The sequence below is a fragment of the Eumetopias jubatus genome, unplaced genomic scaffold (genome assembly GCF_037043125.1).
Source record: "Eumetopias jubatus isolate StellerSeaLion01/CBP00866 unplaced genomic scaffold, mEumJub1_p1.0 scaffold_10, whole genome shotgun sequence".
NCBI lineage: Eukaryota > Metazoa > Chordata > Mammalia > Carnivora > Otariidae > Eumetopias > Eumetopias jubatus.
In genome coordinates this window covers 92,472,475-92,698,324 of record NW_028274816.1, presented here as the reverse complement: position 1 = coordinate 92,698,324, position 225,850 = coordinate 92,472,475, and the positions used below count along the sequence as shown (strand labels likewise).

General features: G+C 47.0%; 5 protein-coding genes and 1 pseudogene across 9 annotated transcripts; 3 read left to right on the top strand and 3 right to left on the bottom strand.

Moving 5' to 3' along the window:
• The first annotated feature begins 23,045 nt into the window (after positions 1–23,045).
• Positions 23,046–31,276, top strand: AMZ2 (archaelysin family metallopeptidase 2). The gene is made up of 10 exons (XM_028112766.2): positions 23,046–23,121; positions 23,664–23,763; positions 24,084–24,176; positions 24,725–24,775; positions 24,926–25,208; positions 25,524–25,697; positions 25,810–25,938; positions 28,581–28,744; positions 29,967–30,143; positions 31,069–31,276. The coding sequence occupies exons 4-10, from the start codon at positions 24,752–24,754 to the stop codon at positions 31,222–31,224; spliced, it is 1,107 nt and encodes a 368-aa protein (XP_027968567.1). The 5' UTR covers positions 23,046–23,121; positions 23,664–23,763; positions 24,084–24,176; positions 24,725–24,751; the 3' UTR covers positions 31,225–31,276.
• A 2,042-nt stretch (positions 31,277–33,318) lies between these two features.
• On the top strand, positions 33,319–135,244 carry ARSG (arylsulfatase G). 3 transcript variants are annotated; one of them, XM_028112883.2, is made up of 13 exons: positions 33,319–33,415; positions 66,570–66,659; positions 70,805–71,521; positions 91,156–91,343; positions 94,146–94,193; positions 97,368–97,479; positions 100,284–100,421; positions 107,698–107,894; positions 108,802–108,882; positions 120,056–120,164; positions 126,630–126,750; positions 131,269–131,359; positions 134,279–135,244. In XM_028112883.2, the coding sequence occupies exons 3-13, from the start codon at positions 71,304–71,306 to the stop codon at positions 134,611–134,613; spliced, it is 1,638 nt and encodes a 545-aa protein (XP_027968684.2). In that variant the 5' UTR covers positions 33,319–33,415; positions 66,570–66,659; positions 70,805–71,303; the 3' UTR covers positions 134,614–135,244. The 3 variants fall into 3 exon arrangements, 2 of the variants coding, with proteins under 2 accessions (XP_027968684.2, XP_027968683.2); XR_015769312.1 differs by lacking the exons at positions 66,570–66,659; positions 134,279–135,244 and adding an exon at positions 129,808–130,865 and having other exon boundaries at positions 131,269–131,344; XM_028112882.2 differs by lacking the exon at positions 66,570–66,659.
• Positions 37,677–55,594, bottom strand: SLC16A6 (solute carrier family 16 member 6). Of its 2 annotated transcripts, none has more exons than XM_028112886.2 (6): positions 55,523–55,594; positions 48,254–48,492; positions 45,762–45,905; positions 44,423–44,551; positions 41,072–41,887; positions 37,677–39,940 (listed from the first exon to the last, which is right to left on the bottom strand). In XM_028112886.2, exons 1-6 carry the CDS (start codon positions 55,570–55,572, stop codon positions 39,690–39,692), a joined length of 1,629 nt encoding a protein of 542 aa, XP_027968687.1. In that variant the 5' UTR covers positions 55,573–55,594; the 3' UTR covers positions 37,677–39,689. The 2 variants fall into 2 exon arrangements, with proteins under 2 accessions (XP_027968687.1, XP_027968686.1); XM_028112885.2 differs by lacking the exon at positions 55,523–55,594 and adding an exon at positions 55,199–55,368.
• On the bottom strand, positions 94,607–95,828 carry LOC114216317 (glyceraldehyde-3-phosphate dehydrogenase pseudogene; annotated as a pseudogene).
• A 322-nt stretch (positions 135,245–135,566) lies between the features above and the next one.
• On the bottom strand, positions 135,567–167,428 carry WIPI1 (WD repeat domain, phosphoinositide interacting 1). Its single transcript, XM_028112887.2, has 13 exons — positions 167,279–167,428; positions 161,683–161,765; positions 160,164–160,333; positions 155,034–155,130; positions 147,528–147,625; positions 147,083–147,175; positions 145,985–146,055; positions 145,304–145,411; positions 140,971–141,135; positions 140,074–140,181; positions 139,286–139,404; positions 138,662–138,762; positions 135,567–135,764 (listed from the first exon to the last, which is right to left on the bottom strand). The coding sequence occupies exons 1-13, from the start codon at positions 167,356–167,358 to the stop codon at positions 135,717–135,719; spliced, it is 1,341 nt and encodes a 446-aa protein (XP_027968688.1). The 5' UTR covers positions 167,359–167,428; the 3' UTR covers positions 135,567–135,716.
• Positions 167,429–199,531: 32,103 nt separating this feature from the next.
• Positions 199,532–221,586, top strand: PRKAR1A (protein kinase cAMP-dependent type I regulatory subunit alpha). Of its 2 annotated transcripts, none has more exons than XM_028112491.2 (11): positions 199,532–199,689; positions 202,934–203,116; positions 208,623–208,793; positions 209,602–209,693; positions 209,904–209,965; positions 213,407–213,453; positions 214,405–214,563; positions 215,847–215,907; positions 217,043–217,164; positions 218,652–218,733; positions 219,076–221,586. In XM_028112491.2, the coding sequence occupies exons 2-11, from the start codon at positions 202,940–202,942 to the stop codon at positions 219,246–219,248; spliced, it is 1,146 nt and encodes a 381-aa protein (XP_027968292.1). In that variant the 5' UTR covers positions 199,532–199,689; positions 202,934–202,939; the 3' UTR covers positions 219,249–221,586. The 2 variants fall into 2 exon arrangements, with proteins under 2 accessions (XP_027968292.1, XP_027968291.1); XM_028112490.2 differs by lacking the exon at positions 199,532–199,689 and adding an exon at positions 199,957–200,098.
• The last annotated feature ends 4,264 nt before the right edge of the window (positions 221,587–225,850 follow it).

Here is a 225,850-nt window from a genome sequence, read left to right as displayed (position 1 = left end):
TCATTTTTCTTGTTTGAATAAACTTTATTTTAGATCGTGATTTACAGAAAAAATTGCAAAGGTCATGCATTCCCCAATACACCACACCCTTTAAATAGTTGCCCCAGTGATTACATCTTGCCTTAGTCGGGGTACATTTGTCATAATGAACCAATACTGAGACTTTATTATTAACTAAAGCCCACTCTTCATTCCCATTTCCTTAGTTTTTCCCTCATGCCCCTTTCTGTTCCAGAATGCATCCGGGATACTAGGTTACATAGAATTGTCTTCTTTGTCTCCTCTTGGCTATTACAGATTCTCAGACGTTGCTTGTTTTTGATGACTGTGGCAGGTTTGAGAAGGAATGCTGGCTGGGTGTTTTGTAGATGGCCCCTCTGTTGGGATCTGCCTGCTGTGTTTCTCATGATTAGACTCGGATTATGTGTTTGGGGGATGGCAGAGGCGAAGCACCATCCTCATCAGATCCTATCCGGCATACCACTCATCTTTACCCTTCACAACTTAAGCTAAATTAGAAGTTGTTAAATGACTTTAGGCTTGTTCCTACCTTTGCTTAAGTGGCATATCTCGAAAACAGCGTGTTCTTGCCCGAAGCAGAATGAAAGACCTTTCCCCACAGTCGGGATCGTGCAGCAGGTGTGAATAAAAGTTGGGTGGCCAGCCATGGCTGTGCCCCAAACCGGTTGGCTCCGGGCCTTAGCGGCAAAGAAACGTTCTGTTCCAAGGCCTCACCTTGAACATGAATTTCACTGTTGGTCCCAAGAAAAATGGAGATAGAAAAATTTGGACTGAGAAATATCTACAAATCTACAAATTATCTACAAATCTGTACCTTGAAAACAGGTTGTTGAAGGCTTTCTTTGAGAGATTTAAGATCTTCTAAAATCGAAATTAAACTCACAAGCGTTTGAATCCCCAAAAGAAGTCAAGAAGTCTTAAAAAAAAAATTGTTTTTTCTCCTGCTATTGTTGGGGAAAAAAAGAACATTCCTTTGTCAAAGAAGTAGCTAAGACTCCAGTATTGTCCAGTAAAATGTTTTGGTACCATCATGGTTAATTGGCATGAGATGCTCTCAAAATGACCTGTTCCCTTGCCCACAGAGACTGGTTTCAAGAAGGCCGGAAACTCAGAGTTTATAGGTTAAACCAGAGGTTTGTTTTGGTGACAGGAAGTTTGGCAAATCCTCAAAAAACAAATGACCGAGGACAGTGTTTTAAAATATATGCTGTAATTTTTCTTCAGAAATTAGTGGGGCAACCGAAATACAGTACTGTGTTTGCAGTAAGGCGCATCTACGAAAACACTGTGCAGCTAGATTTCACAAGGGTCCCTTTTCAAGGGCCTGGAGACAACAAAAGCCTCAAACAAGGATTCGATACAAACTAACCATTCAAGGCAGCTGTGTGAAGCTTCTCTGTTGGCCAAAAGCATAGGGAGGGAGGTTGTGTCCAGAATTAACATTTATACTGAGTGGAGGAGGGTGTTGGTTTTTCTTTAACTGTGGAGGTACATGATAGGAAAACGTAAGCAACAAAGTCTTTTTAAAAGTTGATCATTCTTCTGTAATTAACTACACTGCAGCTTTAGGCTTTGGTTTGAATTTCAGTCTGGGTCAAACATCACAGAAGAGGGAGAACATACATATAAGATGAAACCGAAGGTCAAACTGCTGACCTCGAGAGTGAAAAAGTATACTTGGTTTGTTTCATTTTTCTATGGAAAATCCCAATTCTTGTAAGCCTCGTGGGATTTGACTAGCTTTTTGTTTATTTTATTTTAACGCCAGAATGAGTTCGTCAAAACTTCATCCTGAATAAAAAAAGCATCACAGGGCCTATGGCTCAGCGATATTGGTGACGTCACGTATTAAAGTTAATTCTGTACATGCAATCCTTGCATGTATGTAGCAGGTTTATCATTTGGGGAAATATGCTATGAATCCGTGTAAAGAGGATTACATGCCAGGCTAAGAGCTGGATTGAAATCAAGAGCACTAATTCCACCCAGGCATACTGTACAGCATAACCCTCTCCAAAGTACACCGGACAAATTACACTCAACCCCCTGCCCAACGTTCAAGGCATCTAGCATCAACCTCCCTTGCCAACCAACCTTCCTTCCCTTCCAGCTCCCTTCACCCACCTAAACTAGCTCGGCTTCTTCCCCCATCCCCCTTCTCTCTGGTTCGCTCCCTTCCCCCCCCCCCAAGGGGGGTGCCAGATCCTGCTCATCTTCAAGCCCAGCCTTGAAGAAGACCGCTGGCTTCCCCCATCCACCCCAAGACCAGGAGCAGTCTCCTTCCTTTGTGTACCTGTCCCGTCTTCTTCCTCTCTCAGCTCACCTCAAGCCTTCCACCTTATTTTCGAGCTACCTCTGTCCCCATCTCAGCTCCTCTCCTGAAGGTGATAAGAACTCATCATTGTTCAGATGCTCTCGCTAAGCTCCCTGAGTGCCCGTTGGACATACCTGACTGTTCCTAAGAGTAACCAACACAGCGTCCACTTCTCAGGGGACTCACAGTCAAGTCTTGACAGGAGCATGAGTGAAGCCAGACTGTGAAGAAGTGGCTTCCGAGTTGACTGTCACCAGCTTCAGGGGGGCACCCGATTCGACTGCTGATCTGAGACACCAGGAGTTTGAGCTAATGGCTTCCGTGTTCTTTCCTACATTCAGATTCTTGAAAGCCTAGAATATTCCAACATGTAACAGAAATTGTTAATAGAAGACTATAATAATATTATAGTCTGTAGCACAAAGTGCCTATCATAAGGTCTTTATTTTTTCCAAATAAATAAAGAGGGACTGCAAGGGGAAAATTCTTTGAAGATGTTAAGGGAACTCAACAGGTTTTGACAAAACGGACCCCCAGTGTTTTGCTACTTTTTTTCCTGCGCTCTGCCCTCAAAGGGAATTTCCCCGTACCAAGGACATGTTAGTCTTCCTGAGGTAGTGAAAGTTAGGATCTGGCAGCCTCTGAAAGTCATGGGCACTTTCAGATTCATTTGTGTTGTGGCCGCCATCTTAGTGCAGCCTGCTCTAAAAAGTACCACAGACTGGGTGGCTCAGGAACGACAAAAATGTGCTTCTCACAGTCTGCAGACTGGAAGCTCGAGATCAGGATGCCAGCGCGATGGGGTTCTGGGGAGGCCCCCCCTGGGCTTTGCAGACTGCTGACTTATCACTGGCACAAAGAGCTAGTTGGCCCCTTTTTCTAAAGGTACTAATCCATCCATCGGGGCTCCACCGTCATGACCAAAGTCCCCATCTCCAAATACCGTCACACCGGGATTAGGGTCCCAACGTGTGATTGGGGGGGAGGGGAGGAACAAACATTGAGCTCATAACAGTCACCAAAATGTCATCAGGATTGGCTTGAACCCAGCTTGATCTTCTGCTTTTTTTTTTTTCCTCCAAGAAGAACCAGTTTTTTCAGTGATCAGTGCAGAGATAAGAACCCAGCAGCTTCTGAGCATCTTCTGTTTCGACAGCTTTTTTGGTATAAGTGTTTTTTTCATATACTACGAAAAATGTTTGGTGAAAAACCACCCTTAATCTTACCACTCAATCACAACCGCTATAAATAATTGTGATGTTTCTGTCTAGTCAGTTTTCCGGGTATATGATTCAGTAACATGTCATTAGCATGAGTCCCAAGGATAATTGTTTTAAATAGTTGCATATTTCACTTAGTGCCTGCCTAGATCTTTCTCCTTGAGCTTCTCCTGCAAACCGGAGACATGATCGGTTCTGACAACGGCTGCAATGATGATGCCCACTTCGTTTTCAAATGCTTGCCACTCGGATTATTTTAGAACCTGACTTTTTCTCCCAGACACCAGTGCTTGGTTCTGCGGTCCTCCTATGTCCTCCTAAATCCAACATCTTGGAGACCTTCCAGATTGTCGTGAGAATTGAACCACACTGTATTTGAGGCACCATGGGACAGAACAGAAAGGTCTAAAACTGATCCCATATTGTGCAGATCACTGATATTGCATGAATAATTCTCCATTTGGGGAAGATATCTCAAAACGTGATGGTAGATAATTTTATCCATTTAGTAATAAAAAAACAACAAAAGTGATTTTATGTCTGCATTATAAAATTAGGCTTTTAGTTTTACTTCTGTTCCTAGACTTAAGGGGCTTTTTTTAAATGAGTTTTGTGTGTCCTGGGACATTCTCTAGCAGTACAGGGCTTCTGTCCAAGGATGTCCTCATGATTGTTTATAAAAGCCAGCTCAAAACTCTCCATGAGTGGCGCCAAAGGGCATTTGGCCACCAAGCCTCAGGTTTTTTATCTGCCAGTGACTTGATACTTGTCTTTATCCCAGTCCTCAGGTAACCAAGGTTTTTGTAACAACGTCCAAATAATGTTCAATAAGGACCTGGAAAGATGCTCAACATGATTAGCCATTAGGGAAATACAAATCGAAACCACAATGAGGTACCACTTCATACCTATTAGGATGACTAGAGTTTTTTAAAAATGGGCATAAGTGTTGGTGAAGATGTAGAGAAACTGGAAACCTCAGACATCGCTGGTGGGATTATAAAACGGTATATAACCCCTTTGGAAAACAGTCTGTCAGTTCCTCAAAACGTTAAATACGGAATTACCATATGATCCAGCAATTTTAGTCCTTGGTAGAAGCCGCAGAGAAATGAAAACATACATCTGTACAAAACTTTGTACCTGGGGCGCCTGGGTGGCTCAGTCGTTAAGCGTCTGCCTTCAGCTCAGGTCATGATCCCAGGGTCCTGGGATCAAGCCCCGCATCGGGCTCCCTGCTCAGCGGGAAGCCTGCTTCTCCCTCTCCCGCTCCCGCTGCTTGTGCTCTCTCTCGCTGTGTCTCTCTCTGTCAAATAAATAAATAAAATCTTAAAAAAAAATTAAAAAAAAACTTTGTACCTGAGTGTTTATACCAGCATCATTTATAATAGACAAAAAGTGGGAACAGCCCAAATGCCCAGCAAATGATGAATCCATAAAACGTGGCATATCCATACAATGAAATATTATTTAATATAATGAATAAAGTACCAATCCATGCTACAAGATAGATGAACCTTGAAAACATTGTGTTACCTTAAAGAAGCCAGACATAAAGGGCTGCATCTTGACAATCATGTTATCTAATTCCATTTATAGGAAATGTCCAGAATAGGCAAATCTATAGGTACAGAACATGTGTTGATGGTTGTCTGGGGGAAACAGGCAGTGCTGCTAACGGCTACAGGCTTCTTTGGGGGATGATGATATTGTTCTCAAGTAAGAGTGCAGTAATGCTCTCATAACACCGTGAATATGTTGAGAGCCACGTATGGAATTGAATTTAAGATGCTTAGAGTCTAGGGGCTTCTGGGTGGCTCAGTCCATTAAGCTTGATTTCAGCTCAGATCATGATCTCGTGGGTCATGGGATCCAGCCCCACGTCAGGCGCTGCACTCGGCGGGAGTCAGCTTGAGATTCTCTCCCTCTGCCCCTCCCCCTGCTCGTGCTCACACTCTCTCTGTTTCTCAAATAAATAAATAAATCTTAAAAAAAGGATGCCTACACAGTCTAGTGGGACAGGAAATAAATGCGTATAAATAATTAAAGCAAGATATACAGTAATAAATACCACTCAAGGGGACTAGATAAAGTGCCGAGTGCCTTCAGAGAAAGGCAGTTACTTCCATCAGGATGGAATTGGGGACACTTTCGCAGAAGAGAAGGCCTTCCAAGATGACTTACACATACCTGGACATGAGGAGTGGGAGAGGCTGCATGCTGGCTAGATGGAATGGCAGAGGAATGAGAAAGCACTTTCCACTGAGCAGCCTTCTGTAAGGCACTAGAAATAAGAGGAGAGAGCATCCCCCCTCTCCCGACCCCAAGAAGTTCAGTGTCCAGTAAGGCACACAAAAATAAGAAAGGCTGTGATGAAAGATGAGTAAGTCATAGGGAATTCTAGGCAGAGGACACAGCATGTGCAAAGGCCAGGGGGCCTCCCGGTGGAGCTTACAAGTGGGGGGAGCACAAGAACTCTCCCTGGGAGACAGGTGGAGAGGGACAGACAGGCAAAGCCCGTGGCAAAATACTCATTGCTCATTATGCTATTCCTGCAAATTTTGTGTAAGTTGAAATCTTTCAGAATAAAAAGCTAAAGGGGCGCCTGGGTGGCTCAGTCCGTTAAGCATCTGCCTTCAGCTCAGGTCATGATCCCAGGGTCCCGGGATTGAGTCCCGCATCAGGCTCCTGGCTCAGCGAGGAGTCTGCTTCTCCCTCTGCCACTCTCCCTGCTTCTGCTCTCTCTCTCTCTCAAATAAGTAAATAAAATCTTAAAAAAAAATAAAAATAGAAATCTAGAAAAAAGAAAGACATCATGGCCTTGTTGGGGGTGGTGTGGTAAATATTAAAAACAGCTTCAAAGCCTAGACTTGAGTGGGGTCCCTACCAGTAGGCACGAAGGGCTGAGTTATGCCAAATCCATGACGTCAAGATGCTTTCTTCTCTCAGCCACAATCCTTGAGTGGCCTGGTTACCACGAAGCCGCACGGGTCTGCCCGCTCTCGCCAGCCTGCATGTGATCCATCTCTGTAATGGCCTCTGTGCTCAGTAATAACAAGGGGTCCAAACCGCCCATTCCAGCTCAGGACACACCTTGTTACATTCTTTTCACTCAAGCTTTCTAATCTAAATTATGACTTTTCTAGAGAATTGCTGGGCTGCTTTTTCCTTTTATTCCAGAAGCTTATTTAAGGAATGACCGTGGGATGCTTCTGTGATTGATAAACAAGAGGGTGATCTTGGAGGCAAGACGGGCTTGGATTCAAATCCAGGCTTTTCTTACTAAGCTGTGTGACTTCAGGCCAATGACTTGGCCTTTCTGGGCATCGACTACCTCCTCTGTCACACCCACTGACGTACGTTGGGTATTAAACATGAAATGCAGAAACGCTACAGAGGCAGGCAGGGGATAGGACTTGGGGTGTCTCTTGCTTTTGTCTTTAAGAATGCTTGATTTTTATCTTCATTTCTCTCTTCTATTCACTTTGATTTCTGTCTTCCTTCTGCCCTCCCATCACCCTCTTTTTCTCCTTTTTCACCTTAACAATTTCCCCCTCGAAGAAACCGGAAACCAATGCGTGAAATTCTCAGCTGTCATACTACCTTTGCCACCCAGAGGTGATACTTGAGCTGGAAGTTCCTGAGAAAGGAGTTGTGTTGTTATTTGGTGGGAGGGGGAGGGTATGGATGGAAAAGTCCATCTTCTATTAATTAAACCTTGTATTAAAAGGATCTGTAAGCAGAATACATGTGCACCTCCATCTTTTGACTGGCTGAGTGCTACAGGTAGAAGATGTTATTAAATCAATGGCCAATGATGGGACGCCTGGGTGGCTCAGTCATTAAGCATCTGCCTTCGGCTCAGGTCATGATCCCAGGGTCCTGGGATCGAGTCCCACATCTAGCTCCTTGCTCAGTGGGAAGCCTGCTTCTCCCTTTTCCTCTCCCTCTCCCTCTGCCTGCCACTCCCCCTGCTTGTGCTTTCTTTCTCTGACAAATAAATAAATAAATAAATAAACAAATAAATAAATAAATAAAATCTAAACAAAACAAAAACTTCAATCAATGACCAATGACAAGAGAGTTCAGCTCTACTCAATTTTTACTATGGGAAAACAAAAATAGGTATTTTTTTAAGTTAGCATTATGTTCAGGCAGATACTAAACATTCCTCAGTGGGTGAAGGGTTTAATACTCATTTTTCAAACATTTATAATTCAGGCAAGATTGATACAGAGCAAATGGGGTCCCGGTTTGCCCCATCTCATTTTGGCCTTAGAGAGTGAAAAGGGGGAACATGATGTGGGCTCTGCCTGAAGCTGGTTCAGTTAGGGTCCCTCCTGGGACCCGTCTCAGTAGATAGGACTCCCTTGCAAACCCCCCTTGGGCAAATGGAGACATCACTGGATCAGGGGAGGTCACCTGACCAAAATGGGCCCATCCATCAGCTGACTGGGTGGCCCAGAACAGAACCCTCTCATGGAGCAAGCTATTACTTAATCAGACTAGGTCCCTGTAGTGAATTGGAGAATGGATAGAGCAGACAGACAGACAGACAGAGACGAGACAGAGAGCAACCTGTCCCCAGAGCTACATTGCATCCTGGTAGCTGTCCCAGAAGGGGCTGGAATATCCTCACTCCCCATTCTGACGGAAGCCTTGATGGTTCCCCATTCTTCACGATGGCCCTGGGCTTCCTACATAGCTCCCGGGGCACAAGGCAGAGGCAAATGGACACAGCAGGTTTTCTCCCCAACCCTTTCGCTTCGCATCTTTGCATTCAGATGTCTACATTTTTTTATTCCTTTTTGAGGTAATATATTTATAAGTGCCTTCCTGAATGTATTTTGCTGTCACAGTAGCAAATCCACTTGAATATCCAGAATGTTTTCCCCATCTCAAGATCGTAAATAATGATTAAGTAATGACACCTGCAAAGACCTTTTGTCACCATATGGGGTGACATTTACAGGTTCCAGGGATTAGGACTTGGGCATCTTCTGGGGGGGGCAGGTATGGGGAGAGTGCTCCAGTGGGCTGTGATTTCACGCCTCCACCTCCCATTTGCACTGGAGATGTGCCCTCCTATTCTCCAACCTTCGGTAACAGCAAACACGTCTGCTTTCCCGCCCAGCCCGGCTCCCTTCTGACTCCCTATCTCTGTGGCAACTGCATCATTTTCTCCATGATACCTCCTTGGAGCTATCTTTGACCCTCCCAGAGCCTTCCCTACCCTGACCACCCCACCCACACTTTATATGAGTCACAGATCTCAGAATCACGAAGTCTCTGAGCAGAAGGGAAACTTCCCATCGAATGCTTTTGACTCAGAGCCAGGGCAGAGCCCAACAGAGGTGGTGACTTGCCCATGTCACGTGCTGATCTAATGGCAAGGCTGGATGAGAGCCCCAGGCCCCCAGGACCCACCGAGCTCAGCTGCCCATCCTGGTAAGAGTCCTCCTGAGGACAGTGTTCCCCGATCCTTCACCTCCAGCCCTGCTCTCGCCTCCTCTCCACCGGGGACTGCGGAAGCCGCCTGGGACCCCCTCCTCCAGTCTCCCCTTGGGCCAGTCTCCCCAGCGTCTGTTCACTGCTTTTACCTGACTTGGGTCACCCCCGTGGAAATAGTTCCAGTGTCTCCCTGTGACGCAGAGGCCGAGTCCAACGAGTCAGCACACATGCATTTAGCATCTATGGTGTGCTAGCTGCTGGGGGTGCGGGGGGTCCATGATGAACCAGACCCAGGCCTGGCCTTCGATCGCAGTCTGGGCGGTGCGCTGTCATGGCCCAGCATTCATGTGTCTCACCTGCCTCTCTGGCTCCCCACCTCCCCAGGCCCCCAGTGCCCCAAGCAGCCCACCTCCACAGCTGCAGTGGGTCAGGGGCTCATCCCCTGTGTGCAGAATGCCCTGTCCCTTCCTGACCCCACAATCCTGTGCCTGGCCCTGCCCACGAAGCCTGCCCCGCACTCCAATCCAGAGCCCTGAATTTAGCTCCCCTTGCTTGTATGGACCCTTCTGGAACCCTTGGTCCTGCTTCATAGGGTAGTTTCCTGGCAGCTGCCTCATAGGGTAGTTTCCTGCCTCCATGCCCGCTCCACTCCACCTGTCTCTTGCGGGTTTTGCCTGGCAGGTGGCAGGGAGGACAGGGGCACCACAGTGGTCTGTCCCCAGAGGCACCCCTGACTTGGAGGCCCCAAAGCTCCCCATTCTGAATGCCCCGCTTGGTGCCACTGCCTGTCGGCTGGTGGGGGGTGGGGTGGGGTGGGCACAGCTGCGGCTGAACAAAGTCAGGCTGGGTCCCTTGGCCGGGGGTGCTCTGTGCCAGAGCTGAGAAACCCCCGTGGGTGCCTGTCACCCATTCCCACCCCAGAGACTACAAAACTGGGGTCCTCGGGGAATTCCTATTAGGTCCTCAGTCGGAAGCGCTTCTGCCTGTGGTTCAACTGAGCCCGTCCTTTCTTTTGACCCTGAGAAACCTGACCAGCCTGATGGCGCAGATTCCTGACATTTTTCTGGGCATTTTACCTCTTCCTGGGAGTGTGGGGTTTCATGACCTATTGCTGTGTAACAGACTACCCCCAAAACTCAGTGGCTTGACACAACAGCCACGCTATTTGCATCTGTGGGTTGAGAATGTAAACAAGGCTCAGGGGGGTGGCTGGTCTCCGTCTGGGGAAACATCTGAGTCTCCATCATGAGGTTTCAGCTAGTTCCCCTGAGTCTGGGGGTGGCGGGGTCGGCGGGAACAGGGGTGCCCACCAGGCTGAGTCCCTCAGTTCTCGGGGCCTTTCCCTCTCCACCGGGGCCTCCCCAGCCCGAGAGTCAGACTTGTTAGCTGGTAACTCAGGGCTCCAAGAACTCTGCTCTCCAAGAGCAGAGTCCACCAAGCTTTCCTGAGGCGTAAGCCTAGAGCTTGTGCGGTATCACCTCTGTCACACTGCACTGTTTGAAGCAGCCCACACTCAAGGATGAATACCCTCCACGTCAGGGGGTGTGACTACCAGGGGCGTGGATCATGGCGGCCACCATGGGAACAACCTACTCTCCATGTCTTATCTTTCCAGGTGGAGTCTAACTCTTGGAGGTACGGAGGGGCTGCTTGACCCCTCAGCGCCCTTCCTAAGGGCTGGCTCCCAGGAGTTGCTTCACCTACGTTCATTCTCGAGAGAGAGAGAGAGGAGTAGGGGCACCACATGTGCCATGGCGCCGTCTGAGTGGGTCTGTCATACCGCACCACATTGTCCCCAAGAGCTTTCCTTTGGATCAGTTGGAGGGAAGTGTAGCATTTGGGCCACCTTCTCCTTTTACAGATGAGAAAGTTGAGTCTCATTTGAGGTTTTAGCTTATACACTTCTAAAGGCCATATTAAAAAAAAAAAAAGTAGCGGATGAGGTTTGAGAGCCCAGGACTCACTTTTTTATTGAAATGCTGGAAGGCCGTGATCATATAGTGGTTAGTACTCTGCGTTGTGAAATACAGGGAAATAGGGGTGCGTGGCTGGCTCAGTTGATGAAGCGTGTGACTCTTGATCTTGGAGTGGTGAGTTCAAGCCCCCATTGGGTGAAGAGCTTACTTCAAAAAAAGGAAGGAAGGAAGGAAGGAAGGAAGGAAGGAAGGAAGGAAGGAAGGAAGGAAGAAAAAGAAAGAAAGAAAGAAAGAAAGAAAGAAAGAAAGAAAGAAAGAAAGAAAGAAAGAAAGAAAGAAAGAAAGAAAGAAAGAAAGAAAGAAAGAAGGAAAGGAAGGAGGAAAGGAGGGAGAGAGGGAGGGAGGGAGGGAGGGAGGGAGGGAAGTCACCAAATACGCCTCTCCCTCTCCCTTACATGTGTTCACGTCATTCCCTCCACTGAACATGCCAGACCACACTGTCTCCACCTGCTGATATTTTTAAAGATGCATACAAATGCCACCCCTGCAACAAGCCTTTCTTCATCCAGTTTCCTCCTAGCAAATGTGATCTCCTTCTCCTCTGAGCTTGGAACACTCAGAGCACCTTCCATGTGGCTCCTGCGTGGGCCCTGTACAGGGTCACTTGCTTTCCACGCTGTAAGCACCCGAGGGCAGGGCTTGTGATTGACCAGACTGTACTCTCCCTGAGTCACCCAGCAGTGTGCATTGCATGAGGAGGTATTTGCTATTTGTGTGGAATTTGGCTTTGTGCATATAGAATTACCTTTCTTATCTTCCCAGAACTGTGTATAGGTGAGGTGAGCCAGCAGGAGGTCACCCCCACCTCCAAGAGTTTGGAGATTGGAAAATAAGATTTCCCTTGGAGATAGGGTTGCCAGATTTAGCAAATGGAAATACAGGATGCCCAGTTAATTAGAATGTCAGAGAAACAATGAATACCTTTTTAGAATAAGTATGTCCGATGCAACACTTGGGACATGCTCATACCAAACAATCATTCATTGTTTCTCTGAAATTCAAATAACTGGGAATCCTGCACACTATCTGGAAACCCTACTTTGAGAGTTAAACCATAAAGCTAACACATCTGGAGAAGAAGAAAGAAAGGTAAAGTCACCTTTGGAAGTCAGAATGGGTCCTTCAGCAAGACTTAATTGCAATTGGAGAATATAAGGAAAGCATATTTACAGAAACACTTCAAACCTTCTATTGTGACATATCTTAAGAATGTGCCGATCAGGAAGGTGGGGGGCTGGCCAACAATGGAAAATGGAGGGTGCTCTGATCTCATTGTGGAGAGGGACTTACCAGGCCTTTGAGTGGCCACTGGGGTCACCCCGAAGTCCCCATGTTTACCAGGAAAACTGGTTAGAATCGGGTGTCCCAGTGCCTCCTGGGACTGAACGTGCTGATCTGGGACCCGTATGTATTCAGCCTTCGCAGGGTGACCGTTAAATGGCCTTGGGGTTTTTCTGCACCATTTTCTCTTGTGCCGGATCACCCCCAGGTGACACCCCGTGTCAGTAACTTGTGTTTTATTTCAATTACCGCACTCCATTTGGCTGGCTGTCTACTTCGGCAAATGGCAGAATCCATTTCTTCAGGGTCTAAAAGCAGGATCATAATAAGCAGCATTCATTAAGTGCTTCTTCCATCTTACGTAATCCTTATAACAACTCCATCCCAGCTTCAGAAACACAGAAATCGACCTTGAGAGACGTCGTGACATTTTGTCCCAGGTCACACACTCAGTAAAGTGGCATGGCTGGGACTCAGACCCATGGCTTCTTCCCATGCTTATTAACCATCACTGACATTTTGGCAAGCCTCTTTCTATACACACACATACACCCATGTTTTTATAGATATAAGCTCAAGTTAGACACTTGGAAACTTTTTTAAAACCTTTTTTTAATTTAAAAATTTTTATTTATTTATTTTTTAAAGATTTTATTTATTCATTTGAGAGAGAGAGCACAAGCAGGGAAGAGGCAGAGGGAGAGGGAGAAGCAGGCTCCCCGCTGAGCAGGGAGCCTGATGCGGGACTCGATCCCAGGACCCTGAGGTCATGACCTAAGCGAAAGGCAGATGCTTAATCAACTGAGCCACTCAGGTGCCCCTGACCTTTTTTTTTTAATTCAGCAAGGTTTGGGGGACATTCTTCCATGTATGTACTCTCAACGGCTATGCCATAGAATCATGCATAGTAGAGCTTTGAATGTTAACAAATACTTTGACAACTCGAAAAACAAGCTCAAGAAGACTCCAGTTATGAAATCCAAATGTGAAGGAGTAAGGAGTATTCACCTGCAAAGAAACATCCTCACGCCCTCTCCCATCCAGGACCATCAGTAAAAGCCTAATCAGTTTCGAAGCCACTGGATAGCCACCCACATGAAGCAGAACCTTTCCACGTTCTGCGTTTGATGAGAGGACTGAAGCGATTTGAATTACCATTTAAAAGGCCTTACCCAGGTTACTGGGCTGGATCCTGAATCAATGGAGGGGCATACCTCAAACCAGAGACTCTAAACAGGAAGCACAAGGGGGAGAACCTGGCCAATTTATTTTTACATCTGCTGTTTCAGAAGCTGGTCGCTGTCACGACTGTATATTAATCCCCTGGCTGAAAATGATTATAAATCACTGCTTTCTTTTCATTCGAATATACACATCTCCAAATCCTTCCCAGGAGAGTTTCTGGCCTACAGACTTAAAACCACCCCAGTGACTCATGCCAACGGGCTGTTTTGTCAGAGTGCATTTCCATAATTAGAACTTGTGACCGACAAGTCCAACCACGAGGATATATCACAAGGACTTGTCGTGAGTGCTGGTTTCTTAGCAAAAAATGACCTGCTAAAATGTCAGGGCTTTGCGTTTTTTTGCCTTTGGGGTTTTGCCATGCTGTTAGTAATGTGGTCAGCTTCTTCTGATAATAAATAGTTGTAAGGGACTTTCCCAAGTCTTGCTTCATCTTCTCAACCATGCTATGGTGTGTGGGTTCTTACTGTCCCATTTTGTGGATAAAGACACTGAGGCTCAGGGAGGTGAAGCATTTTGTCCGGGAGGGGCCACGAGGTGGTGCCTCGCCTTGAACCCAAGGCCATTGACTGTGGATTCTAGATTCCCTGCCTGCGGTGCACCGGCCTGAGCTTCCAGAATACTATGAAGTAGTTTGGTTTAACCCTCATGATCTCTACAGAACCTCTCCCACTCCCAAAGTGTTAGGCCTGCACCTCATTCCCATAGGGCCCCCAGTGCCTGTGTGGCTGACCAGTGCCACTGGACAGCCCAGAGAGAACAGTGACCCAGAAAGGCACAGAGGAGAGTTTCCAGGCAGAATGCTCCGTGGTGTCAGATGCCAGGGGTGATATGGCCGATAACGTGCCACACTTTGTTGTGACTTTGTGCCTTTGGTACATGCTGTTCCCTGTGCCTGGACCGCCCTGTCCTGGCCAGTCCCTACTCCTCCAAGATTCAGCCCCAAATACTGCTGCTTTCTCTGCACAGTGGAAATATCATTATGTTTAAAACCTAACACAGCATCATTATTTTAAAAAGCAAATTCAAGGCAACACGATTTTTTAACTTGTTTTTAATACACACACTTAACATGTATATGTGAATTTTATGCCCAATATGTGAATTTTATACCTAAGGTCATTTATATATTTTTGTATTTGTACCTCCAGTAAATTTTACATATAAAATATGTACATTTGTGTGTGTTTTTTTTTTTAAGATTTCTTTTATTTACTCGACAGAGAGAGACACAAGAGGGAAAGAGGGAACACAAGCAGGGGGAGTGGGAGAGGGAGAAGCTGACTCCCTGCTGAGCAGGGAGCCCGACGTGGGACTCTATCCCAGGACCCTGGGACCATGACCTGAGCTGAAGGCAGACGCCTAACCGACTGAGCCACCCAGACATCCCTTGAAAACCTTTTTATAAAAATTTAGCAGGGTCTTGGCGACATCCTTCCATGTTCATAAATATAGCATGAGATTAATCTTTTTCATGACTGCATCGTATTTTCTTGTGAGATTATAATTTTACGTATTTGACTTGAAATGCTAGTGATGACCATTCATTTTCAGGTTCCTGGGATTTTATTTTTATTTTTTTTTATTAAAGATTTGTATTTATTTATTCATGAGAGACAGAGAGAGAGAGAGAGAGAGAGAGAGAGGCAGAGGGAGAAGAAGCAGGTTCCCAAGGAGCAGGGAGCCTGATGCGGGGCTCGATCCCAGGACCCTGGGATCATGACCTGAGCTGAAGGCAGTCGCTTAACCGACTGAGCCACCCAGGCACCCGGTTCCTGGGATTTTAAACAACACCGTGATGAACATCCTTGTACGCAAAGTATTCTTCTTGGAATAAGAGGAACAGATGGAAAACTCAGTGTGTAGGACTTCGGAGGTCTCCTGTGACTCCAGTGATTCTGAAAAAGTGCGCACCACAGAAGAGTCTAAAGGTGTGGCCAGTGGGCGGAAGGACTAGGAGTGATTTGTCCTTTTGTCTGCTTTTCTGTCCTTTCACATTTTCCTCCATGTCTTGCTTCTGTCTTTCATCAGGTTGACTCGAGTAGGAATGTGTGATTACGTCGCATGTGAGTACGAGGTTTTTACCGACTCAAGCATCAGCCCTGGCGGCCTTCTCCCCCCGTGTCCCGCGTGCTTGCTTGCCACGGACACTCGCCATCACTGACAGAGGGCCGTCGGTCCCTCCATCCTGGCCCTCCGTTGGCAGCGGCTGGGCCCCACTGTTGGCCGATGGGTGATGCTGACTGACTTGGAGAGTGAAGGGAGGCCAGGGCTCGGGGGTCCCCGGGGAGCCCCCTCAGGGGGCACCCGCAGTTACCACGGCCTGGGCCTCTCCGGGGTGTGGGCTCAGTGGGTTGTGCCTGGGAGGGAGAAGGCCTTGCAGGACACACCAGGGCAAGGAGCCTCCCCTCCTCCTTGCACCTCCAGGCCGGCAACTGGTGCAGCCCACCCCCACCCCACTCCCCAGTCTCCCTGGCCTGCTCCCCGCAGTGACCTGGCCACCAGAGGGAAGCTGGCTGCTTCTGGGTGGCAGCTGTCCCCTCCCCCAGAAAAGTCTACAAGGACGCAGAGAGTGTCTTCAGTATTTCCAAAGAGATCACCGATTGAGTGGGCTGTTTTATGTTTGGTTAGTGCTGAGACACTTCCTCTTTCATTTGTGTCTCATTCAGGCTCCCCCCGGCACCCCCTCCTGCCTTTTTGGAGACTGAAAAAGGGGAAGGGGAAAGGAAACCGAAAATTTCAGATGTAGTTGCAATGCTGGAGCCCGTCCCTGGGGGGGTGGGGGGCTGCGGGAGGCACCTGGGGCAGGGAGGTTGGCTGCACCCTCCAGAGGTCGCAGAGGCCCCTGGACCTGGCCTTTCTCCCTCCCCTCATGCTAACTGTAGCTCCCACTCAAGTAATCCTAAATGCTCCCCAAGATGCTTGGAACCCCGGGTTCTCCTGTTCGGGGAGTGGCATTCCTAAAGTAAAAACTCAAGTCAGCTTTTGTTCACTTCATTGAGAGTTGACTGTATTCATTTGCAAGGCAGATATAGGGAACGCGAGTATGTGTATGTGTACACACACACCCAGATTGTGGTAGCTTTTGGAAACTGTCTGAGGCACAGAAAGTAACTTGCCTGACAAGACATCAAAGGCCTGCAAAGAGGCCACAGGCAGCAAAAGCCTTAGAGACCGCCTCGCATTTTCTACGTGATTGACGATAAGCATCTATTTGCTCCAGTAAGTTGAAGCAGAACTGTAACAGTTTATTTGTTCCGGGAAACAGTAACTGAAGTCACGAATCATAAATAATAAAAGATAGAAAAATCCTCTTTTCACCTAATGGACTCAAATATATCTTGCTTTTCATTTCTGCTAATGGCCTTGCCGACTTGGCACTCCCAGAGTTGACCCATGGTGGGCAAGTGGAGCTTCAGTTTGCAAGCAGGACTTGGTCCAAAAGATCATTTATAAGTTGATTGTCTGGAATGCAGAATGTGTTTTCCTTAAAATCTATCTTTGCCAGGGTGACTGGGTTCTCAGGGTCCCCTCGCACAGTACTCTCTCTCTTAGCCCTTAGCTGGTATCAGCTGCTCTGGGTAGTCTCTCTCCCATAGCACCTGGGCGCTGGGTCTTTGAGAGCAGGTTGTCTGCTGGGCTGGAGGGATAAAGCAAGTCAACTCTTGCTTTCCGGGGATAGCCCAGGCTCAGCACAATTTAAATGTAAGTGAATTTTCTTTTCCATCTTCTCACCTCCCAGTAAATCCAGGTCCCAGTGCCCAAATCCCCTGGATCACAGGACCCTCCCCAATCTGCCTTATCGGCTCTGGGATGCTCTTCTGCTGAGGAACTCTTGTGACCCTCAATTACTTACTTGTTTCCACTTCCTGACCAGTCAGACTTCCATCTCCTCAGAGCAGCTGATATCAGTTAAGGACTAGAGGAAAAGTAAACTGAGCACATACGAATTCATACTAGCAGGTAAATGACTGAAACCCTTTTAATGTATTCTTTAAAAAGGATTGGTTGTGACATTTGAGAATCATTGTGGGCAGTAAGTTATAAAAGATGAAAACAAGGGGCGCCTGGGTGGCTCAGTTGGTTAAGCGACTGCCTTCGGCTCAGGTCATGATCCTGGAGTCCCGGGATCGAGTCCCGCATCGGGCTCCCCGCTCAGCGGGGAGTCTGCTTCTCCCTCTGACCCTCCCCCCTCTCATGTGCTCTCTCTCTCTCATTCTCTCTGTCTCAAATAAATAAATAAAATCTTTAAAAAAAAAGATGAAAACAAGTGGGTTAAGGATTTAGAAACTGCACACTCATTAGTGGGATGCTCCCCCTGTTTCCAGAACATTAGCAGTTAGGAAACAGTCCTTTTTTTTTTTTTGAAAAAATGGTCCGGTCACAGGTTCAGATACTAGGGAATCTCCCCTCAGTGAATCAGCTGGTTGTCTGCCAGCTCACCAGAACCCCCAGTGGATAATCTGCTTTCATGTACACAAAACCATCAACCAGCTTTGTGTGCCTCATGATGAAAGCTTAACAGATAGCCAAGGATCATCAGATGTTTGTGGAAAGTTCCAACATGAAAGAAAAAGACCCAAACAGAGGAAACAGCAGAACTAAACTTCAAAAGTAGCATAGTTCATATCCATAGAGAGACAAGAGAAGACATTTTACCCACTAAATGAGGAAAGGTGCGAAATAAATGTTCAGAACAAGAAAGAGCATTTGGCTATTAAAGAATAGAATGTTTGAAAAAAAAATACTCAAAAGACAGAAAACTTCAGAAAATGGTACAAAAAGGTGGATGGAAAAATATTAAAGAAAAGATAAGAAAATGAGAGGATCCATCTTGAAATTCCCACATCCAGCAAATATGGAGAAAAAGAAATTTCTCAGAATGGAAGAATAAGAGACTCAAGATTGAAGAGCCTACTGAGTGACCAACAAAATGAACGGGGAAAAAAAGTGCTCAGACCAGGTCACATCTTTAAAAAACTTACAGGGGCACCAGGCTGGTTCCGTCAGAAGAGCATGTGACTCTCGATCTCAGTGTCGTGACTTCAAGCCCCATGTTGGGTGTAGAGATTACTTAAATAAATAAATATTTTTAGGGGCGCCTGTGTGGCTCTGTCGTTAAGCGCCTGCCTTCGGCTCAGGTCATGATCCCAGGGTCCTGGGTTCAAGCCCCACATCAGGCTCTCTGCTCGGCGGGAAGCCTGCTTCTCCCTCTCCCACTCCCCCTGCTTGTGTTCCCTCTCTCGCTGTCTCTCTCTCTCTCTGTCAAATGAATAAATAAAAATCTTTGGAAAAATAAATAAATAGATACATAATTTTTAAAAATGTATATACTTAAGAACCATAGAGTTCTTCAGGACTCTAAGGAGAAAGGGAAGATTCCAAGATCTTCCTAAAGAAACTAAAAATAAAAAAAAAAAAGCAGGTAACATACAAAGGATTAGGAATCAAAATCATTGCGCGTCAGGAAGAAATGGAACAAACCCTTCCCAACGCTGAGGCAGGATGATTTTCAACCTAAAATTCCACACCAGTCCAGGGAAACTCTCAGTCAAGCATGAGGGTAGACTAGAAACATTTTTAGATATGCAAGATTTCAAAGTATTTATTTCTATGTATCTTTATTCCAAAAGGATCTAGGGCATGTGCTACTACAACCAAGGGAGTAAACCAAGAAGGTGGAGGACACGGAATTTAGGAGAAACGGTCCCACAGAGACAAGTACAGTTGCGGTCCCAGGGCGAGAGCTACACAGCAGGCCCAGAGAGGATTGGTTCAGATGGGAGCAGGGGATGGAGAGCTGCAGAAGGAAGGCTCCCGGAAACAAACAACTGATGTGCTTAGCCTATGTAGAAGGTATTGACAAGGGTGTAACAGAGATGGGGAAGCATTGTTTTAACAATAAAGAATTAGAGGAGGCCTAAGAAACTTGGTAAATGGATCTTTCATAATTTAAAAAAGAAAATCAATCAAATAACAGAAAGGAAATGATGATTAACTCCAGGTGAAAATAAAGAGTTCTACAAGAAAGCAAGCACAGGGGCCCCATTCAGCTCGGAGTCTGCTTGTCCCTCTCCCTCTGTTTCCCCTCCCCGGCCAAATACATGAATAAAAGATTTTTATTTTTATTTTTTTAAAGATTTATTTATTCATTCGAGACACAGAGGTAGAGAGAGAGAGAACATGAGCAGGGGGGAGAAGCAGAGGCAGAGGGAGAAGCAGGCCCCCCGTGGAGCAGGGAGCCCGATGCGGGGCTCGATCCCAGGACCCTGGGACCATGACCCGAGCCGAAGGCAGACGCTTAACCATCTGAGCCACCCAGGCGCCCCTAAATAAAAGATTTTTAAAAGAAAAAGAAGCAAGCACGGTCATAGTACACTGCTTGGCTCTGCAGCAAACAATGAATAATTATCATAATGGAAGCACAGACTACAGAGTCAATCCAAAGTTGTGATATAACTATATCAGCAGAGATCGGGAGGTGGGCAGTGTGAGGATGCGTAAGAGAGGTCAGCCCCCATCTATCAGGGCAACAAAGCAATAGATTGAAACCAATGGATCAAGAAATCTCATTATATGCATCCTGTTCAGAAATACAGACAAAAATACCAAGGGAAACATCTGAGAGCCTCTTGGAAGTTGGCCTATAGGGTGGGGCTGTTGCTTTTCATTACAACCCTGTCAGTATGATTTGGCTTTTAAAAATGTACTTGGAATATTTTCATATATTTAGTAATTTTTAAAGAGAATCAGAGAACTAGGAAAATGAACGATAGATTGGTTGCTAATCTAAATGGATCTCTAGTGGAATCTTGGTGAGTAAAATTCAGAGATTGTAGGGAAATGGTTGGGGGAAAGGGTGAAGAGGTACAATTATCACATGAGTTCATACTGGTGTGTTTTACTTGTACTGTGGTTATTTATGAAAGTGTTCTTGGTTTTGGAAAATATATGCTAGAGTATTTAAGAGTAAAGAGAACATCATGCCTGCAACTTACTCTCAAATGGCTCAGAGAAAAATTTTATATAAATATACTTTACATATTATATATATGATACATATTCTTTTTATTCTAAAAATAAAGCTTAATGAACATGGGATACTAAATTTTTTTAACAATAAGTATTAAATACTTTGTACAGCAATATCGTATCCTTCTAAAACTTGGGGGCAACCACAAAGTCTTTTTTTTTTTTACCCAGAAAGTGAATTTAAATAGTTGAAATGAAAAAAAAAAACAAAAAAAAAATTCTTGTTAATGAATACATGAGTTGAATGAAAAGCCAATGAATAACTTTTATGTTCCAGATACCTTGAATCAAAGTCTTTACCCTTAAGTATCTCACAGTTTAGAAAGGGAGACACTGAAGATCTAAGTTACAATTATCGAGATAAGGACAACCATAGCAATATGCACGAGGCAATGAACATTGCAGAAGGAGGGAGTTTTGTGTTGCAGAAGGTGGCGTTAGGGAGCACTTTACAGAAGAGGTGAACACTGAGCTCAACGAAGCTTCTCAGGGCATCAGATGGCCAAAGGATCAAAAGGTAAAATGTCCGAAGTAACTCATTTGATCCCTAAAACTACAGGTCTGTGCTGTTTTTATCTCTCTTGTACAAACCAGGGAAGAGATGCATAAGGTTAAAAAATAGATGCTGGAACAGGGGTTCCAGGGTTCAAACCCAGACCACCATCTTAGCCCTGTGCTACACTGACTGACTTTTGGGATCTCTGGAGAGAGGCATTCAGTCAAAAGGCACAACGTCCAAGAAAGCCAAGCAGTATCTCAGGCACAGTGGGAGTGATGCATTGATGTTCTCAGTTTAAACTTTGAGACCAGGCATGATATGAATGCATTTTACTGAAGAATGGGTTCAAGTAAGGGTGGAAATGGGCAATGTGGTCAAAGAAGGAATTTGGACATTTCAAGATCCAGGGGGCGTAAACAAACGTGAGACCGAGGTGATCACTGGAGTTGAAAAGATGAAACATTTATTAAGTTATGGTCCTCTAAGGAGAGACAACAAGGGGTTAAGGGTGGAGAACGTAACTATCAGACAGGGCTGAAGTCCTCAAGAAAACCTGTGCATCCTTCCTGGAGAAAGAGAAGGACAATTAGGAGGAAGAAAAAGCAGAGTATGGTTTAAAATGGCCTGAACTTCAAAAGAATAGAGGTTGCTTTGTCCTAGTAGGACAATGGCTTGGAAATGAAAACGGGCTCAGGAGTATTTTTGAGTGAAGGCTGGGAAGGAAGAAGTGATGTTCAGGGAAGAAAGTTGAGTGTCCCTTAAGGTGAGGTCTTGGGAAGAGAACTTGTGGGAAAAGGTGGAGGTGCGAAGAAACAGGCTTATAATGGACTAGGGTTTTTCCGGGGTTCTTTTGTAGGAAGCTGCTGAGTCAAACGGAGTGGAGAGCGTGGGGTGAACCCGGGTAAGACTGAACTGAGCTGGAAAGGAAGGAGGGTATGAGGGGTGGGTGGGCTTGTTTGGCGGCCTGCTGGAGGCCCATACCCTTGAAGGGAGAGGGAATGGCGATTGATTAGGTTGGGATTTGTCCTTGGCAGTACGAGGGGGCTTTAGCCAGCCTGACCACATACTATGTCCTAACATCTGCTGGGCGCCGGGATGCACGAAGCGGCTATAGAGGGGTGGGCCAGGGGATCCTCTGCTTTCATAAACAACCTCCCAGTGCTGAAGGGGCTTTAGGGATCAGAGCTGGCTCCTTTCCTCTTCCCCAGGAGAACCATGAGGCCCAGAGAGGTTAACTTAGCCAAGGCCACACAGCTGATTCAGTGCTAACGCTCGCCCGCCCCCTTCCTACTTCCCTCCGGCACACGCATTCGGCCTTTTCAGCACCAGCGTGGCTCCGAGGGACGCATCCCTGGGTGGAGAGACACCCTGCGGGCGTCGCCCGGCCCGGTCCCCGCCTCCGCGCCGACCCCTCTGCGCGCTCCACCTGCGCTTCGCGGTTGCGGTCGCACTCAACGCCGCTGCGGGCGCTGCCGCCGAAGAAGGGAAAGTCCAGCGGGGGACGGCTCCCGGGCGCGCGCCCAGGCCCTACGTCAACGTGCGGCCACGGCTGACTTATTTTGGACCCGGCTGGTTACATTAGTCACGCCGAGGGCGCTCCTCAAACCCGCGACCCCCTGAGCACCTTCGCAAACGGGCAAACCCGCGAGGCCCACCCCGCCCCAGCTGCCCCGGGACCCAGCGCGGCCCCGGGGCGGCCCTGGAGGGACCAGTGGCTGCGCCCCCGCGGAGACCAGGGGGCAGAAGGGGACCGTGGGGACTGACTTCGACGCCTCGCGACCTCGCCACCCCCCCCCCCCCAGCTTGCGGAGACCATGACCGTGACTGCCGCCCCAACTAGAGCTCAGAGCCTGCCAGACAGCCGCGCGCTACGGGGCGGGGCGTGCGGCTCGGGGGCCGTGGCACGTGCGGGGCGGGGCGGAGCGTGCGGCTCGGGGGCGTGGCACGTGCGGGGCGGGGCGTGCGGCTCGGGGGCGTGGCACGTGCGGGCGGTGCGCGGCGGAGCGGTGCGTGGCGCGGTGCGTGGCGCGGTGCGTGGCGCGGTGGGGCGTGGCGTTGCGCCGGCGGGGGACGGGGGCCGCGGTACGAAGTAGGGCGAGACGGGCGGGCGCGCGGGGGCCGCGGCTGGAGGCGGGCGGTGTCCAGGCCTGGCAGGGTGAGGGCAGTGCGGTGGATCCGTCAGATCCGGGCCGTGGCCTCCCGGGTTGGGGGATTGGTGGTGGAGGTTGGTCGCGGTCGGTGGGGGAGGGGTGAGGATGTGGGCGGGGCCGCTGCGGCGGAAGCCGGGGAGGACAGCGGGGGCGGGGGCGTCTCCAGGGAGCAAGGCCCTTTGAGGAGGCTTCCTCCGGGCGGAAAGACGAAGCGAGACTCCGCGGGGGATTCCCCCACTCCACCCCAGCCAGGGACCGGGTCGCGGTTGCACGGGCCCCAGCCCAAGGTGCGGGTTTCTATAGCAACCAGCGGGGGTGGCCAACTTGTCCAGGTTTGCCCAGGATGTGCTGGTTTGGGCACTGCAGGCCTGCAACCTACAGAAGTGATCCTCTTCTGCCTCCCGCGGTTCCACCCAGAGTGGACCTGGGAGGCTGGCGGAAGGCCGACCTTTCACACTGCCTTTTTAATATTAGGGTGAAGGCGCCCCGCACAGCACTTTCCCGACCAGGCCCAGGCCCAGGCATGCCGGTCCTTGTAAGGCAAAAACTTCGATGGGAGCCTACCTCCCTAAAGGTAGGTAGCATATAGGAGGGCACATTTTGCTTTGATATTTTGTCCTGTAGGAGAAGTGAACTGTCAGCCCAGGTGGGGAGCAGCGAGGACGGTCTTATGCACATACCAGAGCTTTAACAATAGTGACCGCCGTTTGGGAATTTCGTCCTGGCTCTGGAACCCCAGGATTCTGATGTCCAAACAGAACAGACGTTAGCTTCAATTTTCCCATCAGTTTGTCAATCATTAAACTGGGAAAAAATCTAGAGAATTAGGAAAGATGATAGGTTCCAGAGAGTGAAGTCCTTTTTTTTTTTTTTTTTTACCTTTTCTAACTCCAGAAGCCTTGTGGTGGAACAGCTGTTTGACGCATTTAGAAGAAAGAATGACATCCCTACAGAGGAACATGATGTGAATGGAAGAAACCTGTCATTGTGAGTCTGGCTTTTGATTAGTCACCTGATGTCCTCCCCAGGGTGACATGACTTTGAGGCAATAAACTTCAGTGTATGAGGTCTATTACCAGCCTGCAGTTAAATTACAGAAATGGCAGGACTTACCTCAGTTCTCTTTTTGTGTGGTCTGGAACATCTTTGAGTCACCTTGGAAAAGATGAGTATTTTTATTTTTTTAAAGATTTTTTATTTATTTGAGAGAGAGAGAGTGAGAGAGAGCACGAGAGGGAAGAGGGTCAGAGGGAGAAGCAGTCTCCCCGCTGAGCAGGGAGCCCAATGTGGGACTCGATCCCGGGACTCCAGGATCATGACCTGAGCCGAAGGCAGTCGCCTAACCAACTGAGCCACCCAGGTGCCCAAGATGAGTATTTTTCATGTGGCCCTAATGAGTCAGTTCATAATATTGTTACCCCAAGGACAGAAGGAAACAGGAAATCAGGTCATTCACTTAGGTTTTTTTAAAACGGGAGCAGGTTCCATAAGAGAAGGAGGAATGAACTTCATGATTTTTCTTTTCACTTTTTCAGATACCCTCCCCAAGAAATTGATTGGAAATGGGGAAGAAAAACAGTTGTTTGGTACGAATAATAGTAACAACAACAACAACAAAAGAGCAATCAGTTTTTCCATTCTAGGGAGAAATTAGAGATGTATGTGGAAGATAGGCAGATTAAAGTCATTGGAGTGGATATGCATTGTATATTTGATTACTTGTGTTTTCCTGGTAGATGCAAACAGTACAGCACTCTGAACAGACTCTAAAAACAGCTCTCATCTCAAAGAACCCAACGCTCGTGTCACAGTATGAGCAGTTAGATGCTGGCGAACGGCGTTTGCTGAACAAAGCCTTCAAGCCAGACAGTGATCTGTTTGGACCCATTACCTTGCATTCGGAATCAGACTGGATCATCTCCCATCCCGAGCCTCCCCAGGACTTTGAACAGTTTTTCAGTGATCCTTCTAGAAAGGCACCGTCTCCAGAGAAGCGCAGTATTTATATACAATGCATTGGTATACATTGGTAACATGCTGGATTTGGGTTGGTTTGCAACGGGGCTGTTGCCAGGGATAGCCCAGTTGTTCTTATTCAAGTAGGCAGTTTTATCATTTTTTGACATTCATTACAGTGGTGGGAAGTTTTGTACCCAAATCACCTTAAAGGGGGACATTTTGTTTCTTTGTAATTCATGTTCACGTCAATGAGTAATAAAGGTTTATTGAAAATCTGGAGTTAGCTTCTAATATAAAATTTCTAATTATAGAATGAGATAAAGACTGAATGTTTAATCATCTTAAAGTCTGTCTTACATTTTTTCCATCTTCTAGGATCTCTAGGAAACACCAGAATTATCAGTGAAGAATATATTAAGTGGCTCAAGGGCTACTGTGAAGCATTTTTCTATGGCTTGACGGTGAAACTCCTAGAACCGGTTCCTGTCTCTGTAACGAGGTGTTCCTTTAGAATCAATGATAACACACAAAACCTACAAATTCATGCAGGTGAATTAAACAACTTTACAATTTAAAATTGAGTGAAGGAGATATTAAATAGATACATGTATGGATATATATATGTGTATCTCACATGTACGTTTTTTTTTTTTTCAAATAGGGCACATCCTGAGGTTCCTAAAAAAGAAGAAACCTAGAGATGCCTTCTGTATTGTGGGAATAACAATGATTGATCTTTACCCACGAGACTCCTGGAATTTTGTCTTTGGACAGGCCTCTTTGACAGATGGTATTCCTTTTTGACACTTAGTAGAAATTTCCTCAACTTGAGAATATTTGAAACTTGATAAAGGGAAGAAATCCCAGCCAATTATCATTTTGATACTTATGACTATAATATTTCTGGTGCATCGTGCTGTGCTCAGGAAGTAGTATGCTGTGGATGGATTCTGATGATCCATCTGTTGAGCCCTTCACTACCTACATGATTTTGAGGCCAGTGATAACTATTTCAGAGAGTCCTTTTAAGATAGTTTACCTAACAGTGCTGATACATAAAAAGTGTGTATATATGCCTGGCATCTATATAGACATTCAGCACAACAGATGGTAAATGTCAGTAATTCAGGGGCAAGGTGAATTAAAAACGTTAGGGGTGTTTGTACTATCATTAAGGTAAGTGAAAATCTTGCTAATTGTTTTTCAATTCTCTTCATAGTTCTCTTATCTAGGTAGAGTAACCATAGGCTGATTTACAAGTGTGTAAGCTTCATCCTGTTTCTCATGACATTTTATTTTACTTTTATAAAAAGTCACCTTCAGTTTTCAATTTGAGATACAGTAAAACTTGACTCATTAGGAATTCTGCGTGGTAATAGGGTAGGAAAGGATCTGGAAGCAAATCCTATTTTTGCCCTTTTTTTTTTTCTTTTTCTTTTTGCCTTCGCTCCACTTTTCCCCCCACCCCTCCATTTTTGCTATAATTTCTCTACCCTTGTCCCCTAGGATCTGACAGGTTTGAAAGGGAAAGTCCAGTGCACTAAGGGGAGTGGTCGTCCATTAGCGCTCTGGGGGTAGGGAGTAGGTATCCGCGACAGCGCCTTTGGGGTACTGGTTCGTGGACTGTCCAGGCGTAACATTAGCCTCAGGGTTTGTTGGGGGTGGGCCCTTTCTTTAACAAATGTTTTTTTCTATTAGATATTTCTCTTTCTGAGACATTCATTCGAGGTGGGAGCCCAGGGCACCGTAGAGCCTCCTTTTCCCTCTGCTCCTTCTTTGGTGACTTCTCCGTTTACATTCCTAGAGCACCCCAACCCCCATCAACACACTCTATTGGACACTCTGGCCACAGCTATCTTTCTGATTTTTATAAGAGCTATCTTTCTATCAGAAATAAGCTTTTTTATTTATTAGGGGGAGAGCACAAGCTGCGGGGGGGGAGTGGCAGAGGGAGAAGGAGAAGCAGACATCCCCGCTGAGCAGGGAGCCCCACATGGGGACTGGGAGGGCTCAGGGGGCTCGATCCTAGGACCCCGCGATCATGACCTGAGTCCAAGGCAGACGCTTAACCTACTGTGCCACCCAGGCCCCCCTATCAGAAATAAACTTTTATGAACTAAATTTTTATCTCCCCTTTTATAATTAATCTGACAGCGATGGAAACATTAAAAAAAAGTTAAAACAATTTAGACATTGCTAGCTAATTTATCTTACACACGTTTGAGGAGGTCAGGAGGCATTCTCCTAAAATGTTCCTACTTTAAACCCCCCCATTTTAGTAAGTTTCTTAAATATTAAATGGTCTAAAGAAGGTGTAAGCTAGCAGCATTGATCTGCCATGCAGTGAGATAGTATCTTACTATAAGTGACTGTACTTTCCCAAGTTTACAAAGATGGGGATTTTAAAATGGAGAAATATATAATTACTAAAAATAATCTTCCATCCATAAGGTTATTAGAAAGAAAAAATGTTCTTGCTAACGGTATTGTAGTGAAATTATGCCCACACTTGGTTGGCCAGAGGATAGAGGAGGTCAGCTGTGACATGAGATTTTGTTTTTCCTTAACTTTCTCTCAGAATGCGCTCTCTCTCTAAATATCAAATATAAGGTGACACTTTGAAGGGTGGGGTGAGGAGCATTCTCTTGGGATCAAGTTGGATTGGACAGACTTACTATGAAGTCATTTCTTTAACAAAAAAAAAAGCCTTATTATTTTCAGATAACAGCGGAAATAGGCATAAATAAAAATGACAACATAAGTCCCATTATAAAGCCATGCCCTTTAGAATGTATTGTGTAGCAAACCCTGTTCTCATGTGTGCAGGGTTGGTTGAGAGAAGCTTCGGTGTAACAGGAAGTCAGTTACAAGGGTATTTATTCTGGTCACCCCACAGCAGCCACATAGAGTCGTGCTCTTGAGTGAGAAGGGGGAGGGGGTAGAGGTTCTGTGGGAAGGCATGGTGTCCAACATGGTCTCCACGCATCAGGGCAGTGAAAGAACCCTCACTGCGCTGTAGGACCTAGAGATCTGTTTATTGTGTTCTTAAAGAGTAAAGTCATGGATGTGTGGTATGTGTGTCACCATTTTTCCTCACTCCTCTTGGAGTCCTTGATTTGGGTTACTCTTTGAGAAAAAAGACTAATTTTGTGTGTGGGGGGGAATTCTAGAGCTTTCTATTTCTCAAGAATTTGATCTCAAGACCCTTGAGTCTTACAGGGCAGCGCAGTGTGGATAGCAGAAGAAGATTTTGGTGGGGAAATCTGGAGCAAAAAGCCCTTCTTTGTCTTGGCAAACCTTAAGCATATTAGACCGTGAACACAGTAGCACAGATTTGCACCCAATGACTAGACGCGCGAACAGCCTCTCTTTTTTGGTTTTTCATTCAGGAATCTTACTCCCATTCTGATGTTGCTTGTCCTCCTTTTCTAGGTGTGGGGATATTCAGCTTTGCCAGATATGGTAGTGATTTTTACAGTTCACGCTATGAAGGCAAAGTGAACAAGCTGCAGAAAGTATCTTCAAGCGACTATTCCGTTTTTGATAACTATTATATTCCTGAAGTGACCAGTGTTTTGCTGCTTCGTTCCTGTAAGGTGAGTCATTTTAAAAAAAAGAAAAACAAATCTAACAGGAATGTTTTTTAAAGAGCTCTTAATTCCCTGAATTGTATATCAACAGTCCTTAACGTCGTATTATAAATGAGTTTATATCACTCGTATACTTTTGGTGGATATTGTTTGACTGAAGTTATCAACAGAAACAGAATTAGAATGGATACCTTAATACTGAAATTTACAGTATCAGTGCTGGTTTTTTGTCCTGTTAGTGACACGCAACTGTCACTGTACCCACATCCTCGCCACTAGTTTAATTCTAGAATTCTGCTATGAGTAAGGTAAGTGACTCGTTGAAGCTGTTGTGGTCATCACGTAAAGTGGCTCTTGGAGGCCTCTGCTCTCAGGCGTCTTGAGGACGGCTTCCTCTTGGCCCAAAGCTGCCTTCTCCTGCGGTTAGTTCTGCTCACAGTTCCTGATACCTCCCCAACCCCTGCTCTTTGGAAAGCCCATCTCCTGATTTCCAGTCTATTACCGTCATGTTCTCCTTCCCCCCCCCCTCCCCCGGTCTTCGTAGCCAGAGACAGAGGCTTTACCTGCAGCTGGGAAGTTCTGTTTTCCTAAGTACTCCTCCTTAGGGTTTGAGAGCTACAGTGTTTTCGGAGTGTGTCCCCCACATCAGCATCACCTGGTTTGCCCGGTAACATGCAGACTGAGCCCCCATCCTCCCAAACCTGCTGACTTGGCATCTCTGGGGGAATAGCCGGAATCTGAAGCCTAACAGGGGTCCCATCCTCTGGTCTACAGCAACAACTGTCCGCGGGCTGATTTGGCCACCTGGGGACTTCTGGCAATGTCGAGAGACACTTCCGGTTGTTGCAGTTGGGCTGGGGGTGTTCCTGGTACTAGTGGGTAGAGGCTGGGGATGGTGCTAAGCATCCTACAGTGCACAGGACAGCTGTGTCTTCCCCCCACCTCCACCGTGGTGACGCAAAGAGTGGTCCCACCCAACATGTCACATGTCACATGTATCAAGGCTGCGAAACCCTGCTCCGGGGGAAGTAATTAAGTATAGGAAGGAAAGCAGTAAGACAATTAGGGAAATGGGGGATTAAGTCTTTGGGCAGGTTGAAGTTTTTGGTGAGGACGGGAAGGGAGTTGATTCCTATAAATTTGTTTCTTGGAAAAGCAAGAAAAAGAAGGCAGGTCTAACTCTTTGACGATGGTGGCGCTATAAAGCCTTGCTGTGAATGTCTTGCAGACTTTAACCCATGAGATCGGACACATATTTGGACTTCGACACTGCCAGTGGCTTGCATGCCTCATGCAGGGCTCCAACCACTTGGAAGAGGCTGACCGGCGCCCCCTCAACCTTTGCCCTATCTGTTTACGCAAGCTGCGGTGCGCTGTTGGCTTCAACATAATAGAGAGATACCAAGTAAACGAGGGGAAGAAAAAGAAGGGGGGAAGTGGTTATATAAGTAGCAAACTGCCATTTTCTATTAGGCCCTTCTCGGGAGCTATAATTTATCAGAGGAAATTAGTGCAGAGATAAGCAGGAAGCTGTGGTTTAAAAAAAAAGAAAAACACGCGAAGAAATCTCTAAAAAACTGCCTTGCTTCTGAGTGCCTTACCCTTGCAGTTCAGTGAGAGACGGTGGAGGAGGTACCTATCTGTGGTCCCCCTTCGCTCGACTTGGGAGAACAGGCTGAATGTTGATGTGTGTGGCAGAGTTCATTATTTTTTAAAACCACAAGTATATGTGGAGATGCTTTATCTTTCCAAATATGGGACAGGGGTATGCTGTTCACGCAGAGGAAAGGATGAGTTTCTTTAAGGAGGAAGAGGGAAAGCACGTAATCTTGGTACGTGTGTGCATGTGCACGCATGCCCACAGACATGTCCGTAGTCATCACCTACCACCTCGTGGGTGTGACTGCTCACGCAGGGATGTTTACATGCGTGTGTCTGCCTACACCTGTGTGCACACTTACATGACCCATTTCCACATCAGCTCGAAAGCACTTGCCCAGTGCCCTGTGGAACCTTCGGCACGTTGAGAAAAGCATAATCCTCCCATCCAGAAAAACCTGTGAGGATTCTTGCGTTTCTCTTTCATCTTTCCTCCTGTACACACTTCTGACCATCATTTGTAATCGTAGGTTGTGTATTTTTGGTAACTGCTCCTTCACCCAGTATGTGTTGTTCCATATTCACAAACATCTTTATCAGACGGAACATCTTCCCGGGGTAACAGAAGTCACTGATTGAGATAACGTGATTTCGAAGCCAACGTGTTTCTCCTGCCTCAAACTCTTTTGCCCTGATTTGTTAACACGTGAATCTGGATTTTGTTTTTCAAGGCACTGGTGAAGTGGATTGATGATGAGTCTGCTGACATCCCTGGAGTCAGCAGGGGACACAGTCGGGAAGACAATGTGAATTTACCAAAACCTGTGGAAGCCTTTAAGGAATGGAAAGAGTGGATAATAAGATGCCTTGCTGTTGTCCAAAAATAAGGACCTTCACATAGGAGTAATTACAATAAACACCTTGCATATTACGCTTTCACTTGGTTGCAGTACTTCATTAGAACAGACCGTTTACTGATTCTGCCCTGTGTCAAGTAACAGAATGGAACCTTCTTTAAAGCACCTGAACTTTGAAATGAGGCTTATCTGGAATGCTAAAAACTATACACCTTCTCTGTTCTTAGTAGCCTGGTCCATGGTAGCGAGCACATCATTTCCATTCTTGAAATATGTTTATGTCTCACAAGAGAGCTAGGACTAGCAGATAAGTAAATACAAAAATCGCTGTATGTGTCCCAAGAAAGGATTTCCAAGGAACATAATTTCCAGGGGCTGATTTTTGGTTCATTTCTTGGAAGAGGTGGTCCGCCTGCTCTAGATCCCTCATTTGTGGACTCTCCTTGCCAGGGGGGCTGCCTGGTCTCCCTTTTATTTGCTGGTTGTCCCTTGAACCTGAAAGAAGCAATAGTTCACATGGGGTTTCGGCAGCTTATAAAATGTGACTTCTCAAGAATATTTACAAGTGAAACTCAGGGCACTTGTACAATGGACATAGTATTTGTGAAGGGTCTTGCTCATGATTTGTTACAGTGGGCCTTATGTTTGTGAGTGTTCCACTTTGCCTACAGGCTTGGAGCAGGTGTTAGGTTTATTCCTACAATTGTATCATTCTCACTTTGCATTGTGAAGTGTTTACTTGACAGGGAGAGTGTGACAGGGTGTCCCGTTGGTGGGTCAGGAATGCCCGTTGTTGGCCTGTAAGGCTATGAACATCAGCTGGATTTCCTCCGTGGGGAACAGGTTGAAAACCGCAGACTTTTCGAGCGAGATCAGTGTATCTCAGAAATCTCGGAATTAGGTCAGATCATTTGATTGAATGCTGGTGAGCAGATTGCATTTTCTCACATTCCCATCTTTACCTGGAGGGTGAAACTTACAGGTATTTTTAAATTTTGAAGCTTGGAACCTAAATTCCCTGTTACTTATGCAGTGTGATTTAAAGCACATATTCTAACTGAATCCATGCTTTCCCTTACTACATTCACTTTCTTACTTGATGAGACCTCTTAAGGTCATTTAGAAAAATGATTGTTCACACTCATTGGAGGGCGAACACTTGGTTGTTATGAGAAGAGAATCCAAGGGAGCATGGACTTCTACGGATTCTGTTACAAGTTTTATTTCCTTGTACTATTATTGTCCACTGTGTTCAGGTTTGTTCTGTTTTCCCACGAGGTAAGCACAAGTTTAGGCCTATAGGTCAGCATGAGTTACAAACCTACACATTGAGATTTGGCTAGGTGTGTAAATTAGGGGGTGTGGTTATCTGGACAAGACATAAAGTCCATTTGTACCTACTCTGCACAGAGAGACGAGGAAAAAAGTCTATTTAAAGAAATCATTCAGTCCTGTTAAAAGTTGGACAAATGTTAAGTTTTACGTGATAGGCATTTATTCAGCAATCATCAATTAAGTGTGTATAATGCATTGTATTTACTTTTGGGCAATTTCTTAGGGTTAAATTTAAGAATATCTGTTTACTGCAACGAAATTTTATGTACTATAGGTAAATCTTGTTTTGAGAAATAATTTTGTCAGTAACAGATCCACGCAGAGCTTGCTTTGCAAATGCTGAACAAGGTAAGAGTGAAGAGAATTAGTTTTCCACGGTCTTAACACCGTTCTAGAAATAAGCGAATGTGAAAATCTGTTGGCGCTGGCGCCTGCGGAATTAGTCGTCTGTCTCCGGTCCACAGAAGGACGAAGCGTCAACGTTTTCGTCCGCAAAGCCCTGTAACGGCGACGGCCGACGGCCGGACAGAAGACCGTGGCCTCGCCGGCCTCGCCTTCTGAAGCCCGGAGGCACCCCCTCCCCGCCCCCCGGCTCGAGCGCGTGTCCGTTCCGCACCCCGCGCGGCCGAGGGTCGGGGTGCTGCGCTGGGGGTGCCCAGCGCCGTCCCCCGCGTCCCCCGCGGCGCCGTCCACCCCGCCACCCGGCTCCACGGCGGCGCTGTCCACGCCCCCGCGGCGCCCCGCCCCGCCGCGAGCCCGCGCGGCGCGTCCCCGGCCCGCACCCCCGGCCGCGCCCGCGCCCCGGGCCCGCAGCGCAGCTTCCGGAGCGAGGGGGCGCAGGAGCCGCGGGGAGCCTGGCAAGATCGGCGCGGCGGGCACCGGAGCAGTGAGTGCGAGCGAGCGGGCTCGGGGGCGCGTGTGCGCGGCGCTGGCTTCCGGAGGCCGCGGCTGAGCCCCTTCCGCGGCTCTGGTCCCTAAACTAGAGCAGCACCGTCCCCTACGAAGAGAGCACGGGCCGCAGATGTCACCTTAACGTTTTTGGGAGCCACGTGAGCTCGTGCAGCAAGGGGCACGTGAGATTAGGCTTAGTCACACATGTTAATTTAGTCCAGTACATCCAAAATATTACCATTTCAACCTGTGGTCGAAATAAAAATGGAGAGAGCTTACTTTCACCTCTCATTCTAAGTGTTCGAACTCCAGTGTGCACTCGACACTGAGAGCACCTCTCCGCTCCGAGGGCCGCATGGCGAGTGCTCAACGGCCCCGCGTGGCTCAAGGGGCTGGACCGCGCAGCTCTAGCTTAGTACCGATTCCTGCTGCTCACGGCAAGATGCACCTCTGAAGTTGAATTAATAGGAATTCATAGGAAAGGCTTTTTAGAGGAAAAGGTTTTGCGTGTCTTCGGGCAGTACAGTGAGAGTTGGCATTCAAGCCGAGAGGATGTGAACACTCTACGGAGTCCGTATTGATGGATTGGCTTTTAGATCTTGCTGTTATTTCCCGCGGCACTGTATTTTTTTTGTTTTGTTTGTTTGTTTGTTTGTTTGTTTTTACCGTCTCCGGTTGCCAAAGGCCTGGTCTGTCCTCTTAACGCGTTTTCATTTTTGGAATGCAGAATTGTAGAGTGTTAATAATGTGGATCTTGCTCAGTTCATTTCACATGTGAAGACACAGGCCTGCAGTAGCGAAGTAAACTTGTTCTCAGTAGCACCAATGGCAAAGATGGACCGGGTCCAAGTCTCCCTAATTACGAATTCTGCTTTGTTTTCCCTCTGCTGCATGACCTCATAAGTAAAATACCACGAGCCAGAAACCTAACCGGTTTTTTTTTCTCTCCCAGATTGTTTATAGAAGAGTTACAAGATTAAACTTTCTTTCAACCTCTTTTCTATTCAAGTGGGGACATTTGGGGTTGCTCAAAGTCAGAGAAATCAGTCCATGTACTCTGCCTTAGCACCAAAAAAGACATTCAATATCCAGAAAAGCACTTGCTACCCATGGAGGCATTAAAAAAAAAAAAAAAAAAAAAAAGGCATCATTAAAAAAAAGACTACTAGAAAATAGGTTAAGTTAAAACAAAATCTGCTCCAGCAATATGTTAAAACTGAGCCCTCCATCTGCACACCTACCCTTGGGATAATTTCTTCCGTTTGTTTAGTCTCGGATGGATCTATGTTTTCATCCTTACAGCTGATTGGCTCATACAGCACTCTTGCCGGACACTTAGAGACCCATTCTCAGCTGTTGGGACAGTAGGCTTGGATCACAGTGCTTTCAAGTGTCTTGGGGCCACCCAGCTGCTTTCTAGCAGCACCAGACTGTCTTGAGCTGTAATTGTAAATCAGTACCATGTTCTTTCCTCTTGAAAAAGCCAATGAGAAATGAACTCATTCATTCATTCAACAATATTTTTGGAGCACCACCTACTCTGTGTGGGGCCCTGCTCAAAGCCTTGGGAAGTAGCAGTAAACAAACAAACAAAAACCCATTATCTTGAGGTGCAAATGGAGGAGACCTGGTTAATGAATGAAAACAAATACTTGTATAACTTTTTTTTTTTTTTCCAGAGTAAAGGGTAGAAACAAGGACTGTTTTAGATAGGATAGTCAGGAATGCCTCCTCAGGAACATTTGGAGGAGACCAAATTGCAGGGTCACATCATGCACACGTCAAAGGGAAGGGTGGACTAGGGAAAAATGCTAAGGCATGAGGCTAATGTTTTCAAGGAACAAGAAGTCCAGTGCAGTTAGAGTATCAGGGAGCAAGGAAGAAAGAGCAGGAAGTTCACGAAGAACCCATTGTTAGGGATTTTAGGTTTTAAATGTGGTCATGACTGATTTGTGCCTTCAAGGGATTATCGTAAGGCTTCTGTATGGAAAATTAAAGCAGGAAAATCAAAGTAATAGCGGAATTGGGCAAACCAGCTAGAAGATGATTGCAATAATCCAGCTAAGACGATACTGGCTTGGATCAGGGGTACTGGTGGAATTGGCAAAAGCAGGTTCTGGGTATATTTAGAAAGTAAAGTCAATAGGATTTGTGGAGGAGCAGGTTTGGGGAGGAGGGTCAAGAGTTCTGAGGACACGTGAAATTGGAAATGCCTAGTTGGCACCAGGTGCTGTCACACGGGCCTGTGTGAGTCTGGAGCTCAGCTGCACAGTCGGATCCTAGAACAGGAACTGTCAGTGTAGAGAAGGTGCTTACAGTTTTGCCTGAATTCTAGGGGAGTAGGTTGCTAGGACAGTTGGCGTGCTTTTCTTGAGTTGCTGGAAAGGTATCTAAATAATATAAATCCATCGCCACAATGTGTATTTTCTCTCCATAATATTTGTTGAGCTCTATTTAAAACGCGTTTATAGATAAAATGTTCTGGAATATCACGTTTGCTGTCCAGTTTTCCCTCTAGGAAATGCATGGTCACTGAAGTAATTTTGACTTGGATGTGAGAGTTTTTCTTCCTTGAAAAGCAGAGTTGTGCCTTCCTTAAACTTGGCCCTTTTCTTCTTCTGCACCCCCCGGGAGTCCTTACGGAAACTGAACACCAGGGGGAGCTAGTTTCCTTGCTTATACAGCGGCTGGCCCACCTGTTCGTGATTGCAGCCCTCCTTTGATTAGCATCTCTATCAAAGACAAATCCGAAAACAAGTTCAGCTTCTCTTTTCTCAGTGCTACTGTACTTATGGGATTGACCTTCTAGGACATAACAAGTCTGAATTGTCTTTAAATTGGTCGTTTCTGGCAACCGTCTCGGGTCCCCTCCCTCCTTGGGAGCTTTGTAGGATCACTTGATCACTTTCTCATGGCTCAATAAACCTCGCTTTGCTGCCCCCTTCCCCAAAATAAATAAATTGCTCATTTCAAGTAAACCTCATAACCGTTTAAAATTTTAAAGGCAATGGTCTCTGAACTTTAAATTCCTGTTAGCGAGCCTGATACTTGGGAGCTTTTTTAAAATAAGCATTCATGATTGTTTCTGATTTTGAATATTTTTGAGAAAGAGTATGAAAATCTAAATGTAATAAATACTTCTAGGTAACTTGAATGGATAACTGGGCCATGGGAACCCTGACACGGGACATATTTTCTACTTTATCATCAGGCATTAAGCTGCAGGAAAGACAAAGAAATGTACAATACATTACATATTACAGGAGGACAAAACTGGTAACTTTGTTAAAAAGGCTTGGACACATTGTATCCACAAAGGGTGCATTTGTCTTAAAAGAGCACATGATCTTAACTCATTTTTACCACTGGAATAATTCTACTTTTAGGGAGGGAAGTAGTCTTCATTTAGACTGAAACATTATTAAGTCAACAAGGTTGGAGCAGAATCTCTTTAATCCCAGGAAATGAAAACTTGTAATTAACGTGCCATCAGCTGTTTGATCTTTCCTGTCTCTGGCACCTATGATCTAAAAGCCACATTGACCACAACGATCCTTTCCTACGGGTCAGAATGTTCCTTTTCAGAGAGGTGTTGCTGGTGGCGCTGAGCCTTCCAGGGTCGCAGATGCATGGAGCAGGGGGTCAGAAACTGCAGACCGCAGGCCAAATCCAGCCCACTGCCTGTTTTTCTTTCCGGACCACAAGCTAATAGGGTTTTGGTTTTCGTTTTTTTTTTTTAAACACTTTTATGTGGTTGAAAAAAAAAATCAAAATAATATTTCGTGATGAAATTCAAATTTCAGTATCCATCAATAAATTTTTATTGAAGCAGCCATGCTTGTGACTTTACATATTGTCTTTGGCTGCCTTCACACTGCAGCCGTGGGGCTGAGTAGTCGTGACAGAACCCACATGGCCCACAAGGCCTTAAATATTTACCATCTGGACCTTTCCAGAACAAGTCTGCTGACCCCTGGCATGGAGAGTATGCTGTTCACCTAGAGGTCAGAGTAGCTCTTAGGACTAGTCTGTAACTGGATATAGACAGTCTCCACTATTTATTACTTTTGATAGGCTTAGCTATTACTGTGTGGTGACCACGATCTCATTTCATTCATATATTTTTCATTAAGAAACAACTAAGTTCAACAAACCCTTCTTGGAAATGGTTATGTGTCTCCCGTAGAGGTCAAAGATTTTGCAGAAAGGTGAAAAAAATTTTATTTATTTGAAGTGAATCTTCCTTGAGCTTTTATAACTTGAGTTGGATCAAACAATGAATGCCGAGGAGTCTATAAAAAAACTAATCAGTCTCTACATAAAAAAAGCCATACATTTATTGCAAATCTAGAAGTACCAGAATGTCACGAATACAGAACAAATCAGCAATCCTGTTTTGATTTTCTTCCAAACATTTAAAACCGAATTATTGACATACTTAAGTTGGCATACATTTTTTTTTCATGCAGTTAACAGAATGGACTTAGAGCCGGTTGCTCAGAAATCAGTTATAAATATTCAATTGTATTGAACATTCATAGTAAAAAATGTTGTAAAGTGCTGAAGTTATGGAAGTTTGCAAAACTGCCACATGCTCAAAGTCCTTCTCAAGCCGTGACAGAGATTTGCTACATCCACCTTGATTAGGTGTGTCTGTTTGCGACAGACACTTTGTCGTTTTTCTCCCCCACCCCCCAGAATTTTCCAGATTGTCCTATTTCTATGGCTGATAAAATGCTATACAAAATGTAGCAGGTGGTGATGAGCTATGCCACTTGCATTTCAGTGCAGAGAAATATTCAAGCTTGTGTGTACCTGTAACCAAACTAGGCTTGTTATATTTTTTCCCCCTGAGTTGTCATAAATTAACAGTAAAGATGAATAAAAGATGGAGCAGAGAGCGACCGTCACCTGGAGAGTGAGATTCAGTACATATAAGTAAGTAGTCACACTTGCCCTCTTTACAGAAAAATGAGAAAAGGAGAAATACTTATACATGTAGTGTAATTCCAAAAACAGACAGACAAACAAAAAAAACAAACCAACAGCAACCAGTTACCTGATAACTCTGGCAACTTAGAGCAATCAAGGCTTATATACGATGTAAATCGCAACTTGTAACTTATGATGGTAAAAATACATGTCTCTGCTACCCCATGTGAAATACAGAAATGCTTCAACAGTTAGCTGTTAAAAAAAAATCAGAAATGCTTCAACAATTCAATGAAATATCATTCCGATCAAAGGAGATCCTCAAGTATTCTTAGGTGATAAAACAAATTATTTTAAAAAGCTAAGGCGATTATTTTTTCCCCTTCAAATAGCACATGTGGCCTTTAATCAAATTGAAGAATCATTAGAACTTGGCCCTCTTATGAGAGTGACTTTACAAGGTAAGTATTCTTTGAGGCATTTAGAGGGTTGCAAAAAGGAGGTAAAAATGATGCTTAGGTCTCATTTTATTTCTTTTGATTAATCATCCTAGAATAACTTAATAATAAATAGTGGTTTAAATTAAAGACACTACCGTCACATATTTCTGAATAATTAAAAGCAACAGGAAACACATTTTTGAATGTCATTATCTTCTGTGTTGAAATACTTCTGGTAATGACTGGCCATAAAAAGAAGTGGTAATCTTCACATTGATGAAGTTCAAAGTCATAGATTTTTTTTTTTTAATTTCTGCTTATTCGCCAAATGTTTGGTCTTAAACTGTACTTCATTCCCACGGAATATCTGAAAAACGGAGAGGCCACTGTTTGTGAATGGAGACCTCAGTGTTTTCCAAGGGGTGTCAAGCAATTTGCTCGTATTTCTGAAAACGAGAAATTTTAAAAATGATTTAAGTTTTGTTTGTTTGTTTTGAGTGGCCAATTTCACTTCAGTGACCTGGGCTAGCTTTCCTTTTGTTAGACAGCCTTTTATCACATTTGAGAGCTCTTAAAAACCACTTTACCAATTCGCGTCACTATTTTAAAACTGGAATGTGAGCCACAGGGTCCTTCTTTGTATCTCTGGGTTGCTACCGAATGCAACCAGACTTACGTACAGAAGAGTGCTGGGTTGTTTTTGTTTTGGCTTAAGAAACAAGCTAAAAGGAAAACTTAAAAGGTAAAAAAAAAAAAAAATGATGTTGGTGGTATTCTCGTGTACATTCCCTTTAAAATGCAGATTTTAAAAGTGGGGAGAGTGGCTAGCCCCCAGTACCTCCCTGTGTCCCGCCCCCCCCTCAGCCGACGGGGTGGTGGCCCTTCCTGGGAAGCCTGTCATACTGGCTCCATTTTCACGTGAACTTTATGCTCATTTTTCCCAAGGTCCATTTCGAGAAAGTCTTCGGGTATGTCTTGTAAAGCTTTCCCGCGAGGACTCTCTGCCTGTCCTTCGCCCGCAGGGTGACACTGGCACAGTCCCTGTTTACACGGTCTCACGAGCGCGAGGCACATGGCAGCCACGGCCATGCCGGCCGCGCAGGAATAGAAGGCGCGGCTGTAAACCTTACTCTGGTCCACCAGCAGACCTGGGGGAGAGCACGGCAGTTGTTAGCGACACGGGCACAACATGGGCACAGCCCCGCGCTCACCCAGGCTCCCCTCGAGGGCAGAAGCTTCTCCGTGGCTTCGCCTTCTTGGCTTTCTCTAAAGAAACAGGAGTGTTGAAGGTGGGCATCTTTTCCAGACTGGGGAGAAGAAATAAGTCAGGACAAATACGGCGGAGGCCACTGTGTTGCTAGCATGTTCTTCACGGGCTAATCTGTCCTCGTGGAGAATAAAACTTGGGACAGTTAGAGGCATGCTTCTTTTTTCTTTTTTCTTTTAAGATTTTATTTATTTGAGAGAGAGAGAATGAGCACGAGCAGTGGGGAGGGGCAGAGGGAGAGAGAGAGAGAGAGAGAAGCAGACTCCTCGCTGAGCAGGGAACCTGATGCAGGACTCGATCCCAGGACCCTGGGATCATGACCTGAGCCGAAGGCAGACGCTTCACCGACTGAGCCCCCCAGGCGCCCCTGCGTGCTTCTTTGAAAAGGAAATATTTTGAACAGAGGGAAGAGCCTTATTATTTTCACTTGGGTTCACTTCAGGGATCTTTTAAAAGGTGGTAGGATTTCCCTCGTAATATAACTTTTGAGGACCTATTCAGGGCCAAGGTATGAAGCACACCCAAGTCCTTCCTACAAGAAATATTGTGTAGTAATCAATGAAGTACTTGCAGAGTGCGCTCTGTGCCCAGTTCCCTCATACCCTTCCTTCCTTAGAAGGGCAGGTGACTTACAAAAGTCCCTCGGGGCTGCTGTAGCAAAGTCAGAGGGTAATGGGGTGATACATGGATGGGGTCCCCTCTAGCACAGCCAAGGCAAGATGATAGCAAAAAGCCCAGGGTAGCCTGGACCGCAGACGCACGTTCTAATCCCGACCTGGTCACTCATTTACCATATCATTGTTAGCTGCCCTGCTTTGACCTTCAATTTCCTCATATGTAAGTCAAGAGAGTTGGCTCAGGTAATCTCTAATCCTGCCAGCTCTGAAATTCTATGGGACTATAAAAAGCAGTCTTTTTTTTTTTTCTTTTTTTTAAGACTCTAACAAGAATCAAGCACAATTCATAAGGCAAGAGTAGACAAGGGTACATATTTTTTGTGTATTTAAATTACCTGCAAGGGGTGGTCCGGCCAGTCCTGCTATACTCTGAATGAAGACATACACACCAGCAGCAGAAGACATCTTCTCGATTCCCACGACATCATCTTCGGCGAGCAGCGGAATGTGGGTACCCCCTACCGTTCCAACCATGAAACCAAAAAAGATGCTACATGACATGAGACCCCAGAACTCGGTCGCGAAAGTGAAGGCAAAGAGAGACACCGTCAGTAAGATGACGCAGATGAGCTCGATGTAGATCTTGCGAATGGGCTCTCTGTTGAGGACACAACCCGCTCCAATCCTTCCAAAAACTTCAGCAATGGCCATCGTGGATAACAGAAAAGCAGCTTGCTCCTGCTCAATGCCTAGACTGATGCCCAAGGGAATGATGTACAGGGAAGGTGCAAAGAACCCCAGTGTTGCAAAAAGACCAAATAATGCGTAACAGATAAAACTTCTGTCTTTCAAGATTGAGAAGTCCAATAAAGGGGCTTTCTTATCGCCAGGCTTGGAGCTGGTCTTCACCAGGATTTGCTGCATGTCGGCCTTTGGCCCCAGTTCTGTGTTGGCATGACTAGGCACATTCTTCGGTGAGGTAGTTAGTTCTACTCCTGAGTCGATGGAGTCTATTGAGGTGCGTGTTTTCTCATTTTCGAGCATATATTGCACTTCTTTCCGATTCTCATGGGCGGTTGCTTTCGGGGACCCTGGTCCTCTGATAATAATTGGTCTTAGCAGCGCCCCGCAGACAACGATGTTCAGCTGCAGCAGGCCCACGAAGAGGAGGCTGTATCTCCAGCCAATGTTGTCCTTCAGAGCCGTGATTGCTTGAATAAGGTGGGAGCGGAGAGGAAATAAAATCGAAGGTCAGAAACAGACTCAAGACCCAGGAGGAAATACCGAGCCGAAACGGGGATTCAGACTTGTCATGACTGCTGTAAAAATGTACTCAGCAGTGCGAATGCAGCCCGCCTGCCCTATATCCTCTATCCTAGGTGTTGATGCTTTTAGGAACCAGGGAAGGAGAAAAGGGGCGCAGTGATGGTTAGCTATAAAGCCACGCTTGGTGGCCCGAGGTCTCCAAAAGAGCTTTGGAGGGTGCGTTTTGCCAGGTGGAGGCCTAAGACATGAAATCGGCTGGTGACCTACTTGCAGGTCTGGCAAATAGTGGCCTGCAGGCCAAACCCAATCCACCGCCTGTCTTTGATAATAAAGCTCCCCTGGAATGCAGTCACGCTCATTCGGCTGATGGGCGGAGCGGCGGCTTCTGGCCATTACCGAAGGTCTGAGTGGTTCTGACAGATCTTCATAGTCCCCTGAAAGCCTACGTATGGTATTTACTGTCTGGCCTTTTAAAAACAGAATTTCCCACCTCTGAGCTCGATCACTGTCCCTGCACTCATGATCCTTAGTAGTGACGGGTTAAGTAAAAAGATAAACGAAGACCCCCAAAAGCTCGTGATTATCCCAGAATTAAGTGATGCCAGGGTTCTACGGTTTCTGCTCGGCAGACTGTCCTGAACTACCCGAGTCCTCCTCCTTCCTGCCAGGAAGCTGGGTCCTCGGCTGCTGACCAGGGTCCTCGGCTGCTGGACGCGACGGCCAGAGGAAGCATAAAGCCCCACAGTGACAACTGAATAATGCAGGCCTCGCAAGACCCTGAAAGTAATCTTCGTAATCAACCCAGAAAGGTCAAATGATATTCAGTAGAATTTTATTATAGTCTAATTCTTTGAGAGCATGTCTATGAAGACATGCTAAGCTGGGTATCTAGAAGTTGCGGGGAGGGGGTATTTACCTTTATAGCATGTTTTTATGCCTCCCATTCCTCTGATTCATGTGGCAAACTTCCAATTGCAAAATATTTTAGGCTTAGGGTTGTTCTGTTTTGCCCCCCTTTTTTTAGTTTTTATTTATTTACTTATTTTAAGTAGGCTCCACGGCCATCGTGGGGCTTGAACTCACCACCCAGAGATCAAGAGTCGCAGGCTCTACCCACTGAGCCAGCCAGGCGCCCCTAGGCTTGGGGATTTGGAAAAGCTTTACACTCATCTGGCAAAAGTGGATGCAATCTTCCTTTCTCCATTTCACACCTCTTGAGCGCCTACCGGGTACCAGGGAGATGCGCCATGCTAGGGAACAAAGCTGACCAAGATACAGTTTCCACCCTCAGGGCATTCACAGAGCACTGATGCTCCCCTCAACATGTTATTTTGAAAAATTTCAAGCGGACAGCAAAGTGGAAAGAATGATACCTGTCTGCCCTTTGCCTAAGTTCAATAATTAACATTTCTTCTCTCTCTCTCTGCCTGTCTTCCTATATATTTACATGCACACACACATTCATTTTTCTGAACCATGTGAAAAGCTTCAGACATTAGGACATGTCACCCCTAAATACTTCTACATTATCTCCTTTGAACAAAGTGTAATCCACTGACACATTCTTCAAGAAATGGCAAAGAAATGAATCTGGGTCTCCAAGGTTAACCGTTTACTACCTGTTAGGGTGTAATTCACCTACTGATGTTGAGGTAGCAAAAAAAACAGGGATAAAAATTTTGCTGTGAGGACGCCTGGGTTAAGCGTCCGACTCTTGATTTTGGCTCACGTCACGATCTCAGGGTCGTGAGATTGAGCCCCGTGTCTGGTTGGGCCTGGAGCCTGCTTGAAATTCTCCCTCTCCCTCTGCCCCTTGTGCATGAGCACGCACGTGTGTGCTCTCTTTCTCAAAAAAAAAAATTTTTTTTGTTTTTGCCGTTAAGATTACCCACACACAGGGGCGCCTGGGTGGCTCAGTCGTTAAGCGTCTGCCTTCAGCTCAGGTCATGATCCCAGGGTCCTGGGATCGAGCCCCGCATCGGGCTCCCGCTCAGCGGGAAGCCTGCTTCTCCCTCCCCGCTCCCCCTGCTTGTGTTCCCTCTCTCACTGTCTCTCTCTCTCTCTCTCTCCCCGTCAAATAAATAAAAAATCTTAAAAAAAAAAAAAGATTACCCACACACAGATAATAAAACTGGCTTCATTAGCATATTTTAAATCCACGTTTAACGAAGGAAATAATAATATGAATAATCTCAAATCATTATCTTATTTATTTTGTTTGGAACGGATGTTTCAAGGCTTCCCACTGAATATGTGTCTTGCATCTTCCTATTTATGTCAACTTAGATTAGTGTTACAGTGTCTGAAATCCTAAAGCGGGATTAGGGAGGACAGATCCTACAAATGCACTGGAGGAGAGAAGACAAATAATCTTTCCCTGTGAATACAGTTAAAGTCAGCCCTCGGCTGACTGTTGGCAGGAGCAGCTGAGCGGCCTCCCCCAGCCCATCGGCCCCCGTGGACTACTGCAGTCCACCTACCTGGGGCGAAAGCAAACATCGCGAAGCATTCTCCCGTGGAAGCAAGTGCCGTGACCACAGAGCGCTTTTTGTCAAAGTACTGAGATAAAATGGTGACAGTTGGTAGGAAGCTAAAGCAGTATCCCAAACCTGAAAGAAAGCCGGAAAGAGCAGTCAGAACCACGTACGGACTGATCCCAGAAGGGTGCATTCAAAGATCAGGGATTTTTGTGTTTATTTTTGTTTTAGCATTTAATTTAAGCTACATATGTATGTATGTATGTATGTACTTTTAGGGATGACTTAGTTTTTTTATATTCTGTGCCATGTCAAAAAGACATTTTTGCTTTTCCAAAAGATTAGGTGCCAACATGGACTTTGGTCACAGTGCATAACAATTTGAAAATAATACCAAAAAAGTTAACAACCAGACAATCTAATCTCTTGGAAATCCAAACAGTCCATTTCCGAAATAATTCCTGGGCAAAAGGGGAAATAGAAGCTGCCATTATGAACTGTTTGGTAGGGGAGGGGCGTTTATTTTTTTAAATTATAAGTTCTGGGAGCCAAGAATTTCATTCTGGAAAAAAAGGTGCTGTAACAAAAAATAAAATAAAATAAAATAAAATAAAATAAATAAATAAAATAAAATAAAATACAAAATAAAATAAATAAAATAAAATAAAATAAAATAAAATAAAATAGGTTCATTAGAGGTCTAGAGAAGATGTGACCGTTGTTTTGGGGATGCTAGGAGTATAAAACTGTTTTCTGTTTTTTTCCCCCTATTTTTCTGCATTAAAACAATTTCTATAATTCACAATGGACAGACTATTATTGAATATAGTTTTTAAAGATGACTTGTATTTGGAAACCAATGAGCTTTGCTAAGTGCAGAAGTATATGAAAAGTGCGAATCTTCACTAAACACGTATATCATCTGTAAGTAACGTGTGGACTCCTTTTAAAGGGAAAAGAGTTCTGCTGCTGCACCCTCCCCTATGTCCTGGAAGCCTCGCATTCCCAATGTGGAAATACCCACTAAAGAAACTCAAATCTTCCTTTATGAAAATGATGCCTTTTTGCTGCAAACTCACGCAAAAAAGTTATCTTTCTCATGGGTAAATATATATATTTTTAAAGCCCGTCAGAAACTCTGGGGCACTGAGAGGAGGTTCCCATATCCCCTGGAGTCCATCCAGCCTGGTTCAGAACCACTGATCTGGGACACTATTAATTTCAAAGGAAAAAAAAAAAACAGAGAAAGGGAGAGAGAAGTACTGTTTGGGCTGCACCCCCTCCTTCCCCTTCCTTGTTCTTCAGATTGGATATTTCTTTCGAGCCTGGGAGCAACACTTACCGCATATGATGCCGATTGAGATGTACATGTGGTAGAGCTCCAGGGAGAAGGAGGCCATCACCATTCCCGAGCTGACAAGCAGGCCCCCTGCCATCACTACCAGACGGTGTCCAAAACGGGTGCTCAGGACAGCAGAAAGGGGAGCTGCAGATAAGGACCATCATGTGGGATTTTATTTCTTATGTTAAGATTTTACTTATTTATTCTATTTATTTATTTTTTAGAAAGAGAGAGAATCTCAAGCAGACCCCGCACTGAGCACCGAGCGGGATGCAGGACTCGATCCCATGACCCTGAGATCAGCACCTGAGCTGAAAGCAAGAATCAGACGCTCCACTGTCTGAGCCACTCAGGGGCCTCCATAATGTGATATTTTAACTCCAAAGGCATAAGCGTTAGCTTTCTTAAGATTCCTTTTCTTGGGATGCCTGGGCTCAGGTCATGATCTCAGGGTCCTGGGATCGAGCCTCGTGTGGGGCTCCCTGCTCCGCGGGGAGTCTGCTTCTCCCTCTGCCTGCCCCCCCCCCCGCCCCATGCTCTCTCATGTGCGCTCTCTCTCTCAAATAAATAAAACCTTTAAAAAACAAGATTCCTTCTTTTAAGTCTTGAACATGGAAAGATGATGTGTGATATATAATGCATTTTACACAATGGTTATATTTGTTCAACCGGACAGTGTATTTTTTAGGCTTCTTAAAGAGAAAGCCAGAATAACAGTATAAAACTTACAGGGATATTTTTAGATGAAAGTGACGTAAACTCGCCATAAGCACTTATAAAGTTAGATATGCATTTAATGTATGTTATTCTGTCATAAAAATGGGCTTTCCCATGATGGCTTGAATCGTTTCCTTTTTCTACAGTCACTGCTTTGGATTCTTTTTTTAAAAAGCTCCATTTCGGGTCAGTTTCTAGCTCAGTTTCATTTGACTTTTCTGAAAATGGTATGAAAGTATAGTGAATTCTCTGTTGAACACCCCAAAAGAAGGATAGCCGTGAGAGAGATAATTCCGAGTGGCTGAGGGATTATCATTCATTACGCTTCTATACTCCATATCCTGAAGAACATTTAAGTCTGATAAATTCGTTTCCCGGCGATATGTTACTTAGGCTGACCCTGATACTGACTTGAATATACAGAGATGAGGGAACCTTTGATAATTGGATAAAAGCACAACACAGAACATGCTGGATAGAGGAGGGGAAAAGATTAAATTTTGTTGGGTTTGGTGCATATATAACCCTTATGTTAGTAGAATATAAACCAATATTGAATATAGCTCATAATGAAACCACCCTCATCAGCTTTAGGTAGTATGTTGGCTCAAAGCATTAACTACTATAAGAATAGCATTTAGGAGACTTATTTTCTGGTATAATAGTATTAACTGGAAATTTCTTATTGACCGTATAGTTTTTGGTTATAAAAGAGCTCAAAGCAAAGCTTTGGCATTTTCTTTTTATTTAGATTACCAAAGGTAAAATTTTAGCTCAATTTACTTCAGTTATCTCTCCAAGAAAGTCAACTTTCCACAATTAAAAAACTGAGTATCTTAATACTCAGTTAAACCCAAACTAGGAACTCTTCCGTGAAGCTTGCAAGACAGATTATTAGGAGCAGTTAAGAGAAGTTTGTTACTCGATAGGAAAGGACAGGGGAGCTGCCTCTTTTAAGACATCTTATGGCTGAAAACTAACTAGAATTAAAGAAAGAAAACTTCAGAGGTAAAAGTTCCATTGGCAGGATATTAGGGTAAAGTCAGGGAAGTGTAAGGTCAGCCCCGTTAGCTTTCTGAGGTGAGTTCAGTAGCGTGTTTTCTCGGAAGCCCTCCGTGTGGCCCCTGGCAGACGGATGGACCATCGTGAGAATGAGGCCCGTAGGGGACCCAGTGAGAATGAGCACGTTACAGGTTATACTCAAACTCCATTTTCTCTGAAGCTGTTGGATGTGGGAGTTCTGCATGGTGGCTAGCCAGTGAAATCCTTTAGGGAAGCAGGTGTTTGGAATTCATCCCTTCTGAATGAGGCTTGTCTATTCACGCTCTATCCTATTTCACACCCCCTCGTTCTTCGTCATGCACCCACATTTTATGTGCCGAGCCTGTTTGCCAAACATGTTTTTATGAGACCAGAGCCGAGAATGCCAAGTGCTTTTGCTGTTGCGTCTTTAGAAAATGACTATACAGGATGGAGGTTTACTGGGGGCCTCAAAGTCATCTACCATATCCTAAAAGTGTGCATACAGTAGGTGTTTAATGCATGTGTATATACACTGAAGGCCATCGGGGTGGCAAATAAGGCCTTTTCCTTCGGCACCTCTCGTTTCTTGCCATCCGCAAACCCTTGAAAACCATATCACTTATTTGAGGCTTGAAAGGGCCCACAGGTCATAGAAGGAAATGCATCGCAAACAGGATGAGCACCATTATGTAGTTAAGCCGATGAAAAGGGGTACATGGTTAAATGTTGTTTAAACAGAAATAGGTACTAACCTGTAAATGTTAAGACAAATACACATATTGATATGACCCACGAGATCCTGCTATTAGATTCATCAAAACTGTCCATTAAGTCATTAAAGAAGACACCAAATGACTTGATGATGCCATAGGTAAAGACTTCAACGAAGAAAAAAGACACAGCTACCACCCAGCCCCATCCTCCATCAGGCACTTGAGTATAAACATTGGCTCTGGAACAAAGCTGTGATGTCTTCTGGGTCATTCTTAATCTGAAATAAAAAATTAAAAAAAAAATTCAGACCAGCACTAGGGTTGATGCTTCTGCTACTCTTTAGCCAATGTTAAGAGACAAAAACTAAGTACCATATTTCTTAGGGTGATGAATATTTAAATAATGTGCAGTTACTATAAAGTCTTTGGATAACAGTTACATATTTATTTAATGGTCACAGCTGGGGAGCGTTACTTCCAAATTCTTTTGTATTTGTATTGTAGATGGAACCCCCGAAGAATTGGGAAGTAAGACTTCCCAGCTGTGACAATAAATGGGAAAAACAAACAAAAGGAATCAGAACGGCATAGGTAGGGGCAGCCCAAAGGACACAGAATGGCCACCAGACCCAAGTATTGATGCTGACCTTGAACTTGAAGACAAGTTAGGTAAAGGAAGCTTGAACTGATCACAAGGCATGTTGATCAGAAATGAAGCCTAGGAATTGGGAGGCTAAGAGGCCGACACTGACATTCCATCTAGCCCCTTCTATGGGATAAGTGTTTGTGACATCCTATAGACACCCTATGCATCTCTGCCTGATGCTACTAGCCATTCAGATCACTGATCTCGTTTCTCGCTCAGTCTGATTATGATCTGGCGTCCCCTGTGGATGTACCTACATGTGAGAACTCTGTCTTCTGGGAGTTTGTTTAGCACAAGTAAATTCCTCAGAGTTGATCACCACTTGATGTATCAGCAATTGACAAATACTCTAGAATACAGTGACCAAAGAAAGCGCTACAAATTTGCAGGCAAGCTACCCCGACCTTAATATGCTTTTCCATTTGAGCTGCAACAAACATCAGAGCAAAATAGACCTGTGCCCGAAACACCACTAGTAAGGGGATACACTATATTTAACACTGGAGGGAGGATGGGTGAACCTGAGTCTTCCCCGCTGGGTTCTAACACTCATTTGCAGAGCCCCTGCAATTACATGCACTTTGAAACAGTGATATGTTGGCTAATTGAACATAATAAAATATAAATAATTTTTTAAAAGTAAAAAAATAAAAATAAAAGAAACAGTGATGTGTTTTTAGCCCAACCCCAAATTAATATCTATAATAATACATGAGTCCATGGTCTTAGAACACTTGAATTTAAGAATTCTCTACAGTCGTACAGTTGCATACAGGTGAATTTTCAGGATGTGTGGGTGTCCTTTTCCTGGTCATAACTTCTGTTCAAGTACTAAGGCAGGTTTTATTGATAATGCAGGGCAACTGAAAAATAAGAGGACACAACCCCATCTATCCAGTCGACTTGCCAAGTTTTGGGATTAGGATCTAATACTGAGTTTACTCTATAAATCCTAAAAAAGCAGCAAATCTGACCTGACTCAGTAGCGTTCACCCTATCGAGGGCGCCATTCCCACCATCGCCCGGGTGTCTAAAAGGACAGTGTACTCACTTTCTGTCCTTTACTGTTAAATATTTGATTGAATGAAATAGGGCATAAGATGCTTAAAAAAGCTTATGCTCTCTGCAGCAGAGACCTCTGCATTTTGATGTGCGTCAATGTGTCCTTCCTGAGAGCACTTGCAAAGCGGGGGAGGCCAGTTAAATGCCTCAAGATGTAGGCTGAGCATCGATAGAACAGTTTTGCCATTAGTGCTCCCCAACATGGAAAGCAGCTGATTTAAGATGGAAGTGGGGAGCCCTCCCCCACATGAAGTTTTCACAACACCCCTCTTTCATTACACTTTCAAAATGCACTCCCAAGATGAAGCCAGCTGGGGCAGGAGTGAGACAGTGCTGGGCTTAAGATCTAGAACACCAAAAATAAAATAAAAGTACTTCCCAGCAATAGGGTCTATCTAGTACTGAGTGTTTATCCCTAGGGAGAGGTGGAGGGGAGAGTGGGGGAGAGCGGTATGAGCCCACAGCTTATAGGGAAAGCTTAGGTCCTTAGCTTCACCCCTTCTAGTTCATCCCCGCTACCAGGCTGTTCGTTTGGGCTTTTCCTTGTGGAGTCCCAGACTCCTTCACTAGCCTAACTGGTTCTGTGCATCCAGTACGATTAATCTCTTTGAAATGCTGCACTGTTATGACATTTTCTGCTTAGTCTTTTTCAGTGGTGTTCCTCTTTCTGAAGGATAAATAAAACCCATGGATTAGCCTGGCTTTCAATGCCTTCATTGTTGGACCCCACCCTCTCTTTGTAGCCGTCTTGCTTCCAGTTCTAAGACTTGACTCAGGCCCTGGTCCAAATGGATTCCTCCTTGCCCTCCCATCCCTGACCACCTTGTCTGTTGCCACACCCTTCCCGCTCACCCCCCGGGGGACTAGGTGCCCCCCTTACAGCAGGTGCCTTCCTCCATAATGCTTCCTCTGACCCACTTAACCTAGGGGGTTCTCTTCGCGTGATGGGTATCCCTTAGTGATGGGGTATTGTTTATATACTTATATGTGTTTATCTTATTTGATCAATTAAATCATAAGCTCAAGGAAAACAAATCCTGGGGCCTTGAACTCTTTGTACCTTCTTCTCCCTTCCCGCCTCCAGACCCTGCACACAGTTGGTATTTAGTTTTTCAACAAAGTGCCTATGAGGAGCCAGGCCCTATGCTAGGCACCAGGGATACTCCAGTGAAAGACAAGAGGGATGGTCTCTGTCTCTATGGACTTAAATCTCTGTTCATGGTAATGACAGGAACCCTAAGCCTGAAATTCATAGTAAAACCATTTGCCACGTCCTTCCAGAGCTCAGCACGTTTCTAACAGGCAGTTAGGCTAAGTGGTAACCAAGCCCAAGGACCTACTGGCGCGATTGTTCTAACCCAGAAGGGTGCCCAGACGACCTTAGGGCTCAGGACCAACCTGAATAAAGACATATTGAGATAAAACTGATCAAGGCCCCAAACAGACAGACTGAAATTTCTCTCTAGCCTAAAACCACTACGGGATCAACAGACAGAATCTTTACGTTGGGACTGCATGTAGGACAAGATTGCCGTTTTTGTATGAAGAGGGTGTTACCTATCCATCGTCAGGAGTTTCTGGTGATGGGTGCCTACCTCACTTTCTTTGTCCTTTATGATTTGTGGTTTGGACGTGCAACACAGGTGGGGTTCCCATCAACCGGGAGCCTGGTGGTGTTACAATTATGGAATGTTAACTCGGAAAGGGGATTTGGAGCTCATTTGTCCATCTCATTGTAAAATCGTACTCATTTTGCAAAGGGGGAAGAACTAAACCCAAGAGAGGGCACTTGACCTAAAGGGCCCAGAATCAGGTCTCCTGCCTCCCGGGGTCCTGCCTTATCTGTCTAAGGGACATCATTTGGAAAAGGCCCAGAAGGGGGTGTCTTAGGTAGAGATTTTGTGTGCCTTTCAGAGACAAAAACTCCCTTGATCTCCATTAGTTAAAGGAGGTTGGCCTGGACGCTCTTTAAGGCTCCATTCTGCTTTGGCAGTTCATACTCTTGTATTCAGCATGCAGTCTGAATACTTGGAATCTCCTGATTCCTCAGGCCAAACCTGGTGGCCCAGGGAACCTGGGAGCAAGCAGAAAAGTGCAAATGCTAGATGGTTCTTGCAAATGGAGGTGAAAAGTAGTTGGACCCTGCTTAGACCTGATCTGCAGTGGCTGGTTAGATGGAAGACTTGACTGCTCTCATCTGTGGACTTTCTGAGCTCCCTCTGGGTGTTCGATGCCTTTGTTTTTGTAAACTTTGCTTTACATCTGTGCTACTCTCCTGAAGCAAGATCATTCTAACAGAACTTTCACCTGCATTGTTAGGTTTCTGGACAACAGGAGCTTTCTTATCATTACTGGGAACATCATAAAGGGAAGATGACACCCCCAAACCCACTCTTCCTCCAAACATTATGCCTCTATCATCCTAAAACATCGCATGTCCTGTTGTATTTAGCTTTGAAGATAAGACCACAATCTAGAATAATTGTAGAATAACCTGGTTTCTGAAACATACCGGATGAGAAACTCTTGTGTTTTTCATGTCCGAGCGCCTAGAAGGGTGATCGGCAGCTCTTTCCAGACCCACAGCCTGGCAGTATGTTCAGACATAGTAGGTGCTCAATAAAAGTTCCCTAGACAACATAGGAGTCTGGGCGTGCTGCTGAAGCAGGGCCCTGCTCTAGCCTTATAAAACACAAGTGAGGAAGTCCCTGCTTGCAGAATAAATCCTTTCCTGGTCTCCTCTCCTTTTTATACGTCCATTCATTCCATAGGCCAACTGGCTGAAAAGTGTCCACCTCCACAAAGCTAGAAACAAAGGCCTGAACTTTACACTCAGTGACTTAGAAGCTTCTGTGAGTTCCAGAATACAAAATAACCGTCTGGTTCATTTTTTTTTTTTTTTTTTTTGGTGATGTGACTTTAGCTTACGGAAAGGGAAATTGGTTTTACTACGTGGGGGTCTAACTGGTGAGGCATCCTGAGGGGCCAAATCACTTTGCTCCTTGATTTTGTGCTGTCAGTGGTAAGTAGGAGTTTTTTGCTCATCTCTGATCTCACCTTGTCCTAAGAAGCTACGGTTTTAGCACAGCTTTTGAGCCTGACTTGCTCTGAGTTACACTTTCATCCTTCTTAACTCTTGAGCCCTTTGGGGCAAAGCCCATGGGTTTGTTGGTTTGAAGCCCTTGGGCATTATTTGTTGAACATCTGTTTACCATTAACTGGCTGCACAATCTTGGGGAAATCACTTAATCCCTAAATTTCATCATCTGTAAAGTAGGGATTAGACACTGCGGATTTGAGGGGCTCTCCCAACTGTAAAATGCTACAACTGGGGTTCCTGGCAGCCAACCCGCCTGCACCCGCATGTTTCCCCAAAGGAAATACAATGACCAAATACACGGGGGCAGTTTGTAGTATTCCCGGTGAGTATTCAGCTGTCTTAACCTTAAATAAATGAGGCTTCTCCCAAGGCACGGAAATCGGCTCTACCTGGGGATTTCACCATGAGTCCATTTGTTGAGTAAAGATTGGATTTGGGGGCATCCAGAATGCAAAATATTGGATTATTATAGACCGTCAGAGTGTCAGTCCAGGGTCAGTTCAGAGCAAAGTTCAAAATGCAGCCTTTGGATGGAAATGGTGATGACTGCAGGGGTAAGCCAAGCCTCTCGGCAAACGCCGCACCGATCTCTGTTCTTCTGAAAGGCGTAGCCCAGAGAGAACAGCTTTCGACAAGTTGTTTCCAGCCCCAGTTGTCAAAACCAGTCTGCATTTAGGTGAAGTTCATTTGAATTCTCTATTTAAAAAATGTCCCCAGCCTAACCTGGAGGTCTGCCTCAGCAGCTCTGAGTCATCAGCTACCGATTCCCCCGTTTTACAAGATCATGATGTTGAAACCTGAACCCCTACTTTAAGTGTCCTCCTCAGGAGTTCCACTGAGGAAGGTCCATTTTTGGAAACCACAGAAGGAAAACTCACAGTTAGTGGTACTCATTAAGACAGAAGGAGCTTTTCCACTTGGCTGCATTGTTTATTTACAAACTGGAACTCTCTGTCTTGGCCACCCTTCCCTTAACTATGAGAAAAGGTATTTCTTTATCCCTGGGGCAGGATGTATTGTTGACCCCCAAAATGCCGCATAATGGTGCTTGGGACATGGGAGGATGCATCGCTTAGAAATTTCAGCATAAGCACTTGGTATTTTTCTGCAGATGAGACACTCATCTTATGATTTGCACAACAGTTAAGATTACTGAGAAATCTCATTCCCAGGGTAGACACCCTCTCCGGCAAGAAGGAAATGGCACGACGTGTCTAACAGTGCAAACAAAACCAGCTTCCAGGTTGTCAAGTTGTAATGCTCTTCCCCAGTTGGCTCTGGGGAGCTTTGTCTGAGACTAAAGACACGCCGTGTTGGGTGACATTTTCCGTGCCACCTAACAAACTTCTGTCACCTGTCTGCTGGGGAAGAGTGGGGGGGGGTCATTTTAAGAATAGAAAAAAAGCAAAGAAAAGGGGGGGGGGGAACCCTGAAGGAAAGAACCCATTTCCTCTGCAAAATCATCCTCCGCCACTACGGAACTGCTCAGCCACTCGGGCGCTTTCCTGCGGTTGGCAGCCCCAACCAGGAACCTTGGAAGTTGAGCGGGACCAGCCGTCAGGCGCTGACAGCTCGCACGGTCAAGGTGTAGGATCCGCGCGCTCTGCAGGGCAATCCCTGCCTTCCCTCTGCGGGGTCACGCTGGCTGCCCCGGGTGCCTGTGCCAAGGGGGGGTGCACAGGGATTCCCACTTGCCCTCGCGCTGCCTCAGTGGCCAGCTTGCGAGCGCGCGCGCGCGCGCGAGCCTGGGGAAGGTACCTCTGACATTTCGCTCTTGTGACGCGCAGGCAACTTCATGCGGAAAATCCACGCAGGGCTGAGCCGGGCTCCCCCTACTCGCCCGATGGCCTGAAGCCCCTAATCCGGGGCGGGGGGCACTCCAAACCAAGCCTGCCTCTTGTTATTTTCCGGACCCCAACTGCCAGGGCCATGGGCATTCAACTCTCAGCTGCCCACACTGGCGAGAGCGCGTCATCCCGGTGGCCCTGGGCATTCCCAACTGTCAGAATATTTTTCAGAATAACCTCTCCAAAATGTTAAGACGTGAAGTGGTCTCCTCCCGCCTCCCCCACCAAAAAGATAAATAAATAAGACTCCCAACACAGATTAAAAAAAAAAAAAAACCCACACCCCACAATCAAACTTTTAAACATGTAAAATAATAAAACCAACTCACCAAGTTAGAAGGAAGAGAATAAACCCCAAAAGGCTCCCAATAAGGCGGAGGCTTGGCCTCCCCCTCCTTATAAGCCGCTCGGTAACATGAGAAAGGTTTAACCCTTTAGGGCGTGGGCCCGAGCCTACCGCAAATTGGCTCCGGCGGGTGAGCACCGGGCGCCCGGCCCGCAGCGCCCAGGCCCCGGCCCCCCACCCACGGCCGCGCCTCGGACACCCGGGCCACACCCTCCCCCCGCCCCCCACCCCGGCTGCCTGCGCCCGGACCCTGCGTGCTGCTGCCCGCGCCCCGGCCCCGCGTCGCTGCCTATCCCTTATCCTATACCGGCTGCAGCCGGTCTCCGCCGGCCTCGGGGGCGCGCCGCCGCCGACCATGTGCTGCGAGCGCCGAGCGCCGCCAAGGAGGGGGCCGGCCTGGCGCGCGCGCGCCGGCCCACGTGGACCGGGGCCGCGCCGGGCGCGCGCCCGCCCGGGGCCTGGGCTGGGGGTCACGGAAGGTAACGACGTCTGGAGCGAACCGCAGGGTCCCGCGGGGCCACCCCCGCCCCTGCGGCCGGGGTCCCTGGCACGCCGCCCCGCTCCCCCAACCCCCCCCTCCCGGGCGCGGCCTTGCGCGCCGGCCCGACCGGACCCCGGGGCTTTGCTGCACCGCCGGCGGGGAGCGCGGGCGTGCTCGGGGAGCCAGCACCTCTCCCCCAGCACCCCTGGCCGGGCGCGCGCGCGGGGCCCCGGGGCCGCTTCCCTTCCCACAGCGCCCCGGCGCTCCCAGCGCCCAGTCCACCCGCGCCTGGAGGATTTGGGGATTGGCTGGGGGCGGGCGGGGAGGGGAGCGCCGGGGCTAAACCCGCGCGGCGCTCGCGGCTGCGGCGGCTCCGCGTTCGCCCCGGGCAGAACAGGTTCCTTCCAGTTTGGGTGTGAGCTGCGCGCGCGGCGCCGCGAACCCCGGGTTCCTCCTCCAGCACCCACTTCCCCCCATTTCGTCAACTCGCGCCTGGTTCCCCTTGTGGGGCCGCGGGGGAGGGATTGCCGCAGTGAGCCCCAGACAGCCAGTGGCCCGGCTGCTACGAGTGCCTTGCTTTCCCCGTTTTGCAGCAGCAGCGGCGGCGGCAGCAACAGCATCCGCGTTGCGCGAAGGGGATGTGAGCTGCCGGGCTGAGTCAGCATCCCCGGTCGGGGCGCGCGCGCATCCTCCCTCCCTGGCGGTTGGCGACGTGCACACAGGTGCATGGCTGCCTAATCCGCCGAGAGCCCCCAGGACGGGAGGGACCCGGACGATTAGGGAGTCGGTGCCCCTCCTCCCGAAGTCCCCGACCCCAAGGTCACTGCGAACTCGGCGGATGATGCCCGGGAAACCAGTTACGAGCTTGCCATGGGGACAAAGCAGTGTGTCGCATCCCAGGCATTTCGGAGCCCGCGGGGGCGCAGACTTGGCTTCCTGGTCTCCACCTCACCCATCCAGGGCCAGTTTGAGACCTGCTCGGAAGCAAAGACCTTATTCTCTGAATTTTCCCGTTGGCTTGGGTACGGGTTGCTCCCTCCACTGGGGTTCGAAGAAGTGGTTCTGATGTCAGAAACTCAATGAGAGCCTACTTGGGGAGCGCGCGCACGCGGGGTCGCCACCGGGAGGAGTCGGCGGTTTGACTTTTAGTAAAAATCCCTTTGCAGTCGCTGCCTGATTTCTCTCACGACTTGGCGATAGGGTCTACTGCGTTAAATGTCGTTGTGTGCTGTTACAGGCTCTGGTGTGGGTTAGGTGGGGAGCAGGTGTGCACGTGTAAAGTGCTCTGTTACGGGCCAGTACTGTACAGCCAGGGGGCAACTGATGAGCTTTGCAACCTTGTGGAAGTAACTTAACCTCTTGGAGCGTCAGTTTCCAAATCCGTAAAATGGGGTCAATATCGGTATTCCCAGAATTGAAGGCTCTCATTTATGATGCCTGAAAAGTGCTGATCAAAATGACTGCCTGTGATGAGCCCTTGGTGCCCATTAGCTCTCACTGTTGTTATTTATGGCTTACCATACCGATTGCTGACTCCAGCATCCCCCCACCCCGCAAGCAATCCTTTTTTTCGAGTTGTTCTTGGAAGAATCCACACATGATGATTTTTAAAAAATGATTTTAATCACTGAAATGAAAACAGTGCTAAAACAGGACCGACTGTGAGTGTAATTTTGAGATTTTGGATCTCACAGTGCCTTAGGACCTGCCACTGCGCTCACTAAGGAATTGTCATCTTTAATATGGCACAGTGTTTACTGTGTTGGGTCTTGGGAACCTATGGGTGTAGCCCATTATTTATAACTGAGTGATTCTTTTTTTTTTAAGATTGTATTTATTTTTTTGACGGAGAGAGAGAGAGATAGCAAGAGAGGGAACACAAGCAGGGGGAGTGGGAGAGGGAGAAGCAGGCTTCCCGTGGAGCAGGGAGCCTGATGCAGGACTCTATCCCAGATTCCAGGACCCTGGGATCATGACCTGAGCCGAAGGCAGACACTTAACGACTGAGCCACCCAGGCGCCCCTATAACTGAGTGATTCTAATCAAGTCCTGGAAGTTCCTGGTGCTTGGGCTTCTTGATTTAAAACATTAGGCAAATCATGCCAAAAGCTCTAGGTGTGAATGAATGATTGAGAAAGTCACATCTGAGTATCTGGCCGGAGTGAAAGCCCTGGCTGTTGGGGAGGCATAACTGTAATGATGATACTAACATTAAATCGCTTATTTTATTAATATTAATTAGACCTATTAATTTTTTGCACGATTGCTTTGTTCCCAACACTGTTAAATGCCATCCATACATGTGATCTAACTCTCACCCCATTGGTAACATTCTGCAGTTGACACTACTCCCATTTTACAGATGAGAAAAGTTGATGCACAGAGCCCTGGAGGGCTTCACCCAAGGTCTCACAACATTTATAGACACACCCTGGCCCTTTTTGTAACTAAAGCTCATCCAGAGATGGCATTTGCCACCTGCCTTTGGGGAAGGGGTGGGGTTGGAAACCCAATCTCTGCCCAGTCTTGCCAGCCACAAGCCAGTGACTTGCTCGCCCTGGTTAGAGGCTGCCTTCGCCTTGGTCCCTTTCCTAGTGAGACCAAGTGTGAACACCCCTGCTTTTTTCACTCCTCCCGGGAAAGCAAAGAGAGGGAAAGCACTGCATTACCATGCTAATCAAAACCCCCCCAAACAAAACTAACTCTGTTTAGTTCTAAATACGAACAAAAGAACCCTTGGAGTCTGGAGTACAGAACCAGAAAAATCAGGATATTAAGTTCAGGGTTCAGCCCCCCCCTTTAGCCTCTTCTGTTGTGTGTACTGTAACCCCAGCACAGCAGAGCCCCTGAGGTCCTTCCTGTGCAGTGGGCAAGGCTGTGAGGATGCCCCTTAAAAAGGCCGTCAACATCTTCTGGGGAAATAAATTGGCTCCTGAGGCTATCCCCTCTGCTCTCTCTTTCTAGCCCTCTTGCTTCAGGTCATTTGCATGAGAACAGATTCCTTTGTGCAAAGTTGGCCGGCCTGTTCTCTGTCTATGTTTATAGCCCTTCTAGTCTTCATGTTGGGTTGCTAGGCAGATATGACCCTGGCTTGCAAATAAGCTCACTGCATTTACCAGCCCGTGAGAACTTTAAACTTTGGTAAGTAGATTGAAAGGAATCTTGCCTGGAGCTCCGAGAGGAGCAACCAGTTTTTAGGGCTGGGTCTTCAGAGCAGCCATGAAGAGGAGGAGCATTTGAGGGGGACTCCTTTGGGAGGTGTTGGTCTCCCACCCATCCACTCTTCCTCTCCCTGATTCTGCACCACCACCCACCATCTCACCTGAGGGCCTGTGCCAGGAGGTGTGTGTGTGGGGGGGGTGGGTTTGGAAACGGGACCCATGTGTATTTGACTGAAGCAAATTCTTGCTTTAAAACTTCCAATAAAACTCCAGATAGCAGATAGCAGAGAAGCCCCCAGACTTCCTTGTAAGAATTCCAGGTAGATATGTTGGGCTTATCTTGTGGGTGGGTGGTGGAGCCTCCCCCAACCCCCACATTTAACAGTTTGAAGGAAGGCAGGACCCTTCAGATGGGCACGCATGCTCCTGGGGAGATTTGCAGATTTGCCAAGGGGACTGAGGCACAGATAATTTTAGAGCAATCATTTTCCAGAACATGAGCTCTGTCCTAAAGCCGATTTGCCCAAGAACCCACTGCGGGGCAGGCCTGGTGCTGGGTTAGTCTCGCATGCTTGGCTTCTCCCACATAACCAGAGCCAGGATCTCACTAGGGTGCTCTGTTCCAACTGAAAACGTCTCTGGGGTGAATATGGAAATGCTGTGCCAGGGAAGCCTCTCTCTTCAAGTCACTGTGTCCCATCCCCCAGTCCATCTTGTAAAGATGCTTTTGCAATAGTAATAACTTGTCCAAATATACCAATATGTTGTTTGATAATAAATGATCACTTATAATAATAATTGTGATAACAATTCAACCCAGAAGGGATTTTTTTTAACCTTGAGGTGTAAATAACAATTTCAATTTATACACAAAGTCTGTGTTCAGAGAAATAGGATCATTAAGTACTTTTGAATATATAAGTATATCGTACTGAGATAGAATGGAAATACAGTTTTGAAAAAGAAAGAAATGATAGAAAATTCCTAAAATAAATAAATAAATAAATAAAATATCTGAATACTAAAAAAAAAAAGAAAAGAAAAGAAAATTCCTGACCTAATGAGAAATGTTCCCATGTAATTTTTAAATGAATGATGATGGGGTTTTCATACTACTCTGATGTTTATCTTACACTGGATAAAAAAGTGGTTTAAAATAGTTTTACTGTAAAAGTAAAAATCATTTATGGATACAGTTGAAACAATATCTTTTGAAACTGTGATGAAACATTGAACATAACTTAAAACTGCATGAGGATGGTATGGACTGAATGTTTGTGGGGCCCCCTGCTGCTCCCAAATTCATGTGCCTAAGCCCTGACCTCCAATGTGATAGGATTTGGAGATGGGTCTCTGGGAGGTGATTAGGTTAGATGACGTCGTGAGGATGGGGCCCCCATGATGGGATTAGTGCCCTTAAGAGAAAGAGAGCCTTGGGGGACACAATGAGAAGGCAGCTGTCAGCAAGCTAGACACAGAGCCCTCACCAGACTGTGCTGGGCTCCCGATCCCAGACTTCCAGCCACCAGGACTGTCAGAAAATGAATTTCTATGGTTTAAGTCACCCAGTCTATGGTGTTTTGTTATGGCAGCCTGTGCTGACTGACGTGGAGAGGGTTTATTGTTTTTCCAGATTCTTTTAGAGCATACCCAAGCACAAAAATGTGTAGGCCACTGAGTATGGTCTATATTAATATGAGGACAAGAAAGCCGTGGTCCGCACCCTCTTGGATAAATTCTCCCTGGGGCGAGAAAACAAACCTGGGAGTCACCACAGTGGTCCACGTGAGGCCAGGTGGGGTCTGTATAATTGAGAGCTATGGTGTAAGATGCACCTGGGTGTGGACCCTGGAGCCTGGCCTTGAATCACAGCCCTGCTCTCAACTAAGTGTATCACTTATCTGGGCAAATTACTGAACTTCTGTCTACCTCAGTCTGCTCATCCGTGAAAGGGGGATAATAATACTGCATAGGGTTGTCACGTGGGGGGCTTAGTGCTGTCTTACTAGGTTAACTGAGTTAACGTGTGTAAGGGGCTTAGCAGCTTAGTGATGTGCCTGGCTCACGATGAGGTTCCCTAACTCTTGGCTGGGGTGTTGAGGAGGATGGGGACTAGAGAGGCCTAGAACCAGGAAAGACCGTATGAGGACTGGCAAGGGGGAGGGGGAGCGGTGAAGAGCAGGAGGTGCTAGGTTTGGGGACGGGAAAGTCACCTCCCCACCCATGGCCTCTGGTGATCTGACCTCTATCATGCCTGATGGCCATTCAGTGCAGTGTTGATGATGGATCACTGGGTACATCTCATTAACTCTGGAGTGAGTTTTACTTGATTTTAACACTGATATTTGTTCTTAGGCTTATTAATCTCTCTTTTTTAAAGATTTTATTTACTTATTTGAGAGGGAGTGAGAGAACAAGAGCAGGGGGAGGGAGAAGCAGACTCCCCGCTGAGCAGGGCCCCGGGACCATGACCTGAGTCGAAGGCAGACGCTTCACCGACTGAGCCACCCAGGCGCCCCTAGACTTCTCAGTCTTGATAGTTAACTGCTCCTATACTTTTATATATCATCCTCCTACAACTTACAGAGAGAAGAAAAAGAGAGAATATTGCCTTGAGGAGGGCTCTAAAACACCATCTCAAGCCTGCTGTAAAAGTACTGACCACAATACAAAAATCAGGGTTGTCGCAACAAAGTGATTTTCATCACATTGCTTTTAGGAATAAATACCCGACGTATTAAAAGTTTAAGCCACAGTTGCCGGTCACGAAATCTAACTGGCCAGGGTGGAACGTGTGTGGGACCGCTGGGTTTTGACCCGAGTATATGAGTGTATCGGGCTCTCTTCCGAGAATTATTAAAGTTGCCCCACCCATCACGTTGCTCAAGGGCAAGGAATAAAAACCTGCTTTCTTGCTACATTTCTTGCCTAAAGGGAGATGCTCCCCTCCACCCCCCTTCTTGTCTAAACATGCACAGCCTGTCCTGAGGCTCCTTGGAACAATACACAGTGTTAAGCTTCGATTGTAACCCTTCAGGAGCCGCATATCCGCTCATTTCCAGATGGCTAAGGGGATGGCGGACGGTTCATGGAAGCTAGGAGCCTGCTCCAGGCTGCGCTCTGGACAGGAGGCCAGGAGGGACCCTGCCCTGCTGTGGATGTGGTCCATGGAGGGCTCTGGCCTCCTTAGGGGAGCCCAGATGCTTGGTAGGGCTCCACTATAGGACTGGGGACAGGGAGTGTCCGTCCTTCCTTCCCACAGCCATCGCTCTTCCATCCGGGCAACCTCTGCTCATTGCAGCCCGCTCATGAGCACTGATGAATGCGGTTGTTTCCCAGGCCCCAGAACCACATCCCAGAGAGTGTGGTCCCTCCTCTGAGAGTGTTTACCGTCTAGTTCAGAAGACAGGACCCACGTGTGGATTATTACCTAAAGCAGCTTCTCCACAAGTGCACTTTTACGAGGGAGGACCTCAGAAGAAGGGGGGGGGTCGCAAAGGCCATCTGAGGTTAGGGAAGTGATGAGACAGAGCTGAGTTTCTGGGCAGGACAGAGCAGGCTTGGCCATAGCTGTTCATGTTAGAGGCATTCATTCAGCAAATATTGATTGGACTCCCGCTGGGCTAGGTACCAGGATTATGCAGCGCGTAAAACACAGACATTCTTATCCTGATGCACCTTACAGCCTAGACTTGTGACTTTTCTGGCTGGAGTACCTAGCCCAGGGTCACTGGCAAATCAATTTTTTGGATGTTTCCGATATTAACATGTAACTCCCACTTTCAATTGACATCCAAGGGCAGATTTCCTTCACAACTGCTCTGCCTCTTGGCTTGACCTCGTGCTGTTAAATTGTCTAAAACCAGATTTGCTGGTAGGCAGTGTATTCCAGAGACCATCTCAATTGTCACCAGCATCTGCCCAGACACAGGGACCTAGCTCAGGGTTAGCCAAAATGGCACAGACAACCACGGGACCGTGTGACAAGGAACTATGGTTTGGAGCTTTGAATACACAAACCAGAAGGACTCTTCACTTTCCCTTTGGCCTTGTTTGTGACCATGGTGTTTGTGGCTTCAGGATCTACCAGCAGAGCATGCTGGCAAACAGTGATGACCAAGACAGCCAATAGCTATAGGGAGGCCGGATTTCACCATCGACACTCAGCTTAGTTTTGTTTCATATTAATTTTAGTAACGCTTTGGGCTAGTATAGTACTTTTTTCAATGTTTGCTATCTCTTTATCCTCAACACAACAGGGGTATAGAATATCAATAGCCAATGTTTCTGAGCACTTACTGAGAGCAGACACTGGTGTTGGATTCTTCATCCTCACATTGTGTTTGGCGGGGAGGAAGTTTACTGTGGCTCTATTTTTCAGATAAGTGGTTAAACTGAGGCGCAGAGTTATTGTTGGGTTTTTGTTTTGTTTTGTTTTGGTTTTTTTGTACTTATCCAAGCCACACAGCTAGGAAACGACTGTGCCGAATCCTGGACGCACATTCTTCTGGAAACAGGTCACCACACTCCCCAGATCAATTTCCTAAAAGGCACATTTGCCAAGTAACCGCTTCACAGGACTGAGCATTATCCCCCCTGTAACCCCCCAGGTTTTGGTCTTTCCCCCGACTTCCTATGCCCCGCACCTCAGCCTCAGAGGTTTTCTGTTAGAGCTAAGCTGGAATCTGTTAGTTGGCACGGGCTGCCATCACAAAACACCACAGACTAGGGTGCTCACACAACAGAACTGTATTTGTCACAGTTCTGGAGGCTGGGAAGTCTTAGATCAAGGTGCCGGCCAATTTGGTGCCTGGTGAGGGCTCTCTTCCTGAGTTGCAGAAGGCCACCTTCTTGCTGTGTCTTCACCTGCCAGAGAAAAAGACCCAGCTGTCTGTTCTGTCCCTCCTCCTCCTCTTCTTCTTTTTGAGACTTTATTTATTTATTTGACAGAGAGAGCAAGAGAGCACAGGCAAGGGGAGTGGCAGAAGGAGAGGGAGAAGCAGGCTCTCTGCTGAGCAGGGAGCCTGATGTGGGGCTTGATCCCAGGACATCGGGATCATGACCTGATCTGAAGGCAGACGCTTAATTTACTGAGCCACCAAGGTGCCCCTCTCCGGTCTCTTCTTATAAGGGCATCAGTCCCATCAGGAGGGTCCTACCCTCATGACCTCATCCAACCCCAATCCCCTCCCAAAGACCCCATCTCAATACCATCACACAGGGGGTGAGGGCTTCAACATACAAATTTTGGGAAGACATGAATATTCCACTCATCACAGAATCTCATGTATTTCATTGTAGAGGTGGGACAAATCCTGGGGCAGGAGACATCTGCAAAAATAGAAAAGATAGCACGTGACATTTAGTAGAAACTTTCCAATTCTCATACAAAACCGGCACAGGGGAAAATGAAAGTTTGACACACAAACCACTGATCGATCTTAACATGACAGGGAGAAGGATAAGAGGTAGGAGGTGGGCCTGCTAAAAAAAAGGTCAGACCTGAATCCGATCTCACCAGGAGATCTACAAGTCAGTGAAGAGAGAAATGGGGGCTCCGGGGACATTTTAAATCACACCATGGGGTACAATCGGTCCAAAATGAGAAATTTCACAGGACAAACAACTGAATTTATTTACAAATAAATTGCAGGGAAGAGAGAGGAGGAACTTATCAAAGAAAAGAGAAGAGACACATGAACCAAATGCAATGTGTAGTGGGCTTTGTGTAGATCCTGGATTAGAGTCTTAAAAAAATTGTAAAAATGTTTACAATAAAAAAATAAATAAAGTAAGGGCACCTGGGTGGCTCAGTCATTAAGTGTCTCAGGGTCCTGGAATCGAGCCCCGAATCAGACTCCTTGCTCCGCGGGAAGCCTGCTTCTCCCTCTCCCACTCCCCCTGCTTGTGTTCCCTCTCTCGCTGTGTCTCTCTCTGTCAAACGAATAAATAAAATCTTTAAAATAAATAAATAAATAAATAAAATAAAACATTGGTGAGACAGCAGAATATAAACACTGATTTAAACACTGCTTGGAGTGTTGACAATACTAACACGTTGTTTATTTTGAAAAGTGGCTATGAATAGGGTTGCAGTCATATTTTAAAAGAATTCTTAGCTTTCAGGGAAACATATAGAAATAATGTCAGATGAAATTACATGATACCTGAGGTTTGTTTCAAAATAATCCAGGGTAAGTGGAGGACGAGAGAAAGACACGTGGAAGAGGGGACAGATGAAATTGGGCTGGCCATGTGCTGATAGCTGTTGAATCGAGGTGCTGGGTCGGGACGCACGAGTTTCTCAACTTTTGTATGTTTGACAACTTCTGTAAAATTTACTTATTATAAATGATAAGTAAATATGCTTTGTAAAAAGTCCTTAAAAAGTTAGCAAACAGGGAGTGGATTTCAGGTAATTGACCTTGAGTCCTTTCTGTCTTACCACATTTCTTGTGACATTTCTTCTCAGGTGGAGGATAGAATTTTAGGGAAAGGATGTCATTCGGAGGGCCATCTACTTTCTCTCTTCTTCTGACATGTGTTCAGGGACCCAGATATAATTTCTGCAGGGCTGCTGAGTTTTCAGAGGCATGGCATGATGCCACTTCTGCTGTCCCAAATTGGCTCCTGCCACATAGCTTCCTTCTGTGACAGTTCCAACAGGTGGTTCTAGCTAACTCTATGCAGGATGTCATATGCCCCATGTGGATGAGCTTCCTGGAATTGTTGGGTTCACAGAAGGAAGATTCCCTACAAGAGGGTCTGGCTTGCTCCCGTTATAAGATAAATAAGTGTTGGGGTCATAACGTACCACAACATGATGACTATAGTTAACACTGCTATACAGTCTATTTGAAAGTTGCTAAGACAGTAGATCCTAAAAGTTCTCACCATGAGGAAAAACCATTTCTCTCTCTCTTTTTTCTTGTATCTATAGGAAATGATGGATTTTTTTAAAAAGATTTTATTTATTTACTTGAGAGAGATAGCGAGAGAGAACATGAGTGGAGGATGAGGAGAGGGAGAAGCAGGCTCCCCACTGAGCAGGGAGCACGACACGGGGCTCGATCCCAGGGCCCTGGGGTTATGACCTGAGCCAGAGGCAGACGCTTCACCGACTGAGCCACCCAGTGCTCCAGGAAATGGTGGATGTTAACTAAACTTATTTCGGTGATCATTTCACAATATAAATAAGTCACATCATTTTGTTGTAATACCTTAAAAAGTTATACAGTGCTGTATGTCAATTACATGTCAATAAAACTGAAAGAAAAAGAAACAGGGCGCCTGGGTGGCTCAGTTGGTTGGGCGACTGCCTTCCGCTCGGGTCATGGTCCTGGAGTCCCGGGATGGAGTCCTGCATCGGGCTCCCTGCTCGGCAGGGGGTCTGCTTCTCCCTCTGACCCTCTCCCCTCTCATGCTCTCTACCTCATTCTCTCTCTCAAATAAATAAATAAAATCTTTAAAAAAAAAAAGAAAAAGAGAAAAAGAAATTGCCTTTGCCTCTTCTGTTGAGCTAAGACCGAGACCCCCAGTGACACTCTAAGAAAGCAATCTTTCTGAGTTGGGGCCGTCCCGAACTGACATGTTAGGTAGGATCTCAGGGCAAAGGAAGGGACCGCGAGGATGTTTGTTTGTTTGTTTTTTCCACGAGGATCTTTATTACACATAGACATTAAATAACCTGAAAAATTGTCTTGGTTCCCAAGGTAACTGGATTTTTCCTCACCACTTGGACCTGGATTTGGGTGAGGCAAAATTCCAGGAGGTGCTCGCTGTTAAGAGTCCTGAGAGCACAGGTGGGTACCGAGATGGAGCGCCGCCTCCTTAAATTTGGCACCCCGGGCACTGGGCCTGCCCCCACCCCCAGCATTGCCTCTCACCTGGGCTCACCTGGGCTCACCTGGGCTCGCCTGGGCTGGTGCAGCTGACTCCTGATTCTCATCTTCCCTTCCCTGCCACCCCGTTGTTTATTCCCGGCAGAGCAGGGGCTGAATTCTCCGATATGTAGGTCAGAACTCCCTCTCCCTCCTGCACTGTTTGCTGCTCCTCACATGCACCAGCCCTTTGCCTTACTGGTCTCCCTGCCTGGCATTCCTCTCTGAATGCTGCACTGCTTCCTCCTTTACCCCCTGCAGAGCCTTCTGGAAGGTTCCCCTTCTCCATGAGGCTGTCGCCTGACCTCCTTCACTGTGCACCTCGTGAGCTGCTTCCTGCCTTGAGTTTTTCTCCCCCCGCACGGACGTTTTACTCATTTCATTTCTCCACCCCCCTCCCCCGCCCACCTCCATCCCCCTCGAGAAAGGAAGCGGCAGGAGGGCAGGGGTTTTGTGTTTCTTTCACTGCTCTACGCACAGCGCCTAGACTGAGACCGGTCGCTCAGTGCACGTTTGCTGGAGGGATGACAAGGCATGGGGAGGGGTGGGTGGGGATTGGTGCAGACTACGTGCGGGCAGCTGGGACCCCAGGCGCCTCCTGGCCACCCCCCCACCCCCCACCCCCGCCACCTGCACATCACACTCTCCCTGTGCCTCTTTTTTGGCCTCGGCTCCTCAGAAGCTTTGTCTCTGGAAAACCAACAGAGCCCTCTGCCAGAAATTCTGCCCAAACTTCTTGTTATTTCAGCTGTTCTCAAGGCCCTCTAGCAGGCTGCTTGGCCGCAGGGAGGTCCTCAGGGAGCCAGGCCTGGGGTTCAGACACCGCAAGCCCCGTCTTCAGGTTGACTCATGCCATTCCATCCTCAGCCCTTCTGACCGACCGCTGCCTGCCCGGTCGTTCCGCGGCTCCTGAGCACCTTTCCCCAGAAGCGAGCCCGGAACCGAAAGAAAGGCCAACACTGAGCAGACTCAGAAGCCTTGTTTTCTAGCAGGGGTTGTAGAGAAGAAGACAGGTCATTGCTGAGCGGAGGGGCAACTCAAGTTCACTCTCGGGCTGCCCGAGGAGCATCGAGGCATGGCCAGGGGTTCATACTTGTGCTCAGCAGGGATCTATTCCAGTTTGTTCTGCTTGGATGGAGCCGATGGGTCTTCCTTGGGGGGTTGGTTGAGTACGGTGGTCAAGTTCCTTCCAGCCCAGTGGAGGGAGGAGGGGATGCTCTATTTGCCAAAGACTCCCCTTTCCTTCCTAGGCCCACAGACATGCTCCCTGTCTGTGTCCACCCTCCCTTCTGAGAGGGGCAGGGTGATGCATAAAGAAAGTTGGGAAGAGGACCTCGGATGAGGCACTGAGCACAAAGTTCTCAGCCTGCATCTTTTAAAAGCTTTCCCGCAGCTTCACTGAGGTCTGATCAACAAATAAAATGCGTATGTGTTTACTGCGTACAGTGTGGTGTTTTGGTGTACATAAATAGTTTGAAATGATGTCCACAGCCTCATTAGCACGTGCATCACCTCATGCCGTTACATATGTTTTAAATTTTTTGTGGTGAGGACATTTAACATCTACCATTCTCCCCTTTGCTTCTATGTGTTTGACTTTTTTTTTTTTTTAGATTTCACATATAAGTGAGATCATGCAGTATTTGTCTTTCTGTGTCTGGCTTATTTCACTCAGCATAACGTCTTCCAGGTTTATCGAGGTTCTCGCAAATGGCAACAACTTTCTTTTCCACGATTTCTTTTTCCAGGCTGAATACTATTCCATTGTGTATGTACTCTATATGCAGCACATTTTCTTTCTTCATTCACTCGTGGACACTGAGGTTGTTCCCATATTTTGGTGATTGTGAGTAATGCTGCAGTCAACACAGGGTGCCGATATCTCTTCATGATACTGATCTCATTTCTCTGCATAGATACCCAGAAATGTGATTGTTGGATCATATGGTCATTCTATTTTTAATTTTTTGAGGAACCACCATCCTGTTTTCTGTAATGTCAGCCTGGATCTTAATCAAAGTCCATGGCTTCAGATCCATTCTTTGAGTATCTGATTTTCGTTTTCACTGTAGTTAAAAAAAATAAATGGGAAAAGATTAAATATCTCCCTGGAGGTATGGGCATGAAGGATAATGCAATGGCGTACTGACTAAATTAGCTTATTTCCATTCACCGAAATTTTTAAGTATTAATGATTCTCTTTGAAAATCCTCAAAGGAATGTTTTATCATGGAACTGTTAAGAAAAACAATCTGTTTATTTATGTTCCCACCTTAATTTTAGCTTTTTCCTTAAGCGATTTTTTTTTTCCCCCGGAGTCCTTCGTGTTGGGTCATTCCAAAATGGATTACTGACGAAGAATGAGGCCACTCTAGAGTTCCAAGCTAAGTAGCTTTAAGAAGAAAAGCCTCCTATGATTGTTGCTCATGGTCAGAAGCCAGTAGAATGAGGCTGGGAATCAACCAGCAGGTCAACAAGTGTTTGTTGGGTGCCCTCCTTGTGCAAGGGCTCTTTCTTCTTCTAGAAAGGGAGAAGTCTTTGGGGCCTCAAGATCAACAAATACCGGTTGAATCTAATTGAGTTTGAAAGAATAAGTCTCCTCTTGGAAAACAGAAGAATTTGCATTTCTGAACAATTGATTCACTGGCCTCCAGATGACCATGACTGTTTACTTGAACTCCCTTTTATTTTGATTAAGTATGTATCTGCCCAACCTTTTGAGTTTATCTGGGTCTTGCAGAATTTACATACCTCCAACCACCCCCATCCACTTGCGTTGGCAGTTAGGCCGGCTGGCTGGTTCTCTCAGTTGTGCATTCCTTCCTCAAGGGAAGAGATACACAACTGCACATCACGTCTATCATAATCCCAGCCCCAGTAGCATCTTTATATATTACAAATTAGTTCCCCTCTAATCCTCTCAATGGTTTGGGTGTCCCAACAGTTTTTTCACTTGGTCCAGAATTTCAAGTCTGTGCCTCCTTACTAACCTTGTAAATTTAAGGCTTTCAAGTGAAGTAGGGATGATATGGTTTTATTCTATGGTTCCCATTTGCAACCTGCCATTGAAAACATAACCTTTGATTCCTGTTTTTCAAAATTTGACCTGATTTATGGCTTTCATGCTTGTCCACTGAAGTTGCATTATCTCCAGTAGGTTAAGCATCTCCAGTTTAGGTTCGTTTTCTTCTTGGACAAGAATCATGATGTTTTTATTTCTAAGCCTATTGGTACTCCAAGTGTGATTTAAGGTCTAGCGATATAGTCTTCACCTAGGAGTTTGTTAGAAATACCCCAGCCTTTCTTATGAATCTGCATTTGATAAGACCTGTAGCTGATCTGTAGGTATATCCAAGTGTAAGAAGCCTTGGTTGAGCCTGTCTTTAGATTTTAATAAAAATCACATTGTTGAGATGTAAAGGGACAATTTCCGTTAACATTTTTTGGAAAGGTGTTTCTGACATTTTATTGTGAAACATTTCAAACAGCAAAATCGAACGTTCTACCTCAAGTACCCGGATATTCTCCACCTAGATTATACCATTAATTTTCTTTATGTTTCTTTTTTTCTCAAATCATTTTCCAACAAGAATTTTATATAGAAATATGAGTTGACAGCATGACTGTTAGAAAGAATCATGTCTTGGTCACAAAGGTCTCACTCTTTCTTCTGGAATTCTCGGTGGGTTTGATAAGGTCACGGTTAGTTTGGGGATGTCAGGGAAGCGTGGTGGGGTGGGGGTGGGGAAGAACTGGGGTTTCACAGAGCTGGGTGCTGGCCCATGCCCCTTCCAGGACACCGGGCCTCAGTGTCCTCATCCCTGTAGCGAGTAAGTTGAGAGACCTCGTCCCTAATAGTGCTCCCAACCCCGTGATTATAGGTCCGTGGCAAACATTGTCATCATCACGATTCCTCAGGTGGAGAAACTGATGAACCAGCTACATATTCAAGTGAGAAGGAAAACATCTGTTGGCGTGGAAAAGAGATTATTTCCTAAGCTACTGAGGAAAACACAGCTGCACTGGCAGTTTTAACTCTGTTTTCTTGTCAATTTTTGTTCTTTCAGGAAACCTTACAGAAACACGAAGCCCTCAACCATCTGGAACTGAGAAACTCACTCGAGGCTGACTGCGGCTTCTAGAACGTCCAGGTGTTCTGCAGATGTGAGAATTTATCCTGCACTCACCAACTGGAGTCCTGAACAGATGCACGGCGCTGACATCCCTGAGCACAGAGGGATCCTTCGCTAAGTGGCCAGAGAGCTGTTGACACTGAGGGCTGATTGTCGCACACAGCCGGTCCTCCCTCGGAGCTGCAGAGGGGCAAACCACATTCGGGGTTGCAAGTTTCCTGACTCTCTCGAATGAGGATTCCAGGTGGGGGCCTCACTTCTGTAGCCCCACCATCCTTCTAGGGACCACTCCCAACAAGACCGCCACCACCGTATCTTCTTGCAAACTCCCTGCCCTGAAACGGAGCAGGAGAGAGCCCTCGGAAAAATCTTTAGCTGTGGCTCACAGTTACTCCAGACAGTGATTACCCTCCCCTCCCCTCCCCTCCCCACCATGGGCTGGCTTTTTCTAAAGGTTCTGCTTGTGGGTGTGACTTTTTTGGGAGGCCTGTATCCCCTTGTGGATTTTTCCTTCAGTGGGGAAACAAGAGGCCAGAAGCCAAATTTCGTGATCATTTTGGCAGATGACATGGGGTGGGGGGACCTGGGGGCGAACTGGGCAGAAACGAAGGACACTGTCAACCTTGATAAGATGGCTGCTGAAGGAATGAGGTGAGTCTTGAGGATGCTGAGCCAGCATCTTTTTGTATGCCTGACTCTCTGCGGGAGGGGACAGCGTAAGGCACTTAGAGAACAACTGATGGGTCCATGTCGACTTAGTTAATTGATTGACTAATTTGGCTTGAAGCCAGTACAGCATCTTGAAGAAATCCATCCATTCATCCATCTGATATGTTAGTGTGTGTGTGTGTGTGTGTGTGTGTGTGTGTGTGTGTGTGTGTGTGTGTGTTCGGAGCTGGGAATACGGAGGTGAACAAGTTACCTCTGGTACTTATCGTCTGGGGGAGGGGACAGGTTAAAAGGAAAGTAGGCATTACAACCGAGTACATGAGCCTGCATCCGGGACTTTTGGAGTCTGCAAGGGAGGCTGCAGAACCCAGACTGGGGGTTCAGGGGAGAAGGTGACCTTTGAAGAGTGACTGAGTCAGCAAGACACACAAAGGTAGGAGGACTTATCTGTGAGCAGACAGGACTTACTGGTCCAGGGAAGGGCACACATAACTCCAGGGGACCATAAAAGGGAAGGGCTTGTGCATTTGAACAGGCCTGGATGTTCATAAGCCCCTTTCCACTCAGAAAGAGACCACATATCAGAGAGTTCAGACAGAAGTCTGCATCTTGGGCCGAGAAGTATGCATCTTGGGCTGACGGCAGTCTGACTGGCTAGTTCAGCTCCCACCCGCACTGCGCTCAACTCCTCCGTCCAGCTCGGTGGGAACAGTTCCAGCTAGCTGGTTAGGACCCCACGTGAGGCCTTGCCACAGCATCTCAGCCACTTGTATCCAGGAGCCCGGAGCTTCCCCGGAGATGCAGACCCTCGGGGGTCCCTGCATCTGGCCTCCCCCGCTCTAGTCCATCCACCCCACCTCAGCCGAAGTGAACTTTTCTAGGAACACTCCTCTGCTTTCAATCCTTCAAAGGCATTTTGTGGCCCTAGGGATCCAGTCCGAACTCTGGAGAGCAGCTTACAAGACCAGCCCCTCCACCACCCTGGCTCTCTGCGCGGCCCCTCTGTTCACTCGGTGCCTCCCTGTGTCTGGGCCTCAGCTAGGTGACTCCATCTTCCTGGTGAGCTTTCTACTTCTTCTGCGTAGTTAGTTTCTACTCACAATCTGGGGCCCCCGTGCCCCCAGAGATCCTCGGGAAAGCTTTCTCGGATGCTGCCCGCTTCTCTGCCGGCTCCCTGTGGGGACTGTGTAACCGTATGACCACCTCTATCGGGTCGAATAGAGTGCTCCCCCTCAATTCATGCCCACCTGGAACCTCAGAATGTGACCTTATTTGGAAACAGGGACTTTGCAAATGTACTTAGTTATGGATCTTTTTTTTTTTTTAAGATTTTATTTATTTATTTATTTGAAAGAGAGAGAGACAGAGCACCAGCAAGGGGAGAGGGAGAAGCAGACTCCCCGCTGAGCAGGGAGCCGGACCAGGGGCTCGATCCCAGGACCCTGAGATCATGACCTGAGCCAAAGGCAGATGCTTAACCGACTGAGCCACCCAGGTGCCCCTTAGTTATGGATCTGACCTCCACTGAGGGTGGGTCATAAATCCAATGACTAGTGTCCTTCTAAGAAGAGGCGAGGACACAGAGAGACACCCAGGGGAGGTGATGGGAAGGCAGAGGCAGGGAATGCGGTGGTGTGTCCGCGAGCTGGGAATGCCAGGGATCGCTGACAAGCGCGAGAAACCAGGAAAGAGGCATGGGACAGATTCTCTCTCTGAGCCTCCAGAAGGAACCAACCCTCCTGACAGCTTGATTTCAGACTTCCAGCCCTCCTGCCCCATGAGAGAATTACATTTCTGTCATTTCCAGCCTCCCGTTTGTGCTCCTTTGTTGTGGCAGCCAAGGAAAATCACACACCTCCCTTTTAGCTCTGGCCTTCGGGAAGGAAAGTGCCTCGTCTGTTCTGCCCCTCTTGTGTTCCTAGCACAGAGCACAGCGCCTATTGCCCAGGAGGAAATTTATACATCATTGTTTTTCGGTGAATGGGCTTTAGGTCAAGATCCCTTGACATGTCACTCACTCCAAATTTTGCACGTTGGAATTTTTTTCTTTTTCTGGGAAGAGATTTAATCTATAGCATTTACTAGATCCTCAAAGGGAACTGGATTCCGAATACTTAACAACTTCTGCTTTTAGTGTCGAGTGGGTTTGTGGGGAAGTATCTGGCCCATTATTGAAACCGAGATTTCGGAGGCCTGGACCTTCCCCTTCTGAGCTGTCCCCACCGGCGCCCAGCTCATCCAGAGCAGAAACGGCACCTCAGGATCCAGACGCAAGCACCGTTTGGTGGGCTCTCCTCTTTTTTCCTCCCTTTGTGAAAATATTCTCTCCATCTGAGCCTTGTGACAGGGGCCAGGCGGCCGGCCCTCTGGCCCGATGTCTGTGTCCGAGGTGGTTTTTCTCTCTGTGCTTTGTTGACAGGAAAGCAGGCTTCCTGTGAGGCCACGGATTGATTCATCGCTGGCCTGGCCCCTGCCTACTCACGGCCGGTGGGGAACCATGACTTTCAGAGAAGAACTCCTATTGCCAAACAGGGTCCCCAAGTGACTTGATAAAGTGTCTTTCTTATTGTCTCTTTTCTATTAGGGTATTGTTTCCTCGGACTCCCACAACAAATTACTATAGACTGTGTGGCTTAAAGCAGCTCCTGTATATCCTCTCATGGGTCAGGAGGCTAGGAGTCCTGCATCAAGGTGTTGGCAGGGTTGGGTGTTTCTGGAAGCTCCGAAGAAGAATCGGTTCCATGCCCCTCTCCTGGCTTCTGGTGGCTGCAGGTGGTCCTTGGCTTCCTGGGCTTGTGGATGCATCACTCCGTTCTCTGCTCCCACTCTTCCGTGGGATTTGCCCTGCATGCACATGTCTAAATCCCCTTCTTCTTATAAGGCCGCCATCACTGGCTTTCGGGCCCATCCAAACCCAGTATGACCTCGTCTCTACCTGATTACATCCGCAAAGGCCCAGTTTCCAAATAAGGTCATATTCCCAGGTTCTGGGTTGACGTGAAATTGGGGGGGGGGATGCTAGTCAACCCAGAACAATGAGCTATACTGCATATATGTTTACCCCTGCTCCTCACATAATCTGTAGTGTAGCAGGGGCTTGATGAACGATTGTTGCTTTGAAGACTAAATATCCTGCTTAAGAAGTCATGCTCCGGAGTCAGGTGGCTCCGGTTCAAATCCTGGCCGTACTACTTTCCATCTGTGTGACTCTGGACAAATTACATATCCCTTGGAGCTTTGCTTTCCTTGTCTGTAAATGGGGACTTATGTAGCACCCGCCTCATAGGATATTGTGGGGATTAAATTAAGTAATCCATGCAGGCAGTTAGCACAGAGCCTGGCTCTCAACAGACACGGTTATATGTGAGCTATGGTTATTTTTGGTATCGGTGTTAGAAATAATATCCATTTGAATGGTGAGGAGTGCATCAGCTACTCTGCATAACGAAAAGTCTAAATGATACATTGTGGAAGGAGGAGTAGGTTCCAGAGACAAATCCCTGTTAATCTCTATGTGGACCGTCCACATTGAGCCAACATCTGTATTTGAATCAAACATGACAGTTGTGGTAATAGCTAACCTAAGCTGAGCACATGGGTGGTGCCAGGTTCTGGGCATCACCCCGGTTAATTCCAGCCACCACCCCATGTTTCTCTTCTTTCACAGGTGAGGCAGTCAAGGTCAAGCCACTTGCCCCAACTTGGCTGTCCTCTTGGGATCTGCTTGAGTCTGTTCCTTCTTAGACCAAGTCCCCAAGGCAACACTTAAATGTCTCCATAACGTTTCCCTGCCAGCACACAGCAGTAGTGTGGGTTTTTTTTTTTTTTTCCCTCACCACTTGGTTATGGTAGATGCTATTTGCCAAATTTGTCAACGGAATGGGCACCATTCACAACATAATCGTGATGTCATCATTGTTGCAGAACAAAAGGATTCCTTGGGGGAAGAAAGGCTGAGCTGGTAGTGCCCCAATTTTGGTTCCTTTACAGATTTCCTAACTTCCGTTTACATAGTGGTAAAGGAGGGGTTGTGGCCTGAAACCCCACAGTCTTGAGGGTTATGGTAGAGCTATGTCACTAAAAAGGCAGCTCAGGTCAAAGAGCGTCCTCATTGTTATCACATAGAGGGAAACTGAAGCCCAGAGAGGAGTGAAGTGTTTATAGTACTCTAGTCGCTTTCCAGCATGTGGGGGCAGATTATCTAGTTTGCAAATCGATTCCATTAAAAATAATGATAAACAATTTATTTGTGAAAAAAAAACGAAAGTCGCTGGAAAGCAGCGAAAGTCTCTTTAACGGAAGGCATTGCTGTTCAGGGCTCCCGAGCGTTTAGTGACAGCCCACCTGTGCACTTCGAGGCAGCTGGGCCCCTTGCACCTGTCAGTAGGTTCAGCAGACCACGCGCCTTTTGCCCTTGACCTGGTGGGCTGGGCGTTTTGTCACTGTCTGGTGCAAATCTGAGCTGAGTGGTGCTGTTGAACAATTGAAAGTTTAAAAACGGTAAGATAACCCAAGGAAAATCAAAATGCTGGGCATTCAGGTAAAAAGGCCACGGACTTAGTAATGAGCTAAAACTCAAAACATTTCAAGCAACTGGAAAAAGGGAACCCAAGGCAACTTGCATCACCATGTGGGCTAGAGGAGGGAATCGCTCACACTTTAAAAGAGAGAGGGGAAAAATAGTATTTCATTGGCATCTCTTCCAGCTCTTCTGGAAGAGAGTTAACTCTGAAAATAGTTGCATCACTTAAATCATTATGAGAACCCAGGGAATAACCCTGATAATACCACACTAGCTTGTCAGCCACACACCAGAGAGGGCCAGTATTGCTTTCAACTTGTGATGAACCAGCAACTACTTCTTGGCAATTCTGGGAGTGAGCGGTGACTCCTGGCTGGTGACTGGATTCTAGCAGCGGCTTAGGGTGTCCAAACTGGGGTTTGAGCACCTGAGTGGTCATGACCTGTAGTTCTCTTGGGGGAAGTGAGCCCAGCGAGCCAAGCCCAGATCCTGGCCGGTCACTTAGAGGGTCTCCCCGGCTGGCTCAGAGTGAGGTTGACCGAACACCGTAAGCACATTCACTTGTGCGGATCGACTTGGAAGTAGGTTACCTTTGCACCTTGATTTCCTTCCACCCGGCTTCAGCCCTTCTGGGCCCCCGGTCTAATCTGAATCAAATCAATGCCGCTGCTGAGTACAGGCTGTGACTTAGCCAGGAACCAAAGATCAGTATTCACCACTGGAAGGTCAGAGGCTTCCAGGGGCTTGAGTCTGTTTCTAGAAAGAGGGCCTCGGCAGGGGCGCCTGGGTGGCTCATTTGTTGAGCGTCTGCCTTCGGCTCAGGTCATGATCCCAGGGTCCTGGGATCGAGCCCCGCATCGGGCTCCCTGCTCCGCGGGGAGCCTGCTTCTCCCTCTCCCACTCCCCCTGCTTGTGTTCCCTCTCTCCTTGTCTCTCTCTCTCTCTCTCTCTCTCTGTCAAATAAATAAATAAAAATCTTAAAAAAAAAAAAACAACAGAAGGTCTCTGATATGGAAAACAACCTTAGTTTACAAAAAAAAAAGAAAGAAAGAGGGCCTCGGGGAAGGAATGAATTGATCTGTCAATTCAATCAAACACCTTGTGTGATTTCTGTTCTCAGCATTGGCTTTCTGCAAACACCCATCCATCCTGTTAGCTCTCAGAGTTTTCTCGGCTGTCCTGCTGCCTTCTGAAAGGTTTCGCAGCGATCCCAAGGAAGCTGGGAGCCAGGCGGGCACTCACAGTGGCAGGGGATTGTAATGAGGTCTTCCTGAGAGCTAGGGTAGAAGGAACGTTCCGAGTGAGACTTATATTCGTAAGAGAAAGATTCCGTCCCCACCACATAATCCCCTTCCAGCTTCATCTCTGTGCCTCCCCCTGCAGTGATTCAGACTGAGGGTTGAGGGAAAAGGCCTCTTACTCTGTGACCTCCACCGCTAACTTCGAGAAATTTGCTCAGCGTCACGGGACAGGTGAATTTACATCTTTGCCCTTGGGTAGTAGGTCCAACGGACATAAAATCATGCAATGCCCACCTACCAGCTGGGCCAAGGTGAAGCCTACACAAAAGGTTCTGCAGGGTTTAGTCTCGTGGTTCTGTTTAATTAGACGGGGACCTACAGGAACACAATCGTCCAGATAACAGCCAATCTTCGAGAAAAGGAACTGAAATATTAGCTGGTGAGGCCTTGGTACCAGCCTGCTTCACAACTGCAAGTTCAAAATTCCTGTCCAGCGGCTGTCATTCATTCTTCTCTCAAGTCTCCCAACTATAGGCATTTGGCAAGGAATCTCTGCTAAGAGCCCATCATAGGACAAATGCTAGAAGACCCCAGCCAGCTGTGCCCTAAGAGGCTTCCAGCCAGGTGGTGAAGAAGCCAAGAAAAGCAGCTTTTATTTGTATGTATTTATTTTTAAAGATTTATTTATTCATTTGAGAGAGTACAGAGAGAGGGGCAGAAGAAGAGAGAGAGAGAGAGAGAGAATCTCAAGCGGACGCCAAGCTGAGCGCGGAGCCTGACGTGGGGCTTGATCCTATGACCCCAAGATCACAACCCTGAGATCATGAGCTAAGCTGAAACTGAGATCAGTCACCCAACCGACTGTGCCACCCAGACACCCCAAGAAAAGCAGCCTTTAGTGTGCAGAATGGAAATGTGCTGTATGAGCAGGAAACCCTGTACCTCTTGCCCCTTGCCCCAGGGCTTTAATAACCTGGATTGGATGGAACTGAATTTGGATCCTCTGGGATAGAATGAGCATGTTATTTATACATTGGTCACAGTCAAGAACGAGAAAGGTCCATGCTGGGCTTCTTGCCTTTCGGATGATAGAACCCACCCAGAGCAGAAGCATGGTAAAGACAGTCCTGTGGGGCCGCAGGAAGAGAGAGACTGTTTCTCCAGAGGGAAGCCAAGAAGTACTGGATAAAGGACCTCACTGTTGAGACCCTAACAATGAGTAGGAATTAGCCAGATGAAGGGGGAGGAAAGCGTGTTGTAGGCAGAGGGAATAACAGGAGCAAAGACCCAGAAATGAAAGGTGCCCTTTCACCGGACACATATTCCTGGAGGCTCCCACAGGCACTGTCCTAGGTGCTGGGAATACACCCCTGATCCAAACAACGAGAAGCCCTTGCTCTCCCAGGGCAGCCATTCCAGGGGTTGAGTGTGGCTGGGACAGGGAATGTGAGGCTGGACCAATGGACGAGGCCCCTGGTGAAGGGTCTCATGTGCACGCTCAAGAGTGTTTGGACTTGGTCCTGGAGGCAGTGGGGGCCCTGAGGACTGAAGGCATTGGCCTGCATTTGAGATGGATCACTCCAGCTTACCAGGGGTGGCCCACACTGGCGGCTGCGAGGGCAGGGGTCAGATTGCAGGAATCTCCAGGATGGCATGGCTCAGGGTTGTGGCAGTGGGGAAGTGTCCAATCTAAGAGGCGCCGAGATGCCGGTGTGTGTGTGTGGGGGGGGGGCCGCACGTCTTGTCATGTGCCTTGTGTGTGTCCTTCCTTGAGCGCGAATGTACTCATATCCACAAGGAGAATGTTGGAAAGGGGGAAATTGCCAAGGATCATACCCAGCTCAGCTGCCAGGAATCTTTTTTTTGCATAGAACAAGAGTATGAGTGGATGGATGGATGGATGGATGGATGGATGGATGGATGGATGGATGATGAGTAAAACACACCAGGTTTACTCTTCGCTGCCACATTTGTGTGTAGTTTGCAAAGGGCCTGCGTATCGGTTACCTCAGTGACCCCACCTGACAACTTTCTGAGTGCCGACTTGGCGGTCTTCCCATTTAACAGAAGGCAACATGGAGGCCAAGCTGTGTTGGTGAGTCCTACTAGCGTGTTTCTCCAGTCCTCACCTCCCGCTCCCATCCCTCTACACACAAAGGCCACAGCAAATAATTTTTGAAACCTATTTCCGCCTCCAAGACTTTCTATTATGAATGGAACAAAGACAGCCCTTATTCCAGGTACACAGCAATTGAGAGAGTGACCACAGAAGAGCCTATCATCTATTTTAAATTCCTCATAAGTGAAGGCTGGACATGCTCAACTTCACAATGTTATGTCTCTCCAGGGCCTTCCGGGGCAGCGTTTCCAGCACCAAGGTTTTCTGATTCTAATACACATAATTTATGTGATGGCAAGTTGCTTTGGTTTCTGTCTGGCTGTGGCTTAATTTGCGTTGATTTTCCTCTGAACAGGCTGCTGTAATGTCTGGCTCTCTACTTCTAGCTTGCCTTTACAATGTATTTTCAGACTTTAATTAGGACCCCTGTTGGTGAACTGGCCTGAGCCTGCCCAGATAGATTTGGGAGAAAACAAAAGGAGCTTTCCAAATAGCAAGACCATTTTATCACTTATTAATTAGTCTCAGCCGAACAGAGACAGAGGCTGGGAGAGAGGAAAGGTGACGGGCAGGTCAGTTCACTGGGCCGCATGGGGTGTTTGTTGTGAGGGTTTTGTTGGGGGGCGGTGTGGTGAGGGTACAGTCAGGGCTCCCCAGAGACTTGGAAATAAGGGAGAGAAGATTGTTTCTGAGCATTAAGCTATGTGAACTTTCACACAGGTGGGGAAAGAAGTGAACCCTCAAGAGCATCAGCTTGAGCGATTTTGGGCAAAACAGACGAATGTATGTTTTCCAACCAAATGAGCTCTTCAAGTTTTGTTTCCTTGCCCACCAGATTTTGCTGGAGTGGCTCCATGTCACCAAGGCACACTGCTTGGAGCTGCTCTTGCAACTCCGACCCTGTCCTCACAGAACCCACAGTCTGGGGAGGAACTTGAAGTTCCACATGCCGTAGAAATGCATGAAAGCTGTTCCCACGAGGGAGGTGGTGTGTGTTCACGGAGAGCCTGTCCCCAGGATGGTCGTGAAAGACAGGCAAGCAGGGACAACATCTAGGCAATGCGTTTTGGGCTCTGCCCATGTGTACTGGTCCCCTGGGGCTACTATACAATAGAAGGGGTGGCTTAAACAATGGGAATTATTTTTCACTGTTCTGGAGGCTAGGAAGTCCAAGATCAGGTTGCTAGCGTGGTTGGGTTCTGCTGAGGACCCTCTTCCTGGCTGCAGATGGCCCCCTTCTCCCTGTGTGTCACATGGAGGGGGGAGAGAGAGATGTCTGGTCTCTTCCTCTTATATAAACACTAATCCTATCATAGGGACTCTACCCTTGTGAACACAACTAAAACCAATTACCTCTCAAAGCCCCCACCTGCAAATACCACCATATAGAGTTTAGGGCTTTCAGTTCCGAGTGCCAGGGAAGAAAATTGTGGTCAACAGCCTTTGTGCAGCCCAGACCCACTGACAATGCTTGGTCCACAGAGGACGTTATTTCCCTAAGTTTAGCAAACTCAAGGATTTTTCTGTGATCCATTAGAATTCTCTTAGCATTAATTAACTCCATGCTTACCAAGGCAAACTTTGGATTCTGATTTCCCCTGTAATTCATGCCCAGGAAGGAAACTTGTTGATCCCTCTGACACTGTGGTTCCTGCCCTCATCCCTGGAGCTAGTTTGGAGACAGGCATTCCGGTGTCTCTCTTAGGCTCACATGGTTTGTGTGGATGTGAGTCAGGCTCTTGGGGCTGACACCAGCAGAGGTGAGTCTCAGGACCTCCCTAGCCCAAGACTAGTCACCTATCTTAGGTAGTTTCCTCTGGATTTATCTTACCGACCTCTGGATTGGCCCAGTTCCGGCCAGCCTTCTCTCAGGTGTAAAGGGAGTAAAAAGAGCATGGGATTTTGGTTGGGCAGGCCTGGGTTCAAGTTCTAATTCTGTCGTTTCCCAAATATAGGGTTGTACGGTCTTGCCTACGGCACAGTGACTGGACAGAGTAAGGTGCATCTGCACCCATACCAGCTGCACGGTCTTGGGAAAGCTGCTTAAACTCTCTCTGCCTCACCTCCCTTATCTGTAAAATGGGAATCCTAGGCATTTGAAATCGTACATGCAATACGATCGGGGTGGTAGTCCCTTGATAAATGGCAGCTATTTTTATTATGATAAGACAAACATAAAGTTAATGCCTATTTATACTTTAGGTCTCAGCTTACGTGTAGCTTCTTTTGAGAAGTGCTTGTTTCCTCAACACGCATGTATGCACACCTTGCATGCTTCCAGAACACCCTGTGCTTACTGTTCTTGGAGCTCTCTCACACGCTGGGATTGTCCACCTCCCTTACTGAACTTCGGGCGACTTGAGGGCAGGGTTTGATGTTGTTCACTGTGACATTCTGGGCTCCTATCCTATAACAGCCGCAGAAGCAAAAAATGAAGATGTTGGCAGAGCCGTGTTTCCTCTAGGATATTTTCCTTCCTTGCCTCTTCCAGTTTCTGGTAGCCCCTGGCATTCCTCAGCTCATGGCGGTGTCCATCCCTTGCCTTTGTCATCGTGTGACCACCTTCCCTCTGTGCGTCTCTGTGTCTTCTTGTGGCGTGCTCCTCGCTGTCTCTCTCCTCTTCTTATCGGGGTACCAGTCCTAGGAGGTGAAGGACTCGCCCTAACCCAGCATGACCTCACCTTAACCGCTCACATCCCCAGTGACCCTATTTCCCAACAAGGTCACATTCTGAGGGACGGGGGTTAGAACTTCAACCTATCTTTTGGGGGGACACAGTTCCGCCCACGTCAGGTAGCAGGGACTCAGAAGGTTGAAGAGGTAGGTTGAGCCAGAGCCTGTTGGGTTATTGAGGCCACGCAGAAGGAAGTCACTGAAGACTTGGGGTCCAGGGTTAGCATGACCCACTACTGGTCTGCTTGCTAGCATGGGCTGGGGCGAGTGAGCCTGGCATCTTGGAGGGTCACTGAAGTGATCTGGGCGAGGGACAACAGCTATATACATCCTGGGTGGCATTGTTGGGAGTGGGAGGAGCTGAAGGAGGTGGGAAGTGGCAAAGAAGGACTTGAAGATGGTGTCTCAGTCCCAGCCAGGTTTACCGGGAGGAAGGTAGACACAGGGGTCTTAGAGGGAGGATGCTGAGCTTGGTGCTGTGCGCACTGAGGCCGGGGTGACGTGTGACATGCGTGTGGCAGGGACGGTGATGCCTGGGGAGTGTGAGCAGGAGCCAAGGGCCACACCTCCCCCGAGTCCCACCCATTGGTGCCCAGGGCAGTGCTCTCCTGCATACCTGGAATGTTCTCTCTTCCCCCATGTAGCGAGTCATGGCACCAATTACCTTGACTACCGTGAGTTTTTAAAAGCCTGCTCTCTACCTGGAGCTCTGCTAGGTGCTTTGTGCACATCATCCCACCGAATCCCTCAAATAAGCTGGTGAAGCAGGTGGTGTTACGCCCATTTTGCAGAGGAAGATACTGAGGCCAACATGAAGTTACCTGTCTAGTCTCACACTGGAGGGAGTGGAGGCTGGGATTTAACACACCCTCGTTTGTCCACGTTTACCCTTCCTATCACTCTGCCTCCCACAGTGCTTGCTTTGTATTTCTCTTATGGGGCTTTGTCTTTTAATCCACATGTCCTAACACTTCTACTAAAGTGTGAGCAGCCCACTGGAAAGGGCCGTGCGTTCCTCCCCATAGCTCCCCCAGCAAGCTCTGCTGCGGCTGGCTGATCTCCACTGAGGCTCCCCGGGGTTGGAGGTGACCAGCTGGGCGCCCGACCCCAAGGGCTATCTCCGCGTTGTGCTCTCAGAGGACTGCTTTTCCCTGGAATTGGGCAGAGCACACACCCGGCTGGGGTAAGACTGCCCTGGGCCTCCAGTTGCCTGGGGCCCCATCTGGCTGTTCCTGGGACTGAGAGGAACCCGATCTTGGAAAGCCTGTGGCCCATTTGGCCCTTTCTGTGGGCTCCAGTGCCCGAGCTGGGCAGCAATGATGGAGGGCCCGGTGGCCACCATAATGACTTGGGAATTACTTAGATTGTGGTGAGAACCCATGAGAGGGCTTCCGGCCAGAAATGAATGTTAGCTGAAAAGCAGTTTTTGAGATTACTTTGGCTGCCCCATGGCAAATGGGGGTGGGAGGGAGGGGGAGTTGGGAGCAGGAATGGAAGTGGGGAGCAGGGTGGCCACATACAGCTGGACAGACGGTGCACTGCTCAACTCCGGACAACAGCGTGAATGGCATCCCCTGGGGTTATACAACACGGCGGCCCTGGGGAGACTATAATATGGACTACGGTGGTAGTCTGGGTGCAAGATGATAGTAGCTTGGACGAGGATGTTAGCAGGTAGATGGAGAGAAATGGATAGATTCTGGATATTTGGAAGTGGAGTCTTCTCAGGAGCGTGCTAATAGTTTGGCTGTGGAGGGGGAGGGAAGAGAGGAATCAAGATGACTCCTTTGGACTGAGTAGCCGAGTGAGAGGCAGTACTATTTCCTGACATAGGGAAGACTGGAAGGGGAGGAGCGGGTGTGCAGAACCAGCTAAACTTGCAGAGACTGGCAGAGGACACAACACGTACCACATGGGAGCGACGTCTGGGGCCCAAGACTGGTGGGCCTTTATCTTCTTGCTCTGGGAAGCCCGGTGGGCCAAGGGACGACTGGGGTCCTAGACTGAACTGATGTGGCTGGGCAGGGCCGGCTCTATGGGCGTGTGCCCTGTGCAGGCAAACACGGCCCCGTGCTTTAGGAGGGCCCTGCCCTTGGTTTAAAGCTCCGTCATTGCCATCTTGAAGTGCTTAGTAAATTCTGAGCAAGGGCTCCCTTGTTTTCTTTTGCACAGGGTCCTGCAAATTGTGCAGCTGGTTCTGTTGTAGTAAATAGATGGCACCAACAAGCCTGGGCCGGCCTGCACAGAGCTTACAGAACGGATGAATCCAGGGTTAACAGAAGCTCACACCTGCTATGGATGTCAAGTGCCTGGGTTGTAGTAAGTGCTTGATACGCAGGAGCTGTGAGCGATAAGAATTATTACAAGGGACGGAGATTTAGAAGTGGGGCTGCGAGGGTCACGAGCTTCAATCTTGGGAGGAAGAGAACAGAAAAGGCCTGGCGGAGATGAGTGTCTGTCTTGGGAGCAACAGTGTGATCTGCAAGGTGGAACTTGGCTTGGAATTTGAGGAGTGGGAGTTGCTGGCTGCCTGCGCCATTCAGGACCCTTGGGGCCCCAGGATGTCTGGCAGGTAGGGGTGCTTTGGAGAAGCCCGTGCCTGGGAAATGGGCACATAGGGATTGGGGCAGGGAAAGCCGGAATGCGTCTTCCAGCCCCAGGGGACTGAGGGTCAGGAAGGAATGTTGTGTGGGAGGGTGGGAAGCCAGAGCCCCTGGGCTCCCTGAGGCCTGCAGAAAGGCCTCACTCAGCACCTGTGTAGCCATCTTCGGGGTGAGTTCTCTGGAGGGGAGGCTGTGGGGAACCCGCTGGTGTGGGCTGAGGATGTCTGGAGCCGAGGAAGCCCCGTGCAGAAGTCGTCTTTCTGGAAACATGAATTCCCAGAAGCATGGCTTGCTCAAGAGATGTCAAAGCTGGTGAGTGTGGTCTCTTGTTTTCAGGCAGGACTCCACGGAGGCCAGATGTTCAGGTGTCTGGTTTTTCTCTTAAAGGTTTTCAGGATTGGAGGATCCGGGGCCAAACCTGGACTGATCATATCAGGGTTTTGTCATGTTATTTCAAGGAGCTTTTCTGATGCCCAGTTAGCAATTCTCTCATTTCACAGCCAGCTGCATTTGGAGATGTGTGTGCCTGTGCACGCACGTGTGCATGTGTGTGTGGCCCACACCAGTCTTTGGGTGAAGCCTTGAAATTTCTTCTTGGGCCACCGCCCTGTTCTGCCTCCCTTCCCCTGAGTCTGAGGGACTGGGCACGTTTCTTCTCTGCTTAAAAACCTCGCTCTGTCTCTCGGGGTGGGTGTCCTCCGAAGTCAGGCCCGTGGAGTGGGCACTCCCAGCCCCTTCGCTTCGGCTTTCCAGACACGCTCTGGACTTCTTAATGGAGGCAGTGTGGTTACGTGGCACACACAGGGGATTTGGAATTGGATGGGCCTGAGTTTAAAGACTGCCCGTGGAAACCTAGCTGTGCCGTGTAAGGCTGGGGGCCGGCACGGAGCAGAGTGCCTGGGGAACAAGGCATTGTACCGTGTCCAGCCGTGGGTCCTGCTGCCTCAGTCTCCCCATCTATACCGGCAGTGCTTACAACAGCGCATCCTGGGGCTGCCGTGTTAAATGCGTTAACCCTCGTAAAGGGCCGTGCCCAAAGTTAGTGCTAAGTACGTGGGTGTAACCGTTCCTAGGAAAGTAGAAATGACCTGTAAGGCTTTTGTTCAGAAACTAGACTGTAAGGTCACTGAGGACGGGGACTGTTTCTGTCCTTCCTCAGCATCTGTCACAGATCTGCCCCTGCTTGCTGCTTTATCATTAGTTTGGGACTAAATTGAATGAAATGACAGATCACCACCTGGGTTATAAATGAGTATTTTCCCATCTGAAGAACTGCAGACCTGACACCTAGCTTCGTGGGTCTGTTCAGCCAGAATCTGGCATTTTCCTCTTTGTCTGTAAGATTTGGATTGTTTTTTTAATTGAAGTGAAATTCTCATGACATAAAATTAACCAGTTTATTTTTTTTAAAGATTTTATTTATTTATTTGAGAGAGAGAGAGAGAGAGAGAGAGAGAGAGAGAGAGCACAAGCCGGGGGAAGGGCAGAGAGAGAAGCAGACCCTCTGCTGAGCAGGGAGCCTGATCCATTGATGTGGGACCTTACCCCAGGACCCTGAGATCATGACCTGAGCCGAAGGCAAACGCTCAACCGACTGAGCCACCCAGGTGCCCCCCAATTAACCATTTTAAAGTGAACGACTTGAGCGCCTGGGTGGCTCAGTTGGTTAAGCAACTGCCTTCGGCTCAGGTCATGGTCCTGGAGTCCCGGGATCGAGTCCCGCATCGGGCTCCCTGCTCAGCAGGGAGTCTGCTTCTCCCTCTGACCCTCTCCCCTCTCATGCTCTCTCTCTATCTCATTCTCTCAAATAAATAAATAAAAATCTTTAAAAAAATAAAGTGAACGACTCAGTGGTATTTACAACTACTATCCCTATCCGGTTTCAAAATATTTTCATCATCCTAAAAGGAAACCCCATACCCACGAAGCCCCTCCTCCCTCCAGCCTCTGTTTTCCATCTCTGTGGATTTACTGACTTGGGGCATTTCATATAAAGGGAACTGTACAATATATGGCCTTTTGTGATGGGCTTCTTAAACTCATGTTTTCAGGGTTCGTCCATGTTGTAGCAGGTGTCATTGCTTCTTTGTTCCCTTTCGTGGATGAACAGTATCCCAGCGTGTGGATGGGCCACATTTTGTCTGTCCACCCGCCCGCAGATAGCCAACTGTGCCCCCTCCACCTTTCAGCCATGGGGCATAATGCAGCTGTGACTATGAACGTGGCAGTACATGTTTGAGTCCCTGATTCCACTTCTTGTGGGGCATCCGAGTCCTGGTGGTGGAATCGCTGGGTCACCTGGTCATTAGTTTGTAAGAGGTTAAAAGTTTTTCGTTATAAGCCCTAGGCTTGAGAGAGAAAGGGGCGCCTGGGTGGCTCAGTTCGTTAAGCATCTGTCTTCGGCTCAGGTCATGATCCTGGGGCCCTGGGATCGAGCCCCGCGTCGGGCTCCCTGCTCAGCGGAGAGTCTGCTTCTCCCTCTCCCACTCCCCCTGCTTGTGTGCTCTCTCTCTCTCTCTCTCTCTCTCTCTGACAAACAAATAAATAAAATCTTTAAAAGAGAGAGAGAGAGAGAAAGGGAAAGGAACAAGAGAGGAGGAAACCACTGTGTTGCTGACCCGCGTTGCAGTCCTGACTGCCCTCCAGGGCCATCACCCCTGCAAATGCCAAGGTCAGTGTGAAGGGCAGGGTGTTCAGGGCCCTCCCTGTCCACTGTGAGCAGGCTGCGGGGAGCTCCCCAGGGCGTCTTGGAGGGGTGTGGAAACATTACAGACTCCTGGGGCTTTCTTTAGTCCAGTTGGACCTGGCAGCCAGCAGGAGAGAGGCTGCTGGTGGAGTCCCTTTTAAACACGTCTTCTGCAAGAATTGTGTGCTCAGAGAAGCAGGGATTTGTATGCATTTCCCCCTTTTCTTGCCCCAGGCTGGCCTCTGGGAGAACACAGAAAACAAGGAAATGTCCCCAGGCTGCCCTAAGCCCGCGCCCCCCCCCGCCCCCCCCCCCCCCCCCCCCCCCGCCAGGAAGCACGGCCCTGGGTGGACTCCCCTGGGCAAGTGGCCAGTCTTGGTCTAGAGCTGCTTTCAGTTGGTTTGGGGGCCATCACCGTCCAGGTGTGGGGTTATGGTGGAGACCTGAGGCCCTAATGTAGGGGGCAGGTGGTGAGCCAGGCTCTGCGGTGTGTGGGAAGGGAGTGTCTAAACAGGCACTTCTCTCTGTGACCTCATCCCGTTGCTTTCCCGTGGGTCCCCTGATGTCCTATCTCTTCACATTGTAACGCTTCACAGCGTGATGCTTATGCTTGCAACCTCCGTGCCTGCACGTTAGCTTTACAACTTTTGGTGAATGTGCTCAGCGAGCCCCCCTGCCCCCCATCACACTTCCCAATGATGCTTATTTTGAGGTTTGGTTACATTTTCAATGAAGTTGCTGGGAAGGAAAGACCCCTCCCCCTCCCCCCATCCTCTCCTCTCCCTTCCCCCTGTATTTATAGAGTCCTGTTTTAGGAGCTGGAGATAAGCAGCGAGCAGCAAGCAATGAGCAACGTAGGCCAAGCCCTCTTCCCCCTCACAGGGAGCTTGCATGGATGGAGGATGGCCCAGAATGAAAGGACACAAAGACATACCAGATAATTGGAGTTGGGGTCAGTGCTACCAAGTATGCCCCGGGGGTGCCTGATTAGAGGACAGAAGTGGCCCCCTTGCAGGAAAACCGAGGCGGGGAGGAAAGCCCATGCGAAGATCGGGGAGAGTGTGCCAGGGGGAGGCTGACCTTGGGAAGGAGCGGGCATTTTGCAGACCTGGACGAAGACTGTGTGCTGGTGCGCACGGCGGGGAGGGAAGGAGAAGCCCAAAAGGTGGGCCATGAGGGAGCGGAGCAGGCAATCATTTCATTCATTAAGCAGTGGTCAGAGGGGGCACTTTAAGGCCTGCCCTCGGCTGCTGGGTGAGGATGGGTCAGATGCGGAGAGGAGGGGCGAGCCACCAAGCCCTGCTTGGCTCTGCTGACCTGGCATCTGTGGGCCAGGCCCTTACCCCACCGGACCTTGGGCTTCGCTCTGCCCAGGGTGGCGGCTTAGCAGGGGGACCCGGCTCCAGGCACCCTGGACACGCGTGGTTCCGACACGCCGAGCTGTACTTTAAGCTGCCCCTCCCTACCTTCCCTACCCTCCCGCTCAGGCCGGCCACCCATCCTGCCACTGCCCTGCTCATTCTAGACTCCGGGTTGTCATCCTTTTGAAACTTATAATATTAAACATTAATTATTAACCTTTAATATTAAAAAATCTCAAACATAAAAGAAAGTGAAAAGAATAGTCAAACACCAATATACTCCACCATTGTTAACATTTTGCCATTTTTGTTTGTACTATCTGTAAATAAGGTGGTGGTGTTTTTCCTGAGTCATTTGAAGAGTGCAGACATGCTCTTTTATTATAAACACCATAGCATGTATCTCTTGAGAATAAAACCGTTCTTAATGTAATAACTTCCTTAATGTAATAACAAAATATTCCTAATGTAATAAGAATGTGGTATACATAGACAACAGAAGATTATTCATCTGTAAAAAAGAAGGAAATCCTGCCATGTGTGACAACATGGCTGTGGACAGTATACTAGGTAAAGGGAATCAGATAGACAAAGACAAGTATTATATGATCTCATGTAAATGTGGAATCTAAAAAAACCAAACTCACAGATGCAGAGAATGATTGGCGGTTGCCAGGGGTGGGGGTGGGGTGCGGGGGGGAAATGAATGAAGGGGGTCAAAAGGTACAAACTCCTCATCATGAGATAAGTAGTCTCTATGCATGTGATACACAGCATGGTGACTAGTTAACCATACTGTATTGTATGTTTGGAAGTCCCCAAGAGAGGAGATCTTAAAATCCTCATCACAAGAAAGAAAAATCATAGTTATGGGAAGTGATAGACATTCATCAAACTTATTGTGGTGATCATTTCCCAATATATACGTGTATCAGATCATTATGTTGTATACCTTCAGTGAATACAATGTATATGCCAATACAACTGGAAGAAAAAGAAAAGAACAAAAACATTCTTCTACATGGCCATAATCAAGAAAATGGACAATGATCACCCAATGTCATCTTATATCCAGTCCATATTAAATTTCCCTAATTAGCCCCCAATTGTGCTGTTAGCATGTTCGAACTGGGATTCAGTCAAGGATCATGTATTACATTTGGTTTGTCTCTTTAGTAGAGAATATCCCCCCTCCATCCCATTTTTCCCTCGGATATTGACTTTTTGAAGAACTACACCAGTTGTCATAGGATGTGTAGAATGGTTTGTTAGATTATTTCCTTGTGGTGTCATTTAATTTGTTCTTCTATTAGCTACATTTCCTATAACCTGGAAATTAGGTCCAGAGGTCTGATTAGATTCAGGTTAAATGTTCTTGCCAAGAATCCTCGATGAGATCAACTTCGTATCATACTATCAGGAGACACACAAGGTCGGTTGCCCCATTTATGTTAGTGACATGAAGTTTAATCACATTCCTGATGGCAGGAAAATGGCTAGACTTCTTTTATATTTCTCCACAGTGTCCAGAAAAAAAGATTGAGCATCCAGTCATGTGTAATATATATAGCTGGTTCTTGTTACTGGCAGTAGTTACTCTATAAAGTCACGGAGAACACTGAATTAAGGAATACTGAACCCTTGTTCCTACCGGATCGATAGAGTTCGGTTCCTGTAAGCCTCTGGTTACGTTTTTGTCAACAGATCAGCACGGAACCTTGTTTTATGTGTGTTTCTGTTTAAAAACATCTTCTTTAATATAGTTTTTGATTTATTAACGTCGAGCTCATATGGCCAACAGCCCTGTAACTCATTCCTGAATGACGCTAATCTAACACTTGTATTTTCTCCATAAGGCACATCACGTCTCTATTAGGCTGAAGTAGCCAGCCCTCAGCCTTATGTGTGTGGGCCATTTTAAACATCAAAATCACCAACAGAAAGCACAAAAATGCAAAAACTATAGCATTCAGTAGACTGTGGAAAGGACATTTGCTCACTGTATGAGAGCCAAAACAAGGTCACCTTCGTCAACCTCAGGTAGGGATGTGCATGTGGGGAAACACAAAGTTTTAGAACATCTTGGAATGTCCATGAGTGACCGTTCAAAACCATGAGTATTGATTTTGGAGATACAGTTGGGTTTCAGTGAGTCGATGAATTCGAAATATGGAATTTTCGGATAAAGAAGATCCACCAAATATACCAGATCAAACCAGTCTGCATGAGCTGTGTGACCCTGAATTAGTTGCATTACCTCGCTGAGCTTCATTTTCCTAACCTGTCCGTTCAAGGGGTCGTCTTTGAGCTTTTCCCAGCACTGGCGTCCTGGGAACTGGGTAGGAATTGAACTTCTCTTGGTTTGGCTGTCTGTGGATGGAAGGAGCCCAATCCCTTTTCTTTCTGTGCAGGTTTGTGGATTTCCACGCAGCTTCCTCCACCTGCTCGCCCTCTCGGGCCTCCCTGCTCACCGGCCGGCTTGGCCTTCGCAATGGAGTCACGCACAACTTTGCGGTCACCTCTGTGGGGGGTCTGCCGCTCAACGAGACCACGTTGGCAGAGGTGCTGCAGCAAGCTGGCTACGTCACTGGGATGATAGGTACCACTGGAGCCCCGCAGCCGGGGGACCCCCATCTCCCACAGCACTTCCTGCGGTGCCTGCCTTGTGTTTATGTAGCCCCAGCATGCTGCCACCTCTTCTGCTCCCGTCTGCTTTTTGTTTATTTCCTGCTGTATAAGGTCGGAAAGCTTTGAGCTCTAAGTCACTGAAAAGACCCTACCAGGGAACCAAACCATATATGGAGCTATTTTCCTCCCGTTATAATAAGCTGAGAGGTGAGTGATTGCTTTCATTGGCTCGGCAGCTCCAGGAAACCATTTCTCTTTTTCTGCTCCGCTATCCATAGTACAAGTAGCTTTTGTCCTCATGCCTGTTGCTTCTTGGCTGCAAGAGCGCGGCTTCAGTCCCATTCACCATAATTCGCCTTCAAGGAAGGAAAAACAGAGGAGAGGGTGCACGGGCCTCACTTATTCACGTCCACCGGGAAAACAAATCTTCTCTCGGACACGCCCACCCCTCGGCGCGGAAATGCACTTACCTCTTATTGGTGGATTTGTGTGGCCACGCCCCGCCGCAAGGAAGGCTGGGAGACTGGGCTCAGGACTCGGATTGGGGCACGCGTCTCTGATCCCGGAACAAAACCAGGGTTCTCTTAGCTGGGTGAGTGCGGGCAGGGGTGCAGGGTAGGTACGCAGCTTCTTTTCCTTTTATTTCTGTAGGCACCTCTTATTCAGTATTTCCTACCTGCCTGGCCCTGGGCTGTTTATTCGCATTAGGGTCCGGAGATGCGTTCCGAGGGGATGATTTCCCCCATTATGTGTGTGAGGAAACCGAGTTTCCGCCAGGTGAGCGGACGGGTTCAGTGCTGCCTACCCCGGAGCGGATGCGTCCAGACAGGTGTGACTGCCCAGCCTCGCTCCGATGCTTTGCTTCACTGCTGGTCCTCCCCTCAGAGGCCAAGGCAACGCAGCAGTGCCAACAGCAGCCTCGGGCTGCAGGTGCTTGTTATTCTGCCTTCTCAAGAGCTGGGTCCAGTGGGATTCCTGCCTCCCTCCACCATGCGTTCGTGAAGTGGTGAGGAAGGGTGTTATTGGTGCCTGGAGGCTCCAGTTTCAGGTGTCGGCCCCGCTTCCTCCTCTGGGTCGAGGAGCCCGACATGCTTTTAGAGCAGGTCAAACTGGAGCTTGGCATTCATTGTCCCAGGAGGGCAAGCCCCAGTGGGAGGAGGTCCAGATTAGGGTCCTGTCTTTTCATTCCCTTTCTGCCCGTACCCCGAGGTATATTCACTGTGAAGCCCCCACGGTGGGCTGAGTATGCTTGGCGGCCCCATCACTTGCGTCCGAGTCATGCTCACAGCTGGGAAGGGTTTGGCCCCTGGGGCTCTCTGACTCTCAAGTTTCATGAGGCAGCAGAGGGCCGGGTTCTTCCTGAGCTGAGCTGGATCTCGCTTGCCCTCCCCTCTTCATGCCTTTGAACTCCAAGGGAGCCACTGATTATATATTAACCGTTCAGCTGCCCCCCCTTTCCCCCTCACCGTTCATTGCATGTTAGAGAGAGGATGTTCAACCGCATCCATGTATTGACATCATGAACTTCCTATAAGCATGCTTACGGGAAAAATAAAAACCCCACCAGGGAATATCAAGCCCCTTTGCCCCACCCACACTTCGCTTCTAACATTGGTCCACCGCCATGTGTTTTTACCACCGGCATACATACCCCTTGGTCCTCCTTTGAACCCCTTTCCTGTTATTTTATATTTCTATGTAATACAGTTTTACATATTTGCAATACTTTTAATAATTTTAGAAATAACTTAAACACTTTAATATAATTTTGGATTTCCATGTAATGCTTAATCCAAGCATTCCACATAGTGCCTAATCTGTTTCCCTCTGCTTTATATTACATTTTTTCGCAAACCTACAGAGCAGTTGCAAAAAGGGAATAATAGACATTCATCTGCCCTTTCCCTGGATTCCCTGATTATTACCTTTTCCTACATGCATTTGTCTCTAAAAGGTAGTTTGGTAGTGTTTTGTCGAGGCCATGTAAATAATTTACTTGGCCATCCTCTCACTGTTGCTCGTTTCTTTCTTTCCCTTACATGCTTTTCAGTGCTGGCACTGTTTAGATCTTTGGACCGCATTCTTTTCTCTGCCCCTTGCCTCGTGGGTGGTTTCCCTGGGGTCTTTACTCCTCAGAGTGGAATGAGCAGGTCCGAGAGTTCAAACATGGTCAGAGCTTCCACCGCACATCGCCCATTCTCCCCCACCAAACACATGTGCAGAGCGAGAAGCAGCCGTGCACGTCCAGGCGGGCGTCTCTTCCCAGGGTCAGCCCTGGGAAGGGGGAGGTGGTCTTCGTCCAGCCTCCGTGGGCTGCTGAGCGTGGCCAGAGAGGAAGATGACGAAACCAGGAGGGAACCGGGCATCTCCAAGGCTGTCTGGGGCCCTTGCTTGTCCTCCGGGCCCCTGCAGGGCACGGGAGGGCAGCGCAGGTGCAATGGGCAGCGTGGGGTTGCTGTGGGCACTGAACCCTCTTTGAGGGGCAGAAGCTCAGCCTGCTGGCGTCTCTGGGCCCCCAGTAAAGGCTTGCCTTCCTTTTTTCTGTGTGCTTTCCTGCGTAGGTCCTGAGTCATCCTTGCTTTCTCTGTCCCTGTGGGCTCCCTCTCAGTCCCAGAGAGTGAGGCTTGACTTTCACACAGCATTTGCATTCTCTCTTTGCTTGTCCTCTGCAAAGGGCAACACGGGTGGAGGACTGCATATGTGCTCAGCTCCCCAGAGGCACTGGGAGACCCGTGGGGATTCCTCTGAAAGTCTCTCTCTTGCTTTCCTACAGGTAAATGGCATCTCGGACACCATGGCTCTTATCACCCCAACTTCCGTGGTAAGAATTCTTTGGGGGACTTGTTACCTGGGAGACAGAAGGTAAAGATCTTGATGTAAAAGGATTCCACTAGTGCTCAAGCCATCCTGCTTCAGGGAGATACCCCTTCTGAATTAGGACATCTTCATTCATAGCGTCACTGAGGTGCATTTGGGGGACCTAGGGCTCCCATGGGTCCACATTCTTCTCTCCTGGCGTCTTTCCTGCCTTGGTGTCTGCTAGCCCTTTTGGCTTTCTCATCATGAGCCCCTCGGTGTCCACGTCTCAGGAAACATTTGGCCCCTGGGAGTTCCAGACATGTCCAGTGTGGTAAGAAGTAAAAATTGTCCAGTGGGTTCACGGAAGGAGGCCATAAACCCAAACAGGAGATGCTCCCCCTTACCTTCTTTTTTTTTTTTTTTGGCTGGGTACAGGATACTTTATTGATGGTACATGACAAGGTAGGGCTCCCCAAGCCCCTCCCCTTCTTCAGGGGGTCTGGGATGGAAATGGTGGAGGTCGGGAGATTCTCAGTGTTTTGCGGGATAAGTTGGGGCAGGGACTCCCCAGCAGCTGAGGGCCTCTCTCTTCCTCTTGCTCTCGCTGGGGCTGGTGGTCCAGGGGGCTCTTACTCCTTGGAGGCCATGTGGACCATAAGGTCCACCACCCGGTTACTGTAGCCGAATTCATTGTCATACCAGGAAATGAGCTTGACAAAGTGGTCGTTGAGAGCAATGCCAGCCCCGGCATCGAAGGTGGAGGAGTGGGTGTCACTGTTGAAGTCGCAGGAGACAACCTGGTCCTCAGTGTACCCCAGGATGCCCTTGAGGGGGCCCTCTGACGCCTGCTTCACCACCTTCTTGATGTCGTCGTATTTGGCAGCTTTTTCCAGGCGGCAGGTCAGATCCACAACGGGCGTGTTGGGGGTGGGGACACGGAAGGCCATGCCAGTGAGCTTCCCGTTCAGCTCAGGGATGACCTTGCCCACAGCCTTGGCAGCACCAGTGGAAGCAGGGATGATGTTCTGGGCAGCCCCTCGGCCGTTGCGCCACAGCTTCCCAGAGGGACCGTCCACGGTCTTCTGGGTGGCAGTGATGGCATGGACGGTGGTCATGAGTCCCTCCACGATGCCGAAGTTGTCATGGATGACCTTGGCCAGAGGAGCCAAGCGGTTGGTGGTGTAGGAGGCATTGCTGACAATCTTGAGGGAGTTGTCATACTTCTCATGGTTCACACACATCACGAACATGGGGGCATGGGCAGAGGGAGCAGAGATGATGACCCTCTTGGCCCCGCCCTTCAAGTGAGCCCAGCCTTCTCCATGGTGGTGAAGACCCCAGTGGACTCCACAACATACTCAGCACCAGCATCACCCCATTTGATGTTGGCGGGATCTCGCTCCTGGAAGATGGAGATGGACTTTCCATTGATGACAAGCTTCCCGTTCTCAGCCTTGACTGTACCGTGGCATTTGCCATGGGTGGAATCATACTGGAACATGTAGACCATGTAGTTGAGGTCAATGAAGGGATCACTGATGGCGACAATATCCACTTTGCCAGAGTTAAAAGCAGCCCTGGTGACCAGGCGCCCAATACGGCCAAATCCGTTCACTCTGACCTTCACCATCGTGTGTCAGGGACGCGGCTGGCACTGCACCAGAATACGCGGCTGTCTGTCGAACGGGGAGGAGCAGAGAGCCTCCCCCTTACCTTCTTCCTGCCGCTGTTCACTGCTTCAGACTTTTGACTCTCTGACCTTGGGGAATAGGCCAAGGTCAAGCTGCCTGAGCCAATTATCTGAAAATCAGTTTGCTGATTGGTGCGTTCTCTGAATGTCCAATTCACTGAATTATTGATGGCTTTCCAAAGTTGTGGTTTTTGCTTCTGCTATCCCCCGACCGGCCTCTCCCATTTCAGATGGGGACCCACAGGCTTTCTCTTGAAAGTGATTTATCATTATCTCAGCTGCTCAGGCTTCTCCCCAGTCCCTCCCTGGCGCTTGCATCCCAGCTGCTCCTGCTATTTTACAAGCAAATGGGTGGCCTTTTCCTTAAAGGTGGTTCTCTGACTATTTTGTAGACTTCTCCGCCTCCCCACTCCGCCCCAATATCTCCCTCTAGCTCCATGGAAAGAGGCCACAGTGCTCTCTCCTAGACATGGGGGAACGTAAGCGTCTGAAGATATTTGCATTTGGGGAACGGTTTCTAGAGAATCAGCCTGCAACCAGCCTTCAGCCTCGGGCTCCCACCGGCCAACACCCTGTGCCACTCCTTCCTCCTCTCTGGTGCTCCTTCCTCCCCCTTTCTTCCCTTGTGCCCCGTTTCTCAATTGGACTTCCCTGGCATCTTGCACATGTGCTTTGTGAAGAGTGGCAGGTGAAGGAAGTGAAGACCTGGCTATTCCACTAAAAATGACCACAGAACATACTTTTCCCACCTGGTGATGTTTCCTCTTGACAAATGAGGAGGTTGAACTAGATTGGGGTGTTGACACCTTGCGTGCATATTTCTGGAGACCTGTGCTGGTGTGGGGAATGGATCCTGAGACTGGATCCTGCTCAGCAGGAAGTGGTGCCATTTTGGATTTGTGGTGTCTGCCATTGGGACTGAGAAGAGAGAGCACCTGCCATACATTTGTGTCCCTGGACCAGATGGTCTCAAAAAACCTGCTGGCTTGGGCACTCCGAGGTTTCTTGATTCCTATCTCCGAGTTCATTTGTATCCCCTCCTGCTGCTTGTACCCTTGCCGAGGCGCACTGTCCTGGAACTCCATTACCCTCATCCAGACCTCTTATAGTTTAATCTCTATCTCTTACGTCCCCTTCGGGCCCTTGAGGGCAGTCTATTTTATTCCTTACAGTGCCATTCATGTACTTGATTTTCACCACCTACTTATTGAATGTGTTCATAAGTGCCCTGGGGACGGTAGTTGTGCAATACCTCTCTCCGTTTCCTCCCACTCTGGGTTAACTCTAATCCCAAGACGTTTTGCAAATCTAGTCTTACAGCCAGAACCCAGCAAAGTGTTTTCTTTGCATACTACAAAGGGATATTAATCAAATCCTCTTTTAATTGCATACTCCATAGTGCTGCAGTATTAAATCATGGAAAATTAAATTTTTTCCTGGGTGTAAGAATGCAGGCTCATAGAACAGAAGCCAAGTGGGGGTGCTCACCGGTTGCTTCCTTTCCAGGTTTTGGTTACTACTTTGGAATCCCATACAGCCATGATATGGGCTGCACGGATACCCCGGGCTGCAACCACCCTCCTTGTCCAGCGTGTCCACGGGGCCATCGACCAGCAAGGTAATCCCATCCAAGCAACTGGCAGTGGGCTCCAGAGCAAAGTGAGGTCCCCAGGGTGTAGTCCATTAGGAGTAAATGAGGAAGGCCACAGGAGACAGCTAAGCCAGTAAAAAAAGAGTATGTTTAGTGCAAATTTGAATGCATTATTCGCATGCAGTATAAGAAAACCTTTAGCAAAGGTGAGGTCAACAAAATTATTTTATTGTTTAGCTCACCTGGGAAGAGGCTGGTGCTGCCTTGGACTTACCCAGGTGGGGCCTTGCTCCACCTCTGCCTGCTGCCTTCGCTGCTGGGCCACTCGCCCGGCCTAGACACTGGACATAAGCGGGACAGAGAGAGGGAGAAAACACACAGGGCTCCTTACAAGCTTCGTCGCCCTCCTCCCCTGGCAAAGAAGTCAGCATTCCGGCTTCGAAATGCCATGCTGTCACTCCACAGGATGCTTGAAAATCCTCTTCCCTGAAATGGGGAGATGCTCAGGACATACTAGTATGTGAAAGAAGCAGGAAACAAGCCATCAGCAAGGTGCTCTTAGCTACCTCTGTATCCATACCTTCACAGCCCTACTGAGCGGGACTCAAAGGAAATAAGCTGAAGTGCTAACTGTGCATTCCCTCCGGTTGCGGGACTGAGGGGTTTTCATTTCTTCTTTCTTTCTCCTTGTATTTTCCAAATATTCTGCAGTGAGCATGCAGTGCCTTTATTATCCGAAAAAGGTGCTAAACTTTATTCAGGCAATAAAGCAGCACAGACCAGGTGCTCTGGTTGCTCAGCCCGTGCGCTGTGGTTATTTATAAGGTTACAGGTGTCGGAGCCACTGGGGAAGGCAAGTCTCCGCTGGCTCATTAATAACACAATAGTCAGTATAATAATGGCCACGTATTGAGGATTGTTCCAGCCTAGGCACTCTCCGTGCTTATCTGCAATCCGCATGACCACTGTGTGAGGCAGGTATTTATCCTGATTTTAGAATGAGGAACCTGTAAAGGTACAGGAAGGGACCCGCTTGCCCAGGTCACCCTGCAGCTGTAAGAGGTAGAGGTGATGATCCCAGTCAGGGTCCCTCTGAGTCCAGAGCCCACGTGCTACTCAGACTGTGCTCGCCGGCCCAGCAGCGTGGTTATCACCTGCGTGCTTGTTAGAAAAGCAGGATTTTGGGGCGCCTGGGTGGCTCTGTCGTTAAGCGTCTGCCTTCGGCTCAGGTCATGATCCCAGGGTCCTGGGATCGAGCCCCGCGTCGGGCTCCCTGCTCGGCAGGAAGCCCGCTTCTCCCTCTCCCACTCCCCCTGCTTGTGTTCCCTCTCTCGCTGTGTCTCTCTCTGTCAAATAAATAAATAAAGTCTTAAAAAAAAAAAAAAAAAAAGCAAAGCAGAATTTCAGACCCCTGCTCCCCCCAGGCCCCAGGTATGGGTCTGCGTTTTCACCGGCTGCACAGGGGATTCGCGTGCATGTGGCAATGGGAGAAGTGAAGCTGTAGCTCGTCTCGTTGCCCTCCCTACCAGCTACAGCCCGTGGGCCGCTGTGGGCACACCTGGCCATATCGTGGCCTGCCATATGTCATCCAGGCCCCTTTAAATCCATGCTAAATCAAAGAGGAAAAAAAAGGGTCGGCTTAGTAGGGGTGGGGGAAGGGGAGAGATTGTAGGTGGTGGTGGAGTTGCCCCAAGTCATAACAACCTGAAAAACTTGACACGGACGGTGAGGTTAGCGTTATGATGCCTAGTACGGTGATAATCCTTCTTCCCTTTTCCAAAAATTGTGGCCCTTGATTATTTACCCCAGTCTGACCTTGTCTCCTAAGCTTTTGGAAGGGGAGTGTATGCATCTAGGTGTGATGGGGGATTTTCTTCTCTTTCCAGTCCTTCCCTGCCCTACGAGGACAGTTTCCCTCCCTGAGATGCCTCCCGTCCCCTCCTTTGCCCCTCCATGTCCCCCCCGCCATGGTTCTGAGCTTCTGCTCTGTGGCGGCCACGGCGGAGGGCTAAGTGTTGGTGGAGTGCTCGTATGCTGGGCAGCGGGCAGAGCGCTAATGCTCACTGTCTTCTTTCGTCCTTCCAGGACCTCATCAGAGGGCAGGGGCATGCTTCAGATAAGGAGAGTTGGGGCTCTGAGAACTTAGGTAACTCACCCACGGGTCATGGCCAAAGTCATTACTCAGCCACTCATGTGGGGGCCTTCACGGGTCAGATTCATCTCCAGCTCTTAAGACCGTGGGCTGAGTTTGGTTTTTTCCAGGAGATATAACTGGTCTGACTCCCACTTTTTCCAGTGGCTAAAGCTTCTCCAAATCCCCCAAACATGGTTTGAAATGTATAAACTGTCCCCAGCCACCTGGGTTACGGTCAGCCGTCAGGTCATGTGAAGTCTGGATGGTTGACCTAGGAAAGCACCCAGCATTGCGCCCCGTAGACAGAAGTCATCATTTAGGGAGGTCGGCGGAAAGAGCCAGGGATGGCGGCTATTGGTTGGCCTTGGGACCCCGCTTGAGTAAGTTAGTTTCTTTGGACCTCAGTTTCTCTTGCAGCAACATGGGAGTAATGACGTCTGTAGCTCACGGATGTCTTTGTGAGCTTTGCAAAGTGGCCAGGCTTGTCCGAGGAGCATAAATCTCTGTTAGAAGGAAAGGGAAGAAAGTATTTTATTGGTTTTCCACTGGAGGAAATGGCAGATGGGAAAAATCATCTGGGGCCAGGTTATTAAGTGTTTTGTATTCATGTGCATTGCTGCATAAAAGCATCTTGTTCGACACCGCGGCTACGTAGGTGGTGGAAAAGAATACCGTCTGGTCTGTGGTTTCCACACAGGAACCTTGAGAGGGATTGTTACACTGATGTAGCCGTTCCTCTCTATGAAAACCTCAACATCGTGGAGCAGCCTGTGAACCTGAGTGGCCTGGCACAGAAATATGCCGAGAAAGCGACCCAGTTCATCCAGCATGCAAGGTAAGAGTCCCCTGGCCCCCTGGGGCTGGCCCCCGGCCCCCACCCCCCATGCCCCCTGGCCTCAGCGCCCCTCCAAGCCATGCTGGAGTTCCTCTGCCCAACAAAGATGGACGCATGCATGTTCCCTGTAAATGAAACTGGAGAACAGTCTCCCCTGGAATCTCCAGGCCTGGGTTAGAAGCTCTGCAGGTATGTTCCCTGAGTTCACAGGAGCTTTCCCTTCCCTGGCTCAGATCATGCTCTGTTGTCATTGTCATTCTGTCCTCTCCTCTAAGCTCCCAGATGGTAGGGCCTGCTGCTGTGTTCTGGGCACTCAGAGCATTTGTTGATTCACTCGTGGGCCGAGTGGCTTAGCTTCGTCCTGCTGTGGTACCAAACTCACCACCAGCTTATTGGCTAAAACAACAGCAGCTTATTCTCCTCCATATTTGGAGGCTGGATGCCAAAATGAGTCTGATGGGGCTAAAATCAAGGTATCAGCAGGGCTGTCTCCTTCTGGAGGTCCCAGGGGAGGAATGTTTCTTGCCTCTTCCGTATTCTGGTGGCTGCTTGTATCCCTTGGCTAAGGGTCCCACCATTCTAATCTCCGTTTCTGTCGTCCCTTTGCCTTCTTGTCTTCTGTAGCCAAATCTCCTTCTGCTCCCCCTTTTAAGGACACTTGTGGTTATATTTAGGGTCTTCCAGGTGAATCCAAGACAATCTCCCTATCTCCAGATCCTTAATTCAATTGCATCTGCAATGTTTCTTTCGCCATAAAAGGTAACACTCGCAGACTCCAGGGATGAGACCCCAGATACCTTTGGGGGCCATTATTCAATATAATGCACGGGGGTTACAAATTCCAGCATCTACAGGGCCCTGGTAGCTTCCAGAGGGAAGCAGACTGCGTGTAAGGCGTTAGGGAGTGGTAGGGCCTGTGGCAAACTTGAAACACCGGCCCCCTCTAAGAGAGCAGCTGCTGCCTAGCTCTGGCTGTCTGTGGCTTCTTTAGGGGATGGGAGCCAAGACTGTCAGATCCTTCTCTTTCACAGGACACACAAGATACCCGGTCCATGTGTGAACTCTCCTCATCTTTAAATGTTAGAAATGACTCACTAAAAATAACAAAACACAGGGGAGCCTGGGTGGCTCAGTCGTTAAGCATCTGCCTTCGGCTCAGGTCATGATCTCAGAGTCCTGGGATCGAGCCCCACATTGGGCTCCCTGCTCAGCGGGATTTGTCTGTCTTGGAAGTGACAGACTTCTCCCTCTCCCTCTGCTGCTCCGCCTGCTTGTGTTCCTTCTCTCACTATCTCTCTCTCTCTCTGTCAAAAAGAATAAATAAAATCTTAAAAAAATAATAACAAAACACTAAAAGCAGAACCCAGCCGCACCCCTGGGTGCGCATGCACAGACGGTGGGGTGCAGGCCTGCGCCTACCCACGGTCGCCCTGCCTCGCCCACTTGGGCCTCACCCTGACCCTTCACAGCTGCCTTTGCTCTGGCCTCTAATGAGCCTGGGTATGCTCAGCTCCTCTTTCTCCTAAGACTGCAGACTCCTCCAGGGAGGTGGGACATCTTCCAGCAGGTTCTTTGGTATTCCCTGCAGCCTTAGCCTAAGAAGGCAAGAAAAAACGTGTCGCATGCCTGTCTGCCTGTGCAGAATTAAAAATGGACTCCACCTGTGCCTCACTGAGCATATCGGTCTTTGAATGTACAGGAATCCCCCCAACCCCTTGCTCAACCACAGATGTTTCTAGAGAGCAGGGCAACAGGCAGAGCAGAGGTAGCAGTTTATTCTCGATAATAAAACCTACTTACGGCCTAAATCTGGAGAGCAGCCTGTTGGGGCTTCAGGGGTCCCAGCTTAAAAGTTTTTCGGGGCTTTCTGAGAAACACTGGCTTTTTTTGTCAGGTGGCTGATATGAAACAGGCAATCCCCTTCTCCCATTTGGAGGGTTGAACACGTCTGTGCTCCTTGGAGCTTCGAGATGATTCAGGTCCCTATGCCCCGGGACAGGTGGATGCTTCGTGACTGGTGGGGACAGTTCAGTCCTCCGTGCTTGGGACAGCACAGAGCCTTCAGAGGAGGAGTGGCAGCCTGCTGGGGACGAGAGACTGCTTCATGCTCTCACGTGGGCACGGGGCTGGTCACCCACCAGTTAACTAATCACTTCCAAGACAGACAAATCCACGAACAGCCTCCTTACCGTATGAAAAAGGTGAAGAGTTTGCTAATTTATTAATTAGTTATTAAGTGAAAAGTCACATGAATCCCATTGCCTTTTAACCTTACAGAAAAGAATCCTCGGGCACGCTGATTTCTTTAGGATTTGACTTGCCAATTCATCCATGGTTTTTGGAGCATCAGCAAGAAAGGGCCCCTAGATTTGCACGCCTCCTCTATGACCCTTGCCCCCAGGGCCAGGCCCTCCGCAAACCTGGGCCTGTGTGTCAAAACTATCAGGAGTCCCAAGAGTAGGGTTTCCTGCTTCTCTTTGGCAAGAAGCCATCCCTAGACTCTTTGAAAGTTTCTACTTAGATCTTTGGTTGTATTTAGACCCTTGACCTGGCAGCATGCCCAAAGCTAACCCTTGATCTGGGTGTTTTAAACAGCAGGCCAAGCTCTTAACCGACAAAAAAAGGAGAGAGTAGGTGTCATGGGCTCCTGGCTCATGGAGCTGCCGGTCCTCTTGCCCCCCAGGGTCTGGGACAGCACCCTGAGCCTGAATAGGGAACATGGGGCCTGACAAGGATGAGTGTGCTGGGCCCAGGCTTGAGCAATAGCTTAGGATATCTGAAATCAGAGTGCATGGTCAATGTGGCGGAGCATTCATCATTCAGAACTAGGTCCCAGAGATACACAGGTGACAGACAAGCCCCCCCTGCCGGTCTGGACGGGAGCCAAGGACCCGCATCAAGGCCTTGATTCCCTCCCGGACTTGACTCCTCGATCCCGCCCTCGCATTGCCCTTCCCCTGCTGGTCTGCCCCTCGCCTTCCGTTCCCCCAGCGCCCACCTGTACCCACCAACCTGCCACCTGCAGCAGGGCTCCGGGTTCAGCCATAAGCTCGTGCCCACTCCCCCCACCCCCTGCTTTCCCCTCTCTTCTGTGCCAGTGCTCTGATGGATACAGAGTGAGGCAGAGAAGGAGCTAAGAAACGGTGGGGCAGTGGGGCCTGGACTCTTTCTCTCCTGCAGCTTCTCCCCAGCGCTGTTCCGCCTGCCCCCAGTGGCCACCAGCACAGCCCACCTGTAGCCCACCGCCCCCCCCCCCCCACCGTCCTGTAGGCCTCACCGTCTTAGGGATCTCTTGCCTCACCCCAAACCCCGGCTTGGTTCCCCCATTACACCATCCCACAGCACCCCTGTATGTAGTTCTTCTCCATCACTCCTACTAATTTGTAAATAAAGACCTGATTCATTTTTTAGTTGCACTTTCCTCTCCTGTTTCCAGTTCATTGTGAAGCTCCAAGAAGGTGGAAATCCTATCGATCATGTTCATGGCTCTATCCCTGGTGCCTGGGGCCTAGTTAGAGCTTAATAAACATTCCCTGAAGGAGTGAATAGTGAGTGAGTGACTTTATCTTGCCCTATAGATGTGCCGGTGCTGTGCTAGGGATACAGACGTGAATAAGAGCAGTTGTTGCTTTTAAGTGGCTCGCAGGCTAGTAGGGAAACAGATTTGTATTATCAATGCTGATGAGGACGGTGAGGGAAGGGGAGACAGGGCCAGGGAGCAGGAGGCCATCCGTGGGAGACCTGGGAGCGGAGGAGGCGTGTTGGTGGTGGCTTTTGAGCTGGATCTTAAGAATTGAGTAAGTGTTTTTAGGCAAGATGCCAGGAAGTTACTGCCAGGAGAGGAATAGCATGGCCAAGGCATAGGAAGGCAGAAGGTGAGGTGTTTGGGAAGTTGGCATATAGAGAAAGAGTCTGTGAGCAGGAAGGAGGGTAACGCTGGAAGGGGCCCCAACCTGGGTTGGGGCCTCGAGTGCTGGGCTGCTGGGTTTGGCTGCAATGGAGCCCCCCGTGTGCTTCTAAACAGGGAACTGGGTTCACGTCTGGGTTTGAGAACGGTGTCTGTACCACGCAAGCCCAGAGAAAGATGGAGAAATGTGTAGGCAAGTCCATTCCAGAGAGACCCCTTGTCCAAGCCGGAAGCTAACCAGGCAGATGCCTACCCCTCCTGGTTCCACCTGCAGGTCTGGCTCTCTGGCCAAGTGCACACTGGGGACCTTTCATGAGAGGTCTTTCTATCTCAGATCAGATGATTTTGTCCAGATTTTGCTGTCCTGGGTTTTAATCTTCAGTGCACCACCATACCCTGCCCCATCCTCTCTCTCCTGGAATGTCGTCTCTGACATCTAACTTTTTTTTTTCCTTCTCTGCTCACTACTCCACTCATTTTGCCACACAAATCATATGTGTCCCCTTTAGAAATCTAAAAAACCACCCTGAATACCACACCCCAGACATAACCCCTTTTGGTAGATTTGAGCAAGTTCTTCCAGCCTCATTCTGTGCTGGTGCATAAACATATATATATATATATATATATATATGGATATATATATTTAACAAATGGAATCATACTGTCTTATAATCAGCATTTTTCTTTTTTAGAAAGCAGCAGACTTCCTCTGCTCTTCATTATTATATTATTATTTTTATGTACAGCACAGGAGCATACTGAAGGGCTGGCTTGGGGGATAGTTGCGCCCAGGGAACCAGTGTGTGTGGTTTTCGCACAAGGCTATCTTTCTGAATGCTGGCATGGCATCAGGATGCAGGTAAAGAGGTACATCCCTGAGCACCACGCATCATGTATTATTCAGAACTGTCCATGAAAAGGCTACCATTTATTGAGTGCTCCCTATAGACTGTTAATAACCACAGCTTTATCGGGGAGGTATAATCGTCCCCGTTGTAGAGATGACCGAGGTGAAGTTAATTGCCCAGGGTCACACAGCCATGAAATAAAAATCCCAGGGATTTGGATGCAGGTCTCCAGAGGTTGTGCTTTCTGTCTGTCTGTGCTGCTTTTGCTCAGCCTTGCACATGCTTCTTAGCCTCTGGCCTGGGGTGCTGACGGGACTTTGATAACGGGTGGGAGTTTAGAGCATAATCACGGGGATGGGACAAAGTGTGGGCAGTAGGACCTCTCCCGCCCCGCAACCTGGTACATAAGTAACAGCCAGCACTCGGGGGGGGGGGGGGGGGAAGGCCCTGATTTGGAACATTTGCCCATTTCTGTGGTGTGAATAGTCTCACGTTGGCTAATTTCAGGCTACCGACACGATGTCACTGAATGTGGAGTTGTTAAGAGGTGCGCTAGAGGACACGGTCGGATGGCATTTGCACCACAGATACAACAGATAATCTCAAGAGCACGCATGCATAATAGTCAAGTGAGGTGGAGTAATCAGGATGCGATAAATCGTAAGAATTTAGGACTTTTGCTGTTCACGTGATTTATTTCATTGTAAGTTGATATCGTTTAATTTTTAATGGTGGCCATGTGTAACAACTGGCTTGCGAAATTCCTGGATTTGGAGCCAGCTCCAGCCCGCATGCCACTGCCGTGTGGTATCTACCTGTTAGAAACAGGCGCCCCCCTCTGGGTGGCTGCTCATCTCTGCCGGGGCGCCTAGGTCGGCCAGGGGACCGTGGGCTGGAATTAGGCATCTAGTCATTCTGTCAGCAGGATGTCCTGCTGCAGGACACAGCTTATACGACTGCACGTTATTGTCCCCGGGAGAGCAGGCAACAGACACTAAGTCAGCATTATCCAATGGAACTCTCCACAAGGATGAGAATGTTCTCTATCTGTGCTGTCCAAGATGGTAGCCACCAGCCATCTGTGGCTACTGAGCATTTGAAATAGTCGGCTTGGGCAACTGAAACACTGAACTAAATAGATAATATATATCACATAATATATAGAATTCTTATATATGCACATATAGTGATAAATATACATGACATAAAATCTACCTTCTTACGTGTACATTTCAGCAGCGTGAAGTACATTCACGTTGTTATACAACCATCACTGCTATCGGTCCGCACAACTTTTTTTCATCATCCCAAACTGAAACTCTGTACTTGTTGGATGCCAATTTCCCCTTCCCTCCGGTCTCAGTACCCAATGTTCTACTTCCTATCTCTACAAAGTTGCCCACTCTCGGGACCTTCTCTCGGTGGAATCCTATAGTGCTTGTCCCTTGGCGCCAGGCTTTTTTCACTTAGCCTAGCGTCTTCAAGGCTCATCTGTGAATTAGCAGGTGAGACACTGAATTCTTAGTTTTATTTAATTTTCATTCCTTGAAACCTAAACAGCCACACGTGAGTCGTGGCCGCTGCATTGGGCAACGCAACTAGAAATGTCGCAGAGAAACTGTTGGTTAAGATGGAGGCGAGGCCCCTGTTGTGGGACTTGTGTCCTGAGTTTTATGGCTGTCGATGACGAGAGCTGAGTACCGGCACAGTCCCGATCAGGGGGCCCCGGGAGTCGGGACGCAGGGGGCTCTGCAGGGCGCGGTTTGAGGCCGAGCCGGGGAGCACTCAGAAGACTTGATGCAGGGTGGTGTAAATTGGGGTAAGCTAAATAATCGAGGGCCAGCTTGAAAATCTTATCTCTGGGGGAGCTGGTGTAAAAAAGACCCACACTTCTATCACCTCTCTGTACCAACTTAATTGGTCCCCCCAAAGACACCCTCCCCTGAAGGTGTGGCCTGTGGGAGGGGGCTCCATGAAGGTTCCTGCTGCTTCTGGAGGGTCGAGGCTGGAGTTCCGCGGCTGGCTGGATCCTGTTCCTTGCCTAGGGGTTGAGGAGGGGGACAAACAGGAAGCAGAGACCCCCAGGCTCTCTCCCCCCCCCGCCGCCCCAGAGCGGAATCAGCAGGGTTAGAACAGGGGCAGCCAGCAGCCCGGGTCTCTAACAGGGCCTTGATCTAGATATTCCCGGTGGTCACGTGCGTCCTTGGAATGGCCTGTGATCAATGCGAGTCATCCACGCATCTTCTGGAAAGGGCCGAGGCTGGGAAGGGATGTGATGGCCTGGATGCTTTGAAAGAGCAGAGACGGTTTTCAACTATTGCAATGACTCCCGGTTTTTAACTGGCTGACCAGATGACCTCCACATGCCCCTGTAGGGCTGTAGACTGATGTGTACTTCCTGAGTTCCCGGGGCAGAAGGCGTTCTGCGGCTCTTCTATGAGGCAAAGGAGAGACACGGAGAGCCTGGACAAACCAGCAGAGCCTTCTGGAGAATTACCTCTTGCCTCTCCCGTTTCAGCACCAGTGGAAAGCCCTTCCTGCTATACGTGGGCCTGGCCCACATGCACGTGCCCTTATCCAGAACGCAGCTCTCAGCAGACCCACGGGGCCGAAGGCCATATGGCGCAGGTCTCCGGGAGATGGACAGCCTGGTGGGCCAGATCAAGGACAAAGTTGACCGCACAGCAAAAGAAAACACATTCCTCTGGTTTACAGGTGAAGTAGTCACATCCAGCCAGCTCACTGAGGTCTGATGGATAACCCTGCCCACGCCCCCTCTGAAGAGCAGAATCCGGCTAAGCGATCCTCTTTCACAGGGCAGGGGGCTTGCTTTGAACTTGGCGTCCTGCTAGTGTTTGTTGGCCTGAGTGCTGAGCACCTGCCCACTGGGGCCTCCAAGGCTGAGCCGCTGGAAAAGTTTGCACAGATAGCAGGTACCCTGCTGGCCTCCTCTGTATTGATTTAGGGCCATCTGGGCAGTGACTTTGACATTGCAAACCTGTGTAGTCCTCGGGTGCTTCTCAGGTTTCCTCCTCACCATCTTCCCGGTCCCAAAGACTCCAGTTGTCACCAGTCACCTGTTGGCTGAGTGGGCAGAGCTAGTGAGCTGTTTAGAGGGCCTACTGAGGCATTGTGGGTCCCGGGATGAAAGCACTGCTTTCAGGGCAGGCAGAGACCCGGGCCTAAATCTGTCCTTTACTATTGGAAAAGGCTCTTTACCTTCTCTGAGCCTGTTTCCTCCTGTGCAAAACTGAGCTCACAATAGCATCCACTGCATAGCGTGTTGGACAGTCATGAGATAACGTCAGGGAAGCGTGGGGTGCATCCTAGGCGCTCAAGAAAGAGCTGCAGGGCTAAGACAGTTGTAAAACTAGATGAGAAGGTAATAGTATCTAAGACGAGAACCTCACCCTGGGGCTAGCTTGGAGCAGGGAAAATCCCACCTCTCTAAGAGCCCACCAGAGGCAGGCCTCATATAACAGATCATTCTTCAGGGGCAGGGATCATATTTTTTTACAGTTTCTTCTCCTACTGAGACAGGGATATGGGATCAGGGAGGGAGAATCGGCAAAAGCGTCCACGAGCCTATTGATTGCTACATGTTGCTTCTTTTGGTTTCCAGGAGACAATGGCCCGTGGGCTCAGAAGTGTGAGCTGGCAGGTAGCGTGGGTCCCTTTACTGGATCGTGGCAAATTCATCAAGGTAGGGATTCGGCTGGGGTTGGTGCATCCCGCAGGGGTTGCTGAGCCCAGGTCGGGCTGTGGGGTCTGTCTCTGGGATGACCAACTCCTATGTAGGCCTTCTGGCCAGCATTACAAAACACAGACAAGTTGATCACCAGCTGCCAGCTCGTGGGGAAGAAATAAACTGAGAGATGAGAGTTTCTATTGAGCCTGGACCACCCCTTTCTCTCCTCCTGCCTCCCACCGCCCCTGGCCTCCCTCAGGGGATGGGCCCTCAGTCCATGGACCTTCCAACTAATACACTTCACCTTGACTTTCATCCCCCTGCCCTTGCTTGTCCTCCTTGCTTTCATGGCTTTCCTTTTTTATTTTTTTCAGTCATCTCTCCATCCCTCCAACCATGAATCATTTCATTCATTCAGGAAACATCCAGGGCATAAATACGCAAGGTTTTTATACACATTATCCCTGAACCTTACAATGTGGGAAGGTAGGTAGTAACACCTCTATTTACAGATGAATAAGGAGAGCCTCAGAGAGGCTAAGAACTTGCCCAAGGTCACACAGCTTGTGAGGAGGGAGCCAGGCTTGCTCCCCAAGTTAAAGTCAGTGATCTCCCCACCACATGACACTCTTTCCAGTTAAACCTCCCTGAGCCCCCAGCTCAGTGCCCATGTGCTCTGGGAAAGCTGCCCCCCAAGGACCTCACTTTTTTTTTTTTTAAGATTCTATTTATTTTTTTTGACAGAGAGACACAGCGAGAGAGGGAACACAGCAAGGGGAGTGGGAGAGGGAGAAGCAGGCTCCCTGCTGAACAGGGAGCCCGATGCAGGACTCGATCCCAGGACCCTGGGATCATGACCTGAGCCGAAGGCAGACGCTTAACGACTGAGCCACCCAGGTGCCCCAGGACCTCACTTTCTAAGATAGCTGCTGGGCTGGGGACAGTTTGGCAATAAGGACCAAAGGCTTGGAAAATATGCCTGTTGATGCCTGAGTTCTTCCTGATTAGGCAGGTGCACAATGATACATATGAAAGTATGGTCATCATACCGGTTTAAAAAAAAATAGTTGGGCATTACCCAAGTGTCCAGCAAGAGAGGAGTGTGTACAGAAATAGTGATATGCACATTTAAGGACATTCTAAGGAACCGCTGAAATGATGCATATTATTGACCTGGAAGCATTCACCTTAGATACTTTTCAGTGAGGAAAGCAGGTTACAAAGCAATATATAAAGTTTGATTTTATTATATGAAAATAAGCATACCAATTCTCAGAAGAAGTCTTGAGAGAGGTATCAAAAGTTAACGAAAGATTAGCAGTGATTACCTTTGGGTAGGGGAAGGAAGGTTTACCTGTGATTTTTTTTCTCGCAACAAAGTGGTCTTATTTGTGTCCTAAAGGATTAAAATAAATCTTTTGGAAGGTGCTTGTGTCCCAGGGGTTGAGAGGTGGGGTTGGGGGGATCCCCCCCTCCCTGGGCCAGGTTTTCCCAGCTCCAGAGCTATGGCTTCCACAGTCTCCAGGTCAGAGGACACAAACTGCTTTTCCTATAAGTCTGGCAGAGTATTTGTAGTTACCTAGAAACTAGAACGTTCGTGCATCTCATGGCTGGTGGCGAGAAGGAAGTGCTGATCATTCATTTTTATTTGTCACCTTTAACCTGGTGTCGGTCCAATCAGATGCCTCGAGAACTTCACAGGTGAGAGCGTCTGTGGCCAGGTCTTGTGCCTGGAGATTCCGAGTTGGGGGTCAGGAAAACTGGGTGCCACCTCCCCCTAACCTGCCCCGTGACCAGCCGGCTTCATCTTCATCCATTGTTTCTCTTCATACTTATTGACCTCTTTGACCGGTCCTGGTCAGGAACACTCTCTGGAGAAACGGGGAGAAAAAGGTGCCAGGATTAGAGGAGGTGTAAATGTGCCTCGTCCTTGCAACAACAGGCTAGAGAGATAGGTGGGAGCTGGGAGCGTTTTTTTTGCGTTAGCTGATTATAATTGCTCCTCTCCGTACCTGGAGTGCCTGGAATACCCTCAGCCCCAGGCTCCTGGCTTCAGTGCTCAATTGGAAAGAGCCTGGAGTCAGGACTCTCCAGGGTCAAATTCCAGAAGGCTATGGAGACCTTGGATGGGGCGGGTAAACCTGCGTCAGTAGGAGGCTCCTCTGTGGATAGCTCTCTGTTCCCTAGGATGACCTCTGATCTCCTATGTAGGCCTTACCTTGTCTGTCTCCCCTTTCTGAGACAGTTCTGAAATAGTGAATTAGGTGTAGCGAGGGGGAGCGGGGCTGTTCTTTGAGGGAAGTACTTTGCCCCGGGAGAAGCGCAGTTATAAGGGGCGTCTGGGTGGCGCAGTCCGTTAAGTGTCTGTCTCTTGGTTTCAGCTCAAGTTGTGATCTCAGGGTGGGGGGATCGAGCCCCGCGTCGGGCTCTGTGCTGGGGACGCAAAGATCAATAACGCCCCTGGCTTTAAGGAGTGACGGTCTGGAGCAGTGTTTCCCAGACTTTAATGTGCAGACAGTCCCCTGGGGATCCTGCAGTTTGGACTCAGTAAATCTGGGATGGCCAGGGACATTTTGCATTTCTAACAGGCTCCTAGGCAACACTGAGGTGGCTGGTCCAGGGATCAGCCCCTGGAGCCACCGAGCCGGAATATCCACGTGGAAACCGTATGAGTCTGCAACTTTCAGATTGAGACCAGTAGTCATCAGGCTATGGTCCCAGACCCGCAGCGGTAGCGCCACCTGAGAACTTGTTAGAAGCGTGAATTCTAGGACCTCTCCCCGAACCTGCTGAGTCAGTTTCTGAGGGATCCTGGCAATCTGTGTTTTACTGTGTCCTTCCGGGTGATTTTTTGATGCAGGTTAAAATCTGAGTGCCACTGTCGAGAGCTACCCTGTCTCGTACGCCAGGCACGCTGGCCACACTTCAAGGGCTCAGAAGCCACATGTGGCTGGTGGCTGCCATACTGGACAGTGCGAATAGAGAACATTTCCATCATGGGAGGCACTTCCATTGGACAGTGCTGGGAGCCTCCACTGAGGCAGGAGATTGTAATCCGGGGTAAGGAGTCCAAGATAAAGGGGACCCCACACCGGAGGGAGACAGGAAGGCTTTCCCTGAGTGGTTTGAGTTTTGAAGAATGAGTAGGCCACAGCTAGGGATTCGCAGGGGAGGGGGCCGTGAGCAGCCTGGCCAGGGCTGTCTGGAGCTCTCGGGAGTGGATAAAGTACGGGGAGGCAAGGCCAAAGGGAGAGCCGGGCCTGGGGGTCAGGGCTCTTTTGTTTTCGTTCAGACCATTTTGGCCTTAATTCTAAAGAAATGTGGAATCTTGGAAAGGTTTTATGAGTAAAGGCGACATGATTCCATTTTATTTGAAGTGAGATTCTGTAACATAAGATTAACCCTGTTGATGTATACAGTTCAGTGGCACTGAGCACATTCACTGCGTGGTGCAGCCATCACCTCTGCTGAATCCCCAGACATTCCCTCCCCCTCTCCCCACCGCCCAGTGAAAACTGCATGCACCTTCAACACTTGCCCACCCCCCCTTCTCCAACTCTTCCCGGCCCCTTGTTCAGGTTTAAAAGACCCCTCTTACATCAGCGGGGCTGAGGGCGGGGAGGGGGCAAGACTAGACTCATTTCCACCAAGCCCTGGATGATAAATGAGAACAGCAGGTGACAGAATCCCCAGCAATATAGGAGGACACCTCAGCAATCTTTATTCCAGCCACCCTGTCGGCCACACAAGGAAACCGAGGTGGAGCAGGGCAGAGGGCTTTCCAAGGCCAGCCATTGGTCAAGGGGGCCGTGTCATTTGACTTCCACCAGCTCATTACTCAGCCTGCATGATGGTTGTTACTCACACCGTGTTTTACCCAGCTAACTGCTCAGCCGTCTGGAAAATCCTGTGTTGCTTCTTTGGACCCCATGGTCATCAAAGAAAATCTTTCGCCCGTGGAACAATGTGAATCTTTCTGAATCTGCAGGAGGCAGAATGGAGAGGTGGAGGGAGCTAAGGGCTTTGGAAGCCCCATTGGGGCTCGAGTCTTGACTCAGCTTAAGAATCCGTGCCCACCGGGCCCCTCCCCTGGACAGCCCAGTTCCCTCCCCTGTAAGGTGGGGCTGTAGACCCCGCTCGCAGGACGGCTGGGAGAATCAACTGCGGTACTGCCCACGAGGCACCCAGCCCTGTGTGTGTCTGCTCCTAACCCCCATGATTCTCCATGTCCTCATTCCCTGCTGAAACAGACCAGTCGGTGTTCACTAAACTAAACCGGTCAGTGTTCATGTCTAGCCCCACCGAAGGCCGTGAGCAACTTAAATAACATATGGATGCCTCTCCAAGTGTTCTGAGCCTCCATCTTGGGAAGCTTTGCTCTGAAGCTGGATTGCAGTCTCCCCATTTCATGCTCTGGTGAATGTGGATCTTTTTACTTGGAGCACATATTTTGGAATATGTGTGTGCCAAGGGTCATCACAGTGTCTTCAGCCCAAGTCCGGTTCCTTGTGGGATAGTTGGTTAACAGTCAGGAAAGCTAAACTGGTCAGTATTAATGTCTGGCCCTACCAGAAATAGCCAGTAGCATCTGAGGATGAAACATGAATGAAGTATCTCCAGGAAACAGTCTGGCTTAACTATTTTTGAAAATATAACTTTTCCCCCTCTCTCTGCTGCTCTAGATGTTGCTTTTACATAGGACCAGAAAATGGAAATTTTCACAGCTAAATCATGTGTGTGTGTTTCCTCTGATCCAACAGAGCTAACCTATTCATAGCAAATAACATTATAATATTAATAAACTTAAAAAAAGAGAGAGAACACTCTTTTGGGGGGCGAGGCATAAACACATGCAGCTTAATGTGGGGGTGGGGTGGGGCACAGCACTGAATTCTCGGTGGGGAGGGGGCCAGATGCCATTCTCTTCTTTTCTCAGGAAAGCCTGAAGGTGAACTTTGCCTAGGGGTAAACACTTCCCCTTCCTCATTCTCCAAACCAGCTTCCCCTCTGGCTCCTCCACAGCCCTCCTCCTCCTCCTCCTCCCTGCTTGGGGGAGAGAGCCCTGGGGTGGAAGGGGCGAGGCAAGGGGGCTCAGGTCACAGGAGGGAGGCTGGGGGTCCCTCTGGACCACCTGCTCCTCCTCATCCAGGTTCCTCTTCAGTGGGATGCCTGCACATCCTGCTGTAAGGGGCCGGTCTTGAGAGCAGATGAAAGGGAGAAGGCAGTCAATGTTTTCGCAACAGAGTAGGACAAACAGTACCCAGAGCCCTGCTTCTTTCTCCCCGTAGCCAGCCTGCTACGTCAGGCCACGCGCTGCCTTCCCCTGTTCCCGGGGCCCGAGGCCCCCCTCCTTGTCTTCCCTTTCCTTTCCTGGCCGAGCCGCCTTGCTCAGCTGATGGGATGAGGCAGTGTCTCCTGGAGCCATCCCTTCACCCTGTGCAGGAGTGAGGATGCTCCTCTGGGCTTGGCCTGCGCCCTGCAGGGTTGAGGAGAAACTTAACCAGGGGGCTGGGGACAGAGCAGAGCGCCCCTACTTCCTCTCAAACCAAGAGGGCCTTGAGGGGCATGCGCACAGCTGATGTGGAGCCCCCCGGGGCCCCAGGGCGGCCCTGGCTCACAGGAGCTGTCCCTCCCTTCCCCACTCCAGACCTATTTCCTACCCCGGACAGAACCAGCACCTTGTTTGTCCCCTAACTGACTGCTCCTCTGTCTGGAAAATCTTTTCTTGTTTTATTTGAAGAGCAGAACTGTTCCTTCCTCCCCCTTGGTGATGAGGAAACATTCTGTTGAATTTGGCATCCTCAGCTTCTAGGAGACCTTGGTTGTTTGTAATTTGATGCTATCAGGTTGTTGCATAAGCTTTCCCACTGGGAAGCAGGCTCCGCATCCTGGGCCTTCTGTTCTGCTTGGGGGCGGGGTGGGGTGCAGAAAGGTCAGAGGTGGGGCTGGGTGAGGGAGAGAGAGACAGGGGATGTTGGCTCTTGGCCCTGGCGGAGGGGAGGGGGGTGGGCAGGGCCAGCTGGTGGGGACCCAGTGGAAGTCAAATTGTGTCTCCTTCTGGGACATTGGCCACCCGGCTTGGAATGTCCCCATCACTGTGCTCAAGGCCACCCCAGGCCAGCCAGAGTCCTCGCTCCAAACAGAGGCTGCTCTGCCCTATGTTTCTAGAAAACTAGTGTGCTATGGGTATCCTTGGCAAGGACACGTATTTATATTTAGAAACGAAGCCTGCTTCTTTAGAAGGTTATAGAATGCACACTGCTCAGGACAGGCCTGTCCTTCTACCCAAGTCACAAATACAAATGCCAGGCAGGTAATATAAACGAAAGCATGTTTGTTTTCCGAAGTCGTGGGCAGTGTTAGGGATTCAGTAAACTGGAGAGAGGGCCCTGTCTATTAAAAATTAGTCCAGAAAACACTGTTTGTGCCAATCCCAACTGTCAGAGGGCCGGATTTAGTGTGTGCAACTTCTGCTGTTTTTCTCTCTCTAGGTAGTTTTGTTTGTTTGCTTGTTTTTGGTTTTTTGGATGGCATTTGTTGGGCACTGCCGGCAGGCACTATGCCAAAGGAGCTGGCTCAGAACTTTATCTACATTATCTTTTTTTTAAGATTTTATTTATTTGAGAGAGAGAGCGCATGTGAGAGAGAGAGAGAGAGCGCGCGCGCGCACATGCACACATGAGGGGGGGAGGGGCAGAGGGAAAAGCAGGCTCCCTGCTGAGCAGGGAGCTCCACAGAGGACTTCGATCCTGGGGCCCTGGGATCATGACCTGAGCCGAAGGCAGCCGCTTAACCGACTGAGCCACCCAGGCACCCTATATGCATTATCTTCTGTAACTCACCACCCCATGAGATAGGTGCAGTCATTTTTCCCCTTCACAGCTGAGGAGATGGAGTCTGAGGGAGGTTAAGAATTCTGCCCAAGGCCACACGTTGAGAAGGGAAGGGCACCCAGACCTGCCTGACTCCAAAGGCACCCTCATCTTCCTACTTCCCCTGCTAATATTTCTCAGACTCCGGTCCTCAGACCACTGGCATCAGAATCACCTGGAATCAGAGCCCCACCCTAGACATACTAAGTTAGAATCTCTGGGGGCCCTTCCGGTGCTTCTTCTGTACTGAGAACTTTGCGAACCTCCTTATTGGCCAGGCTGCCTTTGTGACTCTGTGAAGCATGGCAGGGTGTCCTTCCTGGGAAAGACCTCTACTCCCCAGCGCACGGGGCGGCGGGGGTGGGGTGGGGTGGGGGGTGAGTCTTCCTCGGCCTTCCCTGTCCTCAGTGCATCATGGAATGCCACTTCACTTCCGCAGCCAGGGAAGAAGAAGAAAGCAAATTCATGAATCATGGTTCTGTTTATGTTTTGGTTGCTGAGGCTAAATATTTATTGCTTTAAGTAAGAGGTTCTGCCTTAATTAGAGTCATAACTAACCACAAGTGCACTAGAATGTGTTCTCACGCCCATAAGACATGCATTTCTCCATAGAAAGCCAAATGTCACGAACACTTGTAATGTGCCGGTGCCACTGATCAAAGTACTAAGGTTTATCTGAAGTGACGAAGAGCTTTTGAAATCAAAAAGTGCGCAGAAGTTTAATTTGAAATCAAAAAGTGCATAGAAGTTCAATTTATGGACTTAGCTATTATGCTCACTTCCTGTAGCTAATAGGCTTACATTTATGATCCTACAGCATAAAGGTATAAAGGTGTGGGCAATATAAAACTTATGCTTAGGAGCGCCTGGCTGGCTCAGTCAGTTAAGCGGTTAAGTGTCGGCCTTCGGCTCAGGTCATGATCCCAGGGTCCTGGGATGGAGCCCCACATCAGGCTCCCTACTCTGTGGGGAGTCTGCTTCTCCTTCTCCCTCTGCCCCTCCCCCTGCTTGTGCTCTCTCTATCTCAAATAAATAAATAAAATCTTTTTAAAAAAACCCAAAAACTTATGCTTAAAATTGGAGATAAGCCACATCTAATTTTGAAACGCACTGTGTCCACTTCCTGATTTTGCCCCTTACCCGGTATCCTTGCCCTTGTCCTAGATGGGCTCTCTCTACATTAAGTCACCAGGAGTGACCTGTCCTAGATGGGCTCTCTCTACATTAAGTCACCAGGAGAGCCCTTGTCCTAGATGGGCTCTCTCTACATTAAGTCACCAGGAGTGAACTTCTAAGTATCATCTTTAGAAGATATTAATGTCCAGGTACCATCCCAGGCAAATTAAGTCATAATTTCTGGGAAAGGAAACTTAGCCTGGGTATTTTTTAGAAGCCCCCCTAGGGATCCGAATATGCATTCAGGGATGGGTGGGAGCCACTGTCCTAGAATAATGGGTGAGGGTCTGGCTCTGTCGTTAGACCTGGATTCAAATCCTAGCACTGGCATTTGCTAGCTGTGTGACCTTTGGCAAATGACTTAACCTCTCTGAGCTTCGGTTTCTACATCTAAAAAATGGGGATAATAGTGCCTAGCTTGCAAGGTTGTCATTAGGATTAAATGAGACAATGCAGGGAAGCACTTAGCATTATGCTTAGAGGTACTTTAACTTGGTACTTAGGGAGGGCTCAATAAATGGGAGATATTATTGTTACTGTAATTACCATGTTTTACTCAGAATGAGTTTCCACTAGTGGGAGCAGGTATCACTGCAGAGTACTGGGGGACCAGGGGCAGCTATCCTGGGACTCAGCCTTAGCTAGTGCAGATAAACTGAAACAAACACTGTTAGATGTTTCTGATAATCAGATGCCACAACTCTGGGGACCCACCGAGGATGCTAGTGGAATCTTTTTAAATTTTGTCCACCTAGCAGTGCCAATGAGATACTGGGATTCAGAGCGAGACAATTCCACGCTGAGGGGGATTTAAGAAAAAAATTGTTTCAATTGAAGTGTAATTCACATACCGTGTTCTGTTAGTCTCAGGTGTACAATGTCATGATTCAACAAGGTGGATCTGTTTTATAATTGCTTACTCACACTCTGGACTCCTTCAAGATAAAATTCCGCTCTAGGAGGAGATCTGTGGGTCTGGCTGGAATATGTAATTGTGTCTTCCTGTTAAAGCCAGAAGCCACAGTGCAGACATCACTGGCTGGCCAGTCCTGACGACCCAGAGGGGATCGCTCCTCAAGTGGCCATACACAGCCATCCGCTTTCTCCTAACTCCAGAATCTTTCCGTGTGGACTGTCCACTCTGTGGACACACACACTTTTTATAGCTGGCTGGATTCCTCCTAATCCCTCCAGCTTTCAACCCGCTGCTGAAATAAGGCAAACGTATCAAGCGATTTTTTTTCTCTGAAAACCGAATTAGGAAAACCAGTTGCCTGAAAAAGAGCAACACAAAAGGTCATGGCGCACAACAGAACCCCTAGTGGTGAAGGCCAATTAGCAAAAGTATTAAGGAGGTGCTAGTTGTTCTTCTGGAAACATGCTGGAGGCAGAGACCCAGCCCTGGTGCCCCAGCCCCCGCCCCCCCCCATGCCTTCACTCACTCCTGTCTCCTGCATGACTGTCCTTGGAACTCTGGGCTCGCTTCTTCCAACTGGAGGCTTCACTTGTCCTTCGCATCTGGCCTCAGAAATGAAGAGAGTCTGTTTGAATTTTGTGCAGCGTGGATATGCAAAAAACAGGCTCCCTATTTTCACCCATCTTTCCGCCCCCCCCCCACCAGCTTCCATACAGATGCCCGTCCCTGGCCGTGGGGGTGGTAGAATTATCTGCAGGGCTCTAGCACATGCAATCGGGGATGCTTCCTCTCTGCTCTTTGGCCTTGAGCTGCAGCATGAGTTATGCATTCCAAAGCCACGTGGGAGTGCGGTTCAGGCTTGCTGCAGCTCTGGATTCCCTGTTCCATGTGCGTGAAAAATTGAGAGTGGGCTCTGTACGTCTTTATGGGAAGGGCGGCTCTCCACAAAGAGCCGAGCGCTTCCCATTCAGCCTGCCCAACTCCACTTGGTTTCGAGAGTCCCACACCCCTGAGCATAAACAGTCTATAGACGTGAGTTGTTTTATGTTTTGTTTCTTACTTCAACACTTGGGGGACTCCAAAGCTGGTTATGAGAAAATCCTAAGAATGCCGAGCATTTCCGGTAGGGTGTGCTGGGCCAGGGACATCAAAGGTTCTGTTTGCAGCTGTGTGAGTACAGAGCGACAGACGCCTGGGTCTTGTAGCCCCCATCCCGCCCATAATCACTGCTTTCCTATTCGCGCCAGCCAAACATGGGGAAGTTGCATGACCACGATATGTGTGAGCCACATACAGTGTTTGCCTTGGAAGGGCTTTCTACACGCTAACTTTGTGGAATCCTTGGCTCATCTAGGATGAGGGTGGGGTGTGTGTGGGAGTGGTGGGGATGGTCATGGTTAATTCAATGCTACATGATTTCAGGATGTTTCCATAAAACATGACCTCATCTCTTCCAGCCCGCTGGTCATCGTTATATTGGTGGTCACTTTTGACTTCGTGGTTACGAAAATAATTCCTTTAATTACCAAAGCGGAAATTCATAGATTGCACATAGATTGTTCTTACCCGACCCAGCCGCCCCCCCCGCCCCCCGCCAAGAGGCAAGAGGTCCGAGCTATTACTAATGCTGTCTCCACGACACAGGAACGACTCATTAACTCAAAAGAAAAACAAAACGAAGTGAAGCAAAAACCAAAATACAACAATAAAGTCTGTGCCAGATCAGTTGTTGGGCGTTGAGCAGATTAAATAGCTGGGGGAGTTGCAGCCTTTCTCTCTTTTCAAATAATTGTCTTTTTTTTTTTTTTTTTAAATCCTAAACAGTCACATTATGATCAGTAGGAAGAAAAAAAAAAGTCCTTTTTATACAACCTGTTTGTTAAATATGTACTATGTCCTGGGTGTATGAGACTGATGGAGTCTCATGGTGTAGAGCTATACCATCAGCGAGTCAATGAACAAACCAGACAATTCAAAGTATTAGAATTGTCATGAAAAAAATAAAGTGACATGGTTCAATAGAGAGTGACAGAAGCAACTGTTTACCTATGTTGAATCCAGGAGAATAAGAATAAGAACATGGAATGAGAGATGTGAGCTAGAGCGGTAAAAAGAGCTGGTTATAAAAGAAGTCCTTCCTTTGTGGGAGTGATCTGAGACTCTCAGGATGCCTTTAGGAAAGGACCGTGGTCCCGGAGAACCGACTGTATGTGTCCCGTCACAGGGGGAAGTCCGGCCAAGCAGACCACGTGGGAAGCAGGGCACCGGGTCCCCGCTCTGGCTTACTGGCCCGGCAGAGTTCCTGTCAATGTCACCAGCACCGCCTTGTTAAGGTATGAAACCCCGACTCTCTTGAAATGTTGGGATGCAGAGCAAGAAAATCATAGACCAACGCCTCAGTGGTAGATACCTCAAGAAGAGTGGCCTCCTCGGCCACCTGCCTTGGCCAGGTGCTACCAGGTACCCCCAGAGCTCTGAGTGCCACAGCTCCCATCTCCCGGTAGGCAATCCCCGGTGCTAGTTAAAGCCGCAGTGGCTCTTTGCAGGCCGTCCTCTGGGGATCATGTTGGAGTGAAGAGGGGACTGGGTGGGTTTCGTGGTCTTGATGCCGAGCCAGGGTGGTGTCTGCTGACACTGTGGGGGCAGAGAGGTTTGCATCCGCATCTCGCCTTTGGGTCTGGGCTCAGCTGAAGGGAGGGAATAGACCACTGAAACCATTCCATCCTCGGGGGTAGGGCAGGTGGCTGCAGGGCGCCCGTGTGAAGCCAGCGTGTCACCAGCCATCATGGGGCCCAAGAAAGGAATCTAGGTGTCCACCTGCCCTGGAGGGGGAGGGAGAAGGAGGTGGCCCCACCAGGCTGGCAAGGAAAGAATGGACTGTAGGTGAGGCCATTCCTACCTCTGGCAGGGAAGCTTCTCCAGTGGGGTGAGTTCACGGGCTGCTCCCTTAAGTAGAAGGATGACTGTAAATAAGATCGTCTCCCTCCCTCGCCCTTATCTCCTTATGAAGGCAGATCCCGGAGCCTGAGTCTCCTTGGCACGGCCCGCGGCTGTGCTGTGCCATTCTGAGAGGAGCTGCTTGCAGCCCTCCATAACCGAGACTTACGACGGGAACTTGCCACTCCTTCGGATGGGGACCTCCTCTCCGTGGTTCTGCTCTGTGTTCACTGACAAGGGGGCCTGGGTGCTGCTCATGTGCTCAGAGCTTTTTGTCTGGTTAGAGACGGAATTGCTAGGCTCTTCCAATAGCTGAATGGGTTGTGGCCTAAGGAACACAGCCTCACAGAGGAAAACAAGCTTCCTGGGCTCCTTCCAGCATCCCCGGACCTGGTGGGGAGCAGTGAGAAAGACCGAAGCCCAGGGGAAAGCAAGGGTAAACAGCTCTGATGGCCGGGGTGGGGGAGCGGCGGGGGGGGTAGGCGCCATCCCTGGCAGCCTGGGGGCCCCCAAGACTCCAGGTCAGCCCTGTACAATACAGTCAGGAGGGGGCAGCGTGCTGTCGGCGGGGGGGGGGGGCTGCCAGCAGGTGTGACAGCAACAGCGTGGGCTGGAGTCTGATGTCAGGCCGGCTGGGAAGAGGGCCAGACGGGCTGCTTTTTATGGGGCTGACTTGGTGCAGTCGGGCCAAGTGTTCACAGGCTGGGCCGCACATGCACGAATTACTGGGCAATCTCTCAAGTTCCATCACCGAAAACCAAGCGCGTGCTTCTCATCTGAGAAGGGTTTTTGTACCTACAGTCAACCACAGCGCCACAAAAACAGTGCACCATCGCGTTAACGATTCAGGGCCTCAGAGGGGACAAATGACTTAGGGAATAGTTTGGTGACTGAAAAAAGCAAGTCTTGGCACAAGATAACATTTGTTTGGGGGCCCCTGGCGTTTTGCCAGGACAAGACTGATAACACCCCATCAGCTCCCCATAGGATATTTTCTTGGGTGTTAAAGTTGACCTAGTTGTAGCAGGGAAGTTTGTCTCCGTAGGATTCACCCCCTTGCTGTTTCCCTCCATAAGTCCATCCGTGTAGAGCTAACTTGGGTGGAGTGTCCTTCCTGCCAGAGACACAGGGCCATCAGGTGTCTCTTCCATGACTCCTTCAGGGTTCGTTCTAAGGAGAAGAGCCTTATGATCCATTTTCAAGAAACTGATGAGAATACTTCCTGTCCTTGGGCGCCCAACCAGGCGCTAGCACCCAGAGTGCTTAGCACTTGATTCCTCAGCGGGGGGGGGGGGATATAGATCTTCCAGAACAGAGATAACTCCCCTGAGCCATTCAGAGCTAAGGCCAGAGTTCCTTACACCTCAGTTCTGGTGGCCCTGAGCCATGATGAGAAGAGACAGGTTGATCTAAATACTCACATGAATACAGAAGAGTGAAGCGTGCGTTGGGGGTGGGGGACGAGGGACGAGGGGTGCAGACTAATTCCGTTGGTTCCCTTTCAGAGACACTGTGACTGTTCCATTGCACACCCATGTGACGAAACGAGGTCAAAGAAAGGTCTCACACATGTCCTGAACTCCAAAGCCCAGGGACACAATAACAGAGTGAGGGAATTCCTTTATTCAACAAATATTTATGGTTGTGTCCAGCTGCGGGTCAAGCATTGCTCTAGGGACCGGCGATGGAGTAGTGAGCAAACCAGACAGAAAGTTCCTGACGGTTAGGAGCTAACTCACCCTCAGGAGGGCAGGGCTTTGGCAGCGTCCATCAAAGGGCCCGGTGGTTTGAACCTCAGGCTCTAAGGCGGGGCAGCTCAACCCTGGCAATGTTGATCATGCTCTGCTGTGGGGGACTCCCCTGTGCACGGTAGAATGTCGAGTCATGTCCCTGGCCTCTACCCACTAGATGCTAGTGGCCCCTCCACCACCAGTCGTGACAACCAAAGGGCCTCCAGGCAGCACCAGGTACGCCTGGGAAGGACAGACTTGTGCTGGTTGAGAACCAGTTTTAATGCGATTTCTGGTGAAAAGAGGTGAAGTTTGTGCTCTGCATCTCTGAGCTGGGAGCCTGCCATCTCTGTTCAGAACAGAGCCTCAGAGATTCCTAGGCCAAGTACAAGGTGACCAGATCTCATTTGGAAAAACAGCTAAAGGTTCTGTTCAGTGGGGAGAGCAGATAGTCCCCTGGGGTGCCTGGTGGCTCTCTTGGGATACCCGAAGTGCTGTCAGTTGTGTGGGAGGGTGATTCGCCTGCCTCTGTCCTGTCCCGAGGCCCTGTCCCGGAAGTCGAAGCTACAAGAAGACCATGCTTGCGTCAGCGTCCTGTGGTTTAGGTGTCACCACGAGGGCAAGGTCTAGCCACACACCTCCTTTCAAAGTCCCCCACTCTTTCCCGTGGGCAGTGGGCGGTGGAGCGGGAGATGGGGAGAGGTCTCACACCCACCCCGCTCCTAGCTGTGCTCTGCCGGGTAGCGGATGTGCATGCTCTGTGGTGGGGGCTCCTGACACTCTGGGACCCCCGTGTTGCCTGGAAACAGTGTTGTGGGGTTTGCCTGCCTCTAAGAGGGACCTGAGACAGGGCCCTGGGGGAAGCTGCAGCCCCTCCACCATTCGCCAAGTGACTCAGGCCAGGAAGGGGTGTGTTCCTACTTTTCCCAGGGCTCGCAAGATGGAATTACAACAGGAAGAAACTTGCAACTAAATGTTTCAAGGAGCTGCCCCTCCCCGTCCTAGGGACGGTTCCCACTCTCCTGTGACCTGGAGGAAGTTCTGCGGTCCTCTCCCTCTGCGTTCAGGCCCACGCACCCCCGGTCCTTACCTTGGCATCCCCCTTGCCCTTCGTGCTTCCCGTCTTCAGATCACACCACCTTACCCCAGTTATAATGTCTCCGGCTTCTAGGAAACTCTTCCCTTCCCAGCTCTTCCCTCTGCCCTGGGATGCTCTCCCCGCAGCACACCCCAGCATGGCCCAGCCCCAGTTCCCATCCACACTTGTCCTTTGCTGCTGCTGGGCTGCCTGGGCGAGCTCCTGGCAGCCCTTGTACTCGGCTGGCCGGACCCCGCGGCATTGTCCCCATCGCCGGCTCTCCGCGCCCAGGTTCCTGTGGCAACACCTCGGAGAGGAACACAAGCACGCGTACTCCCTCTGGACAACTTTCAGTGCTCGGGCTGGCTGAGGCCATATTAAGAAAGAAAGAAGCTATTTTCATACGGGCAGCAGAACCTGCAAAGGTGGCCCCCTGCCCACTCTGATGGCAGCATTTTGTGTCACTGTGCAGAGAAAGCGCAGGCCCAGGGAAGTGGGTTTTCCTCCCTCCAGAAGGCAGGGCCGACTTGTCCCTTAGTCCGGGGCAGGGGTGGGGGGCAGGGCCAGGCCCATGAGATTTTTAGGGACGCAGGAGATTTTTAATTTCTTCTAAAATCAGAAGGAGAAAAAAGAACTTTTAGGTTGAAGAAAATGGTTTAATATATACTGTTTCCCTATGCATCTTTCTGTCAACACGGTTGTGAACTCGAATTTTTAATATTTTGTATGGAAGACAGGGCCCACAAAGAGCCCACAAAAGTCAGAATGTGGCCCTGCACAAAGCCTCCATCCCAAGTAGCATCAGCCGCAGAAACTTGAAAATGTAGGTTCTGGGTTTTTTTAATGTCTCTTTAAAGACTCTCAGGACCAGTTTCTTGGGTGGGTTTTGAGGTTGGGAGCCGCTGGGCTTCCTTTGGTGTAGGACCGACATTTTCTCTACGCTCACGCCTCAGCTGGGGGCCGAGCCCTGGGATGGCACGGGGGCCGTGAGTGCCCAGGAATCTCTCCCTCTTCCAGGGCTAACTTCGGGGGCTTGGCTTCCCCCAGCACGGAAGGAAAGACTGGGGGACAGCCTGGGCTTGGCAGTCAGTGCTGGATTGGCAAGTCATCAGAGATGTTGAAGATTTTCTCGTGGGCCAAGGTTTTCTTTATGCTCTGGGTGGGCAAGGTACCTCTGAGGACCTTGACCAATTCTGAGATGCTAGGGTCCCAAGAACATTAGACTTCATGCTTTCTTCCATTAGAGGATGTGAAGCCTCCTGATACCGGGGAGAAAACGTAAGATGGAAAGAGAAAGTATGCCATAGGTTCCAGTCGAACACAGATCCCGTTTTTCTGGCTCATTGATGTGACCCATCTGTGACGCCGGTCTCCCTTCGGGGTGCAATTTAGAGAAAGCTCGAACCAACAGCCCCCGGCCACCATGGCCTTCTCAGACTGCACTGCAGTGCTCTGTGTTGCCCAGTTTGTCCCAGGATCCTTGGACTCTGGACAGGTTTCTGGACTGTGCTGGACTCTGTTAGTGCTTACTCAGCACTCCTTGACTTGGCCCATGTGGGATGCCACCTCCTGGAACACGTATCTCTAGAGATAAGCCACCAGCTGTGTGAACCGTGAAAGCTGAAGGCAAACCAGAAACACTGTGCCATCGTCCAGGGAGAGATTCTGCCCTGGGGTTGTAGGCAGAGCCACACTGTGGGCAGAAGCTCAGTCCCTTCCCACACAGCCCCTCTTGCTGGGCAGAGAACCCCTCCCGGAACCTCAGGGTGGTGACAGTGGGAGATGTGTCCTCTGAGGCCTCCCTAAAAGTGTGCCTGAAACTCGGTGCTGTGCCCAGCCTCAGGCAAACCAGGGCCTCTCTCCGGGGGAGTACCCCTCGCCTTGGCCCTGCCTTCCTGACTGCATCACAGCCCACTGACTCAGTTGGCCTGGCCCTTGGGTCTAAACAGCTTTGTTGAAAGGACAGTCTATTGGTTTATGCTGGAGAGCTTTTTTTCTGACAAAGCACAGCAGGCTGGCAGGAGATGTGCCCTAGAATAAAGTAAAATTGTACCACATGACTTAAAAAAAAAATCGCATGAACAAAATCCACCAAAATGGTAATGGTGGCTAGCTTTGGGTAATGCACTATTCGTGCATTGTTCCGTCTTTTATGTTTCTGGATGTTCTATTTTTTTTTTCTCCTACCGTAAACATTTACTGTTTTGTAATGGGGAAAAAGTAACTGAGATAAAGGGGTGGAATGTTTCATGTACCATGGCATTTTAAACAAAGACTAAATATTTGTGACACAGAGACCCAGGGAAGGAATAATGAAGTGAACGTTCTCTAGCAGGTACCTGTCACACTCTGTCCCCTCTCAGCTAGTGGCTGTGGCTTAACTGGTGACAGGTAGAACCCCTTCATTCTTAGATAGGTCCATAGGGAGGCTCTTGTGAATAATTTATTTTGATTTTTAAAAAGATTTTATTTAGTTGAGAGAGAGAGAGAGCACAAGAGGGAGGAGGGGCAGAGGGAGAGGGAGAAGCTGACTCCCCGCTGAGCAGGGAGCCCAACGAGGGGCTTGATCCCAGGACCCTAGGGTCATGACCTGAGCCAAAGGCAGATGCGTAACCAACTGAGCCACCCAGGTGCCCTTCTTGTGAATAACTATAACAGAAACACCCAGTGAGTCCGTTCAGAGGTCTTCTACATGCCATCTCTGTGTGTCTCATCCACACAGTACCCCGTGAGGTGGGCACTATTATCATCATGTCCATTTTAGAGAACAGAATACTGAGGCATTGAGAAGCCAGAGAGATGCAACCCTGGGATTTGAGGCCAGGTAACTCTCAGCCACAGGGTCTGAGTGCACAACCACTGTGCCATTCTGCCTCTTCCAGGAGCAAAAATCCAGGTGGAACCTGAAGAAAGGAGAGGCAAACAGAGGGGGACAGGCCATGAAGGAGGATGTGGGTGCTCAGTCTGGGCTGGTTTGGGTGGGCCTTGACCACGGCGTGGCCAGGGAGAGTCTGGGAATAGTTGGGGCCAACGCTGTCTTGTTCTTCCCGCAGTGTGCTGGACATCTTCCCCACTGTGGTAGCTCTGGCTGGGGCCAGCCTGCCCCAGGACCGGCACTTTGACGGTTTGGATGCGTCTGAGGTGCTCTTTGGCTGGTCGCAGACTGGGCACAGGGTAAGTAGAGGAGGTGTGTGCTCTGCTCAGGCTCTTCAGGAGTTTGGCCTGCTGCCTCTCATCCAGGGCCACCTTTGTGCAAAGAGAACCATCCTTGGATGATGCATGGAGGTGGCTGCTCCAGGCCTGGTTTGAGAAAGTCTGATGGACGACCTCTTTGAGACAAACCTCTCTTTCCACTCCTCTCCCCCTCTTCCCCTACGAGCAATCCAGTTTGCCAATCCAGACTTACATTTAACAATTTGGCTTAGAGCGGGTATACAGGCGTGCTGATTCCCTATAACACAGGATTTTTTTCATAATTACTGAGTTTTCTGACATATCGTAGGCACCTGGCACGTTTTTGTTGGATGAGATGGCTGAGTAGTGTGAGTGACTTGTGTATCGTGGGGATCCCCAACTAGAATGGAACTTCCCAGAAGGCGAGGATCTCACCAAGAATTCTCAGTGCACATCACAGTGCCTGGCACCCAGCCAGCATGCAGTCAACGTGGATCTGATGAACAAATGAATGAACAGACACATAAATGAAACAGCTCTTGGATGGCAGTGCTAACGAGGGCTTTATGCCCCTGACCTTCCCCACCTGCCCCCCCCCCCAGCTCCCAGAGGGCCTGGCCTGTGACTTTGCAGCCCCTGCACCACAGGGTCCCCTCCTTGTGTGTACTGAGGCGCTCAGGGGCAGTGACAGCCAGGAAGTGTTGGGCCCGATGGCCTTTCCATGTCATTTCCGTGTGTTTTCCTTTCACCCAAAGGAAGAGGAAGTGGGCGGAGGGAACCCCAAACCCCTTTGTAGGGCCTGGCGAGCACATGGCTTCTCAGTTTGGGACCCACACATCAAAGGGTCTATTTATGTCTTTACCTAGGGTCACATGGAAGTGACTCAAATGCTGCTCAGATGTACGGTGGCCGTCACTGAAGCTACCCCCACCCCTCAGCTGGCCAGCGGCAGGCCAGCACTGTGGCCCCGAGAGGGCCTCCCGTGCTTCTGTGAGCGTTCATGCAGTTTCTGGGGCTTGTCAGACATGCCTGAAAAGCCCTCTGAAGAAGCATGGCTTCTCCTGCAATATGGAACCTTCTAGAGCTGCAGACCCTTCCAGGCTGAGCTCTACGGCTGAGCGGCAGTAAAGCAGCAGGAAGATGGTTTCCGCCTTTGGGCTGGAGGTTTGCAGTATGTGACCCTGGGGGGTTATGGAAGACGTCAGTGGAGAGGTGCTCCCGAGTGTTTATTACCACAGCTACTAATAGAATAATTGGGGTCACCAGGAAGTGCTTCAAGGACTCCAGGCTCCTTGACGTGGTTGGTCTGCCTGTGGAAGCCAGCTCCTTCACGCTTACTTCCGTTCTCAGCCTCTTTGAGAGCACTCACTCTCTCTCTAGTTGCTGCTTTGTGCAGAGTCACCGAGGCCCAGGCTCAGGGCCTCACAGTTACTGGTCTAGTGGCGGACGGGGGTGGGCCCGGGAACCAGGCAGGAAGACGAGACACTAGCCACAGCACTGTTGGGGGTTTTCGTGGGGACCCATGATGTGTGGGGACACAGCTCGAGTGGGGCTGGTCGGCTCCCTGACCACACCCCGGGGCCCAGGAGGAAACAGCCACCACGCACTGCTTACCGGAAGCCGCTGATGGTATCTTCTAAAGCAAAAGCGCTCGGGTGCTGGCACCTTCGGGCCCCACCCAGCCTCCTAGAGCGCTAGATTCCCACAGTGTTTGTGAAGACGCTTGAGATAAGTTTATTTGGAGTTTGAGGGCAACACAGGTAATTGTTGGCCCTGAGTCTGGTCTTTTCCGGTCACCTGCTGAAAAGACTAGAGTAGATCATCTTGAATTTGCTGAAGAGAGGCCAGGAGGTAGAGTGAGTGATCGATCTTACAGCTATACATCCATATGCGTATGTGTATACACACCTTCATGGCTCCCCATGGAATTTTTAAGAAATACACTTTAATTGTGTTCACACTTAGATGGGTCCTGGGCTTACAAGGGTTCTAACATGGCGTGGTTTAGAAAACCACTCCAGTTTCAAGAAGCTCGAAGTAACTCCTAGATGATCATCTGAAAAACAGTATGCAAATACGGCTCAGCAATGGGGTTCTTCCCTGTTTTGCAAATGAAGTAACCGCAAGTTGAAGAGCTCAAGCCACCTAGAGCCACAGGCCCACTGGCCTGATGTGGAGGGTTTACTTAAAGGCAAATTACGGGCTTACCGAGTTTTCCTACAGAACAGTCTTCTCATTGTCTCCTTTGAGGTCGCTAGGGACGTCAGGTGGTGTTTAAAACCCGTAGCATCCCCCACCAGCCTGCCGCGGTCTTGCTCCTGGGTCTGCATCTGGGCACTGAGGGTAACCACGAGCAGGGGGAAGGGAGGCTACCTCAGGTATCCCACTTGGTGTTTGCCTGAGTCCCGAATGGAAGCTGGACGTTGTCACGTCCCCACGGGTCAAGTCCTACCGCAGCTCCAGGTCGCCACCAAGTCCACAGATTGTCAACAAAGGGAAGGCTTCTTTAATGGCTCTGCATTTGCCGGTCCAAACCAGTCTGGGACAGCTGTGGGTCCTGAAAGACGTGGCACCTCCCTGGAGGCCATACATCCAGGAGATGGGAGCTGGGTTGCAGGCTCTGGAAGTCCCATCACTTCTCTTAGGGAGGCCCCTAGCGGTGAAAGCCACCATGCGGAGTGGCTGGCCACATTTGGAGACAGAGCTTTGCAGCCCCACCAGCACGTGCACACGTGTGTGTGTGTGTGTGTGTGTGTGTGTGTGTGTGTGTGTGAGCCCCACCAGCACGTGCACACGTGTGTGTGTGTGTGTGTGTGTGTGTGTGACATAACGCCAGCCTCCCGGGCCCAAGGAGATGCTCTCCTGCTTAAAACAACAAAACAAAAATGAAACAAAGCAAACAGGTAGGAAAGGCAATGAAGAAGGTGCACTGTGGTTGCAGAAGATAAAGTCATCTTTGAAATTCGGACAGGGTGTCCCCCCACCCTCCCGGGGAGAGGACCCATCTTCCGCGGTGATTCATGTGTAAATTTGCCAACCTTCTTCCTCTGTTGATAGAAACAAGACCGCCCTGGCCAGTCTGCACGAAAGAAAACAAAACCCATCCCAGTTTCGGCCGGAGCCAACCTGAAATTTTGCTTCCTTTTCCTCTTGGATTTTGCAAGTTGCCTCTGGTAACGCTGCATAAATATCCTGGACGTGGCAGCCCACCCTGATGGAGTGTCTGTGACTGAGGCTCAAATCATGTCCATGATTTGAACCAGCGGAGCGCGACTCCCACTTCCTGGATGTCTGAGTGCGTCTTAGGTCGGTGGACAAGACGATTTTCCAAGTCCCCCACTTCCTGCCTTCTCCAGAAGGAAACTGAACGGCCTCCTGCAGTGACGGGCTTGGCTTCCTGCAGGCCTGGCAGAAGAGTGGGTTTTGAGTTACGACTTCTTTTCCTGTTTGGAAGGAGCCTGCTGTCATCACGCTGGCTGGGGGCCTTGCGGGGACCGTCACGAGAGCAGAGCACGGAAGCTGCAGATGTGGGAGGAGCCCCGCCCTCGGCATCCTCCCGGAGCCGGGAAACTTGGGGGGACAGCTATTTACTGCTCCAACAGATGTTTCTCATTTTTTTTTTAAGCCCCATGGAAACTTTGAATCACATAAGCGCCTTTCCAGTGATATATATCGGTCATGATTCATACCAGGGCGGTCTCCCGCTTGCAGCCCAAACCCACCAACTGACCAAGGACACCGGTCATTTATTTTCTACCAGATCCCGCCCTTGGCAAAGCCCGAATTTTATGTTTCCGCTCTGTAGGGTGATTCTTTCATCGATGGCCTGGTGAGGGAGGATTTCCTCAGTCCGAGTGGGGTGGGATTGAGTCAAAGGTGAGGACATCCATGTTAGGCTGTGCCCAGTTCTGGAGAAATCATGCGGAGCTGTCCCCTCGAGGATGCCTTCTTATGCCACCCTTGCTCCAGGGAGAGCGAGAAAATCAACTGGATGCTGAAGAAGCCGTTTTTCCAAGGAGATCTGAGGGACACCTGTGTCAGAATCCCTGGGAAGATCTGTGAGACAGGCAGGTCCCCAGGCCCTGTCTTGAACCTGAGGGCTGGGGCCCCAGCAGGTGTGTGACCCGGCGCAGTCACATCCCCCCGCCCCCTGCACTTAGGACAGCCCTGCAGCTGGTTTCAAGAGCAGGTGCTGTGCCATCTTGAAATTCTTCAATGTTGAACAAGCTTTCTCTCACTTTGATTTTGCCCCGGACCCTGTGCATTCTGTAGCTGGTACCAGGCCTAGGAATCTGACCACAGCGGCAGCCCACTCTGATTAGTTAACTGGCCAAATAGCTACTTCATGGAGGCCCCCCGGGGGGCTGGCCGGTGTGGCCCAGAGGCCCGTGTTGGTCACTGTTTCGGGCCAGGGTGGGGTGGGGCTGGTGGGCCAGACACTATGACAGAGAAAGGAATGCTTTCCAGGGAGGATCCAGCATGGCTGCCTGGTTAGGAAGCTCTGTTCCTCTTTCTCAGGTGCTGTTTCACCCCAACAGTGGGGCGGCTGGAGAGTATGGAGCCCTTCAGACGGTCCGCCTGGGGCGCTATAAGGCCTTCTACATCAGCGGTGAGTCTGGTGTCCCCTGCCCGGATCCTCCCTGAGGCCTCCAGGAGTGAGTGTGGGCCGCCCTCCTTCAGGGAGCTCTCAGCACCCAAGGGCCCCCCAGCACAGGCTGTCTGCCCCCACAAATAGGAAAACAAGGGCTTTCTACCGTTGGCTGACATTTCTAGCAAGCTCGGAACTAGTCAGCACACTTAACACAGTTCCTTTCCACCCGAAGAATGTTTCATTCCATTGTTATGCTTTAAATGCCAGTTTGGCTGAACATGAAATGGGAGCTCAGAGATATTTTAAAGTGTAATTTACTGGACAATAGACTGTTTCAGAAAATAGACTTGAGAGGTTGAGTTAGCAAACCGACAGAAGTCTCTCTGCATCTTGGTTCACTCGCTGACCATCTTAAATGTATATTGTAGAAATGTGATACTGGGTCAGGATGGTTCTCAGAATCTTCCAGTGGCTTCTTGCTGCCCACTGAGTTCAGGGTCCTTCCAGCCTGGGTCCCCACACTTTTCCAGGGTCAGTTCTCCAAGAGCAACGACCTTCTTCCTTGGCCTCATATCAAAACCTCTCTCAGCTGCAAAGGCCTCACATCAAATTCTAGTACCCCGGTCATAAAACTCTCTCTCATCTTCCCGGCTGGGTATGATTTGGAAAAACTGATAATGATCACATTCTGCCATACATGCCAGTCATTTGGGTACATGTTTGTTTGGGTTTTTTGGAGGGGTTTGGAGGGGGTCCATGTTTTATTTCCCCTACTAGTTTTGAGGTTTGTAAAGATATTTTGTTTTTGTTGTCTTCAAGTGCTGAGCACAGCATCTCATACCTCGTAGGGACCCTAACATTTTTCTTTTAGTGAATGAAAAACAAAACAAAAATAAAACAAAATCCGGGACCTGGTGCAGATTCCAATTTGATTCAGTTGTTTCGTGTTAGAGCGTTCCAAAGAATTATATAATAAAGAAATGATTTTCCCTGAGTATAAATACGTGATCCTGAAGAAAATGTGGCATAAAAACAAAACAAGTTCTTTGAGTTCATAACTTGAGGGATCTTAAAAATGCCACAAGAATCATTGATCCTCCAAAACCTAAAATACAAACCAGTCAGATATTTGTTATGCTTTCAGATGGGAAAGTTTCTAGATTACAGTCCTTACATTACATTATCTCAGAGGTATGGCTTCTCCAGGCTGAGTTAATTTCAGAAGTCACAGCCCTGCCAGAAAGCCCTTGGCACCACAGGATCGGAATCCTGAATGTTACTATGAAGTAATTGAACCGTTTAAACGATCTCAATCGGACAGGAATTATGATACCCAGGGGAGGGGAGGTCTCTTCTTCTGAGGAGTCACCAAAGTCCCAGGAGCGTGAGCATGAGGATGGGGAGGACGGACCTCTCAACAGCTGGGTTTGTGTTGGGGCGGAAGGGTGGGACCTGTTCTGATCTCTCCCTTCCCCTTCTCTTTGAAAATCCGCATCCTTATTACTTAAAACTGTTTTGGATAAATGACATGTCTTGACATCTACTACCTTAGATTAGAGAATCATGTGGAGGGAGTTTATCCACGGATTTTGAGGCTTTTCCTCTCTGGCTCCCTCCTCCTTCCTGAGATTTCTACTCACCCATTTTCCCCCATTCTGGCAGCCCTGAGCTCTGTCCCCGGACACCTCAAGCCAAAGAGATGACACCTTTCTCCCTGGGATCTAGCTGCTCCCTGCTGCACAGGCTGAGGGGTGTCTCTAGGCGGGGTGGGAAACTCTTTAAGACGCAGACCCAACCCCCTGTGACCTCTGTCTTTCAATGATCAACTTCTTTTCGGTTTCTGCCTGCCTTGGTCATTTGCTGGTGCCTTCAATTTTTTTTTTCCCTAAATGTATTGCCTAGAATTTAGAAGTGTTATCCATAGGAGGGCTGGTTCCATGCAAGCTCTTCCATGATCCTCTAAGTGGAAGTCTTACATTTTCATAAGAGGCGTCTGTCCCAGCCCTTGTTTGACTGATTGCAAACCTCATTCGCTGCCCTTTACTGCCAGTGAAGAGGAGCCAAATTGGACTCCAAATTCTAGGCAAAGACAGGGACTCAACGTTCTGCTGAACGACCTGAATGTCACCCGTAGGAGGAAGACCACTAAGGACGGCTGCCTAAAGGCTGTGTGATTTGCCCATTGTTCTCTCCCTGGAGGAGGAGCTCCTGGAAAAGTTTCTCTCATACCTCAGGGCCCGAAAGACCTTGGCTTCCCCTGAGTAACTGATAAGATTCTACCCTATTGTTTGGCTGCTAGGAAGCTCAGAGGCAAAGTAGGCTTCAGGAACTGCTGTCTTTCCGATGGCTGTCCTTTGCCTGGATTCCTTTTGTTTATTTAATTGTATTATATTAACTTCTGCCAGATACCTTAACTACTTTTTGTAAGGAAAAGGCAAAAAAAAAAAAAAAGTCACCTGAATCATCAACAGCTAAGGATGTGGCCCATGACTCCATTTTTGTTACTCCTCTCCTGAGGCTGCCTTCCTAGCCAGATTCGAATTCATACACAAATCTCAACTGCAACCCAAAGTGAAATTACTCACATTGCCTTCCTGCCCAGTCCACCAAATTGAGGATTTTGGTGTTCAAGAAATCAATGTTCGGAAAAAAAAAAAATCTTCCTCGCAAAGGGTAGAGACGGGAGATCCCTGATTGGCCGTCGTAACGGCTCTGAAGGCAAGTCCGGGAGAAGTTCGAAGTCCTTCTGGCCAGTGGGAGCATCACTGGAATGAGCACCTAAAATCTCAAGGTGGTTTCTTTGACAGGCAGAACAATCATTTGAATGTTCAGGTCCTGGGATGGTTGGATTATTGTATAATCAATCACAGTTCTCCTCTTTCCAGTATAAGGCCAAAGCTGGGTCTGATGGGGTATTTGCTGTCACCTTCCCTCTAGGCGGAGCCAGAGCCTGTGATGGGGACGTGGGGCCTGAGCAGCATCATGAGCCTCCCCTGATTTTTAACCTAGAAGATGATGTTGCGGAAGCTGTGCCTCTAGACAGACGTAGTGCCGAATACCAGGGCGTAGTGCCCGAGGTCAGAGAGGTTCTTGCAGATGTTCTCCGAGACATTGCTGGTGACAACACCTCCAGAGCGGATTATACTCGTGATCCTTCCGTGACCCCCTGCTGCAATCCCCACCACGTCGCCTGCCGTTGCCAGAGGACCAGTTTTTCTCCCAGGCAGAAGATGTCAGGAAGGGAGGGCAAGTTCCAGCTCCAGATGCTGTAGAAACCAAGTCTCAGAATTTGGGCCCGAAGCCCCTGCATTGCGCCCCCCCGCGGTCCCTCCCGCATGTGGAGCTCAAGCAGAGAGCACCCGGGCTTTGGAGTTAGCCCCGGTTCAGGACCCTGGCTTTTGAACGTGGGCGATTATTTAACCTAGCTTGTGAGCTGATTTTGAGGACAAAAGGTGATTTACGAAAATGCCTGCCACATGACCTGCCACAGCACAGGCACTAAATGCATTTTAGTTTCCTTTTTCTGTACCCAGTTTGGCTGGTCGCTTTAGGATAGGTTCATCCCAGCTGGGATCTAGGGCACTGCTTCTCCATCTTTAATATGCATACCTGTCAGCTGAGAGCTCGTGGAAGGGCAGGCTCTGACTCAGTAGGTCTTGGGTGGGGCCTGAGATGCTCCATTTCTGGGTGACTGCTGGGGGGTGCCCTGAGTAGCACAGATGCAGACTTAGGACAGAGTTAGATGTTTCCGGGTCTCAGCACAGAAGAGCCCATAGATAAATCCAGGGCCCTGCACGCCTCCCTCCACCCCTGTTAAAGATCAAACGACTGTATTCTAAAGATTTTAGGCATCCTTCCTGCTTCCTAAAACCAGTAAGAAATAAAAATTTAAAACCTCAAAAATGCATTGCCATGATTTTATTATTAGCATCCTAAATGGGACTCAAAGGTAATAAATGATTTATTGCCATCACTGCAAAAATACTTTGCCTGGCTGAAAACAGTCTCTATGTATGTAATATACAAGAAATACAATTCAAAGAGATTTCCTATAAGTACATTTTTACATGGCATACATTTCAAAAGGATGCCCTTTAACATATAAAGTTCCGGTTATAGACCAATATGGTTAGTTAGCATTGACACTATGGTTGTAACATATTTCGAATAGCAGGATGTGTATATAGCGCCTCCTGTACCCACTGGCAACCAGGGCAGAGGAGAGCTTGGAGAGCCGTGAACCATGTCCCGTGGCTTAAGCGGTGGCACCTGCCCCCCTTTGTGCACACACAATTGTACTCCATTCTTCCACCTTCCTTGTTTTCTCCAAAACCACCTGATAGGGGGTGTCCTGATTTCTGAGGTGCGCTTCTCATCATGACTGCTTCGTTTTGCCCTTCTGACTTCCACGGCACAAGATTATCTACCAAAATCAAAACAGAATGGCCTTACTCTTTCCAGGAAGAGGCGGTTAGGCAGGCTGCATTATCAACAGATCTGTGCCCATGTGGGGTCAGCGGGGGGAGGCTGGGCACTGCAGAGTTTTTCCGTATGTCCACAGACTGACCCTCACTCAATGGCCACAGAAAATCCACCCATCTTACTTAGGTGCAAATGAGTATGGCACAGTTTCAAAAAAATACTCTGTATAAAATATGTGTTTATGTGTATTTATATGCATATGCATTTTTTTTAAAGGCTCATCTTACTTGTAAACACGGACTGTTAAATCACTATTAAAAAGTCAGTAAATACCCTTGGTCCCAATTCCCTTTCTCTTGCTCACAAGAATAAGACTAGTGTCAGGGGATACGCAGACTTGTAAAGGTTGGCGTGTTCTTGCGATAAAAACTGCTTCCCGGATATGGCACCTTTCTAAGGTACCAGAAATGATCAATTCTCTTCTCTCATTGTTTATGGAGCAAAGTAAATCTTGAGGAGATAAGAGTGATCATATCCAGGGAAGTGTGAGTATACTAAAAAAAAAAAAAAAAAAAAAAACCCACTCGCAAAGCCTGTGTTCTGAAGGCAAAGGCCCGGGGAGCCCCTCATGAGATTAGCCGGGCAAGCCCATGATCTGAACCGAAAGAGAAGTGATTTAAACCAAGCTGAGACTCCAAGACCCTTTCACAATCCCGGAAGTTTTGAAGGGATGTGGGTAGAGGTGTGAATTCTGGCCCGGTACCCGTAATAGGCATACTGATACAGAACAGGACAAGGAGAGGAGCTGGACGGCACCTCCTCTCCCGTTGGACATTGTTGCCAACGAGGGCGTGAGATGGTCCATGTCGAGAAGACATCCCCGTGGCCCTCACGCCTCTGACCCCCGTGTAGTGAGACGGAGAAGGCTATCTGCCACGACATCGGGAGCGTGCAGAAGCTCGGTCCTGTTCTCCCCGTCTGCCTGGAGGCTGGAGGGCAGGGCTGGGGTCTGAGGGCCTCCATGACCCCAACCACCGGCTCTAGGGTCTAACACGGATCTCATTCAGTGATCAATGCTCTCACTGGCAGGAAGCCTTCCTTGTGTCTAAATAAAAATCCCGGATGCAAGTTAAACCAACTTTCACACGTTTGGTCCTTAAGAGAGAGACAGGACAAGTGGCTCATACCCAGCTTCCTGGCAGTGTTTAGGTGAACAGGCCTCTCGACAAGTTCTACCACTAGATTTTAAGCATCTCCATTTTTTTTTTTTTTGACTCCAAACAAATGATCTACACAGTGTACCTATTATTTTATACAGGTTTTCTTTGGCAGGGGACCACCTCCTGAAAGCCGGTATCTGAAGTACTCTAATTGCATAAGTACAAGAGGCTGTAGGGTTTACTTTGATGACAGTTAAGGATCTAATTAATAACCTAATAGTCTTTTGTAGCAGTCACAGACTTTCACCAAAATTACTGAAACGGAACCTAGTGGGTGAAGGCTCTAAACCCGGACAGAGTGGGACACATTTATCCCCACTGCATCTGCTCTGCTCTGGTTCCTAGAAGATACAACCTCAGGTAAATGACCGCCAACTTTTGGGGGGCACAGAAGAACTCCCCTTATGGCTAGTCGGGGCATGAGAACCCAAAGGCGAAACAACTGGTTTATCAGGAGGCAGCAAGCCAACAGCTATTTTTATATTTATAATGAGTATTTTAAAGAACCACTGTTCTCCACCCCTAAAATATAAACTGGACTTGTTGGCACTGGGTTTGGCAATCTGTTAAAAGCCAGAATTGTAAATCTCAGGCTGCAATCCACGGAGCCTTTATGGGCAATCCCAAACCCAGCCCTCTTGTCATGCACGGAGGGCCCCAAAACAGCCTTTTTTTTTTTTTTAAAGCTGACTGGGCTTACCAGATTGTCCCAGGACTTATACAAGAAAGAAACTAGGCCTGCACCCCATCCTTTTGCAAATGGAATTTCAACTGACGTGAAATAACGTTCAGGAGAAAACACCACAGACCAGGACCTAACGGGCCCTGAGGCAGCGCCCAGTCTGGCTCCAGGAGGGTGACTCGGTCAGCTCTCTAAGTCTGGGCCCAAACACGGCTTCCAAGTCCAAACGATTTTCGGTTTATCCGTGCCACTCTCTAACCTCAGCTCATGAGAGCCGTCTGCGTGTTGCTTGAAATGGAAGCTTGAAGCGTCAGAAGCTAAGGAGGCCCTGGCAGCCCCCCAGGGCGAGAATCCGCTCTTCGGCCGGGGATGCTGGAAGAAGCCAAGCCTTGCACCCGGCCAACCTGGAGGGCGCTCGGCTGCCAGAACCGCTGAAGCAGGATGCAGGGAAAGGCAGGGGAGCGCTCCACTGAGCCTCCCACCCTCCACACGGCCGCAGGGAGCCTGGGGTCAGCCCAGGGAGCCGTGAGAGCTGGAGGAGGGTGGGGGTCTAGCTCGCTTGCTGAGCACAGCGGACCCAGCCCTGTTAGATCACCGTCTTTAGCAACAAGGCGGCAGTATTCTGCAAGGACATCCTTAAAGGAGCCTCAGGAAAACGGGAGTTCATGCAGGCACGAATTCCTCCTGTGAGCAGCACAGAGACTGCCAAGGAAGCCAAGTTAAGGATTCCAGGCCTCCGAATGTAGTGAGGCCGCTGAGACTCCCTGGATTAGTATTCGGTTATTCGAATGCTGCTGGCTTTAGCCTGACACCTGCCGGCTAGTCTGTGGGGCCTGCAGCATAGGGCACCCGCTATGGCTTTCTGGCTGTTAGAGGGGAGGTTAGCTGTTAACAGCGCCAGAGAACAGGGAAAGTGACTTCGCCTCCTGCCCGAGGTGAACGTTTCCTTCTAAGCACACAGACTGAGCCACTCTTTTAGGGATTCCTAATGCTCACAGGGGGGAATTCATTCTCATCATCAAGACACACTGGTCCCGTCGCAAACTCATGTTCAGGAATAACCTCTCCTCGGAGGGCTCCGCCGTCCTCAGAATAACCTGGAAACCAAGAATGAGACATGAGAGAAGCCCCCACGATCTACTGTTCTTACGCCATGACCCCGGGGCGGGACCTCCAGGGAAGCCACGGGAAGCTGCCTTTGCTTGGAAGCTAAGCAGGGTCGGGCCTGGTTAGTACTTGGATGGGAGGCCTTTGCCTTTGTGAACGGAGAGACTGCTTCAGATGAGTCAAAATCCCCACCAGGTGTGGCCTCTGTGCCCCCGGAGGGGGCTGTCCTGACTCACCCTCTACCGCAGGCCCCTCCAACTCTCCACCTGTTGGCAGTTCTCAGAGAGACCAATGGTTGACCCTACTTGTGGGGCAGGCGACAACTTTGGGCTCTGCCTGCCAGGTTTAGGGACCTGACTTTAAAAGGCTGCTCTTGTGGCCGCCCCTGGGAGGAGGTAAGTGGCTCAGGGAGAGCGTTCTGTCCACAGGTGACAGAGAAGACAGCGCTGTGAGAAACGCGCCCCCGTGGCGCCCCCCGGCCAGGCCCCGGCCAGGCCCCCCACAGCCATTCACCTGGCACCGTGGAGGCGGATGAGGTGCTCGGTCTGGCTACAGTTGCTGCGTAAGACTGAGGTAATGAAGGTCTGAGGTCATTTTCTTTATTTTCTTCTGTTGTTCCTGAGCTGAGCAAGCTAATTGCAGCAATTGGGGGTGCGGGTGCGAGGGGAGGGAGGAGAAAAGAGAGATCATCACATATCCAGGGTACGGCCAGAAGGAAAAGCACTAGGAAGCTCAGGCTTGCCCACTCGAGCTTATAGAGCCAGCCGGACACTGCTGGGTCACGTGACCTGCCAGTGACCTTGAACGGCCGGGGGTCAATCACGCAACTTCACAATGACCCCTTTCTCTTATATTTACTGAGCGAAGATCGGCCCTCGGCTCTTGCTGATGCACCTGGCAAGGACGCTAAGCCACGCTCGCAAGGGGGCTGCTCCAAGGCCGAGGGGGCAGGGGCAGCTGGTGCTGTCCTGTCACAGCAGGTAGAGGTCGCCTTGCTCTCGGTCACAGACATCAAGAGAACTTCTCGATTCAGTTTGGGCACCATTTTTGAGCACCCATTATGTATGAGAAAAGGCCGCAGGGAGACATTCCCTTTCTTCGAGGGCTTTTCCAGAAGCGTCCCGGGTGGTGAGGGCGCCTGACATTGAGCCCAGCACAAAGCGGGCGCCCTCTCGAGGTTTGCCCCTGAGAAGGCCAGGGAGGAAGACAAGCAAGCGCCCTGAAGCTCATCGTTCCTGGCCCCGTGACAACCCGCCCCAACCAGCTCTTCAAAGGCTTTTGTTGAAAACCAGTCTCTTCACCTGTGGGTCTTGATTAAGACACATTCTCCTCCGTCCTGAGGGTCCAAATTGTAGATGTAAAGGTGCCCATCGGATGATGCGACCAGCAGCCTCGGCAGTTTCTGGATCCTAAGAGCCAAGGGAAAGAAACATGCGCCGTGATGACAACAGAGCCGGGTAACGGAGCAGCTTCAAGTGCGAAGCCTCCCCTGCCGCTTCCCCTGCCATCAGAGACCCGTACCCAGCCCGCGGGCCCCCGGTTCTGGGTGTCTGGCTATTTCTCGGCATTCTGACCCTGGTGATCTACCTCGAGGATTATTTCTTGTCTTTGAAAATACTTGTGGGAATGAGACAAAAGGAGGTGCATGCATGCTATTCCTCTGTGAAAAGCCACTGCCAGCAAAAGCCTCCGCTGACCTGAGCGGGACACAGCCCCTGGCTTACGTGGGTTCCCGCCTTTTATGGTGACAGAAAGGACAAAGGACAAAACTGGCTCACCGCGTAGCTGGCTAGTTTGATCAAATTAAAAAAAAAAAATGTTTAGCTTCTTTAACAAACTCCTTTAAACCACTTAAAGTATCTGCCAAGCCCAGAGGTGTCTGAAGCCGGACCGTGGAACTAGAGCCTTGTTACAGAGTTATCTAAGAATGGGAACTGCTTTCAAGACAGTGTCGTTATCACCAGAAAGTTGGGGTTCCCATGCCAACTTCCTGCCGTGCCCCCCGCCCCACCCCTAGAACGCGCATGCCGACCGGGGAGGAAAAGCCGCCGATTTTACACGGCAGGCTTCGAGTCTGCTCACCCTTCCTCCTGGCCATCTGTCCTTTGGCTCCCTGCACGTGTTTGGGGATTTCGTGCTCGGGGCAAACAGACAGGAAAAGGTTTTTGCCAGTGGGGGGTGGGCGGGGCCATACATACGTGGAGAGAGCGCAGATGTTCCTCTGCCCAGAGAAATTCAAACGTCCGGTGGCGAAGGCCCTGTCCTGGTTCATCATGTCTGACACCTGGGTGGGGAGGTAGTTGGAAGCAGCCATGAACATTTTTCCCATGTAGCCAGTCCAGGTCGAAGGCTCTTCTGGTCGGCTGGGGGAGCAAGGCACAGGTGGAGGTGAGACGGCCCCGCAGGCCTGGGCATCGAGCCAACTCTCTGCAGGCCCAAGCTCAGAGCTGCGCTCACTGCAACAGGAAGGAACCGGGCCTCAGCGTCACATTCCGCCCACTGCAACAGCTCGGGACGTACTGTGCTGGCAGAGCCAGAAGGGCATCGAGGGCTCGTTTGTCCTTCGGAAGGGCCATTGCACAGCTGCTAAGAGGTTCCCCATGCTACCGCTTCCCTACATTAAAGAAGTTGCATGCGATGATTAGTCTGATTTCCAGATTTCTCAGAAGGGGGCCAAGGGAGATGGGAAGGCTATCTGGACTCTGAGAACGAAGCTCAGGCCTGTCCCGGGCGCACGGAAGAACAGAGTGCTCTCAGGGTCAAGGCCTCCCTAGCCAGACTGAGTGGGAAGCAAACCTCCGGGCAAGGTGCTTTGGGCGGTGTTTGATTACAGCCCTGAAGCCACCCGGGGCCCCAGTGATTCCCAGTGGTGGAGATAATTCAGAGGGAGCTGGTGCGTCCCCTGCAGCCATCAGACTCCATCGCAGGGTGTCTGCCGGACACAGGGGGCTGGCTGCTCTGTCACTGAGAGGGGGGAATGGGTGGGAGCACACCCCTGCCTTCACGCTGCGCACACTGGAGGCGCATCAGGGACCAGGGTGGCCACACGCGCTCCTGGGAGCACCTGCTGCGAGGCCACTTGTCTACAGGGCCCAAGGCTGCACGCTGTTGTGAGCACGCTGCAGCTCAGAAGCACGGCGTTTATTTTTCACTCTGTTTACCAACTGGCTAGGTGGTCTCTGAACAAACCCCTCTGGGCCTTGATGTTCCCATCTGAAACCGAGGGCCCCTTTTAGGGGTTCCACCATTAATCTGTGATCCTGAGCATCACGAAACATACCTGTCCTGCTTGCCCTGGAGCTCTGTGCCAAGGGGTGGCATTTAAAAAGACACATACTGCCTAGGCTCTGCATTCCTGGGGCAGACACGGCACAGAGATATAAAATGTGAGGTGCCACGTGGAGGGTGCAGGTAGGAGCTACTCCAGAACCATTAAGAGGGAGAGGTGGATGGAGTTCCTTCACCTCCCAGTTCCCATCTTCCTCTCTGGGAAACGGATAACCTCAGTCAGCGAACACATCACCTGGCAGGGCCGGCATGAGCACCGAACAGGTGACCCCCAGCCGAAGGGCTCACATCGTGCCTCGCCCATGGCAGACGCTATTTGATAGGATGGTGTCTGCACTGATTGGGGGTGTTCTGGGGCTGGTGGCCGTGGGGCTGGGCTCTGGAGGCAGGTCCAGCTCAGCTGTGGGGTGTGGTGGGACAGGAAGGCAGGAGGGCCCCGCGGATAGAGGCAGGTGAGCAGGGCCTCTGGGAGCCACGGCCAAGCTGGTCTGGCTGAGGTGCCCGAGGCGGGAAGGCCGCGCAGCAGGTAAGGTGCACCAGGAAGGGGCCTTCTTGAACGCCAGGCTGGTGGAGCTGGAACTTTATTCCCAGAGCTGAGGGGCAGGGGGTAACGGTTTCTGAGGAGGGAGGGTCAGGTTTAAAGGAACACTTCCAGAAAACTAGCCCCCTGAGAAGATACAGGACGGACTGGTAAGGAGAACCCAGAAGGAGTGAGACATGACCGAGCAGACAGGAGACATTCAAGGCTCGGTTCGGGGCAGCAGCCAGAGGAATGGGGCGGCGGAGGCCAGTGTGAGCCATCGTGGCGGCTTATACTTCATGGATGGCCAAGGGGAAGGTCAAGAGCCACTCGGGGGAGGAAGGGGCTGTTCCCAGCTCTCTGGATCACTGACGGAAACCGGAGAGCCTGGGCAGGAAAATGAGTTCAAATGGCAACTTCCGGTCTGAAGCCCTAATAATGAACTCAGATGCAGACAGGGCTAAAGCAGTGGCTTGGGGGCCCTCTGTCACGGCGCCTCGGGATTGAAGGGCACCCTAGCAGCCCAGCCGCCCTCCTGTGCTCCCAACTATCACAACAGCTCCCGAAGAGATCTGGGCTTACGTTTTACAAGCTGTCCGAAAAGTGATAGAAAAGTCCAGAAAACAGATCAAAGCTCTAGGGAAACCGTGCAGGGTTAGAAGAACTACAGGACAAACACTGAGCTCTGGGATGCCCGTGAACAAGGGGGGACTTTCACGGGGTTCCAGGAAGACTGAGGAGCCGGGAGGAAGCAGCCCCTGGGGTTTCGGACACCAGTGGGGGGGGATGAGGTTTCCCGAGAAAGAGCATTGCACTAGCCTGTGGAGGGAAGACGGAACCAGGCCTGAAAAATCCTTGGCACTTACTGACTTGGTTGCTGGTGCCCTTGGATGGAGTTTCAGAGGAAGGGGGACAGAAGCCAGGTATGGGTGTCAGACAGACACACACTAATACATTCATAACAGTAGCGGGGTACATGTCGGACCGACCTGCTATACTGAACACACAGAAGAGAGGCGGGGCAGCGTATCCTGAAATTAGGTGGAAAAAGTTTCTTTCTCATAGATGTTCTTCCACGTTAGGAGCAGAATTCTTTCAGTTACAGAAGAGGGGCCTCTCTTGGCACAATTGTGAAACCCAGCGTGTAAGTCCTTGGGACATTTCTTAGATGCCCCTGGACTTTCTGCTCTGGAGCAGCTCTAGAAGCTTGGCGGGGTGTAAAAGCGTGGCACTTCCATGTGGACCCTGGGACTTGTAGGCAGGGACGGGCTTTGAGCAACACGTGGAACTGCTCTGAAGCCCAGCTGCCTCAGGGATGAAACTTCTACTCCTGCCTTCCAGGACTCTTGTGGGGAACGGAGGGAGGCAGTGTGTGCAAAGACTATAAACTACATAACGCTCTATCAATGTACGAGTCACTGTCATCGCTAACTCCACCACCTGCCTTCCGTGTGTCACTGAGCTCATCGCTCATGTTTCAATTTCCCATCATGGCACTAAGGAGTCAGGAGACATGGGGCGTCTGAAGCATTTGCTATGCTACCAGAAGCAGGATCTTGACCTTGGGAAGAGGGCTGGCCAGGGTGACACTGCCACGGACAATGACGGTGGGGTGGGGGGCGGGGAAGGAGGATCCTTTCCAGTGTGAGATATCTCCAAGGGTAGGCGTGCGCATGCACACAGCAGGTAGTGACCGCTGGGTTCCGGTGCTCACACGCTACCACAGAATTCCTAGGAAAGGCCCCAGGATCCCATGCCCTGATCCCTAAAAAATTTGACGGTGACGAAGGAGCCATCCGGTGACTGCATCATGTTCTATGGCTCCGATCACTGGAGGCAGCGAGATTATCCAGTGGGGCTTGATCTAATCACAGCACCCCATGAAAGCAAGAGAGGTCTCTCCCCCCGGCCGCAGACCAGGAAGGCAGAAGGCAAAGCTGGAGCGATCCAAAGCACAGGAAGGAATCCGTGCGGCATTGCTGGACTGAAGGCTTCGTGAGTAGGGAAGCGGGTGGCCTCTTGAGCAGAGGGCCACTCCGGATGCGGGGACCTCACCGGCGCAAGGACCAGAATTCTCACCAGGGACAAGACTGAGTTTGGAAGAGGACTCGGAGCTCCAGATCAGGGCAGCGCTGCCTGGCACCTGGATTTCCGCCCTGGGCGACCCTGGGCGGAGAACTCGGCCGAGCCGTCCTGGGCTAGCAAACTGTGACATAATGAACGTGTGCTGCCTTCAGCCATGAAGCCCGTGGCCACTTGGTGCGGCAGCAAGAGGAAAGGAATACCCACAGTTGAAGGCACGCAGCGCTCCGGCCCCAGGCGCCGCACTCGGTGGTGGGCAGGGTGGCGGGGATTTGCAGATTACTGTCCCAGCGCTTCGCCGCCCGATTCTTACTGTCTCCTGGGTGCCTGGCACCCCACTGAACACTTTAGCTCAAGAACTCACTCAGTCCTCACAACCAGCCCAAGACGCATCGGTGATCATTTTGTGCCGAGGTACAGAAACACTGAGTTACCTGCCTGGGTCTCCTAGCACGGGGCAGCCAAGGGCAGAGCGAGGGTGTGAACTCTGTGGGGGTGGGGTGGCCCCGGGTTTTGTGCTTCAGGGCATGACACCACCCCTTCGGGGAAGACCTAGCCAGGAAGGCTGAGCGCGTGGCATTCGGAGAGAGCAGAAATCACTTAGGCCGGCCACTCTGGCCCTCGCGGATTTGACGTCTGACCTGTTCGTGAGGTGCTCCAGCTTGAAGATGTGCACGGTCTCGGTGTTGCTTGAGGCACAGAGGAACTGTGAGTCCATGCTGAACACGAGCGAGCTGATTGTCACGTACCTAGGAGCACAGTGACGCAGAGACAGACTCGTGAGCCAGAAAGGTGAGGGTGACTGCTCTCCAGTTCAAAACCAGCTGTGTAAGAAAACTCAGTGTGTCCTGGAGAGTCTAGGTATTCTAAAATCCCCCGGACATTGTGTCATTCATATTTAGAAATTCACACTGGGAAGATTCGTAAAGGGTCACAGTCTCGGGCGGGGAAGAAACAAAGCACGGCCCCTTCCTGTCATCTTGGATGCTCTCCAGCAGCTCTGTGCATCGGTCCCGAGGCAAATGCTACAGCCCCTAGGGTCCCAGCCCCTCACACCTGACGAATTACTTTTGGATGGTGACTTGCTCTCTCTCTCTCACTTCTCCTTTGCTAGCTGCCCTCGCACATCAACAAAGGGCTCCTGTGGCTGAGGTCCTGTGCTAGGAGAGCGGCCGTGTTCTCAGGTCTACTAAGCACCCCTGCACGGCGTCTCAGGCAGTTAAGCTCCTCCCTTCCCGCCCCCCCCCCCCCAGATGGCCACCAGCCGTCCCCTGCGGGACTTGGGCGGCTACAGTAAAACGGGTTTCACGGTGAACGCACACCTTTTCATGCCTCTGCGAAACTCGTAGAGCTTTTGCCCGTCAGGTACAGAGAACACCCGGATGACGGTGCCCTGGAAAAGAGAGCAAGGGGACATTTCACACCATTAATGGCTTCAGATGCAGATGTCCCTTCCGAAAGGACCTTGTTTTATTGGTCCAGAACATCTGTCTCTGACGGGGAAGCACAGAGTGTTGGACACAGAGGCTTTTTTGTGTGTATATTGCCATAGAAGTAATTCTTGGACCATGTGTGAAACACGGTTTCCCTTTTCCCTCCCCGCCCTACCCAAGGCTCTGTGTGTGTGGACGCTCACAATGCTTGCGCTTCCTAGAATATTCGGTCTCAGCCTCTCAAAATCCATATGTTTTTCACGACATTTGAAATTCAACTCGATCACCTTTCCTGGCCATTCCAGTCAGAAGAGATCAATCTCTCCTGCTAAATAGCACAACATGTTGTTTACACGGTTTATGAAATGCAGCCTCAGGGTGTATCTGGGGAACCTGTGCGAGCACGCTTCTCAATAACACCACAAGTTTCTCTGTCAAGTATCTTGTATCTCGCATAGCCTAGGCCTTTGTCTGTTGAGTTAATACGTATCCATATACACAGCATGCACGGGGCAGAGGTTCCCCCTCGGAAATGGATTCCAAGTAGGCTGGGGACTAGCCAGTCCTTGTCCCCAGGCCCAGCTCATCAGATCTTGGGCCCCAAGGGAGCCATCCAGCGGAGCCCCGACAGCGGAGCCCGGACAGGGGAGCCCCGACAGGAGAGCCCCGACAGGGGAGCCCCGACAGCGGAGCCCCGACAGGAGAGCCCCGACAGCGGAGCCCCGACAGGAGAGCACCGACCGTGGAGCCCCGACAGGAGAGCCCCGACCGCGGAGCCCCCACAGCGGAGCCCCGACCGCGGAGCCCCAACAGGAGAGCCCCGACAGCGGAGCCCCGACAGCGGAGCCCCGACCGCGGAGCCCCGACAGGGGAGCCCCGACCGCGGAGCCCCGACAGCGGAGCCCCGACCGCGGAGCCCCGGCGGCGGAGCCCAGAGAGCGGGGCCCCGACAGCGGAGCCTGGTGAAGGCACGGCGAGTGCACTCACTTTTTCAGAAGCGCTCGCTAGTTTGGAGCCCGAGGCATTGAAGGTGATGGCGGCCAGCGTCCCCTCGTGGGCAGCAATCGTGCAGACTGTTTTCTGTTGGTGACAAGGGAAGATGAATACTGATGCTGGGGAAGCAAGAAGATACACTTCCTCTCCCTCCCCTTCCTCTTTTCTTCCGAGATGCCCTCCCTCATCTGCTGGGCTCCCTGTGTCTCCCTCCCTCTCCACCAGGCCATATAGCTGTATGTCCTTTTCTGGTCTACCTAGATTCTGCCTCTGTTTCTATCCCTCCTCCTGCCCTCGGGAAGATGACAGCCAGCTGCACGCCCGATGCCGAGTGATGCCGAGTGATGCTGCCTCGGCTCCCCTTGCACACGGCTCGCGGGACTTCTCGCAGCACTCCCGCCCTGCTCTGTGAAGCCGGCCGGGTGAGCTGCCAACTCACCAGGGAGTGTCCATCGTAAAGCACGATCTCGCCTGTAGTCAGGCTTCCAGGATAGGCCACATACGAATTGGAATGGTTGATTGAGAGGGCACACAGACCTGGCAAAGAATGGACGGCAGATGAAAAGCAGTTTCCCCGGGAGAGATCGGGCCTGGAAAGGGCATCTGAAAACAGCGCGGCTACAGCGCCACCTACTGGCGAGGGGAGGAACGGCTTAGCCGAGCTTTAGGTGGATTATTCTCGTGATCAAGGGAATCCCATAAAGTAAATTCACACTTGACACTGGCTGGGTCTTCTCTGCAGCAAAGCAGTCAGAACTCGGAATACTGAAAAGTTCTTCCTCACGTTTTACCACAGGGCTCTGAAACAACATCTATTTCTCTTTCATTACTCTCTAAGGCTATGAGAGAATTTACTCTTCTTGGCAATAAATCTTCCTACTGTGAACTTAGCCTTCCTGCAGGTGACTACCCGCGGCTGGCCGGTAATATCAAGTTGGAGAACCCAGGAGGTGGAGGGTGGGGGGAAGGACATATTTAGAAACTGTCCATTTCTAAGCCAAATGTCTGCTTTGATAAGGGAAATGAGCAGCTCTAGAGACAGAAGTTCATTTGAGGGCTGGATCTTCAGTTAAGATGGAGGTCTGCCATTGAAACAAACTAAAGAAAGAGGACATTTTGGATTTAAGGTGCTTTGACAATATTCTGGAAGAGTAAACAGCCAGTCACACCACTGAACCGACATAAATCATTTTTGTTTATAAGGAGACTCAAGTGGGGGGGAGTTCTAAAAGTATTTAAGTAAAGCATTTTCACAGCAATGGTCTGGATTAATAGTAGAGGTAGGGGTGTGTGTGTGTGTGTGTGTGTGTGTGTGTGTGTGTGTGTGTGTGTGACAGAAGTGAATTCAAGGAATTAGAACCAAAAGCATTATCAGAATAAGAACTTTGAGATTAGGCAAGAGAGACATCTTTTTAAATGAAAAAAGCAATTGACATCTTTGTTATAAGTTAGTGTATATGTGTATACACACACAAACACACACACACACATACACACACACACATTTTTAAAGTAGGCTCCATGCCCAGTGTAGAACCCAGTTCGGGGCTTGAACTCACGACCCTGAGATCAAGATCTGAGCGGAAACCAAGAGTTGGACACTTAGCCGACTGAGCCACCCAGGCTCCCCACAAGTTAGTCTATTAAACAGGTTTCTTATACAGGTATAAGAAAAACTTGACATCAGGCTAAAATGTACCCAACCTAAACTGCCAGGAGGAGGAGCAGAGAAGAAAACCCAACATTGAGAACTGAAACCAAGGTCCTCCTTCCCACTCCCTAGCTTTGATGAGGACAAAGCCAGGGCTCTGCTCTTATCACTTGCCACACAGAACTATGGGAGGAAAGTGACTAAGCACAGAGCCCTCACCTGCATGCTCTGGCATCCTGTAACCCCTGCCTGCACAGGATCCCTCTCAGCCCCAGCCTTAGGGAGAGAGTCTAGAATCTCATATCTTCCCAGTTTTGCTCTGGGAACCTCAATTCTCCATCTTATCTGGGCTCCTTGCAATCCAAGTGCAATTTCAAGAGCAGCTAGCAGGCGGAAGGCATTCTGGTCTTGTGAAACAGAAGGGAAGAGCAGGGGAGGTTGGGCTGGCTTGCCTGGTGGGTTCCCATAGGGCTACATAGCAGAAGAGATGGCAAGACTGGACGTGGCAACTGGGGAAGGACTTGAGGACCACACCAAGGAGTTAAGACCTTACAAATGCAGTGGGTACGTGCTGGAGGTTTCTGAGCAGGTAGGTTTAAAAAAAGCAGTGTTAATCAAAACCACAGTGAGGTATCACTTCACACCCACTAGGATGGTGATAATCAAAAAGACAGATAATTGGAACCCTCCTACGCTGCTGCTGGGAATGTAATATGGGGCAGTGCTTTGGAAAGCAGTCTGGCAGTTCCTGAAAAGGTTAAACACAGAGGTATCATATAAGCCCCAAATTCTACTTCTATATATACCCAGGAGAAATTAAAACACCAGCCACATAAAAAGCAGTATCATTCATAAGAGTCAAAAAGTAGAAACAACCTAAACATCTATCAACTAGTGAATATGGGTAAATAATGTCCTTATGATGGAATATTATTAGACATAGAACAAATACATGCTCTTAACATGGAAGTGAAAGAAGCCTGGTACAAAAGACCACATATTATATGATTCCCATATATGTAATATCCAGAATAGGTCAATCTAGAGAGATGTAAAGTAGATTAGAGTTACCTGGGGCTGGGGACACGGGGTGGTGGTGGTGGTGGTGGTTAAGAGCTATGGAGTTTCTTTTTGGGGTGATGAAAAGGTTCTAAATTGATTGTGGTAATGGTTACACAACTCTATGAATATACTAAAAGCTATTGAATGGTGGACTTTAAATGGGCAGATCATATGGCATGTGAATTATAGCTCAACAAAGCTGTTAAAAAAAAAAAAGGCAGGGTTTTAAGAATATTTCCTTGGCAGAGTTGGGCTGAGGACACAGAGTCCAGATCCAGGTCTGCCATCCACTGTAGGACTCTGGCTGGGTTATTTGTGGCCTTTTGAGGCTCACCTGTTTATTATCCATGACATGAGGGGGCTACCTACAGTGATCTTTCCAGCTTTAACATTCTAAGATGCCAAATCTTCATTTACTTACATCCTCCTTCTGAAAATATCAAGGCCCATCTTTGTGGCAGGGAGAACGAGGAGGTGTTTGAGCAGAAAGCTTGGACAGATAACTTCCAGTTGCTCTGTAGTTTGTTTGTTTGTTTTAATTTAACTGAGGTGTAACTGACATAGACAACATGATATTAGCTTCCGATGCATGACCTAATGATCGGATATTTGTCTATACTGTGTCTCGAGGGAGTGACAGTCTAGTGAGTCTAAGTAACATCCATCACCATACACAGTCATGAAATGTTTGTTCTCGTGATGAAAGCTCTTCAAGACTTATTCCCTTATCAACTTTCAAATATGCAATACAGTATTATTAACCATAGCCACCATGCTGGACATTACATCCACGTGACTTATTTGTTTTATAACTGGAAGTTTGTAACTTTTGACCCCCTTCATCCATTTCACATCCCCCCCACCCAACTCCCCACCCCTGGCAACCACCAGTCTGTTCTTTGTATCTTTTTTTTTTTTTTGAAGATTCCACATTTAAGTGAAATTATCCAGTGTTTGCAGTATTTGTCTTTCTTTGTCTGACTTCACCCACTTAGCATAATGCCCTCAAGGTCCCAAATGGCAAGATTTCCTTTTTTTTTTTTTTTAATGCCTGCATAACATTCCACTGTACATACATATATACCACATTTTCTTTACCCATTCATTCAGTGGACATGGGCCCTTCCATGTCTTGGCTGTTCTAAATAGTGCTGCCTTGAACATGGGGGTGCAGGTTATCTTTCTGGGTTACTGTTTTCATTTTCTTCGGATGAACACCCAGAAGTGGAATTGCTGGGTCATGTGGTAGTTCCGTTCTTAATTTTTTGGGGAACCTCCGTCCTGTGCTCTGCAGTGGCCGCACCAGTTTGCATTCTCGCCCACAGCGCACGAGCGTTCTCTTTCCTCCACATCCTCGCCAGCGCTTTGGATCTCTGTCTTCTTGATAATAGCCATTCTGACAGGTGTGAGTTGACCTTCCAAGCTTTTTTTGTTCACGTGTAAATATCCCAGAAGGGAAGAAAAGCTTAAACTTTTCGAACCTTCTGTAGTGTCTAACAGAGAGGGGGATGACACTAGATTCTAACAGGGAAAGGATGATGCAGCACAGGCGGACTCTGACACATAACCACTTACCTGAGAGCTTCACCTTCAGGCTTGCACTTCTGCCAATCCACCTGAATTTAGCCAAGGGATCCTACACACCAACCTTCTCAGACTTAATGAAGGTCCCCAGAAATGCTCACCATGAGTTCCTTCGATTTCCTATGCTCCAGTTCTCAGACAAATCCAACCAGCTACAAGAATGCATTTTTGTTCCTTCTGGAAGCCCCCGAGGAAAGCATCAAGAGCTTGCTTCAGGCTTGGATATTACGATTCTACCTGTCTTCTGTTTCCATGACAGGTGTCACACAAAGCCTTCTTCGGGAAGGAAATAAGCCTTTGTCTCTGATATCATTTTATAACAGAAAAGTCATAGTGTAAAAGATTTGCAGAGTCCAAAAAATATAAAGTAAGAGGAAAAAAAAAGCACTCGTTATTCTAAAATCCAGAGGCTCTTCACTATTCTCAGTATTTGAGCCTATTTTCTTCCAGTCTTTTTTCTATAGAGGAATCAGGTTTTGAAATGGCTTTTGGATTTGTTTTAGAATTGACACACATTCTCATAAATCACTGCCGGCTGTAACTTCCCTGAAATTGTTTGGCTGTAATTCTTCTGCAGCTGGAACAGAAGTGCCTGTTATCAGGGCAAGAACCAATGGGAGCATCGGCTGGAATCAGAAGGAGGTCCTATGATTCTAAATCATCCCCATTGTTGGTATTTATAGTACGACTTGACAAACTTAAAGCGAGTTAACAGTGATTTATACATTGCAGTTCCCCCTAGGTTGATTAACGTCTCAGAAGATGCTTTCCAATTTTCAAAAATAGAAGGAAATCTCTGTATTTGCAAGTGTGCTAGGCGACTGCAAACAAGAGCCATTTACCCCACCTGTATTGCCCTTTTCAGAGAGAGCCCTGGCTGGGGAATGAACCGCTACTTTGTTCTGTTACACGCACTGCTGGGTGCTATAGATGGCTCCCTCGGGATTCTGCAGAAGGTCCTAAGATTATGGCACAGCCGAGGTCTGCAGTTGGCTGAACTTGTGTGGAGATCTCCACCCTCACTGCTCAACACACAGATGCTGTGCTGGCAGGAAATTAACTTCGAGCTCCGTCTGGCCAAACCCTTTAAAGGAAACAGCGGGAATGGCCGCAACACAGACACAAGGAAGGAAATTTACAGCCGCAGTAGATACCAGTGCGAAGCCATGGTAGAGCTCTGTGTGTATCATTTATTTATAATTCACTAGGTTACAATCCACTCAGCATCGGTGTGCTCCAGCCAGTTGGACAAGGGACTCTGTTCCCCTTGTGTACCCATGAAGCCCTGATCAAATCAAGAGCCCGAATTTCCGTCTTATGTTTTCATTTAGAAAATAAATGAGAGGATGGGAACAAATAAAGGAGACTCTTGGTCTCTGAAAATTTTACATTCCTGGGTTTGACAGCTCCGAGTCCGCTGAGCGAGGAACTGGTCATGTCCCGGCAAGTGTAACTTTGACCATGGTCAGGCTGCCCTCCAGGCAGGGGCTGGGCTAGGGAGTGAGCCTAATCTTTGCTCTCCGGGGGGCTGCTCGCTGCCTGCCCTCAGTTAATCCTCCCCAAAATAACTCGGTGGGATAACCATTATCATCTCTCTTTTACTGGAGAACAAAGGGAGCTCAGTGGAAGTTGATATGATAATTATAAATTTCAGGATTTGAAAAAGTCTCGGCTGTATCTCTCCAAGGAACATCAAAGGTGTCAGAAGACATATTTTGGTCTTTCAACCCGCCTGTGGTCTTTCAGAAGGAAATGCTAGCTCTGTCCTTGAATCCATTCATAACGTTTATCTGAGACGGAGAAAACACCTCCCACCGTTTCTAATTTTTCTCGAGATAAAATTATTCCTTTACAAATAATACCCGTTCTCTCTAAAATACAAAAGGCCCACCCTTTCAAACCTTTTTTTCTCCCTGTTTAAACTGCAAAGAAAGAGGCAACCAGTGACTTTTCTGAGCTAAGGAAAACAGCTCCATTTACTAGCAATTAAGTGTAGATGGGGAGAAATTGCTTTTCACGGGAGGAAAGGGCCCAGTCCTTCAGGCAGGCAGAGCTGTCTCGTGGGGTGATCGTGTGGCAGCAGAAGCAAAGGAAAGCGATTGCAGCGCTAACACACCGGCCCCTCCACTGGGCAGGGCCCTGACTATGCCGACTCCTATCTTCCCAGAGAACTGAAGAACCGAGAGAGCTTCCAGGTTCCTGGCTACCTGGATGGTCCCTGTCCAAATCCATCAAGGTCCAGCTCAGGTCCACTCCTGCTGTGAGTTCTGCTTCGAGTCGGCAGCACCTCTCCTGCCTGCCCTCGCAGAAGAGCACATCTTCCTTTCCGCTGTCTGCACCCCACAGTCCCACCCTGGGTCCCGGCCCTGCAAAGTGCCTGTCTCCGGGGACTGGTGTGGCTAGATTCCGGGGCCCTGCGGGCTGCATGCCCTAGCTGCACCCGACAGCACCCCCTGTCGGCCGGGGCACATAGTACCTCTTCAGTACTGTACCTTTGCAAACCAGTTCGACCTCACGCCTAGAACAAAACCCGACCATCCGCAGCAGCTTCACTTACCATCCTCCATTTTAGGAAATACGCTTTAAAGTCACCTCAGAATTTTCTAATGGCCTCAATGGCTTTGATCTTTGAAAATATATCATTTCGTGGCTGAAATTTTAAAGCACTGAGGTCGACAGCAAAGAGGGTCTCTATATAATTGAGATTTATCATACAGACAGAGAAGAGGGGAGGGAAGCAGGAATAGGAAATTTTACTGCACGGCGGGCTGTGGGCTGGCCACTTTCACAAACATGAGCTCCTGCAATTCCCAGCTGATGCTGCGAGACGGGTATTCCCACGCCATTTTACAGGTAAAAAACTCTGAGGCCCAAAGAGCCTCAGTGACTTGGGTTGGGCCATACAGACCTTGACATTCAGTGAAAGTCAAAGAATTAGGAGACTGCCGTGAATGGAAGCAGTTACTTACCGATACTAAACTGGAATTCAATTCACACCAATTGCTCTGGTGTGATGACCCCCCACCCTCCCACACAACCGAGCTTCTTTCTCATTTACTGCTCGCTTAGTGAGCTCATACACATCATCTGCTCTTTCAATCTACCAAATCCAATCTAATCCCAGTCTCACATGGGGGACTGGTTCAACAGTGTGGTATCCGAGGGATTTAGTGAAGACCAGCACCCTAGCACATCACCCAAGTAGAGAGATTTCATTGTAGCTTCATAAAACACATTCTTCGGAGCCTTTCTCCTACTCGTGCAGACACACCAAGTCAAAACCTGCTTCTAATTATTACACCTACTCTGTACTGAACAACCACCGAAAATAATTAGGGGTAAACACCTTTTAATATCAGATGCACGAAATCGCCTACGCCTACCTTAAGCACCTTGACACATTTGCAGAGAATGGGCCCCAGAGGAAAGGGGTTTCTCGAAGGCTGCAGTCCTGAAGGATGCACAGCCTAACATAACTGGGATCTGCCACCATAAAGACAAACCTCCAAGGTAAAACACCACTGAGACTCGAAACCCATACGAATACTGCTTCGGGTTTTCGGTTGAGGGGGGAGTCCAGCCTGTGAAAGGAGCAGCTGGGTAGGAGATTTGGGGACGGGGTGCATCTCCCCTGACTTTGGAGCTCACCTGTTGGGTTTGCAGGAATATCCAGGATAGTTTTCAGCAGCTTCATGTCTTTGATGTTGTGTATGTAAATGGCCTCCTCCAGGCACACCAGCAGCCTCTGCAATAGAAATCACTCGTCTTTCATGTGAGCCCTAACTTGCTTCTAAGCCTAAAGGTGGAAGAATTTTGATGATCGAGTTGAAGATTACGTTTAGGTATGCACAAGTGCGCATGCACACACACATCAGCCACCTGAATAGAAGCATAAAATACAAGATCTTAAAAATTTTCATTTAGAAATTGAGATTTTGAGGGGGGGGCGCTCCTGGGTGGCTCAGTTGGTTAAGCATCTGCCTTCGGCTCAGGTCATGATCCAGGGGTCCTGGGATCAAGCCCCGTGTTGGACTCCCTTCTCAGTGGGGAGTCTGCTTCTCCCTCTTCCTCTGCTCCTCCCCGCCCCCACTCATGCGCGAGCGCGGCTAAATAAGACCTTAAAAAAAAAAGAAATTGAGATTTTGTGTGTGAGTGGTACTTTCCCCTCTTTAGAACAGGGACTCCCAAACACTTCCTGATCAGACTCCCTTTGCCATTTAGGACAATTTTTGGTAACCTCTTTGGTTCCTATTCCCGTCAGACAGGCTCCCTTTCCAATGTTCATAACGATGTCTCTGTCTTACACAGGCATGGGTTTCTTTACTCCCTCCGTACCACCAATCTTAGGTTCTGCTCCCTCCCAAGAATTGCCAACTTTACCTTCGTTCCACTCAACTCTCCAGACCCACTTCCGCATACTCTCTCAAGCCCTACTAAAGGGAATCGGAAAGCCCTTCTGCCCTCATGTGCACCCCCAGCCCCAGGGCACCCTCCCCCTCCCCTGTGATCTTCCCAGTGACCCCCCCCACCCCCCACCCCACCCCAGGCTCAGCTCCTTTCCCTCTCCAGTGCAGGGAGGCCCTTCTCTTCCTTTTCAAATGAGGCTTGCCAGGTGCAGAGCTGCTTCCCAATGGCCATGCTCTCTACCAAGTGGAAACAGCCCACAGGGTTGACGTTGGGTGTGCAAAGGAACGGAATGCATAGCTCAGTCCAAGTGCGGATGCTGGTGCCGGTGAGGGGCTGTGGGTCGGGAAGGACTTTTTGGTTGGGCGGCTCTTTCCTCACCCCGAGCAGCTGCCCACAGGCCCTGCACAAGCCTGACTCAGCTTCCTCTAAGTTAGTGGTTCTCAGGCTTTGATGAGCCAGCTGAGCACCTGAGGAGCAAGGCCTGGCCTCTCTCCCTGGAAATTCTGGTTTGGGAGGTTTGAAACGAGTACCCCAGGTCATTGTGATGCACACCTGAGTCTGAGAGCCTCTGTTTTCAGGTCAGATCCTTTTATCCCAAAAGACAACACTTGGGAAAGGAAGGCACCTAAAAATGCTACAAAAAACCCTGGCAGGCCCTCCTCCAGGGAAAAGCCTGCCCTACTGTTTTCCCAGTATGACTTCTCACAGCTCAGAAAAATGGAGACCATCACTTTTACCGAGCAGAAAAAGAAAATGTAAAGGCCTTCCTCAATTTTAATTAAGGCTCTGTGGCCACAGGTCTGGCTGCCGAGGGGTAAAAAAAAAATTCTAGTAGGGTCTCAAAATTGATGGCAAACATTAGCGTTTCTCTGTGAAACATATTCCCTGATTTACCTGATCACTTTGTCTTTTGCCAGCACTGTCTATGGTTTGGACTCTAGTACTCTTATGCCTACGTTCTTAGGTTTCTGATGTCCTCCCGTGTCCCCACACCCAATCCCCAGGACACTGGGTCCTCAGCGCATGCCTCTTGTAGGAACAGCCCCTACACCAGCTCACCCCATCTGTCTGCCTCTGTCCCACCAGCTGTCACAGCACCAGCTGCCATGCGGCCCAGTCGGTGAATTTCAGGCCACCCCTGCTGGCCATGGACAAGACTTAAATAGGAGGGAAACAGAATACAGAGAGGGGGAGCAAGGAGGCACCATGTCTCAAGTTCACGTGCAAGCACACTTCCAGGGCCAGCATGACCCTGGAAACTGCTCTTTAGCAACCAGTTTTCAATCGTAGCAGAACCCTGGGTGGGGCTTCAATTCTGCTCGGTCCCGGTCACCTTGGTTCTCATCAACTCTGCTAGGATTTAGAAGTAATAACTCCTTTGAGTGATTATAAAAATACTGATAGCATCTGCCCTCAAGCACCCCAGATTTAGATGTTGCTCCAGAGGCTTCAATCCAGGGACTGTTCATCTGGATAACCAGGGCCCCTCAGAACAGATGGTCGGAGCACTGTCAAAGTTTACATATGGAAATATATCAGGTGCGTCGTCTTCATACCTCAATACATTTCCTCAATTAAGGACAAGGGGCATAACATTAACTGAGAGTGGAAAATACCATAATTACTAAATGTCTTCCTTTCTATGTATTTAAAAGAAAATAGGGATGCTCTCTGCTCAAAACTCCCTACACAAATCTTTGATGGTTTCCTGTTGTTTTTAAAAAAGGAACCCCACTGCCCAAAGACCCCATGAACCCCACCGCGGGCAGGACGCGCGGCTCTCACTCCCGTTCATTTCCTGCAGGGGGCGGCAGAGCCCGGGCATCAGGGACGGCGGCCCGGCACGGGGCTTGCAGCAGGTGCCCAACCCCAAAGCTGCCAAGGCCAGAGCCTTGGATGTTCTAAGAAAAGCAAACCCCAAACACGTTCCAGACCTGTTTCAAATCATCTTCTTAGGAGAAGAAACGCTAAGAAGGAGAGAGGTATCTGAGCGGGTTCCAATGAACTTGGCCATTGACAGCTGAGTAGCGCTAGGAGCACTGACGTTTTAAGGAGCTGGGGGAGGAGAACCGCAAAAGTCATGGATGTTATACTGAGCACAAGGTGGCATGGAAAGGCTAGCAGACTCAGACCCTTGAGTAATCCTTTGTCCCCTTTGGTAATGAAAATGTCAGAGAGCAAGTAAGAGAGAAATGAGAGAAATAAATTCTATAGATACTATCTGAGGGTTCTGATTTTTATAGGACTTTGGCCTAAACAATCTTTTTCTTCAAAAGACTTTTAAAAATGTATTTATTTGAGAGAGAGAGCGAGAGAGAGAGCGAGAGAGAGCACATGAGCAGGGGGAGGGGCAGAGGGAGGACAGAGGGAGAAGCAGACTCCTCACTGAGCAGGGAGCCTGTCGTGGGGCTCGATCCCAGGACCCTGAGATCATGCCCTGAGCCGAAGGCAGACGCTTAACCGACTGAGCCACCCAGGCGCCCCAGGCTAGAACAATCTTAAAAAGATAATCAGGTGCCAAAAACAGAGATTTAATTTTCATATATCGGCTATCACTGTATGCAAAAATAAAAAGTTTTGCAATGAAATTTAATGTGCTACCGACAGATTTCAGAGAGAGCCCTTGAGCCAAGAATTGGGCTTAAAAACCTTCAAGTCGAAAACTCTCAAATGCCTTTCCCTCCCTGGCCAAGAGCCTGGACCTATTTCCTTCTTTACTCCTGCTCCTTACTTAAATACCCCCACATCCTACTTCTCCGGCTTTTTTCTACCACACTGCTTTATATAGACATAGGTGGGTATCCAATCAAAGTAGTCGGCCAACTCAAAGAAACAATCTCTTCCCTCTTATAAACCGAAGGAGCACTTTGTCTCATTTGTTAAAAAAAAAAATTATTAGCATTTAATAGCTTAGGTAAAAAGACAGAAAACGTTGTCCTTGATGAATGCAATGACCTCCACCATCCTGGGAATCTTTAATTAAATAGAAAGATCTGCACGGTCATATAAAGAATCTCTCTGTTTACTTATTTAACAGGCAGTCGGGAAACAGCTATTCATTGAGCACTTTTTTCCCCCAGGCACTGCCTTTCCTACCAGGCCACAGGAGTGACCACAAGAGATACGGTGCCTGCCCTTATAGGATTGAAAATCTAATGATTTAAGGGAAACTTTGCTAATATCCCCAAATATTTATTTAAGGAGAATTTTTTTTTAAAGAATTTATTGATTTATTTGACAGAGAGAGACACAGCGAGAGAGGGAACACAAGCAGTGGGAGAGGGAGAAGCCGGCTTCCCACTGAGCAGGGAGCCCAATGCGGGGCTAGATCCCAGCACCCTTGGAACATGACCTGAGCCAAAGGCAGACACTTAATGACTGAGCCACCCAGGTGCCCCTATTTAAGGAGAGTTTCTATTTTTAAAGAGAATGTATTGTGTATTTTAGATAAGAGTAATCCTTCCTGGGGCGCCTGGTGGCTCGGTTGGTTAAGTGTCTGCCTTTGGCTCAGATCATGATCCCAGGGTCCTGGGATTGAGCCCTGCATCGGGCTCCCTCTCCCTGCCGCTCCCCCTGCTTGGGCTCTCTCTCTGTGGAAGAAGAAAAAAAAGAAAAGAAAAAAAAAAGAAAAGAAAAGAAAGAAAAGAGAAAAGAAAAGAAAAGAAGGAAGGAAGGAAGAAAGGAAGGAAGAAAAGAAAAGAGGAAAGAAAAAGAAAGGAAGGAAGGAAGGAAGGAAGGAAGGAAGGAAGGAAGGAAGGAAGAAAGAAAGATCTTCAAACCAACCAACTAACCAACCACTACAAGTAAGATCTGTAAGAGTAAGCTGGGGGAAAGAAGGGTGGGAGCATGAGCCTGGGAACCTGGATCACTGGGAAAGCTCAAGGACAGAGCAAGAGAAGGGCAGTTTTACAACTGCCTTCAGAGCTAGCCTGGGGCGGCGGGGGACACGCTCATCCTCAGGGGCTTCATTCTGAGAAGCATTGCTGCCTGTGTGCAGTGGACGCCACCATCCAGGGCCCAAACCAGAGAGAGATGTTCTTCTGCGTTCAGTGCCCACGAAGTAGCTCACGGGACGGTGTCAGAGCCAGATTTCCACCCAGCCTGTGTCCAGCAGAAGAGGATTCACTCCACCAGGGGCCAGTGTTCAAGAAGGGACACGAGGCAGAAGGACCAGGGAGGTCACACCACTGAAATTGGTGCCCGGAGTAGGCTCACCATGTCCCCGTGATAGTAGGCCCAACCGAGTCTTAGAATCGCTTTTCGAATCGGATGTGTGGTTTAGAAATGTTCGTCTCTAAAGATACTCATCTTCTTTATCTTGGGTGCCCATAGAGCAGAAGCCTTGCAACCCGAGAGATCTCCCCCACATACCTGCCGGTTCAGCCTTATGGACAAGACGTTGCTGGAGTAGCTGTAATTACAGATCTCCGTGCCTTTCTTGAAGTGATAGACGTTCATCTGCCGTGGCTTCGTGTGACTGACCACCACTACCAGGCTGCTGGAGAAAAGGCGCTCCACGATGTAGACATCCGGGATCTCGGCTGGGAAGGAAAGCAGCCCGTGGCCACACAGATTTCAGCCTCCCCTGCAGTCAGCCAACGGCCTTGGGGTCTAGCTACTGGGTGCCCTCCGTTACAATGATTTCCTTCCCCCCACCGTGAAGCTTTATCTGCCTCCCAAGGTAGCAGTTCCAAAGCCCTTTCCAACACCTACAGAAAACGTTAGTGACCAGAACCCAAAGTCAGGTCTTCCCAGAGCTTCCCTGGATGCCCTCTGTGAGGTAGAATCAGCCCTCAGGCACCACTGTTTGCTCAGGGAAACATTTTTGGGAGGTTTGGACAATCTCAATCTACCCTTTCTCCACGAGAGGTTTCAAAGGCGTGTCTACTCTGGAGAACCTCTGCTTTCAGAATTCTGGTCCCTATTGCCGAGAGGTACTACGGGTATGGCCGTGGCGGGGTGGGGACAGCAACCTAATTAAATTGTAACCCCTCCTCATTTTGTGCTCCCTGGCCCTCTCTGCAATCCCTTTCTTGTGGAAGACAATCTGGACATCTGCGTCATGACCAGGGAAGTACTTCCATACTCCGGAAGAAGGTAAATAAGTAAGCCTCCCGAGCGCCCATAGGTAGACACCTCAGTGTTTTTCTGAGAACATTCTTTTTGTACGTGTGCCTTCCTTGTGTGTAGGCAGGTCCCATAGGGAGTGACATAGGACAGATACAGAGCGAAGTATTCACGAAAATGGTGTAATAAAAATAATATCTTACAAATATATTAGGGACCCAAGGTATTTATTTACCAAACCACTTTCTTTCCAGGAAATCCAAAGATTGTGTATTCTTCACTATTATGATGGCATAAATTATTACTTACCCTGAGAAAATAAGAGAGTCACATTTCTAAGCTGCATTTTTTTTGCGATATCCACTAGAAGTATTTCAACATCTTCAGTATGAACTATGCAAATGGGATCATACTGCTTTATTAAAACAAAGAAAATACTTCCATGACCATGAGTGTTACAATATTCAACTATGCCAATATAATGGCGAAAAAAAAATCGTAAGTGACCTTCCGGTTTGACAATTATAAAAACTGATGGCTGGGCTTAAAAGTATATGAAGAAATGTCAACATTATGGTTTCAAACCAAGGATTTCTTAATATAAAAAGAAAACGTTACCTAAGATATTGCCAAATCTAAGGGCTTACTTGTGGGTTGTTTTTTTTTAAACCAAGTGGAGGCAATGATTTATATTTAAACCTGAAAAATACTGACTCCTTCAGTTTGACAGTTAAGGGAGAAAAATGCAGACAGCTCAGGAGCACCACAGATTAAAGTCTAGAGGGAGGATTTGGTGTCCCTGAGATCTCACACACACACTTACTGCTTCCATGGACTTGGTCCAGTTGCTCCACAGAACTCAAAGAAAACAGCTTATAACCGGCTTTGGTTCCAATTGCTAGGGATCTGTGGAAGATAATGACAGCATGGGAATGACAAGAGGTACTGTACTCCAGGTAACAGAGCTGCCCAAGACAGACATTCCCTTTCCTCCCAGGCTCATAGTGGACAAACATCCATCCTCAGGTATTTCGGTATTTGATAACTATCTAAATAGTTGTCAGGTGGGCAGGTACATTAAAAGGGAAAAGGGCAAAGACAACCACAGACTCAGATGGGTAAGAGATCTGAAACTCATCAAAAGAAATGTCAAACCTACCAGCGACTATGCTTTCCCAACTGGGCAGAAATAGGAAAAATGGAATGCTTAAGAAAATTCATCCTGGAGCTACTCCCAACACGATGAGGGGTCTTCTGGTTGTTTGAGAGGTACTTTACCAAGAGGTAAATTTTCTATTTCCTGGTTTTGTTTTGTTTTGCTTAAAAAATAGATACACTATCAGAGTAGGCATAGTCATTAGTAAGTACAATTTAATGGATTCATCCTTTCATTGCTTTCCATGAAAACACCCCAGATACTTTATACCAGCAGCTCTCATCCCCAGATGTACATTAAATTTACTTGGGAAGCTTTTAAAAAATACTGATGATTATTTACTCCTGTTCCTCCAACCTTGAGCTTTTTAATCAGATTCTTTCTTTCTTTTTCTTTCTTTCTTTCTTTCTTTCTTTCCTTTTTCTCTTTTTCTCTCTTTCTTTCTCTCCCACCGCCATCTCTCTCTCTTTCTCTTCCTCTCTCTATTTTTCTTTTTCTTTTTTTAGTTCAAGTACTCCCATGTGCAGCCAGGGTTGAGAACTCTGCTTTATACCATGTTCCACAAAGCTAGTATCACAACCAACCAACAAAACAACAACTAAACATGCATCTGGAACAATATGGGCTAAAAAAAAAAAAAACCCAAAAAACAACTTGTTTTTTTATTTTTTCACTTTCAACCAATAGATAAAGACAGAGTGTAGGGCGCCTGGGTGGCTCAGTTATTAAGCATCTGCCTTCGGCTCAAGTCATGATCCCAGGGTCCTGGGATCGAGCCCCGCATCGGGCTCCCTGCTCCACGGGAAGCCTGCTTCTCCCTCTCCCACTCCTCCTGCTTGTGTTCCCTCTCTCGCTGTGTCTCTGTCAAATAAATAAATAAAATCTTTAAAGGAAAAAAAAAGACAGAGTGTAAACCCAGGTTTCCTTGGCTTTAGGATGAAAGCAAAGGAGTCAATTTTGTTCAGCAGCTGTGATCCCCATCCAGCTCTCTCCTGCTTTGCCCTCAACACTTCAGTGATGAGCAAAATCTTACCCAGAGCACACTCAGAATAAGCAGTCTGACCTTGAGCACTTCCACCCTGGGAAAATGGGATGTCAGAGCTGAAGTGGACCTTAAAATAGTCCTAAGTGGACCTAAAAATTAGCCCAGCTTCCTCATTTAAAGCAAATATTGGCAAAGGTGAGATTTGTTCTTCACAGGTAAGCATATACGAATATTAGCAGTTTACTGGGGCAAGCCTGGATGGCCAAGGCTCTTGTTCATTAGCCTAAAAATTAAAAAGAGGATGTCACATGATTTTCCCTGAAATTTTTTTTTTGGTACCCAAACATTTGCTCTCCCTTGGGACATAGGGAGAGGAGACTATCGTCAACTTCTAACGGGGAGGGAGACGCTTCTGTTTCCCAGCCCTCCAACCTGCGGGGGGGCCAAAGTGGTGTGCTAGACATTTGCACGAGAGCAGCAGCGTGCCCAGAACTGGGGTCTGGCACCCAGAACTACAGCATTAATGGTGACAAACAGCAACTGGAGAGGCAAGCCAGCAGCATCTTAAAACTGCAAAAAACTGCTACAGGCAAAAGAATAAAACTGGACTACTATCTGATACTCATACACAAGTGTGAACTCAAAATGGATTAAAGACTTCAACGTAAGACCCGAAGCCATAAAACTCCTAGAAGAAAACACAGGCCGTCAGCTCCTTGACATGGGTCTCAGAGATGTTTTTTGGATCTGACTCCAAAGGCAAGGGAAACAAAAGCAAAAAGAAATAAATAGGATTACATCAAACTAAAAAGCTTCTGCACAGCAAAGGAAACCATCAAGAAAATGAAAAAACAACCCACTGGATGGGAGAAAATATTTGCAACAAGGGGTTAATATCCAAAATATATAAATTCATTTAACAACAACAAAAAAAAACCCAACCTGATTAAAAAATGGAAGAGGATCTGAATTGACATTTTTCCAAAGAAGACATACAGACAGCCCAACAGGCACATGAAAAGACGCTCAACATCACTAATCATCAGGGAAATGGAAACCAAAACCACAATGAGATATTACCTTATACCTGTAAGAATGGCTATTATCAAAAAGATAAGAAATAACAAGTGTTGGCGAGGATGTGGAGGAAAGGCAACCCTCATACACTATGCATAGGAATGCAAACTCCTCAAAGGAGTGAAGTCTCCTCAAAAACTTAAAAATATAACTACCCTATGATCCAGCAATTCCACTTCTGGGTATCTTTCTGGAGGAAAAATCAAAATACTAATTCAAAGAAATATATGCGCCCCTATGTTCATTGCCGCATCATTTACAATAGCCGAGATATGGAAACAACCTAAGTGTCCATCAATGGATGATTGGATAAAGATGCGCGCGCGCGCGCGCACACACACACACACACTTCTCAGCCATAAAAAGAATGAAATCATGCCATTTGCAGCAACATGGATGAGAGTATTATGCTAAGTCAGACAGAGAAAGACAAATACCACATGATTTCACTTATATGTGGAATCTAAGAAAAACAAAATGGACAGAAGAAAACAAAACCCAGACTCATAGTTACAGAGAATAGATTGGTGGTTGCCAGATGAGAGGGGTATTGGGGGGGGAACAAAATTGGTGAAGGAGATCAGGAAGTACAAACTTCCAGTTATAAAATAAATATATCATGGGGGCTAATGTACAGCATGGGAAATACAGTAGCTAATACTGCATTAATTTTGTAAGTTAACAGATGTTTAGTAGACTGGTTGTGGTGACCATTTCCCAGTGTATACAAATGTTGAATCACAATAGGTCGTACACTTGAAACTAATATAATACTGTATGTCAGTTATACCTCAACTTTAAAAACCTCCTTTTTATTCCTATGATTCAAAAAAAAGTGTTTTAAAATACACTCCATAGAGATTGCTGGTTTTAAACTTTTTTCACATGGACTTTTTCACATAAATACAGATACATTTAGTAGCAAACTGAGGTTTCTAAAGCTTGCAAGTAAGGGGAAAAAAACGTAAGTAGGGTCTTGTGATATGAACCAAAAGATTTTTGGCAATTTAAAATAATTTTCAAACATAAGCCCTGCTCCTAGAACAGAAGGATTTTATACATGAGAAAATGGCAGTGTGATTACTATCATGTTTAAAATGATCAATGGCCACAAAAGAGGCCGAATCAAGGAATTCAAACTACAACCTTATTTTATTCATAGGGCCTTCCTGCAGGAAAAAAACTCTCATCACCTCTCACAGGAATAGGGCTTGGGACAAATACATACTGCCAATCAAATGAAAAAATGTACCCAAAGTGTCTAGCACAGTGCCAAACGTGAAGTATGATCGAAGAAGTTTAGTTATAATACTGGATTCCAAACTCAGCCTGCACTTAGAGAAAAAGACACACTGATACTCCTAAATGCATTCGTAAGGGGCTTGACTTATTTTAAAATCCAATGTCATACCCTCTCTGGCTCAAAGCAACTGACTGTGACAAAAACTTTTATTTATAGGTGAGACAGAGCTGTCCAGCAGAGCCTTCATCCAAGAAAACAGAACTGACAGTAGAGACAAGGAAATTAACTTTCCAGGCACCCAACAGCTTTGAAAATAACATTCTTACCCAACTGCTATAGAAAGTTGGGACTCAGCTAGAGTAAAAAATCAACATCTCTTTAAAAAAATCTAATAAACAATGTTACAAAGCAGAATTTAAAACATTTACTTCCAGTAAGCAAACTGACTCCCCTCCTTGTCCTGTGTTCAGTTGGGAAGGAAAACCTTCTGGCACTTATTTCAACAGCCATTCTCTCTTGCAAAATGCTACTTACAAAATGTCAGAATTTTATCTACACCATCATTTCTGTAAACTGCAGGTCTCAACCCATCAGCTGATCTTAAATACAGTTCAGTGAGTTACAAATACCTTTAAAAGAAGGGGTCACACATAGCAGGGGTAAACACTAATGAATCACTTTTCAGGGATATTCTATGTATGTGGGTATTATGGGATGTTGTAATATGTATTTCTTATTGTCGATTATGGTTAAAAAAAAAAAAAGCTTCAAAGTCACTCATCTAACCAAGCTGTCCAGCTATCCGATTACACATAGTTTTTTCGAACAAAGGCATATTGTTTGGCATAGGGTGTTTTTAAACAGAAATACAAAGGGAATGAAAGCCAGAGTTACTTATGGTACAGCATGGTCTTAATTACACCACTGAATGTTCAATATTAGCACAGCCCGGTCACAGGCAGCCAAAGCACAAGCCTGAAGCCGCCTCCAAACAAGGAACACAACAGAAACTGGTACAGCAGGAAGTGGGAAACTGGAAAGCGGTCATCCCTGCTTGATGCTCTGGGTGCACATTCCAAAGAGATTATTCCATATGGTCCCCAGGACTGGTGTCTAACAATTCTCTGAAAAGAGGGAAGGAAACAGGCGTTTGCTTCGAAGGGAGTGAATCCTTGAGATGTCTGCAATACAGTTCTGCAACTCACTCTCTGGCCAAAGTCCAAATGTGCACATCGAAGTGAAACATTAAAAGTCCACTCAATAAGCAACTGGAGCTCGTGCTTCTCAGAGAAGGCAGCCTGGGCCCGGGAAAGGGCTCTTGGACTCGGAGAAGGAGATGCTGCCTGGCCGAGGGGGGCGCTACGGGAAAACAGTGAGAGGGGTGGAAAGGTTTCTGACACCCCTAGCCGGCAGGCGAGATGCCCTGGGCTGGGCTCGGACAGGGGCTGGCCTGGCCACAGGGATAGGCTGCCTCTTTGTCCCAGGCCCTGCCCAGATGCCACGTTGAGATGCTCAAGGACAAATGGGAAAGTTTTTCCTGGATTCCCATCTTCCTGGGCCCCAACAACCTCGCCTTGGGTCAACTCGCAACTTCCCCCCTCCCCTCCCCTCTCCTTTGTTTTGGCTTCTCCTCCTTCCCCAGACCCCCACTCCGGTCGCTAACCTCTGCCCCCACTGGATTCCATCGCCTTCTCCCGCCCCACTCCGCTCGCGAACTCCCTCCCTTCTTGCTCGGCGGGCCGCTCCTGGCCCTCGGCCCGCGGCGGGGTTGGGGACGCTCGAACACCCACAGGGGGAGGGGGAGCCCCCCGCCCCCCAGACCGAGCCAGTCCGGGGCCGCCCGGGCCGGGCCGCCGACGCCCTCTTGGGGCGTAGGCCCATGCCTGTCCGGCTACAAGTTGCCGACAGGACAAGACCCCTGGTCGCGACTTTCCTCCCCCGCCTCCCCAGCTGCTTACGTGCAGTCCTGGTTGAAAGAGAAGCAGCTGAGCGCCGCCTCGAGCCCGCCCGGGGGGCCATCCGCCGCCTCGGCCTCCATCGGGGACTCGACCCGGGGAAGCCGCAGCTCCGAGCCGGCGACAGCCACCTCAGCAGCCCGCTGGCGCCGGCTCGGCGGGCCGGGTCGCCGGCCCCCCTCCGCTCCTGGCCCCGCCCCGTCCCGTCCCCCTCCGCCCCGCCCCGTCCCTGCTTCGCTCCGCTCCGCCCAGGCCCGGCCAGGACCCTCCTGCGGGTCCAAGCCAAACCTAAGCCCCTGAGGGGGCGGGGCCCCACGCCCGGCCGCCATTGGCTACGAGTCCACGCCCACGGCGCCCCCTGGGCCAATTGACGACAGCTGCGGGAGGGCCAGCCCCGGTGGCGCCCCGCCCCCAGCCCGGTGAGACTGCTCTCCATTGGGCGAAGGCGCGTGACGCAAGGCTGCAGGCCACGTGGTGGTGTTGTCATTGCCAGATGCTGCGAAGCGGGAGATGGAGAGAATGAGTGCAGCTGAGGCGCGACCTGTTGGCCTCTGGGCATCTGCCGTGGGGCTGCGGCGGGGGCGGCGGGGGCGGCGGGCTGACGCGCTTGGTCCCACCCCGCCCAAACCCCGGTCACGAGTAGCTCTCCGTCTATTAAACTTAACAGAGTTTAGTAGAGAGCGTGAGACGCCAAAGCCCCGCCCTTCTGTAGAGTCTTCAAGCTGCTTAGAGAAAAGTTTCTTTAAAATGGAGATGCTAAAGCCGGACAGATCTGGTTATCTTACCGATTTCCCTGCAGTGGAGAAGCTCTTCCTACATGCCAAGAACTGTCTTAACTGTGTAGATGATCTCGTTGAATTCCTATAAAACGGGAAAATATGTTTTATACCCAATTTTTTATAAAGGGTCAACTGAACAGCTAAATAACCTGTCTAAAGTAAGACAACAAATGGTAGAAGGTGGATTTGTCTGGTATCAAGACCGGTGCACCAAACCACTCTGTTGGAAAATTTGGCAAAATCCATTTGATCTGTAGTTGAAAAAAAAATGAAAGAAAATGTGTGTAAGGTGGTGTATTTGGTGAAAGGGATGAGATCTCGAAGATGGCACAGTTCAAAACTCACATATTTGACATGAATCCTGACAAGAGTCTCTCTTCCCAGGTTAAATTCATGTTGCCATGTAGAATACCCAACACAGCTTATAAATCAGTAGCTCTGCTGGTTTTGGATTTATATAATTCCTGATGAATTTTTAACTCATACTTTTCAAGTTGAGATGACATTTTAATTGTTATGCCACAATATTTCAAATTGGCATAATTAAAATTTATCTATTTTGTGACAAAGCTATATATACATATATGTGTATACGAACCTATAATGGATGAGTGAAGAGCACTATTTCATGTAAGCTTTTCTGGTTTGGGTTTTCTGAAGTGCAAATATAACAGTTTCTTCACTCAATGCTATTATTCTTTCTCTCAAATGATGTAAAAATAGTTCAGCTCGTAGATCCACAGATGTTGGTTGCTCTTTAGTTGATTGTGAGGTGTTGTATAAACCATCCTAAGTGAAAACAGCTTCTGTTTGGATGCTTTAACTGCATCATTTTTGTTACCTCTTGGATCAAAGGTGCTTCTCCTTACCACTCCCAGCTCACCCATTTAGAAAACCAGGAGTCTGGTAGACTAGGTGCTGGGCTGTTTGGAGAACTAAATAAAGTGTGTAATAAGGTTTTTATAGTGGAAGCTGTTATTCTCAGTAGTTTAGGCTTTATGGGCTAGAGTTGGGAGCTGGTGTTAGTTTTTGAGCAGGAGTGTTTCATGATAAAAGCAGTGTTTTAGGCAGATAAACTTGGCCAGGGTGTGCAGAATAGATTAAAAGGGGGAAAAGCCTAGACTAATGTGAAATTCTAGGAGTGAAGGGACGTGAGATATAGGCTAGGAAGGTTAGGACAAACCCAAGAGAAATTTTTTTCTATTGAAATATATTTGACATATAACATTGTGTAAACTTAAGGTATATAGCATGTTGATTTCATACTTATATATTGTAATATGATTGCCATTGTAGCTATAATTAGCACCACTAACATGTCACATGAAGAGATATTTTGCAGCAATGCTTTCCAAAAGAAAGATAATGAGCCAAAGAAAGAAAGAAAGAAAATGTCAGCCACAGATGTGAACCCCATTTGTAATTTTAAATTTTTTAGAAGCCACCTTAGAAAAGGTAAAAAGAAATGAGTAAATGAACTTTAATAGTATATTGAACACAATGTGTCAAAAGTCTCATTTTAATTGGTAATCAGTGCAAAAGTGTTAATCAGCTAGTTTAGATTATTTTTTAGCATAATTTTTAAAATCCAATGTATCCTTTTCACTTAGAACATATCTCAATTTACGCTAGCCACATTTTAAGTACCAGTGTGGCTGATAGCTAGCACATTGCTCAGTGAAGTTTGGGGAGAATAAACCACAGAACTCGGTGGCTGATGGGGGAGGGGTGGTGTGGCAGGGAAGAGGAGGGAAGAGTCAAATCGGGATTCCATGGTTAGGAAGGTGGAAGCTCATGGCACTGCTTTCAGAAACTAGATGCTTGGGCAGGTATTCAGGAAGATGCAATTAGTTACATGTTGACATAGCAGAACTGAATGCTGATTGGGATTACGGTTCAGGCCTAGAGATACAGGTAAAAACTGATCATCTTCCCAGCCCCATCTTTCCCATGAATGATTCCCCTTGGATGTTTCCCACTGAGTTAGTGGTTCACCATCCACCACCACCCATGTGGAAATAACATCCCAGAGCTGCCTCATCTGGTTTTATTTTTCCCAAGATAATACAGAAATCTGTATTTTTATATAAATAAATTTTAAATAAATATTTATTTTACATAAACCTATATTTTATGTAAAAATTTAAAATGTTGATGACCAATTCTTATTTTTAAAAAAACACTGTGTGGGCCAAATTAAATATACCGGCTGGCTGGATGTGGTTTGTGGAGGTCCAGTGTGTGACCTCCGTTCAAGGCATAAGCAGTCTCTTTGAGAGGCTCCACCCTCAAAAAAAAAAAAAATCCAAAGAAAATGCTACAAATAAATTCAGAGGTGTTCGATTCATTTACTGTCAGGCTGATTTTTCTTTTTCTAAGTTCTAGTTCTAGGTTCTGTGGGAGAGGAAACTCCTGATTTAAATGCTGGGTTGATGGCGTCCTTATCCTTCCACATTCTTGGAACAGAAATTTCAACACCAAATAACAGAAGCAGAGACTCTCTGGAGGAAGAGGGGACTACAACACTTTACCACAAGAAAAACAAGATTTCAGCTTTTTGTCCTTCTTCCAATTGAAACGCCTAAGTGTCTATCTTTTCCCAGACAAAATGTCTATTATTTCTAGGGAAACGGTAAATCAGCAAAATCTGGAAGCATAAAGCTGAGCTTGGGAATTAAGTATCCTTGGTAATACAAAATTGCAGGCCACAATTCAGCTGATGGGAAGCCTTCCCATTTGTGCAGCAATCAGGTTGTAATTTTAAAATTTTGATTGGGGAGTGCACAGGGCAATGACAGGGGAAGTTGGAAATGACACATCCTGTCTGATGCAACCCTCATGTCACCCAATATGGTTGCCCACAACACCCAACTGTCTATAATAAGAGTAACTACGAGGTGAGCAAATACCAATCCTGTTCCCTTCTTTGTATAAAACCCATTCTATTTTTATAAAATCAAGTCATAGGAAATAAGCTCCTTTTCCTTTTCCGATACGTTTCAGCAATCAGAACGTGAGCGAGCTGAGAAAGAGTAGAACCAGAATGGACGAGTGAATGGTAGTACTTTGAGAAAAGGATGAAGGAGGAAGGGCCTGGGGACAATGCAAAATAGGTAAGACTTGGGAGTGCGGAGAGGGAAGGGTGATGTGTCACAGGCTCAAGGGGTCAGCCCTACCTTACTATTCTAGGGTAGGAGGTAAGGGCTTGGAACGCAGGGTGATTTCTGGGAAAGGAGGTGATCCATCAGATTGGCAAACAGGAAGTACCCAGCCAGAGGTATGGCTAAACAGCAGGCTGCAGTGAATAAACAGTCCCTATAATGTGCCTTTGCTCCCCAAATGGAACCACTATATCTGGCTTAATGAGTCAAAAAAGGGAGGATGGGGGGCAAAAACCAACAACCATTCTAGTATTCTTGACTTATATATTTCCTCTCAAGAGCAAGAAACAATGGTATTTCATTAAAGAGTGGACTGGAGTCCTTGTCTACATTCTCTCCGCCATCTCTCTTATTTTTGCTTCCAGAAGAATCTTTTTTTTTTTTTAAAGATTTTATTTATTTGTTTGACAGAGAGAGAGAGACAGCGAGAGAGGGAACACAAGCAGGGGGAGTGGGAGAGGGAGAAGCAGGCTTCCCGCGGAGCAGGGAGCCCGACGCGGGGCTCGATCCCAGGACCCTGGGACCATGACCTGAGCCGAAGGCAGACGCTCAACGACTGAGCCGCCCAGGCGCCCCCCAGAAGAATCTTAAAATGCTGAGGCAATCACAGGTTCTCCATAAATACCTGCTCATTGGCTAACATTCAAGAAGACAGTAGCTTTCTATGTGTGCCTTTGCAGACATACCTTGAGCTAACGGTCTATTAGTCAAGGCAATGTAGAGAGGTTGGATCACGGAACTTTTGTTCACTGGGCCATCTTAAGGCCAGCCAGGATTCTAGAGAAGTGTTCGTCAGGTCAACCCAATCCCCCCCGACTTAAGTTTGAGAGTATGAATATAGGTGACATCTGGAAAGGAAATGGAAAGCAAAGCTTTATAGAAAGCTTGGCTTGAAGCCTCATACATCTTCTCATTTAATGCTTACTATGCCCTGTCCTGGAGATTTTTATCCCCATCACCCAGTTGCATAAACCAAGGTTGAGAGATGTCGCAGTTAAGTTGCTCAAGGTCCTGGGGCAGTCTGTGATGGAGATACGGTTTGCAATCACCTTTCCACCGCATTTCCGGGTCCCCTCTCATTCCATGCTTCCTCTCAGAATGCGGTGCCTCAAAGCCCGCGACAGAGTTGGCATCTTAACCTGTACACCATTCTCTAAAGGGACAGAGAGGCAAGGGTGGAGATGTGGAGGCAGCATTATGCCAAGAGGGCCACAGGCCAAGTGCAAGGGGCAGGGCATCAAGCCTGGAGCTTTTCAAAGGGGGCCAAAGCTTTGCTTAGATTCGCCACGGGTACTATACTAGACATATCTAGAAACATCTTTTGCTCCCAGGTAAAGTGTTAACTTGTGCTCATGGGCGAGGATGGCTAGTTAATAAGTGGGGCTCTAGGGCTCTGGGTTTCTTCCTGGTCTAGAGAGCTGGTGTGAAGAACAGTAACCATTCCTTGTGAAGAACGGTAACCGTTCCTTAGAATTTTTCATCTCTGCGGGGAACGTGATTTCAAAGGCCTTAGGGGAGCCAGAGAGAGGGCCGAGAATCCCATGATTCTTGGTGAACAGTGCCATCTAGTGACATGTGGTGTTCAGTTCCAGCCTGGTGGGTGGACCTTGAAGGAGAGACTGGCTTGAGTGAGAAGACGTGGGGAGCTTATCCTGAAACCCTGGAAGAAGAGTCTCAGACTTACCATGTGTTCTTCCAAAACCTCTTTACCTTCTGTACACGGAAAATACAGAGGCCTCACTCACCACTCTCTTGCAGAAGGAGAAGTTTGGAAGAGGTTGGCCCATTCATTCATTTGACACATTTTTATTCAGTGCCTGTTATGTGCCTGCCAGGGGTCTAGGTCCTGGGGATGCAACATGGGGAAAAAATAAATAAAAATCCCTGCTTAAATGGGCAGAGAGACCACAGGCAAGAAAAATAGAGTGGAGAGTATCTCAGATGGCCATGAGTACCAAGAAGAAAAATAAAGCATTTGGTGGTGTGGGGGAGGGGAGGGTTTGATGAAGAGTGGGCAGGGAAGGTGTCACTGGGGGCTTCCATTTGAACAAAGACCTGAAGGAGAGAAGGGAACGTGTGGGGCAAAGCATTCTGGCCAGGAGGAGCATGGAGGAGGTGAGGATGACAAGAGGGGGAGAGATGGGGGGGGTGAATGCAGAGGAGAAGAGGTCAGAACAGTAATGCTTGGGCATGTGGGACGAGAAACCACTGGGCATTTTGACTTATATTTGAACAGAATCTCTCAGGGAGTCATGCTGAAAATAAATGAAAGGTGTCTTGGTAGATTCACAATTCCCTTTAGCGCGTTTAAAAACTCCAGCAAGCCCAGTGTATCGTTTAACATTGTTTAACAAGTTCTTTTTAGGCTTATATAGACCTCATTCTTCTAGGAACAGCCGCTAACTTCTTGTGGGACCCAAGAAAGTGAAAGTCAGCCCTGATAAGCAGACTGTGATGTTCCCAACAGTCATAAATGAGGCCAGCAAAAAGCCAACAGAAAACAGTGTCTTTCCCAAGGCCACAAAGGGACTAACATTGAGTGATTTAAGTCTTTCTTATCAATGCCTTCCGCAGACTCACTCCATCCCTCCCACCCGCTGAACAGAGATTTGTGAGATGCCCAATTATTAAACCACCCACTTCATGACCACCTCCAACCCTGGCCTGATGTCTCTTCCCCTACCCTTCTCACCTTAGAATCACTTAGTGCAAACCCAAACCCTACGAGAAGCCCCTTCCTAGAGCCTCTTACTGAGATACCCTATGGTTCACTGGTGTGTACGCTTTCCCTTGCTGCACCAAGTTAAGAAAATTAGCATCGACTGGGCGAATTTGGTGGTCTCTACCTACAACTTTATCTGCCCCCAGTATTTTGGAGAACCCAAAGTTTAAGAAAAGTTGGACAAAATAATTACTTCCCACTCTAGCATTCTGTGAATCTAAAGCTGAGATGTTGCACCCTGCCTGAAATGTCTTGTGTATGATCAATGAAAGCACTGAGGACTATCTTGTCAAATATGTTTAAAAAATGTTCCTATAAATGAGGTGATACAATAAGTGAACTTTTGTGTCTGGCTTCTTTTATGTAGCATAACGCTTTCAAGGCTCATCCTACATGGATGTTATAGCCTGTGTCAGTCAGGATTTCATTTCTTTTTATGGCTGAATCATACTCCATTAAATGTATATACCACACCTTATTTGTCCATTTGTCAGCTGATGGACATTTGAGTTGTTTCTACCTCTTGGCTATTGTGAAGAGTGCTACTATGAACCTGCGTGTACAGGTGATTATTTGAGTATCTGTTGCCAGTTCTCTTGGGTATATATATATATATCTCAGAGTGGAATTGCTGGATTACATGGTAATTCCATATTTCACTTTTTTTTGAGATTTTTTTTTTTAATTATTTGAGAGAAAGAGAGAGAGAGCATGAGCAAGAGAGAGCACCAGCAGGGGTAGTGGCAGAGGTAGAGGGAGAAGCAGGCTTCCCGCTGAGCAAGGAGCCCGATACGGGGCTCCATCCCAGGACCCTGAGATCATGACCTGAGCGGAAGGCAGACATTTCACCGACTGGCCACCCAGGGGCCCCTAACTTTTTGAAGAACTGAAAAACTGCTTTCCACAGAGGCTGAAACATACTACGTTCCCATAGCAACGTACAAGGGCTCCCATTCCTCCATGTCCTTGCCAACATTTGTTAGTTTCTGTTTTCAATTTTTTTATAATTGCTCTAGCCATCCCCATGGGTGTGAAAAACACTGAGTTTTTATGCCATATCTGCAAAGTTGTAAACTCTTGGGACACCCAAGGAGTCCTGGGTTCCCCAGCGCTCGCCATGAGCCAAAGTCATGCTGTATTTTCAAGGCTCCTACGCCCATCCTGGGTCATGCTCTGCCAGTTGGGCAACAAAGCCTTGTATCCTATAGACACTCAGTCAGCTTCAACATATAAAGCTGAAATGTGAGTCCACGGGGCCAAGTCAAGGGAGTAATATCTGAAGCCGGCCCTGGGCTGCCCCTTCTGGCCTGTTCTTTCTATTCTTCTTTTATTCTCCTAGCTGAAACCTATTGATGCTGCAACATGGTCTTCAGCTGCACCCGGACATGATTATACTCCAGCTTCAGTTCAGCTGGGGCACTCCATTGGGCGGGTTTCTTGTTAGGGTGAAAATGGGTGCTAACCACATAACTAACGACACAAAGGACAAAGTCATTCCTTTAACCATGAAGATCCTATGTGACATCAAGAAGGAATGTCTCAAAGGCATATCTGGGCATCGGGTAGGTATATGGGCACATCTGGGCATAGGGTAGCTATTATGGGATTGAGAGAGAGAGAGAGAGATCCAGGTTCACGGGTGAAGATATAGTCGCTGAAGCCACGAGAGGAGGTAAGATGTAGTGAAAAATGTGTCAGTTGGTGAAGGATTGGAGTGAAATGTTCTGGTTTGATGTTTGGAGTATTGCTTTGATTTTAGGAACACTACTAGAAAGGAGGCTGGTGTGTGTGCTTGGAGCTGGCTGCAGCAGCCCTATGTCCCACATTGCTGGTGAGTGAGAACCTCCGTTATAAATGGAAACCTGAACTGGCAAATGCTCATTGGCTAAAGCTGAACGCACCAGTTTATTTTGGTACCTATTATCTACATGATCTCCTATTTTGCTTATCGATTGCAAATATGCACGAGGAACAGAAAGCTGGCATGTTTTACAAAAACGAGACTGAGAGTTTTCACTGCTGCGTCTCTGAGGTAGGAAAGACTCGGACTTCTCTGTGGTCAGAAACGTCCTTTGGTGGGTTTCTAATTTTTTATAGAAGTTTGGCTCCAGAGGCTGTTGAAGAGCCTTTAGGAAAGATATCAAGTGTACGGGAACGTATCTTAAAATATTTAAGGTAGCTATTTCCTAGGCCCTCATCTCTTCTTTCTCCACAGGCATCTGTTCCCATATGTGGAGGTTTAAGTCAGCCTCTATCTACAGATGACCCTTGTCTGACCTCACTCTCTGGAATGCTCTGCCTGCCTCTGTCTTTCATCCCAGAGCACATCAACACTAACTTCCACTGGCATTCCTGATAGGATCTCTTTCTCCTGAGCTCTTGAAAGAATTGCAACTCCCAGGGAATGGTGGGAGAGTTGGTTTTTAAAAAGAGATTTATCCCATACCAAGGACAGGAATCATTTATTTTGCACTATTGTGTGCATTGGCTCTGTGTGATAGGCTATGCTTCTTCTTTTCTCTCAATCCATGAACATAGTATAGATTTTTAGGTCCTCTTGACCCAGGCATGCAATCTCCCATGACTTCGTAGACCAATTCCTTCTACTCCCAGGGATTCTTTTGTTTTTTAAGATTTTATTTATTTATTTATTTATTTATTTATTTATTTATTTATTTAGAGAGCATGAGCAGGAAGGGGAGGGGCAAAGGGTGAGGGAGAGAGAGAATCTCATGCAGACTCTGCACTGAGCTTGGAGCCCCACACAGAGCTGGATCCCCTGACACTGAGATCACGACTCGAACCAAAATCAAGAGTCAGACACTTAACCAACTGACCCACTCAGGCTTCCCATTCCCAGGGATTCTGATCACATTAGCTTGTGTACTTACTTCAAAACAGTCTCAGAACCTGAAATTACCTTGTTTGTTTATTTGTTTACATATTTACTATCTCCTCTGTCTAGAAGGTAAGCTCCATGACAGCAGGGTCTTTTTTTTTTTTAATTTTTTATTGTTATGTTAATCACCATACATTACATCATTAGCTTTTGATGTAGTGTTCCATGATTCATTGTTTGTGCATAACACCCAGTGCTCCACGCAGAATGTGCCCTCTTTAATACCCATCACCAGGCTAACCCATCTCCCCACCCCGCTCCCCTCTAGAACCCTCAGTTTGTTTTTCAGAGTCCATCGTCTCTCATGGTTCGTCTCCCCCTCCGACTTACTCCCCTTCATTCTTCCCCTCCTGCTATCTTCTTCTTCTTTTTTTTCTTAACATATATTACATTATTTGTTTCAGAAGTATAGATCCGTGATTCAACAGTCTTGCACAATTCACAGCGCTCACCATAGCACATACCCTCCCCAATGTCTATCACCCAGCCACCCCCTCCCTCCCACCCCCCACCACTCCAGCAACCCTCAGTTTGTTTCCTGAGATTAAGAATTCCTCATATCAGTGAGGTCATATGATAAATGCCTTTCTCTGATTGACTTATTTCACTCAGCATAACACCCTCCAGTTCCATCCACGTCGTTACAAATGGCAAGATCTCATTCCTTTTGATGGCTGCATAATATTCCATTGTGTATATATACCACATCTTCTTTATCCATTCATCTGTCGATGGACATCTTGGCTCTTTCCACAGTTTGGCTATGGTGGACATTGCTGCTATAAACATTGGGATGCACGTACCCCTTCGGGTCCCTACATTTGTATCTTTGTGGTAAATACCCAGTAGTGCAATTGTTGGATCGACTTCCACAAGTTACAGGAGATGTCAGAGGAAACATTCAAAATGTCAGGTACAAACCTACATTTAAACTTAAATTCCTGTCTGCCTGACTGGTTCAGAAGAGCATGTGAATCTTGGTCTTGGGGTTGTGAGTTCAAGCCCCACACTGGGTGTAGAGATTACTAAAAAAACAAAAACAAAAACAAAAAACCTTAAAAAAAAACTTAAATTCAGACTTACACAGAATTGTCTAGTGTGAAGAGACAGAACCATTCATTTGGCTACTGATCTGTCAATGTACCAATCAACTGATCTCTCTTGCAAATACGTTGTCAATCTCTGCAAAGATGGAGAGGAACTGGAAAGTGTGATTTTCCACTCCTAAAGCTTTTGAAATTGGGGAAATGTGGTAGGAGGGAGCTTATTCTTTATTTGTAAATTTGCTACTGTTTGACTTTTTATTTTTATTTTATTTATTTATTTCTTAAAGATTTTATTTTTAAGTCATCTCTACACCCAACGTGGGGCTCAAACTCACACCCCAGAGATCAAGTCACATGTTCCACCGACTGAGCCAGCTGGGCATCCCCTGTCACTCTTTGGCTTTTTAAACACAGGCATGTATTCATCATTTGATTTTAAAACTTGGTAACAAGAAGAGGAACTCTTCAAAAAAAAGGAATGCATGTCAGCACTCAGTTGCTCATTGATAATGTTTTGATTCTTGCCAATCTTTCCAAAGCCATTCAATACATTTTTATATTCATGTTATATTATACATTGCTGTATATAGTTTAGCATTCTTCAATTCAGCTGAAAAATGTAAAGCCTGGAAAATGTCTAGATTTAGAGCTTTAAGTCCGATCCACTCTGCTTTTTTTTTTCCTCCCCTAAGTTTTTGGAAAGGTAAGGAGTCAGCTGTCATTTGTTGACTGTTTTTAAAAAGATGAGGTGTGCTTCCTAAGGATTGAAAGAGAATGTGGCAGAAGGGCACTTCCTGTGTTGGACATCCGTGCGTGTACAGGACGAGCTGAGCGCTGGGTGACTTGGACAGAATTGCCCCAGGGGCCTGCTTGATCTCCTGCTGCCCGATGTCACACACAGTGACAGCAAGCAGGCAGGGCTGCCTCCGGTCCCGGACTAATGTTCAGCAAAGCAGGATGTCAGGTGGTGCCCCTTGGAACTCCCCATCCAGCTTCTCAACCAGCTCATCAAGTAAAAACCAAAGAACACCAACATTCAAAAGCAAAACACCCGAGTTTTCCTGTGTACTTAGAAAAGGAAATAAGATATTTAAAAAAGGTCTTGAAAAATTCCAAAATCTAAATTGGATTTGTTTCTGTAATGAAAGGGTGGTTTAACACTCAAAAATCACTTCCTACATGCGATGTGATTTTACACGTGATGTGATTTTAATGTATTAATGGATGAGGGAGGAAAACACAATCTCCTCAATAGATCTCTTTGTGGATTGATACATTTCAAAAGCATTCATAACAGAAATTCTCAGCCAGCTGAGAATAGAAGGGAACTTCCTTAACCTAATACGTAGATTCTACTAAAAACTTCTAGAAAATTGCATACGTATTGCAGAAACATAGCAAGAATTTCCTTGGAGCCACACCTGTGTGCCCTGTGTTTCTACATAGCAGTTAGAGGGAGCAATTAAATTTTCATGTGTCAATAACATACCAAGAAACATTATATTGGGGAGGGTATGTGCTATGGTGAGCGCTGTGAATTGTGTAAGACTGATGACTCACAGACCTGTACCTCTGAAACAAATAATATATGTTAAAAAAAAAAAAGAAGAAGAAGATAGTAGGAAGGGAAAAATGAAGGGGGGAAATTGGAGGGGGAGATGAACCATGAGACTATGGACTCTGAGAAACAAACTGAGGGTTTTAGAGGGGAGGGAGGTGGGGGGATGGGTTAGCCTGGTGATGGGTATTAAGAAGGGCACGTACTGCATGGAGCACTGGGTGTTACACGCAAACAATGAGTCATGGATCACCACATCAAAAACTAATGATGTAATGTATGGTGACTAACATAACACAATAAAATAATTTCAAAAAATAACTCTAAAAAAAAAGAAAAAGAAACATAATATTGAGCAAATAAAGCAAAAGCAACAGAAAGATGCACACAGCGTTTAGCCATTCCCTGGAAGTTCTCTTTTAGCTTCAGCCCAGCCATTTTGATAGTCTTTTCATTGCTGTCTCTGCCTAAATATTTTCTAATTTCTAATTTCCACTATGGTGGAAATGTATGTGTGTGTGTATATATATATATTTTAAAGGAATATTTCAAAATTTCTAAACATGTCAAGTTTTTGCTGTTGTTGTTACTTTCCTTACAGTTGATTTCAATGGGGCGCCTGGGTGGCTCAGTCAGTTAAGCGTCTGCCTTCAACTCAGGTCATGATCTCATGGTTCTGGGGTCGAGCCCCACGTTGGGCTCCCAGCTCAGTGGGGAGTCTATTTCTCCCTCTCCCCTGCATCTCCCTCCTGCTCGTGCTCTCTCTCTCTCTCAAATAAATAAAATCTTTTAAAAAAAAAGTTGATTTCAATTTCCCAGAGAACATGGTGATGTGATGTTGAGTTTTTGGGTTGCTTGATTTTGTTGATGCCCTACCTTTGCAGCCTAATGCATTTGTGTGTGTGTGTGTGTGTGTGTGTGTGTGTGTGTGTGTGTGTGGCCTGGTAAATTCTGGTAGATATTCTATAGTGGTTAAAAATATTGTCAGTGTAATAATTGTTGGGTGCAGAGCTCTCTCCAATATCTATTAGAGCAGACTTTTAAGTTATATTGTTCAAACCTTGAATCTTCTTGATAATGGTTTGGGCCATTTTTGGATCATTACTGTCATTTTATTTTGTGCTTTTTATCTGCCATGTTTGCCTATGCATCTGTTTATCTCATTGATTAATATATTTTTAAAGGTTTTATTTATTTATTTGAGAGAGAGAGTGAGCAATTGGGGGAGGAGCAGAGGGAGAAGGACAAGTAGACTCCACACTGAGTGTGGAGCCCGAGGTGGAGCTCGATCCCAGGACCCTGGGATCATGACCTGAGCTGAAATCAAGAGTCAGATGCTCAACTGACTGAGCCACTCTGGTGCCCCTCATTGATTAATATTCCTGATTGCCTACCTCACCCCCCTTTTAACCTGTTTTGATTTTGAAGTTATACATCTTAACTATTCTTTTAGAGATTCCCTTACAGTGTTTTTTATTTGAAGCTTCTTTTAACAGTTTTAATCGAAGTAATACATGTGCAAGATTCAAAAATCGAACGATACGATATAACTTATGAGAGGGAACAGACCCCATACCTTACATCTCCTCATCCAAAGCTCACACACCATATGTATTTACTTTCAAAGTCTTTTGTTTCCCAACATTTCTCCTGAATTCTGGATTCTTCAATATATTGAAGTAACATGCCCTTTGTTATTTATTCATTTACAAATTTTAGACAATGCCTTCAGTTGTCTTGGTGTGATAGTGGAATCTTTAACACCCTCTTCCTCGATAATATAGTAATTTTTTTTAAAGATTTTATTTGTCTATTTGACAGAGAGAGACATAGAGAGAGCAGGAACACAAGTAGGGGGAGTGGGAGAGGGAGAAACAGGCTTCCCGCCGAGCAGGGAGCCCGATGTGGGGCTCGATCCCAGCACCCTGGGATCATGACCTGAGCCGAAGGCAGACGCTCAACGACTGAGCCACCCAGGCGCCTGATAATATAGTAATATTAAAGTCCTCCCTGATCATCTTTGTATATGACAGCAATGGTCATATCATAAACCTTTATTTCTTTTCCCATCATGCATAAAATCTCCCAGAACTATCAGAGGACATTAGATACCCTTCCATCTACCACTTCCAGTTCATCTCTCTTCCTTTGCTGTTATCTTTATTTTTACATTTTCTGCCATTACTTCATAACGATCATGTAAATTTTGCTCACTTCAGAACCAAGACTCATTATAAGACTGCATTTCCTATTATTATTCAATTTTACGATCTCTATGTCACCCAGTAGAGAACTAGCCAATAGCTTAGGAAAAGAGAAGCGTGTCTTTGTGTAAGTTCTGGGTAAAATAGAAAATTTTCCCTGGGGACACTGCGATTTCCTGTACTGCAAGTGGGTTTGGGCCTCAAATGTACAGTAGCTAGATTGTCTGTGAACCCTTGAGTTGATACATTAACATTTTAAAAGTCCCAGGACAAAGATATCTCTGGGGTACCTAGCAGAAGAAACAAACAGCTCTCTGGAGGGATGTGCCATAACTCAGGCCACAGAGGACTCCCACAGGTAGCTCTACCCAGAAGATAAGCTCACAATCAAAAATTAGCACACAAGAACTTCATATGATACAGCAATTTGAAAAAGACTTTCATGGATGCTTAAATAAGGACAGACATTGAAGACAGAATCAAAATGAAGGGAGGGGCGCCTGGGTGGCTTAGTCAGTTGAGTGGCTGGCTTTTGATTTTGGCTCAGGTCATGATCTTGGGGTCCTGGGATGAAGCCCTGCATCGGGCTCTGTACTTTGCAGGGAATCTCCTTGAGATTCTCTCTCTCTTTCTCTCTGCCCCTTCCCCCTGCTAATGCTCTTTCTGTCTCTCTAAAATAAATAAATAAATCTTTTTTTTTTTTAAATGAAGGGGAAATAACCAAGACCCTAGAATTTAAAAAGATTGATCTATTTTTGAAAGAATTGAGTAACTTCCAAAAATGAAAACAGGGTCATTGAAATTACAAGCTCATAGACTGGTTCAACAGCATGTTAAGTGCAGCAAAAGATAAAATTTGTTAATTTTAAGAAAAAAATCATGTAAAATTAGGTGGAACACAGCACAGAGAGATAAGAAAAAATCAATTACTATGGCAGTAGAGCCTCAAAGACCTCAGTTTTATGTAGGGGTCTCAGTTTCAATTTCCTGCCACAGGTGGGTCCAAAGCTTCATCTCTTCTGTCTATGTAGGCAGTGCAATCTAAGCCAGTCATTTACCAAGTTACGGCATCAGCTCACCCCCTTGTGGGTCTGGTTTTCAGTACCTTTTTGTCTGTACTTTTTACCTGCTTATGTTTGTGCCATGTTTTTGGCTCCTGAGGTTTCCCTTTCCTCTTTGAGGACTTAGTGATGCATTAAGCACATTATTATATTTGATCCCAAATTTCCAGGTGAGGATGACCAGAATGTTTCCTCTTTATCACAGTCTCCATCTTGATAATTACTCATCAAACCAGCCATTCATTCATTTATTCATGTGATATCATTGAAGCACTTCATATGTGTTAGGCACTGGTGGTATGAAGATGACTAAAACATGTAGAAACCAATAGCACCCTGCGCGCACACGCACACACATGTGCACGCACTCACCTGCTAGCTATGTGGGGTGACAGGTATGTAAACTAGCTTGATTGTGGCAATCATTACATAAGGTGTACTTACATCAAACCATCACTTTGGACACCTTAAATGTATACACTTTTAAAATGTGTAGAATGAAATGTAAGCTCCACACAGTTGGAGAGTCAGAGACCATGGTTGGCTTCACCCCCACAGAAAGTGACCAATGCCAAGTGACCTCCAAACCCAGCTCTGGCTGCACAGGATATTATCTTAGACCTCCGAGTCACTCGGTGTGCTTGGATTATGTTGTATTAGTAGAGCAGTAGGTTTGCTTTGTAAAAGAGAGAAGGCAAAGTAAAAAGAAGCCATCTGTTACTTCCCCTGAGTTAAGCCTTCTAAAAATATTTCCCTTAAAGTGGCCACTTGTTATTCTGACCCTTTGATCTTTTATTCTGGAGACGAGACCCTTCTAAACTCTCCTAATTCTCTGTCTGTGTTTATAAAATGGTGATCATGGCTGAACCACAGAAGCAGTCACTTCATTTTGCATCCACAGCTTTTGGACACTATGTGAATAAAGGAGGAAACATTCCAATTATTCTTGCAAAGCCTAAAAGAGCTACATTTTCTTCACTTAAAAAATTATGTTCATTTCACTGATGCTAAGCATATACACTTTAAGCTCAATGATCAAGCCCTATGGTCCATAACATATTTAGTGATTCACTGAACTGTTGATTGATCAAAATGGAAGAAAAGATTCTCTCAGGAACCAGCCAACTTCGCAATCAATTTCACGTTAGTCTAACTGATGTCTGGACTGGGCAGAGAAGTCCCCGAGAGATTTTTTAAATGTCTGCATGATTATGAAGTCTTGAAAGCTAATGGGTTTCCAGGGGACTGTTCTATAAAAATCATCAGGCTTCAGTCTGCTATAGTGACAGGAGGCACGAGCTCTTGATTAGGAGATTCTTATGCTTCTTCCACTTCCTCTCTTTTTCCTTCTCTTCCTCCACCTCCTCCTTTTTTTCCTTTTATTTTTATTTTTAAAAATATTTATTTATTTTAGAGAAAGCGTGTGCAAGCATGAGTGGGGGAGGGGTGAAGGAAGAGAATCTCAAGCAGACTCCTCGCTGAGCGGGGAGCTCAGTGGGGGGCTCTATCCCACTGACCCTGAGATCATGACTTGAGCTGAAACCAAGAGTCAGATGTTTAACCAACTGAGCCACCCAGGTGCCCCCTCTTTTTTCCTTTTAAATAAGCCTTCCCCCTCCCTCTTCCTAATAGAAGAATACATTAAGCTCACCGTAGAAAGTAAGAACATAGTGTGGATGTACTTTTTCTCCGGAATCAAGCTGGAGTTTGAAATCTGGTTCTACTGCTGACTACCTGTACCTTGCGGAAGTCACTCATGTAATACACCTCAGTTACCTAAGTCTTAATGGGTATACTAGTGCTGGTTACCTCCCAGAGCTGATGTGTGGACTTCATAAGATGTTCATGCACACACATATGGGCCAGGCACATGGTGAGAACTCCCCAACATTGTTTTACTAATAAAAGTCCGAAAAACACAAATAACTAAAACGATCCACAATTCCACTGCTGGGAAATAAACTTTACCTCCAGGTACATATTACATTCTAGAGTTTTCAAATGAAGGTCACCAAATTAGTTCATTAATATTTATTTAGACCAACACTGTGCTCTGTAGTGAGAGGCACCTGGTTATAATTTAAGTCAACATTTTCCGACTTTCTCTTGTGCCAATAATCTTTCTAGTATTCATTCATTCATCATTGCATCATTCAAATATATTTTTTAGCACCTTTTATATGCCAGATACTATTCTAGGTATTGGAGGCATTATAGTGATCAGAACAAAAGCTTTGCTCTCCTGAAGCTTACATTTCTTTTTTAAAAATTAAAAAAAAAATTTTTAGGTAAACCACACCACATGTGGGGCTTGAACTCACAACCCCAAGACCAAGAGTTGCATGCTTTACTGACTGCACCAGCCAGGCACCCCTGAAGCTTACACTTCTGTGTGTGTGTGTGTGTGTGTGTGTGTGTGTGTGTGTGTGTGTGAGAGAGAGAGAGAGAGAGAGAGAGAATAAACAAACTAGTAAAATACATATAATATGTCATATAGTGATAAATATGAAGTGAGAATATGGGGGGTCAGGTGGCATTTGGGCACAGACCTGAAGGAGGTGGGGCTGCGAGCCCTGAGGCTGTCTGGGGAAGTCAGTGTTTTAGGGGAAGGGAAGAGCCCCCTGAGGCGGTGGGTGTAACTTGTTTGCCCGCCAGCAAGGACGGTCAGTGTGGCTGGAGAAGCGCATGATCAGGAGGTTAGAGGGGCTCAGATCAGAGGCTGATAACAACCACACCACAGGGGCTTGTGGGCCATCGCAAGTTTTCTCTGCCCCACGTACAACCTCATTGTCCTGGGATCTGCCATGACGGAAAATGCAAGAAGGACTGAGTTGTGTCCCTCCTTGGCAGAATCTTTAAGGGCCAGCAGGTGCTTCTCCAACATTTCTTTCCCTCTGCCACAATGTTCTACAAAGAGGTCACTTTTTAAACCTGAGACTGGTGTGAAGACAATATGGAACCAGATTTCAGGCCACCTGGGGGATTGGTGTGGTGAAAGCAAGGGTAAATTTTCAGATGGCTCTTCTTCCAGCCTGTTTCTGGATTGGGCTTGTCTTAAGTTGTATTTGTGAAACGCTTTATATAATTGTTGAAGCTAAATTGCCCACATCAAAAAAACGAAATGGGGAGAAACCCCTGGAATGGCAGAACTCTCCCCGCCCCCCGACCTTGCAGGGGCCACCACCTCCATTATAACAAGAGCTGTCCAATTGGTCTCCCTGCCAAGCTATTTTCCGCACTGATGCCAAAGTAATGTTCCAACAAGCAAATTAATAATGTCCACTTCCTATTTAACATTTTTCAGTGGAAAAGTACAAAAATATATGGCGAGTCTGAAGAGATTGAACATCAAAAATACTGACAGAATTCTTCACAATGTTGTGTTAGTTTCTGGGTGGTGGGATTGTGGATGATTTTAATTTTTTTTGTGTGTTTTTCCATATTGATAATGTTGAAAGAATCCACATAGTCCCCCCCCCACCCCTCCAAAAGCCCTTTACTGGCTCCCCTAGTTCTAGTATGGCAGATTCAAGATGGTCAAGGAGCATTGGTACTCCTTCACTAAGAGGTTGGGTTCAATGCGCTTCCCTTTGGATCTGGGCTTGCTGAAGTCATTTGCTTGACCAAGAGAATGTGGCAGGAATAATGTTCTGGGACTTCAAGGTTAGGTCACAAAAAGCTACTAAGTTTTTGCACGGTGGTCTTGAGACACTCTCTGGGAGCTCTGGGCCATCATGGAAGACATCTTAAGACTTCCATGCTGTACGTGCCCCAGCCAACAGCTCCAGTGGGGTCCATTTACTTAATCCTCCCCACTACAGCAGCAGACACGTGAGGGAAAAACCATCTGAACCCTTCAGATTCAACTGGAAGGTTGGGGAGTGTGTCTGTCCACGCTCAAGCTCTTTTTCCTTTTGTTTTTTTTTTTTAAAGAGTTTTATTAAAGCATAATTGATACCCCAAACCCCCACAAAACTACACTTGCTTAATATATACAATTTGATGAATCTGGATGTATGCACACACCTGTGATGCTGTCACCACAATCGAGATAGTAAACATATCCATCACTTCCAAAAGTGTCCTTGGGTCCCTTTGTGTGTGTGTGAGTGTGTGGTAAGAATGTTTAACATGACCTCTACCCTCTTAATAGATTTTGAAGGGCACAATACTATGTTAACTCCAGACATGATGGGTTGTACACCAGATCTCTAGAACTTGTTCATCTTGCAGAACAGAAACCTTATACTCATTGAGCAACATCTCCTCATTTCCCCCTCCTCTAGACCCTGGCCACCACCACTCTATCCTCTGCTTCTATGAGTTTGACTATATTAGAGACCTCATATAAGTGGAATTTCACACACGAAGTGAAATAAGCCAGTTTCAGAAGGAGAAATGCCATATAATTCCACTTACACGCTGGGCCTCTTTTCTCGTATATTTCATTGGCCTAGACCACTTGTGCTAATGTCCATCATGCCTGCTTCTCTTTTGTTCCTCTACTCACCACATTTGCTCCCTGTCTATCTTTTCTGTTAGTTTGTTTGTTAGTTTCCTACTGGCCCTGTAACAAATTGCCACAAACTTAGTGTCCTGAAACAACAAAAAATCATTATCTGGAGCTCCAGAGGTCAGAAGTCTTCAGTGGGTCTCACTAGGCTGAAATCAAGGTGTTGGTTAGGGCTGCGCTCTTTCCTGGAGGCTCCAGGGAAGAACTTGCTTTCTTGCATTTTATATTGTCTAGAGGCCACACATTCCTTGACTCATGGCCCCCCTTCCCCCTTCAAAGTCAGCAATGGCCAGGGAAGTGTTTGTCACATCGCGTCACTCTGACACTGGCTCTTCTGCCTCCCTCTTCCACATTTAAGGACTCTTGTGATAACATGGGGGCCACCCAGATAATCTAGGATAATCTCCCTATCCTAAAGTCATCTGATTAGCAACCCAATTCCATCTTCACCCTTAATTCCCCTTTGCCATGTAATATAACAAATCATAGGTTCTGGGGACTGGCATGTGGACATCTTTGGGGGGCTATTATTCTGCTGACTCTAGCCTGTGAACTCTTACAATACAGAGGCTGTGACTTATGCATGACTCTTTCCCAACGTGTACCGAGAACATGCTACGGAGCCTGCTATGTAGCTATGTAGCAGGCTCTCAATGGTACAGGTGTTCCAGGTTATGGAGCTATAAATGAGATGGAAGATTTGTCTGGAAGGAGCTTATACTCAAGTCAGCAAACTATGGTCCACCTATTGTTTTTCTACAGCTCACATGCTATGAATGATTTTTTTCATGTTTAAGTGGTTGAAAAAACTCAATTATCTTGTGAAATACAAAAATCATCGAGATTCAGTTTTAAGTGCCTATAAAGTTTTATGGAACACAGCCAGGCCCATTCATGTTTGAATTTATGCACTGTCTATAGCTGCTTTCATGCTATGTCGACGAGGTGGAGTAGTTATGACAGAGACCATATGGAGGCAAATCCTAAAATAATTACTATCTGGCCCTTTTCAGAAAAATATGCCAATCCTTTCTCTAGACCTGCACTGTCCAATAGAACTTTTGTGACAATGGAAATGTTCTATGTCTGTGCTGTCCAAAATGGGAGCCGCTAGTCACATGTGGCACTTGAAATGAGGCAGGCTAGTGTTACTGAGGAATTGACTTTTACACCTTATTAATTTATTTAAAAGATTTTATTTATTTATTTATTTGAGCGAGCAAGATGGGGGGAGAAGCAGAGGGAGAAGGAGAGAGAAGATCACAAGCAGACTCTGTGCTCAGCATGGAGCCCAACGCGGGGCTTGATCTCACGACCCTGATTTCTTGAGCTGAAATCAAGAGTCCGACACTTAGGGCGCCTGGGTGGCTCAGTTGGTTAAGCGACTGCCTTCGGCTCGGGTCGTGATTCTGGAGTCCCGGGATCGAGTCCCACATCGGGCTCCCTGCTCGGCGGGGAGTCTGCTTCTCCCTCTCACCCTCTTCCCTCTCATGCTCTCTATCTCTCATTCTCTCTCTCTAATAAATAAATAAAATCTTAAAAAAAAAAAAGAGTCCGACACTTAACTGATTGAGCCACCCAGGTGCCCCCTGACTTTTACACTGTAATTATAACTGATATCAGTTTAAAGATCCACTTATGGCTAATGGCTACTGCAGTGGACAGCTCAGCCCTAGGGGAGATGATGATTATGAAGATTCTGATGGTTTCATCATGTGCCAGGAGCCGTACTAAGAGAACAAGGACGATGCTCTTAGAATTCCCACTTTACAGATGAGAAAACTGGAGTGTAGGGAGATTGAGTGATTTGCTGAAGGTCAGGGAGCTGGTAGATGGCAAAGGTGGAACCCAGGTAGGTTGACTCCAGAGTTGTTACTCTAAGAGGCAGTACTGCCTCAGTAAGGTAAGACCTAGACACATCGAACTATTACATCTGGTAGAATATGATGGGTGCTACGGATTTCGTGAAGACCAGGCAGGGAAATGAATGAGAGAAGAACATCTGACCAGGGAGGAAAGAGACATCTTCATAGGTGCCCAACTCTTAAAGCTGGGCTTTGACATTTGAGCAGGATTTGGACTGTTAGCCTTGCACCTGTAAGCCAGGAGGGTCTGATGACCAGAACACCAGTGTGGCCTTGGGAAAATGGAGGGGCTGTTTAAGAACTGGAGAGCAGTCCAGTTTGGAAACCTGTGTCAGAGCTTTGCCAGCCAAGGGACACAAATGTTTTCTTGACAGATGGGTGCATTTCCTCTTTTCTATCAATAGCAACCATGTAAATGACCTTATCTCTCTTTTCCCTTTTGGGTAGCTTAGCCTCACACTTGAACTTAAAGATAGTAACAGTTAGGAAAACCTTAGAGCTTGAATATTTGTTTCCTCTTCCCTCTGCCCCCAGCTTGATTTCTGCTCTTATTTATGTTTTTTTCCTGATCTTACTATTTATTCTTATTCATGTTTTAACCTAATTTTATTCTAGGCTTATTTATTCTAACGCCCCTCAGTCCTTTTGTGAATGTGTCTGGGTATACCTAAGAAAGAAGGTTCTGGTTGGGTGAGTATCTCGAGTGAGGGCAGGCAGATGAGTCTGAAAAGGTAAGAAGACAGTCCGAAAAGACACGCTGGTGTCAGGCACCGGGCAGTCACGGCCAGGTGCAATCCCCGAGCCCCTTTCTCCTGCAGCCTGGGCTGGTGTCCTGCCAGCACCTTACTCAGTTCTCGGAAACCTGGCCCCTGACCTTAATTCCATGCCATGCTGTTGCCCCCTTGCTTCCTGGACTGGCTGATGTGTGTTGGTATCTCCCTTGAGTGTTAACTCCCAAACATCCCTGGTGCTAGTGCTGCTGTCGGTGCCAGAGAACACGCTGACCTTTCTAAAGCACCCTTGATTGAGCCCTTCCTCCCCCTGAGGTCTTCAGTTGCTCTGAAGGTGAAAACCCAAGTGCATTGGCTTGGCTCTGGGTTCTGGTCCACACCCCAGCTCGACCTCTCCCAATCTCTATGACTTGGGCAAGTTCCTTGGCTTCTCCATGCCCCAGACTTATCTGTAAAATGGAAATGACAATAGCATCTGCCTTAGGAACCTGACGAGGATGGGCTGAGTTAGCATGTGTGAAACATGGGAGTCGTTCCAGGCACAAGTAGACACTGTGTGTGTGTTAGCCTTACTGTCATGAGCTCTTCAGACTCATCTCTGGCCAGTTGCCCTCACACAGTGTCTGGGTTCCTGTGTCTTGAACTTGCAATTTCCTAAATGCCATCCCCAATGTTCCCTTGTACCTCTGGGTGTTTTGCACAAGTTTCCTCTGTCTGAAAAGTGTTCCTTTCCCCCCTCTTCACCAACTCTTCCTCATTCTTCTTGTGTTAGTTTAGATGCCACCTCCTTCCGGAAGGCCTCCTGCCTACTCTCCATCCCCCCTCCCCCACTTGTAATTTTCTGTCTCTCTCCCTAGAGACCAGAAACTGTGTTTGGCTCCCCCCTAGAGGGACAATCACAGTTCCCGGTAGAGTAGGTACACATTAAACTGTTATTGAATGCCTGGCTGACTCCTCTGGTCAAGTCAAGACACAGTCCAGACAAAAATGGACGCAAACTGGAAATGAGATGACGTCCATTTCCAACCACAGAATTTCAGAGCTGGCGTGAATCCTAACCCGTTTATACCATTGCCACTGGGTGGCGCCACTTTAGCCATGAATAACTAACTGATCAGCCTTCCTCAGGATCAGTCTTAAATAAAGAGTGCTTCTGGGATTTGTGCTTTGCGTAAAAGGCTAACACCTTGTACTCCCGACCAGGGCTGAACAACAAGTGCATACCATGATGGGTGGTAGGAAAATGGGGAAGGGCAAAGGAATACTGAGACTGGGGTTAGACTCCACCAGGGGATGGGAAGATAAGAAGGGTCTCTGAGAACCTGGGTCATGGACGGAAAGCCAGCTGCAAACCCAGAATGCTGGACTCAGTTCAGAGGGCAGGGATGTCACGGAGGCCAGAGAAAGGGAAAGGAGAGGGATAGAAGTAGGTAAGACCCAATCGACAAGAATGGATGAGAAAACATTAAGAAATGGAGCACTGAATTCTATCCTGGAATCCAAGTCTAGAAGCAGGCAGGGCTGGGGCAGCAAGCTAAGATTTGGGCAACAAAAAGACCAGCCATAAGAACTGCTTTATTAAGCCTCACCAATAGCCATCATTGAGATGAGTACATATAGGATGTTTATTTCAAAGTGGAAAAGGCACATAGGTTTGCCCAGTGCAGGTGCTAGAAATTTTTCTGTGCTTTTCTCCAGCTTACAGAGGAGAATTTTTGGTGTTGGTCCTCTACAGTTGAGATGGCCACTGCACTGGGCAGTGATGAATTGTAAGCGATAGCCACAGATCAGAGCTCCCTGCTCTGGGCTTCCACCTTCAGGCATGGCTGGATCAGGGTTGATCAAAGTGTGGCTAGCCAGCCTGGCTCTTCAAAAGTTGTAACTTTTGACGGGGTGAGTATCTCACTCACTGACCCTGTCACTCACTGCTCATTGTCTCATGGTGTTTCTTTTTTGGATGACATAAAGACTGCACATGAACTAACAGGTCGCTTTATAATTATCCAAATAGAAGTCTAGAGACTTTTATACTGTTGTTTTCCAGAAACTTATATCAGTCAGTGTTCTTGCCTGTAAGCAAAGAAGTAAAGGCTGGATGACCTAAGTAGGAAAGGAATTTATTGAACGGGTATTGGGTAACTCACAGAAATTCTGGGAAGGCATGACAACCAGGTTTGGGGAATGTGCCAACTGGGGCAATGCTCAAAATCACACTGTGGAAGTAGTTGGTGGAGGACACCATTCAGGATTCACTCCGTGGGACGTGACTAGAAAAGCAGTTAATGAAAACAAAGCAGTCTTACATTCTGTATGGTTCCCCTGTGCCTTTTGATACAGCTTGCAAATGAACATTAAGTAGCCTGACAGCTTTCTGGTTATTTATTCTCTAATCTCTCGCTGGCTGGTCAATGCAAATGAGTTCATGTGGAGTAACAGCCTGGAGCATATTTCCTCCCTGATGGCAGATCAGACATGGCATCTTGGTTTCCGGTGTCCCACCTGTGCTGTGAATTGCCCTGACTCTTCATTTCTCATGCCATCCCCTTTGTAGCATCTGTCTCCTTTTGGAAACACTTGCTTCCTTTGGCTTCTGTGACCCCATTCTCTCCTGGCCTGCTGCCTGCTTTTTAAATGTTCCTTCTGGATCCCCTTCTTCCCTTTAACCTCTCATTCTTGGCCCTTCTCATGCCACCTTTCTTCTTCCCTTTTCTTCTCTCAACACCCTGTACCGGGAGGGATGATACATCCACCCCCATGGCTTTGTAATGAATAAGCTGGTGATTTCCAACCAGCAACTGGATGGCCCCTTGCAGATGTCCCAAGGCCCCCTCAAACTCAGTGTTTTCCCACCCACCCTTGCTGCTCCACCTGTGTTCTCTGAATCTGTGAATGGCAACGGTGTTAATTTCGTTGTCCAAGTCAGAAACCTAGGCATCATCTCTGGATTCCCTCTCCTGTGTACGCTCCACATCAATCCCTGGGTTCTGTCCATCTTATTTCCTTAATATCTCTGGAATCTGCCCAGCTCTACTCACCTGTATCAACACTATTTTTTTTTCAAGTAGACGCCACACCGAGCGTGGAGCCCAATGTGGGGCCTGAACTCATGACCCTGAGATCAAGACTTGGATGCTTAACCAACTGAGCCACCCACATGCCCCATCAACTTCTTAAATTTAAGCCATCACTCTCCTTCACCTGGATCATCGCAACAAAACCCCTAACAGGTGTCCTTGCTCCAGGCCCCTCATACTTCCTACTCCTGCCCTGCTTCATTACAGGCAGAGTGATAAAGTGGATAGTTGGCCACTTCTCTTTACTCCATGTGACCACTCAATGAATCCCCAGTGGCTCTAAGCAGAAAATCCAACTTCTACAGCAGAGGCACATGATGGGCCTGTGGGTTAAATCTGTCCCAACACGTGTTTTTGAACAGCTCACAAGCTGACAATAATTTTTGCATTTTTATTTTATTTTATTTAAATTCAATTAGTTAACATATAATGTATTATTGGCTTCTGAGGTAGAGGTCAGTCATTCATCAGTCTTATATAATACTCAGTGCTCATTACATCACGTGCCCTCCTTAATGCCCATCACCCAGTTACCCCATCCCCTGACCCATCTCCCCTCCAGCAGCCCTATTTGTTTCTTGACTAGGAGTCTCTTATGGTTTGTCTCCCTCTCTGATGTTGTCTTGTTTTATTTTTTCCTCTCTTCCCCTATGATCCTGTTTTGTTTCTTAAATTCCACATATAAGTGAGATCATACGATCATTATCTTTTCCTGATTTTTACATTTTTCAGTTGTTGAAAGAAATCAAAAGAATGTGACATGTGAAAAGAACATGAACTTTGTCCAAAATATACAAAAAAACTCTTAAAACTCAACAAATAGAAAACAAACAATTGAATTTAAAAATGGGCAGACATTCTTAACAGACATACCTCACCAAAAAAGATATACAGATGGAAAATAAACATATAAAAAGATGTTTAACATCATATGCTATGAGGGAATTGTAAGTGAAAACAGCAGGGAGACACGATACACACCTAAAAATACCTAACATCCCGAACACTGAAAACGTGGAATGCTCATGAGGATGTGAGGCACTGCCAGGGGGAATGCAAAATGGTGCAGGCACTTTGGAAGACAAACTGGTGGTTTCTTACAAAACTAGACATACTCTTCCCATATGATTCAGCAATTGTGCTCCTTGGTATTTATCCAAATGAGCTGAAACATGTCCACACAAAAACCTACACATGATGGGCACCTGGGTGACTTAGCTGGTTAAGTGTCTGACTCTTGGTTTTCGGCTCAGGTCATGATCTGAGGGTCGTGAGATCTGCATCCCACTGCACACGGGGCCTGGACACTGCTTGGGATTCTTTCTCTCCTTCCCCCTCTGTCCTTGCCTCCCCAAAAAACCCTGTACATGAATGTTTATTGCCAAGTCATAATTGTCAAGACTTGGCAGCAACCAAGATGTCCCTCAGTAGGTGAATGGATAAATAAACCGTGGTCTATCTACACAATGGAATGTTGTTCTGTGCCAAAAAGAAATGAGCTATGAAGTCATAAAAAGATATCGAAGAACCTTACATGCATAATATCAAGTGAAAGAAGTCCATCCGAAAAGATTACATGCTGTAGTTTTCCAACTGTATGATATTGTGGAAAAGGCAAAGCTTTGGAGACAGTAAAAAGACCAGGGGTTGCTAACAGCTCAGGGAAGGCAAGGAAGGATAAAAAGAATCTGGTGGACCTTTAGGGCAGTGAAACTTTTCTATATGAAAGCATTCTATAGGATACTATAATAGCAGACACCTCTCATTATACATTTGTCAAAACCCATCGAATGTGCAACACCAAAAGTGGACCTTAATATAAACGATGGACTTCAATTGATAACCATGCATCAATATTGGCTCATCATTTGTAACAAATGTCCCACACTAATGGGAAATGTTCATAGGGGAACGTGGATGGTGGGTGGGGGTGAGCTGGTATCTGGAAATTCTCTGGATTTTCTGCTCAATTTTTTTTTGTAAACCTAAAACTGCTCAAAAACTAAAGACTATGGATTTCAAAATTAAATCAACTTGTGTTCCTAATGTATTATTGGAACATGCGCACATCATTCATTTACATGTAATCTATGGCTGTTTTTGTGCTACAAAGGCCACCTTGAGAAGTTACCATGGTGACCAGATGACTGGAAAAGCCTAGGTCAGTTACGACCTCGCCCTTTCTGGGAAAGAACGTGCTGGCCCCTGGTCTAATTCTTTCCGCGTTAGGCTATCACTTACCCGTCCAGCTCCCTCCTCACCCTGCTGCCTCCCATCTTATCCTTCAGCCATCCAGAAAAATATTTTCTCTAAAAACCCATGCTCTCTCTTGCCCATCAGTTTCCTCTGCCGCCAAGACCAGGCAGGACTCAGGCAGAATTCCATGTGTCCCAGCCTCTCTTTGGGGCAGTCTTTTCTGACCTCCTGAGCCTGAGTTAGGTGCCCCTTTGGTGCTCCTCACCCTCTCTTTCTCACATTTCACCCCGTCTTTGAAAAATGCTATATTATTGCTGATTCCGTGACTTCACAGACATGGGTGTGGGGTGGGGCCATGGCTCATTCCTCTCTGCATTCTTGGTGCCCTGGAGCCTGCTGTGTGGATGCCAAAGGAGCATTTTGCAAGGCTTCTGAACCTGGCATCCGTGCATGGATGGGCTTTGGAATCTGTGAAATCAGATGGTAAATGTCATACGTGTGTCTCTTTAGGCATATTTTCTGGGCAGAAAGCCCGTTGTGTTTATGAGCTTCTCCAAAGGGACCATGACCAAAAAAATTTTTTTTAATTAAAAAAATTAAGATTTCCTGGAAGAGGTATAGATACATGGTTAGTAAAATGCCAGTAGGGATACACTAACAAGGTTTGTTGACTTTGTCTGTTTGACAGAACGAAAGTTCCTGATCCTACTCAACACAGTCAAAAGGTCTTTGGGGGTGAAGGAACCCACTGTTGTTTTTTTAAGCCTCATATCCATGACCTATTGATATAAAGTTAGCATTAGTTAAAAATAGCATAAGCATAGGAGATGGATGTCCAGAGGATGGATGGATGGATGGATGTCCAGAGGAAGAAAATTTAGAAGAGATACATACAGACATCTGGGCTTGACTTGATTCATGCTTATGATGATTAATTTTACATGTCAAGTTGGCTAGTCCCTGTGCCCAGCTTTTGGTCAAACATGAGTCTGGATGTTGTTGAGAAGGTATTTTTCAGATATGATTAACCTTTAAATTAGTAGACTTTGAGGAAAGGAGATTACCTTCCATGCTATGGGTGGCCTCACCCAATCAGTTGAAGGCCTTAAGTGAAAAGATGAGGTTCACTGAGGAAGGAGTTCAGCCTCCAGGCTGCCTTCACACTCAAGGCTGAAACATCAGCTTTTCCCCAGGTTTCTATCCTGCTGGCATACCCTGAAAGCATTGGATTTGCCAGCCCCTAACAGTCACCTGAGCCAATTCCTTAAATCTCTATACCAAGTTAATACAACTCTCTCTCTCACTGAAATTCATGAATTTAAATACACTGTTTGGGGTGAAGCTGTTTTTGCCTGGAAAACTCTTTCATATTAGACCCAGGATTGCTGCTCTTCTGGTTTTGTGGTTCATATTTTCAGTTAATGCTCAAGATAAACACCCCTCCCGAGTTCACGTAAGCATTTGCCAGTGAGAAAAGTAGGAAGACTTTTGGCATTTGAATGCTTGCTGGATTTGGGTTATGTCTGAAATCACAACCTTGGGTTCTGTCGGAAGCATAAATCCTCAGCACCCCTGTGTACTACAAATAGGTGGTGATAGTCTGAAAAGTTCTCCTTGGAAATCTGAACTATGTGGATTTGTCCTTCGCCGATGGAAACTAAGCATAAGAAATAGCAAGAAGGGGTGCTTGGGTGGCTCAGTCGTTGGGTGTCTGCCTTTGGCTCAGGTCATAATCCCAGGGTCCTGGGATCGAGCCCCGCATCAGGCTCCCTGCCCCACGGGAGGCCTGCTTCTCCCTCTCCCACTCCCCCTGCTTGTGTTCCCTCTCTCCCTGTGTCTCTCTCTGTCAAATAAATAAAATCTTAAAAAAAAAAAGAAAGAAATAGCAAGAAATGGGCTCCTGAAATATTCCTTCCTTTTACGTATGGGCTTTCTTAGTTCTACTTCTGCTTACTAAATGCACCACTGATATTTATTTTGCTTTTAAAATTGTTTGCTATCATTTCACAAACATTGTAACAGCAATTAAGGGATTTTTTTTTTTAAGAGAAAAATTTACCTGTAACTGCCCTAGAACCTGATTTTGTTGAGTTTTCCAGGGACACAGGCCAAAGGAAAGGCTGACAGACCCTGGAATCAAGGGCAGAAGGCCTCTGGAGGAGGAAAAGCCGCACAGAAACTACAGCACAGCAAGTGTTACTTCCGAAATGTAATTTACAAGTTGTTAGTCTCCCAGCCGCCGGGAGTCACTGAAAGAGCATTTGCACCATTTGGAAACCAACCACGGATGCTGTTCGTTTTTTCACAACAGCTGTCTCCGTGACCTCTCCCCAGGCTCAACTCTCTACTGCCCGTTTCCCTTTTTGTCTTTTAAAGCCCCAGCATATGAGGATTTGGCAGCTAGAACAAGGTTGAGCACCACTGACACAGGAAATGGTCCATGGCTGGACGGGTGCCTGAATGCCGCTGAATGGGGACACACACTCAGGCCTTAGCAAGGAAGCAGCTGTTGCACAAAGCCCTCCTCGGCTCAATGTCACCGGCTTGCTTGTTTCCCTATTTGAAGTGTCTTGACTGCCTTAGGAAGGTAACACTAATGGTGGGACACAGGATAGCTCAGGCTTCACCTTGTAGTTTGGGTGGCTCCTTAGGAAGAGAGAGATGTGGGAGGTACACTTGCACTTGTTCATTGTATCCCACACTGTGCTGGGCACTTTATTTGTATATGTTCTGCAAAGGAGAGCGAGTGGTTAAGATCCCTGCCTGGATGTGAGCCACACTAACTGTGCGGTCTTGGGTATGCCACTGCGCCTCTCTCTGCCTCATTTTCTTTCTGCAGCACTTGCAACAGTACCTATACCACAGGGTTATTATGAGGATTATGGTAATTATGATGTGTGAAGCACTTAGAACAGTGCCGGGAATATGTGTGCCATTATTAGCTTTATTGGTTAATTTCAACACAGCCCCGCTTATTCTTTTAAGACTGGGGAAACTGAGGCTCAGGGAGATTAAGTCAATTGCCAGAGATGGCAGAGCCTGCAACCAAACTCAGATTTATCTGCCTGCGGGGTTTTCTTCTCCTAACATGATTGGGCCTGCTCAATGCTATTGAATTCCCTCTCCTGCCTGCCAGCTCAGGGTTCAGTTTATTAGCCCTTCTTTGTATTGACAATGGTGAAATCCTATATGACTGAAGCTGTCTTTAATCCCCCGTTCCACCCATCCCTGGCAAAAGGCCAGTGATCACGAAGTGGGGGCAGTGGGGGGGGGAAGGAGACACTTTCCTTCTGCATTTCCCTCCTCTAGGCCTAATCAGCCCTTTCTGATGGTGCCTATGCTGCCTCCGACTTTCTGAAAGCAGGAGTAACCATAACTGAATAAAAGACATATTCTCATGAGCAGGACCCTTATCAGCCTGGTGGATTTAGGGGAGCAGATGGCCACCTAAGGCAGTGCTGTCCCACAGAAGTGCAACATATGCCATATATGTAATGAACATTTTTCTAATAGCTATATTTAAAAGATAAAAAACAGAACACACACACGAAACACAAAAATAAAAAGTAAAAATAAAGATGAAATTAATTTTAATATTTAAACCCAATATATCCAAAAGATTACCATTTCAACCTGGAATCCGTATAAAAATTATTGAGATATTTGTATATATTTTTTGTGTTAAGTGTTAAATCCACTGTATTTTCACATACAGCGCTAGAGCTATAAATCATGTGAATACAAAAGGTACCAGACACAAGGATACGTGTCCTCCAAGGGCCTTCTTTATTAATTTAGCGACTTTTTGTCTAAAACTGTCTCCTGCTCCCCCTTTCTTCCTCTACTGACAGATACCCCGATGGGAAAAAAATGGCTTCTCCCCCCTCGAATCCGAATCATCCTTGATGAGTGGTTTTTGCAGGCAGTTGAGATTTCTCGTGTGGTCATAGAGGGAGTGCGCCTATCTGCACCCTTTGTACTTGTCACCATGCCAGATGGGGGGGGCAGTTCAGGTTCTAGAAGCACCCTGACAAGTCCTTTTCAGTGTCTCGGGCCCACAGCGATGGCGTGGCCTCCATTGACCACAGCACCTCCGGAGCGGAGAGCAGCCCGATCAACCAAAGCAGACACTTGGCAGGGCTCGGATTTCTTGGACCGGATGGCGGGCCCGAGCCCGGAGGCCGGCGAGGAGAAGGCCGGGCACAGGATGCACTGCTGGGCGTGCGCATCCTGGGCACCCGCCCGCGCTCGGCCCGCGGCGCAGCTGCCGCAGATCCGCCGGGGCCGCCGCCTCCTCCGTGGCCTGGAAACGGCAGGAATCTCCCCGCCCTGGCCCCGCGTCCTCCCGCTGCAGGGGCCAGGGGCGGAGTCGCCCACCTGTCATCCGAGACGCCCCACGTGGGTTGGCCCGGCTAGGGGGGGTGGGGGTTGAAAAGGGAGGGAGAAAAGGCAGAGGAGTCGAGGGAGGCCGGAGTGAGAGTGGGGCTGCGTGAGGAGTGGAGGCGAGGGACCGACGAGAGAGGGGAGCTCCTGAAAGCCGCACCGAGAAGGGGCGAAGAGCAGAAGGAAGAATAAAGGGGACCTGCGGCGTCCAGGGAGGAACAGGTAAGGGGGGCAGGTGAACGGAAGGAGGGGAGCGCCGGGCTGGAGAGAGTGGGGAAAGGATAAAAGGCGGGCGAGAGGAAAGGCCTGCAAATAAGGGACGAGGTTAGATGGAAAGAAGAGCGGAAAAGCGATTCTAGGGCGTGGAGGGGCGAGGGTCCTTCAGGGAGGGGCGGAAGGGGAACCCGGGCCGCAGTGCCTTTAAGGTTGCCAAGGCGACGGCTCTGGCCAGAGCGAGGCGCATTGACGTCAGCAGCCGAGCGCTGATTGGTTGCGGCCGGGACGTTTCCGGTGGAGCAGCCGCCGAGCCGCTATCGCACAGTAGAGCCGGGCTGGGAGAGAAGCGCCGGGAGAGCTCAGCTAGCCGCAGACTCGCACCCGCTGCCCCGTGTCCGCCGCCGCCCGTCCCTAGGTGAGTGGGGTCGGTGGGGAGCCCCGACGCGCCCGGCTTCGCCGCCCCGTCGCCCGTTTGGGGGCGCTGGACCGATCCAAGATGGCGTCACGGGGAGCGACCTGCTGGGGGACGGCCGCACCCCCTGCCCCTCCCCGGTCCCGGCGGGCGCCTCCCCGCAGGCCTCAAGCCCCGGGCCGCACCCCCGGCCCCGAGTCTGCGGCTCCGAGGCCCCCAGGCCGCCGGGGCTGCTCCGGTGCCGGGCTCACGGGCCGCCCCGGCCGTGCGCGCCCCGCGGCGCTCCGGCCCCCGGCCCTCCGCGGCCATCGCGCCCCTGCCGCCTCCGCACCCGCGCGCCGCGGCCTTTTCGCTCGCCCTCCCCCATTTCCTGAAGGACATCAGTTCGATTTTACTGGAATCCGCCATCGTTTTCCCCAGCATTTCTGGCTGATCTTGAGACTCGGCAGTTGTCGTCGTTTTTCTTTCTAGTGTTTCCTTGTCATCTCCAGCAGTGGCTTTCCCTCTCCTTCGTGGGATTCCACGCCCACCCCCATGATTTTAGCCTGGCTCCTAAATTTTTTTGTCCCTTTTCACCTCCCCTTTCCCGATCCCCGCCCCCCCCTTCCTCCGTCTTTTCGCCACCATTGTGGCCTTCCGACTAGAGTAGGATGAAGGGAGGATAGGCCTCCCTTCTTCATTTTGTAGCCATGACTGTGGCATGAGTGAAGTGAAGGGCACTCTCGAAAATAAGTACGTGGTATCTATTAACCCCCGCAGCGCAGTGCAGGTGTGATACCAGACAACTACTTTGATTCTCCAAGAGATCGGTCTTTCTAGCAGGAAAGAGAACACTTGCTCGGGATCACCCAAAGGAGGTGTTCCTGGCTGGTCTGAGGGGCTGCGGTCTGAATCAGCACGTTTCTCAAAAGTGTGTTAAATATTTCCTCGCGTGTAATCCCTTTGAAGCGGAATTTTTATCACAATTGAATTTACAAAAGAAAAAAATCTGTGTTTTCTTATGAGTATACAATGCAGTGGAAGTTTCAAAGTAGTTAAATAATTTTTTGGGTGGGGGTAGAAGCTAAATTGTTGGGCTCTTTAGTTTTAAGAACAAGTACGGAGTTAATCTAGGTATATTCGATTAAAAATACTATAAGACTGTTAAGTTTGGATTAAGGGGTTCACATGATGACCGCGTTATTCTTGGGGCATTTTTGTTAATGTGCTGCCTTAAAAACACCAGTGTGTTCTTTTTAACACATTATTTTGTTTCAGACAAAGAGCCAGTTTCACTTCTTACACACCGTTCTCTCATTTCTACCAGCTGAAGACCTGATCTTTGAATGATTTCTCTGATCAGTTGAATACATGTATTGGTATTCCCAGAATATGTCTGAATATTTTGAAGCATAAAAGATCTGATTTATCATTGTTCTTGGTGGCCTTTGGTATTTTTTGAAATGCAGAAAATTCTACTGAAGTGGACTATCAGTTCATATGAGTGTCTGACCTGGAAAAGTGGCTGTTATAAATCCAAAGTAAATGGAACTTTTTTTTTTTTCGGATTGTATATTTCTGAAGTAGCATGATTCTTTTTCTCTGGCTTTTAATTTATGTGCTTGTCAGGGAGCTACAAACTTTCTCATGGTCTGTTAGTCTGTTATTGACCTTTATCATGAAAGTTGTCAAAACAGAATGAGTAACAGTGTAGCTCTTTGGCTTTTGACTCTGGTATTTCTTTTTTCTTTCAAATTTACAGTTCCATCTCTGATTTTGAGTGCGTTGTCTTTGGAAAAGACTGATTTGTATTGAATTCAGTTGGGGAGGGGAGAGGACCTCGCTTTTATTTTCTAATCTTAATAGCTTAATAATTAGAAGTTGGAAGGAAAATAATTTATGACTTGTTAAATTATTAAGCTTTTAATTCCAAGGTAAAGTCAGCTGCTCACTATTATATTTCTACTTATTTTACTTTACATCAAGGTAGTTTGAATCCTCTAAAATTGATTAAATGCAATTTATCTATTGAATCTTCGTGTAAGTTTAAAATTTAACCTGTTTTAGCATTTTTCTATCCAGCTGAAGAAATGTTTTGACATTTACCTGTCCAAATCTTTTATGATTTACTTGGTAAGGTTTCTTTGTTTGTTTTCATTTATTTATTTTTTTTTTCTTTTAAGGATTTTTTTTCTGTTACCAGTGTGTTGGTGTGCTGTTATTTAGGGCTGGAATTTTATAGAAGAGTCTGGAATAAGAGGCTGCTTTTAAAAGTCATCCGGGGTTCCTTTTGTTTTTTTTTAAATTTTTTGATTACACTAGTAGTTGGTTAATCAGATCTTTTGCTCCAGTGGTTTGCTGGGTGACAGTAAGGACACTCCCCCAGGATAGGAGTTACGTATAGGGAATGTCAGATGTTCTTCATTGTGCTTACTTGCTTTCACTTAGAGCCAACTTGTGTGCCCTTGTAATTCTCGGTCCTGTTTACCATTTACACACTTCCCACGTCATCATGATTTCTTTTGCAAGGGGAGAACTGAATGAAATTCCCTTAAGGGCCTGACGCCTCTGCAGGGGGTAGTGGCTCATACTTCCTTCCAGGAGATCAGGTTCTTGCCTTTTACTGTTGCTGTGTGCAGAATCTAAATGAAACACTTCTTTGGGGGAATGCTATTTTCCTACATATTTTATTCCAGAGCCCCCACTTCCCTGTCTGGGGAAAAAAAAAAAATCTACTTAGAAAAAAAAAAAACCCTTGTGAATCAGTTGCCTGATGAATTTATTAAGTCAAAGGCCAAATTGGCATTTGCTCTTTATAAATGGTTTCCAGAAGCATATGTGTGGTTTTTTTCCCTGTAGAGAACCATGGCGTCCGGCAGCACTGCCAGCAGTGAGGAGGAGCGCAGCCTCCGGGAATGCGAGCTCTACGTCCAGAAGCACAACATTCAGGCGCTGCTCAAGGATTCTATTGTGCAGTTGTGCACTGCTCGACCCGAGAGACCCATGGCATTCCTCAGGGAATACTTCGAGAGGCTGGAGAAGGTAAAGATAAAATGTGGGGAGATGACGACACTGACACCATAGTTAAGTGTAATGCTCTAGAATGTTGCTAATTTGTACCATTTGGAAGGAAAGGAATTCTGACCAAATAAGAAACCTAAAACGGAATTTCAAAAAAGAAATGCAGTGAAGGCATTTATAGTAATTTTTAACTTTGTCATCAGGAGAATTTGTCAGAAAACGAACCTATGTTCGTTTGCTAAGTTTAGTTGGGTTAACAGAGGGCTTCTACACATAGTTCCTTGTAACTGTTTTAATCCATAAAAATGATTAATTAATTAGATACAGTTGATCAGAAGTAGCAGTTGTATGACAAGAGAAATCCTTCAGTGCTTGAAAGCAGTTAATGCTTTAGTCTTCCTCAACAAAACAAACTTGATAAACCTTATCTCACCTTTTGAGACCAATGTAGTGAAGCGTTTGAGTCTAGCTTCTGAGTGATCTATCAGAAGTTCTGAATTTAGAGATGTCCATATTAGTACAGATAATATATCTCAGATGAGCCCCCTATAAAGCGGAGATACTAAGATTGATGGTTGTCAGAATTTTACTTTATTTACAGTTTCAGTCAGGACGTGTTTCTTCTTGAAAAAAAATTAATTCATTAGTTTTTGTTCTTTGTTCATCCTCATTGTGTGTATGTTACTGTGACCTAAGCATATGGTGTATGCTTTTCTAAGCAAAAAGATAGTCAAGGACAATGCTTCAGTTCACTTCCCTGAAGAAATGGTGAATGAGAAAGTCTGGAACGTTAAATGTTTTGAGTACTTTGGTTTGTTTTTGTAAATCTTCGAGATGAATTTACAGGTTTTCTTTTGTGTATTGAAGTTTGATGTGGTTCATGATGATTATGAACCAATTGGGAGGCATTTCTTGGGTATATGATCATTAAGTATCTAGTTACATAATAGAAATATTTGTAATACATCCCATTTGTTTGGAAACTCTTTTAAGTAGCATACTTTATTACTAAAAGAATCTGTACTAGGATTTAAAAAATGTTTGGTTAGCTCAATGATCAGACATTTCCTACTGTTTTCTTGAAAAGCTGATTGTTAAAATTGGTGTTTAGTACCATGATTAAAATAACAACAACAAAAAACAACTATGCAGCCCCCATGAAAGTAGCCTTGCTGTCTTAGAATTGTGGTAGAAAGTCCGGTTTTCTCCATTTTAAGCAATTTCCAAATAGTTTGTGAAATCCTGTAGAGCCAGACTGTCGTGGGCCTTCCCTGTTTTGAAATAAAGTGCGTTCCTGGAGATCTGGTTCTGAAATGGGTCACTGTAAGGTGATCCCTCTTTGCTTCGGACATCAATAGAAACCATCAGATGAGGGAATGAAGTTGATGAGACATTAAGTGTGTGTCTTTTTATAGGGAGTGTTGAATGTGTGGTGCTAGTTTCAAAGCCTGGGCTTACTGTAGCGCTGTTTAAGCACTAACCAACAGGGAAAGCAAGAAATCATTATTCACATAGTTTTTTTTTTGCACATAGGATTTTTAGATTTAATGTGTTTTGTTTGGTTTCTCTACCTCTTAACAAAAGTCATAGCTTAATATACTCTTTTCCTGTAACTCAAGGGTCTTGATTCACTTGCATACATTCCTTTAGCTAGGGTTGAATATAGATATCTGAGCTTTCAAGCAACCAGATTTTCAACTTTTCAGTGGATCATTGTTCTGTACATTAGGTGTTAGGTTTATATGTCTGAAAAGATACAATCACATTCTTGTCAGCTCCTTTCCTGTGTTAACCATGGGTCATGTTTCGGGTACCCTCAGTTACTCAATAAGAAATGTGCCAAAAAAGTCACAGTTGGTCCATTGAAAGCGTCTGCATTTTGCTTCAGACTGTCTCCTGGAATTTAAGTCCTCATTTCTGCATATATTTATTAGTACCTTGCCTGTCTGATAGAGGAATTTTAATAGCTGTGTCCATTGTCTCCTATGTCCTGGGTACTGTCTGAAGCACTTTGCATATACACATACTCATTATTTCAAATGTGTGAGGTCGGTGATTATCACCGTTGTAAGAGGTAGCAGGTAAAACTAAAAAATGAAGTAATGTGGCTGTGGTCTTGCAGTGTACTAGTTAGATTTTTTTGTGGCAGCATACAACCCCCCCCCCAATTATAGTGGCTTACTCCACATACAACACCTCCCAATTTTAGTGGCTCACTACAAAAGACCTTATTTCTCTATCATGTGCAGCTCTTCTGGGCTCAGCCCATCCTGCCTTCTTGACTCCACAGGTCTTGTTCCGGGGCTGAGTGGAAGGAGCAGTCATTATATAGAGCACGCTGTTGTCAAGGCAGGGAAGGACCAGAAGCTCGGGGGGCAGACCATAAGAGTGGACACAGTATGGCATGTCCGCTTACATTCCATGGCCAAGCCTCAAGTCTATTTGGTTGGAAGTTTATTTCACCTACAGGGACGAGTGGAATGGCAAAGGGCAGGGAGGGAACAGTGATTTTTTGAGAACATGGTAAGTGATTGGCCGGGGTGGTGTGAACTTAGAATTCCAGAACTGAAGGAGTGCTCGTAGCCAGTAAGTAGACCAGGAGGGTTTGTTTGGGTTTTTTTGCTTTTGTTTTAATAAATGGGACAACTGAAGAGGGAAGAGACTGACAGCAGAATGACAACAGCAAGAGAAAGGATATAAAAATGTATCATAATCTGTACTAGAATGTGATCTACGTTAATGGCTCTGAGTGGTCAAGTTTAGGTTATATTTGATTGCGTTTAAAGAGAATCCATGAAACAGTGTTAAAAATCAACATGCTTTTAGTACTTGAAAATTATCTTAAAAACTCATTTAGATGTAGTTCCAAATGAGATGTTATTTGTGTAATTTTTCATGAAATTTTTATGAAATGCCAGTGACTGATTTTGGGGGGTAGAATGTGTTTTACTTATGGTCTTAAACTAAATTTGGGGAGACTTGAGTTTTATAGTTCTGTGTTAGTATGAAATAGGAGAACCTTACTGGTTATTGGAATTATCAGAAGGAAAATGAAGTAAGTTTTCTGAAAAATGTATTTTTAAAATATTGGTTACATATTTGCACATGGTTCAGAATTTTACAGGTACAAAAGGGTATGACAATAAAATATAATGAAATATATGAAATATACTGCATTTCCTATGTAAATATGTGGTTAAAGTGGCATATGATTTATAAGACATATTTTATATATGTAGAAATTATTCATTATTAAGTAATAATATATAAAATACTTTAAAAAGTCTCCCACTCCATTGTCTTCCTTGAATGCAGCCAGTTTTCCATAGATAATATAAAGGCATTTACCTACAGATTCAATTATAAAAGAGCTTCTTCTTTTCCAACAGGTGCATGGCGTTCCGCTGTATGGATAAACTCTAGTTTATTTAATCACTCCACTGAGGATTATTTTGTTTCCATTGTTTTACTATTACAAACAGTGATACAGTGAATAATTTTGTATATATCACAAAGTTTTGTATGTTAGATCCCATATATGCGTATCTTGGAATAAATTTCCAGAAGTAGAATTACTGGATTATTTGGTCAGGAAGTAAATGCAGGAGTGCCTGGTGCCTGGGTGTTGGTTAAGTGCCTTCGGCTCAGGTCATGATCCCAGGGTCCTGGGATCGAGTCCCGCATTGGCCTTCCTCATCGGTGGAGAGCCTGCTTCTCCCTCTCCCTCTGCCTCCCCCCCTCCCACTTGTGGGCACGCCATCTCTATCAAGTAAATAAAGTATCTTTTAAAAAAAGAAGTAAATGCATTTGTAATTAAATAGACAAATTAGAATTGTTTTTATTATATTTTTTTGTTGTGGTTTCTTTCTCTTAATTTGAAAATTAGAAAATCCGGAGAAATGAGAAAAATAAATCCAAACCTTCCCTCCAGAAAAAAAAAAAATCAGGCATGATTCTACTAATAGAAATTAACATTGTTAATACCTTAATGGTTATCCTCCCAGACTTTGTTGCTGCATTAATAAGTTCTTTTATTTGTCTTAATGCCAAAAGCAGGGCTAAGTACCATGCAGGAGAAAAAGTAGGCATCTCTTTAATTTCTTTTTTTATTAAGTTTTTTTTAAAGACTGTTAGAGAGAGCGCCCAAACCAGGGGCAGGGCAGAGGGAACCAAACTTGTGGCTGAGCAGGGAGCCCCCATGAGGGGCTCGACCTCACAACCTGGAGATCATGACTGGAGCCAATACCAAGAGTCTGACGCTTAACTGACTGAGCACCCAGGCACCTCTTTTAATTAGAAAGAAATTTAAAATTTCATTTTTATAAAAAAATGTTCTGAAATTATCAGTGAATGCTAATAAGTTCATTTAGAATTTGAAAGATGGTTTAGAAAAATACCGGAGAATGAGTCAAATGAATATGAGTGTTCTAGAGAACACATTCTTATTTATATCAGGCATGATAACTCATTCTTTACTGCAGAGCTAAGAGGAATTTTTTTCTAAGCCTTGGGTCTGAAAAATAAGAATGTTAAAAAATTTATTTCAGTTTTTATATGAATTGGTTTAATGAGTTTTTAGAAACAAGTAAACTTTCTTGGTTTTAATTTTGGTGTAAACCCTGATAATAAAGAAGGCTTCTAGCTCTGCTGGGAGAAGTACTTTTAGATCTGATCTTAAGATTTTATTTATTTGACAGAGACAGAGCGAGAGAGGGAACACAAGCAGGGGGAGTGGGAGAGGGAGAAGCAGGCTCCCCGCAGAGCAGGGAGCCCGATGCAGGGCTCTATCCCAGGACCCTGGGATCATGACCTGAGCCGAAGGCAGACGCTTAACGACTGAGCCACCCAGGCGCCCCGTTAGATCTGATCTAATTTAAATTCTTGGTTACCATCACATCATTTTGTTATTTGTTTCTGTCTGAGACTCCAGCTAGAATATGAATTCCACAGGCTTAGGCCCCTTTCCTGTTAGTTTTGACACCGTCTTTTCCTAGCATAGACTTGACATGGCAGATCTAGAGATACTTACTGAGTTAATGAAATAATACAGTAACCTAGACATTTGTGTATTGCTTTGCTGTACCTATGTGATTATTTCCAGGTAACATTCTTTTGATATGTGTGTGTGTGGGGGGGGGGGTCTTCATGCTATCTGTAGCAGCATACAAAAACCCCAGGATTTTGTTTTGCAGTTTTATTACTGTTGTGTGCATTACAAAGCATTGTTGTCAGTGTATTACCATAGCAAGTATCTAATTTTTCATTTGTGGGTTGTGTCTGTATTAATGGTTTTTGCTCATTAATAAGTATAGTATCTGTTATTGTCTGAGGAAACATTATAGTCCTTTCAGAGTATTTCTTTTCAAACTTGACTCCCTTTTTTTGCATTTGGAATTGGCATTTCCCCTTTCACATTGGTAATAGAGGAAGAGATTTGAAGTGATGGAGATTGGTTCTCACTGGGATGTGAGCATACTAAATTTATATCTTGAAGGATCTCATTTTATAAAACGGTAATTTTTTTCAGGAGGAGGCAAAACAGATTCAGAATCTGCAGAAAGCAAGCTCCCGTGCAGATTCGAGGGAGGATGAAATCTCTCCTCCTCCCCCCAACCCAGTGGTTAAGGGCCGGAGGCGACGAGGTGCTATCAGTGCTGAAGTCTACACGGAGGAAGATGCTGCATCATATGTTAGAAAGGTAGTCTTGTCACCTACTCATTGGGGCGATGTGTTCAGGACCCACGTGGTAGTCAGCCAGCCTCTGTTGATGAGTACATGTACCGTTTTGCAGAGTAAAACACGGACAGGATGGATTGTACTTCATCCTGTACAGGTCTTGGGTACTGAAGAAACAGGCTTTCTGTAATAAGCTGTCATCAGAGGAAATAACTAACAGTGATTATAAAATAGTGAATAATTGTATTTGGAGGGGGTTTCCTTTCCATGTTGTGTTGCAGTAGAAGAAGCAGGCAGTACTCTTTTTTTCTCTTGAATCATGGTTGGTTTTTTGACATCCTAGAATTCATGTTGTGACTTTTAACTTTTTATCCTATAAGCTTCATCCTTTTGACTCTTCCTTAGAGTTAGCCTGCCATTTTGAGTTATGCTATTAGACCAAAGGCGGAAGAGAATTGCCCTGGCAAGAGGCTTGTGAAGTTAGTAGTACCTAATCACAGTTTAAAAAATGACTAATTATCATAAAATGCTTAGTTTTGCCTCAGAATAATGACCTTACTTAAGGTGTGGATGATTTGTTTCTTTAGTTGTTGACTGGAAACCAAATACCAGCCTTTAAATACAGTCTTCGTTGTAGGCAAGGGGATTAATTAGCCAATATTTATTGAGTACTTTGTAGATCAAAGATATTACAAGTGTGTTGTGTTAAATACTTAACACAAAGCTATCTTGTTTAAATACTGTAATGTATCTTGACATTTAATTGAAATGCATGTTCAAACATGATCTGCTTTTCATTTATGGACTTGTTATTCGACCTTCTTTTCTAGGTTATACCAAAAGATTATAAGACTATGGCTGCTTTGGCCAAAGCCATTGAAAAGAATGTGCTCTTTTCACATCTTGACGATAATGAGAGAAGGTAGGTACAGGTTCTTTGTTACACTGTTATTTCAGTACAGTTGTGGCCCCAAACTAGTTTCATCATTGTTGCGAGTTTTAAGACTCTTAATAATTGTTCACCTGTGGACAGTCCAGGGTGAAAATCTGGGAGCTTTAAGTCTAAACTTAATGTTTGAAATCCATAGAAGACACAGATGAGATGTAACTCGAGGCCTTTTGTCTCTTGCAGTGATATTTTTGATGCCATGTTTCCGGTTTCCTTTATTGCTGGAGAGACTGTTATTCAGCAAGGTAAAGGCTGCTGCCTCTGGGTCCTGTAGTACTGTGGGAATGTAGGATTTCTTTATTGAAGTTTGTTTTCCTCTTCCAGTCTACCATTTTCTTCTGTTATAATATGATTGGATTTTCGTATTTTTTTGTCTTCGAGTGTAGTTGACAAACAATGTTATATTAGTTTCAGGTGTGCAACTTCATGGTTTGACAAGTTTATATATTATGCTATGTTCACCACATTTGTAGTATCATCTGTCCCTTTATCGCTATTATAGTATTGTTGGTTGTATTCCTTATGCTGTGTCTTTTATTCCTATGATTCATTCATTCTATAACTAGAAGCCTGTACCTCCCACTCCCCTTCACCCATTTTGCCCAACTCCCCACCTCCTTTCCCTTCTGGCAACCATCAGTTTGTTCTCTGTATTTATAGGTCTGATTCTGCTTTTTGATTGTTTATTCATTTGTATGTGTGTGGTTTTGCTTTTCTTTCTTTTTTTTTTTTTTTTATTCCACTTATGAGTGGAATCATATGGTATTTGTCTTTCTCACAGTCTTAGTTCACTTAGCATAATACCCTTTGGTCCATCCATGTTGTTTCACATGGTACCGTCTCATCCTTTTTATGGCTGTGTAATATTGCATTGTGTATGTACACCAGATTTTCCTCATCCATTCATTTGTTGATGGACACTTTGGTTCCTTCCCTATCTGGCTGTTGTAAATAATGCTACAGTAAACATAGGGGTGCATATATCTTTTCAAATTAGTGTTTTCATTTTTTTCTGGTTAGTACCCAATAGTGGGATCATTGGATCATATGGTAGTTCTATTTTTAATTTTTTGAGAAACTTCCATACGTTTTTCCACAGTGGCTATGCCAGTTTACATTCCCACCAACAGTGCAATGAGGATTCCTTTCTCTCTGCATCCTCCCCAGCACTTTGTGTTTCTTGTCATTTTGATTTTAGCTATTATAACTGGTGTTAGGTGATACCTCATTGTGGTTTCGATTTGTATTTCCCTGATGGTGAGTGATGTTGAACATCTTTTCATGTGCCTGTTAGTCATGTATGTGTCTTTGGAAAAATGTCTATTCCGATCCCCTGCCCCATTTTTTAATCAGGTTGTGGTTTTTTTGGTGTTGAGTTGCATAAGTTCTTAATATATTTCAGATGTTAACCCCTTATTGGATATATGATTTGCACTTATCTTCTCCTATTCAGTAGATTGCTTTTTTGTTAATGGTTTCCTTTGCTGTGCAGAAACTTTTTATTTTGATGTAGTCCCCTGCTTTAGGAGACATATCTAGAAAAATGTTGCTACGGCCAGTGTTAGAGAAATTACTGCCTGTATTATGTTCTTTTACAGGATTTTTATGGTTTCAGGTCTCACATTTAGGTCTTTAATCCATTTTGTGTTTATTTTTGTGTATGGTGTAAGAAAGTGGTCCAGTTTCGTTCTTTTCCGTGTAGCCGTCCGGTTTTCCCAGCACCATTTGTTGAAGAACCTGTCTTTTCCCCAGTATGTTTTCTTGTTTCTTTTGTCATAGGTTAATTGACTGTATACTTGCAGGTTTTTCTCTGGGTTCTCTCTTCTGTTCCATTGCTAGAACAGAAGAATCCATTTTGTGTCTGTACCATACTATTTGGATCACTACTACAGCTTTGTAGTATATCTCAGAATCTATCTGGTATTGTGATACCTCCAGCTTTGTTATTCTTTCTCAGGATTGCTTTGGTTATTGGGGTCTTCTGTGGTTCCATACAAATTTTAGTATTATTCTAGTTTTGTGAAAAATGCTGTTGGTATTTTGATAGGCATTGTGTTGAGGCTGTAGATTGCCTGGGGTAGTAGGGACAGTTTAACAACATTAACTCTTTCAGTCTGTGAACATGAAATATCTTTCCATTTGTTTTTGTCATCTTCAATTTCGTTCATTAGTGTTTTATAGTTTTGGAGTACAGATCTATCATCTCCTTGGTTTATTCCTTGTTTTTTATTCTTTACTGGTGCAATTGTAAATAGTGTTTTTTAAATTTCTCTTCCTGCTTTGTTATTAGTTTATAGAAATGCTATTTATTTTTGGCTTTTATTTTGTATCCTGCCACTTTACTGAATTCATTTATTCTAATAGTTTTTTGTTGGAATCTTTAGGATTTTCTATGTGTAATATTGTATCATCTGCAAATAGTGGCAGTTTAAACTTTTTTACCAATATGGATGCCTCATTTCTTTTTCTTGTCTGATTGCTGTGGCTGGGACTTCCGGTATTATGTTGAATAAAAGCGGTGAGAGTGGACATCCTTGTCTTGTTCCCCACTTAGAGGGAAGGCTTTTTCACCATTGAGTATGATGTTAGCTTAGCTGTGGGTTTTCGTATATGGCCTTTACTATATTGAGGTATATTCCCTGTAAAGTTCATACCTCCTCAAACTATTCCAAGAAATAGAAGAAGAAGAAAAGCTTCCAAATATATGCTATAGGGCCAGCATTACCCTGATACCAAAACCAGACAAAGACACCACAAAGAAAGAGAACTACAGGCCAGTCTCAGAACATAGATGCAGAAATCCTAAACAAAATTTTAGCATTCAACAATCCATTAAAAAGATCATTCACCACAATCAGGTGGGATTTATTCTGGGGATGCAAGGATGGTTCACTATTCACAAGTCAGTCAGCATCATACACCACATCTGCAAAATGGCAAAAGTCATATGATCAACCTAAGTGATCCTGTTTCTTTCTTAAGTTAAAATCCTTTGAGCTAAGAGGTACACTTTCCTTAAAGGACTACGATTTTTCTAGTATGTGATACGGTTTTGTTTATAGTAACTCTTAAAGAATACATTTTAATTTTGAATGTTGTGTCGGATTTCAGAACCATATGTATTTCATATATCCCTTATATTGATTAGTAAAATAAAGTAGGAAGTAGTAAAGCATTTGCATTCTTAATCATATAGCCCATCTGTTTGTAAGGTTCTGTGCCTTCTCCTGATTCTTAACCTTTTTGCCCTGTATACAGACATGGATCTCACTAACCTTATGGGTCCGCCCCCCACCTTTTAAAATTTATTCTTGAATATTTTCATTATGGGTCTCCATAATTCATGTATTTTCCAGGTTAGTGACAGTCTGATATTTTGTTACTTACTCTTTGAGTTGTTTCTTGTTTTGTTGTTACAAATGATGTAGCAGTTACTGTCTTTGTACACATGTAGCTTTTTTTTTTTCCCCAGAGATATTCTTCACTATGAGATGACTAAAAAAATTGATCAGTTTTATGGCTTTAAAAATATATTGCTGGACTTTTTTTCCCCTGAAAGGTTGTGTTAATATAAAAATACGTATTTTAATGTATAAAATAAATTTACTATTTTACATTAATTTGGTAGTTCTGATATATGTTTCTTTAATTTCTATTATACATCTAACATTTTTACTCTCTTTTAGGTGATGAAGGGGATAACTTCTATGTGATTGATCAAGGAGAGATGGATGTAAGATTTAATGATAGCAAAAATATATTGGTAATCGTAGAAGTTAATGTGTTGATATTTATTACTATTAAGAGTTTCTGAAGGGCATATATAACCCTTGTATGTCAAATTCTATCAGCATCTTTTGCTAAATATTTTAATGACACAGAGAAACTTTAAACTACTGAAGACAATTTCTTTAGCTAGACATTACATTTTTTTTTTTTTTTTTTTTTTTTTTAGAGAGAGAGAGAGCATGCATGTGTGCTTGAGAGTGGCAGGCGGAGGAGGGGCAGAGGGAGAGAGAGAATCTTAAGCAGACTCCATGCCCAGCGTGGAGCCTGATGCGGAGCTCTATCTCACAACCCTGAGATCATGAGCTGACCAGAAATCAAGAGTTGGATGTTTAACCAACAGCCACCCAGGCGCCCCTTGGTTTAAATCTTGCTGGAGTCATGGTTGAGGCCTGTGTGTGTGTGCTGTGTGGTAAGACAAATGGAAGGGAGAGGCTGAGTCAGTCCTACATGGTCATTAGCTCCGAGACTTGGTGTAGCTTTCTTAATTTTGTGAGTCTTGTTTACAAGTGAAATGCAGATAATAACAGCATTGCTGTCCCAGGATTATTAGATAGTTCAGTGTCTTCTGCAGGGGAGATGCTTAGCATAGTACATGACACAACACTCTGTGAATATACATGGTTGTTAATGCTGTTTACCTTTTTGCCCTGATCATCCCTATGGGAACATTTTTCTTTCTTATCTGGTAATTAAGTCAGGTAAATCACAGACCCTCTGGGTTTTTTTAACTCACTGTCAGACAGCAACTGTTTTGCTCTGCTTTGTAAAAACATAATATACTCTATTTTTTGAAAGAAAATTCAGGATTCTGCCCCCTTAGAGAGGTTTGTGGGTTTTTAATAGTTCTGTGTTTGTATATGTGGAAAAAACTGATTCTTTGTCATTTGTGTTTTAGGTCTACGTCAACAGTGAATGGGCAACCAGTGTTGGGGAAGGAGGGAGCTTTGGGGAACTTGCTTTGATCTATGGGACACCTAGAGCAGCCACTGTCAAGGCAAAGACGAATGTGAAATTGTGGGGTATTGACCGAGACAGCTATAGAAGAATCCTCATGGTGAGACAGCATGGCTTTTGGAGTGCAATTTTGAATTTCGGTCTGTGTAACTGATGTTTGAGTAATATCACCAGATCTTGTAGAACAAACATGTGGCCAGAGAAAGCATGGGAAACAAATGTGGTGTGTATGTAATTGTTAGTTCATGTTTGGAAGTCTGTCCATTTGCTGATCTTTACTTACTTTATCTTTACACTTGAGGTAGCTTGATAAATGCTACTCGTAAGTGCATTAAGTGACTTAAAGCCATTCAGGAGTAATCCACTTCTCTAAACTGCAAGTGGGTTATCAGTAGTGCAAATGTCCCCTTTCACTGAAGGAATAAACAAAATAATAAAACCGTTGGAACGTTCTGCTGATATAGTCAGACTTTTTGAGAACTTTGTGACAGATTTATAGAGTAGCTTTAGATGATTAAGTGCCAGCTAATGGCATTCGTCATCTTGAATGATTTCCTTAAATTTGTACAGTGCCTATGTGGCTATTTGACAATATACAGTTGGATGTACTTTGAATATTTTCTGTATTTGGAGAATGTGTATGTATAGATAAGTATATATGTGTGTGTAAGGATATTGTAGAGGACTGTGTTTCCCTCTGGCCTTCCCCCAGATATATTTAACAAACTTTACAGATAAGACAGCTTGGTTAGGTTTGGGGCTATGGCAGTGTTTTTGGTGGGAGGTCTAGAAGTGGTAGCAGCTTTATTTCCTTCCTTCTGTGGAGAATTGGGGTTGTGGGGAAGAACCCTGGGCTGGAAATATATTCAGCTATAGTCACACATGTAACTTGGCTGTTTTTTTTTTTTTTTTGAGAACTGAGTATTTATATAACATTTCACTTATTGGTGGTATTAGGCACCTTCTTTGCTGTATGCCTGGTGTTATACTTCTTTGTTTTTTTTTGAGGAGGGGTGGGAAGGGGAAGGGAGAGGCAGAGAGAGAAGCCCAAGCAGGCTCCATGCCCAGCACACAGAGCCTGACCTGAGGCTTGTTCTCACAAGCCCAACATCATGACCTGAACCAAAATCAGGAGTTGGACTCTTAAGTGAGACACCCAGGTCCCCCAGCTTGGTGTTACTTTTAAGAATGAGTTACACAGCTTTTTATTGAGCTGAACCAGAGGGTTTACCGTCGCCGACCTGAAGAAAAATAATCATGTATCAAGAAGCAGCAGCAAGCGTGGACTTTTTTTTGTTTACTTAACACTTAGTATTTATTATTCCGCAGCATTATGTGATAATTACACATTTTTGAGATGACTTTTATTTTTTTCATTTATAGGGAAGCACTCTGAGAAAGCGGAAGATGTATGAGGAGTTTCTTAGTAAAGTCTCTATTTTAGGTGAGTTTGGGAAGATCGCACAGAGAATCATTAGATTGAAGTGTTGGTGATGGTTAAGGAAAACCTGTTGCATTTCATAAATACTGCTCTGGTTATTAACTCACTTTTTTTTTTGCTAATAGTAATGAAAAACACGTGGGATACAAAGTTGAAGTTTGACTAAGTTAGAAGTAATTTTACAGTGTATTTAATTTGCTAGTATGTGACAAACCTCTTAACTAGAAATGGTGGACCTGAGAAAAGCTTCCTGGAACTATGTGTTCCTCATTCCTCTGGGGGAGACAGAAAGGCTGAAAGTGTCCTCCTTTGACAGTGGACATTGGTAGTCATCCCCCTGAGATGTCTGTCTCTGTTGCTCCGTTTGGTGAGTTTATTGGTTCAGGACAGTGAGTGTTGCCAAGAATACCTTTTCTCTGTAGAAAGAGTAGGTGTTATTTTCTGGCTTTCTCTGAAAAAGTGCTAGAAGTTTGGTGAAGTTTAGAGTAAAGCAGGTTAACTTGAGATAGTTGTCTGTATTTTGTTTTGTGGCCTTACAATATTGTTACAACCTGTTCTTCCCTGGGAGGGGGTGTGTGGTGATTCTTAAGTAATAGTCTTCTGCCATCGTTAGAGCGAATGGACTTTTTCCCTTATTTTTCCTTTCTCTGAAAGGATTACATTTACTTAGTGACTTGGGTTTCAGTTTGGCCTTTGGGAACTAATATTACTGTCTGGTTCTCCTTGTTGGTTTCGTAAATAAATTCAACTTAGGATTTAAACAGATAAGTTATTTCTATGAACCTTTGGAATAGTACGGTTGCTAACACTATGACTTTTGGGTCTTGTAGGTTTGATTTGCATTGCTGGTGTTCATTAGGAAACTTAATGGTTACATTTTTTTACTCCTTTACCATTGAGTGCAGTTGATATAAATTAACGTGGCCACTGGACTACTGAAGTAAGGATCTAAGGGTTATCTGTAAATAATAGGAGGATCTTGCTGAGATTTGAGGTAATTGAAGAGGGGTGCCATGTTTAATCTGTAACACTAGAATATTGAATGGGCATGGCTGTTTGATTCTCTTTATAGTTTTGTTTTGACATTTTTAGCATTGACAGTTAATGGAGAGAAATTCTTTTGATTCTTGCCTTTCAGAATCTCTGGACAAGTGGGAACGTCTCACGGTAGCTGATGCATTGGAACCCGTTCAGTTTGAAGATGGGCAGAAGATTGTGGTGCAGGGAGAGCCAGGGGACGAGTTCTTCATTATTTTAGAGGTAAAGGCATCTGTGTTTGATGCTATTAAAAAATTGTATAGCGTAAGAGAAAAAAGGGCCTAATTCTGATTTATAGTTTGGTTTTTTTTTTTTTTAAGGATACCTGACAGTTTTATTTAAAAATTATCTTTCACTTTGAAATGGTGCCGTTTGGTTTGCTGCCAGGTCACCACATTTTATTTATTTTTTAATTTTTTAAAAGATTTTATTCTTTTGAGAGAGTGAGAGAGAGAGAGAGAGAGAGAGAGAGAACGAGCAGGGGGGAGGGGCGGAGGGAGAGGGAGAAGCAGACTCGGGAACCTGATGTGGGGCTCCATCCCAGGACCCTGGGATCATGACCTCAGCCGAAGGCAGACGCTTAACGACTGAGCCACCCAGGCGCCCAGGTCACCACATTTTAAATGAGTTTGTGTTAGAATTCTGGAAGGGCTATTCATGAAGTTACAGCCAAATTCTGGCCTACTCAGTCCTTATGCAAGCCAAATGAAACTCAGTCATTTAGCATTAACTGTTAATGGTTCTGTACCATTCTTGTTAAAATCATATGTCTGGACTATTGGCAAACAAGGATTAAAAGCAAGTACTAAATTCTAACTATTACTATGTTTGTTTTTATATTTGCCAAATTTTAGTTTCTGAAACAAAGTTTTCTGTAATCTTTTTTTTTTTAACATATGATGTATTATTTATGTCAGAGATACAGGTCTGTGATTCATCAGTCTTACACAATTCACAACCCTCACCATAGCACATACCCTCCCCAATGTCTCTCACCCAGCCACCCCGTCCCTCCCATCCCGCACCACTCCAGCAGCCCTCAGTTTGTTTCTGAGATTAAGAATTCCTCATATCAGTGAGGTCATATGATACATGTCTTTCTCTGATTGACTTACCTTGCTCAGCACAATACCATTACTGTGTTTTATATTTTCACAATTCATGGAAATGTAGAACATACTCTTGCCTGCCAAGCAGAGCCAAAGAGCAGATTTTCTATGAAAGTGGCTCAGTAGATGCTAATTGGATAATTCAGAAGTCGAGGGACTCTTTCTCTGAAGGGCCAGTTGGTAAGTCGTCGAGGCTTTTGTGAACCATAGGGTTTCTGTTGCAAAGACTCAGCTCTTGCCATAGTGCAAAAGTGACATAGACAGTGTATAAATGAATGGGTGTGTTGTTCCCGTAATGTTTTATTTATAAAAACCGACTGAGCTTGGGTCTGGCCCTCTGGCTGCAGTTTGCTAACCTGAGTGTGAGCTCTCTGGGTTCCTCAGTGTGATGAGGCGGCCCTCCCAGCGGGGGCTGCTGGGTAGATGGGGTTTGATTCTCATGCTGGGACTCTTCGCAGTCACCTTTTATATGGATGGGAGGATTGAAATCACTGCTAAATCCTTTTTTTTTAAACAAAGTAATCAAAATTGTGTTGGATGTTTAAAATGTCACCCTGCATTTGAAAGTATTTGTTCTGCCGTTTGGTGATTTTATTACAGGGTTCAGCTGCTGTGCTACAGCGTCGGTCAGAAAATGAAGAGTTTGTCGAAGTGGGAAGACTGGGGCCTTCTGATTATTTTGGTATGTGGATTTCCTTGAAATAAGCTTAAGTCGCCTTTCATTGAGGTAGCATAGTTTTTCTTAATTTTGTCTTTCTCCCGACATTTATTTTTTAATTGTCTTTTTGGCTCTCAGAGAGTGTGAGATTTTGGAGTGCCTGCCTTTACTCTGTGAATAATCAAGTTACTGGTTGTTTTCTGTCAGTTTTTTTTTTTTTTTAAATGCCCATCTGTGGCCTGTCCTAAGTTATTGAGTTATTTAAGACAGATAAATCTTGTTTTCTCATTGCTGTCAGAAGTGCGCCCCCGTGCATGTGTTTCCCATCGATGCTCACCCCCCTCTCGTGTGTCCTCCCCTCCCCAGGTGAAATCGCACTCCTGATGAACCGCCCTCGTGCCGCCACGGTGGTGGCTCGTGGCCCTCTGAAGTGCGTGAAGCTGGACCGGCCCAGATTCGAACGTGTTCTCGGCCCGTGCTCAGATATCCTCAAACGGAACATCCAGCAGTACAACAGTTTTGTGTCACTGTCCGTCTGAGATCTGCCTCCTGTGCCTCCCTTTTCTCCTCCCCCCCGTCTGGGCTTCACCCCTGCAGACTGCTTTCTCTTCCTGTTCGCAGCGCCACGTGGCCGCTGGTACCGCAGCTTCTCGTCTGTTTATATTAAAAGTTGCTTTTACTGCACCGTTTTTAATTTGGAGCATTGACCGAATGCTCATACACAGTTAAAATAAATAGAAAGAGTTCTGTGGAGACTTTGCTGTTACTGCTTCTCTCTGTGCAGTGTTAGTGTTCAACCTAGGCGGTGCGTGCCCTGCTTCCTGGTGAGGGCGCAGCCCTGCACCACGTGAATTACCGTAGAGTAACGGTGTAACAGTGCAAGATTTGTTTTTTTAAGTGACATAATTTTCCAGTTATCATAAGCATATTTTAGACTGTGGCCATATATGCTGTGTTTCTTTATAGAATAAATGATTTCTCATTAAGCTCTGAAAATTAGGAAAAACAGATCTAGAAAAATCTTAGTATAGTAGAAAGACATCTGCCTGTGTTTAAACTAGTTTAAGGGTGGAAAAGTGCCCATTTTTGCTAGTTCTTGGATGGATAATGATCTGTTGAGTTGTTTTTTTTTTTTTTTTCTCTCTTAACCAGAATTTTTGTCAAGCTCATCTGCCTGGTTTTGTTTGGATCTTGTTTAGTAGTGTTTCCTCCAATTCTGAAATGTGGGGGTGTGGCTACCTGTGCCTGCCTTTGGAGTTCGAAACCAAATCATAGACTGCAAATACTGAGTTATGATTTAACTACATCTGCCTCAGCTCAAAAATTCTGATTAGATCTTTATTTATCCAGCTAGTGCCAAATACTGATCACCAGATGCTGAATTGGGAATTAGAATTTGAGGTCTACACTCTTGGTAGTTCACTTAGAGCTTTTGGCTAAATGTACGATGTCCTTCACTTGGCTCCAGGATTCTCTCCTGTGCTCAAACGCTGCCTGCAGGAGGTTGGGTTTGCTGGAACAGACGTCCCCAATAGGAGAGTAGAGGTGATGGTGGTAAAGGAGAGATACCAGGGGGACAAAGCTCAGTGTTGGGGACTCTGTCCCACTAACTTCACTGGGACATAAGATTAGGGAAGAAGTGTTTTACTTTGGTTTCACCTTTTTCCCTTCTTTTTACGTCAACTAGAATTTGCGGGGGGGGGGGTGGGGGTGGGGTCGGGTGTGTCTTTGCTGTTTCAGTGGTCTAAAAGGCTGTCCTGCTGAAAAGGTCTGCTTTTCTGTTTAGCATTTATTTTCTCTGGCAAACTTTTTTGGTTTTTTTAAAGTAAACTTGTGTTTTGAGTCTTAATTGTTTTTCAGTATTTTCCAGCCTTATCATCCTTCTGTGTTACATTATTCCATGTGCACCAATGATACCCAACAGTTTATTTGTATTATGTTTGATTTTTTTTTTAAACAAAATTTCACAGTTCTGTAATGTTAGGCACTTTTATTTTCATTGTGATTTATATATAATGTAGGGTTCTATTTGGGAGTGACTGCAAGCATTTTTCCATCTGTGTGCAACTGGGTCTGATTATTAATCCCCTCTCCTACCCTTTCCTGGGTAATTTAAATTGGTCATGGTAGATTTGTGTCATAGATTTGAACAGTTTTTAGGTTTTACTAAGTTTGGAGTTTAGATCTGGGAAAGAGGTTTTCTTTACATTTCAGTGTGAGATAGAAAGCCACCTTATTACAAATTTTTTTATTTTTCAAAATAATCTATATTAAATGAGGGTTTTCTGATCTGTACTTTGTGTTTAGCTACCTTTTTCTATTTAAAAAATTAAAAATAAAAAGTTATGTTCTTATTAGCTTAAAGCTTGATTTGATCTTTGTTTAAATGCCAAAACTGTACTTAAATGAATTATTTAGAATGCCACAAATTTGCACAGTTTTCATATATGTATATAATCACGTTCATGTATATTTAGATACATATAACGCTTTCTAAATGAGTTTTGCTCTTAAATCATTTGGCTTGCTGTTTACTCCCTTTTGTAGTTTTTAATCTAAGGAATTTTAAGTCTCAATTTAAAAATTATCACATTTAAAAGCTTTCTCTTTGTGCAATCTGAGTATATGTGAGAAATCACAATTGGCATAATTTGTCTTAGTGGATATTCAGGGCTTTGGAAGTCATTATTTCTGGGCTTGGTAAGTGAATTTAAGAGACCTACTGCTCTAGAAAGTGTAGACGGCCAAAGGACCATTTTGTATCGTTTCCTGGTTACTAGTCTAATTATACTGTGTGTGCTAATATTACTCTATTCTTTTTGTTATAGATTGTCTTAACAGTAGGTCAAGTAATAAAAAAAGATTAAATAATTTAAATCCTTAAGTGAATCAGTTTTTCTTCCCCTTCTCCTGTCCTTGTCTTCTTCCCCCTCTCCCCCAGGAACTTTTAATCTGGTGGGCAAGAATGAAAATCAAGAGTGAATTATGGGATTAGTGTTTTGAAAGAATAATGTTTGTTTTCAGTGTTTCCAATCCATTCCAAAGAATGAATCTCAAATCCTTACTTGAAGCATGATTGAGTTGAAGCAGATCTGTTTACTGAGTAGTGGAAGGAAAAGATTCAATCAAAAGCCAAGAGTTCCTTTTTATTCAAGACGGACTGGTTCTCTGGTCTTGGAACTTTCCCAGACTTCATGGGAAATGTCGCTCTGGATCAGCATACTCTCTGGTTTAAATTTAATACATGCCTTTGGGTATTTAGGTATGCTTACTTATGTATATTTTACATTCATAAAGGCTTATTTCTGATATTCTTCAGATTTCTGAGATGATTAAGTTGTACTCATTAGTTTATTGGTATTAATTCCTTCATATCCAGTGAAGTTGGAGATGTGTCGTATTCTATTATTTTTTTCTTTAAATTTTTTGTTATGTTAATCACCATACATTACATCATTAGTTTTTGATGTAGTGTTCCATGATTCATTGTTTGTGCATAACACCCAGTGCTCCACGCAGAACGTGCCCTCTTTAATACCCATCACCAGGCTAACCCATCCCCCTACCCCCCACAGAACCCTCAGTTTGTTTTTCAGAGTCCATCGTCTCTCATGGTTCGTCTCCCCCTCCGACTTACTCCCCTTCATTCTTCCCCTCCTGCTATCTTCTTCTTCTTCTTCTTTTTTCCTTAACATATATTGCATTATTTGTTTCAGAAGTACAGATCTGTGATTCAACAGTCTTGCACAATTCACAGCGCTCACCATAGCACATACCCTCCCCAATGTCTATCACCCAGCCACCCCATCCCTCCCGCCCCCCACCACTCCAGCAACCCTCAGTTTGTTTCCTGAGATTAAGAATTCCTCCTGTCAGTGAGGTCATATGATACATGTCTTTCTCTGACTTACTTCGAGATATGTCGTATTCTAGAACATTCTTTAATTTGTGCTGCTTTGGAACAGATGCACTTTGTCCGGATTCAGTAGCCCCTTCCCTCAGCCTGCTGAAGGGGAACATTCAGAGTCACCACAGAATATAATGGAGGAGAACTTCCTTGGATTGACTATACTGGTTCTAGTTTCGTTCTCCTTCTAGAACTCTGGCTCATGTGGAATTGTATTTTGTTTTTTAATGACTTAAATATTGATATTATTTATTTTTAAATATTGACATTTTAAAATTGAAGTAGCATGATGTTCATTTTCTTAAAACTGCTTTATCTCCACAATCACAAATCAATAACTGAACCTTTTTGTATTTTTGTTTGGCCCCGGCAGCGTATTTCTAGATGGGCTAGAACAACATCGAGAGGCAGTGGCCAGATCACCAGTTAATGTGTCCCCCAAAGTAGCCATCATAACTGCTGTCAGTAAAGGCTGCAGATAGGAGATTCTAAAAGGGCGAGTCTTAAACCTCTCCCTTCTAACCCTGTGGAGCTTTCACATAGAAATCAGTATTGTTGTGCACATTTAATGTTAAAATTTGTTAACATTAACTTAAGAGCTGTGACTTCATCCTGAGTCCACCCAAAACTCAAACCACTGATGAGCGTAATTTTTTTTGTTGTGTGCAAGTTCTGCCAATTTAGCTTCAGTAGCTTTGTGATTCCCAAAGTCACCACTAGATGGAGAGCTTTTGTCTTATCATCTTGGTGAATGTCAAAGGCGTTAACAGTTGGTCCTCGTTATTCATGGTGTTGTATTTGCGAATTCTGTGAATTTGCCTACCTGCTAAAATTTATTAGTAACCCCCAAGTCAGTACTCGGAGCACTTTCCTTGTCCTTCCCGGATGTGAGCAGAGTGGCAAAGACGTCGATGGTCCTGACGTGCGGCGTGCCCCGGGGGGCTTGAGCGAAGCGCCGCTCTGCCTTGTGGTCCCGGCTGTCTGGCTGCCCTCGCGTGTCCGTGGCCACCTAGCGGTCTGTCCGGTGCTGCTCTGGCATTTTTGTGCTTTCTCTGGATGATTTCAGTACTTAAAATGGCCCTCAAGTGTAGTGCTAAAGTGCTGGCGAGTGTTCCTACGGTCGAGGAGGCTGTGATGTGTGTCTTGTAGAGAAAATAAGTGTATTAAGTAGCTTCTTTAAGGCGCGTGAGTTATGTTGGCCACAAGTTCAGTGTTCTTAACAGTGCCTACTGTGGTGTCTTTAACACACCTTAACACGTAAGAGAAGATTACATATTGATTTATTTACAAAAATGTTGCAACTAGAGGCTCCCGGGAACCTCAACCCTGTATTTCCTCTGGGCGCAAATGGTTCTGTCTCCACTGATTTGGCATCCATGGTGACTTTATAAAACTACCACAAGTAAGATAACCAACTGCACTTTTTACAGTCTTCAAACTCAGATTGTCTCCTGGCTTTTGGGCAGGCAAAACTGAATTCCTTCAAACCCCTTTCCCTACCAATTTTTGTACTGACAGTTCCCTTTCATTTTTCATTTCATTGTCAGTAGTAACGTGAAAAGTTTTTATAAAGAGAATTTTTATGTGATGGGAAGTTAACAGTGGTCCAAAATGGACATGTTGGAAGAACCTGACAGTCAAAGGAGTCTTCTGTTCTCTGGTATTTTTGACAAATGATAGAGTCTTAATCTTTGCATTAGTGAAAAAATAATGGGGTGTTTTAAGTAAAAAATTAGGTAACTTGGTACTTTACGTATTGTGGTCAGACTCCGTTCTATTACTCTTTGTAAAATACACCACAGTGTTTATGCCAGTCCATTTGAAAACCAGCGCATTTTCCTAGAAGTGGCCGGGTTTGAGACGGAGCTGTGGCTTACCTTCCTTAGGCTCAGGGGTTTGACACCCCAGACCATTCTGTGCTGTTCTTTGAACAGCTATCTTTGCCTGAGTATTTTTCTGCCACTCGTCTGTGTGCAATTACCTAGTCCCTCCACCCAAAGACAATAGTGTCTCGAAGTAGACAGTTCATGAAGTGGGAAGCCCTGAGCAGCGGTAGAGCCTGTGGGGGATGGAAGTCTCTGGGGGAACGGTTCTACTAAGGGGTTGAGTTTTTCTAAACCACCATGACTTCACAGACTGATTGAAGTACTGGGTTTTTATATGACAGTGGAAAGAACACTTGGGAGTAAGTTTAAATCATTAAGTTGTGTGATTTTGTGAGACCGTTTTTTTCTGTGTACCTTGGAGATAAGGGATTCTCTGTGTGTTTTCGGGAGGCTGGGAAACCTGTCCGCCGACTGTCACCTGGGAAGAGCTTCGTGAGTGGCCCTGACGTCATTGTCCCGGAGACTGAGGCTCAGGGGTATGTAATGCGCCAGGGATATGGGGTACCGGGTGGGTCAGAAAGACCCGTGTCACTTGTCAGGGCTTGGACGACCTCTCTGCTGTCTGGCCTGGCACCTGACAACTTCTTTCGAAACGCCCCCCCCCCCCCCACATACTTCTAGAATGTGAGCCTCTGGCCCCTATCGGGAAAGAGGATGTGCTGAGATCGGCCATTTGTACTTGTTGACTGGTCCATCACTCCACAGTATGAATACATTCCTGTCATTTGGGTTTTCAGACATGAATTACGGAATAAGAAACAAAGCCTCCCAAGAAAGGTGTCTCGGCTGTTGGCAAGTCAGTAGGGAGAAGGCTGAGGGGGTGGGATCCCCCTGAGGCATCCATTTTTAAGGGAGGCTTCAGAAGTCAACTTGAGGGGACCCCTGGGCGGCTCAGTCGGTTAAGCGTCTGCCTTTGGCTCAGGTCATGATCCTGGGATCGAGCCCCACGCCGAGCCTGCTTCTCCCTCTCCCTCTGCCCGTCCCCCCTGCTTGTGTGCTCTCTCTCTTGCTCACTCTGAAATAAGATCTTAAAAAAAAAAGTCAACTTGATTGACTCCTTTTTTGATAAAGCAGTGAGAGGAGGGGTATCTAGAGTGTCAGGCCTCTTCAGAGAGCTTCCTGCTTTTGGGGGCGGGTGGGCGACAGTCCCGGGCCCTTACGGGGAAGAGGATTGTAGTGGGTGGGCAGCGGGAAGCCCTGGCTTTTCTCCTGCCCGAGTCCAGGCGCGTGCACCTGCTAGGCCCGTTCCCCTGCTGTTCCACCTTCAAGAATACACTGGTTTTCCCTTCAGTACAATTCCTTCTCTTGTTGCTGGAGGCTAAATCTGACATGCTGGATGTTATTTTGG

Coding starts and splice junctions, on each gene's coding strand:
- AMZ2 (XM_028112766.2), top strand. CDS start 24,752: ATGGGGAAGAAAAACAGTTGTTTG. Junction 25,209..25,523: donor TATTTATATACAATGCATTG/GTATACATTGGT, acceptor TCCATCTTCTAG/GATCTCTAGGAAACACCAGA. Junction 25,939..28,580: donor ACAGGCCTCTTTGACAGATG/GTATTCCTTTTT, acceptor CTCCTTTTCTAG/GTGTGGGGATATTCAGCTTT.
- SLC16A6 (XM_028112886.2), bottom strand. CDS start 55,572: ATGGTCGGCGGCGGCGCGCCCCCGAGGCCGGCGGAGACCGGCTGCAGC. Junction 41,888..44,422: donor GATGTTTGCTTTCGCCCCAG/GTAGGTGGACTG, acceptor ACCTTATTCAAG/CAATCACGGCTCTGAAGGAC. Junction 39,941..41,071: donor GGCCGGACCACCCCTTGCAG/GTAATTTAAATA, acceptor GCTCTCCCCCAG/GTCTGCTGGTGGACCAGAGT.
- ARSG (XM_028112882.2), top strand. CDS start 71,304: ATGGGCTGGCTTTTTCTAAAGGTTCTGCTTGTGGGTGTGACTTTTTTG. Junction 94,194..97,367: donor TTATCACCCCAACTTCCGTG/GTAAGAATTCTT, acceptor CTTCCTTTCCAG/GTTTTGGTTACTACTTTGGA. Junction 131,360..134,278: donor TAAGGCCTTCTACATCAGCG/GTGAGTCTGGTG, acceptor CCTTCCCTCTAG/GCGGAGCCAGAGCCTGTGAT.
- WIPI1 (XM_028112887.2), bottom strand. CDS start 167,358: ATGGAGGCCGAGGCGGCGGATGGCCCCCCGGGCGGGCTCGAGGCGGCG. Junction 155,131..160,163: donor CCATAAGGCTGAACCGGCAG/GTATGTGGGGGA, acceptor TTTCTATTGCAG/AGGCTGCTGGTGTGCCTGGA. Junction 141,136..145,303: donor CTGGAGCACCTCACGAACAG/GTCAGACGTCAA, acceptor TTGCTCCCCCAG/CCGACCAGAAGAGCCTTCGA.
- PRKAR1A (XM_028112491.2), top strand. CDS start 202,940: ATGGCGTCCGGCAGCACTGCCAGCAGTGAGGAGGAGCGCAGCCTCCGG. Junction 203,117..208,622: donor ACTTCGAGAGGCTGGAGAAG/GTAAAGATAAAA, acceptor AATTTTTTTCAG/GAGGAGGCAAAACAGATTCA. Junction 217,165..218,651: donor AGTTCTTCATTATTTTAGAG/GTAAAGGCATCT, acceptor ATTTTATTACAG/GGTTCAGCTGCTGTGCTACA.